Here is a 288,358-nt window from a genome sequence, read left to right as displayed (position 1 = left end):
CTGCAAAGCAGTGCAGCAAGCAGAAATCACCGTTGGAGAGCACACCATTGTTTCAAAGCGCGTGCTGAAGTATCTGGGAGTGATGATCGACGACCGGCTAAGCTTTAATAGCCACATCGAATATGCTTGCGAGAAGGCGGCGAAGGTCATCAACGCAATAGCCAGAATCATGCCCAACAATTCTGATCCAAGCAGCAGCAAGAGGCGTCTTCTGGCTAGTGTGTCCTCATCGATACTAAGGTACGGAGGTCCAGCATGGATTGAAGCGCTGAAAACGAAGCAGAACCAAAGGAAATTGAGCAGTACGTTCCGGCTCATGGCCATGCGAGTCGTGAGTGCGTACAGAACCATTTCGATGGAGGCAGTATGCGTTATCGCCGGTATGATCCCAATCGGCATTACCTTGGCAGATGACTACGAGTGCTATATGACGAGAGAAACCAGAGGAGTACGAAAAATGGTGAGAACGGAGTCGATGGCTAAGTGGCAGCAGGAGTGGGATGCAGCAGAGAACGGTAGATGGACACACAGGCTAATACCGATTCCTTCGACCTGGGTGAACAGGAAGCATGGAGAAGTCAACTTCCACTTGACGCAGTTCCTGTGTGGTCATGGCTGCTTCAGAAAGTACCTGCATCGGTTCGGACACACAACGTCACCCTTCTGTTCGGAGTGTGGGAATGTGGAAGAATCACCAGAGCACGTGGTCTTCGAATGTTCTAGATTTGATGCTGTGCGAGAGGATATGCTCGCCCTTAGGGTTGATGCATATATTATGTCACGCTCTAGGGGGGGTCGAAGAAATGTGTTGAGAGTAGGGCACCTTCAACGCCGTCAGCAGAGCAGTAACGCAGATCATGTCAACGCTGCAGCGAAAATGGCGACAAGACCAACTAGAAAGTAGTAATGTGCTCACACAAATGCGAACTGAAAGCCGAAGCCGAGAGAACTCTCCGTCAGAGTTGGCTGAATCCACCACCGGGGATAACCGAGTAGAACGTGATGCTGGGAGAGACGATCAGCGAACTGGAAGCGCCAATTAGCTGAGGTAAAGTGAGGTGCGTAATGCACGGCCCCCTCCAAAGTAATAGACTTCTCTGACGTTTATGAATTGCACAAGTATTAGTGCAGAACTTTGGGTCAATTCAAAGGTTTTCTCGCACTAATACTTATAATTTACCCCAAGTTCTGCACTAATACTTGCGCATTTCACAAACGTCAGAGAAGTCTACACAGAAATTCAAAACAACCCAAAATTAAGTTCTTTTCACTCATCTCCCATGTTCCGTACGATAAGCCAAATTTGGGTAAACCGGCTCAAAGTAGTTTGCATTTAAGGACGGCAAAAAAAAATACCCATCGCTAAGTTATTTTCAATTTTTTCTACCCAAAATTAAGTTCAATTAACTCAAATTTGGGTATATCGCATATTACTCAATTTTGGCTTCTCGTACGGAACTAGACGGTTGAGTCGAATCTTTCGTTCTATTTTTGACAACAATAGCGAGAGGAAATGAAACGGGCAGAGGTCAAATAACTCAAATTTGAGTTTAAAAAACCCAAGCGGTGGGTAGTTTTGTTTTTCTGTGTATACAACAAGTGGCTCCGGGGAAAAAGGGCAAGGCGTCCAAGGAGGTTTTAGTGCGGTAAGAATCCTACACACCGTGTCACCGCGATCTCCGATTTTCTGTGAAGCTTAGGTAACATTTCTATTTTTTTAGGGCATCGTGAATCCTTACATTCATGAGGGCCAGTAAGTGCTGCCAGCAGATGAATCAAGAGGTATTCGAAACAAAATTGATAAGAAATGTCCATTCAAATCGATTTAATACAGTTGAACAAATTTCAAAACTATATACGTGCCAGATTTGGAAATAATATTTTTTGAATCTGGAAGTGTGTTTATGATAGCATTATCCATTTGATAAAGGTAGAGTGAACATGCGGGGCTTATTGTAAGTAAAAGTGACCTCGGAGTGGTCGTGAATTACCAGGCATTCTGAAATGGGTCACTGGAGCTGCAATAGAGCTAACACCTTCTAACTCCCGGACTAAACCTGCTTTAATTTAAGGGTAATAAAAAGCAGTTTTCTTCCATAATAACACTACCGGACAGTGGGGGTTAGATTGTACACACACACACACACATCGTGAATCCTTACATTCATGGAACCACAACAAGCTCTTTGAACACTTCGACCAAGTTTCTCCATCGTCAGAAGAACTGAAACAACTGCCCCATTGTTCACAAAGTAAATCTTGCGTGATCATGTTATTTTTCTGGTTTTTCGTTCCTTTTGGTCGACCTCACTTTCGTTTGAGGGTTTCGGAATCGTTGGTAGAAATGGGGTTTTGATCCACTTTCTTAATCCTCTTCAGATGGTCAATATCTTTCAAAGCCTCCAACGACTTCAGCTCATTCCTATATGGACTTGATGTGCCTTTTTCCGCTTTCTGCCCTGTGCAATTTTACTGGTGGTTGTTTTTGGTACTGGCAGAATTTCCGAAGGTGAAACTTTGAAAGAGCTCGAAAAGGATGAATCAGGTATTGAATTCGATGGAAACGGTTCTGGTTTGGTCTTAGGGGTCAGCATGGTACCATCTTCAACGTTTCCGAATGAATTGCTAATGGTCTGTGAAGGTCCTGGCTTGGAATCTATCTCTTGGATTCAGCAAATATATCGTCCATTCCACTGCATGAAGGAATCGTATCTGTAACGGGATCTGTATCGGGAAAGACGTCCGTTACATCAGCTGGTGCAAAATCTTCATGGGTGAAAATGAACCTGTTCAGTGGAACAATGCCCGCCTTACAGGATCCATTGATGGCTAGAGTTGCATGAAAGCCAGCCAAATAACTGACTGATTTCGTTGAGGGTCACAACTTTACCCGGATTAGACTTGAGATAATCCTCCTCTAATTTCGAAAAAGCCGTCTTAAGTGGGCCCATAAAGCTTATGCCGAGTGGTTGCAGCTTGTGTTGACATCCGAGTTGCACAAAAAAATTGTGTCCGGTGGAGCACCTTTCTTCAGGTTGTCCGTCAATCGTGCCCTGGGGAAGATCAGTATTGGCGGAAGTATATATTTTTTTTTTTATACAGGGGGGAATCTGCTCCCAGACTCCTGAGAAGATAACTCAGGGTGTGGGGATGGGAGAAATAGCTCTCCCGACTCACTAAACCGTGCCCTGTGCTCTAGGCCCTTGCCCTCCCCGGAACCGCCCGAAAGCATTACGTCATGGGAGGGGGCCGGTTGCGCTATGGCGCATCACTAGGTGTTGTGTCCGACGTGACACTCGCTACTGCACAGTGAGCAGCTGTGCAGGGCCTTCCTCTTGTTGTTCGCTGTTCGTTGTTCGCCTGGGTTCTAGAGCAGACGTGATAGCCAGCCAACTGTCCAACAGGGCAGCTTAGGACAGATGTGACCGCTTACCAGCTGCGTGTGCTAAGCACTCTAAGAACCCGGCGTCACTCCTGCCTTTGCACAACGAGGGTTTGTGCAGGGCTTCTCTGCGGTAGTTCGTTTAGCCGCAATATCTCTCCCTTGGGTTCGATCATTAGCGTTTCCAGGGCACACCACGAGGAGGCGAACTACTTCATGCCCCATGGCGGAAGTATCTGTCCAGAAGCTGATACGCAGATGCATGCTGTGGACAGTAGCCCTCTCTCCGCAGAAGTCACTGATCCTACTTGACGTCGACCCTTCAAGGCAAACACCTTAGATCTTTTCGTTTGAACGTACTGTGTTACCTGACTTACAACGAATATACGTTGTATACGAGTACCCAGAATACAACGTATGACTCGTCTAATTTTGCATAGCATTTGCAATGTAAAATTAGACGAACTATACGTTGTATTCGGGGTAGTCGTATACAACGTATATTCGTTATAAGTCAGGTAACACAGTAGCAACAGTATAGTAAATGAAGGAATGTGAATGCTCAACTAATGGAAATAAATATTGCACAACTTACGGTAACTACAGATGTTTCGTCAACGTTGAAAGTCCTGCTTGTACTAAATTTGGTTCCATCCAACTCGCGAATCAAAACATCGAAAAACTCATTGACCACTACCCTGTTGAAGCCTTGCAAACGTGCCGCAGAGGTTGCCTCAGGAGCACGGAATGCAAGTTCCGGAAGCCGTTTACGGAAATCATGCAGCCAATCCCAACCAGCAAGCTGCGTCTCGGTGTTGAAAACATGGGCTTTTCCATTTAGTTCTGCCAGCTGATATGCGAGGCTTTTTATTTCGCGAGTAGTATTTCCGAAGCATCGAACCTCCAGTTTAAAAATGTGAGACAGTAGCTCGTTTTCTTCATCGGGGGAGAAAATTGTTTTAAACGATCCTATTTGTTTCACCTCTTGCCCCGACGACACTTCGGATTTCACGTATCGAGCTAGCGTCTGTCTCGGAATATGATGGCCCTTTGCGGCTCGTTTTGTGGATGTTCCGTTCCGTTTGATAGTGGCCATGGCCACTTTTAAGGCCGTTTCCGACCAATTTTGTTTCCCGAATGTTTTTTTTTTTTTTATGTTCGCACCATCACTGTAAATAAGAACTGTCGTAGGTAAAAAACGTAGCTGTCAAGCCAGCTGAGAGAGATTTGAGGTTAGATGATGAAATAAACCATGCTCATTTTACCCCGACTAGTGTGCTCATTTAGCCCCTAATAAACTAAAAAAAATCAAAACGCGTTATTTTAGTAATTATAGTAATAAAACAAAATGCAATGGGTGCCAAATCTAAGGACTAATGTTGAAAGAATGTTCCTGTTCAAAATAAAAGCAGATACACACATTAAAACGCTTGAGAAAGCTTATTTGGTGGTGATCCTAAATTATAATTATTTCACCACTCGAGAATTAAGTTTCATTTCGTAGTTTATTTTCATATTTTAGTTTTATTGAAAAATAGATCGTTTAGTAAGTACAGAAGTGTTTTGCATTCCAAATTATATTCAAGATTGCATAGTTTTCATGAAACTATGGGTGCTCATTTCGCCCCGTGTGCTCATTATGCCCCTAACCCCCTACATCGTACAACGTAATATCAACAATCAATACAAAACTAACGATTTTAAATTGGCTCACTACTTGACTAGCCTACTGGTCCCAAGCAAATCGACTAACGTACCTCATTCTAGTATAAATTCCCGTACTGTTTTGATTCGCTATGAAAGTTTGACAGATAAAATGAGGGGTTAGTGGATTTTCCTAAGTTTCGAGGGGTGAATCGATTAGCTTGGGACCGAAGATAGTACCACAGCTGAGCCAAAAAGTTGAGCTCGTTTCTTCGGGACCTTCTGGTCTTAGAGTTACCTCTATGGTAATATTACACAACCGACGGAATGATCTCGGTGGAGCTGTTTGGATGTAATATTCAACAACTACTACTACTACTACTACTACTACACAATGTTTGTTTTGATTCGCTATGAAAGTTCGACAGATAAAATGAGGGGTTAGTGGATTTTCCTATGTTTGGAGGGGTGAATCGATTAGCTTGGGACCGAAGAGAGTACCAGAGCAGAGCCAAAAAGTTGAGCACGTTATTTCGGGACCTTCTAGTCTTAGAGTTACCTCTATGTTAATAATGCCAAAACTGGGTTGATGAAACAAGAATGTAATAAAACTTTATAAGAGTCATGTGAGCTTTGTGGGCAGGTGCACTCCCATCACCATGTATACGTTGTTTCTGGAGCAGAGGAGGAGGATCCAAGAGTTCATTTGACAGCATGTATATACAATTTCGTGAGCTATTTCAGCAAAACAATTTGAAACTTCGGAAGATTTTCAAGATGTTTTCTAGCTCACTTGAAAAATAAAATCGGCTGAGTTCGCAGTACTCAGGTTTCCACCGGTTGCTTATAGAGAGTATCATGCCAAACAGAACGAAAGTGCAATCCCTCCGACCTAGCATCCCGACCCTACCCTATTTATGTATATTCTAGCAGCGAAAAAACGTAGGAGAAACTAGACACAAATGGTCCTCGGGGACATTTGATAGCACCCCTGTTTTCTCGAAATCCATAAAAGTTTTTTTTGTCTGCTCCTCCTGTGACGGTCCATCTCGCCAATTAAAGTTTTTGTTTAGGTAAGTTTCTACAAAGTTCAGTCCAGATGGAAGGTAATGTGATGGTAACATAAGCGTCAGGTTGTTGAACGAATTTAGAGACCAGTTCTTCCTTCTGATCCCTGAGTTTTATATCATGTCCGAGGCTCGAGAGAATAATAAAAAAGTCATTTGAAAATTCCATGAATCCACTCTCTTTTACAATAATGCATGTCATCAAAAGGGGATCAAGTCACCCCCAATTTATGAAAATGACATCTTTCAGAACAAAACGTACTTTTGAGAATTTAAGGATCACTTTGGAGGCTACAAATATTTCCCTGTGAGAAAACCGCAGTTTCGATTTTTCCACTGAGATGTCTAAAAAATTAAAACAGGGTAGCAAGTGTGTCCACTCTCCTCTAAAGGGAAAAATGGGAAAACCGAACCGTTTTTTTTTTTTTGTCAGATGAAGCCGACGACGACATCAATGGGTTCGATTTACTTTTACAGCCAAATTGAATGCGTTGTGACCTTTTTACCATTCCGTTCGCAAATGGCACTCCTTCATCGATTGGACGAGCTGACGTTTGGGATGATCGAATGTTGTTAGCCAAAGATGCCTTTGCATTGAACCATTGAAAATCTAATACGCTTTCGATTATAACGAAATGTGTAATTAGTGGAAACTACCCTTTCGACCAGTGCGCATAGTAACATATTTACATAATCTCTAATGTGGCTACTAAGACACAATGCTAGAAAAACCAATTTATGTTAATCAAATCAACCTAATAGCTTGGAAAACAAATAAGTTTGTGTGTTTTCCACGATTCAAACAAAAATCTTACCATTCCTACGCCAAAACAACCCCGAGTGGGTGGGTGAGCGAAGGCACTGAATGTCAGAGTTGTTATACAAAAAAAACGACCCTCCTTCGAAGATGCTGTGCTGTTTTGCTACTTAATAATTCATATTATATACTCCTTCTCGTTCAAAAGCTGCTCACTCCACATATGTGGACAAATACCTCGGCAAAGACCGGCTTTATATGTCGGTGTGAGCGTTGTACGTGGTATGTCGAAAGAAATATTCTTTGTTCTTCGCCACGTTTACTTTGATTGCCTGAAAAACATCAAACGAAAGATCGGGGAACCGAGCAAGCCATGCCTAACGCCAACGACAAACCAAATACACATATACAAAGATGCATAAATTAGTTGGCAAATTTTAATTCACTTTTGGTCATGCTACGTAATGAATGATTAAGGTGATTCACTGTGACATCCTTATTCTCGGAACCACTTCGAAACTTTAAGTGCACAAATATCAGCTTCTACGGCACGTGCAACATTTAAATTGTTACTCCACGATTACTGCACTGCAGCATACATGAAGTAGCCATTTCAGGTGAAATTGGGCACTGATTTCCGAGATTTGTGTAATTGAAAATTCTAAGTGGAGGTGCATGTATAGCCATGTGTGGACTCTACAAGGAATCACCTTAAAGAAGTGTGGATTTTCATCGGATAGCCTTGGAGTGGGAGCAGCCCTGTCATGGTGGTTACTCATGGTTAGTCCTTGAGTAACCAGCTCCGAAAAGCGATTTGTTTTTTGACGTAGGATTACGTCTTTCGGCAATATATTGGAGGTGCAATTTCAAAAACCAAAATCGACCGCGTTACGCAAAGTGGTCAGGTTTTGAACACTTATAACTCTGTCAATAGCGGATGGATTTTAATTCTAAACAAACCAATCGATTGGAAAATTTTCTACCAATCAGGTCAAATGAACACTTTGTCAATTTTCAATAGGTCACTATTAAAAATTACATAAATGTCCAACTGTTGCAATGGTGATCAAAATTATCACCGATTGCCTGCGAAAAGCTCTTTCGCTAACACAGATTACAAAATTGAATTCTATCCGGTCTCGCCGAACGGTGCTTATTCAATCACCGTGTGTTGTGGTATCCGGTCGGTCGCCATCTGCAGCAGCAGCAGTGCTTTCGGCGCGTGGCATTGAACATTGATCTCCAGTACACAACGCAAAGCTGCTCGCCATCAGCGAGCAGCAGCCCACATGAGCGTCCATTTACCGGAGAAGGAGGAAAAAGCCACACCGCTACTGATCGGATTCAGTAACTCCTCGTTCCAAACCATAGGTGTAGCCAAGGGAGTGATCGCCCCCCTAACTCAGCCGCAACATATATTTGTTTAGTTCGAGTATTTTGTCATTTTTTTTAAATATATAACTTCCACATTTGTTTGAGTTTCCGAATCAGATTGAAGTTAGATTCATCATTTAAGAAAACTCGAAAAAGAACCAAAAATATTTTTTTTCTTGATTTGATTATCAAGAAAATCATCATGATTCTTTGTTTTTCTTGAAGAACTGAGAATTATTATTCAGATTTTAAAATTTTAAAATATTTTGTTCTTTAAATCCCTTTTGTAACTTTGGTTTTTTTTTTCTTCCATTAAACTCACCCCTGGGAAGCATCCAAAGGCGGTCAAATCTGAGGAAGACATGAAGAAAAAGTAAGTTTCCGTACAGAAAACGCTGCAGCCAGATTTTGTACGGAACTTAATGAGATGAGTTAAGCGTAAGGTGCGAGCGTACGGCTATGGTATTAAAATTGAATGAAATAAATATGACAAAAGCCTACTAATGGGTTATATTTTATTGTCTGAAAGTTTGAAAAGGCTCGGTCAACTATGTAATTTTCCACAGCGTTTTGTCCGTGGTGCAATTTGATGTGGGACACCCTTTATTCAAATATTCGATTAATCGATTAACAAACCGAAAAATCAATTAGCTTTAATCGGTTATAGCATGTCAAGTAAGCATTAACGTCTCCAGAGGTTCATCACCCATCGTTTCAAATATGTTCTACACTCTCATTGGTGGAAAAATGGCAGCACAGCGAACAAAAAATAATCGAATAATACTGATGAAAGGAAGCGGTGTCTATAATGAAATACCTGTATAAAGAAAGAGAGCAGGTTTATTAATTTCCAATTAATTACGCTACCTTAATATCTTACGCGTATCTGCCAAGGATAAGCAATTAAGGTAGTGGAATTTAATGTACTAATCAATCTTTCTTTATTTATATTATATTCATCTTTGCTTTATAGCGATATGTAATTTATGTATGGGCCCTGTGCTACCTTTGCTAGGCAATCAGGTATCGATATATCTGTCACGGAGATGAAAAACTACCCAAAATTAAGTACTTTTCCCTCAATTCCGGGGTTCAGCCCAATAACCCAAATTTGAGTAAATCGCATATAGTAGTTTCCATTTAACACCAGCAAAAAAAATTACCTACTCTTAAGTATATTCTACCCAAAATTAAGTTTAATTCACGTAAATTTGAGAATATGCAATTTACTCATAAGTAACTTATTGGGTTGAACTATATCGTTGGGTCGAATCTCTCGTTCCTTTTTTGACAACAATAACGAGTGCAAGTGAGAGGCTGAAGTCAATATTAAGTAAAAAGAACTCAAATTTTGGGTAGTATTTTGTCTCCGTGTGTATTAGCTGCGTATGAAGAATAAACACAGTATGGTATATATTAGTAATCAAGTGGTGTATTGCCTTTTAGCGTACCATAGTTGTTGTCGCAGTCAGTTAAGTGCAGTGACTCGGAGTGAACAGGAGTGTGAGTACCACAAACGATGACGAGGATGGGATCCCGGTTTCCACCAAAGTATTGGATGGTTATGGCAGGTACGACGAGAAAATTTAGGTGAGCAGCTGTTAAATCTTTTTGGACCTGCATGATTGAGCACACAAATTGTAGCACTGTTGACTTATTTCCAAATTTCTTATGGCATCCTTCTTTGGTATCATTGTCACAACATACAAATGCATGCATTGGTTGGCATAGAAAACTCTCAATTAATATCTGTGGAAGTATATCTAGAACACTAGGTTGAGAGCTGGCAAGCACTCGCTGCTGAAACAAAAGCGTCAAAAATCTAGAAGCAGAAGATGGATTTCCATCAAGTAAAAGGGAAAATTTACTATAATTAGATTGTTTGGTCCCGCATAAAGGAGATGAGACTCACGCCACAAATTACATTCTCTTGGAAATCCCTTCGGGCCCGTCTTCTAACAATGTTCACTCGTCATTTTCAATCATCTCTTGTGTCACGATTATGACAAGAAAATTACGCGCAATGACAGACCTTTGAGAACGCAGTAGGCGGGTGACCTTCTTAACGGTTTCGTCGGTTTTGGGGAAACTTTTGATTTGACATCCCAACAGAGAGCTACTCAGCCCTGTGTGTTGTGGTATCCCGCCGGTGCAAGAGAGAAAGAGAAGCTGACTGTTCCTTTTAATAGTGGCTAATTGGTACCATTGTCTTTCAACCATTAGGTTTCAGTTACTGTTTAATTGGTGGTTTGTGAGAGTGGTTGAAGTCACAATCTAATTAAGGCGATTTAGGTTCGTTTGCGGTTCTTTTTTGCTACAAACAACTTTATATCTGTCTCTGTCTAGTACATTGCATTACTAAGCACAATGTCAGAATGCTTAAAGATGGGTGAGGAGAACATTAAGAAAATATTCATAATAATTCTGAGCGAAGCTCCAGAAAACATTAGAACAAAATTCTAACGCAGTTTAGGAGTGAATTCCATGATAATTGTGAAGAGGGCTGATTTTGAAGGATCAATCAAAATAAACGGAATTTTATTTGCCAACGATGTTATGCAGATCTTTGGACTCAAAATAAAAGATCAGTGGACCCCGGATTTTCGGGATTTTCACGTAAACAAATATCAAAGAATATTGAAGCAAGCCTTTGAAAATCGAGACCTTTTGGAATATTATTTATTAATAACCTCATCGTTTCTCCTACTTCTTCCGTGCTAGTGCACCGCACGGTTCAATTATGCAAACTGATAAATATTCATTCATGTTTCCTAATCGAGTTTAATCGTGTCAGACCATCTACGTTTACTCTTAGTACTTTTTGGCACAGACAAATTCGACGAATTTGTTGAATTCCTACGTGCTGAAGTGTTTTTCCACCACTCGGAAATGATATATGCAACGGAGAAAATAAAATATCAGCTTTCCGCCACTATTTTTTTTTTTTTTCAATTACTATACAGAACGAGACAGGCAAAGTGTCACTTCTCTCCCAGAAGCATCGATGCCATGCAGCGAGGCTACAAATACCGGTTTTTGTACACGACAAAAGTTGGGACCCACTGTCCACTGTCCATGCAAATTTCCAAAAATAGATATTGTCCACGGAGGGAGAGCGGGTGGTTCTAAAACCTCTCCAAAACTGTCCACGTGGTGGACAGCCCCTTGTTTATTTTGTGACCTCTAAAAATAAGTCTAAAAATGCCCAATTATGTAAGTCGAGTCGACCGTCACTTCGCTCGACTGGTCTAGTTTGGAATTACAGAAGTCGATGTCGACGAGATACAGTCGCGTAGGTCAACTGACTCGACCGCTCGAAAGATGGTAATTCATCTGTCAAAATTTGACAAGTGGAGTTTGTTTTGGTATGGTTGTTCGGTACCAGATTTTCCATACAGCTCACCAACCTCAACTTGACCAATTCTACAAGACCGGTCAATTTAGATGGTCAAGTTTTGAACCCACCACAGCATGCTTATGGCGCTACTGTATATGGACGATCAAATGTAAAATACTGTGGTAGCCACAGCATAGTTCTGTCAAAACCTCAGCATTTTCATTGATCCACTGAAGAGCTACCCGTTGTTGGTTTAAGAAAACAGAAGAATGAAGAAAAGCGGAAACAATGAATCACGTTTCTCTAAGAAACAACAAGCTAAAAATGATGATTTGATGCAACTGCATTTCAATGACATGTTGAAAAAGTGAAACATGACAGATGACAGTCGAACGTGATTGTCAATCCGATCAGATTCGGCGGACTTCTGTAATCAGGCCAGTGATAAGGCCTATACCAACAGCAGCGTTTGACAGTAGGCAGCATGTCCCGGGCTCAAATCATTTATTTTGCTGTGCTGGGCCCGCTGTCACGGTATAACATGTTCAGGGTGTCGACTACCTGGAAAAACCTGGAAAGTCAGGGAATGTCAGGGAATTCTAATTATGATCTGGAAAGTCAGGGAATGTCAGGGAATTTTAGTGTAGGTCAGGGAAAAAAATTATGTTGATCACATTTCAAAAAATCATGTGTGGAACTCATTAAAACAATCTTTGAAATTTTATCAGTGCATGACGTCAATGTTTTTGGGAAGATCCCGGGCATCAGATCTACTCGCTGCGTTTATGGACGCCCTTGCCGGTATCTCTTCGAAAAAGTTGCTGCAAGTGTCCATGGATGGGCCCAATGTGAATTGAAGCTAGAGATACAAAAAGGTGGCGAGAAGCTGATAGATCTGGGAAGCTGTGAGCTGTTTATTTTGCATAATGCATTCATTTATTTATTTATTTATTTATTTATTTTGTCGTCAATCAGATGTAGACCATTTTTTACAAGTTACAAGTCATGTGTTAAAATTACGAAGAGAATTAAAGTACTGCTTTAATCTGGTTTTTGTCATTATAAAATCAATAGCTTCACTATGTTTATTGTAAGCAGTCATACTTTGATTTAGTGGACCAAATTTGGCATAATTTGTGCGATAGTTATTTGTAGTAAATATATTTCGAGTTCGCAGTTGCCGAGAAGGTTTGTAAAAATTAAGCTTTGATAACAGTTCTACTGAGTCAATTCGATGCGATACTATATCGTTCACAAACGAAACCATTGCAAATTCGCGACGCGCTTTCAATGTTTGAATGTTGATGAGCATGCAGCGTGCTTCATAAGATGGAAGAGGAAATCTTGTCCAACCTAATTTACGAAGAGCAAATAGTAAGAATTGCTTTTGCACTGATTCTAATAGTTCCTCATGCGTGAATGAAAAAAGTGACCAAACTATGCTGCAATATTCAAGTATTGATCTTACATATGAAATGTACAGTGATTTTATTGTATACGGGTCATGAAAATTGTAACTGAATCGTTTGATAAAGCCAAGCATATTATTTGCTTTGTTGATAACTGTATTATAATGATCATTGAATGCTAGTTTTGAATCAGTTATAACTCCTAAATCCCTAACTCGTTCACACTTTTCTACTGCCTGATTTCCTAATACAATTGTATTTTCTGGTTTGTTTCTTTTTCTACTTCGTCGTAATCGCCCATTTCCGTTCTATCGATCAGAAAAGATCAATAATAGCAATGATTTCACCGTGCACAGATCAATAATAGATTTGTTCCAATCCGTTAGTTCATTAGCTACAACATAAATCCTGTTAGAGCGCATTGTATGAATATTTACGCTCATTGTTCTCAAAACAAAAGAAGCGTTCCTAGCGAATCCCCTTTTTCTACGTTTATCCGTAGGACGAAGAAAATCTAATGGCGTTTCAATGCGTTAGGACGGAATTGAAACTCGTAGAACGAATTTAGAATCAAGAAGCAGTATTAGATTTTAAACAATATCTCAACAATTTGTGACTCTTTATCAAATCCAACGGTACGTATGGAAAGGTGAATAAATTTAGAAGTCATCTTTGACAGAAATATTACATTTTTTGTTTAAACTCGTTCAGAAAAGAGAGGTAAAGCGCGGGTTGTGCTTAGTAGGACGGAAATTAGATGGAAAACCCTATTGATTTACATTTTTGAACGTTTAGTTGCAGGAGGCTTTTGTTACACCAAACATAGAATAAGTTTATTTCAATCTGGTACCTATGTCTGTATATCTTCTTTATTTCTTATTTCTAGAAAGAGCTTCATGTCATCCGCATAGATTAAAACTTTTATGTTTTTAAGAATAAAGGAGATGTCGTTTACAAATAAAATAAACAAAAGAAGACCTAGATGCGAGCCTTGGGGGACTCCAGAAGTAACAGTGATAGGGTTTGATTTTTCACCTTTGAATCTAACTATTTGTTGGCGATTAGTTAAATATGACTCAAGCCATTTGAGAAGTCCAGGTTCAATTCCTATTTTTTGTAATTTGAAAAGAAGCATGGGTATATCAATACGATCAAATGCTTTGCAATAATCGGTATAGAGTGCTTCTACATGGTTTCCATTATCCATTGCAACCAAAGAATAGTTGACGAATTCAAGTAAATTTGTATTAGTTGATCGTCCTTTGAAGAAACCATGTTGCATGTTAGTGATTCTGTTTCTGATCTGATTGAATAGTTTTTCATTGACGATCGCTTCAAGGATAGTGTTCGCAGTATCAGTTGGGATGTTGTCCAATATTTGCGTGGTATCTACACTATCTTCAAAGATGTACCAGTAAGACGAGCGATTATCACGATGTATTCTGGATCTACCATATTCCCGTTAAAGTTTTGCGGTCACCGATGGTTGGAAAATAGTGCTGCTGTTCAGAGGCAGGGCTGGTAGCGAGTCACTTTTTAGTGACTTGGTTACTTTTTTCAAGTCAGTTGCTAAAAAGTCTCTTTTTTTGAGGCCAAGTCACTAAAGTCACTTTTTCTTGTAATAAGTAACTATTTTCAACTTTTTTAGCGTAAATTTATTTCAAGATTGATTATTCTTTACGTTGTGACGTTTAATCGTCTTTCTTTATGTATGGATGTCTATTCATTTTTCTGGATCAAATTACCTCAGTTTTCCAAGTAAGTATGTCCAAAGTCTAAAAATATTCAATGTCTTGAAGTTTCGTATTCCATGTACAAATTTAAGCTTCGAGAACATCAAGACAAATCAGAGAATCAAAGGGTCGTTCAAATAATTTCAAGGAAATATTAGAAACCTTAAAAAAGTTTCGAGAAGCTCAGTGAATTTCCGAAAACCTCAGCAAAGCTCCGAGAGAATTTTATGAACATCCGGAAAACGTGATAATATTTTAAGGGTGTCATATCATGGAGATTTCAAGAACTTCAAAAATGTGAAAATTTAGCTTAGTTGGTTAGAAGACATAAACGAAGTTCCATTAATAAAAAAAGAGAGAACTTTTAGCAAGCAGTGATATATTCTAGAAATTCCAGAGAACTAAATTTAGATATTTCTAGATAGTTTAATGATATTCAGCGAAGTTCCGAGTACTTCGAGGATGATCAGATAGCTTCAGAATAATCCCATTAACTTAAGCAAATTTGCAGCAACTTACAAGGAGTTCCGTGGAATTATAGGGTATTCCAAGAATTCTATGATTGATCCTAAAACGTCAGAAGCGTCAGGGAATTATGAATGTGTATCAGAAAATTTGCTGGATTAAAGGGTGATACGGTCAAAATTTGGTCAAGGGAAAACGCGTGTAAATCGGTGAAATCATTTATTTAAAAAATCAAATTAAATTTCTTTTTCAAGTTCAATTAGTATAAAATTCAGGAAAAATATTCAGTTAGGCTTCCGCTTTTCCAAATCCGAATTGCCGGGCCTTACGCTTGACCCCTGCCATCAGATTTTGTACAGCCACCTTGTCCACCTTCTTCGCCGCAGAAAGCCAGTTTGCCTTGAACTGCTGCTCGCCCTTAGCAGTTTTTTTGGTCTTCTTTAGGTTCCGCTTGACAATAGCCCAGTATTTCTCAATTGGGCGGAGCTCTGGCGTGTTGGGAGGGTTCTTGTCCTTGGGAACCACCTGCACGTTGTTGGCGGCGTACCACTCCATGGCCTTTTTACCGTAATGGCAAGATGCCAAATCCGGCCAAAACAGTACGGAACAACCGTGTTTCTTCAGGAAAGGCAGCAGACGTTTATTCAAACACTCTTTCACGTAAATTTCTTGGTTGACAGTCCTGGAAGCTATGAAAATGCTGCTTTTCAAGCCACAGGTACAGATGGCTTGCCAAACCAGATATTTCTTTGCGAACTTTGACAGTTTCATGTACTTGAAAACATCTGCTACCTTTCCCCTTCCTTTTGCCGTATAAAACTCCTGTCCCGGAAGCTGCTTGTAGTCGGCTTTGACGTAGGTTTCGTCGTCCATTACCACGCAGTCAAACTTCGTCAGCTTCGTCGTGTACAGCCTCCGGGATCGCGCTTTGGCCGTCGTATTTTGTTTATCATCGCGATTTAGAGTCACTACCTTCTTGTAAGTCGATAGTCCGGCTCGTTTTTTGGCTCGATGCACGGTTGTAGACGATACACCCAGCTTATTTGCGGCATCTCGGAGAGAGAGGTTAGGGTTTCGCTTGAAACTACCGGCAACTCTCTTTGTCGTCTCAGCGGCTTCCGGTTTTCGATTTCCCCCCGATCCAGACTTCCTGGCTGTCGACAAACGTTCCCCAAACACTTTAATTACATTTGTAACGGTTGATTTGGCAACTTTTAGCGATTTTGCCAACTTTGCGTGCGAGTAGCTCGAATTTTCGCAATGCGCGAGCAAAATTTTGATACGCTGCTCTTCTTGCTTGGACGGCATTTTGACAACTGAAGAGTGAATTCCAAAATCAAAATAGGAGCAACATTCTACACACACACACCTTCAAAATGAGGGGTGTTCAGGTTTTTTAAGTGCAAAATTGAAAGAAATACGTCAAGTTGATATTGACCAAATTTTGACCGTATCACCCTTTATTAAACAAATTTAGAGAACTTCAGGTAAGCATAGATAAGTTCAGGGAAAAGCGAGTGTTAATAATGGTTATAATACTTAAGGAACATTGTCAAAACTTCAAGACAAATTAATTAATTTCAGTAAAGTTGCGGGTTCTTAAAAAAAATACTGATAAATTCAGGGTAGTCTAGAGAACTTTAAAGAAATTCAGCAATCGTTTAGGCACCAAGAAAGTCTAGACTATTGAAGAAGTTTTAAATTAATGTCGATAATTTAAGGGAAGTATTATGAACTTCAGAAAAATCTTGAGAACTTCAGTGAAAATCATAGAAATATATTAATTATTTCGTTCTAATTCCATGAAAATTTCGGAAGTACAAAAGTTCCATAAATTTAGAAAAATTTCGGAAACATTACAGAAAGACAATGGTCTTCAAAAACCAAAAAAAAAAATATTTTTTTTTTAATTTATTTCTTACTGAAGATTAATCTACTGTGAATCTTAAAAGTTCAAAGTGTGAATAAAAATATCGAGAAAAAATAAATGGTTGTATTTTAAAATTAATCATTTTCTTTAAATTTCCTTAGTAAGATTTTTTTTGTTTTTAAATTCTTTGAGACTTTCAGGTATTTTAGGGAAACAAAAAATTTCCTGAAGATTCCCGGTTTTCCAGATTTTTGAAATTAATAGATACCGTGACTAATACCGTGGGTTTGGTTATAAAGTTTCTATTGAATATGTCGTTTTAAAGGTTCATATCGTACATAAGTGTTAGGTCTTAGGTCACTTTTTAGTCACTATTTTTACAACTTTAAGTTACTATTTGGTCACTTATTTATTCAACATGGTCACTAAAATCACTATTACTGACAGCAGTGATCGCTACCAGCCCTACAGAGGGCAAAATTACTCCGCAAATACGAAAATTTATTCAAGGCATCCAGAAAGACAAAATCGAATCAACGTCAGCTTCCTACCAAGATGTTAAAAACGGTTTGAATGACTCGCTGCTGATGGCAAATAGTAAGTTCAGATTACATATGTATAACATGTTATAGCACTATCTTGATGGTGGTTTCTGTGTTGCAATTATTTGACAACCGTTATAACATGTTATAACATGTTATAACTCTGTAGTAGTCTGAACGTGGTATTAAGCTAGCTTTCTTCAAATCAGTTGGTGTCCAAGTTAGGCCATTTCAATGCGAATTTCAGACGGACAACCCTATGGTGTCTTTTTTGTGCAACGTGATGTCTCAAATGGTTAGAGGCATTATGGAAAGGTTCATTAATATTGATTATCTGAACAATATTGCACAGGTAAATGCACATTTGATCAATAAGATCGCAAAAAGGAACAACTGGACGTTTTTTGGCACAGGTTATTGGTCGGCGTATTTAGAACTATTGTTGGTTGTGAAAATGATTTGCTGCTTATCGCATGACAACGCCAATGCAGAGAGAGGTTTTTCGGTAAATGCAGAATATCTTTGTGAAGACATGAGGACTTTCCTATCAAGGCCCAAGCGCAATGACAGCGGAACGGCAGTGGCAGCGGAAAAGCCCGATCTGAGTAAGCCTATTTGTCGGATTGAAAACTAGTTAGAATCAAATCGACTGCGGTTAGGCATCTTGATGTCATTTGTGACAATTGTCAAACTTTCCGTTTTCGTTCCGCTTCCGCCCACATTGCGTTTGGGCCTTCAGTCGTAGCGCAACGTCAGATCTATGATGGTGTTACTCATGCAGGCGGGTTGGAAAACTTACAAATTTTGAATAAAATAAAAAACATATTAAATTAAATAAACAATAAAAATATACACATATTCAACTTGCAATTCCTCGTTGTAATGTGAACTCACCGAGAGAATAAAATGTTAATGATAAGTAAACTTAAATTATTTTGCCATGTCTGTGGTTTTCATATGGAGTTCCAGAGAGTACGAAACTGACTAATGCATGAGCAGTGCATCCTCAGGTTCGGTTGCCAAAGCAAGAATAATCACTGCTTTTGCTATTTTACAATAATTTATATGTTAAAGAGAAAGGATCGTCTACGGGTTGATTTTTATTTGGCTGTGAAATTATGAACACAAATTGAGAGCTTGGTGACATTGATTGAATATTCATATTATTACTTAGTAATGAATAGTGAGCCTAGTTGTGAGCAGTAGTTATTCATTATTATATTGTAATATGTATTTATAGCCCTAGGCATATTCACATCCTTCCTAGATAGTCGGTCATATGTTTTGTAAAAAATGTATTAGTATCAAGTTCTGTTGTACATGCCATGAGTTTGCTATTCTTGATATCTTCGAAAGCTTACCCTGCTGCTCATTTTAAACTAACCTTAATTTACACTACGGTATAATAAAGCACATCACGTTGTAGCTTCTTAGGTTAAAATAACGAAGTTTTGATGACTGGAATATTTCTTAAAACCGACTGGAAAGTCAGGGAAAGTCAGGGAATTTTATTTTCGACTTTGAGTCGACACCCTGATGTTGCCTACGCGCCTACCACTAGGCTGTCTGTAATGCACGATTTCGCTCGACTCGACAGTCAGACTGGAATCATAATTGTGCCCATAAACTATTTTTTTTTTAGCTAACAAACTTGCTAGTGACTTACGGTAACAAAGTAAACAAGGGGCTCCCAACTTTTTCCGTGTACAAACATGTACAAGATACATGGCAGGAGTGGTGGAAGCCACTTTGGTAACGTAGAAAGTGGTCCTCTGCCATGGCAACGAACGCTTCTGCTACACGAAATCCATCACTACCAGTCGTTTTGGTAAGTGGGCTAGGTATTTTTCTATTAGACGCATGGCGCCATTCCAGCATCTATGCTGTACAGCTGACAAAGGCAATAGAACCCGATAAGGAGTGTCAGACCAGATTACATCTGCCATTGGGTTGTTGTTTTTATTAATGACATTTTTTTTTTGCTGAAACTCGCAAATTTAAGCCAAAATCAAAGCAAAACAAGTGTGGCACTTTCGCGGAAAATGGTACGTCGTTTGGTCTACACAGTAAGGGTATCTTTAGCGACGGGCTTAAGTGCTGGAAAACTTTTTTTTTTGCAGATCATGACCGACTCGACTAGCCAATAAGGTGTCATTTTGTCATTGTGTTTCTTACATTCTGGTTTACAGTTCGGAAACAGTGTCACGGGATTTGATTTCTATCTGTACCATGAGTATATTTATATTTGTATTCGATAAAAACAGCACACACATAAACAGCTGTAACTTTTTAAGAGATGCTTTATCTCGAGTTATAGTCATGCAGACTCAAATTTGAAATCAACGGTTATGCAAGGAAATTATTTCGTCATTGTTGCTATTGACTCATGGAACCAAACAAATTTTTTACCCAAATATCACTAGCCGGCTCATTTTGACTTAAAAGCTAAATCCTTCAAAATAAAAGGAAAAATCAATCCTTTTATGCCAAATCACAGTATAATCTATCGCACTTTAAAGATTCATAATTCATTAATGAATTGAACATAGAATGGAAAAAAATAAGTAAAAATTTCTTGATTAAAACCCAACTCAAAGCTCCTATTTGAATCATGACATATTCTTTTTTTTAACTTGTTCAGTACTCTCTAAAAAATGTTCTCTGAAAATTTAAAGTAATTGGTATAATAGTTAAAAAGTTACGGCTTTTTATGTGTGCCATTTTTATCGAATACACCCTTTATAATAACTCAAGTCCTCTATTACATATATTATTGTGCATGTAGACATCAAAAGCAGGTAAGCTTCTTTATATAAATTTAATTTGAAGCAGCCAGGCATTAAATATAATGAATGTATATTTAGGTAACCTACATTTACAAACTCAAATCCCGTGGTCCTTTTCTGCACTGTAAACCAGCCTTATAAAAGCTTTCTGGCAACTCTTCTGCGATCAGGTCGATGTTGTACCGGATCGTTTGATGGCTACCGCTACCATATATAAGTGTACGTGTACAGTACATAAATAACGGACTGCAGAAAGTGATGTTAATGATTTTGGAAGGTGCTGATGGTCAGTGCTGCATTATTTCATCAATATCACGTGACAACTGAGGTGCTACATTTTTCGATTCTCACTGACGAAAGCCCTATTGAAATACTGACTGACAAAATATGATGCGACACGACGTGCGTTAACGGCGCCGGTGTGTAGTGTAGTGGTAAGCGTGATTATCTTCTCCTTCGGAAGGGTTGGTCCCCGGTTCATGCGTTGATGGGCCGATAGGTACGGTCCAGGCGTGGGAGCTGCCTCTCTGGCGTCGGTAGCATTGGTGCTTAGAACGGAAAACAAGATCGACGGAAAACAAATCAAGGGAAAAAAAACGACGTGCGTTGCTTTGCTTCGTCAAAGTGTATTGACAAAGTAGTCCGGCAAATTGTTACAGGTTGAGATTGTCGCAGACTGTTATTTTTCTTCATTGAGCAACATGCTTTTCCGCATCGTTTCGGTTGTCGTTTTGTTGTGCTTAGTGGATATCTAACGACGAAAACAGTGGTTCCGGGTATCCTTATTCGTCAAAGGAAAAGGCTTAAAAGTTTTGCGGACATAGCGCAGGAGTGCTGAAAGATCACCGGCTACTGTGTTACCTGACTTATAACGAATATACGTTGTATACGAGTACCCCGAATACAACGTATGACTCGTCTAATTTTGTATAGCATTTGCAATGTAAAATTAGACGAACTATACGTTGTATTCGGGGTACTCGTATACAACGTATATTCGTTTTAAGTCAGATAACACAGTAGGAATATTATTGTACCATAGATCCTGACAGTGGTTGTGCATATTTTCAAATTATAGGAAATTTATGCGATGGTGCTGGACGAAACATTCAATGGCTGTGGGAGATAGCGGGCTCTTTCTTAATTAAAACCCTGTCTAAAAGTTGCGAATCATTACTAAGCGTCTCGTTGCTGCCGACAATTGCAGTTATAATTTGTTGTAGAAAAAATAAAAAGATCCACCCTGTTAAAGTGGAAGTCTATATTTTTTAAGGAAAATAAGTCTGCAAATTTGCTTACGTAGGCAAAATCTTTACACTCACAATGTTTCATTGGAATCTGAGAGGGTGCTGCCAACCAAAGGTCGAGTTGGTGTGAAATCCGTCATACAGCAACTTCTTAAAAAAATTGATTTTGAGCACATCCTCAATCAAACCACCAATCCACTGTCTTGTTATGTCAGATGTCGGAAGTCATATCGCCACCATGTGCGTGGCACCGTACGCTTTCCTCATCCGAATTGCCATCGGTACATATCCCAGTTCGCCATGCACCTTCAGTGTACTTCCCAACTAGTCCACTGTTCGCCTTGTTTTCACCACGATCTGTGCTAGTACCTTCAACTCCGGATCCTCTCTCACTTTCCGGAGGAGTGCTGCGTACATCATTGTATATCCTTCGCCTCGATGATCACAGCGTAGCCTTTACACACTTAATCTACCTCTGTAAAATATCCAACAGCCGATTACCTCGGCATTTACTTTTGCTGATATATCTGCAAAATATCTGTTTGTTAGCTGATATCTCAGCAAAATGATATTTGTTAGCTGAGTCTCGGCAAAATAAATGGCAAAACTACTTGGAATCTCGGCGAAACAATTTCAGTGTGTACTTCTCCCTGATTTTCCAACAGTACGCCATCAACTGCATCTTCGTGTTTTGCTTCCTGGTCGTCCTTGCGTTTTTTGAGCTCCTTTTCCTTTTCTGGCATTTCCCATTCTCTTCTTTTTTTCGGGCGTAAATTTCGGCGTCTCCTGCACCTCAATCAGAATTGCTTTCAGTGCCTTTCCGGCAGTTTTGACTCTTAAATACCCATCACTAGTTGCTAGAGCCTAGCGTGGACGATGTTTCTATCCTTGATGAGCTCTTGTCTGTCTGAAAAGAAAAAAAATGCAGTAAACAGTGTCCCTAGCAAAACTCTGCCAGAAGGCAACTGGTGGTTGCTTTTCGCATAAATCTCGGTCGAACCAACCAACATGCTTCGATGACAGATGAATGTGGTGAAAATAGGACTACCGGTTGGGGATGAATTCAGTCTGATCTTGCGCACCATTCCTCTTTTTTGCATAGTTCAAACCAAATGAACTTGAATTCCGTTTAAATCAAGGTTTCGTTGTCTGTTAATTTCACATCCTTCAATGAAACTGCGACAGATGCTAGCGTTTTGCACCAGTTAGCTGCTTCTGACAGCACTCGCCGCCAGAGGGCGAGCTGCTTCGAACGTATGAGCTGGTTGCTAATCAAGTTTAGTTTTTACTTTGAACTTAACTTCTCAATAATAATGCAATTTGTTTGCTATGTTGAATAGTTAGCTTAACTCCTTCGATTTGTAGGCAGTGGAGCATCCGGGAAAACTCCAACACAGCTGGGACCGAGTAATTAATTACCGGCTGCTGATGGTTTCCCTTGTGGAAGTGGGGTTGCGGAGATCTTGCACAACTCCTCCTATTTCATGTAGGGAGATTTCCAGTGGTATATCTTTCTTATAATTGTACAGACATACAAGGTACACTGTTGTACCATAGACTAGAAGGTCCCGATACACCCCTCGAAACATAGAAAAATCCATAAACCCCTCATTTTATCTGTCAAATTTTCATAGCGAATCAAAACAAACATTGTGTAGTACTAGAATTTTCACTAGAATGGGGTACGTCAATCGTTTGCTTGGGACCAATAGGCTAGTCAAGTAGTGAGCCAATTTAAAATCGTTATTTTCGTATTGATTGTTGGTTGTACCATAAAGGTAACTACCGTACTACCAACAATCAATACGAAACTAACGATTTTAAATTGGCTCACTACTTGACTAGCCTATTGGTCCCAAGCAAACGGTTAACGTATCCCATTCTAGTCGAAATTCTAGTACTACGCAATGTTTATTTTGATTCGCTATGAATGTTTGACAGATAAAATGAGGGGTGATTGGTTTTTCCTATGTTTTGAGGGGTGAATCGATTAGCTTGGGACCGAAGAGAGTACCAGAGCTGAGCCAAAAAGTTGAGCACGTTATTTCGGGACCTTCTGGTCTTAGAGTTACCTCTATGGTACTACCGTTGTACTTCTTTAAGCTAGTACCTTTTGAGGTACTCGATTAAATTAGTACAACGGTACTGCTTTGTATGTCTGTCAATGGTATTAGTCACTCAACAAACACACGCGGATTGGGTAAAACACAGTTTACAAAACTAAAACTTATTCCACTACATTACATTTGATAATACTTAATAACAACTTAAAGGCTAACAAATTAAAATTATTCATCCCCGATGTGAGTACCTCCGTTATAAACGACTACCGAAACCAACTGATTGCCCGATCACCGATCAGTCATCAATTAACCCGTGGCTGCTCAGCTCAACTCTCCCGCTCGCGTTCCAGGAAAACTACCTACGTTCGGCGTTTCGAACAATTACCCACTCCCTGGTTCATCTGCCGCTCTCGACGGCATCCGGTGATGACCGTAGATATGTGACGATAATTCCTGCTATCCCTTACGTGAGACTGGACAATAGCCACACTTCGACTCGTAGGTATTGCTTTATTGGCTGCTCATCAGCTGTACCAGCGACGGTAATACATCTCTAGGGTTGTAGTTCTCTGGTTCATGTACGTTGAAAACGAATGATACTCAGAGAGTGAGACATTTTTACTCATTCGTATGGAGAAATTTCTAAAAGCGTAGCCTACTCATGCGCTGAGTTACCTACGAACCAGTGATGTGTCAGTCTGTCCGACACTGTTGAGATTGTCGTGAATTTAGTGTTTCCATTTAAATCAAGCTGAACATTGCATTAGGTCCTAAGTAACATTGATCGATTCTCTTCATCGACTTTCTCTTTCGTTTATAACTTGAGCACATAACCGTTTCTTGATCTGGTTGACGTATTAGATGCTACATAAATCGATCTTTTATCGATCTGTGAGCTGAAAATAAATGGGAATGTCTTTACATGGCCGTGGGGATGTAAAGAGAAAGTCGACGAAGAGAATCTGTCAATGTTACTTAGGACCTAATGCAATGTTCAGCTTGAAATATTATGAATGCCAGGAAAGGATTCAAATATTAAAGCGCCGACAAACCGACATAAATGATCATACAAATTACAAAGAAATTTCTTATCGAAGCACAAAACTGACATCTGCCGCCGTGTTCGCGGAAAATATTTATCATAGCCACGAACACGTGTACACAATTTATGAGTTGGTTCGTGCCTAATCTATTTCGGACAAATTATTTTTATCTAGATAAAACATTGGTTTTGACAGATGGGGTCGTTGCACATTTGAAATGGCCGTTATGGATTCTCGATCAAAAGTAAAGTTTAAGTTTCATGCCGGTTTGTCGGTGATTAAAGTGCACATACCGGCCACCAACCACTGGACAACACGCAGCTAAACCACGAAGTTCCGCTACTCATCGCCAGATGCCGCTTACAGTGGGATTGGGAGGCCATTGGGAGGTGGTGTAAAGGGGACCATGATGGGGCGACAAAATTGCTCAACGATCGAAAGCGCAAGGAAATCACCCGCCATCGTTGCTAGCCAATTGCCTGGTGAAAGTCAAAAGTGGTAGCCGTAGCCCAAGGTAGACCAACACAAAACCAAATAAAAGTGAAAGATCGAAAAGTTGAAGAAGGTGATAAGTCTCACGAGACTTGAGCAGTAGGGGATGATGAACCAACCTACTAAAATATCCAGGTAAAAACCTTTCAAGCCAAAATCCGATTGTTCTCATCACTAACCGCCATCATGGTCAATGCCGAACGCAATCAGCCTCGAAACCCATAGTGACCGTTTGAACAGCATACGACGTGGGCAGACCCCGTAGTGTCCGTCGTTTTCAACCCACAGTTCGCGAACGGCGCGAAGATTTTACGCCACCCCAATATGGTCGGTTTGAAAATTTCGATGGTCATACCATACATTTCATTGACCCCTAATCTCCATACTGCAAAAACGGTTCAACCACATCTGTCAGATTTGATGGTGGGAATTACCTAGTACCTTATTATCTTTAAGTCTTTCTTATACGCCGTCGTCTTTCACTGTTCATACACCGTTTTTCCATCTCCAAAATAATCCATTCAAACCCGATATGATGCGGATAAATCCACTTAACCCGTGTACTCAGTCACCTGATCGTAATAAATACCTGGAACAGCACATGTTTACACACCTCTATATATACGTGATACAATGTGTGTTGAGCTCTTCCATTTCATCATCCACTTCCCCTGTGTTAAAAACAGCGCCTCAATGTATGCAAAAAAAAACATTTTTCCACAACAAGATAAAATTGAATTTTTCCTCTTCGCACCATCCTAGTAGGCGACGGTGCTACCCTTTCACAAGACTCGTATTTAATACCAGATCTACTCCAAAGAGTCTGCAAATATTGGGATAGGTTTCATATGACCCCCGACGACGGGGACAACGGACGAAGCTCCGGGGTATCCATTACGTCGGCGTTGGAAGGAGGAAAAAGATATCCAACAAAAGTGGTGAGTGTGTGCGGTAGGTAGATAGGCGTGCAACCAGATTCGGCTTTCTTTATGAATACAAAAAATACGATACAATAAAGAATTCCAGAACAACATGTGAAAAGGGCATACAAGCTTTTTGTAAACAAACCTTTGTAGGCCCTTTTCTCACCAACCGAGGGTCGCCCACGCAAACCAGCAATATCATCGGGAAGGGGAAAGTGTCTTCTACCCGGTGATGTTAAAGGTTTGCGTTGGTGTCATATGGGTAGCGAGAAAAGGGCATAAGAAGGTTTGTTTACAAAAAGCTTGTATGCCCTTTTCACATGTTGTTCTGGAATTGAATTAGAAATACTCAGAGGGGAGAGATGGGCGGAGAAAACAAAATACAATTCGGCAGCAGGGATTTGTACCTAAATTATCTTGCAACCCTTGCTAGAAGCTAACAATTCACATGACTTTTATTTTTGATTGCATCGCAATATTTTGGACATTTCTTGGTGCCATTAATTGACCAACTAAGATCAATTTATCAATAGAGTTAGAGTATTGTGTGTGATTCCAAAAACTAATTGTATTTGAGAAGCACACGAAAAATAAAGGTGATTGAATTTCTGTTCGATTGCAATTAGGCATAGAGTATGATTGTACTTGCCACACAATTATACTAATGCAAAAATGTTACAGGCAGCGAAAGATCTCAATTAATAACTGTGGAAGTGCATCTAGAACACTATGTTGAGAGCACGCAATAAGCTAATATGCCATACGCGATAAGCTTGAAATGCGAAGAAGAAGATTTCAACTAAAGAACAGTAGTAATTCTACACCGCGTGCAATTCACTCCATTCTCTGACTTGATATCACCGACAAACCGACATGAAATTTAAACTTAACATTTGTTCGGAAATCTATAACGGCCAATTGGGCTGCTTAACTTCGAAAAATTATACCGATTTTTATACATTATCTGATAGAGCTTCGTTTTCTGAGCACAACGATATTTTTATCGATACCGTAGACATTTATCTCGATTTTTAAATCAAAATTTAAATTTTTGATCGTTAACACTAAATCTATTTGTTGACAGCTCGCTCCCATACAAAGTCCCACCAAGGGGCGCTAAGATGGTAATTTTTGCTAATGTAATCGTACTTATTTAAAAAAAGTTCAAGTGTACCAACATTGATGAAATTTTGGATTTCGGTTCCATTGTTAATGAAGATAATGAATATGTATTTACCTCAATACCCCTAAACAACACAATTCAAATGTGTAGTGATCCAATTTGTCTAAACAGTAGGATTATTTTATCTAGATAAATATGATTTCTCCCGAATAGATCAGACACAAACCAACTCATACATTTTGCACGCTTGTTCACGGCTTAAGTGCTGGCCAGACTGAGCAGTTATAACATGTTATATGATGACAATCTAGAGCGAGCAGAGCTTGTGAAAACCAATGGTTCTGTTCGCCCTGGTTCATCATGCATGAGAGATAAAGATTTGAGTTGTTGATAAAAGTTGTAGCTAATATCTAAACCTACAAAATCTTCATACATCATTTTACGGAGTTCTGTTAATGAAAAAGTAGAACGGTCTGTGTCTAGGGGCACGAACGGAAGTTTGACGTATGACCGCTAGTAGACGGGACAAATATGAAGAGCATTTAGTTCTTTTAATTGATCGATCATCTATTATCTATTATAACTCTTTCCGTTTTTGAATTGGTGGCCCTGAAAAGGGCCGATTGTTTTTCAAATGGAGGCTCTGAAAAGGAGAGTTTGTTGATTTTTCCTGGTGTCCATCGAAAGGGTTGTTGGAGTTGGAAGGTACGGAACGAATAGGTACTAATCGCTGTTGCTTCGGTCTGTAATCGTACACACTTAAAAAATTTCGCCGAGATTTCAACAGCCGAGTAATTCTGCAATTTATTTTGCTGAGATTCAGTCAAACAATTGCCGAGACTCAGCTAACAAATAAAATTTTGCTGAGATATCAGCTAACAAACAGATATTTTGCAGAGATATAAGCAAAAGTAAATGCCGAAGTAATCGGCTGTTGGAGATTTTACCGAGCTAGATTAAGTGTGTAGTATATTATGAGTGTGAAATAAACGCCACTTGAATTCAGTGCTTTTGATTTTCCAGTATGGTGTGAAAGGGCACATATTTAGCAGTGAGGATTTCGTGACGAGAGAATCCTATTTTCCGCGAAATGATAACCAAGAAGACCCTGATTTACAACTATTTTAGGCAGGATACATTGTGCGTAACATTTATTGCATAGACCGAGGGGTGCGACACATCTAAATCTCAATCTAGATGCTCAACAAATCTGACACTAGCGAATCAATCTTCGAAAAATCTTCTTTCATTTCTCGCATCTAATTGCAACGCGCATCATCTTTTTGCAGGAAACCTTCAGAATCTTCTTCAATCTTCTTTTTATCTACTCAGCGTGCTTATGTTATGCTTATGCTATTATCAGGTTTGGTTTGGTTTGGTTTATGTTGGATTCAGTTAGGGAGTCTGCCATTCACTTGTTCAAAATAGAATCAGATTTCCTACCTCGAGTCGATAGGCCTTCTCCAGCGTCCCAATTTGTAGTTGGCGACGCATTACATTTGACCGCTTTCTTGTTGGCTCGACACATTCGAAAGCGTTCAGCAACGCTCCGCGTCTGTTTCGCAAGTTTTCCTGCCTCCTGGTCTCTCACGCGCTTCCGATAATCGTGGAGATATTTAGCGGCCACAGAGACATTTTGAAGATTTTTTTACAGAATTTCTCAATAAACACTTGTTTCACTTCGAATACTGACTCTATCCAACGCGGAGTGTAAACACTGAAGCACTTACTGTACTAATTGAAATTTACAGAGAAAGCTGCAATGCATAATCACTATGGTGTTTCAAAATGATGTCTGTGTTTGGGAAACAATCACAAAATGAAATTTTGATTGCCTTTCTTTTTGCACACGCCGGAAAGCTACACAGACTCCTCCCATCATGAGTATTTTGCCATGAAGTAGCGACACTCTCCTTTTGCGTAGTTTGCCTATGTCAATACCTTGAAAGCTAAGGGCAATTAACGAATTATCAACGAAAAAGAATGTCGATCAAAATCACTTGCACCCCTGCTTCAAAGTTTGGTTACAAGATTACAACCCTGGAGAGCATTTTGTGTGGTCGTTGGGGGCGTTTGGTTCTGAATATGAACAAACAGGCACAGATAAATTCTATTCCAACTATTTACTGTAATAAGCTTGTTGGCCCTGAAAAGGGCCGTTTTTGTGCCAAAGTTGGTGATAATTTAACCTCCGAAACCGTACCGAGTGCGTCTGTCGCTTCAAAGCGTAGACGACATCCATGGCCGCTTACGCTTGATGTGTTCAGTGTAGGTGACAGCATCAAGGATCTCATTTTCCAGGAACACCTTCAGCACACCTCGTAGATCAGACCGGAGATACGTTTGACACCGCCACGGCGAACCAGACAACGGATGGCGGTTATCACGAAGAACCTTGCGATGACGCTTGGCGCCTTCTTTACCAAGACCTTTTCCTCCTTTGCCACGACCAGTTATTGTTGCTTGTTGTGTAGAAAAGTGGACTACCTAACCTGCCACCACCTTCCTGATATTGCTGCTTCTGCTGCCTTCTCACCACGCCGTCCGAAGCGAAAATGAGTTGAGATTATGACGACTGGGTAAGAGAAGAACGTTTATTTCATGAAAACATTGTTAATTTGACAATGCTTGCATTACCACTTTTTCAATAGTTTCTTGTTGAATATCATCATTTATAGAAATATTTCTGATCGATTGGTGATAAAATTATTGAATTGGTCCAAGGGCAGCTGAGTTATTAATGTTCAAAATCTTTCATAATTTTGTTACATGTTGGTTTCATTTTCGGTTTTCACAAAGTGTACCCTCATATAGAAATCACAGACGTAGTCCTACGTCAAAACCAGCTAACGTTGGACGTTTTGAAAATAGAAGTGAGGAAGTAAATTAAACATAATTAGAGTGTGAAAAGAAGAGGATCAGGTATGCAGTCAAAACCATTTATGATGGCCCTGGGACAGGCAGAGGGTTATTTGTATGCCCAATAGGACCCGTAAATCATAAACCGGAAACGACCTCCGAATAAGCTGTCTGGGACCGTTTCGTTCTTTGAAGAGCTAACTTCGTTCTCCTTCCGAGGTTCAGGAAGAGAGATCTGGGCCTCGTTACACCGACCAGGGGATTGCCTAGTCATACCCACGGACCCAGTTTCGTCACCAATCGGGTTACCGGGGCCATAGTAGCAACCGGTGACAACTAACAATTTTAAATTGGCTCACTACTTGACTAGCCTATTGGTCCCAAGCAAATCGATTAACGTATCCCATTCTAGCCGAAATTCTAGTACTACACTTGGTTGTTTTGATTTGATATGAAAGTTTGACAGATAAAATGAGGGGTTCGTGAATTTTCCTAGGTTTCGAGGGGTGCATCGATTAGCCTTCTAGTCTTAGAGTTACCAACCGGTGAACACTCGTGTTTATTTCAGTTACCATGGAGACGTAATTTGTGATTAGCCCCGGTCCCTTTCAAATTGTATCATTATTTATGAACGGCCTTTTATTTAAAATGACGTTTCACATTCATCTAGTGATGTCCGATTTTCATTCGAATAATCGTTTAATCGATTAACGAACCGAAAAGTAAACTATTTATAATCGGTTAGATCATGCCGATATAAGCATTAACATCTCCACAGGATCATCACCGATCGTTTCAAACATGTGCTGCACTCTCATTGGTGGAAAAATGGCAGCACAGCGAACAAAAAATAATCGATGAGTTGTTAATCGAGTAATTAAAAAATGGGCCATCTCTGATTTTGGTGTGATTGTTTTGATAAAAATGAGCGAAAATTTCATCTCTTCCGAGGGGGCAGCAAAACCACAAAATTACCTTGAATATGGGGGGTTCTCATTGGATGAAAGGGACCGTGAAAGAAGACACTAAAATAGAAAGTTTTTCTTCCGACAGTTTCATCTTAGTATTCATCTTTGGAGTTACCTCTATGATAGTAGCATAGAGGTAACTCTAAGACTAGAAGGTTCTGAAATAACGTGCTCAACCTTTTGGCTCCGCTCTAGTACTCTCCTCGGTCCCAAGCTAATCGATTCACCCTCGAAACATAGGAAAAACTAATAACCCCTCATTTTACCTGTCAAACTTTCATAGCGAATCAAAACAAACATTGCGTAGTACTAGAATTTCGACTAGAATGGGGTACGTTAATCGTTTGCTTGGGACCAATAGGCTAGTCAAGTAGTGAGCCAATTAAAAATCTCGTTAGTTTCGTATTGATTGTTGATAGTAGTGAGTAACTGGAACCTACTCTCGCCACGGACACCGGCAATGGTCGGTGGTTGATAGCATCATCGCCACCCTTACCGGCGCCCAATCACCACGGTAATCGTCGTCCTTCTCGAGCCCAATCACCACCACGTTTCCCGCCATCAAGCTAGCCATCATCTTCGAACCCCTCATTTTATCTGTCAAACTTTCATAACAAATCAAAACAAACATAGTGTAGTACTAGAATTTCGACTAGAATGGGGTACGTTAATGGATTTGCTTGGGACCAATAGGCTAGTCAAGTAGTGAGCCCATTTAAAATCGTTAGTTTCCACCGGTTGGTATAAGTTTTACCGAATTGACTGCACTTTATTTTCTTGAATTAATCATTAATAACATGATTTTTATCGATTAATTAATAATTTATTTCTAACAACAAACCTGAAGATTCATTTGACTCATAAATCATTTATTATTTATAAAAATATATTTTAATCGTGCGTCCGTATATAAAGTAAGTAAGAACCTGGACGTGGTTAGCGAACAGGAGCGAACCGTGTAAAAATTTGCTTTTTGCGGATGTGGACGAAGTTTTTGTGGGACATTAGGCCTTTTAAGGTCCATGGCGTCTGAAAGCAATTGACCCAGAAATAAACAAAAAAGTAGAAGGGTCTGTGCCTAGGGGCACAAACGGAAGCTTGACGTAGGACCGCTAGTGGACGGAATAAATGTGAAGAGCATTAAGTTCTTTTAATTGATCAAATCAGGCATAACATTTGATAACGGCACAAAAGCATTTGTAAACAAACATTCTAAGGCCCTTTACACGCGAACTAAAGTACGCCCACGCAAACCAATACCACTTACAGAAAGGTGATAGTTGCCCCTATGCGATGATGTTGTTGGTTTGCGTGGGCGTACTTTGGTTCGCGTGTAAAGGGCCTAAGAAGGTTTGTTTAAAAATGCTTTTGTGCCGTTATCAAATGTTATGTCTGAAATATCTATTATCTCAACTCTTTCCGGTTTTGAATTGTAGGCGATCCAAATTTGTAGTAATCCCGGTTTTCCCGGTTCAAATCTTAAAAATTCCCGGTTGTTAATATGCAACAAAAAAAAAACAAAATTTACTGATAGTATAAAAAAAAAATATGATTTAAGAAGATTCCCAAGATTCTGGAGCTTTGAAATTTGTGTAGAGTCTGAAACTAGAACTTTTCTTCAAAATTTGTGATTAATAACATGCTTCGTGATGCAAGATTTGGAGAAACAATAATTAAAATGTGAAATTTTGAATTTTTTTCAAGATCACAGATTTATAAAAAAAAACATCATACCTATGACTCGTGAAGTCATTATTGTCACGCTCTGAGGCTTAGAAGCATTTTAAGGGTAATAACAAATTACATAGCAATCTGTTGAATCTGGCGGACAAACCCTGGAATTTTTAGTAAAATTTAAAAGAATTCAAAGTGTTGATTAAAAACAAATATTGAGAAGGATTCCCACACAGTTTTCGAAGGAGAAGAGCAGATTTCCAGAATTATTCTTACATGAAATCCATAGAAATTGTTGAATGAATTTGGAAGGATTTCTTTGGAGAAGAATGCAAGTTCTAAATTAAACTGTTAGGTAATTTTAGTAGATTTAAAAAAGAATTGTGAAAATAAAAATAAAACATTGCAGAAAATTCCTACGTGGTTCTGATGAGATTTGTATGGGCATCGTGAGGAACATGACAGATGAATTTTAAGAAGAATTCCAAGAGAATTATGATTGGAATTCAACAAGAAACAGAGTTCTTAAAATGTTCTGGCAATAATTTCAACCCTAGTGCGAATAATTCATCACATAACCCAAACAAAATTGATTCCAAAAAATTTGCTGATAATTAGAAAGAAATTCTTTAAAATACTCCAAGGGGTTTATAGATTAATTTTCGAAAGATTTCTTTTGTTTTGAATAGAGTTAAAAGAAATATTTGAAAAGATTTTTAAAGGAATCAAAGTTCCGGATAGGCGGGAACGGGAATTATATGAAGGATTCCAATAAATTCTTAGAAGGGGTTGGAAGAAAATTCCTAAAAGAATTCAACGGTAATTATTACGCGGAGTGTTTTCTGGTTTATTTCAGAACAATTTCAAGATAATTCAGAGCAGAATTCCAAGTTAATTTTGGAATTCATCATGAGAATTTTGAACAACGAAAAATTAAAACCCCGGAAAAGAATAATTCAGTTTCGGTTTTTACAAATATTTGTTTCCAAACTCCAGCATCTTCAATATTTTCTTTAGAGGACCATGCACTTTACATCTGAAATTGAAACGACAAAAATCAATTTGCAATATTGCTGAGTGATTAAATTCTAAAAACAATAAGACGGTATACTTAAGAAAATTATGCAACACATAGAGCAAGACATTCATTTGCTAAAGGATCACTCTGTTTTAATGGTTTATTCTGAAATTCTGATGTAAAAATTTGTTACTAAGATATGGTTAATTTATTTTCCCGGTTCTCTTGCAGAATTCACGGGTTTTTCCCGGATTTCCCGGTTACTTTCCAAATTCCCGGATATTTCCCGGTATTCCCGGATTTCCCGGTTTGCTGGCCGCCCTGTATTAATCAAAATCACTTGCACCCCTGCTTCCAAGTTTGTGTGGTCGTTGGGGGCTTGTGGTTCTGAATATGGACAAACAAGCATAGATAAATTCTATTCCAACTCTTTACTGATGTAAGCTTGATGGCCCTGAAAAGGGCCGTTTTATTGAAGAGGACATCCATGGCCACTTACGCTTGGCGTGTTTAGTGTAGGTGACAGCATCACGGACCTCATTTTCCACGAACACCTTCAGCACACCTCGTAGATCAGACCGGCGATACGTCAGACACTGCGACGGCGAGCCAGACGATGACGGATGGTGGTTATCTCGAAGAATTTGCGATGACGATTGGCACCTCCTTTGCCACGACCTACTGCTACTTTTGCTCACCACGCCGTCCGAAGCGAAAATGAGCTGATACCAGACAGCAGAGCTGCTTTATATCTTTTTAGGTTAAAGCAGAATGATGTGCAACCAAGTGGTATAAAAGCTACAAAGACTCCTCCCATTATGAGTAGTTTGCTATCAAGTAGCGACACTGGCTATTTTCTTTTTGCGTACACGGCGAATGAGAACGACCCAAATTTGAGTTTAGTTCACTCATAATCGCCAAAAGTGTAGGAACTCAGCGATGAGTAAATTTGTCTCATGAATCCTGTGGAAAACCTAAAAAATCGGCCAGAAAATGAGGAAATTGACGAAAATTTTATTCAGTCTCGGAGTAGTACCAATAGACTGAGTGAATCCAATCTTTACTTTTCTCAAATTCGGGAATTTTTCCCTGGAAAATCCTAAAAAATCCTGGGAAAACATTAGGAATATTTACTCATCGCTGAGTTCCTGCACTTATTTCTGAGATAACTAAACTCAAATTTGGGTCGTTCTCATTCGCCGTGATAGATATCGGCGCCGGTGGTTAGCGTAATTACCTCTCACCCCAGCAGGCCTGGGTCCAATCTCAGTCGGCGCCATCGGCATGTTCTAAGGCATAACATCTCTGGGAGCTTCCTCCCTGGCGTCGGTAGCATTGGAGCTCAGTACGGAAAACAAATCTCGCGTCACTTTTCAATAGGTCCTATCTACATTGATCGATTCTCTTCATCGACACTCTCTTTCGTAAATAACTCGGCTTCACAAATCTGCATCAACAATAGAAAAGAGCCCATCAGCATTTGTAAACAAACCGTTCCAAAGCCCTTTACTCACAAAGCGAAGGCCACCCACACAAACCAACACCATCATCGGATAGGGGAAACTTCTACCTACAAGATGTTGGTGTTGGTTTGTGTGAGCGGCCTTCAATTTGTGAGGCTTTGGAACGGTTTGTTTACAAATGCTGATGGGCCCTATTCTATTGTTGATCCAGAAATGTTTCCTACCGTCTTCGTCGAATTAGATGCTAGATTGTTGCTTCTTCCATCGAAAATATCCGGCCGTGGCGATTCAAAGTTGATCAAGGTTGATCAAAACAATTTGTATCCCTGCTTCCAGTTTGATCACATGAGCATTTTGTGTGGTCGGTGGTTCTGAATATGGACAAACAGGCAGATGAATTCTATTCCTACTCTTTACTGTAATAAGCTTGGTGGCCCTGAAAAGAGCCGTTTTGTTTCCAATGTTGGTGATGATTTAACCTCTGACACCAAACAGAGTGCGTCTCTGTCACTTCAAAAACGTAGATGACATCCATGGCCGCTTACGCTTGGCGTGTTTAGTGTAGGTGACAGCATCACAGATCTCATTTTTCAGGAACACCTTCAGCACACCTCGTAAATCAAACCGGAGATACGTCAGACACCGCCACGGCGAGCCAGACGACGGATGGTGGTTATCTCGAAGAATTTGCGTTTGGTTCTGAACATGGCGATGAGTGTGTAAAATATTACGCAATTCCATCCTCCCTATTCACACGCGCCCGAGGATCGGAGGCGAATGCCACTTCGACTTGTTTCGTCTACTTACTACTCTCTGACGACTGTGCTGGGGAAGCAGCATATGCATGTAGGTAATTGGTGGATTTGTTAGTTAATTCGACGCTTTTGGACAATGCTGAACATTTACCAGTTTTTCAATAGTTTCTTGTTGAAAATCAACATTCGGAAGCATTATTATCGATGCGTTGCCATATTCCTGATCGATTGGTGATAAAATTATTGAAATTGGACCAGGTGCAGCTGAGTTATTAACGTTCAAAATCTTTCTTAATTTGTTACATGTTCCATTTTCGGTTTTCACAAAGTGTACCCCCATATAGAAATCAAAGACGTAGTCCTACGTCAAAATGTTATATAATTAATACTTTCGATGTAAATTGGACGGATATGTAATAGGAAAAAAGTAACGTACTTACTAGTCACAACGAATAGCCGAAGAACACTCAACTTCAAAATGACAGCAAAGGTTGTGATTTACAGTATGAAGTTTACAAAACTGTTCTGTATTTTTTTTACAAAAATCAGGTAAATTACTGCTGTTTGTTTTTGTAAAAGATTATGTTTACAGCATATTCGTCACAATGTTTGCAGCACAGACAAACAGACGTAACTCTTTGAAAAAGTTTTTCTTGAAAATATAGTATCTCAAAACATATGACCTCAGTAACGACATCTCTCGGGTTTCTCACGGAAAACAAGCTTGCTCGCTAACTCGCAAACAATATTGCATGAAACTTCTATATAATGTATAGAAACGTCAAAGTGATTCGATGCCAGCGCTGCGGCGAGTAGTTCGCGGAACTGATAATATTCAAATCAACCGTTAAATGCGTGAACGAAGATACACAATGAAGTGCTACGTCTGTTTGTCTGTGTTTGCAGTATTGCGGAATTGCAGCCAGTAATTTTGATTTACAGTTTTCGGTAAATATCTTTAAATTACGGAAATTCTGCAGTTTTGATTGCGGAAAATTGGTGAAACTATACTTTTTGCGAATCCAGCAAAAAAGTACCGAACAAGATTTAAGAAATTTGATGTGTAAATCAATAATTTTGTCATTATTAATTAAACATTTAAGCAAAAAAACAACCTCGTAGTCTTAAAAAACTTATTGTGTAGCTGCCAAAATCTTGTGTGGCTTAAGAATCTCTTACCATCTCAGCCTTTGCTTGTCGTTTTAGAGCTGGATTTGGTGTCAAAAATAAACATATGCAAGAGGACCCATTTAAAGAGCCTGAATAATTTTGACCAATCGTCTCTTTATAAATGCAGGCTCTTTAGACCCATTAACTAATTAACCATTAAGCAGGTTTGGAACAAAGGAGTCAAAAGTAAACATCAGAAGAAATGGATTGGTGAGAGCGAAATCGAAAGCGAATTAAAATCACTCGAGTCTAAATGAAGAGAAAAATTTCGCAACATTACAATGTAATCATATACCTATCCGTATACCTATTTATTTTTTAATAGATAAATTCTAGATAGAGCTGAAATTAAGGCGTAACAGTTTTTGTAAACAAAGACTTCTCTCGATGATTTCACCATCGAGTAGAGGAAGACTTCTCCTACCCGTTGGATATGTTGGTTTGTGTAGGCGTGCCTTGAATTCCGAGAAATCAACGTGATAATTCATTGTTTACAAAGGCTGTTACGCCCTAATTTCAGCTCTATCTAGAATTGCCTTATAGCGAATTTGTTTTTGATTAGGGTTACCATATGGTATCCTAAAGGAGGACATGTCCTCCTTTTTCGAATGTTTTTACATGTCCTCCTTTTGCCTCAAAATATCCTCCTTTTTAATCCATGAATATTTTCAAGCAAAATGTTAATAAATAAATTTTCCATTTTATTTTGACGCAACCTCATCTTAGGCTTTGAAGTTATTAAACTGACGTTTTCGTGCAAAACAGTTCATTAGTTCATTTTCAAGTATGTACAGAACCGGTCATATTATAAAGGGTCTAGTATAAGCACAAACGAAGTGACAGACGGAGCGGCTCGAAAACTTTGGTGGCTAACCTGCTATTTAAATTTTTCAGTGTATTACATGGCAACACCACTACTACTGGATTGTACCACATGGCAACACTACTACTGGATTGTACTAGCATTTTCACCAAATGTGTCAGAATGTTTTGGTTCTATCTCTTTCACTCTACTCAAAACTGCAATGCATAAAAAAATGACAAAATGATACGCACTCTTTGCACACTGTCAAAGAATCATTGTACACAAAATCAACTTTGTTCAAATCAAAACAAAAAAACTAACCCATCTGGTGGATGATGGCACAAGCTTCCAAGAAAATTCTATTACAGTGAACCACATTATTTTAATCGATTTCTTCGCCAGTAAGTCGTCTGTCACTTCGTTTGTGGTATAAGAGAGGAGCGGACTGGCTGGTTTTGAGCCAAAAGGAACTATCAAAGCCAGAGCCAATCGAACAGCGACTATCTTGATCTAAGAGAAGAGTAGACAATACGGGGACGAAAACGAACCACTTTTCTGTCAAACGCGAACCAGCTCGTGATTGGCCGATTCGAAGTCCGTAAGAGAGAGATAGAGATAGAGATAAAAAAGTAAGAAGCCAGTTGTCAGCCTCTTCCTCTTAGATCTGGATTGCATACCGGGCAGAGGTTGCCAAGGCAGTTTGTTTTGAATCTACTCCTCTCTTAAGTCATTTTAAAGGGAAAATTGTAAAGTGTTTGGCGCTCCAAAAAATGTTCAAAGAGCTGTAATTTTTTGTTATATGTGCATTTAAGGTGATACTCGCTGCTGTTGTTTGCTGTGCTACTACAAACAGAGAGTAGCAATTTCAAATTTGTATGTTTTGTGGAAGCTGACATATGTGCCTTTAAAGTTTCACGCTAAGGCTTCCTTAGAGTATTACATTAAATTGCTGAAATTTGGGCTGCTGGTTGATTAAATATTAAAAATTTACCGGTTTTTTTTAGGGCGATGATAAGTTGACTCTGCATGAAGGATGAATTATTTTGGTAAAGTGGTAAAACGCTTCTTGTTTGAAAACCGTTTTTAAAATTGTAATTTCTTGAAGCACAATCAATCAAATCAATCATACTTTTTTTTTATTTATAGTCTCGTCTTCTCTGATCTCAAAATACTCATAAACAGCAATTTTGCAACATGAAAGTCACCATCATGGATTCAGAAATAATACTATTCGTTGACCATAAATTCTGATGTTTTCGAATAAAATAATGTTTCGACTAGAAAAAAATTGTAGTAGTTCATTCTGCTTGACGAGCGAACAATTTTAAAAATGGTAGCCAAATAAGATACGTTTTACTAAAATCATTGGAAGTTTAAGCTGATTCAACTGTTTAAGCTCACAATAATTCCGTTATTTTTTATTATTTAACCAACCTGCAGTAAGAATTTCAGAATTTTCAATACTCATATTAAAAAGTTGCAGTCTATTAAAACAAGTAGCAGGACAAAAAATCCAGCATTAGTACCCTAATTTTACCGGTACTGTATAATTAATTTTGAAGGCTAGGTAGTTGCATCCTTTAGAAAGGATTATTGCTTTTTAATATTACGTAACCCAATAGACAAACTGCCAATTACCAAAAGGGAAAGTCATTAATTTTCAAATATTCAAAATCAGTTTTTTCGTTCAAAACCAAAATAAAGTAAACGAAAATTTGTTCATTGGATTCTACTTGGCTACTGCAACACTGTGAACACTTTATCATTGACAGAATTTCGGTTTTATTCGAAAAAACTGCTTTTGAATTTCCAAAAATTAATTACGTCCCCTTTTCCCTTAAAAGAATGATGATTTTTACCGAATTGATGACGACTACACTACACTACACTGAAATTTTTGAGTAAGTGCATATGTTTTCAAAATGTTTGATAAAAACTCGTTGTCCCCCTAGTAGCACGCTTGGACGCTTGTCACAAATCGGTTGTGGCAACTTCTATACAACTAATATCAGTCATAAACAAGTTGCTGCAACTTATTGTGACGGAAATGTGTTACTCGGGCCTCTTCTATTGATGATAAAGAATATCTACATACATTGTCCTCCTTTTCATCTAAAATTGAAATGAAATGTCCTCCTTTTCATTTTTTTTAAATGGTAATCCTATTTTTGATTCAGTTGCAACCTGGATCGGGTATCAAGGTTAAGTCGGCTTGTTGTCTGTCACACTGTAAACGTTTGTTTTTGTAGCCTGGCTCGGGTTGAGGATCGCACTGAAAATAAGCTCGGGTTGACACGGGTTGGAACTTGTTCAAACCTGTATAATACACAAATTCGTTATTAGTTCCTCCACTACCTGATTCTAAAAATATAAGCAGTTTAAAGCTTAAATTTTGAAATATATGCATCAAACATTTTTTTTCAAGCGGTTTAACGTGTATTCCGTCCTAAGCGATATTCCACGCGCGGAGCGAGATTTTGCAAAGGTGCGAAAGGGAGAAAAGTACCCTTTTGTCTCTCTCATGCCACCGGAAATTTTTCTCCGGTCCGCTAATGCACACTCAGTTCTGAATACACCATTAAACGCCTATTTCTGCAAACCAATCTGTATAACAGATTACAACAAAAGGCTGTGCAATGTGCGCTCTGCGCTCCCTCGAAACCCCAAACAACTATTGAGTGCCTCGCCTTGAGCTGTGTTAGTGCGTCTGCGAAATGTGCGCTACTATTTTTGCTTAGTAGTGCTGCAGCCTCTCGCTGAACTGATAAGGAAAAACTCAACTATCAATTGCATCACTTGGTGCTTTGCTAATATAACACTTGCAAAAAAAAAAATCTCGCGATAACATGGAAAGTAACGACGCACCTCATTCCGGTACCGTTTTGCTGTAAAAGTAAGTTAATTCGTTGAGAGTTTTCCTAATACTGTTTGTTATCGTAGATGGCCCTTGTCGTCACCGTTTCCGATGCCTACTTTGCTCCGATACGGGTGAATTCTGCAATTGTTTGGAAAACGGCCACACGGACCATCCGAAGCAACCGCTTGTGTCGGATGAGCTTCTTTTGAGTAAGTACGGCTCCAAAGCTAATGTCGCCGAATACTCGGAGATCGCCATATTTGGCTGTCCGTATTGCGACCGTCAGCAGCTGAGCATATCGACACTGTACGACCACCTCACGCTGGAACATCTAGATGTTCCGTTCAACGTACGTTGTCCGATTTGCGTGTGCTTCGGTGGTAACTATTCGCTTATCAAAGATATCCATCTGTCAAAGCATCTCGTCGACGACCACAGCGTCACCATGGAGCAGTATCATGAACAGATACTGGTTTATGACACCTACTGCGATGACGAGAAGGATTTGCTCAAATTTATCGCGTGCACCCTGCCACCGACCTACTACGGTGGGGAAGACCAAGGAGTAACGTCACCAACGACAAGTGCCAATGTAGCAAAACCAACGAATGCGTTGTAAGTTGTTTGCAATTGTTGAGCTACTAGCGAACGTGAAACGAGATTGTTTATATTTTTGTTTTCAGCAAAACACTTGGTCGTATGTGTTCGATTTGTTTGGATTTTGTTTTCGAAGCGAGCTGCCGGGAGCTGACCTGTAAGCACAAATTTCACGCCGATTGTATCGATCTATGGCTGCAGCAGAGCTCAACGTGCCCGGTTTGCAGGAAACCGACCGGGCGATGAAATTATTTTGTATATATTTGTAACGTTGATTACTTTCTTAGGTAAAAATCAACCTACTACAAACAGATTGTGACCACTGAAAGTATAAAGTGAATTATCAAAAATCTTATGCAAAATTGTTAATAAAATTTTATACTGAGCATTGTATATGCTCAAGATAGAACTAAAAGTCCGTCACGAATTGAAAAATCACAAAATGGGCCCGGCACATAATAAAGGGTTGTGGTTTTTTTTTATCTTTTTTACCCTTCTCACAAAGACCCATAATACAGTCTCTCCAGTATTATGGATTAGTCAGTTCTGCGTGTTAATCAAATGGAAGTGGCCCATAATTGTGGGTGACGATCCATCATAATTATAGTAGCTATATTCATAGTCTGGCGGATAGAATTTAGATCTATCAAAAAGCGGAACCAATTCAATATATTTTAGACCAAGAATTGAAAAGGTACTATCAAATTTATAAACAAAACGTTGATTATTCTTTCCTCGCCAATCGAACGCAAATTACCGGCATCATCGGATAGGGGAAACTTTCTTCAACCCAAAGATGGTGTCAGTTCGCGTAGGCGAGCCTTAAGTCACGAGAAAAGGGTTTCCGAAGTTTTGTTCGCATTAGCTGATGTGCTCTTTTCTGTTGTTGGTCATGATTTACTCGATTGGTTCTGCTATTTGTCAGCTCAATTGATGAATCTACGTTAAGGTCGACCAGCAGATGGAAATGATGTAAAAATGATTATGACGTTTTGCTACCTGTCAAATCGTATGGAATATTTTTTAGTACATCATCACTTTTGTGGTTTTGGTTATCAAACCTAGGTGTCGCATGCACTGGTGCAGTTTCGCGTAGATTCATCAATTGGTTCCAGAGATTCTATCCGCCAGACTATGAATATAGCAACTATAATAATACTACACTGAGGCAAAGGAAGGGTTGAATTCCATAAAAACCAAGGTATGAATTTCATCGATTTGCCTTATGAAAAATAATATTGACAAAACAAAATAAAACGAAGCAGACTGGAACCGAACCATGAACGTTGAGATTACGGGGTCTGTGTGTTGAACACTTGTCTTTCAACGCTTGGGAAAATGAAATGGTTAAAGGCGTATAAGACTTACCTCATGTTACACAATCATTCATAAGTTTTTTCTTAAGAAATCCATATGTGTCGTTCATAAGTTGAGCCTTGTGAAATTCTTATATTTATTTGCCTCAGTGTAGGGTGACTGTAAATTAAAGAGACTGAATTGGGTAAAGAGGCGACATATTATCCATTTGACAGGTCTTCTGCTCGATTGGAATAACTAACTTATCCTATATTATTATTATTATTATTTATCTTTATTAGGGAGGCTTTCAGCCTTGGGCTGGTTCGCCTCCACTCTTAAACGCTGTCCAGACTGGAGAGTTATAACATGTTATAACGGTTGTCAAATAATTGCAACACAGAAACCACCATCAAGATAGTGCTATAACATGTTATAACTCTGTAGTCTGAACGTACTATTATAGTACGTTCAGACTACAGAGTTATAACATGTTATAGCGCTATCTTGATGGTGGTTTCTGTGTTGCAATTATTTGACAACCGTTATAACATGTTATAACTCTCCAGTCTGGACAGCGTTTTATCCTATAGGACTTTGACAGATAATCGATTGTTCCAATAAATTCAGACTCTTTAGTAATTAATTAATTAATTTATCTTTATTAGGGAGACTTTCAGCCTTGGGCTGACTCTTTACACTCAAAAAAATCCACACGTTCCATTCATGTGTTTTCAAATATGAATTTTGCCAATTGGCAGTCACCATGATATCATGTGAATTTCATTCGCATTTTATGGGATCAATGTTCAAAAATCAAACGTCCCAGCTGTTGGTGAAATCAAAACAAACCACACCATAATTTCGTTTGTTTACTTATTGAAATTCATGGGATCTCAGTATAGGATCTGCGCAACTGTTTTCTGCTATTGCATTTAACGTGCATGGCACATGGATCTAATCAGTAGCAGGACGAGTGTCAAAAGAAGTATTAAACAAAGTGACAATCAATGCGCATGTATGTTGCTGCTACAGTTATGACCCTTACGGGAGTTTCCAGGTACAACACAATATTAATTTACGCTTTAATCTACTGACAATAATTACTTTTCCCAGTAGCGATCAGTTTTTCAGCCGGTGTGAAGTAGTTAGTCAGTTCTATCTGACAGAAAACTTTATTTTTGGCTTCATTAGAGAGATTTTCAGGCCTTGGCTGGATCATCTTTAAAACATAAAACTGATCAGGAATGGTAAGTAAATCCTATTGAAAGACAAAAGCTGAAAAACTTTATATCTCCATACCTGTCTTTTACAGTATCCTGGGGCTCCTAGGTCCTGGTGTAGTGACGCGATTGGAGAGAGCTGTAGTGTTTTTTTACTTATCGTTTATGTATTATTAATGAAAATAGTAATCATTAAATGAAATGCAATATTGGTGGGATAAGTTTTGATCCATTATCAAAAGTAAGATATACGAACCAGATATGTTCGAGAATAAACTTTTTAAAGAAGGAAATTTGATGATTAAGTGTCAGACTGTCGATAACAAAATGAGAGACACATGAAATCCAAGTGTATCACAATTGAACTTATAGTGTTCGGATATAATTTATATTACAAGATTCACACATGAAATGGATGTGTTTCGCGATTTGCGCAAATTGAAGTGTGGAACACATAGAGGAAACGTGTGATTTTTTTTAAGTGTAGTATAAATATATCTTGATAGAGCTGTAATTAGGGCGTAACAACTTTTGTAAACAATGACTTCTCTCGATGATTTCTAGGACTTCAAGGCACACCCACACAAATCACAACATAACCATCGGGTAGGGGAAGACTTCCCCTACCTGATAGTTATGTTGATTTGCGTGGGCGAGCTTCGACTTTCTAGAAATCATCGATATAAGTCATTGTTTACAAAAGCTGTTACGCCCTAATTCCAGCTCTATCTAGATATATCACTTGGAAAACCGACTTTCAATCCGAAGCCCAGTGTCATATACACGGTTACGGATTTTGTTCATTTAATTCTTAAATACCGTTCCGATTCAAATTTCGGACGATTCAAATTTCGGACACTTTCATTTTTAATTAAATATTACATCCAGTTAGAAACAAAGTAATAATGTAAGATGATCGTGGAGGGCACTAGTCAAAAAAATTTAAAATTTACAAGACATGTGGATCATATTCGACCGAGATAATCAACTTTTAAAAGTGTCCGAAATTCGAGTTTAAGTGTCCGAAATTTGAATCGGCACGGTATAATGGAAACATATGAATTATTCACAGTGAATTTAAAACATGATTTAGCCTAAAATATTTATGTTTGAATTAAATTAAAAAGCATACTTTAACTAATCATGTTTGTATTACTTCATATGTGAAGTCAACGATTTACTTAGTTGGAGATGCTTAACGTCAAATATCAGACTTAAATTGGTCATTTTATACGATAGATGAGGAGATGAAAGTATCACACTTAGATTTTTTTTGCCGAGATGGGCACCACCGAGCAAAACGTAATCGGCTATCGCGTTTAATTCCATTCTAATTCGTCATGTACAGAAACCGATCATCATCAGTAAAACATAGACTCATAGGCGACAGATGCTGCCAAATACAACTGATTTCAATATTGTAGAAAGAAACATGCTTTTGAATAGTTGAAGATGCTTAACACGATATCAGACTTAAAGTGGTCATTATATATAAATAGTTAATAGAGTTGATAGTTCCGTTAGAGTATGGCTGTTGGAATATGGTATATAGAGAGTAGACAACAAGTAAAGGTCAATTTTGAGGAAAGCACGGGGAGTTTGGTAAAGGAGATGATCAACCCGATTGGTGCCTTCCTCAAAATTGACCTTTGCTCGTTTTCTTCTCTCTATATACAACTTCACACTGCCGTACTCTAACGGAACTATCAACTCTACACACTTAGATTTTTTTTTGCCGAAATGGGCACCACCGAGCAGCTCGGCATTTTATTTTACTGGATCTCAGTGAAAAAATTGCCGAGATTCAGCAAAATTTATGTTTATTAGCGAGATCTTGGCAAAATTCCCGTTTGTTAGCTGAATCTCGGCAAGTTTTGCACTAAGATCAGCAAAATAAAATGCCGAGCTGCTCGGTGGGGCCCATTTCGGCAAAAAAAATCTAAGTGTGTAGAGTTGATAGTTCCGTTAGAGTACGGCAGTGTGAAGTTGTATATAGAGAGAAGAAAACGAGCAAAGGTCAATTTTGAGGAAGGCACCAATCGGGTTGATCATCTCCTTTACCAAACTCCCCGTGCTTTCCTCAAAATTGACCTTTACTTGTTGTCTACTCTCTATATACCATATTCAAACAGCCATACTCTAACGGAACTATCAACTCTATTAACTATTTATATATAATGACCACTTTAAGTCCGATATTTGACGTGTTAAGCATCTTCAACTATTCAAAAGCATGTTTATTTCTACAATATTGAAATCAGTTGTATTTGGCAGCATCTGTCGCCTATGAGTCTTTGTTTTACTGATGATGATCGGTTTTTGTACATGACGAATTAGAATGGAATTAAACGCGATAGCCGATTACGTTTTGCACCATCGGGATTAACCTCAATCTGATGACAGTTCAGTGGTACTGTTTACGTGGACTTAGTCGTTTTTTTTTCTTGGGTAGATTTTCTCGATAATTTTTCAAACTGCAGTGAGATGTAAACCACCCTTCTGCATTGTCCACGAGCAACATCCTTTCATCGCGCTGTTCCTCGACAAATTTCAAGTTGAAGTTCCGTAGTTTTAGAATATTTATTTTCGAAAAAACGACTAAGTGCTTGTAAACAGTACCACTGAACTGTCAAAAAGATTCAGTCTACGCAAAAAAAAAATGTAATATCGATCAATGTAATTCAAGCTGATGTATGAAATAATGATGTAAAAGTAAAAAGCAGATACAATATTACATCAATGGATGTAATTTTGCTCGCAAAATCGATGTCCATCGTACAACGTTATATTACACAACTGATGGATTGACCTGGTTGCAACAGTTTGGATGTAATATTCAACAACTTTTTTTTTCTGTGTATTAACACTGAGTTAATTCGTGACGTCACGCTGCAGAACCTAATAGGAGGAAAGTGAGTGCCACAATGAAAAAAGCTATAGGCATTTGATTCATCCTCTAATCTATGGGAGCTCTTCGAAATCGCCGTGAAGTCATGGATTCCTTTGCAAGATATCGGGTGAGATCTTTCCTTTATTGTTCTCTTAACATTCATTCCATTATTATATGACACATCAGGCGTAACATTTGATAACGGCACAAAAGCTTTTGTAAACAAACTTTATAAGGCCCTTTACACGCGAATCGAAGTACGCCCACGCAAACCAACAACATCATCGAGTAGGGGCCTCTCTCACCTTTCCGAAAGTGGTATTAATTTGCGTGAGCGTACTTTGGTTAGCGTGCAAAGACCTTACAAAGTTTGTTTACAAAAGCTTTGGTGCCGTTATCAAATGTTACGCCTGAAATTATATGCTGGGTATGGGACGGTCGAACCAGGGCACCCGATTGAAGCGATTTGGATGGGTTGTACATTACCGGGTTGTAGGATTTTATTGTTGGAAGGAGATTCTCTTTGATCCCGCGGACTAAGCGTAACCCAACAAACAATTTTAGCTGCAGACTAGCATATACAGGCAAAAATTAGCTGTATAAGCCAATTTTTTGCTGTATAAGCTAATCTGCAGCTAAAATTGTTTGTTGGGAAGTGTCTCTGTCAACACTGGAGCTGGTAAATACTCTGAGTGGACATTCACGCGATGTTACCAGGGTGGTTTTCCGGAAGAATTCGCATCAGTAAAGATAACACTAGTCTTTGCATGAGATTTTCTACGTGGAGACATTATACGGTCATCAAACGTCGGTTACCAGCATTGATGTCCTGTCTCGAAAACTGCACTACTTCCGGGGGAACCGATTGCACTAAACGCATCTGGAAGATTGTGGAAGAATCGCAGTTGGTGCACGGATAGCTTGAGTATGTGTCAAGTTGATCGGTAACGAAAATTTCGTGTTCTTTGGACTCATCGTTTCCTATTGGCGTTGACGGCGACTCTGTAGCTCTTTACTCCTATGAAAAAATCCATAAGCAAACGTCAGACTGTGCGTGAAACATGGCGGACTTTGTACTATCCTTTCACTCCACCGAAAATTCCCATAAGAAACTGTCTATAGGGTATACGTCCCTAACCTCGGTCTAATATGCAGCCATAGATTACGTTTTTAATCATAACTCATCAATTAATTTACCTGCAAACGATATTCTACTGCTAAATGGTATGCTTAGATATGCTTATCATGTCGTTTGCTATCAGGAACCGCAAAAAGTTGAAAAACTTACTTTTTTTAAGACAAAAACTCACCAGGGAAATGTATGTAATATCGGTCTATTGTCCCCAAATTGGGTCTATTTATGGATGCAACTTCGTCCTATCCTGTTTGATTCTCAAAAAAAACGCTCTTGGTAACGTTTTCTTATGTATTTTTTTTTTATCACTATCACTGTTAACTTAATACTCTTCATTCCTCAAAACATTTCTTAGAGAAAATTTTACGAAAACTACATTAAATCACTCAAGTTAAAAATTAAAAATTAAAAATTTCGCTTATCGTCTTTCGACCGCAGAATATCTAAATCAAAACATTGTGATGTTCATTATACAGATTTGGCAGAAAAAATCTCCCTTCCTGTTCGTTCCTTATCATCCAAATGCAAACCACATTGTTGACGTTACTCTTATTGCTATATGCTGTCAAATGAATTTCATGGGCCAAAGTTAGGAACATAGAAAAGAAATGTGTCCCTAAAGTTGGGTCCATGATTTACTTGTGAAAACGTTGTTAAACAATTAAAATAAACATAAAATATTCAAACAGTAACTGTGAGTTTTACGTCTAGTGTGTATTATCAGGTAATTCCATTCAATAAATCCCATAATCAGGCCATTTGATGATCGTCAGTGCAACCTTCCCATCTTAACCTTAGAAGTCATGGCGGCTAAAAACTCCGAACAGAGTGATATTCTCAACCAGTTTTATTACTTACGAGAGCTGAAAATGTATTGAAATGTTGTGATATAAATTGATTTGTGTGTGGTACACATTTATCAATCATCAGTGATCAATATTTTCCTTATTTTTTGTGTAATATTCCTTAATTAATTATTTATTTGCGTGATAGGCCGAATGAAAGGACTAGACCCACATTACATACCGTAACCCTATTTGCTGGAAGAGCAAATTGTTCAACGGTGCCGTCAACGCCAATCGGTTTGGAGTTCTGGCAAGAAAAAGCCCTATTGATGAATCTACATTAAGGTCGACCAGCAGATGGAAATCAATGAGGTAAATACAAGGTGGGGAGCAACGCATATTGCCATAGTGTTAGTAGGGAAACAAAACAAAAACAATTTGAGGGCAGGTTTGGTGACGTCACTATTTGAAACTGGATGTTCAGTTGTTGTGAAGGAAATTGTGTTTGCTGGTAGTTATTCAATTTAATGTGATTGAATATCACTCAAAATTTTGAAATGGTTCCAGAGCATATATTTTCAAATAAACCATTTGTGGGATAGGGGTTGCCGGTCGATTATGATACCAATTTGTTTATTAGGGTATGTGTTCACCCAGGAGAAACCTTATAACATTTTATTTTAAATAAAAGTAAGAAATGAATAAATTCAGCTTTTGATTAGTATCGAAGTGCTTTCTTCCTTTGACGTTACTTAATTTAGATTTGAAGGACACATTTTTCCTTAAGGTTTCAGGAAAGTTTAGAATCACTTATTGAATAGTGAATCAGTTTAGAAAAATCAATAGTCACTTTGCTATTTACTTAATCAATTCAAAAAATAGTAAATTAGTATTCAAGAACTAAAACACCTTAGAAATGTATGGAAGCACTACTAGTGAATTTATTAAATCACTTCAAAAAAGTTGTGAACCAGTTTGCAGGGAAGAGAATCACTACAGGAATGTCAAGAATCATCTTGTAAAATACAAAATGACATCAAAATTACAAAGGTGGAGTGAATTTTTCAAGTTTAAGTTAAAATTCTGTTTTTTATGAGGGGTAGTGTATATATAAAATAATTTAAATCATACCTCAACGAAAACAACTTTGCAATTTCTTCTGCTGTCCAAACCACTTTTTTTTCTTATTGCCAAGTATCAAATCAATTAGGTTCTCTGTGAAAACTTTGGCAAACTCTTTTCTCACACGCTGGGTTATGTGGGCTTCTCTCACATCGTTGAGCTCACCACAGGCCTTTCGAAGATGTTCCAAAGCACCGTCTTTTTCGCAGAGTTGTCGTTCTTTCTCTTTCAACTCCTTGTCTTTTGTTTTAATCACGTTCATCAGCGCGATGAATTTTTGGTTGTTCTACATCACCTGTTAGAAAAAAAAATGTATAAGCTAAGGTTGAAGCATAGACAAACCGACATAACACCATGAACAAATTCGATTGCAAATCATCGGCTATAAGACACTAACGTCATCTGTTGAGCACACTGTGGATATCAGAGCACTCAATAGATCACGGAAGAGTGGAGCATCGATCTCCATATTAGATGCCTACGCGTCCCACCAGTGAGGACAAATAAACATATAAATCGACCCTTAAATGAATAAATGATGATTGGCATGCAGTGTTGTCTGTTTGTCTGTGGATGAAGCATTTTATTATCGATTTTCATTGTAGTAAAAAGACTTACCCGCAAGCGCAAGTTCTTGATCTTATCGTTTCGTACTTGAATCGTACTTTTCATGCGCCGTACTTGGCTGTTTAATCTTGCAACATGATTTCCTACTTTTGTAGCACTGGTTGCAGTGGGGGTGCTAGAGGAATGCTCAATGCGGGTGGATTCTAAATCGGCACGAACGTGAATGGAATCAACCAGACTTGCATCGACGTCGAAAAATCCAGAATCATGCACTCCTCCCGATAATTCGATTGCTTCCAGAAGGACATCAAGGTTTGATCCGGAGCTGACAGTGACAGTTTCAGTCTGCTCAGTTGCATCCGACATTGGAACAAAACATTCAGACGGCTTCTGTGGACAGGATTCATGCTGTTGTTTTTCGTGTACCTCGAGAAGCGCCTCTATCATCTCTTTCCTTTCTTTCAATGAACGTCGTTTTTCACGACATGATGCATTTGATACCGATACACATGGTTTCCAGATGGTGGGACACGCTACAATAAAAGCTAATAAATATTCATACGGGTGACGTAAAAATTTAAAAACTTACCATTCATTACTAGTATGTTTAGTGCCTTGCTGGCATCACCATATTTTGGATGGTGGCATTATTTATAAAGCACTCATTGGAAAAATGCTGCGAGCAAATATACAGGGTTTTTCCCGGGTCACTGTTGAGTCCACAAGATTTGACCCATTGGGACCGCGCTTTACCGTCCTTCGGAAACACATGGAAGCTCAAGGTTCTTTCACAGAAGAAAACAAGCACACATTCACTGCAAACTTCGGCATTATTTACGAGAGATTCACTGGCTGAAACGATTTAAACAAATAACTTACACCGAGCGGCGATGAAAAAACTGCTAGTATCAAAACATAAACACAAATGGTGACGTAGGCAACGCGAGAAGAAAAAGTAAACAACACTAATCAGCTGATCGATTTGTGTGTATTAGTGCGGATTTCCTCACCTTTGTATAAAGCTCATTGGATGGAAATGATGTGAAAATGATAATGACGTTTTGCTACCTGTCAAATCGTATGGAATATTTTTTTGGTACATCATCACTTTTGTGGTTTTGGTTATCAAACCTAGGTGTCGCATGCACTGGTGCAGTTTCGCGTAGATTCATCAATAGAGTATTGTTAAGTTTGCCCATGCATGGAAAGACATTGGCGTTGACGAGAGTTCTGTAACTGTAACGAGAAATCTCATATGTAACTGCCAGTCTATTAGCGAATTTGTTTATTATTCAGTTCCAACCTGGATCGGGTATCAAGATCGGGTCTGCTTGTTTTCTGACAAACGTCAGTTTGATCGTTTGTTTTTAAAACCTAACTCAGGTTGAGGTTCGCACTGACAAAAAGTTCGGTTTCGCACTGGGTTGGAACTGGTTCCAACCCCGATAATAAACAAATTCGCTATATGTGTGAAACATGGCGGACTTTTTCTTATTCTCTCACTCCAACGCAAAACCCCATAAGGAACTGTCAAAATGTGTGTGAAGAAACGTCACTTCGGGACTGGTGTCAAGGCGAATACAATGGGGAGGCGACTTGGATAAATGCCTTCGCGTCGCTTCTGAATGCGGATGTGATTGCATCCGGATCATATGATGGCGATACTACAAATAAAAGCACACGATTATAGCGAATTCGTTTATTATTCAGTTCCAAGCTGTATCGGATATAGGACGCTGGCAACGCCATATCTGAGCCCATATCAATCCTATACGTTTGACAGTAGGCAACATCACGAGCCTTATTTAAATACGGCCCGTCTGACGTATACATGGTGGAAAGGGACGAAAAATCGTGTTATAAACAGAAAGCCAAGAGCAGATAATAGCATCAAAAACATGGCCACCAGTCAGGCCCCTGATCGGGTATCAAGATTGGGTTTGCTTGTTTACTGGCAAACGTCAGTTTGATCGGTTATTTTTAACACCTAGTTCAGGTTGAGGTTCGCACTGACAAAATGTTCGGTTTCGCACTGGGTTGGACGTATAGTCGCTATATAGGTAACTAGAGAGGTACCTAGTAACTGAAGGTTACAGCAAAAAAAAAATGTAATGTAATTATGTACTAGCAAAAAGCAGATACAATATTACATCAATGGATGTAATTTTGTTCGCAAAATCGATGTACAACCACAGACAAACAGGCGTAACTCTTTGAAAAACTTGTTCTTGAAAACATAGTATCTCAAAACATATAAACTCAGTTACGACATCTCTCTGGCTTCTCGCGGAAAACAAGCTTGCTCGCTAACACGTAAACAATATTGCATAAAAGTTCTATAGAATGTATAGAAACGTCAAAGTGATCTGATGCCAGCGCTGCGGCGAGTAGTTCGCGGAACTGATAATATTCAAATCAACCGTTAAATGCATGAAAGAAGGTACACAATGAAGAGTTACGTCTGTTTGTCTGTGGTACAACGTTATATTACACAACCGATGGATTGACCTGGTTGCAGCAGTTTGGATGTAATATTCAACAACTTTTTTTCAGTGTAAGACCAGAAGATCCCGAAGAAACGTGTAAAGCTTCCCAACAAACAATTTTAGCTGCAGATCAGCTTATACAGACAAAAATTAGCTATATAAGGCAATTTTCGGCTGTATAAGCTGGTCTGCAGCTAAAATTGTTAGTTGGGTTGGCTCAGCTTTCCCAAGTAACAATTCAGTAACCATTTAGCATCCATTCTGATTTATGATGGTTTTATAACGGCAATGAACAATCCATTTAGTTTAAATATAGCAATAACATTCCTGCTTAGTAATTCAACTTTCTGCTGTTTTAAAAACCTTTTATAGTCGGGCAAGAAAGCTTAAAACTGTCTTGTTTAATGAAAAATTAAAACAGTTCTCAATTTCTTCTTTAAACTGTTTTGTAATTCAAGCATAAAAGTCATTAGCAATTGTTTATTAATGTCATGATAAAATACTTTATAAACGTGTTCTATCATTATAAAAGCAACCATAAAACAATTAGGTTTTGCATTAGAGAAAAAAGCATTTATTGTTGTTTTTTAGCCTTTTTAAAGTGCATCATTAACTCCCCAATTACTTTGTTGACAAATTGAGCTTAAAAGATGGTTCCTCATAGTTAATAAATGCCAAATTTATGACAAGGAAATCTCGAAGGATAGACGAAGTAGGATGAAAAAATCAAGTCAATTTCAGATAAATTTACTTCTTTAGAAGAACCAGCACACCACCAAAGACTGACCATCTGTTGGAGAAGAGTAAAATGAGCGGGGCCCTCGAACTAATAAAACATTGTCTTAAGTTGAAAAACATACCAGCCTTCTCCAGATCTTGCGATGACAATCGAAATAACAACCGACAGCAAACCACTGAAACTATTAGTTAGCTGAGATTAGCTGGTTTCCGATCCAAAACAGCGATTTAATTCGGTGAAAGACTCTTCGAAAATTTCATTCAACCGTACATCTCTGCATCATTGGATGGTGCACTTCTGTAACCATCCGGAAGAAGGGGATCTTTTTCGGGAACGATTGCGCTTCCAGCTGTTAGAAATGCGAAATGTTGTAAAACAGTATCGCAAACTAGTTGAGTAACTGCTCTCAATCCATCGGGAAAAAATCGCCTGGAAGAATCCTGGATCTCACAGCGCAACTATCGAAAGATAAACAAACTTTGACGTTTAACTTTTTGCATGCAACTTTGCCTCCATAAATGCTGCCATAAATCTGAACGGGTTAGGATCAAGCAAAATGGCTTTAGATAAATACAATTCAGCCTGCAAGTTTTCTTCATAAAAGCCATTTTAAAACCTTATTAATTTGTTAAGGAATTCTTGAAAGCAAAATGATCCATGAAAATCAACTTTTATGCCAGCGCCACGTTACAATTAGTTTGCTTGATTTGTTCGATGTTTTCACGTACATTTCACATAAAATTTGATATGGCCCTTAAAACTAGGCCACTTAATGGGAACTATTGTAATAAAGTTGGACATTTAACAAGATTTTTATACCATCAGTTTCTATGTTAATTATTTTGATAAGATCGGATTCATAAATCCTTTTCTATCTTGATTGATGCTTTCCTAGTGGATTCAGCATGCGGCTAGAGGAATTGGCTCGGAAAGGGTTTTTATTGTTGCTAAATAGCTTTTATTGTATCTTTCAAATGGTTCTTAATGCGTTCGTGATACAACCATAGAGGTAACTCTAAGACTAGTAGGTCCCGAAGAAACGTGCTCAAATTTCTGGCTCAGCTCTGGTACTCTCTTCGATCCCAAGCTAATCGATACACCCCTCGAAACATAGGAAAAACCACTAACCCCTCATTTTATCTGTCAAACTTTCATACCGAATCGAAAACAAACATAGTGTAGTACTAGAATTTTGACTAGAATGGGGTACGTTAATCGATTTGCTTGGGATCAATAGGCTAATCAAGTAGTGAGTCAATTTAAAATCGTTAGTTTCCACCGGTTGCTTCTTCTTTGCTTATGCCGCGGATACACTTGAGCATGAGCATGATTGACCGCCCACGATTGCTGTTCTATTATTGCCACATCAGCAGCATTTTACACAGAGATGTTTTGGACTAACATTCATCCTCAATGTGTAAAAACTGTAGATCTAATATTTAGCAATACCAGCGCCGGCCATGTCCGAATGCAGGTCATATGGGAAATGGGAAGGAATGCGTTGACGTGATACTCGCGGTGAAGAAAACCGAGAAGGCCTGTGCGCTTCCACGAGAAATCACTGGGATGTTGGATTTGGGGAAAGTTTTGCAGCAGGGATCGTTTTGGTAAACTAACACCAACAAAACGACATGAATGATCATACAAAGTATAATCAAATTTATGTTAAAAGCACAAAACTGACATCTGCCGCCGTGTTTGCGAAAATTGTGTATCCTAGCCACAAACACGCATACAAAATGTATGAGTTGGTTCGTGTCTAATCTATTCCGTGCAAATTATTTTTATCTATAGATAACAAATTTCTATGGTTTTGACAGATGGGATCGCTGCACATTTGAAACCGCCGTTATGGATTCTCGATCAAGAGTTAAGTTTAAGTTTCATGTCGGTTATCGGCGATTTATAATAGGTACACCACACACAAACACACACACGCACTCATGACTATAAACAGAACATGAAATTTATAAATCCATTGAAAAGATCTAAACTTATCACTGTTGACCATCATCATCACAAGTGAATAAATAAATAGGGACGAACTCGCCAAATGAATCCACGAGCAATGTCTACCGAATGAAATTGCGAAATTGCATGGTGCTGCTGGTACTTTCATGGTCCCTATTTCTTGCTTGAATCAGGATGATATCCACCAAGCCCTTGACCGCTTCCTCCACCTCGTACTGGCACTTGATGATGGTTCTATTGAATCAACATGTTGTCTCTCCTTGAAAACACCTTGATTCTTAAGAGATGAACTAGCCTCAGGCTAAAAATCTCTAAAATAAAGAAAAAAAAAAAAAAAAAAAAACCTTGATTCTTGGTGTTTCCTTTTCGTCAGGGAGAATTTCCTGTATCTGTGATCTTGTTGTAATTTTCAAATTTCCATCATCCATATCTGGTACATCTAATATGAAATGTCACTAAAGAAGTCCTCAGGATCAGCACTTGTGGGTCGTTTCTCCGTGACATCGTTGAAACCGAAAGAACGTCGGTGATTCAGTGGAGAAGTTTGTTTTCGGAGCTCTTTCTTTACTCTTCGCTTGAACTCCTTGTCAGCGGCTTCTGGACCGGTGTGCTATGTAGGTCTCTCAGGGTACGGTTAATTTAAGAGTACTCTATTCTTGGATATACAATATGTGGACCCAACTGCTGCCCTCTGAAGCTCCAAAAAACTTGATGACACGGGTTTTGTTGAGAGTCACGGAAATACAGACCCAAACTTGAATCACTTCGGAAATCACTATCAGATTGTTATTTTTAAAACTATTTTAAAAAATTAAATTTGTTGTAATGAGATCACCCTCTTTCTATTGGAAAAGTCTTATTTACAACAGATTCTATTGTACATAACAAAAAGTAGAAGGGTCTGTGCCTAGGGGCACAAACGGAAGCTTGACGTAGGACCGCTAGTGGACGGAATAAATGTGAAGAGCATTAAGTTCTTTTAATTGATCAAATCAGGCATAACATTTGATAACGGCACAAAAGCATTTGTAAACAAACATTCTAAGGCCCTTTACACGCGAACTAAAGTACGCCCACGCAAACCAATACCACTTACAGAAAGGTGATAGTTGCCCCTATGCGATGATGTTGTTGGTTTGCGTGGGCGTACTTTGGTTCGCGTGTAAAGGGCCTAAGAAGGTTTGTTTAAAAATGCTTTTGTGCCGTTATCAAATGTTATGTCTGAAATATCTATTATCTCAACTCTTTCCGGTTTTGAATTGTAGGCGATCCAAATTTGTAGTAATCCCGGTTTTCCCGGTTCAAATCTTAAAAATTCCCGGTTGTTAATATGCAACAAAAAAAAAACAAAATTTACTGATAGTATAAAAAAAAAATATGATTTAAGAAGATTCCCAAGATTCTGGAGCTTTGAAATTTGTGTAGAGTCTGAAACTAGAACTTTTCTTCAAAATTTGTGATTAATAACATGCTTCGTGATGCAAGATTTGGAGAAACAATAATTAAAATGTGAAATTTTGAATTTTTTTCAAGATCACAGATTTATAAAAAAAAACATCATACCTATGACTCGTGAAGTCATTATTGTCACGCTCTGAGGCTTAGAAGCATTTTAAGGGTAATAACAAATTACATAGCAATCTGTTGAATCTGGCGGACAAACCCTGGAATTTTTAGTAAAATTTAAAAGAATTCAAAGTGTTGATTAAAAACAAATATTGAGAAGGATTCCCACACAGTTTTCGAAGGAGAAGAGCAGATTTCCAGAATTATTCTTACATGAAATCCATAGAAATTGTTGAATGAATTTGGAAGGATTTCTTTGGAGAAGAATGCAAGTTCTAAATTAAACTGTTAGGTAATTTTAGTAGATTTAAAAAAGAATTGTGAAAATAAAAATAAAACATTGCAGAAAATTCCTACGTGGTTCTGATGAGATTTGTATGGGCATCGTGAGGAACATGACAGATGAATTTTAAGAAGAATTCCAAGAGAATTATGATTGGAATTCAACAAGAAACAGAGTTCTTAAAATGTTCTGGCAATAATTTCAACCCTAGTGCGAATAATTCATCACATAACCCAAACAAAATTGATTCCAAAAAATTTGCTGATAATTAGAAAGAAATTCTTTAAAATACTCCAAGGGGTTTATAGATTAATTTTCGAAAGATTTCTTTTGTTTTGAATAGAGTTAAAAGAAATATTTGAAAAGATTTTTAAAGGAATCAAAGTTCCGGATAGGCGGGAACGGGAATTATATGAAGGATTCCAATAAATTCTTAGAAGGGGTTGGAAGAAAATTCCTAAAAGAATTCAACGGTAATTATTACGCGGAGTGTTTTCTGGTTTATTTCAGAACAATTTCAAGATAATTCAGAGCAGAATTCCAAGTTAATTTTGGAATTCATCATGAGAATTTTGAACAACGAAAAATTAAAACCCCGGAAAAGAATAATTCAGTTTCGGTTTTTACAAATATTTGTTTCCAAACTCCAGCATCTTCAATATTTTCTTTAGAGGACCATGCACTTTACATCTGAAATTGAAACGACAAAAATCAATTTGCAATATTGCTGAGTGATTAAATTCTAAAAACAATAAGACGGTATACTTAAGAAAATTATGCAACACATAGAGCAAGACATTCATTTGCTAAAGGATCACTCTGTTTTAATGGTTTATTCTGAAATTCTGATGTAAAAATTTGTTACTAAGATATGGTTAATTTATTTTCCCGGTTCTCTTGCAGAATTCACGGGTTTTTCCCGGATTTCCCGGTTACTTTCCAAATTCCCGGATATTTCCCGGTATTCCCGGATTTCCCGGTTTGCTGGCCGCCCTGTATTAATCAAAATCACTTGCACCCCTGCTTCCAAGTTTGTGTGGTCGTTGGGGGCTTGTGGTTCTGAATATGGACAAACAAGCATAGATAAATTCTATTCCAACTCTTTACTGATGTAAGCTTGATGGCCCTGAAAAGGGCCGTTTTATTGAAGAGGACATCCATGGCCACTTACGCTTGGCGTGTTTAGTGTAGGTGACAGCATCACGGACCTCATTTTCCACGAACACCTTCAGCACACCTCGTAGATCAGACCGGCGATACGTCAGACACTGCGACGGCGAGCCAGACGATGACGGATGGTGGTTATCTCGAAGAATTTGCGATGACGATTGGCACCTCCTTTGCCACGACCTACTGCTACTTTTGCTCACCACGCCGTCCGAAGCGAAAATGAGCTGATACCAGACAGCAGAGCTGCTTTATATCTTTTTAGGTTAAAGCAGAATGATGTGCAACCAAGTGGTATAAAAGCTACAAAGACTCCTCCCATTATGAGTAGTTTGCTATCAAGTAGCGACACTGGCTATTTTCTTTTTGCGTACACGGCGAATGAGAACGACCCAAATTTGAGTTTAGTTCACTCATAATCGCCAAAAGTGTAGGAACTCAGCGATGAGTAAATTTGTCTCATGAATCCTGTGGAAAACCTAAAAAATCGGCCAGAAAATGAGGAAATTGACGAAAATTTTATTCAGTCTCGGAGTAGTACCAATAGACTGAGTGAATCCAATCTTTACTTTTCTCAAATTCGGGAATTTTTCCCTGGAAAATCCTAAAAAATCCTGGGAAAACATTAGGAATATTTACTCATCGCTGAGTTCCTGCACTTATTTCTGAGATAACTAAACTCAAATTTGGGTCGTTCTCATTCGCCGTGATAGATATCGGCGCCGGTGGTTAGCGTAATTACCTCTCACCCCAGCAGGCCTGGGTCCAATCTCAGTCGGCGCCATCGGCATGTTCTAAGGCATAACATCTCTGGGAGCTTCCTCCCTGGCGTCGGTAGCATTGGAGCTCAGTACGGAAAACAAATCTCGCGTCACTTTTCAATAGGTCCTATCTACATTGATCGATTCTCTTCATCGACACTCTCTTTCGTAAATAACTCGGCTTCACAAATCTGCATCAACAATAGAAAAGAGCCCATCAGCATTTGTAAACAAACCGTTCCAAAGCCCTTTACTCACAAAGCGAAGGCCACCCACACAAACCAACACCATCATCGGATAGGGGAAACTTCTACCTACAAGATGTTGGTGTTGGTTTGTGTGAGCGGCCTTCAATTTGTGAGGCTTTGGAACGGTTTGTTTACAAATGCTGATGGGCCCTATTCTATTGTTGATCCAGAAATGTTTCCTACCGTCTTCGTCGAATTAGATGCTAGATTGTTGCTTCTTCCATCGAAAATATCCGGCCGTGGCGATTCAAAGTTGATCAAGGTTGATCAAAACAATTTGTATCCCTGCTTCCAGTTTGATCACATGAGCATTTTGTGTGGTCGGTGGTTCTGAATATGGACAAACAGGCAGATGAATTCTATTCCTACTCTTTACTGTAATAAGCTTGGTGGCCCTGAAAAGAGCCGTTTTGTTTCCAATGTTGGTGATGATTTAACCTCTGACACCAAACAGAGTGCGTCTCTGTCACTTCAAAAACGTAGATGACATCCATGGCCGCTTACGCTTGGCGTGTTTAGTGTAGGTGACAGCATCACAGATCTCATTTTTCAGGAACACCTTCAGCACACCTCGTAAATCAAACCGGAGATACGTCAGACACCGCCACGGCGAGCCAGACGACGGATGGTGGTTATCTCGAAGAATTTGCGTTTGGTTCTGAACATGGCGATGAGTGTGTAAAATATTACGCAATTCCATCCTCCCTATTCACACGCGCCCGAGGATCGGAGGCGAATGCCACTTCGACTTGTTTCGTCTACTTACTACTCTCTGACGACTGTGCTGGGGAAGCAGCATATGCATGTAGGTAATTGGTGGATTTGTTAGTTAATTCGACGCTTTTGGACAATGCTGAACATTTACCAGTTTTTCAATAGTTTCTTGTTGAAAATCAACATTCGGAAGCATTATTATCGATGCGTTGCCATATTCCTGATCGATTGGTGATAAAATTATTGAAATTGGACCAGGTGCAGCTGAGTTATTAACGTTCAAAATCTTTCTTAATTTGTTACATGTTCCATTTTCGGTTTTCACAAAGTGTACCCCCATATAGAAATCAAAGACGTAGTCCTACGTCAAAAATATGCCGAAATCTTTTCCTAATTTTCTCTTGCAGGAAAAATCACAGCGAAGGAAATTGGCACATATGCCACGGATACACTTCTATGTCAAACTATGAACATGACCATTATTTTTATAATAAATTATGAGCATATTAATCGAGACATTGATGGTCACACTTGTATAGTTTTTGTATAGTTGATGTATAGTGCTCATAATTGTTGTACAAATAATGCTCATGCTCATAGTTTGTCATCCAAATGTATCCGCGGCATTAGCATAGAGGTAACTCTAAGACTAGAAGGTCCCGAAGAAACGAGCTCAACTTTTTGGCTCATCTCTGGTACTATCTTCGGTCCCAAGCTAATCGATTCACCCCTCGAAACATAGGAAAATCCACTAACCCCTCATTTTATCTGTCAAACTTTCATAGCGAATCAAAACAAACATAGTGTAGTACTGGAATTTATACTAGAATGGGGTACGTTAGTCGATTTGCGTCGCATCAGTTGACGAATTCAAGCATAAATAAATCATCCGAAATTTGAAAGCATATTGTTAAAGGGCTCGAGAAATACAATAATCAGTCGAATTATTGTGGAATTTTTTCGCTCAGTGAAAAGGAGACAATAGGGGGACTTTTATTAACCAATTTTCTGTCAAACGCAAACCAGCGCCTGATTGGTTGGGCGAACGTAATACGATAATTTTTACAACAGGGAATCTATTTTCTTGTATTTTGAAAATGAAATAGTTTTTGCAAGGTCGTTTCCTCGAGAAAAGAAGAACACGTCAGAGACAAAAAGAAGCCAGTTGTCTCCTCTTCCTCTTAGGTTCTCTGTGCCAATGCTGCAGCATGCTTGACAAAGTAGTGCATTGATGCGCCGAAAAAAACACTGGCTTTGAAATATTTGACAATACACCATAGATAATAGCACTTTATGCCCATCGTGGTGTTAACACCACCGACAAACCGACATGAATTATCATACAAAGTATCATTAAATTTATGATCAAAGCACAAAACTGGCATCTGCCGCCGTGTTTGCGAAAATTGTGTATCCTAGCCACAAACACGCATACAAAATGTATGAGTTGGTTCGTGTCTAATCTATTCCGTGCAAATTATTTTTATCTAGATAACAAATTTCTATGGTTTTGACAGATAGGATCGCTGCACATTTGAAACCACCGTTATGGATTCTCGATCAAGAGTTAAGTTTAAGTTTCATGTCGGTTTGTCGGTGTTAACACAACATGTACCAATTTAAGGTAAAAAAAACTCAAATTTGAAACTTTTAGCACTTTTAACACTTCAAACACGATGCCTCCAGTAAAATGTGTAACAGCAAATTGACGATGTTTAAAAAATTATTGCTCAGCCAGCGGCTATATCACAGACAGATAAATCTTTAAAGTATGTATTTTCAAATGGCGCTTATAGATTTGAAATACGTTAACAAATGGTTGAGCTATGATTTTTCAAACATTGCAAGTTTACCGTTACACATTTTACCGGAGGCTCCGGGTTCGGAGCGTTAACGATGGTCATTTTCTATCGCCGTTTACACACACCAAATTTGAGATTTAGATTTCGTAAATACACTGGTTATATCTAATAAAACATACACTGGTTATATCTAATAAAATATATATGGCAAAGAGTCTGGTCTTCTTCAGAAGCTGCATGCTCTTAGTAACAAAAATCAGCAAATTGCTGCTAAATAACAGAATTTGGGATTGCTGCAAAAATCAGTAAAAATGAAATCTGAAATCTTTACTGATTTTCAGTAAAATATTGTCATTTTGACAGAAGTTGGAATTGCTGGAAGATACAGCAGCATTATTTTGCTGGAAAGTTTGCTGATCTTTCATCAAGTCTAAAATCAGTAAACTTTCACTGATTTTCTATGACTTAAATTGGTGTGTAGTACACATTTAGCGTACATGCCTTCTGGTTCTCGCATCTTCCGCACATTGGCGCTCGCATCGCAAAAATGCTATGACATGGAATCAAAACAAACGGCCACTGACGGCACCGTTTCTGGAAGCTTGCTCGCGGAACGGGAGCCACATCGGGGAAGGGGGGAAATTCCCACTTGCTGTCACGAAGGAAAAATAGTAAACGTCATTAGATACTGTGAGTTGGAACTATGGTGAAAAATTGGTGGCTCGCTGCTGGCTGCTGGAAAGTTTGTGCTATTTAGATCCCCCGATTAATAGATAATTATTGTACTACGAGGAAATCGAACGCTTAGCCCGCAACGATGTCTCCACCGGGCAACGGAATCTTCGTCGTCCGAGGGGAAATGTCCACCCTGACGACGGCAATGCGTCGTGGCTCACGGTGGAGCTCCAATTCCTATCAGGTAGAAGTCGATAATTATTGCTAAACTCTCATCTCTGGGTGAAATCAAGGGATTGCAATAGTTAGTGGTGGAATTGATCCGTTCCCGGAGTCAATCGGAAGAATAAATTCCGCAGAAAGATCGATTCAATATGGTTTCTTTGTTTTTCTTTTAGGACGACGAGAAAGATGGTCTACTGAAGAATTTTCACGAACTGAAGGAGAAACTTCTGCAGGTGGAAGATTTACGGTTGGTTGAACCGGGAGTGTTCCTTGGTCCCTTCCTGGAGGTGATCCGATCGGAAGAAACGACCGGTCCCGTTACGAGCCTAGCCCTTTCGGCAGTCAATAAATTCCTATCGTACGGATTGATTGACCCAACCCATTCGACGTTGGCTTCCACGGTGGAAAGCATTGCCGATGCAGTGACCCATGCACGATTCGTGGGCACAGACCAAACTTCGGATGGCGTCGTTCTGATGAAGATTGTACAAGTGCTGCGGACGCTGGTTCTGAGTCCGGAAGGGAGCGCTTTGTCGAACGAAAGCGTCTGCGACATCATTTTAAGTTGCTTCCGGCTATGTTTCGAACCTCGGTTGAACGAACTGGTCCGGAAGACAGCGGAAAATGCACTGAAGGACATTGTACTGTTGCTGTTCATGAGGCTGCCACAGTTTGTCGAGGGAGGAAATTTTCATCTCAAATCACTGAAGATGCGGTCCAGCTCAATGGATCAGTCCAGTAAAAAGCGGAAGAGTAGCAGGAATGAGTTGAAACCCATTTCTGCGGCCACACTCAAAATTGTGACGGATGAAAGTGGTAGCCAGGAACCGGAACCAACAACACCGGTGGTCAGTAATGCTCCGAAAGGCTTGAAACCACCCCCTTTGGCTACGACACCGGCCACCCCAGCTGGAGTCATCGTAGATATGCAAGGTTCCATCTCGCAAACTCCAAAAAGCAGTCTGGAGCCAACACAGGAAACTATCCAGGAAGAAACGGATACTCAAGCGCAGCCGGAATCGCTTACTGAAACTGCTCAAAACGAATCCGAAGAGCTGCCCGCTGATTCGTTTGTCAATTCCGTGGGAATTCGGTTCACTCACCAGCAAGAAGAGGAAATTGCTGGTCCTACGCCTCATCTTCCCTACGGGTTGCCGTGCATTCGGGAGCTTTTCCGGTTCCTGATTTCCCTTTGCAACCCGATAGACAAACAGAACACCGACGTAATGATTCACATGGGCCTAACGCTCCTCACCGTGACATTCGAGGTCGGGGCGGACAGCATCGGGAAATACGATTCCCTTCTGGCCATTGTGAAGGACGATCTGTGCAAGAATCTGTTTTCCCTGCTAGCAACGGAACGTATTTCGATCTTCGCCGCTGACCTGCAGCTGTGTTTCCTGATGTTTGAATCGCTGCGATCCCAGCTGAAGTTCCAGTTGGAGTACTATCTGACCAAGCTGGCGGATCTGATCGTGAACGAAAACCCGCGCATCCTGTACGAAGCACGCGAACTTGCGCTGGACAACTTGCTTCAGCTGTTCCGAATTCCCGGTTTCGCAGCCGAACTCTACATCAACTACGATTGCGATCTGTACTGCACCAACCTGTTCGAGGACCTAACGAAGCTGATGTCCAAGAATACGCTCTCGGCGACGCATTCGATCTACAGCGTGCACACGCTGTCGATGGATGCTCTGCTGACGATTATCGGCTCGATCGAGCAGAACTGCATCCACGCGAAGAACGGCGAACAGACGACGTACATGCGGCACTCGCGGAACAATTCCAGCGTCGAGAGGATCGTGCTGGACGTGACGGAGTCGGCGCTGGATCAGAGCGGAACCAGCCAACAGCAAGGTGAGTGGGATTTTTTGTTTTGTTTAATCGATCAGGAAGGCGAGGGGAAGATCGGAAAGCTTATAGCGAATTCGAAGAGAAATTCGTGGGGTACGTATTTCACAATATTATTCCACGATTTCACACTATCGTGTTAACAGAATTCAGGGTTGAACTGCTAGTCTTTGACGATTTGTTGGGTTTATTTTTTAAATGCTCAGTGTACAATTTAATTTAATTTAATAATAATAATTCCAATCATCATTCACATTTTACAATTCATGCATCCTGTACTTTAGCCTTAAATTTACAATTGTTTATAACGAATTATTTGGCAGTAGATTCAATATAATATCATAATAGAGTACAGGATGCTCTTTATGATCACATATTTTTAAATTCAACAACCTGAACCCTTTGAACAAATAATAGACTTTTGTAAAATGTGAAGCTACACATATGTTTTCACAAACCATTTGCAAGATTGCAACATATTTGTGAAATAACTACTGACCTATCTAAAATTATACCGATACATTTCGAGCATTGTTTAATCTTTTCATGGCACTGCCCTACGACAATCCGGGCACGTCGAATTCCGCTGCAGCCACAGATCGATACACTCAGAGTGATAATTATGCTTGCAAGGCAGCTTCCGGCAGCTCCCTGCGGATACAAAATCCAAACAAATCGAACAAATGGGTTCAAGTGTTTCCCTGAAAACAAAAATTATAAACAACCTCATTTATTATTCCCATCCGATTTGAAAACTGCTCCACACTTACGATGGCACGTTAGCACTTGTCGTTATTGAGCTCCCTCCACCACTCGTTGGCATTTCTATGGTAGTAACTCCTCCATCGTAGTAGGTCGGTGGGAGGATGCATGCGTAAAATTTGAGCAAATTCTTGTTATCGTGGTAGGCGGTGTAAGCTAGTATTTGTTCCTCATATAGCTCCTTGGTAACGCTGTGCTCGTCGACGAGGTGCTTCGTCAGATGGATATCTTCGATCATCGGGTAGGTTTCACCGAAGCACACGCAAATCGGACAACGTACGTTGAATGGCACATCTAGATGTTCCAGCGTGAGGTGGTCGTACAGAGTCGATATGCTCAGCTGCTGACGATCGCAATATGGACAGCCGAATATCGTGATCTCCGAGCATTCGACAGAGCTGTATTTGCTCAAAAGAAGCTCATCCGAAACAAGCTGTTGCTTCGGGTGGCCCATGTGACAGTTTCCGAAGCAATCGCTGTGTACACCCGAATCCGAGCAAATTAGACATATGAACTGATGAGAACAACGGTAGTCTACGAAAACCAGCAAAATTAGGAAATTTATCAATGGATTAACTCGCTTTCGCAGCAAAATGGTACCTGGCCGAAATGCGAATAAGTTGGCACAATTGCACATGTTTAAAATTTATGTTATCACTTGGGATGTACGAGATGTTATAGCTTGCACGCTCTAATATGGACTGCACGATCTAATATGAAAATCTCATGTTGCAACGTCTTCTGGTGCATATAAGGAATTTCACAAAAAATGATCATTCATTTTCGCGAATTGCAACGCCTGATGAAATCGAAACTGGAACCACACCGGAACACTCCGTGTTCCTGACAATGGCTACTACTCGACTATTGCACTGAATTGCTCTGAATCGAGGCACGTCTTCTTTTTGGTCACTACGTATCAACTGGGGACTCATAGCCTAGTCAGTAAAGGCACGGTATTACCAAGCCGGAGGCGGCGGGTTCGATTCCCGGTCCGGTCGAGGGAATCTTTCGGGTTGGAAATTTTCTCGACTTCCCTTGGGCATAAAGTATCATTGTGCTTGCCAAACAATATACGAATTCATGCATTGGTATTGGAATCGAAAGCTCTCAATTAATAACTGTGGAGTGCATTTAGAACACTAAGTTGAGAGCACGCAATAAGCTAATATGCACTAAGCAATAAGCTTGAAATGCATATAAGAAGAAGAAGAAGAAGTATCAACTGGTGGAACCCTCAATTGTGTTGTTTTTAGCATCCTGTCGAACGAAGAGCTGTGTTTCCGTTGAGGAGTTTGCCTGTAAAGCGATCGTTGAGGAGACCACCACGCAATAGAGCATTTTATGAGACGTTTCTGGTTCAACTCATGAATGAACTTTGACAGGAGGCGGTTACCTAACACGCTCGTTCAAATTTACTCTAAAGTGAGTAAAATTCCACTCACTTTCGTTAAAAGTGGAACTACTCTAAAGTGAGTAACCCCATGTTTACTCACTTTTGAGTAATGTATGAATCTGTCAAAATCTGAGTAGCACTTACTCAGTTTCGGTTTTCGCAATATTAGCACAACTGAGGTTACTCAGTTTTGTAAATATTATATTTTGACAGGAAATTATTTGATCGAATTTTTTTTTGAAGCATAATAAAAACGATTTATTTTATCACAATAGAATTATAAACTCTAATTAACAAATTGATAATAATTCTGCTTATTAAGCGATTCCGAAGGCCACTGCAGCTATCATCTCCAGGTGCTATTTTCATTCCTAGAAGTAACCAGGGATGTAACATATTGAACATCTCGAAATGGACTGAGCGGCTTCCATGGCACAACTTACGGATCAGTTTCTCAGCATTTTTTTCTGAAAATTATTTTCTTTTTGAATATATTGCTATTTCCCGATTTTCTCATAAAGCTTACTTGTAATTCTCTCATAGTAAACTTTCCTTTGGATCGAGCTTGGGATTCTGAAGTTCACAACCAAAAGTTGTTGCAGAAGTTCACGTAACCTGTGTAAATTTGGGCTGAAATAAAGTTTATCTAAGGAAAAAACACCAACTGCACACTTAATCTAGCTCGGTAAAATCTCCAACAGCCGATTACTTCGGCATTCCGTTTGGCTGATATCTCTGCAAAATATCTGTTTGTTAGCTGATATCTCAGCAAAATGTTATTTGTTAGCTGAGTCTCGGCAATTTTTTGACTGAATCTCAGCAAAATAAATTGCAGAATTACTCAGCTGTTGGAATCTCGGCGAAAAAAATGCTACTCACGCTAGTTACTAGTCCAAACAAGTTTCACAGAACGCTGAAACTTTCACTCTTTGAACGCTTTGTGGGAATTTCTCGGGAAAATTGCTTTCAGCCCAGGACTTCAAAATTTTCGGACGTTTATTACATTTGATCTTACTCAAAACAGTAAAGATCCATATTTATTTAATTAGAGTAAATGTTACTCACTTTGTTTAATTAATGTTACTCAGTTTTTGACATTTTGCATACAAATACGAAATTGAGTCAAAGTTACTCACTTTAGAGTAAAATCAGACGAGCGTGAACGGCTGCGAGAAGCAATATCAATATCATCAAATTCTGGCAGGCAAACCAGCTCCTGTCATTTCATAAAATGAACTATAGATCCTGATGGGAAATTTCGAGTTACGGCGTCGAAGAAGATACACATTGACGAGTGCACGGATGGATTTGAGTTCACTCACTCGACAAAAAGTGACACAACAGCGGGGCCCTGTTTACTAAAAATGAACATATATGTGTTCATTTTTAGTAAACAGGGCCCCGCTGTTGTGTCACTTTTTGTCGAGTGAGTGAACTCAAATCCATCTGTGCACTCGTCAATTAGACCTGTTCATTTTAACAGAAATGTCCGGGATGCACCGGGTCAACCGTGATTACTGTTCGTGATGTTAATTTGAACTTCTGTGCAAATTCAAATTTGAATTGACTATTCAAAGTGATTTTATTGAAGTTTGACTTAGTTTCATGCTCGAAGATTTCTTAAAACGTGAAAAAGTTTGAAGTATTTGCTCTACGAACTTTCCACCCATATAATATAAAAATGTGTAGTCCATGGCATAATGTTTCTTATACTGTTCTAGAAATTTCGTTGAAACATAGTTTTCGAGTAGATTCCATAGATTGAGAGATATGTTGACGGTATCGAGAGGACTGTAAATGTTGGGGGTTCGGTTTCTACGAACAATCAACGAGAATTTCTTCCGTAGTCAATCAAGGGTGTGCCAAAGTCTTACGGTTGGGGCGCGCAGTAGGGATGCGCAAATCATCGAACAAGATAAAAATCAGAAAAGAGGCCGTTATAACTAAAATTCACAAGACAACAGAGCCAATAAAAGTTTCAATTAGATTGACAGAACATAGTTGCATTGCTTTTCAATGACGACCGATGACTGTTTCATTGATAGATGATTTTTTTTTAAATATGAATCCTCAGTAGACGTGTTTTTTTCAGGGCTTGAAGAGGGAACGCATTCTGCCTGTGACTGCATGAACTTGTACCTACATTTTCCGCATTCATTATTCGCAGTGATCGGCATTCACTGAACCTGATAAAAAAACAGTCGCACTGAACGGGATCTAAAAACAGTCAGATGTCCTTTCTACGCTGCGTTGTGCTTTATGCAGTTGCTTTGCAGATGCCGATTTTTAAATTCATTCCTTCTGTTCTGGTCAAGTTGATTGCCAACTGCGGGAGCTGTAAATTCAGACGGATTACCTATCGACTACCGCACGGAAGCATTTCGCACACACATTATTTTCCTTTCCAGTGTGAGATAGCAGCGCTTGGAATATATACTTTTGATACGATGCATCTCGATGATATCTTTTTTTATATATCGGCAGTCATACTAGCGCGGGTTAAGCGTTGGAAAACAGCGATCCGCGACGCGGATTTCGCGTAAATAAAGGACTCCCGCACGATTAGGCAAACAATTAAACTTGTCAAATACCACACAATATGAGTATTTTTGGAAACGGTGTGACATGTAGATGCAGAAAATGGATGTTTGACGCCATTTTGGAATCCAAGATGGCGACCTATGTTTGCTATAAAACTGTGAAAACTCGTCAAACATTATGCAATATGGGTATTTCCGGAACCGGTGCGGAATGTAGATGCCAGAAATGGATGTTCGACGCCATTTTGGAATCCAAGATGGCGACTTCAGGTATGCTAGAATACTATAAATATTCGTCAAAAACCTTTCAATATGGATATTTCCGGAACCGGTGTGGAATGTAGATGCCAGAAATGGATCATCGACGCCATTTTGAAATCCAAGATGGTGACCTCCGATATGCTAGAACACTATGAATACTCGTCAAAAACCTTACAATATGGATATTTTCGGAACCGGTGCAGAATGTAGATGCCAGAAATGGATCTTCGACGCCATTTTGGAATACAAGATAACGACTTCCGATGTACTAGAATCTGCAAATACCATACAATATGAAACAGCGTAACTTGTAGAAGTCGGAAATGGATGTTTGATACCATTTTAGAACTCAAGAAATCTATGAAAATATTAATATTTACGGAGCTAACGTGACTAAACTCGTCAAATGTCATACGATGATGATATCTAAGAACACGGCATGACATTAATAAGTCAAAAAATATACAAACATCTACTCTACTTAGGTTTTTATTTCTCTGCTTGTTAAAAAATGATTGCACGTTGCCTTGAAGTTCATTAAATCATCACCCTTCCATTACTTCTATTATTTGAGTTTAACAATATCTTGTCAAGAACTGGTTGGGTTAGTTTGATAGTGAGTAAATCTTCTAGGATGTTTTCACCCAAGGATGTGCGTTGGTCTAAAATCGTTAACGCCAGAGCACTGAAAGCACGTTCCACTGATACTTGCGTCGATGGAACGTCGTAAATTACAGCAGCTGCTTCAAAGAGATCCTTTTGCATGATTTTCTTCTGTACCCAGTACTCCCAAACGTTGACATGGTGTGGTTGTTGCAATCCAACATCCAACACACTTAACTGTTCTGGAAGCGTTTTGTTTGGGATACATTTAGGGTCTCCGCTTGAACCTGCTAGACAGCCTCCAAACATGTCCGCTAAAAATCTGTCCAGTTCATCCTGTTGAACAGCTGGCTCAGTAAACGTGGCATGCTGAGTGCAGGGTGTTTCCTCCTTCAATGCTGAAATCCGTGCAAATGTATTTATGATGAATTTCTGAAAGGTAGAAGTTAATAGGTTGGCAATTTAATAAAAAAATACATATTAAACAATCCTATATGAAAAGGCACTACAGATTCATTAAAATACTCTCATTGTGATAATCAAAAATCATACTGATTCTTGAATGTTGTTATTCAAAAACCAAACAGGTAAAAATGCTTTTTTCCCAAAATTCATTAAACCTTTTCTTCGAAACTTGCGTTTGCCTGGATTTTCCATTGTTCTTTCAAACCAACTTATTATTTTTTAGCATCAAACACACCAACCACTTTGCTCGATGAATGCCGTTCATTGACTGTTTTTTCGGACATTCCCAAACCCAAAACGAAAAAAGGAACCCGAATGAAATCAAAATGGGAATGAAACCAGAGCGAAAGGGAGCGACTACCCAAGTAACCAACAAGCCCGTTAATCGCCCTTTTTGGTATATAAGGCTGCTATACGACTGATATAAAGTTCGGAAACCCTATATTTACCTTATATCGCAAAAAGGGCGATTATCGGGTAGTTAGCGGGCTTGGTGGTTACTTGGGTATACAGGAGAGGATTTTGAAGAAGAGAAAGTGGGAATGCTTTTTGGTATCTATTCGCTTCACTGTGCATCGATATGTATGAATGCATAGCGTAGTGTGGGGGTATTGAATGGTATACAAAGTACCGCACATAAAAGAGTGATGAAATTGAATTCATACTGCTGCTGCCGTTCGCTAGAAAAAAGGAACGATCAGATGCCCTGGTTTTTTATCAAGGCAAGTGTCACTCGAGCCATAACAGCAATTTATAAAATAACGAACATTTTGAATGGCTCGAGTGACATTTGCCTTTGATAAAAAAAAACACGCTTACTGAGGATTCATATTTCAAGACCAACAATTGAAATGACCTTAACTCAATTTTGTAAACAAACCTTGTAAGGCCATTTTCTCGCGAACCGGCCTTACAAGGTTTGTTGACAAAATGGAGTTAAGGCCATTTCAATTGTTGGTCTTGATTTCCAGGTCAATGATCCACTTCAATTCTATAGAAAGCATATTCATGAAAATCCATGAAGAAAGAGCTGTCGCACGGCATGTTTTTGAGTAAAAACGCAATTTTCCTCTGCTAGGGGTTTCCCCCGGGGGTATCCAGTGGTTCCGAGAGCGGCCAATATGGTCACTGATTCACTTTAAGTATATAGAAAGAATATTCATGAAAATCCATGAAGAAAGAGCTGTCGCACGACATGTTTTTGAGTTAAAACGAAATTGACCCCTGCTACAGGTTCACTCGGGCATCCCAGTGGTTCCGAGAGCGGTCAATGTGGTAAATGATTCACTTTAAGTCTATAGAAAGAATTCATGAAAATCCATGAAGAAAGAGCTGTCGCACGGAACGTTTTTGAGTTAAAACGAAATTGACCCTTGCTACAGGTTCTCTCGGGCATCCCAGTGGTTCCGAGAGTGGCCAATGTGGTCACTAATCCATTTAAAGTCTATCAAAAGCCTACTCATGAAAAAGCTTGCAGAAAAAGCTGTCGCACGGCATGTATTGGTGTAAAAACGCAATTAACCCCTGCTACAGGATCCCCCGGGGGCATACTGGATGTTCCGAGAGTGGCCAATGATGCATTTATAGTTTATCGAAAGTCTATTGACGAGAAACCATGAAGAAAGAGCTGTCGCACGGCATGTTTTGAGTGATTAAATGATCTGCCCGCATTCAGAACCCTCCACCAGAACCGATTCCAGGGAAATGGTCATATCTCGGTTGGTTATAGGCCGATTTTAGTTCTTGGCATATGATTCGCTTAAGAAATGATTCTTCTTTCGTTGAATTTACTAACCAGCATCATATATAAAATTTCACCAAAAATTTAGCAAGTTAGACAAGCCCTCCGGAAACCCGTAGAACAATATTAGTTTTCCAGTCAAATGATCTTAGAAGATTTAAAATCGGATCATATTCGACCAAGTTATAACACTCCAAAGTTGACCAAAGATTTGCCTATCCTAGTTATTTTGAGTAACCCCTGTAGGCCCATTTCAAATATTACTCTAGAAATAAAGATTTTCTTCATTAGTTGTTCAACCATCAACTCGACTAGATGTCTCAAGTTATTTCTCCCCGAGGGGTTTCTACCAAGCTTGTAAGGTGATAGGTAATCAAAAATTACCACAAATTATTAAAATATTTAGTGATTTTTAAATTACTCAGTAATTTCAATGTAATAAAAATAATTGTGGGTAATTTATGGGTAATTTCAGTAATTCCAACAGCTTGGAAAATAATTTGGTAATTTTAAAGGTAATTAAACAGTAATTCGGGTAATTTCATATATGCTTGTACTCTGGAATTATCATGTTCATCATCTGCTTATTGCGTCTGTTATTTGCGTTGGAAGACTGTAGAGAAAATTCATGCATGTAAATTTTCCAAGAATTTAAATTAAAAAAACTGATTTTCATGCATTTTTCATATCTTTTTCCAAAATATTTTTACAAAAATCAAAACGTCCCAACAAATTGTTTGAGGTATAAACTTCTCTTTAAAGCATTTGATCTTCTTTTCATGATATTTGATGAAATTATTCAGTGCCAACATTTCAAAGGCGCGTAATTGCATTTGTAAACAATGGCTTTAGCCGTGGATTTCTCGCGGATTAAAGTTCACTCATGAAAATTAATTGCACTATGTTGGAATGTTGCTTCTATTAGCTAGCATTGTTAATTTGGAGGAATGAGCTTTTATTTGTGAGAAATCGACGGCCAAAGCCGTTGTTTATAAAAGCAATTACGCCTCTTTTAAATGTTGGTACTGAATTATACATTTACCCTGATTAATCTTGAAAATCTTAATGCGTATGAAATTATCTAAATCAAAGGTTTGCAATATAATCAACGAAGACGTTTTCTTGTGATTTGGGTTTTATTCAAGATAAACAAAAAACAGTTAAAAATCAACAACATATTTATTTAAAATCGACAAACCATTAACAATCATGTGTGCTTTAAAATTTAAGATGTACGGTGTTTTGGTTTTCATCAAGTATTTCACGGATCATACTAAGCGAATCTTTATCAAGTAAGGTTCAATTAGTATCGCTTTTTGGTGCGGTAATACGTCCAGCGTAGCTCTCGATGTGAATTGGACTTCGTTCTACACATGGCTGTAATCTGTTTCCTGATGATAGCTCAAACCAACTACAAACCACATTCAATCCGTTTCGGTTTTTGGGATGGTTGACAGGCGCTGTGTCCAGACGATAAGGACGATACCTTACACGATTACTGTCTTTACCAGAAATATATTGGAAGCATAACACTTGTCCGATAACCAATCGGATTTCCAACCAAAATGTGCACCATTCTCCTATGGTGATGGTGTTATAGATTCCATAATGTTTTGAGAGATTGACCTCTTTCTCATCTTGTCCATCATCAGTTCGCACATAACGCCTCAAGCGATCAGGACTCACTCGGCTTGGTTGCTTACGGAAAATCCATAGCAGGCTGGAAATCTTCACAACGATTATGTTTCCGTTAATCTTTCGAATCTTGACGGAATTCCTTTTGGCGGAAGATTTTTCTGGAATCAAAACAATGTGATTAGATATGTAATCCAAAATCTAAAATAATCAATAGTTACCATAATCTTTAGTATAATCTGTTAACTGCAATTCAAAATCAGGAACATCGAATAAGTCGGCCAAATCCACGACATCATCGTGGATTCCTTTCAAACCTCTATTATCAACGATGTCGTTGTCTGGAGCATCCTCGGTGTCACATGATTGCTGAAGTATCTCATAGTCTATAGCGAGGTCTACCGGCTGAATATGGCAGCTCACATGTTTTTTTTTTTCCTTTGGTTTGTTTTTTTCCGTCGATCTTGTTTTCCATGCTGAGCACCAATGCTACCGACGTGCCAGGAAGGCAGCTCCCACACCTGGACCCTACCTATCGACCCATCAACTCATGAACCGGGCACATAGATCTGAGTTTGCGAAAAAATCCTTCATTCCACTGGCTGTTGAAAAAATGAGGCAGAAACGCATCCGAGCAATTGTTCTCTCGACAATATATGATTATTTTAATGAGCTCGTGAGCATTGAGTTCTATACAAAATGCGGAGTTCAAAGTAATAAAGTTATCTTCAATCGAAAGCCTTTTACGGATTAGCTAATCCCGCCAAAAACGTATAAAATATACCGCATACCAAATTCGAAATACTCGTTGAAGTATTGTCAAACTGGACTCCATGAACGCAGAGGTTGCATAGTATATCAACTTGAGGAATAACACAGTTCCATCGCTTTGAAGCACGTGCTTTTGAAGACCTGATGCTACTCTGCTTTGAACCAATTTTTCAACAATCCGGTAATTCATTCTGTCTTCTGAAAAGATTTCGCCAATCGAGAGACCATGTTCCGATATAGGACGTAGATGAATCAAAATGATGAGATGACTTGCAGTAGCAATCAAATTTCCTACAAACAGACAGCTTTTGCATTATTTTTTAGAAAATCAGTCCAATCAATGCTTACCTATACGATGAACTTTCCCCACGTTTAAGAAGCGGTTTTTTTAATTTTCCGCCTAGATGGATAGTATCTTGAACACAGAAGAGTGGTCCTGTTGACTTACTGAAGAAAAAACGTGCGTACTTCTCCAAAATGACATCATTATCATCGAGCTCATGTCCTAATAATCCTGTAAGCATTTTCATTCCTCTTACATAAGGTGACGCTCCATCAGTGGAATAACCCATTACAATTATATCATGCTTAGCAAGTTCATGTGATATATGCTGTACACGTGCAACAAACGATTCGGATTTATAAGACTTGCCCATTCCGTATGCTATGAGACAAAACGGAGTAGCATGTGATGATATACTCATCGCCATGACAACATTCAAATCTGTTGCTAATTTTCCCGAATGTGCCTGATCTTTAACATCTTTTGCGGAATAAACTAATGAACTCAAAATAGGCAACCCAGTTGATGGACACTCGTTGTACGTGTTTCCTACCATTCTTTTGCAGTTGGAATCGTATTCAAGTTTTGATGTGACAGCTGTTGCATCTTCGGACAGCCAGACGAATTTGGAGGCCTTCACTCGGTGGATATAACCAGAAAATTCTCGTGATCGCAGTATCCCTTCTGGAATATGTTCAGACTGACCAGAATAATATTTATACAAAGTCGATGGTTTGGGTAATGGTAGGCACTTCATGAACTGCATGTAGTTCGACCTGCCTCCGGTTATGAACACGCACATTGAATATCGTTTGATATCGTCGTCAAACTCAATTTTCCTGCCTTCTTGCTTCATCTTATGTATTTCCAATAATTTTTCGAAAAACGCATTATCATCACCATTTGAGGGCAAGTTGCCTTTATCTCGAGCTTCATCTAAATCAGATTGGTGTTGAACATCGGTCGATGAAGTAGGTCGAAGCTGATTTGTCACAGAGCAAGTTGCAGCTAAGTTTTAGAGATACCGGTATATATAGGGTTGCTTCCAATCGGTTGTGCTGTTGAGTCGTGAAAGGCGTTTTTCAAATCGTTGTCGTTGAACATTATTTGGAGCTTTTGTATTCAGAGATCCGCATGCTCCATTTGCGAACCTCTTTCAATTCCCCCTGTAGATCACCGGCTTCTGAAAATGAAAATGTAAGAAGTTGTGACGATCGCTGTGATCAATGTGTCGCCAAAATAGTCATACCAAAAGATTCTGCATTTTCGTCTGTAGAAGAATCAAGCGAGGAATCAAGTGTCTCCATTTCTCCTACAAGAGATCCAATCTCGGATCCAGCACTCGATACCAGCTCGTCCTCTGTAGGTTCAATATAGGTTTTAACGCCATCTTTGAAATCTGTGATATCGATCACATGAGCTGAAACAGATTAAGAAACATGTAGATAAATATATACATAAACATGTAAACCAAAAACTATACCGTTAGAAGTGCTGGGTTGATCCGAGGTTTGATCGAAGATATTGTCAGGTTTTTTACGCTTTTCACCAGCTTTTGGTTCCGGTTTCAAATCTGATCGCTTTGAGAACATTTCGCTCAAACTGATTTGCTTTGTTTGTGTCTTGTCAACCACCTTTCTGTGGATCTTTGCATAATGCTTGGCATAATTAAATGTTATCACTTGGAAAGTGGATGATCCAGACAGCGAGTAAAACAGCATCACGAGTTTTTTTGGTTGACAAAAAGGGCAGCAGGTTCCAAATTTCATTGTGCCGCCGTCAATTGTACGTTTTATTTCGAACTTTTCTGGCGATGCATCAGGATCCCCTCAGCTTTTGTCCATTGAGATAACCGTTGTTGAAAGTTTTCGGAAATCAGATTAGCTTGGTCCTTACTGAGAGAGCTAGAAACTATCTGCTTTGGCACAGATTTGGCTTTATTTGGAACTTTTTTATCGGGCGTTCCGCATACCTCTGCGCTCTGAGCCATTTATTTGCTTTTCGGACAAGACTTCCCCAGTCACTGGACTGCACCAGATCCCGATAGCTAATCAAAGCAGCTCGGTGGCATGGGAGTAACTGTGTAGACTTCTCTATGCGTTTTAAATCATCATCTGACAAAGATTTCAAGGCCACGTAGCTGTCATAACCGGTATCACGCAACAACTTTTGTACTGGATAAGGTATTGGACCATGAGTTTCCAGGACATTCCAGAATGAAATTAGCGGACGATCAGGTACAGCGTCGAGTACAGCTTGCGGTGGCGATTTCGAAGAAGAGTTATGAATCTGCCAAGAAATTGTAAGTAGTGAGTCAGCATCGTAATCCTTGTACTAATCAAAACTTACCATTTTTGTTACAATATTTTGATTACCCTTATCACAACAATCTTCAAGTCACTAAAGTTCACAAAGACATGTGAACATGAATCTAAACTAAAAAAAATCACGAAAAATCAGATTTGTTTGCCAATTTTGTGAACATTCGCATTAGCGCGCGTAAATGTCCAAATCCAAATCAAAACAAAAGCAACAGCCGAGTCTCGCTATATTGAAATACAGTATTCACAGTAAAACTTTCAAATTCCGATTTTTCATTTTAACTTTTTTTAAACTCAGTTTGAAATATGAGTTTAACACTAGGTTTAAGATGATTCCAGTTTTATTTTTTGCTGTGCTGCTCATTTCTATTAATCGAGCTTAGATGTCGTCGTATTTCTCTAACAATTCCATCGTTGGAAACATTGTTAATCATTGAATAATTGAGTAATTCCAAAGTAATTCCTAAAATTATTCAAGTAATCGTAGTAATTTCGGTAATCGAGAGTAATAAAAGTAATTTCAAAGTAATAAATTAATTTTAATTAATTGAAAAGTAATCAGAGTAATTTTCGGTAATCTGACTGGCACTGACCGGTAATTAACGCTGGTAGAAACCCCTCGTTTCTCCCCAATAGTCTATTTCTGCGTCCGAAACCTCGAACAGGTTATGGGCCCAGACGGAAGCTCCTGATTGGAAAATTAAAGTGTGAAAGTTTGCTGTTTTTTCTCGAAGCGATGGAGTGGGCAAAAATTGCCAAGTTGACCAATTCGAACTATCAAGCATGGTCGTTCTCTGCGAAAGCGAAAGGAACCAGGTACTCCTCCGGCACACCGATGACGGACGCTTGGAGGGACGGCGATGAGAAGAAGTTGGCCACGATTCATTTGATGGTGGATGAGAGCCAATATAGACTGATTCGTGACAAAACGACCGCGAAGGACACGTGGACGACTCTGAAGGAGCACCACGAGAAGACCACGTTAGGGCACCGAGGGGACTTCGGCGTATAACGAACCTATCTGGCGGAAATTGAGAAGCAGTACGCATGTCTGGAAAATTCCGGATTTAAAATGAAGGAATGCCTTAAAGTGGCGCTGATATTGCGAGGACTTCCGGAGTTGTTCAATCCTCTGACAACGGCTTTGGAAGCCCGGAACAAGGATGAGCTCACTCTGGAACTAGTGGACGAAGCAGATAAACTTCGAAAACCGGTCCAGTTTCGAAGAACAAGCGCTACGAATGGGTGGAGCTAGTACGTCGCCGAAAAATGTCGTTTACTATCATTGCGGCAAGGCACATCGAAAGCGAAATTGTAAGGCGTTTCTGGCGGAGAGCAGTGGTAAGGCAGAAAGAAAAGGCCAAGGCCAAACCAGTGCGCACGACTCAAGATCCACGTTTATGGTGCGGTCTGGTAAGCATGGGTGATTGATTCGGGCGCAACGTCACATGTGTACGTCCGGAGATTTTGACCGCCGACGGCAAAGTTCTTCGTACGGCAGGCGTCGCTGAGTATAAAATCGAGTGCGTGAACAGTCGTAACGAAAAAGTGTCGGTTACGTTGACCGGTTTGATTTTTGCTCCGGGACTAGAAGGCAATTTAATTTCTGTCACGAAACTCGCAGAAAAAGATGTTCGTGTGGAATTCGACGAGGATCAGTGTCGGTTGGTATATGACGGGTCGGTAATTGCGACGGCAGATCGCGCGGCTGGCCTGTATCGACATGGTGGAAAAATCGATGCTGGTAAGTGATAAGCAGCACAACGCCGACTGTTTGCACGCGTGGCATCGAAGACTAGGTCACAGAGATCCGGATATGATTGGTGAGATTGTTTGGCCTCTGGGTTGAAAGTCAAGGATTGAGAAATTCGGCGGACTTGTGAGTGTTGCGTCGGAGGGAAGATGGCACGGCCATCGTTTCCCCAAGCAGCCGAGAAAAGGTCAAAAGCGGCATTAGATATCGTGCCCAGCGATGTATGTGGTCCTATGACGACATCGCCAGGCGAGTGCCGGTATTACATGACGATGATTGATGATCATAGCCGCTATGTTGTCGTCTATTTCTTGAAGGAAAAGTCCGAAGTTACCGACAAGATCCGTGAGTATGTGAGGTTCACTGAAACTCAATTCGGGCGGAAACCGAAGGCCATCCGTTCAGACCGGTGGTGAGTATACCAGCAATGCCATACGCAAGTTTTACGCAGAAGAAGGAATTAAGGCTGAATTCACCGCTGGACATGCCCCACAACAGAACGGCGTAGCTGAAAGAAGAAATAGGACGTTAAATGAGATGGGATTGTGTATGCTGTTGGATGCTGGTTTATCTCGTCGTTTTTGGGCAGAGGCTGTGAATACCGCGGCGTATATCCAGAATCGACTGCCATCATCGACACCTTACGAGATCTGGTTCGGCACCAAACCCGATTTGCAGCACTCGAAGGTGTTCGGTTGCAGTGCATACGTGCGGATTCCGCCACAAAAGAGAAAGAAGTTTGAAGGGAAGTCAATCAAAATGACCTTTGTCGGATACGCATCGGACAGCAAAGCCTATCGTTTGCTGAATAAGTCTACTAGTCAAATAGTTATCAGTCGTGACGTACGATTCTTGGAGCTCGGAAGAGGATAAGAACGTGAGAAATGGAACCATCCGTAACCTATCAGGTAAACTCTCTCGCGTTCCGATAATCAACCGGTTCGTACAACAAAAGGAGAAGGATAGTGACTCATCGGCAGATGGACAACAATACCAAAGTCTGGTCGGAGCTTTGTTGTACATCGCTGTCAATACGAGCCCGGACGTTGCGATCTCGACTTCCATTCTCGGGCGGCGGGTCACCAAACCAACAATATCGAATTGGAACGAAGCGAAGCGGGTGCTTCGTTACCTTCGAAAGGTACGGCAGACCACGAGCTACACCTGGGTGGTGGTAGCAACCTTCAAGTGGAGTGTTTCGTGGACGCAGACTGGGCTGGCGAAGTCGACAACAGAAAGTCCAACACTGGATATATTTTCAAGTTCGGTGAGGGACTCGGAAGCAGGAAGCAGACATGTGTGTCCCTTTCCATCACTGAAGCAGAGTACATTGCACTTCCAGAATGCTTGCAAGAACTGCAGTGGCTGCGTCGATTGGTAGACGACTTGGGCGAACATCTGCCGTCTCCTGAGCATTAAACCGTTAGAGGTGAAACGGACGGTCGCTCGAGCTATGTTGATATGAGCTGCTCATGGGTGACATCGACTGGCCTACATTGCTGGCACAGCTAAATCTGTACGCTCCCGAGAGACCCCTCCGTCAACGTGACATTCTATTTTTGGAACCACAAACCAGGAATTATGCACTAGATGAGCCAATTCGAGCAATCAGCCGGCAGTTCAACAACTTCTTTGGTGTGTTCGACTTCAATGTGTCAGCGGACGTGTTTCGTCATCGGTTACTTGGCCTTTTTTGTACCGTTGACCGTTACTAATTAGTTTAAGTTTTATTAATTTAGACACTAACTGTCATAATTCAAATTATTAATAATAATTTCCGTTTTTCTTCCCTTCCTAACTAGACCGCGACGTCAGCGACGTTGCCGTGGAGTCCATCAACAAGTACTTGAAGTCTAGTCAGAACGAAGATCGCCTCCGGCAGATTGTCAGCCAGGAAGCGGCCGCCGATGGTACGGCCCTGAGCCACGAGGAACTGGCCGCCATCAAGAAGAAGAAACGACTGCTCACGCAAGGAACGGACCTGTTCAATCAACGACCGGAGAAAGGTATCCTTTTCCTGCAGGAGAATGCCATTCTCAGTAGCACGTTGGATCCGCTGGAGATTGCCCACTTTCTGCGGGAAAACTCCGGACTGGATAAGAAGATGATCGGTGAGTATATCAGCAAGAAGAAGAACGTCGAGAGCAAAATCCTGGAAGTGTTTGTGAAATCGTTCGACTTTGCTGGGTTGACGATCGATCAGGCACTTCGGTTGTATCTGGAAACGTTCAGACTGCCCGGTGAGGCTCCGCTGATTTTCCTGGTGATGGAACACTTTGCCGATCATTGGCATGTAAGTACGATAAAACGTTTGCCGTTCGATGCAACCTAGGTGTGTGTAATTGATCGATCTTTGAACTTTCGCAACAGACATGCAACAACGAACCATTCGCGAATACGGATGCCGCTTTCCGGTTGGCTTACGCGGTCATCATGCTGAACATGGACCAGCACAATCACAATGCGAAGCGTTTGAATGTCCCGATGACGGTGGAGGAGTTTGTCAAGAATCTGAGAGGACTGAACGGTAACTCCGACTTCGATCAGGATATGCTGGCCAACGTTTACCATGCGATCAAGTAAGTATGGCCGCGGCATAGATCCGATTCGGTGAAATTCAATCAACAATTATTCTCCCCGTAGGAACGAGGAAATCGTAATGCCAGCGGAACAGACCGGCCTCCTGCGGGAGAACTACCTGTGGAAGGTCCTGCTGCGTCGTGGAACAACCAAGGACGGCATGTTCCATCACGTGTTCGGTCCCAATCACGATCGTGAACTGTTCCGGATCATTCAGGGATCGACACTGGCTGCGCTCAGTTTCATCTTCGATAAGAGCCCGGACAACACCCAACTGTACCAGAAGTCCATGAATGGATTCATCAAGTCGGCCGTTGTCGCGTCACACTACAGCTTGCATGGCGACTTTGATGCTCTGGTTTTGACGTTGTGCAAATTTACCAGCCTGCTGAATCCTCCGGCCGATGTGCACGAAATCACGGCCAATGTGATGTTTGGTCAGAACTCGAAAGCGCAGCTTGCTATGAAGACAGTATTTGCGTTGATTCACGACCACGGCGACTGCATGCGGGAAGGCTGGAAGCACATTGTCGATGTGGTGTTACAGCTGTTCCGGTTGAAGCTACTGCCGAAGGGTTTGATGGAAGCGGAAGACTTTTGCGAACCTAGCGGAAAGGTTACTCTGATGCGTGAACAGTATCAACTACCGAAGACGGACGCCGGTCTACTGAGTAGTTTGTATTCGTACTTGAGCAATGATAGCCAGCGGCAACCATCGTACGAGGAGCAGGAGATCATCAAGATATCTAAACGTTGCATCAAAGAATGTCAAATCGATCAGATTGTGAATGAATCCAAGTTCTTGCAGTTTGAATCTCTGGTAGAGCTGGTCAACTGCCTACTCGGAATGATCAAACCACCCGAGAGCTACAAATCCGTAGGGCTACCATATGCAGAGAATACCGTAGTGTTCCTAATGGAGCTGCTCGTCAAGATCCTCATACAGAACAGAGATCGTCTGCTTCCGGCTTGGAAAAGCTGTCAGGATCAGCTATATCTACTGCTATCCGGGTCAGCTTCATGCGATTACACCTACCTGCTGCAAAGAACTACCATTGCCCTGTTGAAATTGGCCATCTATCTGATGCGTAATGAAGAAATCTGCTCCACGATTCTCCAGAGTCTTCGGATGCTACTGATGCTCAAGCCGGCAGTCATCCTTTCGATTTCCAAACCCATTTCGATCGGTATGTACGAACTGCTGAAAACCAGTGCTCAGAACATTCACACCGAAGCCGATTGGATTATCGTGTTCACGATACTGGAATGCGTCGGAGCGGGCGCTGTGCCTCCGGAGTACGAAGAAGCGCCAGTTGTCTCGGGAGCCAAATCCGATGGGGCTCTCAGTAGCGAGGAAGATTCCGGACTACCGGATCGTGGCTACATCTCCGACTCGGAGCTGAACGTCGTCAAGAGTGGACATTCGTCAAATTCCTGCACACCGCTGATCAGTCCCACTGGAGACAATTGGATCCTGGTGAATAAGGATGCCGACATTGTATCGTCGCGGTCGTCCTCTCCAAAGCACACCATCCAATACCGATGTAAACTGCTGGAGCATTCGCCTTTCGCGCTGGTCAAATGCTGGGAGAGTCTGGCGTTCATCGTTCGAAACGTATCCCACATAACTCCGTACAACTTCGAGAGTTGCGTTCGCTGTATTCGAACTTTCGTGGAAGCCTCGATGAACGACGGAAAGGAGAACCGACGCCGGCAGCGACGGAATGGAGATGAAGGTGGTAAGAATTCCCGCAACCGTAATCGCAAAAACGACAGCAGTGATAGCGACTCGGAAGAACTGCCCGAAGCGTACCAGTCGATATCGATTCAGTTGCTGGATTTGATGCATACGTTGCACACGAGGACGGCAAAGATCTTCCGCTGGTGGGCCGAAGAAGGGGGTGCTCTGCCGCAGTGTTCCGCTTTGTGGTCCCAAGGGTGGTGTCCACTGTTGCAGGGCATTGCCCGATTGGCCACCGATCAACGAAGACAGGTACGTTGCTGGATGGATGCCTTCGGGAAGTAGTTTGTCTCACTTTGCTGGTCTGTTACAGGTCAGGACGAGTGCTATAACTTGCCTGCAACGATCGCTACTGGTGCAGGACCTGCAAACCCTCACCGGCTTGGAGTGGGCTGGGTGCTTCAAACAGGTAACTTATTTCGTTGAATGGAAACGTGAAGATTTTGAGCTAATGTGTTGTTCTTTTCTTTCAATCGCACAGGTGCTCTTCCCGCTCCTCTCGGAGCTACTGGCAGAAAAGCCCATCAAACCGGCCGAAGCCGGTTTGCTGGAAGAATCGCGCATGCGAACGGCAACCATCATGTCCAAGGTGTTCCTGCATCACCTGACGCCGCTGATTGCCCTGCCCGGGTTCAACGAGCTGTGGCTGGAAATACTGGACTACTTCGAGCGGTTCATGAAGATCGGTTCGGACATGCTGTACGAAGCGGTGTTGGAGAGCCTGAAGAACATGCTGCTGGTGATGCATTCGGTAAGTTGACATATGTTCTTTGTTTGAATTGTTGTCTGCAAATAAATAACTTCTGAAGACAGTTTCCTCGGAGTGACACTGGAAACATTTGTCTACAAACATTTTGGTTTTTGTCTTCAGTGGAGGAAATTAAGAGTCAATGAATCATCAGTTGGGTTAATGAAACGTATGGTTCTCCCTAGTTTTCCGAGATGTGCAGTGCATTATTCAGGGACGTAGTGAGGGGGTGGTGAAAACAACCCACGCCGATGCATTTTTTTAAATCTCATAAAGATGCAAACTTTCGAGAAAATCGATTAAGAATTTGAATTCTTTTTTTGCTATTTTCCAGGAACTGCTTACTCTATTTAGAAACCTAGGCTGTTTCTAACCAAACTGATTAATGAGCTTTTCAAAACTTACCTTATTCATCAGGTCTCCAAGATCCCAAGATCGTCGTAGCATATCTGAAATAACAAATCATACAAAATCTTATTGAACTTTTCACAGGTATGCATATTTCACAACAGTGACGGAGTGACACATTCAGTTCTGTGGGACGTGACATGGCAACGAATTTCCGGTTTCCTACCCAACCTGAAGGACGAACTGTTCAAACCCGACGGTAACAAAAATCAGATTCTTTGAAATTTCAGTTTACAATAACAAATCCTTCTTTCCAGCCCATACACCTCAAGTCAATGCGGTCGCTCCACCACAATCTCCAGTCCCAGCATCTCCCGAGCCGGCTCCAGTCCTTCAACCGCAACCAAGTATTATTCTACATCCTTCACCGGTGCCACCAACGACCGGATCACCAATCGTAGACCAAGCTCGGCTTCCGATGGCAATGTCCACTAACCTTCTGATGAGCAATACCGTCAATCCAGCTCCACAAATACCCCTTCAAACACCGATTCTGGTACCCCAGGCGGATCCTGCCCCGTCACCACCGACAGTTCCATCCCAACAATCCAGTCAGGAGAACAGTCCACTGAACAAGAACCGCTACTCGAACATCATCGAACTACCGGTTACTCCGTCGCCCCCGCCCTGTCCAATGGAACAGCAGCTAAATCTTCCCGCTGCCGAACCGGAAGCGACGAAGCCAATCATCACGGAACATGCGACTGTTCCACTGAGTCATCTCATGGCCGGTAATCAGTATCCATCGTTGCACAACGTCCCCGTCGGAATTGCCCAAAGCTTCGCTCCGATGTTTGTCCAACCAACCTCGGCGCCCGCCGACGGAACCGACATCTACAATGACTACGTCAACGATCCCTACAATCTGACCCTGCAAATCGATCAAACGGCAAACCCGGCAGCTGGCGTTGGCCAACAGCCTCAGCTCCAGGAATCCCAGCAGCACCAGCAGCAACCGCAGAATGTGTTCCAATCGGCCAACTACTTTGGCTCGTTCCAATTTGGCCCCGGTCGGATACCACCAGGTTCGGAAATGTTGTTTGGTGAACCCTAGAGAGCCTGTATTGGGATAGAAGGAAGAGCTGGTCTCTGCCTGCTACCGCTGATCCCAACCCAACTCTACTGACAGAGCATTGAAGAGCCACGGCCACGAAGTCTCTAATCTGGCGATTTATTCTCTTCTCTTCCCTTCTCTCTTTCGTACATTCCGTACCCAAAAAAAAACATGCTTGCACTGGACCGACCTGCGGGTGATGATTTTGATTCTTTCCAGACTCACCTAGCATCATCAGAACGGAAACGGACAATGAATACTAAAAAAAAAACTAGGGCAGAAACGAGGCAGTCTGATCATATAGCGAGCGAAATAAATCAAATGTTGGCCACTAGGGTTGGACAAAATCAATTATTTTTAATGTGAAAGTTACGGACGGATAGTGAAATAAAGCTTTGCCTAGCAAAATAAGTCCCAACATTTGACAATGTTCAACAAATACACACCCACACCCACATGCATAATAGTATAACAAATACGATACACGTACAGTTACGCCGTTAGCTAAGCAAAATGATAGAAATTTTTAAATCTGTCTGCATTTTCTGTTTTTGGGTGAAAAACAAAGTCGATGTTCAATAATGTAATGTATTCTTTTGAAACTGTTGATAACTATTATGGTAGACTTCCACCAACACAACTAACCGCAAACATTAATGAAAGTACTGTGAAAAGTTTAACAATGTAGTTAACTACCCTTACTACACACTGATAGAACGAGGGATCGAGCGAAAGGAATTTCTTTTCTGTTGAAAAAATGTTTTTTAAAGAATTTCCAATTCAGTAATGTCGTTTATTATTATCTACTAAATATAATTATTATTTTATTCAAAACCAGGAAGAAAGAGTTTAAATATACACACGTAAACAGAAAAAAAAAATAGTGAAAGGGTAAATATATATATAGCTACAAACACTTACCAGAGATCACGAGTTTTGAGCTTCCTTCCGAAAAACATCCAGCACCTGTTCCGGCGTCCGGCAGCCTTTCTCGAGGACGATGGTCTTTTGGCGCGATTTGGACCCCCGGTCCAGCGAAACGTCACTTTTGCGTAGCTCCAGCAGTTTGGAAAGGTACTTGACCAGTTCGGTGTTGGCTTCCCCGTCGATGGGGGGAGCAGCTGGAAGGGAAAGCAACGAAATTCAGACGTCAGACGGCTTCTAATATAAATAGGGTAACCATCGGGGAAAATATACTGCGTGCTCTTTTCGAAAACATATGATTTTGAACCTTGAAAATATTGCAAGACCCTTGGACTGGACTGAATTTTCAGGATGCGGTCAATTTGAAGAACTTTTAAGATAATGTTAGACACAAATTCTCCAAAGCAATTTTCAGCAGATTCTAGAATTAATGCTAGAGATGACATTTAGGTATTCCAAAGAAAATTCCGTAAGCGAGTTTTGAGAAGTACTCTAAGAGAGTTTTGACTAGAACTACAAGTCAATTGTTTCAGAGTTAAAATTTTAAATAGCTCTGTGGAAAATTAAATCACGATTGTTAAGTGGATTCTAGGATCCGTGGAAAATTCGGAGGATACAATGAATATATTATTCGAGATTCCTTCCACTCGAAACTTGTTATGGAGCAATATTTTGAGATTTTCTCTTCTAGAACTTCGAGAAAACAGGATTTTATTTATGACAGGCACAAACAATTCGAAATTTGTTACATCAAAATCACCGGTAGAAGAATGTCCTAAATCTGCTCCACTATATGTGTTTGGGTATTAGCGAACTGTACTTTTGCGAATTTAAAGCTTGGACTGCCTTTCGGGGGGGAGGTAGCTCATCGATTCTTCCGGTTCGCCTCCTAGCATCGTGCTATAAGGTACCAGGCGATAACCAGGGTAGTTGATCGATAGCTCGATGACGTCATTTCGTTGGCGTCTGCTATGGGAAATTCTCATAGCAGGCGTTGACGATGGGACGTTGTCGAGTTGTTGAATAGCAACTATCGTGCTAACTCACCGATTACCTGTCGATCTGCCAAATTTGGAAAGACGTCTGCATTGAATTGTCTCATATAATAATATTCCGCCCACTATATCACACGAAATTGCGAGTAGTTGAGTGGAATGGAGATAAGTTAAGCATTGGGTACAGGACCAAGTCTCCCCTGGGTGGTGCCAGAAGATGAGCGCAATAGAATCATCAAGTTGCCATAAGGCACGGAATGAGACTATTGCATGGCTGGGTAGTCAAAGTCTTCCATTCGTTAGTCATTTCAGGTGGATTAGAACAGGTTTAGGTTTAGGGTGGGCGTTGGCCAGATTTGGATTTTTCAGATATAATCCTAAATAGGACCTAGATTATTTAATACACTAGTAACCTCAACTTCTGTCACAATGTTTCATTGTGACTAATCAACACTCAATGGGTAAAATATCAAATTTGCGGTAAATTTGAAAAAAAGGGAACTTGGAGTGTAGAGTGCACTGCCCACTGGACGATTCTGAAGCCTGACCAAGTGAGTGGGTTACGGGTTTATTTGATTGTACGTCATTTCCAAGTTATATATAGATACATTCATACCATTGGCATTTTGTATTTGAGATAAGACAGAGACAGGATGCGGAGGGCCCGCTTAGGGGGAGCGTAACCCATGTTATGGCTTCCATTTATTAAATAGTTCAGATAGGCTGGAAATGATAGGTTCATGGTGAGAAAATGTACCATATGGTGCCCGTTCACTGATCAAAATTAGATTCAAATCGTCAGGCCCTGCCCTGGAATAAGGGAATTGACGATGATTTGTCAAGTTTCATTTTGCATTTGCATATAATTGTAAGTTTAGGTTTGCTTTTGTAATTGTAAGATAGATAGTTTGCCTCAATTGAAACATTCTATACAACTTGACGAATCATACCTCTAAAATAGTAGTAGTTACAGTGCCGCATTATCTAACTTTTGTTTTGTTTGTTTACATATAACTAATACTAATACCTCCTTGTTTTCTCTCTAATTTGTCTACTATGTCCCACCATCACAATGAGAGATGAGCTACCGTACATGGTACACGCTCATATACACTCCCAAAATAGTATGCCGCAAGTAAGTATGTATATCACAGAGGCAACTAAAGATCCAGAAACAAAAACCGAAAACGCTTTACGGCAGATTGGTTTACAGTGGTCGACCAGGGTGTGTGCGGATAAATTACAAAATTACAATTAGGGTAGATGTACCAGTTGTGGCTGTGCGTTCCTGTTGTGGTGTGTTCCAATCATGGCCTATGGAAATCCTATATGCCATGATTGGAACACATCATAATAGGAGCGTATAGCCATAGCTGGTACATCTACCCTACATCATTATTCCATACATCAGCTTGAATTACGTTGATCGATATTACATTTTTTTTGCTGTGCACTACACCACCGGAGCCAGCAAAGTTCAACAATCCATCGTTGCTTATGCCTTTGTTGTCGTTTGGAACCAGTTTTGCGAGGTAGGTGACGATTGTGCGTATTTCTCGCGTAAATTTTGAAAAGGGCCTAGCCTGAACAATACGTAAAGAGCAAATTGAAACATTGTACGTCGCGTGAATGTGGAACTTAATGAAGGCCTAAGTACTTTTTCGTAGTTTTTAGTTTTCGGATTTGAAAGATCGTCGGTTACAGTGGCCTGCTTACTGAGCAGAAAAACGCGGTCCCAGGTTCTTACATATCAAAGAGATGTATAGTAAAATCGCTTGTGTATCGTGTATTTTGCGAAACTCGTTGTTGTCGTTGGTTCCGGGTTTGAATGGATACAAAAATTTGAGCAACGGTATTATGTGATATGAGGGGCTCGGTGGCCTTAGAGCAACCGTTTTTGCTTACTGAGCAGAACATCATGAGTCTAATCTCAGGCCCATCCACAATCAAGATTCGTCAATCGTTTTATTTGTTAATATGACTACATGGTAATAACAGCAACTCGGTGATTAAAAAGGTGCTCGTCTGCCTAGTGGCAAACGTTTTTGCTTACTGAGCAGAAGACCGTGGGTTTAGTCCCAAGCTCCTTCGCGTTATATGATCGTTAGGACATTAATTCAGCTTATCGTTTACCAAAACGAACCCTGCTGCAAACCCAACCCTCTTATCCAACATCCCAGTGATTCCTCGTGGAAGTGCAGAGGTGTTCCATCAAAGCGAGTGTCATGTCAACACAATCCTTCCCATTCCTTTCTTGACCTGTGTTCGGGCGCGGCCGGCGCTGGTATTGCCTAATTCAAGATCACCAGTTTTTACACATTGAGGATGATTGCTAGTCCCAAGCATCGTCTATTGGTTCTCTGTGTAATTACAGCTGATCTGGCAATAACAGAGTAGCAACCGTGGGCGGTCAATCAAGCTCAAGCAAGCTCAAGCAAGCTTAAAGCTTGGACTGCCTTTCGGAAATCGAAAATATACTTATTTTTTTTACTACGATTTCAAAACACGTTTATTATTCTGGACGAATGAAACAAAACTAAACTCACTTGACATTTCAAATTCTTTTTTCCGGAAATAGAAAATTGGTTCAACCCGAAGGTAAAAATACGGCGCTCGCAAAGTCGGGGGTGCTTCAATACTGGAACATCCTCCCCGCCTTGAAGCCACAAGTGGCTTCAATCAGACGGCAGCACACCTTATGGATCGGTCGTTGGTACACAGTTGAGCCACGGCGCAAGGTCACCACCCGAACCACTCCTGATGCGTCTGGATGAATCATTTCCACTCTGGCTAATTCCCACTGTGCTGGTGGTGCGTTATCGTTTTTGACTAGCACTAATTCACCCACGTTGATATTTGGTTGAGCAGTACGCCACTTACTACGCAGTTGCAAGCTTGCTAAGTATTCGTTCTTCCATCTGTTCCAAATATTCACGGTATGCCTCTGCACTTCTTGCCACCGATCTAGGCGGTTAGACGTTAGATGCTTCATGTTGGGTTCTGGAACCAGGTTCATAGGCTGCCCGATCAAAAAATGACCAGGTGTCAGTGCCTCGGCGCAGTCAGGGTCACTGGACAAGGGGCACAAAGGCCGCGAGTTGAGGCATGATTCAATCTGGCACATCACTGTAGACACATCCTCAAACGTAATTGCTCCTTCTCCCAACTCTGCCACCAGATGCTTCTTGACACTGCGTACCGCAGCCTCCCAAATACCGCCCATGTGCGGCGCCGATGAGGGGTTTAAGACCCACTTGATTCCCAAATTAGAAAGATAACGGCTGGCATCCTTACTGTTTGACATAATCTGTTCGATGAATTGCTGCAGTATACGATCGGCGCCAATGAAATTGGTGCCATTGTCCGATCGAATTTCGATAGAGTAACCACACCGGGATATGAATCTCTTCAGAGACCCAAGGAACGTGTTCGACGAGAGATCGCTTGCTACCTCGAGATGAACTGCTCGAGTTGAGAGGCACACAAACACCACAATGTACCCCTTGGTGATCTTAATTCCTCGTATGCATGTTGCCTTCAGTTTCAAAGGACCGGCATAGTCTATGCCGACATGTGAAAAGGCTCTTGTGGCTAGCACTCTTGCCGGTGGAAGGGTTCCCATGAGTTGACCAGCAGTCTTGCCTTTGAGTCGCACACATCGCATACATCCCTGCACTACTTTCCGAACTACCGTCTGGCAGCCAACTATCCAATACTGTTGACGGACAATTGCGGTCAGAAGAGACGATCCTGCGTGAAGGTTGCGCAAATGCAGATCGCGAACTAGTAGCTCCGTAACTCGATGATTTTGTAGAAGGATTATTGGATGTTTTATTTCGTATGGCTGGGCCGAATTATGTAGACGGCCGCCCACACGCAAGGTTCCCTCTGAATCCAAAAAGGGATGCAATGCCGAAAGGATATGCTTAGGTTGGAGACACTTACCCTTGCGCAGCAAATCTAACTCTTGGCCGTATACCTCGTGCTGCACAGCTTGCAACAGATATATCTTAGCTTGATATAGCTCGTCCAAAGTCAGCTCTCCAATGTGTCGCTCGCTGGTGCCTTGCTTGAGTACGACGGATTTGAAGTTGTAGATCACACGGTACACGCATGCCAAGGAACGAACCAAAAGTGAAAAGCTGGAACAATTAACGATTAGCTGCTTTTCAACCTCATAGTTGATTATTTTCGTCGTCAGTGTACACAACGATTTGATCGGTTTGTCCTCCAACGAATCTTTGTCGACAACCTGTGGTGCTGGGCTTCGCTTCCAACCCGATTCATCTTCTTTCAGCCACGGTGCTCCTTGAAACCATAGCTGATTGTTGACAAGTTCATCTGGTGATAGTCCATGCGATGCAACGTCTGCAGGGTTATCCTTGCTAGAAACGTGATTCCAGCAGCTTCGTGGCAGGTAATCCAAAATTGCAGATGTCCGGTTTCCTACAAATGTCTTCCACCTTCGGGGATGCGAAGACAGCCATTGCAGAACGATGCTCGAATCTGTCCATGCCCAGTGTTCGATCTGCTGGTGTGGTAAGGCTTCAGTAATCCGACGCATCAACTCCGTGAGTAGCAGCGCTCCGTTCAACTCTAGACGAGGTAGTGACACTTGCTTGATTGGCGCCACCCGAGATTTAGCCGCAATGAGTACCACCGAAACGTTGCCTTGATCATCGACTGTTCTCGCGTACACCACTGGAAGCGTCCGAAAAACCATGAAGCTGCACACGGTCCCGGCTTCGAAAAATGCACCGTGGAATTCGGATGGACTCGAGTAGATGAAGATTTTGCTTCACTGCTTGCCATTCTTGCTCGACGGCTGACGGCAACGGGTCGTCCCAGGCAATGTCGAAAAGCCAGAGGTGTTGATAGAGAATTTTGATTTTGACTATTACAGGAGCCAACCATCCGAACGGGTCGAATAATCTGGACGAATCTGATATCATCTGGCGCTTAGTGTTGACACTGTGCGGTGAAAAACTAACCTTGAATCCATATTCATCTCGAGACGGATACCACAGGATGCCCAGTGCCTTCACTGCCTCGTTGTAATCCGAAAGCTTCATATGTACGGGTTGTGCTTCGTCCGAAGAGTGGTTAGATAAAAGATTCTCACAATTAGACGACCACTTCCTTAGTTCAAACCCGGCTGAAGATAAGATTTCGACCACCTGCTGCTTCAGGCGGATTGCTTGTTCCTCGTCGTCTGCTCCGGACAGGAAGTCGTCGACGTAAAAGTCAAGCTTGATCCGCTCCACTGCTTCCGGATAAACGGCTTCGTACGGCTTAGCTGATTCTCTCATGGCCTCGATTGCCAAATACGGGGCTGTTTTCGTTCCGTACGTCACAGTACAAAGGCGATAGTGCTTCAACGGCTGATCGGGTTCTTCACGGAAGACGATACGAAGATAGTCACGGTCCGCTGGATGTACCAGTACTTGACGGTAAAATTTGGCAACATCCGCACGGAAAGCCACACGATGTGAACGGAACCGCAACGAAACTGTGAAGATATCAGCGTTATTGTTTGGTCCGGCCAACAATCTGTCATTGAGCGAAACTCCAGATGATGACAAACAAGACGCGTCAAAAACAACGCGCAGTTTTGTTGTTGAGCTGTCTTCCTTGATTACGGCGTGGTGCGGCAAATAGTAGCACTCACCGCTAACCTTCTGAACTTCGGCTACCGGAACCTCCTCCATATGTCCGAGCTCCAAATATTCACGCATGAGGTTAGTGTATTGATTCTTGAACTCCGGATCCACATGAAATCGTCTTTCGATACATGTGAGTCGTTTCGTGGCCACAGCGAGAGAATCGCCAAGCGCTGGCTTCGAATTATCAAAGGGTAGTCTGACAATGAAGCGTCCAGTATCATCTCGTGTCAGGGTTGAACTGAAATAATCAGTAACCAGTTGCTCAGAAGGAGTAAGCGATGGTGGCTTGAACATTTCCTCCTGTTCCCAAAATTGCTGCAAGGTGCGGTTCAAATCCATTTCGACGTGCAGGCTGAAGACCGGCGCACAATAGATACGTTTTCGGGTTTTTTGACAGTTAGCCCATGCATTATCTGTCAAAAAACCCGAAAACGTATCTATTGTGCGCCGGCCTTGAGAATTGCGTGGTTGCATTGAATGACAGCTGCAGCGTCGTAGCGGCCTGCTACGATCCATCCGAAAATCGTCCGTTGGGCCACTGTTTGGCCGCTCTCATTTTTGACTTGATCTCCCTCCAAGAGTGCAAGAAAAACGTCTGCTCCCAGAATGATGTCTATCACGCCTGGTTGATTGAATTCCGGATCCGCCTACCCGTCCAGTTGATTTAGAAGCTTTATGTTATCCACATCGAACGGCTGAGACGGTATTGTGGTAGTCAGTTTGCCAAGAACGTAGGCCTCAATGTTCAAGACTAGGGTGTCCTTGAACCGAGATGCAAGGCGCAATGTCACCACACCGCGTGTCGTTCCGACCTCTTGTTGACCCAGACCGTTGACTACTAGCTTGCCGTTCCGTCGTGGTAGTTGCAATTTTCGGACACAGGATTCTGTCACCAACGACGCTTGAGAACCGGAATCGATGAGAACTCTCGCTGTCATAAAATCGCCATCCACCTTTTGCACCTTGACAACAGCCGTTGGCAGCAACGGGATAGATTTTTGCTTGTTCTCCGGAACTTCAACCGCCAGTGAGACAATGGCACTTTCTTCCTTTGCAGGGGCCACCGCCGAATCTTCTTGTTGTTCTGCTTCCGGTTGTCAGCCTTCTTCACCACAGGACACAGCAGCGTATGGTGCCGTTGCTTGCAGTCGGAGTTGTGGCACACAGACTTCGACGTACACGACTTCACCGAATGGAATGGCCGTAAGCAATTGAAACACAGTTTGGCCTTTTGCACTAGTTCACGTCTGTCCTTCACACTCATATTTTTGAATTCTTCACACTGATACGTATTGTGCTCACTGGAGCACTTCGCGCACTTTTTGTCCGTTTTTGACGTATACAGCGTCTTCAGCTTCGTCGAGATTGGCACCGATCTTTGTACTTCCTTCTTCGGTTCATTCACTGGTTTCTTCACGAACGCAGAACAAGTTTCGATCATCTCACAGCGCTTTTTGAGAAACGCCAGCAGTTCCTCGAATGTTGGGTTCTCAATCTCCACTACTTCTTGAGACCAACTGGCTCGTGTGTCCTTGTCCAGCTTCTCCAGGATGAGATGGATTAGCCACGGATCTCGGCTTTTGAACTCCTGCCCCAAAGCATCCAGCTGTTGCACAATCTCGTCCGATGTTGTAACTAGTCTGCTCAACGACTGCGGCGATGCTGGCTTACGGCCGGTTGGGCCATGAATTCGTGAACCAACGAGAACACTGTGAAACGCTTTTTATCGTAGTGGTTGACCAGTGTCTCCCACGCTTTATCGTAATTCACACCCGAGATAGGGAGCTTGTTGACTAAGCGTTTGGCGTCTCCATCCAGATAGGAAAAGAGGTATTGCATTTTCAGCGCATCTGTAATGTCAGCCCGATTGTGGATTGTTGACACGTAGAGGTCCTTAAACGTCATCCACTGTTTACGTTCACCATTGAATGGCTGAATTTGGATGGCAGGCAACCGAACATTCAACTGGGGTGCACCATTCGACACCTGTTCTCCGTCGGGAAGTTTGATAGCAGCAATCGGAAACTTCGACAGATTTTCGACGGTTTTTGCTGTCATCGCCTGATCCAACAATAGCTTCCTCTGCGTCTCGATGAGCAGATGAAGTGCCTCCTTCCAATCGGCCGTATTGGCAACAGTTTGCTGACTCACGGAAGATCCAACCTCATCCAGATGACTTTCGAAAATATCCTTCACTCTGTAGAACATTCCGAAAAACTCCTCCCTGACCGAATGCACCGATGCGGTGGCTACTGGGTCCTCCTGTTTCTCCTCGATGGAGCTCTGCGTTTCCCGAAAACTAGCAGCAAGCTCGTTTAGCTGATTCAGTCGGTCCCTAACCTCACTTTGGGACGGATTCCGCTCTTTGATGTTGTCCGCGACTGAAAGCTCTACATTGATTTGAGCCATGAAGGCGTTCCTCCGGCTAATCAGCTTTTGCAGGTCCGACATTATCCGGTTAGAAGGACCAATGTTTGGGTATTAGCGAACTGTACTTTTGCGGATTTAAAGCTTGGACTGCCTTTCGGAAATCGAAAATATACTTATTTTTTTTACTACGATTTCAAAACACGTTTATTATTCTGGACGAATGAAACAAAACCGAGGGGGACGACTCTATCTACGATGCAGAAAAAAATGTGTTATGCTGTGGCTAGCTGCGCGCACGCTGAGTAGATAGAAAGAAGATTGATGACGATTCTGAAGATTTCCTGCAAAAAGATGATGAGCGATGCAAGTAGATGCGACAAATGAAAGAAGATTTTTCGAAGATTGATTCGCTAGTGTAAGATTGTTTGAGCATCTAAACTTGAGATTTAGATGTGTCGCCCCCCTCGAACAAAACTAAACTCACTGGACATTTCAAATTCTTTTTTCCGGAAGTAGAAAATTGGTTCAACCCGAAGGTAAAAATACGGCGCTCGCAAAGTCGGGGGGTGCTTCGATACTGGAACAATATGATTAATTTTTTCACAAGTAACGAAGGCAGTCCCAAAACAGTAGACGAAATGAAAGTTGAAGACAGAAGCAAAGTTCCAGTTGGGACGTAATAACTATGAAGAATAAGAAGAACGCAGAACGCAGAACTGGTCACTCTCGAACTATCCGAAGCCTACAACCGGGCATGGATGCCGGGAGTACTTGACCAGCTGAAGAAATGGGGACTCAAGGGACACATCCTAAAATTTATCCAGAACTTTTTGTGCAAACGTACCTTCCAAGTCACGTTTGGAAACTGCCGATCCAAAACTTTCGAGGAGGAAACAGGGGTAACACAGGGGTCCGTAATCGCCGTTACCCTTTTCCACAATCAGATAAATGATGTCTTCACGCGGTTACCAGTTGGAATCGTCATTTTCGTCTACGCGAACGACATCCTCCTAATAGCTGTCAAGAAAACGGTGAAGGCACTGCTTATTCAGGCCATCACCTAAGTATCGACATGGACCTCGTCGGCCGGCTTCCACCTGTCCGCTACTAAGAGCGGATTCACCCACATCTGTCCGATAAAACACCAAGTCCTCACCACCAAAGTCTGCATCAAAGAAGACCCAATTCCGTTTCGGAAAACGATACGAATCCTCGGGGTCTGCTTTGACCGACATCTCACCTTCGACACACACTTCAACGATGTCAAAAACCGATGCAAACAGCGTATCAACCTGCTCAAAACTCTAGCGGGACGACATCCAAATGCCAACCGAAGATCCCGACTGAACGTGACGAAAGCCATCATCAACTCACGCCTAACCTACGGAATCGAAGCTACGTTCCTTGCCAAGCCCCGATTGATCGAAAAGCTAGCGCCGGTCTATCGACAATCTCTCCTAATCTGTTCGGGTCTTTTGCCAGGTACTCCCGGAATAGCTGCTTGCATCGAAGGAGGACTGCCTTCTTTTGATCGCTTCATCTCCAAAACTATCTGCCTACGAGCCACCGGACTTTACCAGCAGACATCAGGAGACGACGAGGAAGATTCCCTCCCTCTCCAAAGAGGCGAACAATTCACTCAGGGAAGCATCCAACCCGACTCTCCCCCCAATATCCAAGTTTTACTGGGTTGGAGCGAGGGGTTGGAACAAGCCGAAGATTCTGACCGACCACACAATCAAACACCAATTCAGAGCTGATGTCAATCCTTCAGCGGTGGCACAAGCGGTACTCGAACACCATTCCCGACGACCGACCAATAGTTATCTTCACTAACTCGACTAGTGTGGTAATCGAACTTGGATCCAGGAATTACAGGAACACGCGCCAAACAACACAGTCGTGTGGATACCGGGAAACTGCGGAATCCATGGTAACGTAAAAACGGACAAACTAGCCAACTCCGGTCGTTGCATGGGCAAGTACGCGCGAATTGTATCTGGTCCGGACCTCAAAAAATGGGTATCAAAAATCTTGGGCTCGCGATTGGGCGGCCAGTGAAACCCCTGATATCAGAAAAATGAAAGAGGCATTTCCAAGTGGGCGGACCCACCGTTACATCGAGAGCAGGTCATAGTATCCCGACTTCGAACACATCATACAAACAGCTCCCACAACTACAAGGGAGACGGACCATTCCTGGGCTGTTCGATCTAATCTGATCACCTAACTCACCATCACCACCATACCAGATCACACTCGGAACCTGAATCTCACAACTAACTACCATAATCAGCAACTATAAAGACCAATGCAACGAAAACGGAATTCTTTTTTCGGATGTTCCCTTCCAGGGCCACCAAAATAAAAACTCCGTAGCTAAAAACTCTGTTTCTGGGGCCCCATGTCCTTTTCGGAAATATCCTCTGGGATCCAAACTATGTTGTTAGGGTAATTTTCCTCTGGAATTCCCCCCCCCCCCCCCTTAAATAGGGGAATCCCCATCTGGGATTCCCAGAGACGAACCAACCCAAGGCTGAAAATCCCTTTAATAACGAACAAAAATCAAAATTTGGAGGTTTCAAAACCTTTTGTAAAAAAACGCCATGTCTTAGGATCGAAAACCGCTTTTCCGATGAATCCGGATATCTGGTGGGGTGATTATGACTATCGGTTGATCCAATCAAAATTATTCTGAAATAGCTCCACTTTAATCAAAATTCTATGCATTTTATAAACACTCATGAGGCGCATGAGGTTACATTAAATCGAGCTATATATTAAATTTATTTATTCATTATAATTCCATCTGACTTTAAGTCTAAATGAAATATGGTATTTGGGAAAGCCTTTTTAAGTTATCATACTTGATTGAAAATGGCGTGAAAAACCTATATATTTTCATAAAATATTACAATTAAGACATTGCATGGTATACGCATAATAAATTGAACATAAATAGGTAATACAAGTAAATCAATCAATAAATGCAATGTAAGCCAACAATTGCATTTTAATAAAATTCATTGTCGAGACTCAAATGTTTAAGCTCTGTCGAAATCTAGGACCAACCGGGGTTAACAGTTTCAAGGGATTTAATAGAATAAAGCACTTACCAATTTGAACACCTACGCCTTCGTCACCAATGTCTGTGATTCCGTTGAATTTGGAACCGGGTTTCGCTTGAATCTTGATCAGCAGGTTTCCCGTTTTGGGATCCACGTATACTGGTCCCTGTGGTGCGGCCGCCACCAACGTTCCCTTAACGCTACCGGCAGCATTTTTGCCACCTTTGGCCCCTTTCGACTTACTGGACATCGTTCTGGTGCTTCCTAGACTACGGATGATGATGCGAAACATTCAAAACACTGACACTGAACGCGAAGACCGGCTTGTCAAAACAAATCTGCGTGCTGAAAAGAGATGCATTCGAGCAGTTTACAGCTAATCGTCTGCTCGAATTGAATGTTTATGATTGCTGCGATGCACCTTACATAAGTTTGAAAGAGATAACTAGCTATCTAAACAAACCGATTTTCTCACGCTCACGCCACCGTAGTTTCTTATGTACTCAGCGCAGCCGCGCTGTCAAAACTCTATATACCGTTATCGCAAATAAATAAACGGATTCGCGACGACAAGAGAATTTCCAGCAAGAGTACTATACTCATTCATACCAATAACAAAAACAATACCAGCAACTTGTGTATACATAGAATGAATATCTTTTCCAGAGGAAACAGCTTGCGGAGAGTGTCCATCGGTTTACTCAAAAGTGTTACGGCTGCCCACTGCAATCCGCCGCATCTCGGTCATCAGCTCCATCAGCAGCAACTGTTTGTGCCCCTGATTATCAGTACCCGGACAAATTGTTACCTCGACATGAAACCGAAGGTCTACGTCACCAGAAATGATTACGCACGCATCGGATTGGATCTGCTGAAGGAGGAGTGAGTATTTTTTTTTTTCAAGCATGTTGTGTGCTTGACTCTCATATTTTGTTTCCCGTAGATGCGACCTTTCGATCTGGGACGAAGCGTACCCGGTTCCTAAAGATGAGTTTCTGAAGAACGTCGCCGGGAAGGATGCCATCTTCTGTTCGTTGAACGATCGCATCGACAAGGAACTGCTAGATCAGGCCGGGCCAAGCTTGAAGGTTGTGGCTACCATCTCGGTGGGGTGAGTTTCGATTGGATCTGAGTTTATGTAGGAGTTTGATAATTCTATTCTTTCTCAGCTTAGACCACATCGATGTGAAAGAATGCCGCGATCGAGGCATTCGAATCGGCTACACTCCGGAAGTCCTAACGGATGCCACTGCAGAGCTGACTGTAGCGCTTCTTCTAGCCACGTCCCGTCGGCTTATCGAAGCGAACAGAGAAGCTCACACCGGTGGCTGGAAAAGTTGGTCCCCAATGTGGATGTGCGGTACCAGCATCAAAAATTCCGTTGTAGGAATCTTCGGCTTTGGTCGGATCGGGCAAGAGATAGCTAAGCGCATAGTTCCTTTCAAACCCGCTCGCATACAGTTCACCAACCGGTCGGACAAGTGTCTGACAGCTGACGACATAGGCGCATCGCAAGTTCCTTTCGACGAACTGATCGAGACCAGCGACTTTATTATCATTGCCTGTTCGTACAATATGGAAACGGCCAACCTGTTCAATGATTCCGTCTTCTCACGAATGAAACCATCGACCATACTCATCAACACCAGTCGCGGTGGTATCGTCGAACAGCACGATCTGATCCATGCTCTGAAGGCGGGGAAGATTCAAGCTGCCGGACTGGACGTAACTACGCCGGAACCACTGCCACTGGATAGTCCATTGCTGCAGATGAACAACGTCGTCATTCTTCCGCACATTGGCAGTGCCGACATCGAGACTCGCACGGAAATGTCTCGCATCACGGCGTGCAATATATTGGCCGGGCTCAAAGGAGTGAAAATGATTTCGGAAATCTAATAAGTAACGTATCCTCACACTAGCAATTATACAGCTTAATCAATTGTTGACCTCAATTTATTAATGTAAAAGAATATTCTTACTTGTGCCGAAATTCTTAGCTACCAACTCGCATCGGCGGCGAGACGAGGATGACGCCGTCTCCTCGCACGAACAGCATTGGAATGGTACGTTTGGTAGTTTTATACACTTCTTCGTAGGTTTCCTCGTCGATCTCCACGGTTGTCACGGTTTCCTCTGCGTCGCCCAGCACCATGTTCAGATGTTGATCGAAAGCCTAGAATCGTAAAATTAATAACAAACCTTCCCACCATAGACAACGGTCAACAACTTACATGCAACCGCCCCCGAAGCTCTCGCTCATTCCGCATCTTGACGTAGATCTTCTCGTCCAAGCTGAGCCGGATCAGATCTAGCGGTTCCTTCACCGGAATGATGGGCATCTGTAAACAAAAATCCACGAATCAACATTACTCGTTTAAATGACACTGCTTCACCAAAAGTCTCACCTGTTCCTCTTCTGCCATGATTAATAATCAGCTAGACTTCACAAAGCACTGAAGTAATACTTAATTTAACTTAAAAAATGCAATTTATTATAACTTTCGCGAAAACGATTACCCGCAAGAAGCGCGTTTTTGGATTTTGTTTGAGTTCATATAAACTGCTCGATTTCTGATTCACCCCTCGGCTGTCAACTCAAACTGTCTCGTGAGCTGTCACTCCTCCGCTCCCGGGAACGGCAGAGCGAGCAGCGATAGTGTGCGTTGTAAACATGTGCTTAGCTCGCTAGCCAGCAAATAGTGATTTTTGGGTGAATTTTGCTTGAAATTAGTGTTATTTTTTCAGTTAATTGTGCCGAAACATTGACTAATAATTGTCCTGCAGTGGGCAACGTTATTGTTACATATAAGTTCCGATGTAAGTACGGCGAATAGTTCGATTTGACAAAGTTCACAGCCGACAGCCGGGAGCTGTTTGTTGTAGGGGTCGCGTGATAGGAAAGTCGAAATAACCTTTCCTGTCCACATTAGCTATCATTGTTGCATCAAGAATGTTCATTTGATATTTCCAATCATTCCTTATTTTGTTAATTGTTTTATTGGTAAATTAATTTAAAAATATCAAAGCGTTGTAGCAGCTATAACCTCAACTTGTGTTTACTTCTCATACCCAGCGCATACCTGCTTAATGTCACCACTACACCCATACATTTGTAGGAGAGTTTGGGGAACAGATATCGATATACTATGAACTGGTTACTAATTTAAATATTTTATCGCTTATCCTTTCCTGTGTAGCACCAGTATAACCACTAAGCGATCATGAGTTTCCGAGGACGAGGCGGTGGTGGTGGTGGATTCGGAGGCCGCGGTGGAGGAGGCGGCGGCGGCGGATTCGGTGGCCGTGGTGGTGGTGGCGGAGGTGGTGGATTCCGTGGAGGACGTGGTTTCGGTGGCCGCGGTGGAGGTGGTCGAGGCGGTTTCGGTGGCCGCGGTGGTTTCGGAAGAGACGAAGGGCCGAAGAATGTCGTCCCTCTGGGGTACTACGATTACCCTTGCCAGGAAGACCTGGTAGCCAAGGTAGAAGTTGAAAATGTTCCCTTCTTCAATGCCCCGATCTACATGGAGGGCGAGAAGCAGATCGGCAAGGTGGACGAAATTTTCGGCCATCTGCGGGATTTCTACGTGTCGATCAAGTTGATGGAAAACATGAAACCGGACGGATTCCAACCGAAGCAGAAACTGTTTATCGATTCTGCTAAACTGCTGCCATTGGCGAGGTTCCTGCCTGATAACAATAAGAAACCGGGCGGTCGAGTCGGTAAACCTGGTGGTGGCCGTGGAGGCGGTGGTGGACGAGGAGGCTTCCGTGGTGGTCGCGGTGGTCCAGGCGGCGGACGAGGAGGTGGCGGTTTCGGTGGCCGAGGAGGAGGTGGCTTCGGTGGACGAGGAGGCGGCGGAGGCTTCCGGTAAGAATGATAAATTTTGTTCTGATGAAGGTTCATGTTCTACTAATCAATCTTATTTTGCAGTGGCAATCGTGGCGGTGGAGGTGGGGGCGGCGGCGGTGGTAAACGGTGGTAGAACTACCACAATGTTGAATATTCTTCCGTTTCAATAGATTACTGTAACGACGCCTCAGATGATGTTTAATAAAGCTCCTAATTTGTAAGATAGTTGATAAGCAAACCTGTGGCAAGTTACTCATAGATATCACGATGCTCAAGAGACGTTCTAATGCTTACTCGATTTACTCCGATCGATGTCTTCGCTCACATTTTAATTCTTCTAGGCTTCTTACGCTTCTAATGCGAGCGTTTTGGCGACTCTCAAATTACTCCCCCACGTTCTGCATCACCTCATCTCACTCGCGGCGTAGAATAGGCTTCAGTGACTCTATAGCCTTCCCTAGGCCTGTCTATATCTGTCGACTTGCTTGATTTAGTTCCTCTGTTGAGATTCCGCCGCTGAGTGCCTGCGTCTACATCTGCTACAATGTCCTACCGGATTTCAATCTTACAGAAGATAACACTTCCACCCTTCCATAATGTGGGGTCGACCCACCTACGTTTGCTGTTGCTTTTGATAGCCAATACAACCTGTTACAACTCTGCATTGAACAAATTCTAGAAAATTGTTTCACTTAACTGCAGCAATGCAAAGAGAGAATCGATCATCACATATTCAGCCTTATGCATGCTCACTATCGATTTCGTTATTTGGTAAAGTCTGGTCCGCTTCGAATTCGGACACATAAAACAAGGTCCCCCTTATTCTGCGAGTCACGTGACTCTCTGTCACCGGTGAGGTGACAATTGTCACCTCGTGTGAGGTGACTCTCCATGTAAATCAAATGGAGAGTCACCTCACACGAGGTGACTATTGTCACCTCACCGGTGAGAGAGAGTCACGTGACTCGCAGAATAAGGGGGGGTGTTTCTCGGGTTTGATTTGACATAAGAAGAATGTAATCTTGCCAGATGATCAGTTTCCGCCGGAAACAAACTTAAATTTGCTGGGGACATTCAGGTTTTCGACGTGGGTGTGCAGGATCAATTCAAGCTGAACATTGCATTAGGTCCTCCCCCTTATTCTGCGAGTCACGTGACTCTCTCTCACCGGTGAGGTGACAATTGTCACCTCACCGGTGAGAGAGAGTCACGTGACTCGCAGAATAAGGGGGCCTAAGTAACATTGATCGATTCTCTTCGTCGACTTTCTCTTTCGTTAATAACTTGAGCACATAATCGTTTCTTGTTGTGTTTGTAGTATTGGATGCTAGATAAAAAGATGTGTGCTGAACATACCTAGGAATATCATTAAATGGCCGTGGTGATGCAAAGAGAGAGTCGACGAAGAGAATCTGTCAATGTTACTTAGGACCTAATGCAATGTTCAGCTTGAATTTTCTTTTCTGGTCTTCAATCTAGTTCAGGATTGGTACATCTCTTTTGATAGGCACAGCTTTATAAACAGATTTTGCGCTATTTCTGCCACATAGTTTGATAAAGGAGGTTCTCATCTAGCATCCAGAATGGCACACGAATCAAGCAATGTGTTTGCAGAAACGAAACGAGATGGACGATAAAGAGAATCAATCACTTACACCCCTTTCCTTCTAACCCCCTCAATTGTATTAAAATACATTATATTGCGAGTTCTTCATCCTGGGCGGCGACTTAGCGACTCTCACCCGTGCTCGCAACTTCTTCCTTTCCTGCATATGTTCATCTTCCTCTTTCAACCGGGGTTTTCTGCTGTTTCTTCTGGATGCCGTTATCAGATGTTTGTTCGCCACTAATCTCCCCGGCTGTCGGGGTCGTCGCGTCCATTTCGACCACCAGTACATCTGGTCGCTGTTATCCAAGGACGCACATTCCGCCACTACACCAGCATACGTACTATTGCTGCTTTGTTTTCCGTTGTGTATCTGCTTTGCTTCGTCCTGGTGTTGCTTCTCTGGTTCCTTCTGATTCTTTCGCTTGGGACAGGAAATCATTCGGTGGCCCGTCCGTCTTGCAAAGGAAGCATTTATCCTTATTACCGTCATAAACTATAAACAGGTTTCGACTTCCCAGAATCTGGTTAGCTGCTCATGTAACTCCACAGTATAGCAGACATTAGTAAAGGAAAGTGACCCGTTGATTGGGATATTCGGTACTCGACCAGACAGTATTCTGCAATATAATAGGTCCTTGATTTCGTTGCCTTTAGCTGTTTATTTTTGAGATTTTTAGCCATTGGCTAGTTCATCTCGTCCATGTAAGGTGGGGCCTCAGAAGGAGGATCCCCAAGAGTAGTTTTTTACAGTGTTCACTCCACGCCGGGGGAACCGGGAGGGCCCTCACCAGGCAAAGATGGCCCAACAGCCGCAAGGAATTAAAAAAGACTAAACTTTAAAATACAATGCAGCATCTGCGCATTACTGCTGCCAGTGTGGAGGAATCATCACCCAGCATGTTGCGTATGCTATTTGGAAGCCCGTGGAATTCCCGCAGGTTCTGATACTGAGGGCGCATAGAATGTGCTCGATTGAGGCTGGAGTTCTACAACCGACGCAAGTCCTGTGGAACGGCGTTCCACCGAAATTGTGCGACATCTTGGTGTGACCGGTCGTCAAACGCGACGCTATCTTCTGATCCCGCTGGTTCAACTGTTCTGTCCATTTTCTCGTCGTCCTTTTGAACCGTCTGATGAAGAGGGAGCGAATTTGAGCCCACTCTGCGTCCCAAGCTTCCCGTACTTTGCTCACGATCCAGCGCTTGAGATCGTGTAACGGTACTTCGTTGGTATAGCGAAGGGCAGATGGTCCTGCCCCAGCCAGAAAGTCAGCTTCAGAGTTGCCTGGGATGTTAGGGCTTGTATGACGCTGTGCGAATCCGTGAGGACCAGGATCGGTCGGTCGGAGAGCGTTGTAGCAGCGATGAAGATAGCAGCAGCTTCAGCAGAGAAGACAGATCATTGCGGTGGTAAGCTGCAGCTGGTTGGTGTGATGTTTCCGGCTAGACCGATACCGACCCCGGACCGAGAGCGAGATCCGTCCGTGTATCGGTGAGTGTGCTTGGGGTATTTTTCTCCTAACATTTCAGCTACATTCCTTTTCATGGCCACGGAATTGTCTCCGGCTTTGAACCTGTCCTTAATCCGGCTTTCGATGTTCGGTAATGGTGTTTGCCAACATTTGTCTCCATGTCAGTGGACCTTGGCCACTGGGGGGAGATCTTCGTTGGCAGCCGTGCGGAGGAGTCTGTTCCCCTTGATTTCCGGATGTCTTCGAGATGAAAGCAGCGGCTTTGGTTGCGATAGCTGCGGTTATATGGAAACGGAAAGGCAGGATTCCTACTTCGTGGATGGCAGCAGGCCAGAGACAATCCGGACGTAGGTGTTGTAGACTGGTACTAACGTAGCTAAAAGCTTATCCGTTGCGATGCAGGTCATCTCCAACCCGATAATTGCACTCGCCACGTGAAAACGGATGCTGCGGTTGTTCGATTTATTCTGTCGGGAAATGGTCCGGATAAGATTCACTCGGCTGCGGCAATTTTTCTTGACTGCACTGAAATGCTGTTCAAAGTTGAGGAATCGGTCAACGAGAACTCCCAGAACTCGGACGGTATGGACTGATCGTCGATTTTGATCGGTGGTCCGCTAATTCTGTGTTGAGAAGGGCAGACATGGCACCTGATGCTTTTAGAGGCTGATAATTTAAAGCCTACTGAGTGGGCCCACCTGGCGACGGCGGAGACTGCCGCTTGGGCTCTCATCCTTGTACGTACTGGCGTGGGTCCGGTGGTGACGATGAGGATGTCGTCGGTGTAGACGAACACATATATGTTTTTCGGTAGTTGACGGAAGACTCCGTTCATCGCCACGAGGAGCAGGGTAACGGCGATAACCGATCCTTGTGGGACACCCGTTTCCTCGGGGAAAAGCCGGGATTTGGTGTTGCCGACTGTGACTATACAAGAAGTTCTGGATGAAGTGAACGATGGGTCCGTTAAGACCCCAGTCGATTAGTTGCTTAAGGACGAGGGGCGTCCACGTTCTGTTGAAGGCCTTCGATATGTCGAGCGATACTATCTCGGTGTGCAGACCACTGTCGTAGGCGTTCTTGAGAACTTCCCCATAGGGTTGCGAAACAGGTGGACGTTCCGAAACCTTGTCGGAAAGCGTGCTGTCGGTGATCAAGGAAATTTCCAGTTTCGAGGTGTTGCTTCAGTCTTCGATTGACCATACGCTCTAGGACTTTGGCCATACAACATGTTAGCGCTATTGGACGGAACTTGCTGACTTCACGGGTGGCTACCCCGGCTTTCGGGATGGGAACTACCAAGCTTTCCTTCCATACTGCTGGGTACCCGTTAGTGAGCCAGTTCAGCTGTCCATTGGCCAAAAGATCCAAATAGTATTCCGACGGATTGAAGCTGGCAGTAGGCAACGGTAGGCAAGGGTGAAATTTCTGGCGTTCTTGGAGCAACGTCTACACTGACCCGTTTCGTTGATGCACTCTGTGATGAGTCAATTCCTTGCACAGACAGATAGGTGGGTGGGTGTTCGAGAACTCATGGTCATCAAGCAATGTTAGGAGCAAGAATCCAACAATTCTCGAGTTAGCATGACGTTTCAAAAACGGTTTTTAATCGAATGAGTGCCGTTGACAAGAGAATGTTGTGTGTAGTTGGGGGGTGTGGGGGGGGGGGGGCTGTGTCATTTCGCCGAAAAGGGCATTTTGCCGAATTTTAATCATGAATAGCATAGCATAAGCGATTGCACAAATCGTGGGGGGCTATATAATGGTCAACCAATACATTTTGCAGAAAGTATCGTGTGTTGCCGTGAAAAAAACACTTGGAACTAGTGGTGTTTCCCACACATCAAAATCTGCTAATCAAGCATCGCATTATACACGTGGCCACATCCTTCAATCGCAGGGGATAGGAAGGAAAATTAGTCCAACATCTACTTAAGAAGGTGTCGTCGAATTTTAATCATGAATCAATATACAAATTTCGAAATCAGTACTAATAGTAATAGTAGTAATAAGGAAGCATACCTATAAATCAAAAATATCTATTATTTAAAAATTTCTGAAATCAGTACAACTCAAAAGAACTGCTCATGTTCAAAAGAATGAGGCATTACATTTGAATAGCTTGCCAGGTTGGAAAAAATCGAACGTTCTTAACCTTTTTTCGAGACTGATTTCAAAATTTACTGAGCTTTGAGAAAAGTTCAAAGTCGTAGAAAATGGCGAAACGTCCCGCTCCCGTTTTGAGAATTGCAACATAATTTTAACCTGTGGATGCTTGACGTGTTGACTGTGTGTTTGAGCTTTGTGAGTTTTCAGTGTTGGTGGGTGTATCGGTTCGGTTGTTGTGGGTGTGGCTGTAGCTGTCGTTGGGTTCAGTGGGGCAATTCATTGTAATACCGAACACTGATTACGCAGGAAAGTCATCAATTTCTGGAACGTTGGCACTTCTTTACTGTTGTGATGAGCTTCCCATAAACGCAATGTTGCTGTATCTAATCTAGAGCGCATCATGTACGCAAGAATAATGCTCCATTCGGCAGTTTGTTCTTGGATCTGCAGGTTCTTTTCGAACTAACTGATGAGATGGTTCAATCCATCGTATGACTCCTTCTTGGTTGGCTCTAGCGAAAAGAGTGCATCCAGGTACGCCTTCACAATTAGTTTGTTATTCTCGTATCGATCTTGAAGTATGTACCTTCGATACAACCTCATCCGTTGATTTCCTTCAGAGCATCTCCCGTAAGCGATGACTTCAGGTACGTGAATTTGTCCGTCGGGTTCAACTGAGCATTCTGATGAATCAAACTCCGGAAGGTATAACTCGCGCAATTTGCCACTAAAAGATGGCAAATTGATTTCAGGAAGCTTGACTTTGTGTTGTTGTTGTTGGCTGTTGAGGATGGTGATTATCCTGCGGGATTCCTTTTTTGTTTTCAAGGAAGTAGCTTCAACAGATCCGACTTCAGCTTGCAGAAACGGTTTTCGAACAGCATGGAAGTTCTTCTGTTTTCGAGTAGCCTTTCTCTTGGGTTCAACTTGTTCAGCATCGCTTGCTTCTTCATCGTGGTCATCCAGCAAATCGACTGTTCCTATAAATTTAATTTCAAAGTAAGGACGGTGATATCTTCGAAGCAGAGAAACACATTCAACGTTTTTTTTCACATATCTACGGATAATAGATTATTCAGTTTAGAAGACGGTATGGTTGTTCCTAGCGATCAACCATGTAATTCTAATAATATTGGAGAATATGAATGTATAAAATAAAATATGTTTTTTTTTTTATCGTCGATACGCACTATAAATGGGTGGATAAATCTATGTTATTTTCAATTCGCGCTCTACATCGTCGAAGTTCTTTTAGTCCTCACCTCTACCTACTGCATTCGTCGAAATATAATAGGAAAATTACCGAAGCCATTCCGCTTAAAATCCGCCTTCTTGTTGGTCGTACTCCCCTTGATCGGTATCCATGTGGGGAACCCTCGGCGTAGCCAGCGACTGATAGTCGTCCTTTAACTGCGGAGTGCGGTCAGTGTCCTGCTGCTGCTGGGCCAACACCGAGGGCGGCCCTAGGTCGTCCAGCGACAGCTGAGTATTGAACTGCTCATTGCCCGTACCGGCAATATTATACAACGACTGGGACGGATCGTATGCAATCGAAGTGTTGCCACTGCCGGAATCACCAGTTTGTTGATCCGGTTGAGCTTCCCCTTCAGCACCATCAGCTACCGTAGAGCTGGATGGTGTTGGAGTCTCAGCGGCTTCGTCGCCGCCTTCATCCTCGCGACGAACTAAACCAAGCATATCGAGCATATTTCGCTTAACTGTATTCTCCTGGCAGGCTTCAACTGTCGAGTAGACACTCTTGCGATCACACGTGACCAGATGGCGCGCCAAAGCATTGCCATCTGACGACGAGAAACCACAGATGCAGTGCATTTCAAGCTCCAGTTGCGAGACGGCATAATCGGAAATGGCATTCGGATTGCACGACGCCGTATGGCCAACCATCGACGGAAGACATGCCGTCTTGTAGGTGCACTTGATGCACTTCAGCATTCCACTGGAATCGAAAAATTTCAAGTAAGAATGTTGATCTACGGCGTTAGTTTTGATAATGATTCACTTACATGATGTGGCTGTCCTCATCGAAGTCACTGTCGCACTCGAGACACATCTTACCGCACGGCATGTTCAGTACCAAGCTGCCGAATGACTCCACTGTTTTGAATGTAGTCAGCTCCTTCTGGACTACTGCCTTGGACTGGTGAAAAAAAAAAAAAAATGAGCCATCAACTAGTTTTCAGAAGCAATAATCAATCAATTACCTTCGGTTTCTGAATGTTGGTCACCGATTTGGTGATCGATTTCAAAGCCGGACCGGGCTTTGCAACGACATGGCCGAACAATCCGTGCATCTTGAGCGCCCCACGGGTGATGAAACTCAACGCACACTTGCCACACTTCTTCGAGAGGGTACGGTTGAAGTGCATCTTGAGATGCTTCATGAAATCGTTCACATTCTCGGCGATCGGTCCCTCGGCATTGCAGACCAAAGTCATCTTCAGACAGAACGGACACTGGATCAGTCCGGAACGGTTGTGCTTCTTGTAGAAATGGTCGATCGTCAAATGGTGAGAGGAACTCTTATAATCGCAACCGGCACACTTGTACGGTAGCTCTAGCTGCAGATGAATCTTCTGCATGTGCGTTGTCAACATTTGCGTTGTACCGAAACGTTGCTGAGGATATACGGAGGATTATCAAGGGCATTTGTAACTCAAAAAGTATTATTCAATCTTACCTCACAAATCAAGCAATTGAAGCTGGAAGCCACGGAGTTCTTAGTCTCCAGTGAATGGATCAGCACAGTATGCTTCTTGAGGGCATCCTCGGTAGCCCAGTTCTCCAAACAGTAGCGGCACTGCACCTGTCCATCCGTTATCGGATTGGCGTGGCGGAAGAGATGATCCTGGAAGTCGGCATTGTTGCGGAACGTGGTCGGGCAGTCCGGGCAGGTCACGCTGAAGTCGATCGGCTCGGCACCTTCCTTCACCTCACCGCCGGGTGGATCGTACTGTCCGTAGTAGTACGGTTCCAGCGGGATTATTTCTTCTTTTTCCTCCGGTGGGGCACGGGATTTCTTCGGCGGTCCGTACAGGGTGCTCAGATAGGAAGAACTGCCGACGGCTTTCTCCTCCTCCTTCTTCAGCTTTTTCAGCAGAATCTTTTTCGGGGCTTCCGGTGCCGCCGGTGGGGGAGCTAAAAATTAGGTGGGGTCATATATTCACCAATTGTATTGTGCTAGGAGATCTCGCAAAACTATTGCCAAAGTGTCAAAGTGAAAGCAGAATAGGATGAACACGAACATTCAAGCAGAACCATAGAAAATATTTCTCTGGTGAAAATGGATCTTATTGAATAGGTATGTTTCTCTCGAATGAGCCTTCTTCGCTGGAATCGTGGGGCATTTTATTCGAAAACGATAAATCTTTACACGTGTCGTTTGTTATCTTGTTGTTTTTAAAAGAAAAGAGGTACTTGGAGCAACAAATTCCCTGCATCCTAGCTTTCTAGAACTTCCTAAACTTCCTTGCATCTTGTCAAACTGAGATGGCCTATCTCTACACTGTATATCTGGCCTGTTCTGAACTGTACATTCTGTTTTTTTTTTGAAAACATTTCTCTCTTTCAAGAATTTATCAATTTGCTGAAAGAAAAAAGAAATGAAAAACAGGTGATTGGTGAGATTGAAGTGACAAAACATAACGTGGAATAACGAGAGAGAGAGAAAAATAAAGAGGAAACCATACAAGAGTTGAAGGAGGTAAGAAAACGAACAGGGAGGACTATGCTCTCCAATTTTGAAAACTACAGCTCAATTCTGAATGTATGTGTATGGCTGGTGTCATGCTAAGTTAGAGAAATATTTTCTATGTTTATTGAAGGAGTCACTTTTTTTTTATTAGAATTGAGGTGATTCTAGAATCCGTTGCAACAATCAATTGATGTCGGAACATTTATTGCGTTGAAATACAAACTGGATTAATTGAAAATCGTGTCGTCTCGTATTTTCGCCATTAACGATTGTACCCATTTGAAGTCCCTATAGGAAACCATATTGACCATTCTAAATCATCACTTAAGTGTGTTAGAACCCAAGGAACCCAACTGGAACTTTATGCCTGTCCTCAACTCAGTGTCCTTTGAGCACCTCCACAGTAGTTATTTATTAAGTTTGATAGATATACCATCTTTTCATTTGTGTGCATAGACATACCATTGGCTATAGGGGTAACTCTCTTACAAATGAAGTCAGCTCTCGAGACCACTGGCGGCTCCAGGAGAGGGTACACGTGCCTTCTCTATTTGGGAACTGTTAAGACAATTTTCACTACAGCGATGACGAACATCTTTTTTCTACTATATTAAATTGACCACTTTGTACCAAGCAATGTTTTCTAGACTTTCAATGTTTTATCAGAAACTTTCTACGCTGGTAATATTAGGAAACCATCGATCATCGACTCGCTTGGAAGAAACTGGTGTCCCGCAGGGCTCTGTAATTGCGGTCACCACCTTCTTGGTCGCGATGAACGGGGTATTTGTTGGACTCCCAAAAGAGATCTTTATATTTTTCTATGCCTATGACAATGTACTCTTGGCAGTAGGTCTTACCCTAAAGGCTCTCCGCAGAAAGCTACGGGCCGCAGTCTCCTCCGTCCATAGATGAGCGTCTCAATCCGGGTTTGTGTTGTCAGCTGAGAAAAGTATTACTTCACACATATGCCGCTTTTCACATCGCTTCATACAAGATCCGATCAAATGTGAGCGTATTCCCATCCCTTTCCGGTAAAATGTTCGGATTCTCGGAGCACTTCTGGATCGAAAACTCAGCTTCGGCCCTCACTTCAATGAGATCCGGAACAATTGCCGTACATGACTGAACTTGATCCATACCCTCTCCGGCCCGCATCGATGCAGCAATAGAGAACTCACTCTGAGGGTCGCAAATGCCGTAGTAAACAGCAGGATCTTCTATGGGATAGAGCTCTTTTGCCCAGCCGCTGAACTCTTCATCGCCAGACTGACTCCCACCTACAACAAAGCTATTCGCACTGTAGCAGGGTTGCTCCCCTCTACCCCCGCAGACTCGGCTTGCGTGGAGCTTGGAGTTTTACCATTCAGGTACCAGGTGGCAGAAACACTAGCGTCGAGGAGCATCAGTTTCCTAGAGAAAACAACCGGAACTGAATAGATCTGCCTCCTCAGAGAGGGGAACAGACTTCTTGAGACCCTGGCCCATCAGAAACTCCCCCCTTTGAAGCGTCGATTTCTCTGTAGCCCGGCGCTTCAAAACCGGAGACAACTCTCCGGAGATGCGCGCTTACGTCGCCAAAATACTAGGGACTAAGTATCACGACTACCATCACCGATACACGGACGGCTCTAATGCTAGAGGAAACGTCGGATTTGGAATCGCAGACCCTACTGAGAGCCATTTTTTCCGGCTCCCTGACCAATGCTCCGTTTTCTCCGCGGAAAGTGCGGCCATTCTCTACGCTGTTACTATAAGCGCCAACAAACCCATTTGCATCTTATCAGACTCAGCCAGTGCCCTTTCTGCCCTAGAATCCCAGTTCCCAAGGCATCCATGGATCCAGGGAATCCAAGAACTATCACCACCCAATACAATTTTCCTCTGGGTACCGGGTCACTGCGACATTAGAGGTAATTGTGAAGCAGATCATCTGGCAGCTACCGGCCGCTCTGGCAGACTGTTCAGTAAAGAGGTCCCCGGTCCCGACATTAAGCGATGGGTCAGGTTCATTATCCGCAACGCCTGGAACCTTGACTGGGCTTCCACAAGACAATATTTTACTCGGAAGGTGAAAGGAGAGACTTCCAAATGGCAGGACACTCCAAGTCGACAAGACCAGATTATCTTGTCTCGTCTCCGTTCCGGGCACACACGTGCAACTCACAACATGGGCTGCTCCTCCAATTTCCGGAAAACTTGTGATACTTGCAACCTAACCATGACAGTGGAACACATTTTGGTAGATTGCCCAGTGTTCAGCAATATAAGAAGTCTCTACGGTATACCGAATAGCATAAGGAACGCCCTATCGAATGACCCATCAACCGAAGCAGCAGTCATCTGCTTTATTAAAGACGCCAATCTTTATGAAAGTATTTAAGCCCAAGGACTGACACGACCACCAACAACCCGCTATCGACACTGACACTACTGTGACACTACTCAGCTATTATATGTGTACTATTGTTTGAACCTGAACTCCGAACTCTGAAAAAAACTCTGTATTAGGGAAACCTTCTTCTGAGCCCCACTTTCTAGCCGGGGACCCCCTTCAGGGGCCCCAAATAATCAACTCTGTTATTTGGGGCACACCCTCTGGGGTTGCCAGAGATGAACCAGCCGATGGCTGAAAGTCTCTTTAATAAAGAAAGATAAGATAAGGCTGAATTAAAAAAAATATTGAACTTTGAAACTGCTCTAGAAATTTTCAACTTAAGTTATTTGAGATCTGAGATCTTATTTTGAGATTCTTAATTAAGATCATTACAAATGTGGGACTAAAGGGTGATACGGTCAAAATTTGGTCAATATCAACTTGACGTATTTCTTTCAATTTTGCATTTAAAAAACCTGAACACCCCTCATTTTGAAGGTGTGTGTGTGTAGAATGTTGCTCCTATTTTGATTTTGGAATTCACTCTTCAGTTGTCAAAATGCCGTCCAAGCAAGAAGAGCAGCGTATCAAAATTTTGCTCGCGCATCGCGAAAATCCGAGCTACTCGCACGCAAAGTTGGCAAAATCGCTAAAAGTTGCCAAATCAACCGTTACAAATGTAATTAAAGTGTTTGGGGAACGTTTGTCGACAGCCAGGAAGTCTGGATCGGGGGGAAATCGAAAACCGGAAGCCGCTGAGACGACAAAGAGAGTTGCCGGTAGTTTCAAGCGAAACCCTAACCTCTCTCTCCGAGATGCCGCAAATAAGCTGGGTGTATCGTCTACAACCGTGCATCGAGCCAAAAAACGAGCCGGACTATCGACTTACAAGAAGGTAGTGACTCCAAATCGCGATGATAAACAAAATACGACGGCCAAAGCGCGATCCCGGAGGCTGTACACGACGATGCTGACGAAGTTTGACTGCGTGGTAATGGACGACGAAACCTACGTCAAAGCCGACTACAAGCAGCTTCCGGGACAGGAGTTTTATACGGCAAAAGGAAGGGGAAAGGTAGAAGATGTTTTCAAGCACATGAAACTGTCAAAGTTCGCAAAGAAATATCTGGTTTGGCAAGCCATCTGTACCTGTGGCTTGAAAAGCAGCATTTTCATAGCTTCCGGGACTGTCAACCAAGAAATTTACGTGAAAGAGTGTTTGAATAAACGTCTGCTGCCTTTCCTGAAGAAACACGGTTGTTCCGTACTGTTTTGGCCGGATTTGGCATCTTGCCATTACGGTAAAAAGGCCATGGAGTGGTACGCCGCCAACAACGTGCAGGTGGTTCCCAAGGACAAGAACCCTCCCAACACGCCAGAGCTCCGCCCAATTGAGAAATACTGGGCTATTGTCAAGCGGAACCTAAAGAAGACCAAACAAACTGCTAATGGCGAGCAGCAGTTCAAGGCAAACTGGCTTTCTGCGGCGAAGAAGGTGGACAAGGTGGCTGTACAAAATCTGATGGCAGGGGTCAAGCGTAAGGCCCGGCAATTCGGATTTAGAAAAGCGGAAGCCTAACTGAATATTTTTCCTGAATTTTATACTAATTGAACTTGAAAAAGAAATTTAATTTGATTTTTTTAATAAACGATTTCACCGATTTACACGCGTTTTCCCTTGACCAAATTTTGACCGTATCACCCTTTACAGTGAAAATTCCTAAAGGGGGCGAATATAAAGAGAATTCTATGGATAGAAATTCTACATTAAAAATAAATAAAAATCCCCTCGGATTTCCTGAACTATTTACAGAATTTTTTAGGAGTTCTCAGTGGAATTCTATATTTGTTCACCTTAAAGGTGATTGTGAGGAGTACTTCAAGCGAAATTTAAAGATTGCTTCCATGTTAGGAGCGGCTGATCACCGTCCTAGTGCCAGCGTGGGACTCTAAACAGAGCTGTGCACGATGGTCCCCCGGCGAGACAGGGGGTTGGGGCAGGCCCAATAAGCCGCCCTGGAAAAAAAAACATAAAGTTGCAAATACTGAAGAAAGAAATACGGATCGGAACAATCGGCACAGACCTACGCGACGAAATAAGGACTACGATTGGAAACTCGGAACATGGAACTGCAAATCGCTCGGCTTCCCGGGTTGCGATAAATTAATCTATGACGAACTTCAACCACGCAACTTCGAAGTCGTAGCACTGCAGGAACTTTGCTGGACGGGACAAAAGGTATGGAAAAGCGGGCATCGAGCGGCTACTTTCTACCAGAGCTGTGGCACCACCAACGAGCTGGGAACCGGCTTTGTAGTGCTGGGTAAGATGCGCCAACGCGTGATTGGTTGGCAACCGATCAACGCGAGGATGTGCAAGTTGAGGATTAAGGGCCGTATCAGTATCATCAACGTGCACTGCCCACACGAAGGGAGACCCGACGACGAGAAAGAAGCGTTCTATGCGCAGCTGGAGCAGGTGTACGACGGCTGTTCGCAACGGGACGTCAAAATCGTCATCGGCGACATGAACGCTCAGGTAGGACGGGAGGCAATGTATAGACCGGCAATCGGGCCAAACAGCCTGCATGCCGTATCGAACGACAACGGCCAACGATGCGTGAACTTTGCAGCCTCCCGGGGTATGGTAGTTCGAAGTACCTTTTTCCCCCGCAAGGATATCCACAAAGCCACCTGGAGATCACCTGACCAACACACAGAAAACCAAATCGATCACGTTCTAATCGACGGGAAATTCTTCTCCGACATTATCAACGTCCGCACGTACCGCAGTGCGAACATAGATTCGGACCACTACCTAGTTGCAGTATGCATGCGCTCAAAACTCTCGACGGTGCATAACACACGTCGAAGTCGAACGCCGCGACCCAACATTGAGCAACTACAGGACGCCGGAGTTGCCCAGGACTACGCGCAGCAGCTGGAAGTTGCACTACCCACGGAAGAGCAGCTTGGCGCAGCTTCTCTTGAAGATGGCTGGAGGGACATCCGTTCAGCCATAGGTAGTACTGCTGCAGCGGCACTAGGTACTGCAATCCCGGACCGAAGAAATGACTGGTTTGACGGCGAATGCAAACTGTTAGTAGAGGAGAAGAATGCAGCACGGGCGAGTATGCTGCAACACCGCACGAGATTGAATGTGGAGCGATACAGACAAGCGCGGAACAGACAAAACTCGGTTTTCCGAAGGAAGAAGCGTCAGCAGGAAGACCGAGATCGCGAGGCGATGGAAAATCTGTACCGCGTAAACGACACACGGAAGTTCTACGAGAAGCTAAATAGTTCGCGCAAAGGCTACGTGCCGCAAGCCGATATGTGCAAGGACTTGGACGGTAACCTTCTCACGAACGAGTGTGAGGTGATTGAGAGGTGGAAGCAGTACTATGACGAGCACCTCAACGGTGAAGCAGCAGAAAACGAAGGTGGCACGGCAACAGACCTTGGAGCACGCGCAGAAGACGACAGACTACCGGCCCCTGATCTTCAAGAAGTTGAGGAGGAGATCGGTCGGCTGAAGAACAACAAAGCAACTGGTGTAGATCAACTACCAAGTGAGCTATTGAAATACGGTGGTGAAGCACTGGCTAGAGCGCTGCACTGGGTAATTGCCAAGATTTGGGAGGAGGAGATATTACCGGAGGAGTGGATGGAAGGTGTCGTATGCCCAATCTACAAAAAGGGCGACAAGTTGGATTGCTGCAACTACCGCGCGATCACACTGCTGAGCACCGCCTACAAGGTACTCTCCCAAATTCTATGCCGCCGTCTGTCACCATATGCAAGAGAGTTCGTGGGGCAATACCAGGCGGGATTCATGGGTGCCCGCGCTACCACGGACCAAATTTTCGCGATTCGACAGGTTCTGCAGAAATGCCGCGAATACAACGTGCCCACACATCATTTGTTCATAGATTTCAAATCCGCATACTACACAATCGATCGAGATCAGCTATGGCAGATTAGGCACGAGTACGGATTTCCGGATAAACTGACGCGATTGGTCAAGGCGACGATGGATCGAGTGATGTGCGTTGTTCGAGTATCGGGGACACTCTCGAGTCCCTTTGAATCTCGAAGGGGGTTACGGCAGGGTGATGGACTTTCGTGTCTACTGTTCAACATCGCGTTAGAAGGTGTGATCAGAAGAGCTGGGATAGACGCGAGTGGCACAATATTCAGGAAGTCCATCCAGCTCCTTGGTTTCGCCGATTACATTGACATTATGGCACGGAACTTTGAGATGATGGCGGAAACGTACATCAGACTGAAGGCTGAAGCTAGACGGATTGGACTTGCCATCAACGCATCAAAGACAAAATACATGAAAGCAAGAGGTTCTAGGGAAGACAATGTTAGCCTCCCACCCGAGTTCAGATTGACGGTGACGAAATCGAGGTGGTCGATGAGTTCGTGTATTTGGGCTCACTGGTGACCGCCGAAAATGATACCAGCAGAGACATTCAAAGACGCATTATGGCAGGGAATCGTGCCTACTTTGGACTCCGGAGGACGCTCCGGTCGAATAAAATTCGCCGCCGCACGAAGTTAACTGTCTACAAGACGCTGATTAGACCGGTGGTCCTTTACGGCCACGAGACCTGGACTATGCTCGTGGAGGACCAACGCGCCCTTGGTGTTTTCGAACGGAAGGTGTTGCGTACCATCTACGGTGGAGTGCAGATGGATGACGGAACGTGGAGGAGGCGAATGAACCACGAATTGCACCAGCTGCTGGGAGAACCATCCATCGTCCACATTGCAAAAATTGGGCGACTACAGTGGGCTGGGCACGTCGTAAGAATGCCGCACGACGACCCAGTGAAAATGGTTCTAGAAAGCGACCCAACAGGAACAAGAAGAAGAGGCGCGCAGCGGGCAAGGTGGATCGACCAAGTAGAAGGTGACCTGCGGACCCTTCGCAGACTACGAGGCTGGCGAACTGTGGCCATGGATCGAGTAGAGTGGAGACGACTTCTTCGAACAGCAGAGGACAACAAGGCCTTAGCCTGATTGGTAAGGTAAGTAAGTCCGATGTGCTCCTCTTTGTTGTACTACTGCTGTATCAATCGGATTAGATTTGAGACAGTTTTTTGAGGGATTTGTTACGTATTAGAATTTGCATTAAGTTTTGAAGCTAAGTACAAGCTGTTGACACAACTAGTGAGTAATCGCACGTGAGCGTGCACAAGCAATGATGCTGCATGGACGAATGCACCGATGAATTTGAGTTCACTAACTCGAGAAAAATTTACAAGCTGCGGGCAATGTTTACTAATCATGAACACTAAATGTTCATTATTCATGAACATTTAGTGTTCATGATTAGTAAACAGGGCCCCGCTGTTGTGTCACTTTTTGTAGAGAGAGTGAACTCAAATCCAGCGAGATGGACCAACCTATGGTCTTAACCTCTCGTAAAGACAAATCCAAAGAAAAAAAAAAGTATTCAAATCTATCCCTGCACTCGTCTATGGGCCTCAAATTGGAAACGAACCAAACAACGAACCGCCGCACGCACACCGAACACTATAGACCGACATGCGAAGCAGATAAAACGGCAGAGCAAAAGTTTGCTTGCCCTCGTCCGAATAGCACGCGAAACGGCGTGGTTTGTAGTGCCGGGAGAAAATTCAATTAATCATTTTGTTCGACCATTTTCCACAGAGATGGCGCTGTTCCGTTGGTAGGGAGTGATAAAAATCCCCACATAGAAATTGAGAGAAGTGGGAATAATTCGCTTTCGGTGCATATTCAGGTGAAAAAAAGTGAACGACAACCTAAAGCAATTAATCAGGGACTTTGTCGTTCAGTTTTTTTCCCGGAAATTATTGTTAAACAAGCTACAATTAATTAAAAATTATTTTTCTCCATACAATTTTACCTGCTTTACTACCAGTCCCCAGAGAGCCAAAACAATTCCAATTTGAGAGAGAAATTCTCTCTCACGAGCTCAATCTCTCAACATGCCATGTATTTTGTTGACACTCGATTTGTGATTTCCCTTTCACAGATTACAAAACAGAGTACCTGACACCAGGCATACCAAAAGTACCGACTCATGACAGTATTTCAACGGCTGTCGCTTTCTTTTTCCTACGAATGCCCTGAGATTGAGCTATAAGCGACAGCCCACAGTGAGGCTGTTATACGACATGCAACGTTGCCGTCCCGTGCAGTACACGACAGCTCGTTCTTAGTCATGTATTTTGTTCGTTCGGCTATGACAGCCTCGGATGGTCTTTCGTAACGTTCCTCGTACATACAACAAGCAGTCCGCCAAACTGCCGATTCGTTGTTGCTGTCTTTGAAATTTTGTTTGTATGCCGTAAGACTGCTACTACACTACCAGTGTGACGCCGAAGCTCGTTCGGTTGCTATCACGTTCGTGCTGCCCATTGCAAAATTTGCATCCGATATTTTTTGAAAACACGCGGTCTTGAGCAGATCAGACATTCCGACATTCCGGCGAAAAATATAAGCCTACCCGACACCAACCTGACTTCTACCAAACCCCAACCCGATTTTGGCGCGACATTGACCCGACATAAACACATAATTGACCCGACATCGACCCGACATTTGGTCGACGTCGATCATAAATTGACCTTACATTGATCCGACATCGGGCCGACATGTCTATTCAATATCATACTTCTGGGTTTCTTCCATACTCCACTGCCGTGTATCAATTGTATATAATGTATCGTGACAGCCTTTTCGAGACAGCCTTTTCGAGACAGCCACTTGGGTAAGCTGAGGAATGTCGTCGGTTTGTGAAGGCTGTCATGACGACAGAAACATTGAAACCCTGGTCATAAAGAAATGTGTAAATACAGCCCATTCGGTTCACTACGTTCCAAGCACGATGATTTTTGCAAAGCGGGTATAGATGCGACTGTTCTAATACAGCTTTCATTCTTTCAGATCTCATCGAATTCAGATCTGAACGTACGGTAGCAAGTGGTAGTGAAGCACACAAAGCAACAGTCAATTAAGGTATAAACCACCTGTCGCGAGAAGGCTGTACTATTTGGAAGCCTGCCTGACACTGCAACACTATGCATTTGCTTTAACATTTGAAGTCCCTCCTTTTTACATATTCTGCGCAAAAGATACTTTATGCCCCGCCCCATACATAAAATTCGGCGGGAAATTCTGTGAGGGGTGAGCTATTTTGTGTGCAGAATGTGTAAAAAAGGAGAGACTTCGAATAATAATCTCAATGCATATATAGAGGTACCAGACATGTTTTGCACTGCAGTGTCCTCTGTGAACAATTGTAGGAAAACAGATTGTGTCTAGTTTCCGATATATGTCACCGCAAACAACAGCAGTGACATCTGATGGAACATGAATGCAGAAGCTTGACAAAATGATCAATTCTCGATTGTGCGAGCTGCCGGTGGTGGAAAGAATTCAATTCGTTGTGAGTGCTGCTGTTCGAGATCGGAGTTATTTTCCTTCGTGGTGCGGATTGCCGTAGTCGAACCGAGTTTCGATAGCACGCAGGAAGTGCGTGGGGAAAACCCGTTGTTCAGAAGACCGTCCGAGTGCGCAGTAGCAGGTAACCTGCAATAGCCGTTTTCCAAGCAAACCGAATATGCCGTGCTTTGGAAAATCATCTTCTCGAAAGTGGGTGTCAGGATTGCGACGCAGATCGAGCCGAAACGCGGATTAGACAGCGGGATTTAACGACTGTCGAAAGGTTAGTCCAGGAAAATGATGATAATCAAATACCAAAATTAACACGGGGATTTCGCGTCACACGATCGGCACACTCCAGTACACGGTTCTTGGAGGGAATCGGTCGTCGACAACCGGCGAGAGAGCGCGGAACTACCCTACCTCTGGAATACACCGTAAAGTGAGTACAGTTAAGATTTATGCGGTGCTGCAACTAACAATGTGTCAAACAATTACACAAATTGGGAATCGAACACCCTGACAAGAGACGCGTGATTGCGGTGGGTCACCGTGTTGGACAAAAAGCCTTCCAAGAGAAGTGAGTTTTACTCAACAACAAATGTAGGCTAATGCGGAATGCGCCCCAGTGCTTTTGTTTCGTGTTTTGCAGGTTCGATTATCCCATCGATTCGGAGCGGCGCAGTCGAAGGCGTTCGATCGACAGGGCACGTTTCGGCTTTGCAGCCGTATTTCAAGGGCGGTCTACGAAGCTGCACGTACCACGGTCAGGAACACCGTTGCCAAGAGGCCGACCAGAAAGCGAGGTTCTTAGTCACCGCCAAGAGACGGTCACTTCTAGGACGAAACGTAGTCGTGGCGAGGGGCACGCAATAACCTTTAACTCCTACGCAGACAACTGCTGTAATTAAATTAATTCCATTAACTACTGCTTTAATTACATTAATTACATAATGTAGAACATTAAGTACTGTTTAACTCCATTAATTACAGTTGAAATTTCGTAATTAAAGTACATTAATTACATTTTCAATACTTTTAATTACATTAATTACGGATCGATAATTTTAATGACCGTCAGTACTACTTCAAAACGCATTAATTACTTTAAGTACTATTGATTGCATTTTAACTTCAACACACCGGTTCTTTGCATTGCGTGCCCCTCGAGTCGTGCCCCTTCACGAGACAGACGAAGCATACGCGTCGAAGCTGCACGCACGACGGCCAGGAACGCCGTTGGCAAGAGACCGACAAAGAAGGCGGTCACTTCGAGGACGAAACGAAGTCGTGGCCCTTCGCGAGACGGACGAAGCATACGCGTCGAAGCTGCCAGGAACAGGACCAGGAACGCCGTTGGCAAGAGACCGACAAGGAGGCGAAGTACATCACCACCGCCAAGAGACGGTCACTTCGAGGATCGTGGCGCTTCGCGAGACTGACGCAGCATGTGCAATCTGTCGGACCGATAGTTTCGAGTGACACTCGACGAAGCAGGTCGGCGGACACGGCGGACGGGAAGTACCCAAGGGTGCTGGAGAGTGGTCTTCGATCAACGGAAGAGGAGAAAGCATCGATGTGTGGTGTCGTGCAGCGTCGGTTCGGCGTCTGATTGCAGCGGTTCGTCGAAAAGCGAGCGGCGATAAGGATGCACCCGGCCGGTAACAGTAAGTACTCACAAGAAGAGAAAATATGATTAGAAAGATAATAGGAAGCACCAAGATGCCGTAAGAGCAGGATAGTAAAGGGCCACCCACATTAGATCCGTTTGCGTTGCGTTGACGTAAATTTGACAGTTAGAGAATAGATTTATCTGTCACTTTGCCACAACGCGTCCGATCCGGATCTAATGTGCGTGAGCCTTAAGGTAGTAGGAAAGTAGGAGGAAGAACAACTCCAATGTAAGGGACCAATGGCGGGTTTCAAAATATAAGTATAAAAATGCATTTGGAGTTCGTTTTTGGATTTGTTGGAACTTTTGCCCTTTAGTGTTTGTGCTTTGTCCGCCGCTCGGTAATTTTTGCTCTTGCACTTGCAACAGATTGTTAACTGGCAATCTCACAAGATGTCCCACCGACCACGCTCTTGCAACCTTTGCGACTTTCTGAATACACAGGAATTTCAAGGGAATGCTGGAATTTTAAGGAGAAATTTAACGAGAGGTTCAAGCATGATTCCATGAGAATATAAGAAGAATACTTATGAAAAAGGAATTGTGAGGAGAATTCCGGGTGGATTTTAAGAAGAAATAATGAAGAGAATTCCCTAAAAAATCTTATTCTGACTAGAATTCCAAAATAGTTCTGGAATAGATAATTCTAAAGAAATTGAATGAAGAACTTCTGCGAAGTCTTATGAGAATTTGAAGATAGTTCTGATTAAAATTTGATGGAAGTACAGGGATTTCCTAACATTGACAGTTGATTGTGGCCATATTTTTGAAGCTACAAGTGTCAAATTAGCTGTAATTTATTCAGTGTGTCTTGCCAAATGACCATGGAGAGTTATAGCATAGAGGTAACTCTAAGACCAGAAGGTTTCGAAGAAACGAGCTCAACTTTATGGCTCCCCTAATAAACAAATACCATAAACGAACAATAACCCAAATAGTTGAACTTTTCCACAAATGGTTTGGATGATACCCCAAACACGTCGTTAAGCAAAATAACCATAACAAATTTATTAGGGTCAGCTCTGGTACTATCTTCGGTCTCCCAAGCTAATCGATTCACCCCTCGAAACATAGGAAAATCCACTAACCTCTCATTTTATCTGTCAAACTTTCATAGCGAATCAAAACAAACATAGTGTAGTACTGGAATTTATACTATAATGGGGTACGTTAGTCGATTTGCTCAAGTAGTGAGCCAATTTAAAATCGTTAGTTTCGTATTGATTGTTGGTTATAGCGTCCAACAGCACGTACAAATGATAAAATTGTTTTACCAAAGTAAATGTTCTTTGCGAGCAACGTTCCGAGCGCTTCGCCCATTTTACGGTCGCAATAATCGTCCTACCGAAAGGACTATTGGCAATATGGTGAACAAATTCGAGGATACTGGTTCGGTGAACGCTCAACCACCACCCGTACACAAGGTCTGCCGAGAACATTAAAAAACATATATCTTATAGTCAGTCAGTTACTCCTCCCGACGAAAAACAGAAAAAAAATTTTCGACGAAGCGCATCACGGGAGAGATGAAAGTCGAAAACAGATGCAGCTCTGTTGAATATTCTCTGCAGTCCGCAAATCGCACCGTATGCTCCATAATTTGTGCGACGTAGAGGCAGTCTTAGCACAAGGTTGTTACGAAGCGGTCGGGGTTGAACATTCAGGTCAATTTGCGTCAAGATAGTCTCGCAATCTGTCCTTCCTTGCAGGTTATCGGCCACGGTTAGGGCTCTGCTTGTGTCTCTTCTAGTCCGGAGAAGTTCTAGGTCGATAAGTTGACAACGGCTTTCGTAACTGGGCAATCGAAACGGATCATTCCAAGGCAATGTACGCAACGCAAAACGAAGAAAGCGACGTTGAATAGATTCAATTCTCTCGGCACCGTTTTTGTAGTTTAGATTCCAAACCGCTGAACAATACTCAAGCGTCGATCGAACAAGCGAACAATAGAGAGATTTTAGACAGTAGATATCGGTGAAGTTTTTAGCTATCCTAAAAATGAACCCTAAAGTTCTTGACGCCTTATCAACAACATATGCAATGTGTTGCTTGAATGATAGCTGCGAATGCAAGATCACACCCAAGTCTTTCACCTGATTCACGCGTTCGATTGTCGAGCCAAGCAGGTCATAGCTAAATATTATCGGTTGTTGTTTTCGTGAGAATGGAATAGCGGAGCATTTGGCTGGGTTCACTACCATTCTGTTTAACCTGCACCAACTAGCGAATACATTCAGCTGACGTTGAAGAAAGTGACAGTCAGCAATGGAGCAGATTCGTAGGAAGAACCAGATGCACGTCGTTGAAGTACAGTATAAAAATTAACGGTCCCATGTGGCTTCCCTGAGGTATACCTGATGTGGCGAAGAAGCTAACTGATCTGCAATCTCCTATGGCAACCTTTAGTTACACCGAGCCTGCCGAGTTTAGCAATCGCAATAGCATGGTTCAACTTGTCGAATGCTGCGGATAGGTCTGAATAAATAACGTCCGTTTGAACCCGATCCGACATGCTTTCGGTTATATACGATGTGAGACACAGTAGATTGGTGGTTGTAGAGCGGCCGTACCCATGTTGATCAGCACTCAAGCACTGCAATGGGACAGCAACGGTTCCATAATCACTAGCTCGAATAGCTTCGAAACGGCACTTAACGATGTAATTCGTCGATAGTTATCCACAGATCGTTTCCTTCCTTTTTTGTGAACGGGAAACATGTGCGCAAATTTCCAGCAGGATGGAAATATGCCACTGGAGGGAGACATGCAGAACAGGCGATGAAGCGGAATTAACAAGCTAGCAATATGTCTCTTCAAAAATACAAATGGAACTCCATCAGGTCCAGGATTGAAGGATAACTCGAGCAGAGTCGCGGCCTTAGAAATCATCTCAGCATTAACATCAATTGCACCCAGCGTTTGATCATTTACTGGAACGTTCCTGGCAGCCAGGTTAATATGATCGTGGCAGCAACTTCTCCGTTGAATTCCATAGACGATGGGAGGCCGGATTCCCTGCATTGCTCATTCACGTAGTTCCAAAAGGATTTCGGGTGTAGCTTAAGTTTGCGCTCGATGCCTCGTTGGAAACTTGAAAAGCATTCACGACTGACTCGCTGGTGCATGTGATTCAGCCTCACATAATGTAGTTTCAGAGGAAGCGTGCGATACTTCGTAAATCTTCTCAATGCTGCTCTCTCGATTGGCTTCAACCTACGTAACTCTCTCGTCTGCCAGGAAGGGTGAGACACTTTGTGGTGAGTTCTTTTCGGGACGTGTCTGTCAATGACATAAGCCGAGACATGTGAAAAGGTTTAGCTGCAGCCTCAACGTCATCTGGATCAAGGATGTTCTACTACGGGACCGACATGCGAAGAGCGGCAGTAAAAGCGCTGCTACAAAGCAAGACTATGCTAGAGGGGTGGCTGGATTCAATTCCTGGTCCGGTCTAGAAATTTTTCGGCTTACATAAATTCAGCAATCGACTAATTTTTCAATAGCGTCCAAAAATATCCATTAGTACTGTCCCCTTTTTGAGTTAGCATACTTGATTGAACCCCATATATTTTCATAACTTATTATAATTAAGTAAATCAATCAATAAAAGCAATGCTAGCCAACAATTGCACAATTTACAATTAATTGTCGTAGATTATTATTGAGATGGTCGTAGATTATTATTGAGTGAACCGAAGAGTCATCATGAATCTGATTGGATCATGTTGTCCATAACGAGTACTACGTTTAGCTAAATGCAAGAAATGGCGTCGTCTCAATGGTAACTCTGGAACATACATATTCAATTCAGCGTGACTATCTGGGGCATCTATTTCGTTGGTCAACAAATAAGCCGGGTATCAATTTCCAGTAGCATATACAGCGATGTTCATATGCAGGAAGATTCAATGCATCGCACCAAGGCAAGTGTTGGAGAGCTAAGCGAACAAACTTTATCTGTACAGCCTCAAAGCGGTCATCGGACAGAATAAAAAACGTGGATCGCCAATGCATCGAACTCGCGAGATCCTAACGAGACACTTAAAACCGATCTATACACACCGAAAAGAAACATCTTCTAAAAATTTCGCAACGAAACGGTATCATCCACAGCAACTTCCAGAATGTCAAACATAGATAAAAGATGAATTATCAAGTAAAATGAAAAATCATACTAACATTGCTCCCTGGGCTTTCGACCCCTCTTCGCCCCCGGTTTGGATATATTGTACGTCTCAACAGGGTAGGTCCAGTGTTTGAACGGATCGGCAGCGGCCTATAAAACAAGAACAACAACAACGACACACGTCAGCATCTGTCCTCAGAGTCCAGATTGGCAAAACCATCCTTCACCACATACCTTATTCAGTCGGGTCACCAGATTGTCCTTGGTCTCGATTCTCGTCTGCTCGGCAATGTGCGCCACAATGTTGTCAAACGTTTGACCCGGTGAATAGCCGTACTTTTCGCGCCAAACTAGCTCGTTCAAAAACTGCTGAATGATCTGCCGGGACAGCAGCGACAGCGTGTTCTGGAACATGCGCGGTACGATCCGGCGCAGATAGTCCATGATGTTGGCATTGCTGTTCTTGTTGTTCGCATCGGAAGGCGAAACCTGTTGTACGATTTTGTAGCCCATATTGTTCAGGGTGCCCTTATCTACGGTCAGATCCGTCAAAATGACACTGTCCTTGTGAACCCAACCACTCAGCGGTTCCAGGATCTTCGAGAAACGTTTCTTGTAGTTTCGTTCACCATCGCTGAGCGGCTCAACGGCTCTCAATCGAACTACCTTAGCTTCCGGATCGAGAACGCCCAGTACTTCTACCTTGACTTGACGTTGTTGGCCATCCTGAAATGATATATTCCGAATTTTAGATGATTCTAAACTATGTCCCACAGATAATTCACCCTAACCTGTGTAGTCGTACCAAGCGAAATGACTCCGACCTCGATCTTCTTGCCAATACCGCCCATCAATTGCATGTGCTGTGACAAGGCCACCGTACAGATCGACCGCAACCAAGTGTAGAGACCCTTTACGTACAGATTGTCCACCTTCACCCAGTTCACCACGTTGGAAACGTTCGTCTGACAGCTCCAGTGGTAGATCAACTTAAGTATAACGGATGGCGGATGTGGGGACCCCTCGAATGGAGATCCGCTGAAAACGGAAATGAAACGCGTCGGACAGCATTCGCTAATCCAAACGTATCCTCCCGAGTAGGGAAACTTGGAGGCATCCGAGTACATTCCCAGCTTCAAAGGCGTACCCCGATGGATCTGGCAGTACTGTTCCGACTTGACCAATCCCTGCTGAATGAGCCACTCTGTAAACTTGGTGGCAGTGTGCATGAGAACGTTTTTGACTTTCGCATCCAGTTGCGGTCGATCGGCAGGAATTTTGTCTGATGCTCGAAGTGACGGTCTTGCAATGACCACCAGCGAGGGGAATGTCTTGCCTTGAATTTTGCTGAAGGAGACCTCCCTAGAATCAGCAGCCGGCTTGCCGCTGTCATCCTTAGTGAGATCAACAATAGCCGTGGGTTCAGCGGTGATCTTTTTCTTCTCCTTATCGCCACCGATAAGCAGTCCTCCGATCGCAGTCGATTCCGTCGGACGAACATTGCTGGCGGTAATGCTTTGAGGTTTATCCGGTTTCTTAGGTGTTTTCATGTCCACCTTCTTTTCTGGCATTTTCTTATCGTCTTTCTTCTTACTTTGTTCCTTAGAGGCGGCTTCCTTTGCTGCCCTCTTTTTCATTTCCAGTCGCTTGGAAAGCGGAATGTACTCCTCATCATCGTCATCCGGAACGAAATCTTGTCCACCAGTATTATCATCGTCGACTTTATAATCCGATCTTCGGCTCTTCCGTTTTCCGCTTTCTAGCATTGGGGAAGCACTGCGCTTCGAGCTGCTGGGAGTCACCGGTGGTGGGGGCGGTTTCTTTTTCAACGATGTTATCGGTTTCGATATTTGCTCCAACCCGGGAACCGGTCCCAACACTTGATAGGCGGTAAACACCTCACCGGAGAAAATATTCTTACCCCCAGATTCTTTGACGAGGTCCTTCAGCTTGTTCCTGATATCGTTATGTTCCTTTTCCGCTTTTTCATAGGCTACCTTTTGGGCCGGGCTCAGCTCGTCCGGCCAATATTCCAGGTGCAATGTTATTTCATCCTCCGGCGTGGGCGCCATCTTGGATTTCCCTAGCACTGAACCGGAGCTATTTCCAAATGAATTTCTCCACTAAAATCGACACACCACCTGAGGAAAACACTTTACCTACTTAACTGTCTGCACTTTCTATAAATGGCACTAGTTTTAAAATAGTAATTTGTAAAATTTCTGTCCAAACTTTAAATTTTTCGGGGAGCGCAAAAGTTTTGCACCAAAACACCTCGCGTCACTTTTTCAGCATTATTCGGTAAAATGTCAGGGGTGGACCGGAGGCAGCTTAAAAATATAGTACCTATACACGGAAACATTATAAACTCATCGATGCTTAAAATTAACCACTTTTTTATAGTAGAATCCAAGTGAAATTTATGCGTCACTAGTGGCGGGATATAGTACAAGTCGATGGTGATAAATTTATGGCAGCCGGTTTAAATTCCAGAGTTTGAGTGATAAATTATTGAAAAAAGAGTTCAAAATAGTGAGATACGAGCATTACTATGGATGATATGTACATGTAGGAAATTTGTCGAATAATGCAATGTTATATTAATTTTCATTGCAATGTCATTGAAAGATAATGAAAATGCGTTTTTTGATGCACCGATATTATTAAGGTTATGTTTTGTATGATTGAAATCGACGTCCAAGTCAGTCTGCTGGATATAATGGATGATGTTGGGGACTCCGTGCTAGCGGATTTAGAGACCTAGCATATTGTGTGCCTGGGCTACACCAGTAGATCAGCAGTAAAGCAAGAATTGTGGGGAATGGATTTGTTCTGCAAAGTTCCCATCCCGGGGAGCAGCCACATGAAATTAATCTCAAATCACTCCCCCGACAACAACTATTCTTCTGATCCGTAAACAGTGGAAACCTTTCTCCACTGCACGAATTTGTTGCTTCCCGAATTTGGAACTCGAAAAAGTTGAAATTTGTTCTCGTTGCATCCCGGGATAATGCAACAATCCTGCAACAACAATGAGAATGTTAAGCGGTGGAGCTTGTGTTTATGTAGTCTAAAAATTCAACTGTTTTCCTGATTGCAAGCAGTGATATCATTGTAGTCATTTGTCACTTTGAAGAAGGACACTTTTCCTACAATTCTACAAGCTTTTTGACCACCAAAAACGTACCAAGACTAGACAAATTTTCAATTTAAAAAGTGAAAATTCTGATGTGAGTCACGTTTGACAGATGTCTACATTTTTATCACCGCTACGACAACAGCGCCACGGGTGGCCGGTAATTGGTTGGATTTCACTATTGACTTCTCGGTGCAAGATCTCACTAATTCAACCTACTAGCCGAAATCAGCTATCAAAGTGTTCGACTTGACAGCGGTTTATTTTTTTTTTTCAACCAGTAAAATGCATGTTTTAGTGAAACTGGTAATTTATACTAAGGCCGTTCGCAATGCTGTTGTATTTTATAAGGACTGTTTCAATTTGAAACTAGAACAGAAACGCACCTCTCACAATGCTGAGTTGCAGTTTCATTATTCGAGCACTATTTTGCACCAGATTTGCAACTGCTCGAGTATTCTGTTTTATTTCTGAGCGAGTTTGAAACACGAATGGAACTCTGTTTCAAATTTCTTTGTATGTATTTAATGATGTTTCGAAGAGCTTCACAAAAAAAACGGAGAACTTCATAGAGAATAGTAAAGTTTATGGAACATGATGACTACAAACATCTTTTAGAACTGTGCGTTGCGCTGATCGTGTTGCAGTTTTATTTTTGACAGTTTCAAATTATATAATTGTCGAGAAGTTTAAAACAATTTTGAAACTCAACATTGCGAACGGCCTAACGGTGGCAGAGAAGTCTAAATCTCTTCTTCTGCCATCCTATGAATCTGTTACCCATCAAGCCTAGTATACATTTCAAACCGAAGTAAAATTTTAAGCAAGTGAAAAATCTTGAAATTTTGCCAGCGAAAAAGGTTGTGAAAAATTGGTTGTGGAACATTTTCTAATTTCCTCTTTTCGAAGTTCTCAGTTCATGTGAAACGAAATCGACCATTAAAATCTCAAACCATAAGTATAAAGGTTCTAGTATAGTTCTCTTTCCGAAAATGTATGGAGAAAACAAATATTTTTAATGGTAATGGTAATCAGTAAGCCAAACATTCCCATAAATTTTTTTACGAGGATTTCTTATTCTTACTACGTTAAATTTGAGATGCAATCAAACAAAATTTCAAACACCTTTATGTTGCGTGTGCTTCTCAATTTCAACTAGTTTTTGGAATTAAAAACAATACTCTAACTTTATTGATTAATCTGATCTTAATTGGTTAATTAATGGCACCAAGAAAATAATGTACAAAATATTGCGATGCACTCAATTATTATTTTGCACGTAAATCGAATCTAAAGTAAAAATCATGTGAAATGCTATTTTCTAGCAAGGGTTGCAAGATAATTCAGGTACAAATCCCTGCTTTCGAATTGTATTTTGATTTCTCCGCCCATCTCTCCCTCTGAGTATTTCTATCTTGGAAAGGACTTAATAATAGGTGAACCGGGAGTTTGCCCGCTTTTTAAGCTTTGTTGATTTAATTTATTATTGAATGTAGAGCATTTACTGTAATCTTGCAATTGACAAATCCATGTTTCAATCGACCACCGTGACGCTGCAATCGCAGCGGTGATAAGTCCGAAATAATGTGTCAAACTGAATACATTTTTGAAATTTCAACCAAAAAACTATTATTTTCTATTTATTCTAGCGAGTTTCTGTGGAAGTCAAAACATGATCCGAGCAAAAAAGTAGTACTCGTAATAATGGTATATAATGCTGAATTTTATCGTTCTTTGTTTTGAAAATATCTTCCAAATAAACAAACATCATCCAAATCACCCGATTTGTCAACCGACTAAATCTATTGCCACTTAAAAATTAATTTCAGCCAGTGTATTAATCAGCAGATTAAATCGTTTTTCGTCTGGTGCTACACCGAGCAATCGGCCTATTTAATAATTTTTCGTCGATTGATTTAGTCGGCCAACTTTGTCTGCTGTTTAATCGGTAGATGATTTCAAACCTTAACATGTTTTCAGTAATTTATAAGTCTTGATACAAAATAGTTTTATGCATTTTGTACAAGATTCATCCATGCTGACAAGAAATTTTCATGAAATTACATTGAAATTAAATAATTTTGCAAGCAATCAATGAAATTTTCAAGGGCTGTCACAGACTTATCACCGTCGGTTAGTGCTTATTCCTGCCACCAGGCGCGCAGGAGTTTAAGTTGGATTTCTCAATAGTGAACACCCCTGTGGGAACCACGGTGATACAGGCGGTAAAAAGAGGTAAAATGTGGCGATCCCACTTTTGACGTTTCTCTCTATTTGTTTTGATATCACCTTCTCCACAATCCCGCGCACTCTGCATGCACATTGCTTATCAGCCGGGACATCAGTACTGCATATCCACTGCATTGTCAATACTGCATTGTTTGTAATTAAAATTGATCAGTGCTAGCACTTGGCCACCGTCCTTACTGAACATAATGGATCAAGCTGAATTGTGTAAAATGTAAGTATCTAATGGCCAAGAAAAAAGTACAACGACATTAACGTGAACTGTCCAACCTCCAGATGCAACTCCGCCGCATCCAAGTATTGCTGCCCACGGTGTAACATTCTGTACTGCTCACTATCCTGCTACAAGTCCGAGCAGCATGGTCAGTGTTCCGAAAGCTTCTACCGGGAAAATGTTATCCAGGAAATGACATTCGCGAAAGATGAACAGGAAGCGGCACAATCGTCTGGAAAAATGATGGATATCCTGAAGCGACTGGGGGAGGCAGATTTACAGGACGGAACATTGTACGACGTCGAAGAAGACGTAGATGACGACGACGAAGAACGATTCGAAGAAATCGATTCCGATGATGGAGAAAATTTTCAGAATTTGGCTGACCGGTTGGGGGGAATTGATTTGGATAATGCAGACGCAGTTTGGGGACAGCTAACGGATGAGGAACGGAGAGAGTTTCAAAATTTGCTAGAAAATGGAGACATCAGCCAAATACTACCGATAGTGGAACCCTGGTGGACAAGGGATTATAACGTAGAACTGATACAATCTGCAAACAGTAAGAAGCTATCCGGAGGAGAGAAAGATCTAATTGAAAAGTGTCCCGCGTTGAAAAAGGGTGTCAAAAATTTCAAGGACCTCTGCAGTAAAGATCCCTCACCGTTGATGAAGTTCAACTTGGCGAACATATTGGCAGCGTATGCTCTGGCGTTCCGATATTTCAACGGTGATTTCAAGGAATGCCTACAGGAAGTTGCCAACTGTTTGATATCAATTTGCGGGAATTTGAAGCACAATACCATCTACCATTCGGAAAAGCTAGCCGTCGAGTCGGTTTGCCACGATTGTCGACAGGAGCAGCTACCGGCTGACCATGAGACAGCCTTGCTGATAGCCCAGGATGTAAGGGAAATTTTCGACGGGCCTCTCAACTGTGGAATCAAGTACAAGAAGCACTTTGTGTTGGCTGCCCTGTCGGATGTCCATCGCTTGCTCAGCCAGGCAAAAAGAGATGATAAGCAGCTGCAGCAAACCGAATCGGAAAAGCATAAGAAGGGAGAGTTTAGCAGCAAGTACAGTGATGATATCGGACAGCTTCCACATCTGGAGTTAGGAAAGTTGAAAAGTTGTACCAAAAAAATTGAGTTCATGCTTTCGTATGTTAAGGATTATTTGTGAAATTTCTGGTAAAGTAAACGGATGTGTCTCCCTAACCAAAGTAGATGTACGTAACTGTTGCGAAAATCATCGTCCTGGGGTGTGGTAAAAATGCAGCATTCCATCATATTTTAGAGACATTCAGCGATCTTTCAGTGGAAAGCCAAGGATTTCCAAGGTATGGTCGCTTGGTTGCAGTGTTCGGAAAATCATTCTCAAATCTCATTCCTTGAGCCTCCCTGAGAGAATAAACTTGCGTGTGAATGTGGCAAACAAATCTCTCGCTTAAGTTTCTCATGCATTTTCACGCAATGCCAAACAATCTTTCCTGCTTAAAACCTAAGAGGAAGAGGTGACAATTGGCTTCTCCCTCTTTTATTTCTACCTCTATCTCTATCTTACGCACATGAAATCGGCCAATCAGGAGCTGGTTCACGTTTGACAGAAAAGTGGTTCATTTTCGCCCCCGTATTGTCACCTCTTTTCTTAGCTTAAAACTCAGCGTACTACCCACCACAGTGTACTCAACAGATGGCGGTAATGTTTTAGCGACGATGTTTTACAGTGATGAATATTCAAGGTGTTATAGTACGTTCAGACTACAGAGTTATAACATGTTATAGCGCTATCTTGATGGTGGTTTCTGTGTTGCAATTATTTGACAACCGTTATAACATGTTATAACTCTCCAGTCTGGACAGCGTTTTATGTCTGTTTGTCTGTGCAATTGCCATCAATATAACTTCGTTGTGGCGAAGATTGAATTGAACTGATTCTTTGACATAAATAGCAACATCGCCAGTATGCCTCGAATGTGACAAACAGGCAACAGCTTTATATCACCGATAAACCGACATGAAACTTAAACTTAACTCTTGATCGAGAATCCATAACAGCGGATTCAAATGTGCAGCGATCCCATCTGTCAAAACCATAGAAATTATTTATCTAGATAAAAAATAATTTGCCCGGAATAGATTAGACACGAACCAACTCATACAGTTTGTATGCGTGTTCGTGGCTAGGATACACAATTTTCGCGAACACGGCGGCAGATGTCAGTTTTGTGCTTTGATCATAAATTTGATGATACTTTGTACGATCATTCATGTCGGTTTGTCGGTGTTTATATTCCGGAATGCTATACTGATCAATAGCTTCAATTTCTACAATATGTTTTTCTGCTAATAAAACCAAAAGTGGACGATTTTCTTCTACAATCTGACGTAATGCTTTATAGTTTGTAGATAACCCCGCAATATTAAAATACAAAATCTCTAATTGCGTTCTTCAGTGGTATTGAGATAATTGCATATTGGTAATCTTCATTACAAATGGAACCGAAATCCAAAATTTCATCAATTTTTGAGTACTGGGACTATTTTAAATAAGTCTGATTGCATTAGCAAAAATCACCATTTCCACTTTCCAAGTAGAAGGTCGGGAGCTCAATTCCAAGCACAACATTTTTTTTTAAATTTGTGTTCTACATGATTTGTGTTCGATCACATGACTCACGGCAATGAATGCATTGATCTAGTTTAAAAAATAACCGAGCATCCTTTCCTTGGAATTGGAGAGGTGAAGAGGTAACATTGGTCTCATGTAAAACAACGATGAATGAATTAATCATTCCCACAGGGCCTTGAAGGAGCTAGAGTTGCGATCGGGAGTGCTGATAGCTATTCACTTTCAAGCAAACTCTCATTGATTATTGAGCTGCCCTTATGATGAATTCTAGGATAGCTACATGGTTTGAATCCCATGTAACGACATGTAATATGTATGTAGTTCATTTTCTAATATATCTGTGTGGTACGTGCCACGTCAGAAATAATGGAAACAATCACTACTAAAGAATGACACTCATCCCGGTCTTATTTTCGGATTAATTTTCGCATAATTGAATAATCGTTAATAAATGTATAATAATGTCTTATTAAACGTTACTTCACATGAGAATCAAGCGTGTACAGAGCATCACTGTTTTAATTAAGGGGAAGCAGTGATGTCTAATAAACGCTGAATAATCAAAAATGTTATCGAATAAACTCTGTTACAACTCATATAAGTCGAATAACAGCTTTTCGACACACATTATACAACACCTATAGTACAATGTGTTGTGGTTGAATAAATTCTCCAAATTTGTGTGACCAAATCCTGAACAGAAATTATTATTAAAAATAATACAAGTATTATTAAGTTGAATAAAATCGTCAAGTAGTCGTTTCTTCAATAGATGATTGTTTGTTGGGTAGTCATAGGAAGAACGTAACGAAACTCCCCTTATTTCTTAATTTTTCCTAAATTGACGTGAGATATAATATAATAAATGGATCGCCCCAAACTGTGTTACCTGACTTATAACGAATATAGGTTGTATACGAGTACCTGGAATACAACGTATAGTTCGTCTAATTTTACATTGCAAATGCTATGCAAAATTAGACGATTCATACGTTGTATTCAGGGTACTCGTATACAACGTGTTATATCCGTAACCAAGGCCAACAAGTAAAACAAGCTGTTGTTAAGAGCTACTATTTATTACGTCTATCTTGGTTGGTGGTCGGATAAAGAATCAATCTCTAATGTCGTTTTCGTTTTTGCGGTGTAGCTACACCGGTGCTACACCGCCGTACACCGAAAAAATTCAAGGTGTAGCTATCGGTTGCACTTTTGTTTACAAATAAATGATGATGAGCTGTCAATGACTCGCGCTTATTGCTGCTTACACTACACCGGTGTAGTGTAGTAAAAACGAAAACGACATAACTTATGACAGTCAGGCAAGGCCTACTACATCTCCCCCTTTTAGAAAATGTCATAGGAAGAGAGCCATCTTGGAATTCTTGATTCTCGTACAGAACGTCGAATAAACTCTCCAACTGCTTCAGATGACACGGGCTTTTGTGCGGACTGAAGTTCTCCATCTTGAGCAGCAGGTTCATGATCGATTGTCGAAAAAGGAGTTTCGCCAGACGTACTTGCCACTTGACCATCAGCTTCGAGTGATACGAAACCAACAGGAATAGGGACATCGTGATTGAATGGCACTTCTGGATCCAACGGTACAGCTTCATCTTGAATTTCATCAAGCAGGATTTCCCATGGTAGTTGCTGCGTCGCTTGCTCTGGATCATCAGAAGTGTGACGAGGGCGCATTTGGTTTACATGCGACCTCACCAGCTTCGGTCTCCCGTTCATGTCCAGTGCAACGATATAGTTGCCAGAACCTTTCCGTTCGATGACTCGACCAGGAATCCAGGACTTGGCGTATCTGCGATGCTGTTCAACGTAGACCAGGTCATCTTCTTCAAACTCGCGCTTGACTGCTCCATGCCGCCAATTGAACTGTTCGTTTTGTTTGTGGTTCTTGACAGCTTCAGTTACAGGAACAGGTTTCTTCAGTAGGTTCAAAGTGGTGTGCACTGGTCTTCCGAGGAATGCTTCTGCTGGAGACGTCGACTGAGGTGTGTTTCGGTTTGGGATTGAACGATACACCGAAAGGAATGTCTGCAGGTGCTCCAGTGTGGGTGATCCTTCCGTAACCAAGGCCAACAAGTAAAACAAGCTGTTGCTAAGAGCTACTATTTATTACGTCTATCTTGGTTGGTGGTCGGATAAAGAATCAATCTCTAACTTATGACAGTCAGGCAAGGCCTACTACATCTAGGCCTACTACATCTACACAACGTGTATTCTTCTTTTTTTCTTTTTTTGTGAATTTTAACCATTGGCTAGTTCTTTACTCCACACAACGTATATTCGTTATAAGTCAACACAGTATTCATATTTAACATTTTCTCATTTAATTTTTTTTTTCAAGTCCGCCAACGGCCTCCTTTAGGGCACCATTTACATTTAAACGGATAGCTTCCATACCGGCCTTCAACGCGTTATCAATTTGAGCAGCATTCTGATCTCACATGTGATGTGATCGAGGCCGAAATAGAAGATATTCTCTTCACTTCTTCCTCGATATTTTTAACATGCGAGATCAAATCACTTGGCTCGCGACAACTAAAGCCCTACAGTGAAAACATAGAGATAACTAAAAGTAAGGACGTCTATCAACAGTTGTTCCAAACGAACCGTCAAAATGTACCGCTTTGCTCGATTTTAACAGTTTTTTCTCAGTTTTGTGGTGACAGTCGTCCATACTTTAACTAAAGGGCTTTAGTCACAACTAGACAGACAATCGTCACACTTTGTCCGTGACAACCTTTGTCGTACTCCTTGTAAGTGTAGTGCATCTCATGTGGAACATAAAAAGACTGAATTGGGTAAAGAGGCGACATCTAATCCATTGGACAGGTCTTCTGCTCGATTGGAATAACTTTTCCTATGACTTTGACAGATAATCGATTGTTTCAATTTTGACATGTCGTCTCTTTATAAATTCAGCCTCTTTAGTGGAACAGACGAGAAAACTTACCACTACAGGTTAACGGCAGATCGTTTGCCACTACCTCCGAATCACACTTGCCGTTGCCACATTCCATTTCTACCTAAACACCGTCAACGTATGCACAACGTACACAGAGAGAGACAGTCAAACACAAATCGGTTTCACAGATAAAATTCTCAAACCATAAGTAAAAAGGTTCTAATATAGTTCTCTTTGCGAAAATGTATGGAGAAAACAACTATTTTGAATGTTAATGGTTATTAACAACCCATTATTTGTAAGGTTCACATCCAAAAAACCATAATACATAAGGTTAAAACTTTATCACACAAAAGTGCATGTAAAGTTCCATAACCATTTCAGTTAAGGTTTAGCAGGGATTATAAACAATGTTTAGCCATTTTCGGTAAGGTCAAGCAATGGTTCGCAATTGTGCGGGAATGTTAAAAATGGGAGTTGTCACTTCTTTCCGTAGAATAACCTAGCTCAGTGGGAATAGGCTGCCCAACAAAACAATTATAGCTGCCGATCAGCTTATACAAGCAAAAATTAGCTGCATAAGGTAAATTTTGGCTGTATAAGCTTATCTGCAGCTAAAATTGTTAGTTGGGTGCTTCTATACCAATGTAGAGTACGCTAGGCGATTATGACAGGAAACGTCAACCAAACCGTTTGTTTACATCCAAATTACAGTTTTTACATTTCAAATTAACGCATATTGTTATGCGTATCTTGCATATTTCCATCGTGAGGGGTCTTATTTTATTAATTTTCTCACATTTGAACGGATTTACAGCTCAAATAACACCACATTAAAAATCCGGAAGATCATAACCGCTGGGGTAGTTTTATAAATCTTCACTTTTCTTAACAAAAATATGTGAAAGGACCAGCCGGTTCACTCCGAAATCGATACAGAAAACAAAATATACCATGTGGATGATGATTACAAGCACCTGCGATGGATAAATTAATCAGAAAAGGTAAAACATTTTCCTCTTCCTATGCTTCATGGCGAAGATTCCAGCCCTCATCACTCTTTTGATGGTTGTCTTATTCACCACCAGAGAATGAAACGATCGCTTAATTTCCATTGGATTTGCCTATTGGTCTTCGGGGGATTTACGTCAGGCCCTCAAATCTGAACGATCGACGTACGTAATAGCTTATTGTGAAGTAAGGGCCCCGTTAACGTGGGCAGATCACCTTTTCTTGGTACGTTACGGGTTGTAAGATCTAGATTCTGTAATCAAAGGAACGCATCTTAGTCCTTGTTACTTTTTATGCTTTGTTGATAGTGACAAGACTCGGCTTTATCCACCGGGGGTGATCTTGAAACAAGGAAAAAATGAGTTAGTTAGTCATCTATGTGATTCCTAATCGTCTATTCGTTGTTCTCTACTTTGAAGTGGTCAGGACTACGGTTCTGATGCATGGTCATTATCGGCGTCATTCCTTAATTTTGTTGCTAAGGAATCCAATTTTGACTGACAAAGGGGCGCGCTTTTGGAGGATGTTTCAACACTCTGAAGGGTATAAATAGCGGGACCTTTCAATTAGAATCGATTCCTTGCGATGAATGCAAGAATGACAACTGTATCAAAACCGAATACTTCATCATTCCTCAATAGTTATGGAGTAATACGACATGCACTATACTAAGGACACAATAGATCAAATTACTGGTCGCAGTGGTGTTAGGTTCCGAACAGAGGAAAAAAAAAGGGCCTCGGTGGCCTAGTGGCGATAGTTTTTTTCTTACTGAGCAGAATATACTGTGCTTTATTCCAGGCTCCTTTAAATTACTGTTTTTATGCGGTTTTCCTGCCTCGACGTTGTTTGATCGACGGATCTCAATTTGAAACCAAATTGAATGCAACTTGTTTCATAATATCACAAAAAATCATCGAAAAACAACAGAGGTCAATAGATGGTAAATCCCAGTTCCCAGGACCATTCAATTGGGTTCTTTAATTTTGAAAAATTTATCGGTTATTATATATCATCTGAAAGAACTTCGTTTTCTGAGCACAGCGCTATTTTTTTTTCGAGCCCACACACTTTCATCTCGATTTTTATATCAAGATTTAAAGCAAAATAATAACTTCACTGTTTGACACTAAACTGACAAACTGACAGCTCACTCCCATACAAAGTGACACCGAGGGGCGTTAATAAGGTGATTACTGCAAATATAATCGCACTTATTTAAAATAGTTCCAGTTTGTCAAAATTAATGAAATTTTGGATTTGGGTTTCATTTTTAATGCAGATTACGAATATGCATTTACCCCAATACCAATTGATTCTTTGTGCTATGTTTTCACATGTTTTCACTGTTTATGATCAATCACGGACTAGCAATCATTGGTATGTGCAGTCAGTCTAGGCTAAGCTATAAAGAATAAGCTATTCTTCCAGAGGGCTTTGAGCAAAGATCCTCAATTAACAAGATGTCGAGCAAAAATGCCACGAAATTAAATAGTAGATTGTGATTAACGGCTAATAATGTATCGGACTATACTAAGCGACCGGAACAGATCGTGCCGGTAGGTATCAGTTCATAACATCGGGATTTCTTTTTCGTTCTACCAATGAACACCTGCGCAGAGTTTGAAGTTCAAATATGTACCTTGTATATTTTTTAAACTCATCTTTCTCTCTTCCTCATGTCTGTGTTGTTATAAGTAATGTTTCAAATTTTTATTATAATTTTACGCTTTCGTATGCATAGCATGTTTGTTTGTTTGTTTGTTGAAGAATGTTTCCCTACTTCTCTCCATTCTTCCTTTCTCTTTCGACTTACTTTCACTTTCCTTTATCGCTTGTGGTGATATTCTTCTTATTCTTTTTCTTATATTTGTTTGTGTTTTCCTATGTCATATGTAACCGTGTTTTTTTATAAACCCATATCGTCGGCCCTTGTTCCACTACTCTTCTGTGCGTCTCTAATGGTACTGTAGTAGAGTAAAGGGTATGTTAACATTAAAAGTTCCCAAACTATCAGAATGTAGTGGTAGTAGTAGTAGTTGTAGTAATTGTTGAACGGTAAGTTTTTGTCCTTGAATACACTGGTAGGGTTGAAGTGTGGTTTCTCGTTTGTTTTGTTTTTTTTTCTGTTTGTGTCTAACTCTTTAGCTGTTAACAATCGTTTCGGAAAGAAAGGAAGAAACAGTTTGTTCGAGCTGCTTTGTATGTAATTCTACTTCCTATCGATTTTAAAATGCTTCTACTATCTAATAATAGAGCAACACCGATCCCCGTAAGAAGCTACCGAAAGGCTACGGAGAGACTTTCATTGGAAATAAAAGGTCGCATGCTCAAATTTCGAAATACCGTTATCTTTAGAACAGCGAGAACAATACTGATGATGACGATGATAATGATAGTAAGTTTGACGTTTTACACAACCGAACCATTGAATCAAATTAGAGGAAAACAGTCATATCGTGTTATGCTTGGTAGTAGTAATAGTAGTAGTAGAAGTAGTAATAGTAGTAGTTGTACATAAGTAAGTAGGTATGCTTATCACGAGTCTGCACGCAACAAAAGTGCTTCAATATGAAGTTACACGGAATTGTTTCCGGAGGGTTGGGATCTTTTACCGTCTCCATCTACTGGCAGAATTTTCGAACTCTGGAAAATTGATAAAACTTGTGTCGTTTCGTTTAATAGTGTCGTAATTGGTTATAATGCTAGCTGTTGCTCGTCGGACCAATGTGCATTCAGAAATGAGGGGTGTCCCTATTTTGAAGCCATGCTACAATTTTTTAAACCCAAGGCTGAAATGGGAACGTTATTTAGGATGTTAGAATTCTAAAATGCTTATATAGGGCTTTACGTGTGTGGTAAGAGGTATAGATTTGAAAGCCTCGGAGATGTTGTATAAAAGGTGAAAATGGGAGGAAAGATGTCTAGTAATCAATAAAGTCAACGAAAATTATGTAAAAACAGAACTAACATGTAACGATTAAATAGTCGATAATAGTTATGTGCATCTAAAAAGGAGGTTAGGAATAATACAACTAAATAAATGGTAAATAGTTTAAAAAAGAAAATGCTATATGTAAAGGGGAAAAAAATTGTGCTAGAGTTATTAAAGATGGTTGAGATTAGATTTGCTGACTCTTAAATAGAAGAATTTCAGTTTTCATAAAAATGTTAGTGTTTAGTTTTTTTTTCTCTATAAAATTGGAATTCTCTCAACGACTGGAAGCGACAGTTTGAACAATGCTTGCTCCATCATTTGGTTCGCTAATATGCTTATTTGTGTGAGTGTGTGTTGGGAGAGGAATAGATTTTTGGCACCTAAAATATTCAAAGTGTTGTTTTAGACTTCTCTAACACTGGCTGAGTATTTCATCTTAACGTAGTACAGAAAAACAGACAATGTTCGTGCCCCTCTAAACACAAGGCACATAACAGGAAAGATCGAAGGAAACGACACAGTACGCCGTTTCCGCTAAAAGACAATAATTACGAAAACATCAACAGAGTCTCGCCTCTAAAACCAAGGTCCGCAAGATCGAACGAGGTAACAATATTTACACCTACAAACGGGTAGAATATTGACTTATACTGGACCTTACATCTTCGGAAACATGGCCAGTATGGCGGCGCATATCTTTTGCGGGTTGGTTTCGTCAGGATACATCTGCATCACGGTTTGCACCTGCTCTTCGGGGAAGATACTGGCCAAATGATAGTGCAGCCGGCGCCGTTGATCCTGCAGCTGCTGGTGGGCTTGTGACGCGGATTGAGGTGGACCAATCACACCGGAACCAGAACCGGAACCCTGATTGCCCGCCTGTTGCGATGGCGGCGGCCACAGGTTAATGTGTGGTTCTGAGGACGACGCCGGTGGTGGACCGGTGTGCCACGGGCGGGATGGATCCGGCGCCGAAGCGATGCGGGTTACGTTCTGTGCAATAGACAAACATCTCGTGTCATAAGAAGTTGTGATTAACAACATAGATTACAAAGCTTACCTGATGTAAATCCCAATGGGCGGCCGGGTTCGGCCGGGCTCCTCCGCTCAACGAAGGAGCCAACGGTCTATGGGGAGACAGTTGCAACGCTGCAGTTCCAGAATGGTGCTGAGGTTGCTGCTGCTGCTGCTGCTGTTGCTGTTGATTGACGTTCCGCTGCATCTGATAGATTCGAGGGTCACATCCGGCCGGATTTAGCGTCAACTGACGCTGCAGCTTACGATGTAGATTTACACTAGGATCTACTAGACTACGATCACATGGATCTACTGGTTGTTGTTGTTGATGTTGCGATGGTTGTGCTTGTTGTTGTTGCTGCTGCTGCTGCTGCTGCTGTTGCTGCCGATTCCACAGTGATGCACTGTAACTATTCGAATGATGGAGCTGATTGTACGTCTCCTTGGAAATATTTTCTATACTATGAGATTTAGGGAAGATTTGCGAATCGACTAAATTGTGCGGCAGCGAGAGAGGCGAAAGGTCCCAGTTGGATCGGTTGGGAGTTGGCATGAACGGATGCTGCTGGAGGTGCAACGACTGAGATTGCTGCAACTGTTGTTGCTGCAACTGATCACCAGGGTTTACTCCGTACATACTGTTACTAGTACTACTGCCCGTATCTGGTGGAACGTTGGATCTGGTACGACCTGTGTGAAAAATCAGAAAATTTAGTATTCATCTTAAACAAACATCTAAGATCAAACTCACATAACGCTTTCCGTTTATCATTGATTGGACTAGTTTCATTGCTACTGTTCGACAAGGGTACGCTGAGCGATTTGCCTTGCACCACGGTTCGGCCACCGCAAGCTGGACCTCCGCCGCCGTCTGAGCTGCCACAACTCCGAGCCTGTAAGTGGCGAGCCGCATATTCAGACAGTCGTTCCGTGACGGACTTGTGCGGCATACTGCCCCGTTCCGGATGGTAGAATTTGCATTTGTTCCCATAGGTACACTTTTTCCCGTACGGACACGGCGGAGGAGGATCGCCTTTGCGTGGCTGCACCCGTAGGAAGTTGTCCAACGTCGGCCCGGATCGCCCGAGGGGATCATCCGGTGGCATGAAGCGATCGTTCACGAACGAGTACATCAGCACCCGTTCTTCGACCACCTTCTTGAACTCGGAACTCTCCTGCACCAGATCACGGTAGTTATCGTTCGATACCACGATGCCGTCGTTCTCGGCAGCGAGCTGAAATGGAACAGAACGAGAGACGCTATTGAATAGTGCGTGGAAATATAGGTTATTGTCGTTAGCGAATGATCGAATCAATACCAATAGACAGACCTTGGCAGATCTTAATATTCTTTAGCCTATGACCTTCGATTTAAAGATAATTGAAGATTGAGTACTTCAAAAACAACTTACAAACCCGAAACGAACGCTTCAGAAAATAAAGATCTTGCAGAACAAATCACATTTAATGTCAGATACCATTGATGACGTCGTATTTGGGGAGGGTAGGGGGATATATAGGTAAAGTAAAATACAATACGATGGTGAAGGAGGGGGTCTAAAATTGGTCAAAAATACGATACGTCATTTATGCATGGTCCCTCACGTGATAGGTGTTATTGTGAATGTAAATTTTATGTCTAGTAACCTCTCGAACAACGTACACAATCAATAATAACGACCCAAATTTGAGTTCAGTTTACTCATAAATAGCAAAACATGCGAAAACTCTGCGCTGAGTAAATTTTCCTGAGCTTTAGTGTGATAATTTATTAGCTAGAGAATTGTCTTAGAAGAGGGTAGGTAGCCAGTTCCGTAAGAGTACGGCAGTATACAAATTGAATAGAAGTTGAAAATGAGCGAAGGGCCATTAATGCGACAGTACAAGTCAAACGCACACTTGTTTGCCTAACCCGAACGATGTATGCGGAGATTTGAAGTATGTCTTCGCATTGATGGCTTTGCTCATTTTCAACTTCTATTCAATTTTCATACTGCCGTACTCTAACGGAACTATCTACCTACCCTCTTCTAAGACCATTCTCTAGCTAATAAATTATCACACTAAAGCTTCATGTTAGATAGCATTTCCAACCAACTCTGATCTTATTTGTTGTTATTTAAACTGACCAGATGACTATTGTATGGATAGCATAGATCTCAAAATACAGTATAAAGATAATGTTTACATGTACCCATACACCGCATAGTGAGAGAATATCGAACCAGTCAGAAGACCTCTTGAACAACTTTGACGGTGCCAAGATCCACGATGCATTTTGGAATTAATAGCTAATCCAAATTCTAAAACAATCGTTTTCAGTCATCGATCAAGAAACATTTCAAATTGTGTCAATGCTAAAAGAGAACGATCAAATCTTACAATAATCTCAGCTTTACTAAATCCGATATCTCAAAAATATGGCCAAATTAGATATCTTGAAAATGTTTCAAGTTCGAGAATCTTGACAGTTCCAAAGTTTCAGAATCAAAGCTGCAGACCCTGAATATTCATTTTAGTCCTACATTGTGTGTCAGAGCAATAAAACCAGCTAAAATCATACCGCCACTAAAGCCAAAAATCTCTTTTGGTAAACAAACAGTTTTTATAAAATTTTCAGGGCTTTTGGACAAACTAGTGTCTTATAATTTTATAAAATTATACACAATGTCAATCAAAAACTTCTGATATTTAGGAGGTAATTACGTAATATTGGACCTTTTTTCGCTTAACTTGCTGTTCCTTTTAGCAGGGTGGCCAGCAAAATTTCATTCAAAAATTCCTGGTTTTCCCGGTTTTCCCGGTGCAAATCTTAAAAATTTCCCGAAAAAATGTACACTCAAAAAGAAGTCGAAATTCCCATAAAATTTCCTTGTCTGGCAAGCAATCTGCAGTTGTGGGCTGAAAAGCGAAACTTTCGTTTCTTCTGGGACCAAGAACCAGCAAATTTACCAGGAGGAGTGCCTATTGAAGATACTACTGCCTTTTCTGGAGCAATATGAGGTGGATTGCCTAAGCTGTCACTTCTCAAATTCGACCAAAAAGTGGTACGGCGAAAATGGCGTCCCAAGGAGATGAATTCGGCCAATACTCCGGAACTAAGGCCAATTGAGGAATAGTGGTCAATTGTGAAGCACATACTGAAGAAAAAGGGTGGACTGCAGTTGACCTGAAGGATTTCAAGCGGAAATAGGCTTTGGCGGCCAAACAAGTGGGAACAGGGCTCGTGCAAAAGATGATGGGCCTTTTTTCGTGTTCAACTTTCATATTCAAGATTTGTGGATTATAAAAATCTTCGTGATTCCAGATTTAAAAAAAAAATAATTTCTACGACCAGGAATTGAGAAAATATTCAAAATGTGGGATCTTGATTTTTGTCACCCTGAACAATATTCGAGGCTTTGAAAGAACTTTCAGGATTCTAAAGATTTTTTAAATAATTCTGCCATGAAAACCTATAGAAGTTTGAGGTAAATTGAAAAGGAAACAATGTGTAAATTAAAAAAAAAAATGCTGAGGACGATTCCTAAAAAAAATCTAAGGGAGCTTTGACAAGAATCCCGCATTTTGAGATATAATCATAACAAATTCTGGGATGAATTCCAAGGTATTTCTCGGGAGTAGAAAGGAAGTTCTGCATTGAATTCCTAGGTGATTCTGAAGCAACTTGTATTTGAATCGTGATGAGGACACCAGTTTTTTATTATAGTCATTTTAACACCCTTGGGTCATTCGTGACTTGTCCGCGGATGAGATTTGAACTCATAACTTTGACGTGAGAGGTATGGATGTTAACCAATACGCCGGGGCCGTCCCCGGATACTAGGTTTTAAGGAGAATTCAAAGAGAATTATACCCATAATTACACAGAAAAATTACAAGGGATTTCTGAGGAGCGCTTTGAGTTCAAAACAAAAATAGAGAAGAATTCCAATGGAATTTAATTATTGATATACAGTTAACTCTCTGCAACTCGATATTCCATAGAAAATCACCATCGCAGTAGCTATGAAATTCATTTTTACTATGGTTCTATAGTTCGATACCGAGTTAGTGGACTTCGAGTTATGGAGAGTTGACTGTAATTGCAAAATAATTTTAAGAAGGATTCGAAGATAGTTCTTTTTTTTCTTATATGTAGAGCCTTTTTACAACTGTGTCCATTACTTAGGAATATTGTTGTCTGACCCATTTTATTTTGGTGCTAGTCACATATACTATCACAATTAAGGTGTGATAGACATTTGTTGACATTGCACGCTGTCCCAATCAGGCACAAATCAGGCACTGATAAAGTCTAACACCATTTTTCGATTACTTTGCCAAACTTCAAAGGGTTCTAATATCCCTTTTCCAAATATTGACATTCTTTGATTGAACAGTACGTTTTCAAATTGACAAAACCAACATTCGCTAGACGAAATTTTTCCTATTTTATATAAGTGATATCTGCTAGGGCAGTGACCAGTCATCAGATCAGTTAGGGCCTGTTCATAAACTACGTAGACAGTTTTTTTTGGGATTCTGGACCCCCCCTCCCCCTGCGTAGACAATTGTCCATACAAATGTTTTTAAATTTGTATGGGCTGTGGATAATTGTCAACCCCCCCCCCCCCCCTAAACTGTCTACGTAGTTTATGAACAGCCCCTTATTACCCGAAGATCTCATTTACTAAGATTAAGCAAAATCCGGGCTTTTGCTGCACTTGGTCTTATAAATCTTATCGCCTGTCTGGATACATATGTGGCGTTCCACTTGGATTCTACTATGGACGTTTCCCAACTTTTTAGTTCCATCCTTATAGTACACTCAGGGACTCCACAAAATGGTTCCGGACCGATGAAGTTCGATGCAGAAGCTCGTCTTGCTAGACTGTCGGCATTTTCATTTCCTTCAATGTCACAATGGCCGGGCACCCAGTATAATATGACCTAGTTCCTTTCGGCCAATTGTTTTAAGGAAGGAATACATTGCCACACTAGCTTCGATCGACATGTGAACGCCTTAAGCGCATTAAGAGCAGCTTGGCTATCAAGATTATATACACATTTTGGCAAACCTGTATTTTCTTGTTAGACAGATGTTTGCACATTCTATGATTGCTTGAATTTCTGCTTGAAATACTGTGGGACTATGTATGTCCCTTTGGAATAATTATACTAACCCCAGCTCCAGTATTTTCACCCATCTTCGAGCCGTCGGTGTAAAATACAATAGATCCTGGACGTATGTACGGCCCACCAGACTCCCATGTATGGCGGCTTGGTTTAACCACTTTGAAGGGAACATCTTAGTTTGTCTTTGTTACCATCCAATCTTCTATTGTTTTTACAGCTGAATTTAACCTTGTCAAGATGAGCGTTCCAGTTCAGTTTCCTATCCAAAGTAACACCTAAGTATTTAACTTCATCCGCCCATCTAGAGTAGGTTGCGTCAACATATTTTTTTCCTTTTGGTGTAAGGAACTATGACAGTTTTTGAAGGGTTTACATTTAAGCCCTCTCTCCTACACCAATGGAAGGTCATGTTTAGGGCAGTTTGTAACCGATTTGAAATCGTGTTCTCAAATTTTCCCCGCACTATCATGGCCACATCGTCTGCGTAATCAATCACCTCGAAACCCTGCTCCTTTAAACTCTTAAGGAGTTCGTCCACTACTAAAGACCACAATAAGGGTGATACTACCCCTCCTTAAGGACAACTCTTCATCGATTTTATAGTTAGTTGCGCACCTCCAAGATCAGCAGAAATGTCTCGATCTTTGAGCATCGCCATTATCCATTCGATAATACAGTTATCCAAGCCCCTTGCTTCCATCAGCTGAGCTGTAGGATGCATGATCGACCACGACTATTTCCTGGACTTCAAGCGATTTCTCGATTTTATTAACCAGCGATTGTCGTAGATTTACCTGATTGATAAGCGAATTGAAATTTGCTAAGAGGTAACCTTGCTAAACTTGTTGATTTAATGAAGTCATCCACATTTTTTCCGTTTTCTTCAACAAAGAACAGAGGGTTTCAAGACTTTCGGAGTCGTTGTATCCCTTTTTCCAGCTTTTGGAATGAAGACAACTCGAACCTTTCTCCATGTTTTTCGTATGTGACTCAAAGCAACACTGTCTTTAAATAGTTCAGTAAGAGGGGAATGAGTACTTCTTTTCCCTTTTGAAGTAATTCTGGGAATATTTCATCTTTCCCGGCAGAGTTGAAAGGTTGAAAAGAACTCAACGCCCATTCAACTCTAGATGGTTTGAAGATTTCACAAACTCTCAGATAGGCATTTTCAGACCATACAGGTCTTGCATTGTCAAAGTCCTGTTCTTCTTCAGCCGCCAAAGGAGTCGACCCAGGGAAGTGAGTCCTTATCATTTCTTCCAATATTTCAGAAGAGTCAGCAGTAAATGTCCCATCTTCTTTTTTGAGGCTACCAAGACCATTTGAATGGTCTTTTGAAGGAACTTTATGCATCCTCGCAGCTGTTGGAGCGCTATTGATGTCTTCACATACCCGTCTCCAGTCTTTCCGTTTGGTTCGCCTCAATGCTCTGTTGTATTCAGTTAGAGCCTTTTTGTATTGGTCCCAATCTGAAGTAGCCTTTGCTCTATTGAACAGCCGTCTGGATATCTTCCTCAATTTAGCCAGCTTACCGTTCCACCAAGGAACATCCCTACTGGATGATCTATGTTGGATAGGGCAGCTAGCGTGATATGATGAGGCCATTTTATTGATTAGGATGCATGCGCGTCCTAATCTGTTCGTCATTAATCGAATTGTTATTCAGTAAATGGAAACGATGGAGATCCGAGTTAGTTTTTCTTAGGTTTCTATAGTTTTCTGAAATTACTGGTCCGGCTTTATAATCAAATCTGATATTTTTGTGGTCTGACAACGATCTTTCATCAGAAACATGCCAGTCCGCAATATTTTCTGTTAAAAGGTCACTGCAGATCATGAGATCGAGAACCTCTTGTCGAATAACATTGATAAATGTTGTAAGACTTCCTCTATTACATATGTCAATATCGCTAGACGATATGTAATTTAGGAGATCTTCACCTCTTTTGTTAATATCAGTACTACCCCATATTGTGTGATGGGCATTTGCTTCACACCCTATTATAAATTGGGTGTTTATTTTTTTACAGTAGTTGCAAACTGCACAACCGAAAAAGGAGGGACTTCATCAACGTCTCCTGGAAAATAAGCTGAAGCAATGCATACCTCCGTTTTCCCTCGGGTCGTATCTTGATCGCAACGATATCTCTACCAATAAATTCAGTAATTGGGACAAATTTCAGTCTCCTGTTTACCAAAATTGCTGTCCTTGGTTTGGACTGAGTCTCGTCATATAATAATCTGAAATGATGTGAAGAGCAACCCAGTACCCTACCATTATTGACCCAGGGCTCCTGGATAGTTCTTAGGAGCATTCATCGGGATTTAAAAAAAATGATGATAACGTAAGGTCGCCATTCACCGCTCATGCTCCCTTTACTGCTCACTTTATACGTTTTATCACAGACAAATAGACGTAACTCTTTGAAAAAGTTTTTCTTGAAAACATAGTATCTAAAAAATAGGACCTCAGTGACGACATCTCTCGGGCTTCTCGCGGAAAACAAGCTTGCTCGCTAACTCACAAAAAATATTGCATAAAAGTTCTATAGAATGTATAGAAACGTCAAAGTGATCCGATGCCAGCGATGCGGCGAGTAGTTCGCGGAACTGATAATATTCAAATCAACCGTCAAATGCGTGAACGAAGATACACAATGAAGTGTCAGTTAGTCTGTGGTTTTATCCTTATTTACGTACAATTACAACAAATATCAATAGTATAATTACAATAAATACCAGTAGTATCTGGAAGAACAGATCACTTATCACTAAACCTTCAAATGTATTATGGAAATCGGATTACATTTATGCCATGTTCAGACTAGAAAGCTATGAAGTATTATAAATTCGATTTTCGTAGTACAAGAATAATGTATTACCAGTGTTCTGGTATCTTATAAACAGCTTATAACACGTTGCAACCATAGAGGCAACTTTGGAGTCCCGAAGAAACATACTAAACCATTTGGCTCAACCAGATCTTCGATCTCAAGCTAATTGTAGCACCCCTCGAAACACAGGGAAATCCACGAACCCAAAATTTAAAATCGTTAGTTGTTGTTACTACTTTGAACATAGCATTAGAGTCACCAAAAATTAATCTATACAACAATTTTGAATTTTTGATTTGAAATTGATTAATTTAATATTACACCAACTGGAAAAGTAAACAAAGGATGGCAAATTCTTAAGTTTGATTGCTTAAACATAAAAATAAGTACGAGTAGAAAAAAAAAATCGTAATAAAATGTCTAACATAGTTTTCCCGGTTTGAATGAAAACAGCTAAATATGGTGAAATACCCTGAGTACACACTGGGATTTTTTAACCGAAATCTGTGAAATTTTACCGAAATCTCAACAGCTGAACATTCGGTAAACAGTTCGGTGATTTTTCATAGATTTCATAGGAAATCTGTGAAAAATCACCGAACTGTTTACCGAACGTTCCGCTGTTGAGATTTCTGTAAAATAATCTTAGTGTGTAACATTACAAGTTTTAAGGACTAAGTCTAAATCATGGTCAACAATAGCACGATAACACCAAAATTGTTATTTGAGACATAGATTATTATTTCGAATAACTTTTGACCCATAGGAGTGCAGTCTGCAGGTTTGAGATTTTGAGAAGAGAATTACAAGGAAATTCAAAGAAGATTTTTTTGACAAATTTTAAGAAGAATCTCAACGTGAATTTTAAGAAGAAATCCAAACAAATTATGGGGACAGGTTAAAGGCAATCCCGAGAGGATTCGTTGAGAATGCTCAACTAAATTTCAAGGGAATTTCTAAATAGTTCTGTTTAGATTTCCAAGACAATTCTGAGATGAATTCCAAAGAAATTCTTATGAATATTTCACAGAATAATTTACAAAGGGTAACTTTTGCAGAGGTTTATGGAGAGCATTTTAAAAGAACTGTTGCGAAAATCATTGAAAATACTAAGATTTTCTAAGAATTCCTTAGAGGGAATTTCTAAAGAGGTATGTAGAGAATGAATGCACGAAAATGTCAAGGGATTGCACAGTGGGCAAAAATTGACAAAACCGCGACTAAATTGAATATCTCGGCTGCCAAACGATTTCAGTCAACATGTTATGCATATTCTCAACGGAAAAAAAACTCTGTTAGAATCGATTGGTGGTGATCTCATTGGTCGGAGACTTTTGAGTACCGAGATAGAGGGCCAGGATCAATCCGAGTTCCCGGTAAAGTAGGAAATGCCACTATCTATCGACATAATTTTACACTTTGCTTAACGTATATTACTGGAAATTGATATGACTAAGAATATATGGTGTAAAGACACCATATACGCCCTCAGGGAAACTCTACTGGCCTAAAGGAGGATCCGGAACGACCGATAAAGTGGCCGATACAGTCTCCGACCAATGAGACCACCACCAATCGATTCAGTAGAGTTTTTCCTTTGAGAATATGTATAACATGTTGACTAAAAACTTTTGGCTGTCGAGATATTCAATTTAGTCGCGGTTAGGTCAATTTTTGCCCACTGTGGATTGGCAGATGTAATTACAGTCAAATTTCGCTTGTTGGGCTATGTTTAAATAGGCTACGTTTCAGTTGGGCTCTCGTTGGTTGGGCTGTAACCATCCTAATCAAAGTCAAACGTTATTTCTGACAGTGCTGTTTCATTTTCGAAGGGCTCATGTATGAACAATTTAGATAGTTGCTAAAGGATTGTGATGATAATAAACAATCGGTGTATCCTTCAACCAATTTTCAGCTTGACAGCTCAGCCCAACTAAAGACAGCCTTTCACTAAGTGGGCTACGGGTTCAGCCCAACGAGCGAAAGTTGTCTGTATACGATGATTTTGGGGAATCCTGATAGCAACTCTGAAGATATCTTGGGGTGATGCTAAGGAAATTGTTGAGAAAATTCTATTGTTATCCAATAAAGAATTGCATATTATATAAATTTTGAAATTATCTAGGTAATTCAAACATTGAAAATTTGTCAAGACCCCGGACCAATTATGTAAGCGGTCACTGTAGTCGACGCATTTTCCCTCCGAAACTTGAAAAAAACAAGCTATCAAAGTACAGTACCAAACTAAAATATCATATGACCTTTGAAATATAAAAAAACGTATCACGGAAATGGCACATCTGATCAAAATAACGTCTGAGACAAAGTTGTAGAGTCAAATAATGATTTTTCTGGGAAAAAATATACGAATAAATGTTTTTAGTAATTTCAAGTAAAAATTATAAAAGAAACGCAAACAAACCTAAATATCTCAAAATGTCCGTCTCCAATTTTTGAAAATTAAAGGGTGTCCACGATGAAATTGCCACACACAAAATTGATTCGAAAAATTCGAGTTTTCATCCGATTGCCATCAAATTTTCAGGGATTGAGAAATAACTATTAAACTTCATTTTACCATTTTACTCGTATTTTATTTACAGTCCATACGCAAATGCCCGCACCTTGGCCTTAACCCCGGCCATAAGATTCTGCACAACCTGTGAATCAACCGTTTTTTGCATGTAAACCCATACTTTCTTCAGTTCCTCTTCACTACCTTAGGTCGTTTAAGAAGGTGCTGCTTCATAATCGCCCAGTACTTCTCGATGGGGCGGAGCTCCGGAGTGTTGGGAGGGTTGAACATTTTCGGCACGAAATTGACCTTATTGTCCGCATACCACTTCAGCACGTCCTTGGAGTAGTGGCATGAGGCCAAATCCGGCCAGAAGATTGTTGGGACGTTGTGGGCCTTCAGGAGAGGAAGCAGCCGCTTCTGGAGGCACTCTTTTATGTACACCTGTCCGTTCATCGTGTCCTGGGTCACGAAAGGTGCACTCCGCTTCCCGCACGTGCAGATGGCTTGCCAAACCAGGAATTTCTTCGCAAATTTGGACATCTTCTGAGTGCGGACATGCTCCGGAACGCTGAACTTATCCTTGGCCGTGAAAAACAGGTTGCCGGGGATCTGTTTGAAGTCGGCCTTCACATATGTTTCGTCGTCCATGATGCAGCATTCAACTTTCGTCAGCATGTTGAGGTACAACTTCTTGGCACGGATTTTGGCGGTTGAAGGCCCCAACTACGCGGTTGTGATTTTTGGTGTTGTACGGAATACTTTTTCCTTCACTTCTGGCCTTCCGATCGGTGGTCAACCGTTCCTCGAACCGCTTAATCACTCGCGACACCGTGGAATTCGCGATTCCCAACGTTTTAGCGATGGAACGATGCGAGGGATCCTTGTTCTCGTGATGAATGCGCAAGATTTTATCACGCACGAGCTGTTCTTTCGACTCCATTTCCGCGAGTTTTGATCACAGGACTTTAAAACTTGCAGGATGTAAATAATGCACTATGAACTAAATCCACCCAAATTTTCATTAAATTCTACCCAACGGTTAAAAAGTTAGAGCAATTTCATAGTGTGGCAATTTCATCGTGGACACCCTTTATATCTCAAAATTCACCCGTTCACTCTGCTTTAGAAAATGATAGCTAGGCGTGTTGAAAATTTTCTCAGCTACAACTTTGTTCAAGACCGCTGTTCGATTAAATGTAAGGAACAAACGCTATCAATGATTCAAGTCAATGATGTCTTATGATTATGCTATATCAACTGTCCAGCAGGCAACATTGGTGTTTCTGGCGCGTAGAATATACAAAAAATCATGGCTACTACACGCTCTTTTTAAACAACCCAAATTTAAGTACGATCTACTCATATCCGGCACAAGTAGGCCTACTTCAAATTGAGTAAACAAAGTTGAGACTGATGTTGTCCATCCGTCATCTTGTCAATCCCGACTTTGTTTACTTAATTTTCAATAGTCCTAGTTGCGATGGATATGAGTAGATCGTACTCAAATTTGGGTTGTTTGGAAATAACGTGCATGTCACACTGCATAATATAGTGTTGCCCACAATACTGCTGCTTAATCATGCCTCTACAATCTCTTAAACAATTAATAACCATTTAATTTGAAAAACGATCTTCCACAAAGTTGTAGCTGAGAAAATTTCCCATAAGAATAGTGATGAAACTTGTTAACAGTACAATATGGAAAAGAGAAAGAAGACGATGTTTGGTGTTCTCATAGTAATTTCCACATAAACTTCAAAAGGTTTGTGCCAAGTCAGTTTCTTACCACATGAGTTTAAATTTTGGGAGGCTAATAAGGACCTGATTTGGAACCGTTTGAGCACTGTGGAGCAAACATTTCAAATTTTGCATCAGTCTATTGGCTATCCTGTCGTCTACCTTGGACTTGGTCCTTGGTAATATTGTGGAATTAGCCTTGCAAGTGCTGCTGCCATTCGCATCAAGTTTTTTTTTTAAGATCTGTATTTTCTGCAATGTTGCAATTTAAAACGAAAGAGTTTACTACACTAGACATTGAAGCTGATGTGCGGTGTTTTTTGTCTACCAAAACTGAAAGCAATTGCTGAAAGTTTTCAGACGCAGGTTTCCAATAGACTTTTAATTTACAAATTTAATAGGGGTTTTACATAGCGCATCGTTAACGTTTAATTTTACGATAGAGCATTTAAATATGAACGAAAATTAGTGTATCCACCATATTGGGTAAACATTTTAACCCATATCGTTCTAAATGTGGCTGGTGCATTTGAATCTTCGCCACCATTTGAGTCTCCATGACAAATCATGGCCCACATTATAGAGTTTAACTTGCATAATGTGGCACTTAAATTACTTACTAGGTTAACGATCCTATTAACAAACTTAGACTAAGACTGAAACCTACAAAAAAAAAACTGTGCGGCTATGATTCATACATGTTGCAGCGCTAGTTCTATTAACTTATTATGAGATGATTTTCCTTAAAAAAAAATTACGATGGCAAAAGCAATCCATTCAAAATTCTGACGAGTTGTATGAATCACTTAACCTTAACTTGTTATAAATATTATCTTTTCATTAATCATTTACATAGAAAGTCTTTCAAATAAACGCAACATTCGTCAATTGCGTGAAACAAAAAAAAAACTAGTGAGAACCTGTATCCAACCACACAACCGGGTAATTGTTTTCAACAGCTGACGACGACATTCAATTTCATTTAAATCAGTTTATCTGGCAGCCAACTTTCCAGGAACGAATTCAACATGAACTGCGACACACCGTAGAACAATATTTCGTCATCTGAGCATGTAGATTAAAATCACAATTTGTGGCAAACAAATAAACAGTCGCAATCACACCTTCCTAATGAGTCAACAAAGCAGCAACCGCAAGCGATACTTTCAATGACTAATGGTTTACTCACCTTTAGAACATATCTATCGTCGTAGCACACCATGCGTTTGCCACCCACCAATCGCGAAGGAGTAAACACCAACATTCGTTCCTTCTCCAGCTCGTTCAGGATTTCACCATCCTTGACTGGATTATCCGGTCGGGCACTTTCCTTGCGCCACTTGGGCACAAACACCGTAATATCTTTGTGCCCTCGATTCTTGAACCAATCCACACATAACCGTATGCCCCGACACGAAAACACTTCTTTATTGCCATGACTCATGGCCACATTGCTACCATCTATCACTATTGGACGAAGAGATTCTTCACTGGCACTGACACTACTACCACCGATTATCGCATGAGTGTTACTCCCCGTTCCGGGCGGTGCTCCATATTCCGACGACGTTATCAACAGTGAATCACTGAGACCACCGTCGACGCTGAACTCACCGGAACCCTTGGCTCCGGGCTGCGATCCCAGCTTGATCAGCTCAGCAAGCAGCTCATTCTGGGCAGGACTGGGACCAAGTCGCTGCAGTGCCGCCTGGACTAGCCGTTCCGTGTAACCTAGTTTAAGTGCAAATTCTACGCGCTGGGTATATCCGGGCGATCGGTCCAGCTGCTGGGAGTCCACTACCGTCACCGACGATGGCGAATGACTGACATATTCGGCAAACTCTTGGCCCAGCGTGTCACTGGTAGTCCGGGACACTTGCTGGTGTGAGAGGTCATCTCCGTCGCAGTCGCTGTCGTAGCTGGAGTCCTCGGCTTCGGTTACGCATAGTGAGTCCAGGTATTGCTGCGGAAGAGAGAATACGATTTCCGTTAGTTATCAGTGTAGATTTGGGGGGGGTCGTGCTCCAAAAGAAGGCTGTTATTTATTCAAAAACGATATAGTGGTTCCCAGAATATCATAAACAATTGTAGTTTTGTTCCTTATTGCAAAAAATAGACCCGTTTTTTTTGTCATTAGAGTGACCATTTCCATGTTAGAGTGATCCAAAAAATCGTCCTTTTTTAAAAAGATTTGTTCAAAAATTCATAGCTTTTGAACCATTGGGCCGATTTCAAAAATCAAAATATTTAATGAAAGGTAATTAAAAATAATTGTTTGGACCAGTTTAACATGAAAATGGTCACCCCAATGACAAAAAAAAAACGTGTCTTATATTTTGCAATAAGGAACAAAACTACCATTTTTGCATATGAAGATGGAAAATATACAACGAGGGATAGAAAAACAAATGTTATTCATGTAATGCTATCAAAAAGACAGATACTGTGATACTTCCATCGATTGAAACTTGAGCCCACGTAGCAATTTAAGACAGGTTTATGTCAATTATGCCATTTATTCAGCACCTTCCCGGTTCATAAAACACTGTGCAATCAGTCAATAAGCTCGCCAGGCCCCGCATTCAAGTTGCCTCTTTATTCCTTTCTCAATTAGCATGACAATAACGCCTATCTGGCTAGCTACACCTTGCTGGCAGCCAATCGATAGCGTATTAATTAAGTCACCCCAGTACCCCTTATTGGCAAGATTGATTGACAAAGTACCCATTTTTCCATCACACTACATCATACACTTTATCTCTAGACCTGTACTAACTGTCGTCATGCAAGAGCAAGACACATTCCTCATGTGGGGTAAACTGTTTGTTTTGAGGCGTTCGCATACCTGCAGCTAGTTCTCACTACAGCACACAAGACTGGTTTTTTTTTATGTAGAAACCGCGGCTGAGGTTTTGCAGCAAAACAACAATACCTACCTACTGACCGACTGTCTTCTACGGGCAGTGCGCAGGAATTGCTCAACGACGCAATCAGAACGCTGTGTGTGAGTCAGATAATGGCAGCGCAAAATACGAGCTCTCCGAAAAGCTGAGAATAAGTAAACATCCGCCTAAAGTGTGTATGCTTAGCAATATTTAAATAACACAATCTTCGCCGCTGCTGATGCAGTGTAGACTGCAGATGGATGATGTTATCTCAGAAGCGCTCATCTTTCGTCGCATCGTTCAGGTTGGCAGCTTGTTTACAATAATGTTATCGTGCTCTTAATAACTACTTCACGGAGCTCCTGCTGCCGTTGATGCAAGCGTGTTCGAATTCAATTAGCAAATTTATTAAGAAAAAAAACAAAAGCTTAACAAACACCACAAGGTTATTTAGAAGAATATTCGAGTAAATCTTTTGAACAATTCCAAGCTTCAAACATTTAAGCCAATCAACTATGTCCACTGGGGTGGGTCCAAATTGTATGGTGGATCACTACCCCCTGCTCCCCACTGCTCTTGCATTATGTGTTAAGGGAACCAACCAAGGCCTCAAATTTCGAAGCGTTTTTACTCCTCCATCGTCGTTAAAAACGCCTGAACATCTTCTGATCCAAAAATGGTACAATATTCCACTAGAAGCCATCCAAAAACTCTATGATTCAATTCCCAGACGAATCCAAGCTGTTATTGAAGCAAATGGTGGTCCAACATCATATAAGACGGCTCCATTATAACATTTTCATAAAATTTTAAATTTATTTTCCTTTATTTAACGTCGGTCTCTGTTCCGCAATCTAGTGCCAATCACCGACGGACATCGATTGCCATCCATTGACGGCAACCGAATGTGCAGGAAGGCAGCTTCCACACCTGCGTAGGATTCGCACCCATTAACAACACACATGGGCCGGATAAAATTTTAAATGGCATTCTTAATTTATAAATAATAATTCATAAATAATACATAGCTTTGCAAATAGCAAATAGCTTTGGAACCCAGATTAAAAGCACAACTTTTCAAATAATAATGGTTTGTTCGCACTGTCACTATTTTTTTATTTCAAAGGCAGGAAATGGCACTCACTGATAATCACTAGAGAGCACAAAAGTGCTGGCGAACTTCTCCAGAGCTGACGTCGATAGTCATTTTGTTCATTAAAGAGTTGTTGTTGTGCTCTTGCTACAACTTACATTAATACAAGAGAGACTTTTATTGGTCTACAACAGAGTTGCGACCTATCACAATCACGATCGCCAAACAGCTGATGGTAGTAACGCTTTGTACATTCCTATCAATGTGCTCGTCGAAGCTCTCTCCATGACCATCCATAAAGTTGACGAAAGAAGTAAAAAGCAACTGATGAATGTCGTCTTCTGTTGTGATCCATCACCGATCTGGTCATTCCCGACAATCACGACACTCATCTGTGCTCGTTTTGAAGCAGTTGCTGCTTTGCTTGCTTATGTGAGTGTGTTGGTGAGTGAACCCAACAGCTTCCGTTTCATGTTGCCTGCTTTGTTTGTAACTCACACAGTCGCGCCTGCCGAGATGAACTTGGAATGCGTAGGCATTGTTTTCATTTTCTTCTGTCGTTTCGCTTTTTCTCATGATCGTACTGCAGAAGTTTTCACTGTTTTCGTTGTGCTTTTCATCATCAGCAGCGATTGTAACGTTTTGCTTGTGAGCAGCGACCATTACTGGTGATTGTTGTTTGCCATGGCTCTAACTCTCACTGCGTGACAAAACGATCTGTCAGCGATAGTCGGTTGATGCGAAGACGAGTGTCACGTGAGTGTCATGATATTTTGCATCACTGGTCTACAACCAGAGTTTAAAGACCTAACCTCCCCATCCACTGCTAGTAGTCAATGGTCCATTTCAAGACTTCATATAGTTCGAGCTGTCGAACGGCATTGTGAAGTGAAAATACAATGTTCCTTTTACATGTTATCCTGGGGCATCTGCGGGTACCAGATTTAGCCCCCCAATGGCATTGTTTTGTGCAAAAATGTGATTTCAGCCTACTACAGGTTCCCCCGGGGGATTCCAGTGACTCCGGAAAGGCCAATGTAGTCAATCATCCACTTCAATTCTATAGAAAGCATATTCATGTAAATCCATGAAGAAAGAGCTATCGCATGGCATGTTTTATGAGTAAAAACACAATTGTCCAGTGGTTCCGAGAGCGGCCAATGTGGTCAACGTTTTACTTTAAGTCTATAGAAAGTATATTCATGAAAATCCATGAAGAAAGAGCTGTCGCACGGCACGTTTTTGAATTAAAACTCAATTGTCCTCTGCTACAGGTTCTCCCAGGTGCATCCCAGTTGTTCCGAGAGCGGCCAATGTGGTCAATGATTCACTTTAAGTCTATAGAAAGAATATTCATGAAAATTCATGAAGAAAGAGCTGTCGCACGGCATATTTTAAAGTAAAAACGCAATTGTCCCCTGCTACAATTTCCCTTGGGGGTATCCCGTGATTCCAAGAGCGGTCAATGTGGTCACTGATCCATTTGATGTTTAATGAATGCCTATTCATTAAAAACCATGAAGAATGAGCTGTCGCACGGCATGTTTTGGTGTAAAAATACAATTGTCCCCTACTCCAGGTTCCCCGGAGGCATACCGGAAGTTCCGAGAGTGGCCAATATGTTCAATTATGCATTTAAAGTTTATCGAAAGTCTATTGACGCGAAACCATGAAGAAAGAGCTGTCGCACGGCATGCTTTGAGTGATTAAATGATCTGCCCGCATTCAGAACCCTCCACCAGAACCGATTCCAGGGAAATGGTCATATCTCTGTTGATTATAAGCCGATTTTAGTTCTTGGCATATAATTCGCTTAAGAAATGGTTTTTCTAAAACTATATATTTTTAACCAGCATCATATATAAAATCTCCAAAATATCTCCGGTACCCGGTGACCAGGATTATTTTCGTGGCTGCACCGTAAAACAATATTAGTTTTTCAGTCAAATGCTCTTGGAAGATTTAAAATCGGATCATATTTGACGAAGTTACAATACTCCAAAGTTGACCAAAAATTTGCCTATCCTAGTCATTTTGAGTAACCCCTGTAAATGAGAAACGAAACGAACCGAAATATTGCTCAAATTTCACCACATCTCGGAAATAGATTGGGAATACTATTCAGAAAAACTTTGCCAAAGACTGAAAATCGATTAGACTTCTGAGAAAAAAGTATTATACTATAGGGAAAATGGATGTAATGTCGGCCTACATACATTTATTTGTACAACATCACATTTAAGATAAGACATAAACAACAATTGTACGCCACAATACTCGGTTTGCGGCTGCCGCTCTCCATCCTCGGTCATGCCCAATGCTCGCTAGATCATGCTCTACCTGGTCCGCCCATCGTGCTCTCTGCGCTCCACGCCTTCTTGTGCCAACCGGATCAGTAGCGAACACCAACTTTGCAGGGTTTTTGCCGGCATTCTTGCAACATGCCCTGCCCACCGCATCCTTCCGGCTTTGGCCACCTTCTGGATGCTGGGTTCGCCGTAGAGTGCAGCGAGCTCGTGGTTCATTCTTCGCCGCCACTCACCGTTCTCCTGCACACCGCCGAAGATCGTCCTTAGCACACGTCGCTCGAAAACTCCGAGTGCTTACAGGTCCTCCTCGAGCATAGTCCATGTCTCGTGTCCATAGAGGACCACCGGTCTTATTAGCGTTCTGTACATGGTACATTTGGTGCGGGGGTGAATCTTTTTTGACCGTAGTTTCTTCTGGAGCCCGTAGTAGGCACGACTTCCACTGATGATGCGCCTTCGTATTTCACGACTCACATTGTTGTCAGCCGTCATTAAGGATCCAAGGTAAACGAATTCCTCCACTACCTCGAAAGTATCCCCGTCTATCGTGACATTACTTCCTAGACGAATCCTGTCATGTTCGGTTCCGCCTACTAGCATGTACTTTGATTTTGACGCACTCACCACCAGTCCGACCTTTGCTGCTTCGTGTTTCAGGCGGGTGTATAGTTCTGCCACCGTTCCAAATGTTCTTGCGATAATGTGTTGAGCCCGGCTCGTCGCATTAGACCTTCTAGAGCAATGTTGAAGAGTAGGCATGAGAGTCCGTCACCTTGTCGCAGTCCCCGGCGAGATTCGAATGAACTGGATAGTTCACCCGAAACCCTTACGCAGTTTTGCACACCGTCCATCGTTGCTTTGATCAGTCTGATCAGCTTCCCAGGAAAGCCGTTCTCGTCCATGATCTTCCATAGCTCTGTGCGGTCGATACTGTCGTATGCCGCCTTAAAGTCGATGAACAAATGATGCGTTGGGACCTGGTATTCACGGCATTTCTGGAGGATTTGCCGTACGGTGAAGATCTGGTCCGTTGTCGATCGGCCGTCAATGAAGCCGGCTTGATAACTTCCCACGAACTCGGTCATTTTAGGTGATAGACGACGGAAGATGATCTGGGATAGCACTATGTAGGCGGCATTCAAAATGGTGATTGCTCTGATGTTCTCACATTCCAAATGGTCGCCTTTCTTGTGAATGGGGCAGATTACCCCCTCCTTCCACTCCTCCGGTAGCTGTTCTGTTTCCCAGATCCTATCATCCGGTGCAGGCAGGTGGCCAACTTTTCTGGGCCCATCTTGATGAGTTCGGCTGCGATACCGGCCTAAATGCCCCTTATTTGGGCCCATACATAAATTCAGCAATCGACTAAATTTTCAATAGCGACCAAAAATATCCATAAGTACCGTTCCAATGACGCGTTCATCTAGATAAAATTGATAAATATCAGATTTTTAGCGATGGGGCCAATCTTAGATCCATAGGCCAACATATTAGCTTGTAGGTACAGTGCTGTTCGATATAATAGCAGCGCATGCCGATTTTCATACAAAATTGGCAACTTTGACATAGTTGAAGATGCTAAGCGTCAAAGTGGTTATTTTATACGATAGATGAGGAGATGGAAGTATAGAGTTGAAAGTTCCGTTAGAGTGCGACAGTGTGAAAATTGTATCTAGAGACTAGAAAGCGAGCAAGGACTACTTTGAGGAAGGTACGAATCGGGTTGATCATCTCTCTTAACAAAACTCCTCAGTTTGGGAGGGATGACGAGGGGATGATGGCGATATTCATTGTTTAGATCACAAAATTACTTAAAACTAACGTTAGTAAACCGGGGGCCGATTACTCGCGGCTATCTCGAAGTTAGATGTAACAAATTGTAACAAATGGATGGCATGGTAGAGATTGAGAACACAAGGTTTGGAGAGCAATGTGCTCTTTATCTCGAACTAAGCGAAATACTGATGAGAAAGACAAACATGGGGGTACACCGATGGGTAGCTAACAACTTGGGAGAACACAAGATGACACTAACTACTAAATCCTCAGATTCATTCGTTTTAAAAACACATAAATTTAATTCAAATAGTCGAGATCTCGGCTAGCTAAGACATCTCTAACGGGTATCGCGGGTTGTTTTCCCCGGGCCCTAAGGGATGTGGATAATTTTGATCTGGTAACACGGTGTAGGGTACATGATCAAACAACATGGTCGATATCATGATGACCACTGTACTTTACTCTTATCCAAGACTTAAGCAAGACTTAATACAATCTGACACTGAATTAAATTATTGAGCAATTTTAATTTAAAAAATACAAAATTTCAAAAATTCATAGGGGAGCTGGCGGTAAAATGAACATATGATGGAGGAAAAATGAACAATGTGCATACTTTTCATTTTACCCCCATCGTGAACTGTTCATTTGACCCCCAAACAGAGGTGGCAACAGTACATTTTTTGAAAAACCATCGTCCAGACCGAAACAAAACAGCCAGCACACGGGCGACCGTTTATAACTACATTCCAAGCGAACAGCGGAGATAGAGAATGAATAAAATCTCGCAGCCTGATTTTTCCAAACTGTTTATTGTAATGAAATTTTAGCTGCAGGCTTGCGTGTGACAGTAAATTACCAACTCCCTTATTTACGCATAATTTTAACATCAATGCTTATGAGTGGTCAGTCTTCATTCTTATCTTTTAATTCCATGCAATAAACATCAAATAAATGCAGTAATAAGCCAGAAATCAGCAAAATTCTACACGACATAAATTTATGTCGCGCGCGCCGCCGGTCTTGTCTGCTTCTTTGTGCGAAAATGTTCTGTCGCTGGCAGAAAACAGTTAAGAAATGTCATGACATTTTTGCCGCTTGCCAGTTTGTTTTTGTATGTCGTCACAATGGTTATCGCAAAAAGTATCAAATGTTAAGGAAAAAATGTTAAACTCCAGGACTTGTGCCACCACTGCCCCCAAAACATAAAATAATTATTGAAAATACGTACAATCTTCGATGAATCCTCAGCAATACGTCAAATTAACGAAACTAATGAATATAATTTATTGGATTTTGAGATTTCCAGGGCTGGTAGTGGGTATGTGATGTAATAGTAGCGCGTTATTTGTAGACGATCCCTTAAAATCAGACGTATGTCCTTAACTTTGTGTGTGAAATTTTTACAGGTTTGAGATGTTCAAAGAATTAGTTTGTTTAATCAAAATTGGCCAATTTTTGAACTCCATACTAAGAAACGATGTTTTGTTTTTTATTAGGAAAAGTAATCCTTAGAACATCTCAAGCCTGTTAAAATTACACCGAAAAAGTTAAGGATTAAGATTTTAAGGGACAGCCTACAAATAATACTCATTAGCACGATAGCGCTAAGAGATTGAAGATTAGTGATTTAACAATTACTACAACTTTGCAGAAGACACCTTCTGTCTATCTCAACATTTGTTAAAAAATATTTTTTTTGTTGGGGGATTAATCAATAATACCATCAAAACACGTAGTCATAAATGTCAAGAAACTTCTCTCAACTTACTAAATACCTAAAGTTAAAAATTTTGGCGTAATTACAAACGATCATGTCGTTAAGACCAGTGTGATTTGGTGAAATAGTGATTGAATAAATTTCGGGTTTGGAAACCCATTGATACAAGGCTAATCCAAATAGAGAGATAACGGCTTCCATTTACTAAAATGCGTATTTAACGTTCAGTTATAAATTTAAACTTTCTGTGATACAAATAGAATTCGAAAAACAGAAATATCGACATCCTGCTGAGTCAGTCAACCAAACAAGATAACAATCTCACACGTGTTCGTGGTATATCATGCCATAAATTACCTTTTGACTGTAGTTAGTGGTGATAAGCATCTTCCAATCTCTCAGCCGGTCTAATAAATATAATCCTCCTCCTATAAACTCCTTCGTTAGCAAAATAGGAACTTTCTGTGTCTCGTCTTTCAGTCGCAGTTTTCTCCGTGTAATATTTATCGTAGCGCACAAGATCCGCTTTGCAAATGACCCATTCACTCTATGTGTGTGTGTGTGTGTGTGCCGTGGCGGTTCTTCGCGCTTGTTACCACCTAGGTATATCTGCTTGAATGAACCAGTCCGGCGCTGCTGAAGCAAAGGCAACGAAGAAGAGGTCAGCTCGTCAGAGACGACCCAACCGGTTTTTGCGCCACCGAGGAGGGTCCCAAGTCTCTAAAACAGCACGCTGCCGTTCCCTTTCTCTCTCCACCCGAAGACGTCTCACCAAACGACAACTCGCAAGATCCGGAGCCGTTGACCGTGCCGCAGGTGAACTGATTCAATGGGGGGATCTGAAACCAACTAGCTCTCGCAGCGAACCCTTGCGTGACGAAACGGAATACGGGCACAAGGTAGGGTGCGACTCTCGGGCGCTGACTAAGCGTGACTCGGTCGGAGGGGTGGTAGGAGCATCTGATGACGATCGAACCGAACTAACGATCTCAACGTGTTGCCTCTCGGAGCAGAGCTTTGCCCGATGAATGATGATTGTTGTTGATGTTTTCGCTAGGTGGAATGAAGTACATATGTACCTACTCCCTCTCATTCGCGATTACGTCGACACCCTAAAGATTCCGATCTTCGACGCCTACTACGACTCTACTCTGCCTGGAGTGTGTGTATGTGACGTCAGCAAGTACTAAGATCACTCTCAATCAAAGATCTCGTTCACTTTGAGTCCACGAACATTAGCATGCACATTGAAGCTCAAATCACTCAATATTAGCATTCAATTGATATACCGTCGGCGGCGTCGTCGTCGTCGTCAGTAGACAGGATGAAATTATTCAACGAAAATATTTGCACTACACTTCACTGTACTCAGAGCTCTCGTCAGCAATTTTGTTTGCGCTACCTTGACTCTTCTTCTCCGGCTGATTATTGCTAACACGAATCAACATCCTCTTTCGGTGCAGTTACACTCGGGCGATCACTTTTCTTTTCAACGATCCGCTTTACAAAATACCACACTTCTCCTTTGCTCTTCTGATTTATTCTATTTTTCAATCACACATTTCAACACTGCTTGATGCTTTGTTAATATTTTTTCCCATATCTCCTCCAACCATCAAATCCTGAAACGGCATCTACCATAAGGCACTCGCTTGATCGTTGGATTATCCAACTTCAGCTCTCTTCTCAGTATTGTGCTCCCATGGAAAGCCACAAAAAAAAACCGAATGTAAGAAGCAATACTATGCAACCGGCCAATCAAAAATAACAAAGCAAGGCGAACGATCATCAAACGCGCGACGAACTGCGGTTTCGACCAGCACTTCTTGAGCAACGGAGCACAACTGTTTTCCATTCATTTGACGTAGCAAAATTTTAATTCAGCTTTCTCACCGTGCTCCGTCGTCCCCAAGATCGGCGGCCGTTCGGTTCGGGGGGATTCCACCCCACACGAACCCAGAGATGCCGAACTCTCTCACCGCGGGCGCGGGGCGATGTGAATGTTCAGTCCTTCTCACACAGCAGTCAGAGGTGCGCTCTGCGTTGTGAGCTCACCTCATGAGGACTGTGAGTGGGTTTGGAGCTTGGTGATGATGGGGGGGAAGATGTACATAATTATTCCCGTAGTAGAGGGACAGGGTATTATGCACCGGATGGGAATCAGCCAGTATGTGGAATAGAAGTTCCTGAATGTACTTGTGAGCAGCCGTCAAACCCTTTACATTTAGTTTGAATCCAACATTGTCTTCGATTTTAAATTTTTTGGCACAGAGGCATATTCTGATTCAATGGCAAAATTAACAGGTTGCTTCGATATTCCATCAATATGAATAGCAAAACATCAAAAGATTAGCACATCTTATTACAACATACATCACTTGACTTGAATGCGTATGTCTTCTGTTGGTTACAAAACTGGAAACAAACAAGTCAGAGTAGATAACGATGTCAGAAAGCAGTGGCAACCGAAAATTACACAACACAGAAACAAAAGGCAGTAGGACAAGTGATTTCAGATCATGGAGCAGAATGATGTGCGGTGGTTTCATGCCACTGGAAAATGCAAACGAGATTGAACCTGCTTCCAAGTTCCAACATGTGCTTTGTGACGTCAGAAATCCTAAATATTTCAAGACATCTCCGTCTTCTTCACTTTTATGACCCCACTGGAATAGTAAACCTGCCCTCAGCTTAGTGATTTTTGAGCAATTCCACGACTGATCATTGAAAGAGCTTTTAGGTAACATACATAAATGACGTAGCATTTGAGGGGAGAGAGCCAATTTCTGACCGGCCATGTATTAGGAATAGCAAAATACGTTACGAGGGGGGCTGCGAAATGCTCCTCATAATTCTCTAGAAACTCATCTTTGAGATCGTTAAAAAGTATTGCAGAAATAGCCTTCAAACTCTCCTAATTATTCCTTTGAAATTTATCTCAAAATTTCGTTCCTTTCCAAATAATGATTTTGGAATTATCGTCCAGTTCCACTCACAAGTACCATGGAGATCTCCTTACAAATCCCTTAGAATTATTCTCAAAATGGCTACAATATTAGTCAAAACTCTCTTGGAATTAGGGTAAACGCTCCTATAGTTGCGGTACGTTAGAAGCGTTAGGTTCCTATAGTTGTGTATTGAGTCTCCATGCACAACTATAAGAACCTAACGCTTCTAACGTACCTATAGGAGTGTTTCCCCTACCTTGGAATTCTCCTTACTTTTCACTTGGAAATTGGAGTTCAACAGAACTAACTTGAAAAGAATTCAAATTTTCCTAAAAATTCTCCTGTTGGAATTGTCCTCTGAAATCCTTTTAAATTACCCCTGGAGATCCCAGAAAATTCTCATCAAATTAATTCATTTAAGTCACAAGCTGTAAAACTTTTCAAAAGCCCTTATTTGTTATATGGGTTCTTGGAAAATATTATTTATTCTCCGATGTCTTGAACATTCATTTTCATTCCAGATTCTTGAAAATTTCTCCAAAATCTAGGGTTTGCAAAATTTTTCAATGTCAGAACCATAAAAAAAAAACAATTCTAGTTTCAGAATGTATGTTGTTACTGAGGATAAATGATGAATGAGCGACGAAGTTAGATTTATTTTAGTAAAACGCTCGATTTTAAACTTTTTACGTAGTGGACGAATTTTAGTAGAATTAGTGGCAGATTTACGACTAATAATGAGCAAAATTTCAAAAACTTATGTTTGCAATAAAATAAGGTTTTTCAAGAAAAAAGCGTTTACCTTAATTGCTCTAACTATGCCCAATACTGAGCCAATAAATAATAAATGTATGCTGAGTCAGCTGCCAAAAATTCAGAGACGCATCTCTTTAACTTGTGCTTTCAGAGCCGTTTTCGAGCATAAATTATCAATAATATCAATGATTTCACCGTGCACAAATCAATAAAACGTTTGTTCCGATCCGTTAGTTCATAAGCAACAACTTAAAGCCAATTACAGCGCATTGTATGAATATTTAATGAGTGTAAAATTCTCAAAACAAAAGAAGCGCTCCTAGCGAATCCACTTTTTCTACCATCATACGTAGGACGAACAAAATCTAATGGCGTTTCAATGCGTTAGGACGGAATTGAAACTCGTAGGATGAATTTAGAATCAAGAAGCAGTGTTAGATTTTAATAATATCTCATAATTGTTTCACTCTTTTTCAAATTCAACGGTACGTATGGAAAGGTGAATAAATTTAAGTTTTTCTTTGTTGAATACATTCCATGTTTTGTTCAAACCCTTTCAAAAAAGAGAGGTAAAGTGCGGGATGTGCTTAGTAGGTAGGAAATTAGATAAAAACCATACTACTGTACGATCAATTTTGAGATACACTGTATCACGTGTTTGTTTGTTTAAATTCATCTGCTGAATAGCATATCCATTCAAATCGACAGAATTATCCAAAACGGGTCGAAAACGGTTTTAAGACGCTCCATACTTCTCAGGTAAGTGTGACTATTGTCGGCAGCCTCTTTTTCTTCGGCAACCTTTCCATTTGAACTGCGTGTTAACCAGCTGTTCTATTATCGGCAACTCGAAATTTGGTGCGTATGTTATACTTGAAAAAAATCTGGTATAACAGGTGTGCTCAGACGTAAAAATGTAATTAGATGTAATCATATCATAGCAGTCTCCACACCGAGATCGTCTCGCTGGATATATCGAAGGCCTTAAACAGGACGTGGACGCCCCTAGTCTTAGAACAGCTTGTCAACTGGGGACTGTGTGGACCCATGATTCACTTAATTTAAAATTTCTCAGATGGCGTCCCACAAGGTTCTGTTATCGCCGTTACACTCTTCCTTGTGGTCATTAACGGAGTTTTCCGGAGGACTGCCGGAAAATGTTCACATTTTTCAGGATCAAGGCCCAGGCAGCAGTCTCCGCTGTAGCCAGGTGGTCCAGCGCGGTAGGTTACCAGCTCTCGGCCACCAAAAGCGTCAGGTGCCACGTGTGTCCATCCCGGCACCGTGTCAGCGGGCCACCGATCAAAGTTCAAAGCCAGCCCATACCACTGAAGAAGACGGTCCGTATTCTGGGGGTACTTGTTGACCGGTCCCTCAACTTCGACCAGCACTTTAAGGCGATCAAGAACGACTGCCGCAGTAGGATCAACTTGATCCGCACCATCTCTCGCCCCCGCCGGTCTAACAATCACGACACTCGTTTCCGGGTTGCAAGAGACGTCATCGATAGTCGCCTACTGTACGGTCTTGAGATGACGTGCATCGCCACCGAAAAGCTCGTGCAGGCTTGCAAATGCTCATTACAGCTAAAATGCTATTTTTCGTAATTATGAAACAATGAGACACTATAATGATAATTTTTATTTGTAAGATGCAAGAAGAGGTGGTAAAGTTTGTGTATGACATATAAAATTTGTCGATTTTGCTTTCAGAAGGTCACAACTAACGATTTTATGATCGCTGATTGCTCGCTCATCACGTTGCTCATCGTTACAGCTAATCACTAGTTGTGACCTTCTGAAAGCAAAATTGACAAATTTTATATGTCATACACAAACTTTACCACCTCTTCTTGCATCTTACAAATAAAAATAATCGTTATAGTAGCTCATTGTTTCATAATTACGAAAAATAGCATTTTAGCTATAATGAGCAATTGCAAGCCTGCGTGCAGATACTAACACCAACTTTCAACACCTACATTCGAATTGTATCCGGTCTTCTTCCGTCAACGGGTATTCTGCCCTTCCGCTATCGTATAACCGCAGCAATTGCAACGAAAGCCGCTGCTTTTACAGCAATGTCCTCCGAAAATGACAGGAACTTTCTGCTTGATGAGGGGAACAGACTCCTCCGCATGACTGCCAAGGTTTACTGGTACGGAGACAAAAGTTGGCGCATGCCTCCACCAAAAATCGAGAGTCGGATAAAGAGCAGGTTCTAGGCTGGAGATGACTCTGCAGCGCTAAGGAGAATTGGAGTAGACGGAATTTCAGCACCAACGAGAAGCAGCCTACCGCCACAATGCTCGGTTTTCTCCGCCGAAGCTGCGGCCATCTTTGTTGCCGTTACAACACCCTCTGACCGGCCAAACTGGTGCTATCCGATTCGTACAGCGTGATAATTACATCTGAGACCCTGACTCACCCCTGGATACAGGGTATCGTGGAGGCCAAACCTCCGAACACGGTGTTTTCCTGGATCCCTAGGCACTGCGGTATCCCAGGAAACAGCGAAGCCGACAGCCTGGCAGGGTCTGGACCAGCTGGCCCCCGTTACACCGACGAAGTGCCTCTACAGGAAATAAAGCGATGGATAGTCAGCAAAATGTGTGAAGCCTGGGAAGCAGAGTGGTGCCAATCCCAATCCCTCTTCATCCGAAAAATCAAAGGAACGACGAGCAAGTGGACGGATATGTCGAAACTACGGGACCAGAAGGTGTGGTTTCTCGTCTTAGGACAGACCATACAAAGATCTTACATAGTTTTGTTGGGACGCAGTTCCACAGAATGTGCTACGTTTGCGGAACCACTGCAGCGGTCGAACACATCCTATGCCTGTGTCAGCAATACCAACGTCTACGGAAGCAGTACGCATTTCCCAACAACATTAGGGACATACTGGGCGACGAACCTTTCACTTTAGCGACAGTTATTTATTTCCTCAAAGACGCTGGGCTATACAACATTTGGGTCCTTTTAACTTTCTGGATGCTGGAGCTCCGATCTCTCTCAAACCCCTACATAACTTTGATGTACCAGATTGCTTTTTTTTCTTTTCGTTGCCTGTATTGTTAGTCTTTTTACTGGAATATGGTTTAATTGCTTCTATTTGAGTACATTTGAATTGTAAGCCAATTCCGTAACAAAATTTGGAGGCAAAACCCGCTTCTGGGGCCTCCTAGTTTATAGAGATGAACTAGCCAACGGCTAAAAATCTCTCTAATAAAGTCAAAAAAAATGTAATCAGATTAAAGCTGGAAGACTAAGAAATCGTTCAAATACATTCACACAGCGAAATTAACGTTTAAATTTTGGTTGCCGAAAACAGTCCAATGGGTATCGAAGCCATCATTTACCCTATATAAAATTGAAAAATAGCTTAACCAACAAAAGTGGAGGCCATATACGTGCAAATATAAAATTACCTAGTATGCGATTCAATTTGTATATATGTAATTGTAACGTAATGTATAAATTCAAACTCGTCTCCTTCAAAAAATTATCCTCGAACACGGGAATCATCCGAATTTCATGCAGCATTTACTAAACAAGATTTTGACTGTATGGATATCTATTATGTATAAGAGGTGTATATATTTGAGAACTACTGAATCAGAGGCCGACTCGAGAAAATACTGCATAATTCTGAAGACCTTATTAAAAAGGATTTTAATTTTTATTAAGGTAGCAGACCGCAACATTCGATAAATATATAAACAAGCTTACATTACATATTTAACACAATGATTCCTAATAACACCGGTTGAGTGGATAATTTGGCTTACCCTTCCCATTAAAATACCCCTCCCGTAACATTTATAAGAGGTCGTAGAGTTCTCTGCATCTTTCTCAATGAGGGAAAAGGACTTAATTTTCAATAGCGACCACAAATATACATTAGTAGCGTCTCAATGACGCGTTCATCTAGATAAAATTGATAAATAGCAGATTTTTAGCGATGAGCCCAATCTTAGGTCCATAGGCCAACATTAGAGCCATTTCCCCTAAATGTCGAACTAACATTCCTTTCCCATCCCTACCAGTTGCAAGGACGTGGCCAGGATAGTTTCATCTGTTGGAAGAAGACACATCCTCTATCTAAGAGGTAGTGCACACTTAGAAATCCCTAATTTTACACGTGACAGAATCCATCTTTGACATAAAAGATGACACGTAAACAAACATGTCATGTAAAATTAAATGCTCCGAGGCTGAAAAGTTTGTTACTCGACGAAAAGTACGTTTGATTGTGCTGTTCGCGTCTATTATGACTTAACTTTATGTCAAAATTGACGCTCGTATATGTCAGTCTCAGAGCACCTAAATTTACATGAATTTTTCTAAGTGTGTGGTTAATCCTAAACTACTATCTGACAGCAACGGATCGAGGTGGGTCTGTTTCTCAACAACAGTTTGGAGTTCCACATACGCTATCGTGCAACTTGGACTATGCTATGCTATGTAATTCACACATTCAGTTTGCGAGTTTTTTTTGATTTTTTCCGATTTAATTTGTACTTATGTACGATGCAAAAATGATATATGTATGTGATGAATTTCATTCTTATATGCGATTTGGACTAAGTCTGTTACACAGTACTACAGTAGTGTTTTACGATTCTATCGGCGCATTGTTAAATGACTTCTCCGACTACTGTGACCGTCACAGTGTGTCCCTATAATTACAAATTTAGCATATTATCTTCGTAATTTTATCATCTAAATCGCCGTGCAATCTAATGGGCAAAACATTCCAGTACTGACTAAATTCGGATACCAAAACCACCAACAGGATGCTACAAACACTTACGTACGAAGTGTCCAGTCCAGACATCCGCAATCATCACACCATCCTCCTATCAACAATTTCTTGCACACCAAGTATCATTCCAACGCGCACACTTCCAATGAGGGGTGCACTTTGGTTGCACTTCAGCGCAGTTTAATATTCATAAAATATTGAAAGACCCCTCGTGGAGTGGGCATTTCCATTGATCAGAAGCAGAGATGCTTCGGCGCTGCAGTCAGTGGGAAAAAGCAAAACGATTAAAGATGATCATCGAACACATAGGGAGAGAGAGAGAGAAGGGAAGGGGCGGCTATCTGCATGTAGCTGAAGCTGCAGCGTTTTCTCCCGGATCATGATTTTGTCAATATTTCATATATTATGGTAATGCAGCCAGTATTAAGTGGATATGATGGGAAAAAGGCCGGGGGTAACACACGCCTTCGCGTCTTGTAGTGTACCATTTGGTTGCTGTGCTTTCGCACACCAGTCGATTACGAGGGAAGATCGCGGATCTCTTGGCGTGTATTTACCTTCTATGAAGCCCAGCCGTTGATCAGCAGTGTATGATGCAGTTGGGCAGCTGAGCTGTTGATTGATTTGCCGTTTTTTTTCAGTAAGCTACTTTTGCGATAAGTTATGCAAGTTTCCAGTAGATTACATGAGAATATTATCATTCAATGATAGTCCGTGTTGTGACAGGTGACGTTCGGAGAACTCTATTAATCACTTTGTCAAGCAGTTGTGGGACGCCTGTCTATCAAATATTTTAAGAAAATGAGGTAGAGTAAAGGTGAGACGACATTAAATTCCGTGCCAGGATGCCATAACCGCGTCATAAAATAAATATTGAATTTACAACTCAAGCACCCACAAACAATTAGGAATACATTCAACAATTTTTAAAACAGCATTAAACTTTAATTATAACGAGTTAAACGAGATAAAAATGGACCAACAGGTCTGTGCCATAAAAAGGGAGCCTAAACAAGGGCCGATTTCTTCACCTTCGCCTTAAACCAGGTTTAGCTATATGCAGGGTTGTTACAATATTTTCAAAATTGGATCCGCGAAATCCGCGATTTTTCAGTGTTCACTTGGCTGTCGATAGAAGCAGGCCAATCTCACGTGATCGTCTGTTAACTAGGCAGCAATTATTGTGTGGTCCTCCTCATTGTTCTTCATCAGCAGTTCTTTCGGTCGATGCGTCGTCGACTCTGAAAAGCAACTATTTAGTGATGAGAGTGTGAGTGCTGACCACGATTTGCATCCATTGCTACAATGGAAGCACTCTGCTCCTCATTGGCGATACTGCCATACAATGAAACCACTAGAAGCGGCTCCCGTTCTGATGGAGGAGACTTTTTGGATAGCCTTATAAAATAAATTAATGAACATAAATCCGCGATTTCTCAAAAGAAATCTGCGATTTCAATAATCCACGACAAATAAAAAAAAAATCATTGCTTAATGGCATTTTTAGCTTATAGCATATTAGCTATTTGCCTGCTGTCAACTTATTGAAGCACTTCCACATTGTAATTTAGAGTTTTCTATGCTTGTACTATCTTATGCCCAAGGAAGTCGAGAAATTTCCAACCCGAAAAATTAATAGATCGGATGGTAATCGAACCAACCCAGGCAACAATTTGATGCTTCACAAGTGTTGATTAATCGACTTCAATTCAGCGTTAGATTGAATAATTGCTGTACATAGACCACGTTAACCTTTCTTCAGCTTTTAAACATCTAAATCTGGCGATTATAATCAGTTAAAAGCTTAACAGTAATATACATTATAATCTTTTCAAGGCATTGAATCACAGTCTTTTCCAACCCTTGTTCAGCCTTCTAGTTTTATTTCAAAAATAATAATGGAAGACCGCTTCATATCTTATGCATTTATATGGAACTACTTTAACTTGTTGCTGACTAATTGGAATAACATATTTATATTGTTAATATAAGTTTAAAAATTACCTTAGCATTTTGGGATTCGAACCGGCAGTCGCTGATTCATATGCGTCAACCATACCAACTGGACCATTTAGGCATATGTGTGGTAAAAGGTATGATCATTAACTTGAAGCACGTCAAATTTAAGTTGAATAACAGCAACCGGAAGAGTATTATACAGCAACTGGTGACATTTAAACATTCCTCTCATTTTCAAGTGCACTTAACACAATGTGGACACAAGCACGCGATTGATGGTCATTTGGATGCTATTTTAGTGGCATAATTGAGTGATATTTTTGGAATGCGGTCTGAAAATGCAGTGAAATATAAAGTGGTGAACAGCCAAAACACAGAAGTACAAATGTTAATACTTCCGACGTCCTCACAGACCACTTCTACCTGTAGCTATTCCTAAAAATCTCCTTTTGCTTGTCTCTACTGCTGCCACTGCCTGTAATTAGAAAGGTAGGCAGTGGATTTAGTAGAACTAAAATGCCGGACATACAACGAGTGACACAGACACTGACGACATTCAACAAATCAAGCTATCGAAATATGTGTAACGCATTGTTGATTTGTGGAGTTGTGTTAAGCTTAAATAAGGCTTGTTCAATCCATGGATCAGCTAACCTATTGAGGTTGGATTATGGGGATAGAATTCGCTTCATGCAGTGCGATCTAGATATTCAGCCTGATGTTAATCAGCTTTGTACACCTTAAATCAACCCATAATCAGCTTCTGTTCTTAATGTTCAGCTTGAATTGTTTCTTGGAAAGCCGCTTTCAGCATGGACTGACTTTGTAGCTACGCTTTTACCAACTGAACTAAGGGAGTATCGTTTGTACACTGACAAAAATAACAATGTATCAGTTATTTATGTTCTTGGTAGCATAAATTCTGAGTATTTAATCTCGTATTTCATAAACATAATAAAACGCACTGTGCAACATTTTGAGGTCAGCAAATGTAAGCAAAATTTGGACTTCAGTTTCTGGAAATACCCACCTAAAACATTGGGGTTTTGAGAATTTAGTTCGAAATTTTGATTTATGCCATCAACAATATTTTTGCTCGTGCTTCGGTTTTGCACGGCTATATCTCGTAAACTATTTGGTATTTCTCAATGCAGTCTTGTGACGAAATATTCATTGTTATTGTTGTTATTGCTCAGTTCACACCCTGGCTGGCTGCTGCCTACCGATCTGCACTTAAGCCAGGCATGAACATACGGAAATTTAGTCGTGGCCTATGCTAGACCGTATAGCATAACGACTTTCCTTTCACTAGCAGGCTTTTTGGTCCCACTAGCGTCCGATTAGGGGATAGTAAGAGATTAAAAGAATAAAGAAGAGGGATAGAGGATTTTGTTTTGCTGAAAAAAAAAAAAATAAACAAATAAAAACACGCCGGCTTGTTGTGCAACATCAGTTTTGTTAGCTTTCATTCCGTTCCAAGGGGCAACGTCCATCGTCGTCGTACTCAAATACCTGGGAACCTCCAGAGGTGCACAGGGCTAACCTGAAAGACTTCCATTCAGGGCAGCTGCTTGACCTGGGCCCAGGTCAAATTCCTATCGGCTTGCTTAATTTCCTTGTTGACGCTCCGCCGCCTTAGTATTTGCCTTTGCTGCGATGTTCAGGTGGATTTAATTCATAATCAAACGCTTGCCTGCAAACTTCTTTTCTATTGCTATAGGCTTCTGATGACATTTACATCTGAGATCCATTTGTGAGGCCACCAGCCACAAGTTATATACCGCAGGCAGCGGTTGATGAGACCTGCAGCTTTTGAGTGTTCTCCACTGGTGCTGCACAGATTTCACGTTTTAATCGAAGTTTTGGTACGGTGACCAATCTGATTTGATCTCCGCTTTTGTGTTAATGTCATATTATCACCGACCTTATTACCATCACCTTAGTGTGTGACATCAGGTGTACGCTCCTCTGTGTTTTCGTTACCAATGCAGTTATTTTGACACGTTTGTTGCATTTCCGTATGTCTCAATATTATTCTTGCTGAACCCACTATCCAGAGGCAGCTAACCACCTTAACACCTGAAATTATACAAAAACAAATTAAACATTAGCACCAACCCCCCCCCCCCTCCTTCCCCGATTGCAACAGCTCCAAGCCATGCAACAGGATCATTTCGTGACCCATGACAACTTGATCCAGTTGCTTCCAGGTTCATTGTTTTGGCGCCAGCCGGGAGAGACTTGGTCCTGTACCTAATGCTTTCCTCATCTCCATTCCGCTCAGCTACTCGCAATTGATTGTGATATAGTGGACGGAATATTACAATGTGAGACAATTCAATGCAGACGTCTTCCAAATTTGGCCGATCGTCAGGTAATCAGTGGGTTACCACCTGGCACCTCTTAGCAAGCACTATGCTACGAAGCGGACCGGAAGTTTCAATGAACAACCTCCCCCAGTCTTGTGACGAAATATTCATCCCATCAAAATACAAAACTACCCCCCTCCCCTTGTCAAGTACCTCACCCTTATTATTTATTTTTCTGACTGTTTCTGAACTTTCCGTTAGGGATATTTCCGCATATGAAACACTTGTCTTTAATCCCCCGTTATAAAATATATTCCCCGTGCACACTTCAATGCCCATCCCATCTCCGTCGAACATTTGTTATGGATAACACGTTTAACCAAACGATTGATGATACCTCCGGTGGGAAACCGTTCACAAGCACGTATTGCACATCCCAGCCCAAGTAACATTGCAAGTTTTATTGAGGTTTTAAAGCACTCTACAAGTCTAAATCATGGTCTACAGAATTCTCATAAAACCCAAGTTGTTACTTGCGAGGTAACCAATAAGCCCGCTAATTTGGATTGATTTTGCTATATAAAGCTAACATACACACTTAATTCAGATGACCGAGGTCGGTAGGAATTTACCGGGTTTTTGAACAGCAGAACAAGTCGGTAAAATTTTCAAATGACCGTTACACGTGAGTAATCAAGAAAATTTATAAATTTTATTTTTCATCAATAAATGGGGTAAACCGAACAAATTCTGTACAAGTTCAGAATAATTTTTTTAATAATTGGATTTTTCACTGATTTTTAAACTTTTACCGAACAGTTCTGTAGTTCAAAATTTACCGAACGATGGAGGCCTGGATTAGTGTGTACGACTAATACAGGGCTTCGGTACATTATTAGTCGGATTGTTATTAAGCAGGCTTGTTGGTTACTTGGGAAATTTTACGTCTTCAAAAGAGTTGTTTACTTTGTCAAGATAAACCACTTTGCCCAAGACATCAAGTCTCCAAAACGTCAGAGAAAGAAGTTAGATTGTGGCGTCATCTTTGCGGAAGAGTTTGGAACTATTTGTTTATGTCAATAGATGGTCCTTATTATGATGAGAAACTTTGCCCAAGACAACAAGTCGCAGAAATACTTCGTTTTGGAGTTATTAATTTTGCTCCGCTAGATTGCATTTCTGGCCCAGTGTGCAATGTAAAAGATTACACTGTTACCGTCCCTCTGGATCCCACTTCAACTTAGGGACGGCCCAAAGTCATCAAAATTCAGTTCACCAAGCAGAATCTCACGACCAAGCGTGTAAATTCATAGAATTTTGACAGTTCTTACAGTGATGCATCTGTAATTTGTATACAGAGAAGACTATGTTCTTTGTTTAAGCAATTAAAATATTTCATTTGGGCACCTACAAGCTCGCTATTCTATTGGAGTTTTACAAACATCCTAAAACTACGCCGAATAATTAAATTGTATAAGACTAGCGAGATCAGTAATACTTATCAGATAGGATTAAGAAATATTTCCCTGATTTTTTAAAGAAACTCTCTTTGAATCCCTGATTTTCCAGTGCTAAAATGGAATTCCCCGAAATTACCTGATTTTCCAGATTTTTTTCGGTAGTCGACACCCTGTGGAAGAATCCGGTCAAAATCCACGGAATCCGCGCCTGTTGTAACAGCATGGTAAACCTGGCTTAATATTTAAGTGGAGGTGAAGAAATCGTCCCTAACGCTTACATGATTGATGACCACTGGATTTAAGAAATTGAATTCCCTGTTTTTACCGGGTACCATATAAACACCAAAGTTGTAAAAGTAAGGAATGTTGCTGGGCTGAGTTTAGCAATACCTACCTATTTAATATTTTAGCTGGAAGACAAAAATTACGACATTTTATTTGCAAGATAGAAATCCTTAAAAACATACCTCAATTAAAAATAAAATCAGAGCTTTGGGAAAAAAATAGCTTTAAGACCGCAACGGATTGTCAAGTTATGTTCCATGATTTAGATGATTTATCGAAGTCGAAAATTTGAAATATTTTCTAAAATCTCAGGATTTTGAAGATTGCCTAAGTTCCAGGACTGAGTGGGTAATTGGACCGAACGTTATAAAGAAATTTAACTTAGGGAAGGTCCATTAATTATGTCACGCAAACTCGGCCCATTTTCAACCCCCTCCCCCCTTTGTCACATTTTTTGTATGAACCTTAATTTTTTATGGCTCGTCACAGTTTCCTCCTCCTAAAAGTGTGACATAATTAATGGACGATCCCTTATAAATTATTTTAGAGTCTTAGCTTATAAATTATTTAGTATTTAGTCAGAGTCTTTAGAGATAAAGTAGAGAAAACAAATTGATCAACGAAATAACATTTGAGATACCGGATTATTTTGTTTTTGTATAGGTATTATATGAGAAAATTTTCAAGATAACTGAGTTTGAACTTGGACCTCATAATAAACCCCAATCAAACATTACCTTAAACTAAAAAGGCGTTCAACAAATAACCGTTTAGAGATGAACATATAATTTATTGAGTAGAAATGGTCTACAATACGTCTACTTTGTAGAAAAATATATGAGATGCATTAACATGTTGATGATCTAGATCTCCAAAATCTCATGGAATCATAAACTCGTATAAAATCAAAGTGCAATAAATGAGCCTAAATCTTGATTTGGTATGTCGGAAATAACATATATCAATACAAGAGACCTGAGAAGGAGAAACCCAGTATCAAATGTTCTTCAAATCTTCCTGGAGTTAAGATCTTGAAGTTCTACAAGCCAAATAACATTTTGTGGAATACAATGATGTGTTACCAAAATATGTATCATTCTCGAAATTGTCCTGGTGATATTTTATAGGTTAATCGAAATCTTGTTCGATGTCCACTCCAAATTTTTGAGCATTTTATACTTTACGGAAACTCATAAAATAATTTAAAATTATTAATTGTGTTTAAAAATAACATTGTTGGATTATCTAAATCATCCTGGATATCTATCTGATCTTGAAGGTATACGAAGATTCGACTTAATGATAGAAAGGTTCGTGAAGCCCGTGGTTTGGTTTATTGGGTTTTCTAAAATGCTTGGAATTTAGATCTTTGTACTATTATTATAGTCACACCAAAATAAATTCGAATAAGGAATAACGGTAAAATCACCATTTACCTTGTGCGCGAACAGATTGCGAGTGAGCCCAAAATGCGCAATAATTTTAAGGATTTTATGATACGTTACCACAGTGAAAGACATAAAATGAAAGTTGTAAACAGATATGATAAACCCAACAATGTTACTTGGGCGGAGTATATATGATCTTTGGGTTTGGGTTTTCCCGGAAAATCTGAATTCCCGTTGTTGGATGACACCCCGTTTGACGAACTGCATAATATACTTCCAAAACAAAGTATTTGTTTGATTATGACGGAAGAATCCATTCGTAAGATCAATATTTGTTTGTATTTGATAAACCGATTTATTGTACTAATTTAGTAGATAGAATCGGTCGGCGATGCACCTCGATTAGTTGGAAACCGCTGAACCGTTATCTAAATTATATTCCTAGTATAGGATTTAACCTTCTACAGTTCCAGCAAAGTCATCCACATGTGGCACCATAATTCTTATCGAACAAATGTACGCTGCATTGTGCTTTGTACGTATGCATAAAAAAAAAAACAAACCACAAACTTATCATCAGACAATCAGCTGATCGCTTATCGAATATTATTTTTCAGCAGTCATGGGAAACAGTCCAAATTTGCAGCCTAATTGCGATTTTCGATAACTGCGCATGGGAAGCGTCAATTTACGCTCACCGGATACAACCGAACGGAAGTTGATAAGATTTTAATTGTTTGTTTGTTATCATAACCGGACCATCAATCTTGCTCAGTGTGATTGGGTGGAAGTTATAGTAGATCGATAACAAGTTGTTTTCAGGCAATAAATCGATAATTAATCGTTCAGCGGAAGTAATGCAATTCCTATGTGTATCCCCCAAATGAAAGCCATTGTGTAATGCGTTATTTAAAATTTCACAGCCACACCACTGGCACTGGACTGAATTTATTGTGCCGAACACGGGGAAGGCTCTTTCTTCGGAATCCGGTCAAAATCCGTAGTATAACAACGACTACTCAATATGCGTGCGTGATCTGAATAGGCAGAGGTGTTTCGCGACCGCAACAATGGGAATTACACCATCGTATCGATTTGGCGGGAGAAGGACAAATCTTAAATTTCGCGCGTGTAATGTATTATCACTTCTGTCGGGTACGTTACCGGAATATCTCATCAAACCCAAAACAAGACTGCACAAAACAAGCCAGAGTCTATAAAGTGTCAGGTTTTTTTTTGTTATGCTAATGAGCGTGAGATGATGTGATTCCATTTGGTATTGCCATGCTGTGGTTCTTTTCGCTTTTTTTTTCGGGAGAAGTTCGTCCCGGAATCAGCGGAGAAGAACGTTTCCAAGGCACCCAGCACCGGTTTATGACATGGTGGTTGCTTGCTACTGCCCGGGGGATGAGTTGGGAGTACGTCATACTTTTATTTGGAAAAAGGTCGAAAGGCTGATATTTTCAAAAGTGGAAACCGATGAGAGTTTTGTGCCGATGGGGCACACACACACACACACGCGGTATGGCTGATGTATTTGGATAGGTTATACATTGAAGATACATTTCTACATTGTCAGAGTCGAGATGTAGGGAGTTGGAACTGGTTATGCTTTCAAATAGCGGTCATATCTGGAACAGATTTATAACATAGCGGGATAGACCGTTTTGCTACTTTGCCTCGGTGTCTAACTTAGGAAGGTTTTAGGATTCCAATGCATCAACTGATCTGATGATAATTTCGATTTCAGCTTGCAAGCCTGTTGGATCAGCTGTTGAAGCTTGCTGGACCACTGAACCCTTATAATTCTGTGGACTTGCCATGGACATCCTTTGGATCAGTTCTGAAATTTGTCCTCAGACCCTGACCATCTAGATGTCCTTATCATTTTACTTAACTATCTGGACTCTCAAGTCCAAGTGGTGTGACACTTACATATTGTACAGGTAAATTACGATAAATTGATGCATTAAAGCTTGAGTCATTTAATATTTGGACGCACTGTTTATTTTACTGCAGTGCTCCTAGCGGTCGGATCTGGAATGTTTTAACAGCAGTCTGTTTTGAAATGTTTCCTTTTTCAGTGCTGAACAGTTCGTCACGATTCATTTTGTTTAAAAGAAGTTACATAGTTGATGAAAGCAGCGAACCGAAAATTAATTTTGGACACCCACTTGGAAAATCCGACGTGGTCAGGTTCAAAAATCGCGAAGTCGTTGAAATTAGCTAAATCGATCGTGTGCAGTGTTCTTAATCGTTTCCATGAACGGCATACTATCGATCGCGTCGATCGAATCATAGCAAGCGTCGTAGTGGAACGAAGGATCGGAAGCTGCATTTGAAGGTGTTGAAGCCAAGAAATTCAATGTCAGCCAAAGCACCGTCAGAAGGATTCGTCAACGAGAAGGATTTCGATCTTTTCGGCCCAGTAAGCAACCAAACAGAACACTGAAGCAGAATGTAGTGGCGAAAAGACGTGCCCGGAAGTTCCCGGACAGCTTCGTTTTTGCCGATAAATTTGCAAGAAAGCTTATGATCTGGCAAGGAATTTGCAGCTGCGACAAAATACCTGGGTTTTCATTACAAACAAGACTATGGATTCCAAAATGTATAAGCAGGAGTGCCTGAAATGACGTATTTTTCCATACATTGAGGCTCCACTACAGCGGAGAAGATCTACAGTGTTATCGAGACAACGGGGTAGAAATTGAAGAATGGTACGAAGTTATAAAAGCTTCCGGATGAAGAAACTTCCAAGCGCAGTCGGAAGACGCTTCCGGGGCAACTTTCAGGGAGAGTTGAAAGAGACTTCTAGACACAGACACAAGCAAATCCAATTACAGGGACTTCTGGGAAAGCTGGAAGGCACTTTCAGAAGAATTCAGAAGAGTTTTCTGTGCGATATCAGAAGGAACTTCAGGATTAAGGTGATACTCTAAGGAAGCCTTAGTGTGAAACTTTAAAGGCACAAATGTCAGCTTCCACAAAACATACAAATTCGAAATAGCTAATCCTTGTATGTTTTGTGGAAGCTGATATTTATGCCTTTGAAGTTTCACGCTAAGGCTTCCTTAGAGTATCCCCTTAAATGAAAATATTGTCCGCTTCCAGTGGACTTTTGGGGGAAGTCAGAAGATACTGTTGGAACGGAAAGTTTAAAGAAACTTCCGTTGAACGATGGAAGATTCTTCCAAGGCAAGTTGGAAAAAACTTCCAAGAGATGTTGAAAGAAATTTACGTGCAAATCCTTCCGAATAAGCTGGCATAATCTTCAAGGGGAAGTTGGACAAAAACTCCAGAAGATGTCCGATAAATATTCCGGGTGAAAACAAAATATTATAAATTAATGAAATATGTTTTATGCTGCATCAGTCGACTGGTAGAAGTTCTAATTCTAATCAATTACACTAGTTTACAGCATTTTTAACTCGGTAAGGTGATGATCATTTCCAATGCAAAATCCTACGCTGAATTCAATGCCGTGGTCAGAAAAAATTAAAGTAGAGCCATTTTTGAGATATACAAAAATTTTGATTTTTTGAATTTTGGACAAAAGTACGATTACTAAAATGTCAATATCTTTGGAACTAGTGCACCAATTTTAAATCTTGAAGCTAAATAAATTTGCTATCGTTCACTAGAATATTATGTCTTAATTAAAAATTTAATTTTGAAGTCATTTAAAAATTTACAGCATTTTTTTTTTTATTTTTCCTGCGAATTTTCCATAAAAATCTTGTTTTAATCAACATTTTTAATGGGATAAAAAGATTCAAAAAATCATTCCATAATTTATTCTTAAAGTCCATTCAAAACCGGAGAGCATGAGCATTTAATGGATGAAATCGGTTGGAAATTGTCGAAGTTATGAGCATTTTTGTAAAACACTTAAAAATGTTGCTGAAATACAACAGCTTTAGAGTTCCTTTCCTAGGTGTCGTTGTAAGCATCCAAATCGCATGTAAAGTTTTCATGGGAGATTCTTTTCTCTACATATCAATTTGATTAAGGCATATCAGGATTTAAAACCGAGTTGATACAAAATAAATTTATTTAGGTTTTATTAAAAATGATTGAGAATCGAATGACTTTGTCTTCGATGTTTTGAACTTGTTTCTCGAATCAGAAACCAACAATAGTCACCCATCATTACTTCATCCCAAAACCCTTGGTAACGACGTTCCATCATCTTCATTTGTTGGTGAAAACGTTCGCCGTGCTCATCACTCTCGTCACCAAGATTTTCCGGGAAAAAATCCATGTGAGAATGTAGGAAATGTATCTTCAAAGACATATTCACACCTGTGTTCAGTGAAATAAAAGGATTTGAAATTAATTATATGTAACAAACACAATATTTTTGATTTATACCTATTTTCTCATAATTTTTGAGCAATTCATCGACGGCTTCCTCATAATCTGGGCTTCGGAAATTTCCTAAAAAGGTTGTGACAACACGCTGGAACGATTTCCACGCTTCTCCTCATCTGGTGTCAAAACTGTATTGAATGCGGAATCATTGAGCAGTTTTTTGATCTGTGGGCCAACAAATACACCTTCCTTTATCTTTGCGTCAGATAAATTTGGAAATACTGATTTCAAGTACTGGAATGCCGGCCCTTCTTTTTGCAACGCTTTGACGAAATTTTTGAATAGCCCAAGTTTTATATGTAGTGGTGGAAGTATTATGCGTTCTTTTACCACAAGAGGATCATTTTTAACGTTGTCTTTACCAACTGTGAAATTATCCCGTTTTGGCCAATCTTTTCGGACGTAGTGTTCCTTACGAGCTCGACTGTCCCATTTACACAAAAAACACATATATTTTGTGTATCCCTGTTGCAATCCACTTTAAGATAGGAACAAATTTTCCAATTGTGTTGATTGTAATTTATCAAATTGAGCAATAGAGCCATTGATTCATACGTTTCCTTCATATTAACGGCATGCGCTAATGGAATAGAAGGTTTCTCATTCCCTTGATGCAGTAAAACGGCTTTCAAGCTCAACTTGCTGCTATCGATGAATAAACGCCATTCAGCTGGATCATATGGCTCACCAAACTCTTCAAACAAGCCGTTTACGTCATGGCAAAAACATGCCTTGTCCTTTGTAGAATAATATTTGTCAAATTTCTTGTGACGATTCCTGTGACAAGAAATTTTGACCTCCTTGCTCAGCATGTCGTGTTCTTTCAAGCGTGATGCCAGCAATTCGGATTTCTCCTTCGATAAGTCGAGATCTCGCATCAAATCATTAAATTCGGATTGTGTAAACAGTTTTGGGTTTCTTTCCAATTCCACCTTGAAGTCTTCCTCGCATTCCTCCTTGAATTCCTCCTCACTTTTTGTAACGGTTGATTCAACAGAGGGCGCTCGTTTCCGCTTTGGATAAACAGGATACGGGACCGAACTTGAATGTGGAACAGGTTTTGTCATAGAAGCCACTTGTGGATACTCAACTGTTTTATGACGTCCTTGTTGCTTAACTTTTGTCAAGCAGAAATAACAATCCGTTGCATGACAAAACGGTCGACGCCATATGGTGGGCATGTCAACGGACAAATAGCGACTGACAGATAACAAATAAGTGAGTTAGTAAGTAAGACATTAACACTTATCAAAAATAGATGAAGTCGATCAGGAAAGAACAAAGCACTACCATGCTGTACATAAATTGTTTATATGAAAGTTATTCAAAAAATCAATTTACCTTGCGCCTGACATCCACCTAGCCAAGCACGTTTTGCACGAACTACATAATACTTTTGGAATCCACGGTTCGTCAAAGTCTCCAGGATCAATTTTAAAATAAAGCCTGTATGCAGTTTGCAACGAAGCAGTGAAATTGACCGATTTTGTAAATATATAGTTTCCACACGCGTAACAAAACTTTTGAGGATCATTTTTACACTTGAATTCACGTTTTGTCGTATACATCGCTAAGCAATGTTAAAGAAAGAAAGCTGTCAAATTGAGTTGGTTGCGTTAGGTTCTCGCCGAGCGGTCTCACAAACTCTAGCGTAAATTATATTGTTGAAAATATCCCATTTAATTTTGCGTGACAGCTGGTAGCGTTAGTGAAATGCACCGTATGCGTACACGTCCGCAGAAAGGCTTACTGGAAGTGGTGCATGAACCTAGGAGCGGGACAACGGCCAATCTTTGAACATTCAATTTCCATGATTTTACAAAAAATGTCATAACTTCGACAATTTCCAACCGATTTCATCCATTAAAGGCTCATTTTCTCCAGTTTTTAATGTACTTTAAGAATAAATTATGGAATGATTTTTTGAATCTTTTTATCCCATTAAAAATGTTGATTAAAACAAGATTTTTATGGAAAATTCGCAGGAAAAATAAAAAAAAAAATGCTGTAGATTTTTAAATGACTTCAAAATTAAATTTTTAATTAAGGCATAATATTCTAGTGAAAATTTATTTAGCTTCACTTTCATAAAAAAGATTTAAAATTGGTGCACTAGTTCCAAAGATAGTGACATTTTAGTAATCGTACTTTTGTCCAAAATTCAAAAAATCAAAATTTTTGTATATCTCAAAAATGGCTCTACTTTAATTTTTTCTGACCACGGCATTGAATTCAGCGTAGGATTTTGCATTAGAAACGTTGGTCAACCACTAAAGTTCACACTTTTTATGTTGTTTTGTAAACTAGTGTTATTGAACATTACTGACCACTGGACACAATATTTCCCAATTCTAGGGAATTCCCGGGAATAGCCATTCAGTTGTTCCCGATTCCCGGGTAACCACAAATGGCCGAGAAATGGAAACACTAAATATTCGGAATTCTCTTCTCACAAAATATCTCAGAATTCCATTGGAATTATACCCTCAAAATTGGATTCTTTAGTATTCTTTTCGGAACTTCTTTGGAAATATTTTAAAAATTTACTTGAATTTATCCTTCGAATTTCCTAAGAACTCATGACATCTCTGAAGTTAACCATATAGTCTCGAAAGTTGACATATGGACACCGACAAACCGACATGAAACTTAAATTTAACCTTTACCCGTATATATATATCTGTCAAAACCATAGGATTTATTTATCTGAAAAAAAAAATTATTTGTCCAGAATGTCAGACTATACATTTTATACGGCACAAGCACTTAGCTAAAAGTTTTCAGCGAACACGGGGACATATAGCAATAGTGTGCATTGACCAGAAATTGTATGGTCATGTTGGTTTGTCGGTGATATGAAACCTCTATACAAAATTCATAAGGCTTTTGACGCCGCCATAAAGCGACTTTTGAATACCCTCGAGGCCCAAGGAAAACAACCCTATGTTCCTATCAGAGACGTGTTGATAACTCGCGATATCTGCTATATGCAATCGGTTTATGTGTTTCTTCAAATATCTAGTATAAGAATTTAATTCTTTGTCTTTTGTCTCTCTTTATTAGTTTTTTTTTTGTCTTGTCCCACCGTCTCGATGAGTCTCATCGTCACCCACTGGTCACCCACCATAGCTCGTCGAACTCCAGACGAATCTAGAACCGAACTACCATTAATACTGGCGACAACGCTCTGATGAGACAACGAAAACCCACCCCTAAGCTTCTCCCCTGAACCTATCCTTCGACAATGTAAGCTTCTTACCTCGAGTAAGCCGCGAGTATTCGACCCAACTTCTACTAGACATATAATTAAGTGAATTTTGTTACAAACAGTGAACAATGAATTATCGGCTCCGTAAAGCTAACGCGATTGAGCCTTCCAAATAAACGAACTGGATAGAAAAATAAAGCTCTTGGAAAAAAGGGGTCAACTATAAATTCTACCCATAAGCCATCTGAAAATTAACAGAGCAATATCTGAATGAGTCCCATAAGCAGAAAAAAGGTTGCCATTAGGCCACCGAGCCCCTCACATATCATACATACCACTAAGACCTATACGAACAACTGTATTGTATGGTATCGCCGTTCAAATCCGTGATGACAACGAAGGTATGCGAAATGAAATAAAAGTAAGAAAGCGACAGAAACCATGGCATTGACGTCATTTCAATTGTAAATTTGGACGCATTCAAGTGATCATAACTCAAGAATTAAACAACATACACGGTTGATTTGACGTGACAAAAGGGTATTCATTCAGCTTTCAAACGATATATAATAAGTTATTACATTTCACCGTTTCGAACGAACTGTCGCACTTTACTTGTGATCGATGCCATCATAATCTGCACAGTCGGTGACACTCTACCGGAGAACTTATTCCACTTTAAACGCATTTGTTGTGCATTTGTCACTTCTTTATCGCATCCTCGAAGTTTTCGCTTGACAATTGCCCAATATTTTTCGATCGGTCTGAACTCAGGGCAATTCGGAGGATTAATCTCTTTGGCGACGAAATTAACATTGTTTTAACATTGGAAAATAAATTAAACATATGACGTGTAATCTTTAAGTGTTTTCATGTGGGAAATGCTTTAAATATATATTTTGATTTTCCGTCATATACGTCATAAAACCTCTGTTGATGTGTTTCATGAAAGACGAAACTATCAAAGTCAAGCGCTCTTTCACTCGTCTGCTTCACCGAAGCTTGAAAGAAAGACTAATGAAGCGTCGGGAGAAAGAGAGGCAAGCGATTGAAGATGTGTTCTAGACGCCAGCAGAGGTTCTAGAATGCTGCAAAGCTGTTGGACTTCAACAGAAAAAATATAGCTAGCAGTCTCTTCGTCGCATTGATTTTGTGGTTTGAAGCTGATATTGTGACGCCTTTCAAAGGACTGACACGCCGCCATCTTTTCGTAGGCAGCATAAAACAGTGAAAACAAAACAATCAAAGCTAGGCCTAGATAAAATATTATTCTAAAGCACTTCAGCTGTTGCAATTTAGATATTCTCCCAGAGCGACAGGTTGATCAGGAAGTATTCAAAAGACTTCAGCTGATTTCAATGAAATCCTCTGGATATCTTTCTAAGACTTCCAACTGTTCACAAATTATTTTGAAGGTCTTCAACTGTTCAAAAATTTAAAACTCGATTTTGTTTTCCAAAATGGTAGGATGATCAGGAAGTATTCGAAATCGTAGATTTCAGTGAAGTCATGGTCCATCAAGTACCTACTATTCGGAAGAAAGAAAAAAAACTGATTTTGATTACATTATCCATAATCAACATTTTCAAGGCGAAACTTAATCTTCATGCCTTAATCTTCCCATGTCTGCTTTAAATTCAAAACATCCCTCTGAAGCCTTCTTCAATTTCAGCATGTCTACAAACATCTTCACAAAACGTGAAATGTCTTCAAACTGTCTGCGGAAAAAAACGTCTTCACAGAATTTCAAATGTCTTCAAAATGAATACATGTCTTCAAATCTTTCATCTCTGGAAGGACGTGACCAGACATTATTTTTCACCTCCCAACGACCTCGGCTGGGATTGAACCCAGACCCAGTGAGATGTGAAAGCAGTCACGCTTACCGCTCAACATCTGTCACCTTCACCGTCATCGTTGGATAAATAAATAATGAATTTGACAATCTGGATTTCATTTTCAGAACGTTAGACGCTCTTGCAATCACCGAATCACCTCATCCGCTCTAGTTAGCTCTAAACAATTATGCAGGCATAAACAAAAACTTCATGTGTTTGTTTTTAGCACGGACTCATTATATACACTCGTTGACTAAATTGTTCTATGTGTATGTATGTGTGTGTGTGAGTGTATTTTTATTTTGGCGTTCCGGATCTGCGATCGTGCGAACCGTGTGAGCAAGACGGCCACTCAGCATTCAAAACACAGTAGCACATTTTACTGCACGCTATAGAGCGTCGAAAGGTGTTGCCTGCTTAAACCACGCGTGTTGGACCTTGAGTGCCAGAGGCTGCTACGCCGGGGCGTTCAATAAATGCTGCACTGCTAGATCGAACGGTGAGAAGTTGTTAAACTTCTTGCAATCAACGGCGACGAGGTCTGGGACCTCTTTGGGGAAGTTGAAACGAATCGTTTTTAGTATGAACACTTGTATGAAAAAGTCGTTTCGTCTTGGTTGCATAATCTGAGCCCTGGTTACTGAATTGCGTATGCCCCACACTTCCATTCAATATGCATGTACTTCTAGTACTACACAAGCAGACTGTTTCGATTTGTACTTGACTCTGAGTCGTCTGGAGGTTGGTTACCTCCGGACTGGAAAGTGAATACATTTTTCAACGAAAACGAAATGTTGAAATTTCTTGCCGCGAGCAAATTGCAGTTTCTGCACCGTGCTAGTAGACAGGGTTGGGCTCTGATTGGGGCGTTAAATGACACCATAAGGCAATTACAGAACGTACTGGAGTTCTAAGTTTAGAACGATGATCATCTCCCGGTGTTTGCAACATGAGTGGAAAGTGTCTCGTGTGTCGAAGTGATTGATAAACGGTTCTAGATTGTGTGCAATCTGTGTTCGCTGATAAACAAAGAGGGATGTTTGTTTCAGAAAATCACAACAGTCATCAAATGTTTGCACATTTTGATAACTGATTGTGAGTCGGTTGTACCAGCGTGAAATCCGGTTTAAACTTGCGTACTTTACCGTGTAAGAAGTTGATGGGTGACAAAACCGGCAGCTCAACCTTGAACTGACACGCACACACATTGTTATGCAACTCAGCTGATCCATAAGACTCAGAACCTAATAGACTCCACCTAAGCAGAAGGCAGAATATCAACATTGACAGGTAAAAATCCCGGAACGTTCAATTGTTGAATAAAAGTAATGTCGCCGAACCGGATCTTCCCATAAATCTATACTTCCGAAAGGCAAAAGTTCACCCAACAGAAAAACAATGAAGCCGGATCACGATCTCTGACTGCTGAAGTTGAAACAGAGGGGAGTCGCTCGGATTCGGAGTCAAACTTTCATTATTGTGCAAAAAATCCATCGCTTCACCACCTCCATCCATGCTCCGATGACACGGGGGGCCAGGGAAGTGTCAAAAAGTCGAGATCGTTACATCCGCGTTTCCTCTTCGCGCCAAACATACCATAAGGCTTTATGGGAGGGTGGCTTCGCTGATCGTTGCTGCTGCCCGGTGCATAGTTGTTGCATGCGCCGCCATCACCATCAGCCGATCCGCCGACAATCAAACACACTCATGCGAGCTGTGCACGGAGGTCCGGAGAAAGTGAAATCCGTGTTCCGCGGTAAAGGCAAAAAGCATATAGGCCTACCTAGGGAAAGAAATGCTCTCACTGCGCTTCAACTTGCAGTAGGTATTGGTACCCACTGGAACTGGAAAGGTTCGTTTTGGTTTTTTTTTTGCAATATTTCAAATCCAGCCATCCTTTATAATAGCTTTCTGCGAAATTCAAACCTTTCGACGTTTGAACTTCCCCCATGGGTCATCTTAAGCCTAGTAGATTATGGTATCCACTTTCTGGGTTTTTCATCTCGAAATTGACCACTTTGTCAAGCAGTTTTGGCGTGACTTTCTACCAGCGATTTCATAAAACTGGACCAACTAATTTCTATTTTTTTATGAAACGCACAAATGTTGGCTACTTTTCTCGTGGTTCTAGAAGAAAAAATCTCAAAATATTGTTTTATTTCAAAGTTAAAGTGGTAGTAAACGTCAGTTTAACTGCTCGAATGAAGTAGTTAATTCATCATGACTTATCAATACAAAATGATACACAAAAGCAAAAATTTTTTTTTTGTGTCCGCAGATCAGTACTAGCCAGGATTTCTGTCGAGTCAAACAACTCTAAATTATATTGAAATTTTAGGATTTGATAGCTGTGCAGAGTGTGTCCTACCACAGTGACATCCTGGGAAACGATTCCCGCGAATTTTATCGAACATCACGTTTCCTAATTCTAGTGCTCAATTTCCTAGGAAATAGCTAAAAAGGCATGCTAAATATACATTATCACTTAAAATAGAGCACACCGACCAGTAGACTATTCCCGGGATTTTTTTCTTAATGGATCTATCAATAATTCATGAGAAATTTCATAGAAAAGTTGATGGAAACCCATCAATTTGAAGAAACTTCCAGAAAAAAAAGTTGAAGGGTGATGTACAAGACACGACCGCATTGTTGACGTAGGACTACGAAATTATTGTTCGATTTATTAGTGTGTTGTTCCGGATATTGTTTTGGAATAAAGTGAATTTCATAACTCAACTCAACCAAACAAATCTTATAATCAATCTGAATAAAATGGTGTAGTTAAAATAGAATTTCATTCATAAATGACCATGTTATAAGCGTTCAAAACTTGACGCTATTTCGTCAAACTTTTATTTTTTTCTATTAATTCACCTACATCAGCAAAATACAGAAAAAAGGAGGGGCATAGAATGCTAATCTAAATGCTTAAGTAAGGGAACCGTAGAAAGTTTGACTGCAGTCATCTTTTGACTGCCGAGTGATAAACAGGGGTGTTCGTTGCGTTGTACACTGAAAACGAAACTAACTCAGTGATTAACTTTTACTCATATCTTTTTGGACTATAATGGGGTGCAAATCAAATTTTATTTTGACGAAGTAGTGTCAAGTTTTGAACGTTTATAACATGGTCATTTATTAATGAAATTCAATTTTAATTACACCATTTTATTCAGGTTGAATGTAAGATTGGTTTGGTATAAAGATGCTAGTTGTTTATTATGGTTATTTATTGAAAATTGATCAAAGCGTTTAGCCGTAATCAACCAATCAAGTGCTCGCTCGCTATGATAAATTTTTATTTTGAAATTCTCGTTTTTTCCCAGTTCGAATCTTTAAAAATTCCCGGTTGTTAATATTCAACAAAAAAACGAAATTGAACGCATTTTTAAGAACGTGCTGAAAGGAATTTACTGAAAGGATTACAATTTGTGTAGAGTCTGAAACTAGAACTTTTTTTTTCAAAATTTGTGATTAATAACAATGCAAGATTTGGAGAAAAAATAATTAAAATGTGAAATTTCGAAAAGGTTTCTGGATCACAGATTTAAAATAATAATAATATCATACTAATGAGTCGTGGAGTTATAATTGTCACGCTCTGAGACTTGGAAGAATTTTAAGGGTTATAACAGATTACAGAACAATCTATAGAATCTAGCGGACAAACCCTGGAATTTTTAGTAAAATTTAAAAGAATTCAAAGTTTTGATTTTAAAAAAATATTGAGAAGGATTCCCACACGGAGAAGTTCTGAGCAGAATTCCAGAATTATTCTGACATGAAATCCTTAGAAATTGTTAGATGAATTGTTCTAAATTAAATTGTTAGGTAAGAAGTTGTGAAAAACCAAACTTTGCGGAAAATTCCTACGTGACTCTGAGGAGATTTGTATGGGGATCGTGAGGAAAATGACAGATGAATTTTAAGAAGATTTCCAAGAGAATTATGATCAGAATTCAGCAAGAAACAGAGTTCTAAGAGTGTTCTGGCAATAATTTCAACCCTAGTGCGAAAGATTTCTCACAGAACTCAAAAAAAAAAATTGATTGAAAAAAATTGGCTGATAATTTGAAAGAAATTATCTAAAATACTCCAAGGGGTTTCTAAATAAAATTTCGAAAGATTTCTGCTGTTTTGAATAGAGTTAAAAGAAATTTTTGAAAAGATTTTCGAAGGAATCAAAGTCTCCAAGCAGGATTCCAATTAAATTCTTAGAAGGGGTTGCAAGGAAATTCCAAAAATAATTCAATGGTTATTATTACGCGGAGTGTTTTCTGGTTTATTTCAGGACAATTTCAAGATAATTCAAAGCATTATTCCAAGTAAATTTTGGAATTCATATCATGCGACTTTTGAACAACGAAAAATTAAAACCTTCGAAAAGAATGATTCAGTTTCGATTTTTACAAATATTTGTTTCCTAAGTCCAGCATCTTCAATATTTTCTTTTAAGGACCATGCACTTTACATCTAAAATTGCAAAATTGTTCCTTTCGTATGCTTAATTTATTTTTCCCGGTTCTCTCGCCGAATTCCCGGGTTTTTCCCGGCTACTTTTCAAATTCCCGGTATTCCCGGTTTGCTGGCCACCCTGTGATTATCGAGAGAACAGAGAGACGAGCTGGTACCACTCAATACTCAATATCATTTTTTTTTTTTCAAAATACAGAAAAAAGGAGGGATAAAACAGTTTCCAAAAAAACCCCAAATAACCAAAAAATCCTCCGAAGAACCGTTGGGTGTGATGACATAGTAACTCGCAGCGAGGTGAGCTGTAAAACTGCGCTTTTGAGGAGCATTCACACAAGACCGGACGTGCGCTCACATGAATATAAATTGGATTCCGGCCGGAGCACGTTCTGGTAGGGGGCTGTTCATAAACTACGTAGACTCTTTAGGGGGAGGGGGACAAATATCTACGGTCCATACAAATTTCCAAAAAAATAACTGTATAGACGATTGTCTACACGGGAGGAGGGGGGTGAAAACCTCTTAAAATCGGTCTACGTAGATTATGAACAGCCCCTAGGTGTAGAATCTGTCAAAATCGTTTATCTTTGGCGCATGAAGCTTATTCCTTGCTTGCCGAACGCATCAAAACGATACAAGCTAATCGCGCACTATCACACAAGTTTTGCACTTTTGAGGACGGCTCAGTTTTATTTACAATAAACTAGAGCTCTTATGTAAAGATTTATTACTGACCGTTAGTTTTCACTACATTTGTATGGGTGACTGATAAATTGAACTATTCCTACTGATTGCAATGTTCAAATTCTTCTGATATTGACGGATCACAGTTACTCCGATGAGCTGGATGTTCGACGGAATTTTAGGTACGTGTTTGGTAAAGATGACCCAAGGACCATACCATGGCGGTGGATCTCACGACGGTAAGGACAGCTTTTCCATTTCCCTGGGCTGTTTTGCGTCTGCGTCTGGTTGTTATTCATTTGTGTGTGGTGTATGTATTGAGCTGGTCGAAGTCGAACCGTCCAACGTGCAACGATGAATGATTGTGCGACGTCGGCTTGTGTAGTTAGGAATCAACTTTCTGATAGCTGTGTTAGGGGTGAGCACCTTGCGGTCGAAGAAAATGTATGGGAAATTTGAATATTTCCACACTGGTGAATCGGTCGACATTCAAATCATCAAAATCCATTGATTATTGGCCAAGTTATTAGCATTTAAAGTCTGACCAATTTACGTTGCATTTCCCTGAATTGGCACCCTTTCCGAAAGACGTAGTCCAACGTCAAAAAACTTCCGGAGACCGTTAGAAGATACTTCGGGAGATCGACACTCTGAAAAATTAAAAATGCTTTCGGGGCAAGTTGGAAGAAACTTTCAGAGAAATTCCAATGCAAGTCGGAAGATACATTCGGGGCAAGTCAGCAGGACTCCTGAGAGGAATTAGTAGGAGCTTTCAAGATAAATTGTAAAAATCTTTCGGTGACATTTAGAAGCAACTTTTGAAGGAAGTCTGAAAATTTATACACCTGCATTAATTGTATACCCCAAAACATTAATTGGGTTATTAGTGTATCAACGGTTTCAACTGGTTATGTCTACTAGTGAAAACTACATCCAGGCCGGATTTTTCAACCGTGGGCTTCACTTATTAGTAACATTCTGATCAACAGTTACAGACATCCGTTTCAGGGGTTCAAATACTACGGTGAGGGTTGCAAATGATCTCCTTTGTAAAATTTTCGCCACTGCACATTGTGCACGGAATGGGCGTTTCTGTCAAGGATAAGCAATTAAGGGAGACGCCTGCTGGGGGGAATTTTGGGTATTCTTATACCTTTTATAACGTTGTGTCAAAATGCCAATTCGATACACAAAGTCGTTACGAAGATACAGCAAAAAAATTTCATTATTCTTATTTTTTCTTTTTTTTTCGAAACCACATTTTGTTTACCTTGCGAGATAGGGATCTCGAAGACTATTCAATCAGTTGCTGATCCTTCTGTCCACGATATAAAAATTTATTATTCAAAATCTAACATAGGATTTTCGGATATTTCAACTTTTCGATTTTCAGGGCTGTTACAAGATTTTCAAATAATAGACCGGACGGAAATCGAACCCAGCCGTCTCCACTATAGGCTTACATCGTAACTGGGCCTCAATCGACTGAGCTGTTAAATAATGTATCATCTTCAGTTATTTATGGTCTTGGTAGTATAAATTCCGAGTATTTAAAAACATATAGTTGAAGATGCTAATTTCAAATAACAGACTAAAGTGGTAATTTTTACGATAGATGAGGAGATAAAAGTATAGAGTTGATAGTTCCGTTAGAGTACGGCAGTGTGAAAATTGCATGTAGAGAGTAGAAAGCGAGCAAGGACAACTTTAGGAAGGTACAAATCGTTGGAGAGGGATGGTAAGGGGTATTCCCCCGCGCCACCACTGGCAAAAAGAGATGATCGCCGACTCGCTCATGTACCGATGATGTGTTTGAAACAGTTCTATTATTTTTACCGCACTCAAGTTGTTATCTGAAGGAAGGCATCCAGTCGTAGGTTTGGAAATTGCAGTTATTGTTACCTCTACTACGGTATGTGCTCCTGTCATCGTCGACTTGACGACATCGAGGGACACGGGTAGGGTAGGTGCTGCTACTGTACCTTTCGACCAATGACAGTAATTGATGGTAAGCTCCCATCCAGAGTTATGTACTTTGACTATATGTTAATAAGCAATAAACATAATAAAACACCCTAACATTGTGAGAATCTATTGAACAAAAGCAGGTTAGATTTTCTGAAACATTCTTTTAAAACATTTATGCATTTTAATTTGAAATGCAAATAAACTTGAAAATCATCCAACATCCAAATCCCAACAAAAACAATTGACTGCATGAACGAATTACCAAGCCATAAATTTCATTTGAGCTTTTCATTTTTAAAAATCATAATACTGAAAATTATTCTTCTTCGGAGTATTTCAAAACAGTTTTAAGGAAAATTCCCATCGAATTTAATTGTGAATTCAGAGAACAGTTTCAACGAAATTTTGAGGATATTTTTTAAGGAATTCTGAGGAGTATTCCAAGGATATTCTGGCGATAATTTTTAGAAAAATCTAAAGCGAGTTCCACGGAAATTATGAGCAGCATTTCAAAGAGCTAATGAGAATTATGAAAAGAACTGAAAAGGAATTCCTAAGGTAATTCCGCGGGAATTTCAGGTGCTGAAGAGAACTCCAAGTGATTTTTTCAGGAGTATTTTTCGGGGAATTGCTAGAATTATTAATAATATGAAGAGCATTGCAGAGTGAATTCAGACAGTATTCTGCAGATGATTTTTAAGATAATTATGGAGGAAATTATATGAGAATACAATGATTCCATAAAAAAATTGAGATCCTGGACACAGAAAAAGGATCAAGATTCAAGGTGTCGGAAAAAATTGAAATTCTGAGGCTTTGAATGATCATGGATTTAGATAAAACTACAAGGTTCAGGGTGTTTTGTTTAAAATTAAATGTTTCGGACATGGAGGGGAAATTAGGGAGAAGATTGGGGAACGTGAGAAATTTTCAAGTACCAAAACTAGCAAACATATTTGAAATGTTGTGAACTTGAAATTAATAAAATGGCATACTTATAATTCTGGCACTTTGAAAAGTTTCTAGATTTTGAACTTGGAGTTCGAAACTTTAAGGCTTTAATATTTTATGAGATCATAAACTTGAGTAAATGTCAAACTTAAACTTTTAATGCTTTTGTTTGATCTCTTAAAACTGCAGGGCTGTTACAAGATTTTCTAAATATGATCCGCGAAATCCGCGATTTCTCAAAAGAAATCCGCGACTTCAAATACTAATCCGCGACAAAAAAAAAACTGTTTTCATTGACTAAAAATAGCATTTGCATACTACTACATGGCATTTCAAGCTTATTGCTTATAGCATATTAGATTTTTGCCTGCTCTCAACTTTGAAGTACTTTCACATTTTAATTGAGAGCTTCCTATACCTGTACCATCCTATGCCCTAGAAACTAGAGAAATTATCCAACTCGAAAAATTAATAGACCGGACGGGAATCAGTCGCCTCCAGCATGGACTTGCTTTGTAGCTGCGCCTTTACCGACTGAGCTAAAGGAGTATCGTTTGTAACCTTTAAAATTAAAAAAAAAAACATTGTATCATCTTCAGTTATTTATGTATAGTATAAATTCATAGTAATGAACATAATAAAACACCCTTACATTATGAGATTCTATTGAATTATACCGGCCAAGATTTAAAAAATAAATAATTCATTTTCATTTGAAATGCAAATTTTTTTGAAAATTTACCTTTGTGTCTCTGACGTATTTTTCTGTCCTAAAAATATTGCAGTTAATTTGGCTCTAGTTTTCTCACTTTTTACCGATTCAAACCAAACACCCTGCACATAATCGAGAAATTACCAGAGTTTCATAAGTCACACTTGTTGGTCACGAAATTATAGGTTTTCCAAATCGTCCAGCACGGAGAACAAATTCGTTAAGTTAAGATAACAATCCTTATAGTTACTTTCACATGGAAAAATATTGTTGTTTGAAAGAAACCTATAGTTATTCCAACATTAATTTGACCGTCAACTCAATCATATCTACCTTATAGATTCAACTGTTCATCTTATACTCAATTCAACTATAACTTTGATCAATTATAACAACCGTCAAAAGTAATTTAGTTATATAATTTGGTTTCAAGTGATTATCATAAATCCACATACTTTTAACTTGTGATGCGTAAAGCAGGCGATAAGATAGCTGGCTCTCACGCAGATGAACACGGATCAAATTTAGTTGAATGTTCTTGTTCACATTTTTTATGATTTTGCAGTTGTGTTTTTGAGATCGATAAAGAAGCAAAACAAACTTACTTAATATGTCGATAATGAAGAGCAGTTCGTTTAATAAACATTGTAAAATTTTGCTTCCCTAACAATAGTTTTCTTAAATCAACTAAAGCATAGTTGTATTTTGAAGTTTGACGTTTGTTCATCTATTGAAAAATATAGTTGAGCCAACCGAGGAGCCAACTATGGACTATAGTTGTTGCCCTCTATATATAGTCAAATCAACTATAGTTTCGGGTTATCTCTAAAACAATTGAACAATATTGTTATTTTGACCGGAAAAATAATTGCGTCTGCTATAGTTTGTTCTCCGTGAGGACATCAGTTGATTTGTTCTACTAGATCAACCAAGACTGCAATAATGTCTGTAATATCGAAAAATTTCCAATCAGATTCAAAGTGTCTATGTGGATCATGCATGATCTATTTCCGAGTAATCCAGATGTTCAAGGTTCTTCAAATCGTCCTGGAGTGCAGATAATTTTATCTACTAGATCAACCGAGATTAGGACAATGTCTCTAGTATCGAAAGATTTCCAGACAGATGCACAGTGTCTATGTGGATCATGCATGAACTATTGTCATGTATAGCAGATGTTTTAAGTTCTCCAAATTGTTCTGGAGTTCAGATGATTTATTCTACAAGATTAACCATGACTGGGATAAAGTCTGTAGTATCGAAATATGTCCAAACAGCTTCATGGTGTCTGTACAGATAATGTTAAATTATTTCCACGTATACCAGATGATCTAGGTTCTCCAATTCGTCCAGCAGTTCAGATGATTGGTTTTACTAAATAAACAAAGACTAGGATAATATCTGTGTTATCGAAATATCGACTTGGAAATCCTAGAACATTTGGCATACACGGAAATAGATTGGCATGATCGACATAGACACTGCAAATTTGTTTGGGCATATTTCGATACTACAGATATTGAATAAGTCTTAGGTGATCTAATAGAAAAATAATCTGATCTCCAGAATGATTTCAGATCATCTTGTATACGTAGCAATAGGTCGGGTACAATCCACATAGACACTTTGAATCTGTTTGGACATATTTCGATACTACAGACACTATTGGAGTCTTGGTTGATATAGTAGAACAAATCACCTGAACTCCAGGACGATTTGGAGAACCTAGAATATCCAGTATACATGCAAAAATTACTCCCATATAAACGATTCGTTTATGATTTGACAACGAAAAATACTATGTTCATATTGTAAAAAAAGGAAAATGTCTCACATTGGACAGACCTCAGGAAATTTCCGTGTAAATCCGGTGTGACTTATAGAATTGAGATCATTTCTCGATTATTTGCAGCGTGTTTGGTTCGAAACGGTTAAAAATTGAGAGCCTAATGAACAAACATGATGACAGCGAAATAATCCGGGACGGAAAGGTTACAATGAATTCCACATTTTTTGTGACAGCACATCAGTCTCTTCGCGATTTTCGCGACATCATTTAATGTTTCCGCGATTTTCGCGACTGAAAGATCAAATCCGCGACAAATCCGCGAAAATCGCGAAATCAGCGAAATTCGCGAAATCCGCGAAATCCGCGCCTGTTGTAAAGGCCTGAAACTCATTATCATGCCTTGCAATCGTTTGTGAAAAATGACATCCCCTGCACCCTACTTCAATTTCAGTTTAATTTAATAATTTAATAAATAAATTCACAAGAGAAGATGACGAAGGCATAAGAAACCCCTATAATTTCAAATAATATTGATGGATAAACAATGGATACATACATTCATTAATACTGACAGCAAGATTTGAGTTGATTCTATCGTTCTGAAACTTACTGATTTGTTAGGTTAGCTTTGACATAACGTTATGCTAAAATGCCTGTCGATGCTGTGACACAGCACGCCTATCCCGTTGTCGTGAAGCAAGCTTTATCGTAGCATCGCAACGCATTTAGCAGATTTCAATTGCAATATTGCATTTCATTTAAATACTGGAAAACTGGATGTACACTAAAAAAAAAAAAAAACTGAAAGATTCCAAGCTTTAACTGTTTGACTCAAAATGGCAAAATGAGCAAAATCGTAGCTAATTTTGAGTAACTCTGAGCAACTCGCGTTGCTTAGAATCATATACACTTAGCAACCTAATAGCCTAAACCGATACTGTAAAGCAAAGCAAATTTACGTATTTCAACAACATTTTAAACGGTGAGCTTGCAATGCTTAACCGAGAAGATATTTCGGCAATGGAAGGGCAATGGCACTTTTGTATAGCTCGCGTACGAAAGCAACTACAAGCTGCTGCCCCCTCAAAATCGATGGAAGATTTTCATGATGACCATACGGAACAGCCAGAGATGTTTTGCTTTACTGCAATGCAAATGACGTTCGAGTACTGCAAACATTAGCAACCGCATAGTGCGGATTCTGATGGACACTCTCAAGGAGGATTCATGACAGTCCCAGGAGGGATTCTGGACAAACCTATGGAGGATTCCAATCAATCGCAAATAGGATTTATGACAGCCTCAGAAGGTATTCCGAACAAGCCAAGGTGGGGATCCAGACAATCCCAGTACGGCTTCCCAGCAATATGAAAGGGGATTTCGGACAATCCAAAGAGGGATTATGGACTATCCCAGGAGAGATTCCGGACAATTCCAGAACGGATTCCAGACAATCATAGGGAGCATTCCAGTCAATCCAAAAGGGGATTCTGGATAATCGCAGTTTGAAAACAAAAATGAGTCGTGGTGGTTCTTGATGCTTTTGACGATCGCTCATTGATTACTTTATGTACGGTTCAGAATAGAATTAACTATGAAGTTGGCAAGAGCTAACCTATTTTGACCTGGAATGATCAGCTAAATAAAAACCTGCATTCCACAATGTTCTTTTTGTGCTAAATGTTTCTGGTGACAGTTGACATTATTCTGACTTTTTCTAGCTAAATATTCTAAAGGATTTACATCCCTCTTCCGTTATGGAAGCTTGTATATATAATTTTGCTATTCATTAATATGTATTATTAATGTTGAGTTTCCTCATTTCAGGCATGCCACTTTGACCGCTTAAGATTGAGCATTAATTTTCATGAGCTAAAAATAATCCTCTCAGAAAATTTAGCCAAATTCTTGGCTTGAAATCACACCACCACATCACACAAAACAAAAACTTAGAAAACATTACATTTTAGCCATCGATCCCAAGAAATCAGAAGGGGCCTTGGTAAACCCTGGAATGGGCTTACTTGGATCTTTTAAAGCATGAAACTAATGATTCTGCCTGACAGAGGTTGTTTCCAGAACTACATTTGTTCAAAATGTGAGACTACTTTGTTTATTTTTGAGTTAATATGAGTAACTCACATTTACTCGCTGCAAATATATTTACTCTGAGTACAATTGTCTTGCCCCTTGGTTTGACTGGATGCGTCCAAAATACTGCTCTGTACATCACAATACACGATAAAAAGAAACTCTTGATAATTTTTGCCTAAAAATTACCATAAAAACAATTCGCGCCTTTAAAATTAATTCGCAATTTTTGGGACATCATTTAATGTTTCCGCGATTTTTGCGACTCCAATTTCAAATCCGCGAGAAATCGCTAAATCCGCAAAATTTGCGTTTATTGTAACAGCCCTGCATCAGCAGCAACATCAATGAAATCCAACCTTTTTTTTCGAACGCCGCCATTTTTATAATTTTGCGAATTTCGATAAAAAGTCTGGGTTAGATTTTAGATACTTTAATGAAGAACACAAAACACTAATTATTACTTTTCGCCGATGTTTCAGTGCTGACACCGCTGTCCCGCAAGCGACAAAAACATCACCTGCATCTGTCTGGGCTACCAACCGCGGAAAAATTAATATTTTGCTAAATCTGAAATGTTTCTTAATAACATACTGAAAACCCCAAGTGATTGCATTTATTATAATGTTCTAAAAAAAATAGCAAAAAATACTCTTTTTTGAGGAAGTTCAACATGTGGGGGACACATTAAGCTGGGTTTAGACTAGGCAAGTCAAATGATCAACTCAGTTGAATACAGTTGGCTTGAAAAGTTGAGCCTGGTTCAACTTTTCTCAGTTCAAGTGAGTGGATCAAGTCAGTTGAATGGCATGGTTTACACGTTCGATTCGCGTTAAAGTCAGTTGAATTCAACTGACTTGATCAATTAACTTGCCCTGTTTAAACCCAGCTTTAAGGTAGTGGCATTAAATGGAAATTACTAATCCTTCTCTCTGTCTTTATACAGGTATTCCACTATAGTCACCCAATTTCATCAGGATTCAAGCATTTCTGTAGGAAGCCGGAAGAAACATCCAGAGGAAGTCGTAAGATTCGTTCTGTGGATGTCATTGTAAAATGTGCATAACATGGTCTACAGCACTGATCGACTCTATTTTTTTAATTTTCAAAACAAAAAAAATATAAATTCTGAAAAGCTTCTAAAACAAATGTTTGTTTGTTCCAGGATTATTTTTACTACACTGATAGGCAAAATAAAGTGCCCACCCCATCATTTTTGAAATTTCTCTCATTTATTTGGTTCAAATTCAAATAAACACACCGTAGTCTGTTTCGATGTCTTACCTTTATTATTCTTTTAAAGTTACACCTATGGAATACTGAAAATATAAAGTTTTACTTGAAGTAAAAGAAAATCAATTTGGATTGAAAAAGAAAACAGTGACAAAAAAAAGTGCCCACTTCAAAAATCGGTATGTTTTCGATAAGTTTCCATCGGAAAACCCCTCGATTGTTTTTGTTTTGAAAGTTTGACATGTATTGAAGCAAACGGGTGGAACTGGTGCATTTGTACACGTGATCGCATTTGAATCAGTTGAAAAAAATGGAGGACGTAGTGATTTCGAAAGCAATTCCCGTGTGTATCCGAAAATTGGTTGTTCGTGATGTGCAAAACGGTGAATCGCACCGGTCTGTCGCTAGGAAGTACAATATCAGCAAAACAGCGGTCGGGAAAATTCTGCAGAAAATGAAATCGTTCGGATCAGTGGTGGATCGCCCTGGCAGAGGCAGGATGCGCAAAACGGATGCGAGAACGGACACCAAGATCATGCGTGAAGTGAAGAAGAACCCGAAGGTAACTGTCCGCGAGATCCAGGAGGCTCTTCAGCTAACAGTTTCCAGTCGAACTGTTCGTCGCCGTCTCGTAGCACAGGGGTTGAACAGCAAAGTTGCTCGGAAGCGCCCATTTATCAGCAAGGCAAACAAAGTCAAACGGCTTAAGTTTGCTAAGGAGCATGCTGATAAGCCCCTAGAGTTCTGGAAAACGGTTCTCTGGACGGACGAATCAAAATTCGAACTGTTCAACCGGAAGCGACGGGTTCGTGTGTGGTGTAGATCGGGTGAGGAGCTTCAGGAGCGCCACATACAAGGCACGGTGAAGCATGGAGGAGGAAATGTGATGGTCTGGGGGTGCTTTTCGTGGGGTGGAGTGGGAAGCCTGGTGAAAATCGACGGGATAATGACGGCAGATTCCTACATCGACATCCTGCGGGAAAATCTGGAAGTTTCGCTGATCCAGACGGGCCTTGAGGAGAAATTCGTATTCCAGCAGGACAACGATCCGAAGCATACTGCCAAGAAGACTAAGTCTTTCTTCCGGTCATGTCGAATTAAACCACTGGAATGGCCTCCACAAAGCCCGGACCTCAACCCCATCGAGAATTTGTGGGCGATTCTCGATGCCAGGGTTGACAAAACTGGTGTTACCAATAAAAATAACTATTTTGAAGCCCTGGAGCGCGCCTGGGAAGAACTAGATCCACAGCACCTGAAGAATCTAGTGGAGAGCATGCCGAAGCGCCTGCAGCTGGTCCTGAAGGCCAAAGGAGGACACATTAACTATTAGGCTGGTATTCTTTTACTTTATTTTATGTTTTCTGGAGTTAAAATGCAGTGGGCACTTTTTTTTGTCACTGTTCTTTTTTACACCCATTTTGATTTTTTTTTCTTCGAGTCAGTCTCTTCTTTTTATCTGGTATTCTATAAGTGAAACTTAAAAAGAATATAAAGAATAAGATATAAAAAATACTACAGTGTATTTACTTTAATTTGAACCAAATAAATGAGAGAAATTCAAAAAATGATGGGGTGGGCACTTTATTTTGCCTATCAGTGTATAATAAGTTCACAGATGTCTTTGTAATTCAATTCTACCCAAGTTCGAGGATATGAACATTGTATTAAACATGAATCTTAACAGATGTCCTATACAAGGGAATGTCTTGAAAATATTAGTCAGAGAAAGCTCGGAAAGCTTTTTACGAAATATAATTTCTACTTTCAGAATAACTAAAAGAGCTAAATGTGATCTATGAAATCTATTGTGAAAATATCAACTTATACACGCACAACAACTGGCTGGTAAAGCTGGATTTTGTACATCCTCTGCATATATTTCTCACATCGAATGTATTGCAGTTCTTACAATGCAATGTAGCCTACAAGTAAAATTTTCTAGAATGAATATTTTCGCATCACCCCTTCACGATGTGGAAAAACAAGCTTTGTCAATAAATTAAGCTAACATAAAAATTAACAAAATATTTAAAATAAAACCTTCCGACGATCACATTACAGCGGTGAAAAATTTCATAAGATGTATGCTTTTCTTGTAAATATACAATAGAATCCTACATTTCTCGTTTGGCTGTTGGTACAGGCAAGTGTTCCATAATACCACTGCCAGACGGGTATGCACGCGCATGCAGCTATTGAACGATCAATGATACCTCGTTCAAAAGTACTTTTCTGAGTTTAATCGTTTAACGTGGAACATCCGGAGTACCGGATACGAGTTAGATTATATAAGTGCATCTTTTCCTACTGTCTATGGATACTTTGTTTTCTTTGGCGAAAATAAACAACCAAATCCTCCGACCCAACAGAAAACAAAACACTTAGGACGTTATTACCATTTTACACCTGGCCTGCTATATGTGGCTCTCCGCAAGTATGCGTGTAAATGTTTACAATCGCGGCACGTTCGCGGTTCCTCCGCTGTTTACCGTGATCGCGACTCTGGCACCTTAGCTAGCAGCATGAGCATATGCATGGGCTCGAGAGAGTGTTTAGCTTAGCACCGACCGACAACCGCAGCAGCTCTCGATATCACCTCGCTCTTATCCAAAGCCGACGGCACACGCGAGAGACCCAGCCAGCGACATCCGGGTTGAAATCTGTGCAATAAAGAAACCAATACAAACACTCCCACCTAACACCAGCCTCAAGCCTTCGATGCGAAGTAGGCGCGTATTCGTCGTCGACGTTATTGGGGAGGAAAAAAGCGCCCAGCTGCACACACCTTTCGGCAACAGCGGATTGACCGAGTCTTGAAATGCTTTTTCGTGGGACAACGATTGAATGGACTTGAAGAGTTTGGTCGGCCGCCACCGTGAAGGTTTTGAGCTTATTTCGACAGACGGATGTAGATGCCCACAGCCAGGCTACAATGTGGTATTTTAGAAGGCGTAAAATATGATAAATGATGCGTGTTCATGGCACACTGCGCATGGAATGCAGTAGGTATGCAGGTAACGGATTAATGGGCTGCATTAGGTGCACAGAAGTTCTCACGCCACTTTTCCATGACATCATGGCCAGCTGAGGTCGATTCTGTCAGTCAAAGTTTTTTATTTAATAATAAAGTCCGATAGATTTTTACTTTGCATTGTATCAAATTGCAGAACACCTGATCGCAAGCAAGATAGGCATTACGCAAACCAACTGCCAAGAAGGTGATTCCCAGATGAGGTAACAGCACCTAAACATTCATTGCGCGCGTTATTAGACCAAAAACCGAAACATGTTGGTGACGGATACGCAAAGCGGAATGGATGAACAACCGGGGCCCGTAGCACACGTAATATCTATACTCCCCAATACTGGTTAGATAATTTGAATTACAGCACACCGCAAACAGCAAATTGTTTCCAGACCCCCTCCCGGCTACAGCCATCGTCTGAGTGGAGCGGCTGCTTCGAGAGCCCGAATCGAAGCAACACCGATTCGTGAAATAAGTGCCAAAAAATGTGCTTCTCTGCTTTTGGTGATTGGGCAGTTTTCGGTTGCTGCACTGTGGGCAAGAAGAACTTTGATGTTGAAAATTAATAAAAATAAAAAATAAACTTCATGGCACCGCTAAAATTTGGTGTTTTTTTTTTTTTTTGCAAGCCTAATAAACATATTGGAGAAATGACTCTAATCTTGACATATGAATCTTAGAATTGACCCCATTCATGAAAATATTCTGTCCTTTTATGTATGGGCCCAACACTTGCTTAGCTTAGACTGACTGGACATATCAAATGGTTGCTACTCCGTGATTGATCAGAACTAGTGAAATTTGACAATGTATCAACTGAATAGGGTTGGGAGTTCCATTCTCACTGTACAAGTTTCAGTGATTCCAAATTTTAAAGATCAACAACGGCGCCGATCACGTCCTTGCAATTGTGATGGGAGTAGGGAAGCCATATTAGAGGGATCTTTGTTGTTTCGGGGACCGTGTTCACCTCTGCGTCCCCACAAAGGTCACAGGAGGGATATTTTGTTAGTAGGTTGGGTTCGTTGGATCAGGATTCTCGTTGCGATCGTAGTTTTGATATAATTTATTGATTTCTGAAATTAACGCTAATAAGTTTTGCGACCTTTAGAATGGCTGGAAGGCAAATTAGTCGACCGTATCATTTCAGTAATGTAAAGGGGCTTGAGCTCTACCCTACGGTCTTCTGCTCAGTAAGCAAAAACGGTCGCTCTAAGGCTACCGTGCCCCTGATATCACAACAAGCTACGACTTACGATCTTTCAAGTCCGGATGACAGGAGTTATTGAAATTAAATTACGTCCACTTTTTCCGTACCGTTCCGCCCGAATTATATCAATAAAGGTTTTCTACATGATAGGTCCGGTACTGATCAACTCAGGCTGTGTTCCATTTGGTGAATTTTTACTTAAATTTGGCAGATGGAACATTTTCAAATAAACCTGCTATTCCAGCAGACTTATTTCTGACAGACAAGGAATCTATATTTACAGGCGCTTTCACGAAAATCGGCCGATCAACAACAGAGGGATTTTCGAACATCTGTGTGTGTGTGTGTGTGTGTGTATGTGTGTGTGTGTGTGTGTGTGTGTGTGTGTATGTGTGTGTGTGTGTGTGTGTGTGTGTGTGTGTGTGTGTGTGTGTGTGTGTGTGTGTGTGTGTGTGTGTGTGTGTGTGTGTGTGTGTGTGTGTGTGTGTGTGTGTGTGTGTGTGTGTGTGTGTGTGTGTGTGTGTGTGTGTGTGTGTGTGTGTGTACAATCTAACCCCCACTGTCCGGCAGTGTTATTATGGAAGAAAACTGCTTTTTATTACCCTTAAATTAAAGCAGGTTTAGTCCGGGAGTTAGAAGGTGTTAGCTCTATTGCAGCTCCAGTGACCCATTTCAGAATGCCTGGTAATTCACGACCACTCCGAGGTCACTTTTACTTACAATAAGCCCCGCATGTTCACTCTACCTTTATCAAATGGATAATGGTATCATAAACACACTTCCAGATTCAAAAAATATTATTTCCAAATCTGGCACGTATATAGTTTTGAAATTTGTTCAACTGTATTAAATCGATTTGAATGGACATTTCTTACCAATTTTGTTTCGAATACCTCTTGATTCATCTGCTGGCAGCACTTACTGGCCCTTACCGGCGACCAACCCTTACTCAAATGCTTCAACTTCCCGAATGGCGGCCCGCTTGATTCACTCCATCTTGATGACCTTCTGTTTGCCTATCAGCCTCTTCCACTTTTCGTCCTTCAGATACAAATCCGGAATAAGATCTTTTTTTTTTTTACACCATCAATTTTAGAGTTTTTTTAATCGTTCAAATTGATAAAAACCATAAAAACACAGAGACTTTTTTTTTAGCAAATCAAAACACGTCATTTCAATCGCGCGGCCTACTTCGATCTCTCAGAGGGATTTTCGAACATCTTAATTTATTTTCGAAGTGTCAAATCTAAGTGAAAATTTTCCAAATGAAACACAGCCTCAGTAATGCAAAGAGGCTTGGGTGCTAACCTCAACCTGGTCCATACAAGGTGTGAAATTGAAGGACTGAATGTATTGGTGCACTTCGTTTTTCACTCGTCTTTCATTCCACTTCACACGATTCGCTACTTTCGTTCGCTCAATCACGCTTATAGTGACGTCATAACGTTTGTTTCGATCAGCGTTTGTATAGCAAATTTAATATGGATTATAGGATGTCTGTATGTCTCCAAAATTTATGAATGTTCTTCCCCTGAATGTTGAGATAATTTATTGATTATTGTATTATCAAACTGTATACCATGAAAAAGCCGCCTGCCGGTGATTTTTCACCCGTTTTCAAGTAAGTATCAAGTGATATTTCCCGGTCACTTTACAAAAGAATACAATCAAGAGCAATCATCATGCAAAAATAGCTAGGATTTGTTTTGCTTGATAATTCCCAAACTTGCTTTCGAGTGTCACCATCGTCTCCCGCAATGTTTACATTTTTCTTTTTTTTTTTTTCTTTGGTTTGTTTTCCGTCGATCTTGTTTTCCGTGCTGAGCACCAATGCTACCGACGCCAGGAAGGCAGCTCCCACACCTGGACCCTACCTATCGACCCATCAACTCATGAACCGGGGGTTTACATTTTTCTCTCTACCAACAAATACGTGAGGGCTAGTTCTCCACACCTTGTATAGACCAGGTTTTGCTAACCTATGATCTTCTGCTCAATAAGCAAAAACGGTTGCTCTAAAGCACACCGTGCCATTTACATTACAACAAGCTAAGACGGACGACATTTCAAGTCCGGGTAAAAAGCTATTACTATAAATGTCCCCGAAATCAGTTAACAATGTTTTTCAATCCGGATCAAGCATACGTCAAATTGTTACATATCAGGCATACTTTGGTTCGCTTGTAAAGGGCCTTAGAAAGTTTGTTTACAAATGCTTTTGTGCCGTTATCAAATGTTATGCCTGATATGTACATATTACTTTTTCCGTACCGTTACGCCCGAGTTCTATCTGGTACGATTTTCTACAATAACGGCTTGGTTTAGATCTTAATATTTTTTCCCAGCAAGACTCAACCTTACCTAAGTATATGAAAAAAAAAGATTAAACTGGAATGAACTCACCAATTTATAGTTGGCTGCTCGATGCAACTTATCCGTAAACTATACATGGAATTCAAACCACAAGAACTCATTTAAAAACTGGAAACTTTTTCTAAAACCAATGCTTTCCATTTCCAGGAACAGCCATCGAACGAGTGGAACATGAAAAAGTCTTGCTAGTTGTTCAGGGTTCTTCTGTCACTCTCCGGATGGCATCCATGTTTCCGTAGGTCAGCGGCGAAATTGTCCGCAACGTCTTATTTTCCACAGCTAAGATTGTCGGGATGGAAGAGGTCTCGGAAAAGTACCAGCTTTACCTGATCCATAACGGTTGATTCCGCTACGACCTGGATGGTACGCGGAACGTACAGCTCGATTGCAGTTCACTAGTAGAAAGTTCAACAGAAACTAACATTTCAGGCAAGGGGAAATCAACTCTGCCGACTGTGCCGAAACACAGCATGGCACACTATTCGGCACTTTAGGACAAACGTTGACAAGTAGGATACAATCAACATAATATAAAACGGCATCACTGTCTAGAGTTGACGTTTTGCCAATCGTTGCTAAGTAGAGTCGGTGTATAATGAGTCACGCCAAGAGTGAAGCCAAGTCTACCTATTGAACTGTCAAACCGGCTACCTATCGTGCAAAGAAACAAACATTACGATGCTATGAAAGGTCCACGAAAGGTAATGCAATAAAATATAAAATATAATTGGAAAAATTATCATAATCACGCACTGAGCATTAAATTGTCATGGGATACGTTTGGCAATGATCAGTAATGAGAATTTCTACTATTTTTTGATAAGATAATTTGACAAAATTACTGATCTAAGGATTTACTACAGCCGCTATTTTTTTTTCTCGCTAGAAGTCATTTGAAGTTGATGTAAAAGTCCTCTGTCCTCTGGGAATCTTTCGAAAACCGTGATGCGAGTTCAACTGTTTTTCTCTTGGCGTGACTCATTATACACCGACTCTAGTTGCTAAGGTTGACTTCTTTGTTTACTGCATTGGGCTTCACATTGGGTTCGGATTCCAAGGAAAACTGGCTGTGAGTATTGCCTGCACCTGTTTGCACCATGAAACTAAGTTTATCTCATTCGATTCGTAGCGAAAAATCCAGCAGCTCGTGGTTTCGTCCAGCTTCACGCTAACAGAGTTCTTTCACACCATGGTCGGTCGAGAGGGTTGATACGACAGTCAAGATGGTCAAAATGAGTTCAATCCAGCAACGGTTGGTCAAATGCCTGTAATCCAATACGACGGTACGGTGCGAAATGCAATCGGCTAACTGAATGGACAAGAATCCTCTGAACGACGACAATATTATGCCAGCTGCGGAGGATTTTTGTTTTGTTTTACAAGGTTGTTATGGGCGTTGACGGCACCGTTGAAAAATCGTCTCGTCTAGCAAAAATTGACAGTATGGGAATTTTCTGTGGAGTGAAGAAATAGTACGAAGACCGCCATGCTTCACTGTGCGTCTGACGTATGCGTACGGAATTTTCCGTAGGAGTAAAGAGCTACAGAGTCACCGTCAACGCCAATGCAGAACGAACGATAAAGAAAAAAAAAAACACATCATAGGGGGTGTGCGTGATGCGTTTTGTATTTCAGCCAGGTTTGAATCCCGGTCTTGCCAATGAAAATTTTATGGTTTACTCCTACGTTTTTTCCTTAGGTATCCTTGTCAGTCATTAGTTTCAATTGGTATGGAATTTCCGAGGTATGACAGATAGGAAGTGGCCATTGGTTTTGATTGGTGGTACCTTGTGGAAGGTATCACATCTGCAAAGGATCGTGAACTTGATATGCTTGAACGTATGTAATTAAGTGATGGTAGGAGACGTCATAATCTGCGATACGATAGGCTTGGTGATGTCTTCGAGGTTGCGTAGTTCTGAGTCGATCAGAACTGTTTCGAGGATGTTGTTTCTAGAGTGCCCGTGAAATTTCGTCCGTTCGAGTTCTGGGTTTGATTTTGTCGGGGAGCATTTTACTGGCAGCTGGTGAAAAATTCGTTCACCGTCCGTTTCTTGTGAACGGGTCGTATAGGTTGTATTGCTTCCAGTTTCTCTTTCACTACCCAATCCGCTCTCATTCTTATGAAAATGAAGCATAATATATTTTTCATGAACCATGGTCACCAATTAGAGAAATTGATAATGTAAACACAATCACACAACTCTAACTTCAGGGTCGCCAAACTCATGGGATATTGACACCTTGATTTATACGCTTCGGCCTACTTCGGAATGATCGACACAACGCTTGGCACAGCTTTCAGCACTTCCAAAACTCTTGGCACAGATTAAGGTGTGCAGAGTTGAATACCCCTTGATTTCAGGTTAAAATCCACTTCTCGAAAACTAAACTGGGGATTGTTCTTCATTAAACGCACTTCAGAACGGGGAATCACGAGAAAAAATCTTGACAGCAAAAATATACCCGACCGTTCGCCGGCACAGCCTACTTCGGCCGACATTAGGGATATTAGTCGTATTTTACAAAGAACTGAATATCAAACGGAGTATTTCAAATTTGAATGTTGTGTAAGTGGAAAAAACATTTTTTTTCTTTATAATTTGTCCCAGATGTTATTTAGATCACAAGTACCGTTTGCATGCATACTTCAAAAACGACATTTTGAAAATTTTATAAGATCCAAAATGACTGAATTTTGGTAAAAATGTGAATCATTGCGCATAACAAACAATTAAGCAAAGTTTCGTGCAAATCGGAGAAGGTAGAGTTTTTTTCGATTCGACATTTGGCTCTTCCGCTGCACACCGTTTGAAAAATTCATGTAAATTTCTGCGAGATATAGCACACATAAAATTAACGTTATATTTGGCGTAAATTTACACGATATTTCGTGTAAATTTAAGCGCAATAACGCTTAAGTTAGCAATATTGTGTGCAAGCTTATTAACGATTTCGTTGTTTATGCCAACTGTAGCTCAAAATTAAGATTTTACGCGATAGCTAAAATTCAGAATTTTTTTCTGTTTAGCTTTGAACTAAACCATCGTACCAAACATATGATTAAATTGTTCACGTCAATGGAAATGGGCGCTTATGCAGAAGTAGTTCCCTACCCTAATTGTACGAAACGCGAAAATCCTGTTTTTTTTTTTTATTTATTTCGTCAAGCAAAGTAGACTACATACAATGGTTATAATGTTTACCTGTCGTGGGGATGAAACAAGGCAAAGAACTAAACACAAATAGGGCTTAGATCTAATTTTGCGCCTACTAAGCACAATCAGCCTTTTGCCTTTATTATTCGAGTGGATTTCTTTCACAAAATGGAATGTTTTCACTGCAGATGACTTCTAAATTTATTTACGTTTCCAAACGTACCGTAAGATTTGATAAAGAGAAACACATTGTTGAGATATTGTTAAAAATCTAACACGACTTCTTGACCCCCCAACTCGATCTACGGATTCTAAATTCGGCCTAACGCATTGAAACGCCATTCAAACGCCTTTGAATTCACTTCGGCTTATCGGATGAAGATAAAAATTGATTCGGTCGGCGCGCTTCCTTTGTTTTTGAGAATAATGGGTGAAAACATTCATATCACGCGTTCTCATTGACTTCGTTCGGTAGCTTTTTAACTAAACCGAACGCATAATTGGCTTGTTAACTCTGAAATCATGGATTTATTTTAAGTTGTATGCTCGATAGGCCCAAAATGGGCGATTAGACCGAAGTAGTTCTCTACCCTACTTGTTGTGCATACGACGATAGACAGATTCAAGAAACCACATTGCGCGTTTGGCAGTTTGTTCAGTACATCAAGGTTACCGAAATCCAAATCCGGACAAGCCACGGGGCCATCGTCGTTCAACCCACAGGTCACGCGTCACGCGCCTTATCTGGTTTTCTTTCGACTGTCTACACACAGAAAGTGCCACACCCTTCTCTCTCTCTCGCTCTCTTCATGGAAAAGTGCACCTTATCAACAGTTCCCAAGCATTAATACTGCGGAGATCTTCAGTCATCGTTCTGCGTCATCGTGGTTTAGGTAATTCTAAGTGTAGGGGTAGACGAGGCAAGATCGCCATCCGAAGCAAAATCAACACCCTTAAAGTTTACATCAACAATCTTATAATTTTTTTAAACTGCACATACGTACGATAAGATGCAACTCTTCCGAAGATATCAAACCTCTGGAGTGCATGGTTTTCGAGGTATCGATTTTTGTCATGAATTTTGCGTTTTTCGACCATAGTGTGGTGGTGGTATTTTGTGTTGATAAACTAAATAAATTCTAAATAACTAAAAAAAATCATATAACAACCGATTCTGCTGTACGTACATGCCCCGTTAGACTGATGCAAAATTTGAAATTTTCGCTCCACAGTGTTCAAACGGTTTCAAATCGGGTCCTGATTAGCCTCCGAAAGTTATAACTCATTTGATAAGAAACTGACATGGCACAAACCATTTGAAGTTTATATGGAAATTACTATGGGAAAACAAAACTTTTTGTTCATTGTCTTCTAGCCTTTTTACATATTGTACTGCTAACAAATTCTATTGCTATTCTTATGGGAATTTTTATCAGCTACAACTTTGCAGAAAATCGTTTTTCAGCCAAACGTCAAATTAAATAGTTATTAATTGTTTCATAGATTGATAATCTTATGGCAAGATTAAGCAACTGTATTGTGGGCAACACTGTATTCTGCAGTGTGACATAGTAGCCATGATTTTTGTCCTCTATTCTACGCGCCATAAACACCAATGTTGCCTGCTGAACAGTTTATTGAGCATAATCATAAGACATCAGTGACTTGAATCATTGATAATTTTTGTTCCTTAAATTTGATCGAAAGGTGGTCTTGAACAAAGTTGTAGCTGAGAAAATATTCAACAAGCTTAGTTATCATTTTCTAAAGTAGAGTGAACTGGTGAATTTTGAGATAGATATGAACCAAAATTATGGTTTCTCCATAGTAATTCCCATATAAACTTCAAATAGTTTGTGCCATGTCAGTTTCTCACTAAATGAGTTCAAATTTTGGGAGGCTAATCAGGGCCCAATTTGGAACCGTTTGAGCACTGTGGAGCGAAAATTTCAAATTTTGCATCAGTCTAATGCCCCGTCCACCCCTACTCAAATTGATACCGGGATGCATGAATTTTACCCAGACTTTCTTCGGCTATCCCTATATCCTTCTTTTGTTCGAGTCGAACAATCTGAATCAAACCGGATGTGTTGCGGTTGACCGACTCAGTGTATTTTTAATTTTCAGGTTTATTTTGTTCGCTCTACCTTTTCTTTCCCATCATTCGCGCTGCAGCAGCTGGTTTCTGATTTCCATAATCATTCTGTTTTTTTCTTCTCTTCTTCCAGTCTACTAGCAACTTCGGACTATCGGACTCATTTACTAACTTGTGTGAGATGGATTTTTCAATTATTTAAATTTTGATTTGTGTGAGTCTAAGCATTCTACCAGGATGTATCCACGATTTTGCCTGATTTACTGACAGTTGTTGTACTGTAACTGAATAAAATGAAAAGTAACCCCCTAAATATTATAGCAGATTTGGAAGGTGCGGTTTAAAATTGACCAGAAGTTTATGATTTGATTAGCTCATAATGATTTGGTGAGCGACTTTAGCGTGACGGTACAACGTTTTGCACTTCTCAACTACAAAACTCTTGATCAATTCGTATAGGCAAGGCTGGTAGTGGGTATGTAATATAATAGTAGTTACTTTTGTGACTAAAATAACAGAAAAAGTAACAAAATAGTGACATCAAAACATTAAAAAATGTCACATATATTGATCGGAAAGCTCCGGAGCAAATCGTGATTAGGTCGAAACTAGCCAAATGTAAACAAATGGAGATTTTACAGTAATCCGACGGTGCAGGCAAAGATCTACTAAAAATTACCCACAAACATTTTTTATCAATTTTCCACTATCGAGAAATTTGTGCAAAGCAAAAGGCGAAAGAGAATCTAATTCTAAACTTTGAAACATTTCAATGGGCGAAACCAATGTACAAACAAGGCATGCTTAATCGCTAGTTTTCAGCAACTTTACTCAATTTACTCCATGATATGAGAAGAGGTCCTTGGCATGGCGATGTTGAAAATATTCACCAAAACTCATTATGACTCGTGAACTTTTCCCTTATTGAACTTCGTGAAATACCGTGAACTTTTTCAACCCAGCTTAGAAGTTCTTTTCTGACTGTTTCCGAACTCAACCCAAGGGGTAGAAATTCACCCAGTTCTCCTACGTCTTACTTACATATGAAACACTTGTCTTTAATCCCTTTATATTTTGATTCCCTTGAGCACAATTTGAGACCCAGCACCGCAAGAAAATTATTCCGGATAATATGCTTAAGCATTCCTATAATGGGAAATCGTATGAATAGCGTTTTAACCACCAAAATTCTGTAAGTTCATTTCATCGCTAACCAGATTTACAATGAAGACCTAGAATACTACATAAAGCCACTTTATGCTGTCGATGCAATTCTTGTCTACGTTTCTTTGTATCATTATCAATCATAAAAGTGCTACTCCAAGCAATCAAAGAAAAAAAATCCACCAATGCAAGACCATTATCCTAAATTCTCATCTCAGGCTGTTAAGCACACAATAAGGAACAAGAACAACAAGTGTTCAGAAAAAAAAAATCATCATTTTCTCTTAACTATTCTTGTATTTACTCAAAAGCACTCCAATGCGCACAAAGGATCTACGTCTGACGCAACTAGGTGAGACGGACGGTCTCAGGAAAAAATTGCCGAACGACAAATTGCCAAATGGCCGAAAGGACGAAGTTTATGAGGATCGCGAGAAGAATAACAAGTTATTTTAAGAATAATTTTGGCGAGAATTCATAGATACATTCAAAGTATTTTTTGTTACTTCATAAGTGAAGTTTACGATTTTCAGAGTTGTTTGGAATGCTATCTAACATTTCCTTTCAACACAATCTAGGTGGGTAAAGAAGAATTGCACTTGAAATGCTTACGGCAACGTGGGGCTTTATGCAGTGACGAAACGTCACTAGAAGTATTCCATAGGCGCAGACAGTATAAAGTCTGTTCCGTTTAGAATTTGGCCGCACAAAATAGGTCATTTCTCCAAGGGGAAATAAAGTGCAAAAACGCTAAAGGTATCATTTTGTAGGTCGTCAGCTATTCGGGTGAATTTTTGAACTTTTCGCGGAATACCTCTCATCATGTCTTGCACAGTAGTACTGTCAACCTCATTTACCATCCTTTTCCACCACTTCTCCAAATCAGATGGTGTTTTGATTGTCTTGCCACATTCCTTCAATTTGCGCTTGATAATTGCCCAACATTTTTCAATGAGACGAAAATCTGGACAATTTGGTGGATTGATAATTTTCTCAATAAAATCGGCATTATTCTGCTTATACCATTCTATGACATCGCGGCTCCAGTGATGAAAACCTTTGTTTTCTTACCGCAACTGCAGATGCCTAGCCAAATCATCAACTTGCGAGCGAATTTATCTGCAAAGACAAATGTGAATTTATCCGGAGCATCCCCCTTACGTTTAGCAAAGTAAAATTTTTGGTCCGGGATTTGTCCAAAGTCCATTTTTATGTAAGTTTCATCGTCCATCAAAATACATCCGTTATACTTGGTCAAAACTTGCTCGTACAGCTTCCTTGTACGGTTTTTGGCAACCAGGTATTGTTTCAGCGTCCTGTTGGGATGTTTGCTGGCATGATATAACCGGAAACCTTCTCGCATACACATTCGTTGATCTGCACTGAACCTTTTCGCCAAATCACGACCGAAGATCCCAGGATTCTTTTGGACTGCCCTTATGACCTTCGCTCGTAGTTTTCGGTCATATGTTCCACTTCTACGTTTGTTTTGTTTTCCACGATCCAACGTTAGTGTTTCCCGGTAACGTTTAAGCACGGTATTTACAGTCAATTTTGGAAATTTGAGAGCCTTTGCAAACATTCCTCTTGACCACGTTGGATTTTGCACGTGAGTGTGCAGAATTTTTTCACGTCTGTCACGTTCCATCTTCGATAACTTTTGAACAAATATATGAATCCTGATGAAATTTTAACTACTAAATAAACAATCCTTCCGGATCAAAGCGCTGTCAATAGTTTCTTGCTACATAGAGGCGCTACAGTAATAAAAAAAACTTTATGAGCAAGTAAAACACGCACTCTTTTGCCTGTAGATTTGAAGAAATACTTCAAGCCTCCTTATTCATTAATGTATGAGTTAGGTAAAGTAGTGTACTGCTCACTTTCAACTTCTATTCAATATTCTAGCGGAACTATCAACCTACTCTCTTCAGACCTTTCTCTACTGTTAGGATCAACAAAAGATTCAATAAAATTTTATTGAATCTTTTGTTGATCCTAACAGTGACTTCAGCTGATTTGTCCTGGTGCTGAATACTAAATCTAGGCCAAAACATCAATGGTTTGATAATGTTTTTGTCGTAATTCATCGCTGCCCGTTTTAAATCCTAGTTACTGGTGTAAGAGTTGTCAAAGTACGCCATTAAGTCTAGCGATTAAAAAATATATGAGCTATTTCCTTGATTTGTCTGTACACGCAAATCAAAAATTTATTACAATGAATGTTAGTTCCATTTCCTATCATCCTCTGTTCATGAACATCGCAAAGAATGTTAGAAGTTGACCTTGCAGGCGGTGTAATGGTTTTTTGCCTTTTTTATTTCGTGTTCTGTCTGTGCTTTCACCTACACAAGCAAGCATTTGCCGTGATTTTTATGTATAACATGGTAGAACGATGCACACACTTGTCTCGAATCTCTCCAGCAGAAAAAGCATACGAAGTCGAGTGTGAGAGGAAATGAGCGCTTCTTGTTTGCTTTTAGGCTATTCTTATTCAGAAGCATGGAGAGAGCAGTGGAGAAAGCACAGGTCTGATAATCGCAACGTTCGTTGTTCGAGTCCAGTCGGCAGCTTTTTTCCAAATTTTTTTTTTTTTGGCATCATTAATTTCACTCACTAATACACTCCACATTTTTTGGTCTCCAATTTTCTTGCATTGGACCGCAGCTAGGTATATTGCATCCTCGGTTCATGCGGTCTCCACTTACATCCTCACATAATTGTAAGCGAATCTTACATCCACCGGTTGGGTGTAGTAGAGGCAGAGTTTAAAACCTGTGAACCATGTGGTGAAAATCGGTCATTTTGTGTTGACGGGAATGGTTTGAAGATCTTGGTATTACTCTCTTTGTATTTGTTGGTTTCCTATAGATTTCGGAATTGAACGAAGACATCTCCCTGATGATGAGAAGGGGAGTTTGCCGTCTTTATCTTCTTCTGGAATATTTTTGATGTCCTTGTGAACGTTGCTTATGGCCTCCAATTTCTTTGATAAATCTTCCTTTTTGACAATGCTAAAAATGTCATCCACGTACCTTTACCAACACTTGTGCAATCCTATCCTCCAGAATATTTTCTAGGTTAGCCATAAACAATTCAAATAACCTTGTGTAGCTTTGAGTAGTCTACAATGGTTTGAGCCTCGCGCACGGAATACAGGTATAAATGACTCATTCGTGGAAATTGTGGCAAAAGCCTTGAATTAGTAAAGGGTTGGCTGGAAGTCGTTTCCTTGGATATAGTCCTGGCACTGCGGAAGCTTAAACGTGTTAATCCCAGGTCACGTGTAAATGGAAGTATTGTCGAGGACTATACTTGGACTCTTGATAACTAGTTACACCTTTGAATGTTTTTGGTTGATGCCTATAGCATATTTAACAGGACATTTATATCTGTAATTGTAACCAGCTCGATTTTGTTTGCAAACCTGGTTAAAATGTTTATATTTAATTATCTTAAAGATAACTCGTCCAGCTCAAACCTTTGTAGGGGTAAGAGGTGGGACCATCATCATCATCAAATGGCTAGTAAAATATGCCTACCACTTTGCCACTCGCTCAGTTAACAGCACACAGGAATTTGCTGAAATCAACTTCAGGTATCAGGAGAGATTCGGGAAGATGAAGTCATGGTTTCATTCGATGTCACAGCACTTTTTCCGAGTGTACCAGGGCACTTGCCCCCCTTGACGACTCTTGAAGCCACCAGTGCACACTGGGCCAGGAACCGAAATTAGTAAGACAAAACCTCTATCGCATTGGGGTTGCATTATATTGAATTGATGTCTTTGGCAAAGTTTCTCGGTTTAACATGCACATTCATCTGGTCATGGAAATTAGTTCCAATTTTCCCCGCATAGATGGTGCTGCGATACTTACTTTCTTATTTCACATGATAGAGGTTTGCTGTCTTCCGCAAAGTTGTAGAACATAAAATAATATATAAAAATGCCGAAGAACTCAAAGTTCTAGGTCTTCAAATAATAAAGATATAGTGAATATTGTAAAATTTACGTTTTTTGTCCTTTTTTGCATACAAACGAGAAATCCTTCATTTTTAACGCCGTGTATTTTTTAAGTCGAATAATTTGCAAGTTTTGAGGAAGAGTTCCCAATATTTTGGGTCGATACAAGCGAAATATTAGCCAAAATAGTGAAAATTACCATGATTTTCATAATCCGGTTTCTCGAAAAGTAGCAAGTATTAGCAAAAAGTCGTTTACTTTCTGAAATGTACCATTAATCATCAATCAAAGGTGAAAGTTTGCCGGACATATAATTTTATATATTTGAGATATCTGAATTCATAGACTACAATGTTTATTCAATTAGCGTTCGCCAATGCACGGCTTGCTGGCTGCGTGCGATGGAAACGATGGAATATGTCTCTTATGCTTCGCTAGCTGCAAGTTGGCGAATGCTGTACTAATGTATGCACAAAGCTTCTTAATGTATAGTAATTCATAGTAACTTTTTTTTTTAATTCTTACAACTACCTGTCGTCTTGCAATGTCGATTATTGCAACAGCATTTCCACGGGTCCTGAAAATTGCTCTTTATCGGTTTGAAGAAACTGTTTCTGCATTGTCATCACTGGGTCAGAGGTCAGCAAAAGTCAATGGAATACGTCCTCGATGTTTGCAAGACGACTGATTATCATTTTATCGTATTGTTAGGATACCCATTCGAATACATTTTCATTTCGTCAGCTTATAGTAATGATGGCAACACCGCCAGAAATTTTTTTCAGAATCCAGAAATAACGGCAAGAATAAGAATTATGTAGGTCCATTGATCCTCAAAATAAACCACGGCGAACATAGATGCTTCAGAACCCTTATGTCCGGACTGATTTAAGATTTGGGCGTAACTGTTTTTTTTTGTAAACAATGACTTCAATCACCGATTTCTCGGGAATGAAAGCTTAATCTCGAAAACTAACAACACAATCAGATAAGGGAATGATTCGTCTAGTAGTTGGTATAGAATCTCAATTACGATGCCGAGATTCAAGTGTACCTACATGTTCAAAGTAATTCAGCAAATATACAAATGAGTGCCATTTAGATCCTATGCAAAAAAAAAAAGCTTCACTACAGATGATTATCCTTGCAGCACCCAATCAACCAATCCACTAGGTAGGTATAACTGGAAAGGTCAACAGAATACACCAACCAACGCAGCAACGCACGTCATTTATCGTTCATCGTTGTTGTCATGAAACGGAACTCGTCACAATGGCAATGGCACAACGACCAACGCAAACATTACACACGCGGCGCGTAACTGTCACATCGTCGTCGGTCGTTCAATTTCTCTTTTACATCCGGCCTGGAAGGTTCCCCCTTGTTGATTATGTAGGTATACCCACATTAAGCGATATTTGTCAACTCTATTCGTCGTCGGTCCAGCCCCATGTAAACGGAGACCTCCGCGCGCGAGTCGCGAATTTATGAATTATGATCATCTCGTTCATTGGCCGATGTGTGTGACCTGCGATGGTAACGTGGGGTGGAATTTTACAGCACCCTGCAGTCCCCTACCGGAGAGCGGGGGTGGGTGAACGGAAAGCTTTCTTTCTCGCTTGTACCAGCGTAATTTCTCCCCTTCTTGCTGCGATGAGTGACTTTCGTTTTGGTAATACATTGATCGCACGACTGTCCGGGTCCGGTTCCGGGATGCTTTTTTTTTTTTGTTTTTGTCGTCAGCTACTCAACTAGCGACGCAACGCAACCCGTCGCGTTGTCGTCATGGGTTTATCCGGTTCGGTTTAGTTTGGTCAGTTGGTGCGATTGTCTAAAGAAAAAAAAATGTATGCGCCATCGTCTGGCGGTGAATGAAAGTGATTTTCGTGATGCTTTTTTTTTCGTTCGATTTATTAGATTGGACACGCCGAGCTTCGATCGATCAATTTCGGAGCTTCGTTGATCGGAGGTTTCCATTGGATGCGAGTGATAGGTTATTAACAGGCGGTAATTGAATCTTCATCGCGTGTATAGTTTCATTAGAAGATGCAACCGGATTCCGACTGGATTTTCTTCTCCTTTCGAGTGTGCTATAGCATATATATGTATTAGACTGATGCAAAATTTGCCTTTTTCGCTCCACAGTGCTTAAATGGTTTCAAATCGGGTCCTGATTAGCCTCCCAAAGCTACAACTCATTTGGTTAGAAACAGACTTCGCACAAGCCATTTGAAGTTTACATGTAAATTACTATGGGAAATCTCAACTTTTTGTTCATTGCCTTCTAGTCTTTTTCCATATTGAGCTGCGAAACAGTTCGATAGCCATTTTTATAGAAAATTTTCTCAGCTACAACTTTGCTGAAGATCGTTTCTATGTAAAACGAGACAGGAAAAAGTTATTAATTATTTACGAGATTGGTAAACTTATGACATGATCAAGCAGCTGCTCTGTAGGCAACACTGTATTTTGAAGTGTGACATAGTAGCCATGATTTTTGTGTCCTATTCAACGCCCCAGAAACACAAATGTTGCCTGCTGAGCAGTTGATTGAGCATGATCATAAGGCATCAGCGCATTAAACCATTGATAACTTTCGATCCTTGCATTTAATCAAAAAGTGGTCTTCAGCAAAGTTGTAGCTGGGAAAATTTCCTATAAATACAGTTGAAAGTTTTTGAAAAAGACCGATATGGTGAATTATTAGATAGACATGAACAAAAATTTTGGTTTTACCATAGTAATTCCCATACAAACTTCAAATGGTTTGTGCCATCACCATCACCAAATGGGTTCAAATTTTGAGAGGTTAGTCAGGATCCGATTTGGAATCGTTTAAGTATTGTGGAGCGAAAATTTCAAATTTTGCATCACTCTAATATGTATCTATTGTCTGGTATCAACTGTCACCTATTTTTTCAAGACATCAGCGTTGTAAAAATTCGTGAAATTTAAAGTTTTTTCACCAAGATAAAAGAGCGAGTCACAGACTTTTTGCGAACTTTTCCATCCCTGCTTCCACAATTAGGGTAAATGTACTAATTTTCGACCGTCCATAGTATGAATATGAGCACTAGGGTGAGTCAACTCTTTGTTCCCCACTGCTTTTTTGATCTGTATTGAAGTCCCCAACAACTGTGTCAAATTGGATTATGATCTGCATTTGCGGGAGAACTATAAAGTTTGTATGGATAATGTAAGGGAAACAGAATGCCAGTTAGGGGGCTGTTCATTAACTACGTAGACAGTTTTTTTTTTAAATTCTTGACCCCCCCCCCCCCCTGCGTAGACAATTGTCCATACATTTTTTTAATTTGTATGGGCCGTGGATAATGCCTCACCCCCCCCCCTTACCTGTCTACGTAGTTTATGGACAGCCCCTTACTTGTTAAGAATTTACTTAATATTGCCTAAACCTGAGATTTCATTAACGATCTAAAACGCTGGCCAGACTGAGCAGTTATAACATGTTATAACGGTTGTCAAATAATTGCAACACAGAAACCACCATCAAGATAGTGCTATAACATGTTATACATCTGTAATCTGAACTTACTATAAGATCACTTAATCAACAGAAATGGCATATTTTTTTATTCTAAAACCACTAAGGGGTTGTTTATAAATTACGTAGACAGTTTAGGGGGTGGCAATTATCTACGGCCAACACAAATTCAAAAAATTGTGTATGGGCAATTGTCTACGCAGCCGTTGGTCCCCGGTCTATGAGGTGATAGGTCGATAGGTAGGGTCCAGGTGTGGGAGCTGCCTTCCGTGCGTAGTTAATGAACAGCCCCTAAGTATAAAAATTGAAGTATTTGAATTTCTATTCGATTACAATACTATCCAACTTGATCTAGTAAAAATATAAATCCTCTGAATATGTCCAGTATGTAGGTTTGTTTGGCTTAAATTCTGACAGTTCATTTGGTTCAGAAAATACCGCTACCCGTTCCAGCTCATAACTCCTTTCGAGTATTTTCTAGTTTCAAAATAAACGATCACATCAGATTTGTATGTGCCTATGTGAAGTTTAGAAATTATTGAAAGAAGATTATTTTCCAGGTGGATGATTCCAGGCTGCATCTACAGCGGCTCTACGGTGCGAAAATTTGTGAAGTTTGATCGAGAGCATAATACCATTAATCTACCCATTTTACGATGGATTTAATGAAAATTCAATTAGACAACGTTGACATGAAACATGAAAAAGTAATGAACGATGCTCCGAAGAGCAATCCATCCCTGGTGCATACTAGGCGCAAATAACCGTTACCTAGCCGTGCCATTTAGCATAACGGTCATAAAAAAAAATCATTGAAGATTTACCTTCTTTTAAACAAGAGCAATTCTTTCGAGTTTTACTAGAATTGATTTTGTGAGCCAATATGTATGCTAATATGTTAACCTATTATGCCAAACGTGGTATAATCCCGCCGAAGGGAGTTAATTAGATTCCCGGTCTGGTCCAAGAATTTTTCGGTTTGAACATTGTGTTTACATCTCAATATTCAAATGCAAAATTACCAACTGTGGAAGTGTTCAACTAAGTAGAAGATAGGTACAAAAGTCCTGACGGGACGTAATATCAAAATGGGAGATAATGATAGACAAACAGGCATATCGCATTATTGAGTGATTAACTTACTTCCTAGTTTTGGATAAAGAACCCAACCAAGCATTTGTCTCCTACAAGATATACTAACGATCGTTATAGTTCGGTTAGCATCAGTCGGGAAACATATTGCAAAATTAAATTTGCACAGTCAGAAACTGGTATCGCTGAAGAAAAAAAAAAAAACTAGCAACCAAAACTTGTTTTCATCGCGAATGACGGAATCGAACTTAAATGTATCCATCCGTATTAAACCTGTCTGGTTATGGGGCTTAGAGACAGTAGCATTAGGAATATCAAATTTAACTTGACAGGAACTTGTTCATAGTAATTGATTGTCAAATTATCAAATGAGAATATTCCAGAACATTTTGTGTTGTTGTTGTCAGCGATGGATCTTCAAACATCACTTACCTGTATTTGGTTGATTAGATCACCACATACCGCTCCTCCCGTGACAAATGCTCTCTCTGCTACTGCTAATCCAACTACATCGCCCATCGTCTGTGACTCGTTCCCAGCGGCGTCAATAACAACACTTCCGGATTTCTCAGTAGATACCTGAAACGTCGCAAACTGACCCGCTTCCACGACACTGGTAGAGCCCAATTCGGCACCCAATTTAACCCCGAACAATATGGACAACTTTTCCGCAATCTGATCGCGACTCCCAAGATATTTTCGACGGATTCGGACGGTGGATTTTCCACTGCCTCCAGCGAACGTAGCACCACCGAGATTTACATGCTCCATCGCCGTCGTCACTTCTTACTGCTGTTGTACTGCTATTTGGTACATTGAGTAGAAACCACTGGCCACATCCCGTATACGATTTTCACCACACTCACACCTGGTTTCGGGGCACCGGATCGGATCCCGTTTGTATCAAGTTAAAAGGACATTGTTAATTATTACTCGCGACACTTTTTCCACCTTTTTTGCGACGAAAATATTTTCATTCCCAACACCCTCTGACAGACAGCAGTAGTTGTCTCTCTACTCGTACAACTCGCGTTTGCTTTTGCTTTGCACACAACCGCATTCTGGCTATCTCTCTCTTTCTCTGGTTGATGTTTGTGTTTATGGATTATTTTCCACCACATACACACAGTGAGAAAATGAGTAAGAATTTAATGAGTACATTTTTCCCGCATTTTGTATGACCGTTGGGGACAAACGGAACAAACCATGTCATTTGCATCATATAAATATTCTCGGGTTATAAAAAAGGTTCAGATTTCATCTGTAGTGAGTTCAGGATTTTCGGTAAAAAACAGGGAAAAAACTAAAAGTTTGGAAAACGGCGTTTTTTTAACTGTGTCTTATGAACGAAAAATAAACAAACACAAACATCCCAAAGATCTTTTTAGCACTAGCTTGACAAATGTTGAAGTGCTCGCTGTATGATGGTTCATTAATTATTGAATCGGTTGCCTTGATATTATAAGGAATAATCATCAGACCCTCAATAATACACAGAAACAAAATCCATTGGCAAAAATACTATATTGCTTGTTTAAATTAAATACCCTCACCAATAGATTTTTGCAGAAAACAATTTCATTTAGTGTTATTGTTATTTCTATTAAAATAACTATGCATTTTGAGCAAGCATAGTAGTTTTGTCAGAATCATAGTAAATTTGCTTATATTCATACCCGCATAAACAATAACCATAAGAAGCACCTAACCACCAATTGGGATATCATCCCAACTTTATGTGGTATGTTCGTATCATCTATGATATCGTTAGTGTATGGTACCCGTTTATTGTTGTAGTTAACTATACTGAAATCATAGTAGATTGAACGGTAATAAGCGTGGTTATATTGAACATAAGTGTTTTCTGCAAAATAGTATTCCTAACTCTGGCCCTTGTTTCAGTGTTGCTTCAGTCTATGCGTGTCTCTATTCAACGTAATCAACACAGAAAAAAAAGTTGTTGAATATTACATCCAAACTGCTGCAACCAGGTCAATCCATCGGTTGTGTAATATAACGTCGTATGATGTACATCGATTTTGCGAACAAAATTGCATCCATTGATGTAATATTGTATCTGCTTTTTGCTATCACATAATTTTTTCATACATCACCTTGAATTACATTGATCGAAATTACATTTTTTTTTGCTGTGAACGTATCTGAATAATAAATGAAATCTAGAAGCATGCAAATTCCCACTTCACCTTATTGAGTCCGAGCCATGATTACTTCGGCAGTAGTCATGCATTATTAAATTGGAAATAATCACTTGTAATACAAATTTATCTTTTCAGTATAAAATGTTATTATTTTAGAATATTAATATCATTAATATATAATGAAAAATGATTAATATTCAATCAAAAAAAAAAATTAAAATTCAACAGAAAATTATTAAAATAGAATCAAAAATGATTAAAATTTAATCAAACAAGATAAAACGCTGTACAGACTGGAGAGTTATAACATGTTATAACGGTTGTCAAATAATTGCAACACAGAAACCACCATCAAGATAGCCCTATAACATGTTATAAATCTGTAGTCTGAACGTACTATAACCATAAAGGTAACTCTAAGACTAGAAGGTCCCGAAATAACGTGCTCAACTTTTTGGCTCAGCTCTGGTATTCTCTTCGGTCCCAAGCTAATCGAATCACCCCTCGAAACATAGGAAAAACCAATAACCCCTCATTTTATCTGTCAAACTTTCATAGCGAATCAAAACAAACATTGCGTAGTACTAGAATTTCGACTAGAATAGGGTACGTTAATCGTTTGCTTGGGACCAATAGACTACTTAAGTGGTGAGCCAATTTAAAATCGTTAGTTTCGTATTGATTGTTGCTATAACTTTCAATTTAATCAACCGCATGATTAAACCATACACTGAAACAAAATCCATTGGGAAAAATACTACACTGATAAAATTTCAAAGATTGTTTTCATGTGTCCCACACATGAATTTTTGCAATGTGATCAACAAATGATATCTATGTGTCGAACACATACTTAATATATGAGTTATGGACCACCCATCAGCAACCATCCCAACATCAGAAGACATCACCCATCGGTTGGACTCAATTCAACGAAACCAACAGCAAGTGGCCTTAGCATTGAATTCAATTTCGCGGCCATCATCTCCAGGCAAACTCAACGTCTCAGCGTAGTACGAATGGGGACGTCGACAACAACAACAACAACAACAACAACAATAGCAACATCATCAGTAACATGCTTCAGCCCATCGGCACCCCGATGACCACGAAAGCATGCACCAGCATATCACCAAGAACGCCAACTCAGCAGCAGCTACAGTGACGACGACGATCACCACATGGCAACAGCAACATCGATGCAACAAGACACCGCATGGTAGCAGGAGTAGACAGTACATAGATAATAATTAGATGTAAGCATTTTTGCAGGAATTGAAGCTCTTTTGTATTTCAAAGTAAATTCAAATTAACGCAATAAAAATCATTCCAGTTTTAGTCGTAGACGTGAGCAGTAGTTCTTTTTAAAAACACCCCGAAGTCCTTAGGAGACATAATTTATGTACACATAAAAGCCATGTGTAACCACACATTGGGCTACAAAATGGTGAGTTGACAACCTGGAAGGAGCGGAATACCTAGCCCTGGTCCTCACAAGTTCCTACTTCACGCCTCCTCGAGTCATATGATAACAAAAGACTACCAGCTGAAACATGGACACAGCTGGTTGGCGTAGCCTGGGCAATGTTGCCAGTCCGGCAATAGCAAAGTGAAGAGGTGCGACGCGAACACTGGCGCGGTAACCATAGTACGGTGATAGAGGAAATGCTTCACCAAACCTGAGCGTCTGCTCACCATGGAGGTGCGGCTCAAAACGGCGTCTGTTCTCCATGTTAGGAGCGGCTGATCACCGTCCTAGTGCCAGCGTGGGACTCTAAACAGAGCTGTGCACGATGGTCCCCCGGCGAGACAGGGGGTTGGGGCAGGCCCAACAAGCCGCCCTGAAAAAAAAAACAAAGTTGCAAATACCGAAGAAAGAAATACGGATCGGAACAATCGGCACAGACCTACGCGACGAAATAAGGACTACGATTGGAAACTCGGAACATGGAACTGCAAATCGCTCGGCTTCCCGGGTTGCGATAGGTTAATCTATGACGAACTTCAACCACGCAACTTCGAAGTCGTAGCACTGCAGGAACTTTGCTGGACGGGACAAAAGGTATGGAAAAGCGGGCATCGAGCGGCTACTTTCTACCAGAGCTGTGGCACCACCAACGAGCTGGGAACCGGCTTTGTAGTGCTGGGTAAGATGCGCCAACGCGTGATTGGTTGGCAGCCGATCAACGCGAGGATGTGCAAGTTGAGGATTAAGGGCCGTTTCTTCAACTACAGCATCATCAACGTGCACTGCCCACACGAAGGGAGACCCGACGACGAGAAAGAAGCGTTCTATGCGCAGCTGGAGCAGGTGTACGACGGCTGTTCGCAACGGGACGTCAAAATCGTCATCGGCGACATGAACGCTCAGGTAGGACGGGAGGCAATGTATAGACCGGCAATCGGGACAAACAGCCTGCATGCCGTATCGAACGACAACGGCCAACGATGCGTGAACTTTGCAGCCTCCCGGGGTATGGTAGTTCGAAGTACCTTTTTCCCCCGCAAGGATATCCACAAAGCCACCTGGAGATCACCTGACCAACACACAGAAAACCAAATCGATCACGTTCTAATCGACGGGAAATTCTTCTCCGACATTATCAACGTCCGCACGTACCGCAGTGCGAACATAGATTCGGACCACTACCTAGTTGCAGTATGCATGCGCTCAAAACTCTCGACGGTGCATAACACACGTCGAAGTCGAACGCCACGACCCAACATTGAGCAACTACGGGACACCGGAGTTGCCCAGGACTACGCGCAGCAGCTGGAAGTTGCACTACCCACGGAAGAGCAGCTTGGCGCAGCTTCTCTTGAAGATGGCTGGAGGGACATCCGTTCAGCCATAGGTAGTACTGCTGTAGCGGCACTAGGTACTGCAATCCCGGACCGAAGAAATGACTGGTTTGACGGCGAATGCAAACTGTTAGTAGAGGAGAAGAATGCAGCACGGGCGAGAATGCTGCAACACCGCACGAGATTGAATGTGGAGCGATACAGACAAGCGCGGAACAGACAAAACTCGGTTTTCCGAAGGAAGAAGCGTCAGCAGGAAGATCGAGATCGCGAGGCGATGGAAAATCTGTACCGCGTAAACGACACACGGAAGTTCTACGAGAAGCTAAATAGTTCGCGCAAAGGCTACGTGCCGCAAGCCGATATGTGCAAGGACTTGGACGGTAACCTTCTCACGAACGAGTGTGAGGTGATTGAGAGGTGGAAGCAGTACTATGACGAGCACCTCAACGGTGAAGCAGCAGAAAACGAAGGTGGCACGGCAACAGACCTTGGAGCACGCGCAGAAGACGACAGGCTACCGGCCCCTGATCTTCAAGAAGTTGAGGAGGAGATCGGTCGGCTGAAGAACAACAAAGCAACTGGTGTAGATCAACTACCAAGTGAGCTATTGAAATACGGTGGTGAAGCACTGGCTAGAGCGCTGCACTGGGTAATTGCCAAGATTTGGGAGGAGGAGATATTACCGGAGGAGTGGATGGAAGGTGTCGTATGCCCAATCTACAAAAAGGGCGACAAGTTGGATTGCTGCAACTACCGTGCGATCACACTGCTGAGCGCCGCCTACAAGGTACTCTCCCAAATTCTATGCCGCCGTCTGTCACCATATGCAAGAGAGTTCGTGGGGCAATACCAGGCGGGATTCATGGGTGCCCGCGCTACCACGGACCAAATTTTCGCGATTCGGCAGGTTCTGCAGAAATGCCGCGAATACAACGTGCCCACACATCATTTGTTCATCGATTTCAAATCCGCATACGACACAATCGATCGAGATCAGCTATGGCAGATTATGCACGAGTACGGATTTCCGGATAAACTGACGCGATTGGTCAAGGCGACGATGGATCGAGTGACGTGCGTTGTTCGAGTATCGGGGACACTCTCGAGTCCCTTTGAATCTCGAAGGGGGTTACGGCAGGGTGATGGACTTTCGTGTCTGCTGTTCAACATCGCGTTAGAAGGTGTGATCAGAAGAGCTGGGATAGACACGAGTGGCACGATATTCAGGAAGTCCATCCAGCTCCTTGGTTTCGCCGATGACATTGACATTATGGCACGGAACTTTGAGATGATGGCGGAAACGTACATCAGACTGAAGGCTGAAGCTAGACGGATTGGACTTGCCATCAACGCATCAAAGACAAAATATATGAAAGCAAGAGGTTCTAGGGAAGACAATGTTAGCCTCCCACCCCGAGTTCAGATTGACGGTGACGAAATCGAGGTGGTCGATGAGTTCGTGTATTTGGGCTCACTGGTGACCGCCGAAAATGATACCAGCAGAGAAATTCAAAGACGCATTATGGCAGGGAATCGTGCCTACTTTGGACTCCGGAGGACGCTCCGGTCGAATAAAATTCGCCGCCGCACGAAGTTGACTGTCTACAAGACGCTGATTAGACCGGTGGTCCTTTACGGCCACGAGACCTGGACTATGCTCGTGGAGGACCAACGCGCCCTTGGTGTTTTCGAACGGAAGGTGTTGCGTACCATCTACGGTGGAGTGCAGATGGATGACGGAACGTGGAGGAGGCGAATGAACCACGAATTGCACCAGCTGCTGGGAGAACCATCCATCGTCCACATTGCAAAAATTGGGCGACTACGGTGGGCTGGGCACGTCGTAAGAATGCCGCACGACGACCCAGTGAAAATGGTTCTAGAAAGCGACCCAACAGGAACAAGAAGAAGAGGCGCGCAGCGGGCAAGGTGGATCGACCAAGTAGAAGGTGACCTGCGGACCCTTCGCAGACTACGAGGCTGGCGAACTGTGGCCATGGATCGAGTAGAGTGGAGACGACTTCTTCGGACAGCAGAGGACAACAAGGCCTTAGCCTGATTGGTAAGGTAAGGTAAGGTAAGTAACCACACATACTATTCATTTGACTCATAAATTTCATGTGTGCTTCTGGGTGGATTCTGTTTATGTGTGGTCACATGAAAATCACGTGGAATTTTACATGGATATTCGTCATTAAAAATGTGTGGAATTTTTAGAGTGTATATTGCTGGTTTAAATTGAATACCTTTACGAATATATTTTTGCAGAAGACAATTTCAATTAATTTTACTATTATTTCTATTCAAATTACTATGCATTCATAGTAATTCATAGTCATTTTGTTAACATTCATAGTAGATTCATACTGAATTCATAGTATATTTAACGGTAATAAGCGTGGTTATATTGAAAATACAGTGCCAACATTTCAAAGGGGCGTAATTGCATTTGTAAACAATGGCTTTACCCGTTGATTTTTCGCGAATAAAAGCTCTCTCATGAAAAATAATGACACCAACTGGTAGAGGAATTTTTCCTCTACTAGCATTGGTAATTTGGAGGGGCAAGCTTTTAGTTACGAGAAATCGACGACTAAAGCCATTGTTTACAAAAGCAATTACGCCCCTTTGAAATGTTGGCACTGAATAAGTGTTTTCTGCTAAATATAGTTATGCTATAGTATTCCTAACTATGGTCCTTGTTTCAGTGTAGAGGTAACTCTACACGGATAGAAATCTCAAATCAGCAAATTTCTATTTTCAAAGTGTTTTTTATGTTACTTCATACGCGAAGTTAACGATTTTCAGAGTTGGTTGGAAATGCTAACATGAAGCTTTAGTGTGATGATTTATTAGCTAGAGAGAATGATCTTTAGAAGAATGTAGGTGGATAATCATCACACTAAACGGAACTATCCACCTACATTCTTCTAAAGATCATTCTCTCTAGCTAATAAATCATCACACTAAAGCTTCATGTTAGCATTTCCAACCAACTCTGAAAATCGTTAACTTCGCGTATGAAGTAACATAAAAAACACTTTGAATGTAACAACTCAAGGCGGGAGTAGCCGTCAACAATGCTGATGATGGTACAGCACGCAACAACCACCCTACTGCTTTCTCTCTGAGATGATCACGTTGGTCATGACGAGAGGAGCAACACAATAGTTGGGTAAAGAAGAACTGCATTATAACACACCATCGACTGGAAATGCTCTCGCGACGTGGGGCTTTAGGTAGTGATGAAAACGTCGCTAGAACTATTCCACAGCCGCAGTCAGTTTATGAGCAACAAGAGGGACGCACATTTTTGCCTGTGGACTTGGAGACATACTTCAAGTCCCCGCGTACATCGTACGGGCTAGGCAAAAATGTGCGTCATCTTGAAAACTGTCGCTTTAATGGCCCTTCGCTCATTTTCAACTTCTATTCAATTTTCATACTGCCGTACTCTAACGGAACTATCCACCTACATTCTTCTAAAGATCATTCTCTCTAGCTAATAAATCATCACACTAAAGCTTCATGTTAGCATTTCCAACCAACTCTGAAATTTCTATTGCTGATTATTCATAAAATTTATAAGTCAACTAATAAGCAGACGCCTTGCAAAAAGTTAATGAAGATCATGTGTCAAATGAAATGCATAAGCGGTCACACATACCTTTTATGCATTCTTATAGGACCTATATGGTTTGTCTTATGGAATGTATAAGGCAGATGTTTTGGCAAAAATGTATTAGTTAAACACATGAATAAAATAATTGATTTTCGTTTCGTGTATGTAATTGGGTTTAATACAAATGATTATTTTTTAGCAAGAGATAATTATTTTTTAATCATTCTACACAGCAAAAAAAAAATGTAATATCGATCAATGTAATTCAAGCTGATGTATGAAATGATGATGTAATAGCAAAAAGCAGATACAATATTACATCAATGGATGTAATTTTGTTCGCAAAATCGATGTACATCGTACAACGTTATATTACACAACCGATGGATTGACCTGGTTGCAGCAGTTTGGATGTAATATTCAACAACTTTTTTTTTTCTGTGTATATGATTAAACTAGAGAGGCTCTAGTATAAGAGAGGAGCGGACTGGCTGGCTTTGAGCCAAACGAACTGTCAAAGCCAGAGCCAATCGAGCAGCGCCTATCTTGATTGCATTGACAGTGTTGCAAGAAATCATCTAGGCATAGGTTGCCAAGGCAGTTTGTTTTGAATCCGCTCATCTCTTATACCAACAATCAATACGAAACTATCGATTTAAAATTGGCTCACTACTTGACTAGCCTATTGGTTCCAAGCAAATCGATTAAAGTACCCCATTCTAGTCGAAATTCTAGACACTGTATTATTTTGATTTGCCATGAAAGATTGACAGATAAAATGAGGGGTTCGTGTATTTTCCTATGTTTCGAGGGGTGAATCGATTAGCTTGGGACCGAAGATAGTACCAGAGCTGAGCGAAAAACTTGAGCACTTTTCTTCGGGACCGTGAGCCGTCCATGCAATCCCCCTGCTTCAACCTTAAACTGTGGTGCTACTGTTTCAACCATCTGGTGTGGCCCAATCCGGAACGATGATCTTACTTTTGGCTGATGCTAAAATTTCCGAAAAGAAAGCGATTCTGTTATCGTAAAAAAACTCTGTAGTCTGAACAAGGCATTATCGTAGATATACTTACCATATTCATCCTGTGGTATTGCCGTATCATAGAGGTAACTCTAAGACTAGAAGGTCCCGAAGAAACGTGCTCAACTTTTTGGCTCAGCTCTGGTACTCTCTTCGGTCCCAACACGAAACGAAAATCAATTATTTAATTCATGTGTTTCACTTATACATTTTTGCCAAAGCATCAGCCTTATACATTCCATAAGACAAACCACATAGGTCCTATTAGAATGCATAAAAGGTATGTGTGACCGCTTATACATTTCATTTGACACATGATCTTTATTAACTTTTTGCAAGGCGTCTGCTTATTAGTTGACTTATACATTTTATGAATAATCAGCAATGGAAATTTGCCAAAAGGTATAAGGAGATTTCTATCCGTGAAGCTAATCAATTCACCCCTCGAAACATAGAAAAATCAACTAACCCCTCATCTTATCTGTCAAACTTTCATAGCAAATCAAAACAAACATTGTGTAGTACTAGAATTTCGACTAGAATTGGGTACGTTAATCGTTTGCTTGGGACCAATAGGCTAGTCAAGTAGTGAGCCAATTTAAAATCGTTAGTTTCGTATTGATTGTTGGCCGTATTTCGTTTATATTTTCAGCCGGTCTAGTTCACGGATGATCCGGTGAATGCAGCAGGGATTTGTTTTGAAAACTGGTCGAATAGAAATTAATGAAGCAAGCTTTTCAATTCTCGTTTTGCGAGTTTTTATTTATATTTACTCACGTTATTCAAAAACTAACCAGAAACGAGTAGAAACCTACCCCCGAAGAAGTTGTTTTGACAGTAAAACAATTTTTGATTTGAAAATCGGCACTTTTAAAACTACAAGTTAAAATCAAAACATCTACTTTTGGATTAAAAATAACCCTGTTGTTTCAAATATTTTCCTCGATATTTTCATAGTTCAAGTAACGAATTTTTGGGTACTTTTAAATTGAAAGGTTAATATTTTTACTGATCCAATTTTTGTTTTTTGTGTGCACACAGTAAGTTTTTTTCTGCCGAGCTCGGCTGTGCAAATCTCGGCAAAAAAAGTTTTAATGAGATCTCAGCAAACCTTTCATTTGTTTGCTGAGATTCACCTAAGCATTATCCGAGACTCAGCGACTCACTTTTGCCAACAATCAATACGAAACTAACGATTTTAAATTGGCTCACCACTTTAGTAGCCTATTGGTCCCAAGCAAACGATTAACGTACCCTATTCTAGTTGAAATTCTATTACTACACTATGTTTGTTTTGATTCGCTATGAAAGTTTGACAGATAACATCAGGGGTGTGTGGATTCATGCAGAACATGCAGGGGTGAGTGAAATAGCTTGGGACTGCTTGGGACCGTTGTTCTGGTACTGAGTGAGCCAAAAATAATAATGATTTTCTTCGGGACCCAGTGGTCTTAGAGTTACCTCTATGATAATACTGGGTGCACAGGAGTGGAACTTCGGATCCGAAACTGGCTCCACTTGTCATTTGCGAACGCTAGCGCACCTAGCGGTAGAAGACACCGGGGCTGGAAACCAGTCCGGTAACCACAAGTGCCTACCATTTAGGAAGTTTGGCATAAATTACAATACTCCCCTTTTTACTTATTTGCAATGCCTATAGTGCGTTTTGGCGCAGTTTGAATTTGGGTGTGGTCCGAACGGTCCATCGTCTGCACCGTCTGCACAGACAGACTCACGGCCTTGAGTATCGGCCAGTCTATCCCAGCGTCAACAAACGGAAAACCATTAGCTTTCACCTTAAGCTCAATAAGTTAAGAAAATATCGAGAAAGTTACAGTTGATTGCATTATAAAATGTTTTGAAAACCCTGAAATGATTATTTGAATGTCACAAATTCTGTCTTGAAAAATTGCTTCGCAAGAGAATTTAAAACTTCCCTAAGAATTCCAGGTTTTTCAAGGAAAAGTAAAAGTCTCTGAAGGTTCCCGTTTTTTTCAGATAGTAGACACACAGGAATTACCATTGGTAGCCATGTAGGTAGCTTTTTTGAGTGCCCAAAGTCGTTTTGTCCTTTCAGGAGAACATTAAAAATGCAATGTCACTGAGATATGGTTAGTTGGGTATTCAGATGACTATTACTTTAAACAACTAATCCTGGTTGTATCTCTTTTTCGTTTGCATGTAACACTGTTTGATATTACTAACCGCACCGAGCCTCGAGGTGGTGAGCGAACCTGAAGAAGAAGATGATGACCATGAGCCGCTTCTCGGAACGAGTGTATTGTTGATGGACCTGGTCTGCGATTCAAGGTTGGATTCTGTGATGATGAGTATCACAAAAAGGTAAAATAAGTAGCACGATCTTCATCGAAATGTAAGTATTATTGACAATAATCATAACAATCAACTCGTATATGCATTGAAATACATATATAATAGGGAAGGAACGGTCCAACAGAGCACCCGATTGAAGCGATTTGGACGGGAGAGTGGGAATGCCAACTCCCTGTTGATAACATTTCGTGGATAAAGGGCGGGCTCTTCTCCCCACTTATTGGGACATCTTCCTGTTTGGTTGTCCTGTTGTCCTTCCAATTCGTTCCAGATTCTTGAACATTTCTTCAAGTATGATTATTTTTAAGTTTAATTTTTTGAGATATTTTCCAAGTTTCAACTCAGTAAAAATATTAATGTTCCAGAACCTAAAAAACACAATTCAGAATTGGCAAAAACTGTGTTTGTTGTTGAAGATAAATCCGCTCCGGAATTATCAAGTTTAATGAGTAAGATAAAGTTGATTGCATTATCCTATGTTTTAAAATTTAGGAGAAAATTCATTAACGTACCTCAATACATCCTTTTCTTAAAAATTTTATTGGTGAAAGAATTGAAAAATTCCCTCAAAATTTAATGAAAAATAAAATTCCCTGACGATTTCCGGTTTTCCACCCTGCACCGGGGGAAGTGGCCAGGATTTAAACGATTACTTTTTAACAGTGACGTGACATCCGATAAATAAAACACTCATATTTGTTGTTCAACTATTTATTGATAACTCACCGAAACACCACACATGCTACTAGTAGTTATAGATTTATTGTATTCTAAAGTGTCATAGACAATGAAATAGATACTAAGTTAGGGGTATTGTTTTCTCATTTAGAACTTTATTTTTCACTTCATCCCAATTATATTACGTTTATTTTCGATATTTACTACAAGAAAAAACGAGTGATTATTACTGTTTTTATTTTATTTTATTATTTACTTTCTACGATCGTTTTAACCCCACCTTTTGTAAGCGTCGTCCGTGTGATCCACAAATCATCCTGTGAATGTTGCACGTTTTCCGTTCATTATGTTGTAAGGAAAAAAACTCAAATAATGCATGTTTTCTTCACAAGAAATAATAATTCAATAATATTTGCCTATTTGTGTGAATATGTACATAACTCAGGTTCGAAATTCAAACTAACAAAACATAATACTAAGCTTGTGTGTGAAATAATCTTCCCTCTACGGTTACAGTTTCTCTAACGCAAGAAATTGCAGCAAAATTTCTTTCTCCTTCAGCACGATTCGCAAACAGACACTACAAAACAAACCTTGAAATTCATTATTTTATTGCAATAACTTGCTTTGCTCGTTAGAGATTGTTTGTTTTCTAATTTGTGTCGCCTTACGCCGGGAGAGTCCTGGGAGGGTCAAAAGGGAGGATATGGTTTCATTTATTTCCACTCATGTTTCTTCAAAACTACAAAACTTAAATCTAAACCATAACTCAGAATTCCTAACTTAGGTAAAAATTGTGATTCTCTTCATCTGTTTTGTGTTTTTTGATAGTACTGAACTTTTTCGCCAAAAATGAAACAGTTCATTCCGGTAGTGGGACTAACTTAGATGACTAATAGCTTTTTCTTTCATTATAAAATGTGCCATTTACCCTTGCTGGCGATCCCCTTGGGCGTTCCGTCCGGGAAATGGCTTAATATCACATTTTTGTTTTCGCTACACTTCCTGCTTCTCTCTACCAGTAGTAGCTTTTGTAGAAGTTCATTTCCCCATCCACCTTACATTATGGAGCAGAGCCCGGAGGTTTCAAATCCGTTCTCTACGCGAGGCTGCCGGGTTAACACAATACCCCGCAGACTCGGCTTCAAGTCATAATCAATATCAGTCGTTTCTTCAGCGGTCGCCACGACCGGTCCTTTATTATTAGCATCTTGTTCTTGTTCTTCTTCATGCATGATCATCATCAAACTGCTGCTGTTGCTTTGGCTGTTTTCGTTGTGGCCACCACCATGGATGTCGTCGAGATTGCCGTACAGCAGATCGTCGTTCATGTTGTCGTACATGGTGCCTCCTCCTCCTCCGCCACCACCGCCGCTGATCAAAACGGCAATGCTCGATCCACCGGTCTGGTTGCTACTAGCAGTCGTGCTACTACTGGTAGCCGCCGGGGTGGTTTTTGCCTTTGTGATATTGATTTTAATTCTATTCGTGATAATACCGGTCGTTAGGTTGTCCTGCAGCTCGACGTTGCCATCGAGTGAAGGTGTCAGCTGTCCCTGGCTGGTGCTTTCCAGTGGAGGCGTTGGCGATGAAACGGCTTCGACGTCAACTGTGTCTGAGGTACGGGAACAGTGTGAGATAAGTGCAATACATGTGCATTAGTATATGATATGCTTTCCAACCACTTTTGATTGAAATTTATTCGAGATATCATCGAGTGATTTCGAGACACGGACTTAGGGAGGTACCCAATTTGTAGATATGCGCGGAGAAAGGGGAATTGACTGCACGGTCAACCCTGTCATTACTCTATATCAGTGGTTCTCAAACTTTTGTCGACTGTGACCCACTTTGAGACATTCCATAAGCTCGCGACCCTACAATATTGAACACAGATGTTGTAAAGTCAAAATGATCATATATTTAACAAGCTCAAACGCCAGAGCTTTACGGAGCCAATTTCTTAACATTGCAATTAAAATTTAACATATTCCACCTTTCCCACAGGTCTTATGATAGCTAAAACTAGGAATCGTAAAACGTCAAAATAGTCATAAAAATGCCAAAAATTTAATTGGCTTTCCAAAATGAATGAAATCGCACAAATGGCCTGAAACCGCCAAAACATTTCAGAAATTATATTACATAATAGTCCTGAAATCGTCAACATGTCCTTAGAAACGCAAATTAATTTATCACAAAAATGACTTTGAAATCCATAAATGATTTAGAAACGACAAAAAATATCTTTGAAATTTTGATTTAATGTTTGTTTTTTTTTTATAATTTGTTATTCCAGCTGTTTGAATTTTTGCGACCCACGCGGGACCCCCACCGATGGATTGCGACCCATAGATTAAAAAACGCCGCTCTATATTTTCCCAGATATAATTTCAAGATTTAAATGTATTTATTCACCTGACCATAAAGCCATTCTTACCATTCCGATTAATAAGAGTATAACTTACCGTAACCCCATGTATTGAACATTACACTCGACCATAGACACAGCCGTAACTCTTTCTCCTCAATCGTCGTACACGCATTTAACGTTCAATTTAAATGAAAATTAGTTTCGCGAATTAATGAACAATGAGTTATCGACTCCGTAAAGATAAAACGATTGAGCCTGCCAAATAAACGAACTAGATAGTTTCGCGCATCCCTCACCATCGGATCAATTTGACGTTTCTATTACATTCTATCGAACTTGTATGCAATCAGTGTTTGAGACTTGGCAAGAAATGACGTTAGCGAGTTCCGTGACGATATTTTTAAGGAAAATTTATTTAAAGAGTTACGTCTGTTTGTCTGTGACTCAACTGTGCACATACACTGAAACAAAAATCCATTGGCAAAAATACTATATTGCTGGTTTAAATTAAATACCCTCACCAATAGATTTTTGCAGAAAACAATTTCATTTAATTTTACTATTATTTCTATCAAAATTACTATGCATTTTGAGCAAGCATAGTATTTTTGCCAGAACCATAGTAAATTTGTTAACATTCATAGTACAATATACTGAATTCATAGTCGATTTAACAGTAATAAGCGTGGCTATATTGATAGTAAGTGTTTTCTGCAAAATAGTATTCCTAATTATGGTCCTTGTTTCAGTGTATATGAAAGGCTGCGTATTGCAAATCATGGGTACTTCTGCACAGCTAAACAGAAAAGGTGATGACAATAGATTCAACAGCACACAATAGATTACACAATTCGAGCATCTTATCCGCGACTCCCGCGACAAAACAAAACAAACTGATGTAAGGAATAAAAGTTTTTTGAAATATTTTTGAGCCTAATCAGAAACCTAACATGATGAATCTTCTATCGCCTGCAGCAGATACCCATAATCAGCGATACAGCAATCGACACACAAGCACGCAATTCCAACGAATTAACTTTGATCTCTTACCTGGTTCTTTGGAGCTTTCCACCATCGAGGACTCAATCGTGCCAACATCCTCAAATAGTTCATCCTCTTCGTCGACTTCGTCGTCGTCTTGCGGTTCTTCCTTCACCTTCACCTGCGCGCTTTCGGCCGCCCTGTCGGATTTCACGTTGGATTCACTTTCGTCCAGATCGTTGACATCGATCTTTTCGATCGTGGGTTCCTGAATGGCGAGGTCGTCGTCGATTCGTGTTTCGACGATCCTCGGTTCCTGTGGAGCTGCAGCGTTGCTAGATTCGTCTTCCGCTTGGCCAGGTTTGCTATTCTCATCATCCGCTGTAGTAGCTGTTCCAGCAGCGGAGGTAGTTCGCGCATCATCATTCGTCGAATGCGAATCCAACGTTTCGATATCGTCATCGTCCGGTATTTCCGTAACGACATCCTCCGTGGGTGGCAGCACTATGACATCGTCGTCATCATCTAAGTTGATTTCTGCGAAAAAGTTTAGGATTTCATAAATTAAAAATCTAGTTTTTGGCAACTGCCGACCATCAAACTTACCCTTTACAGTGTCGCCAGCATCCCTGATCTTCTCCTGTTTGACCTTAACACCATCATCAGTCTTACTTTGATCTCCCTCCTCGTTGGTTGCATTCATGGCCGATTCGTCCAATGTTAGGGACGCCTTGTAGTCTTCATAGCACAGTGGATGGTACGTACAGTCTTCCACTCGAATCGAGTTCTTTAGGTGCCACTCTTCCGTTTCTTCGCTGTAGAACTGTTGAAATTCATCATGGCACATGTGGCATCGTTTGCTCGCTTCGTCCGATCCAGCCGGACAGCTTGGTGGAGGCGTTTCGGCGCCAGCACGACCGCCTCCCGATTCACCGTCACCGTTGAATTCGATCTGCTCGGTTTGCTGTGATTCGAACCAATTCTTCTCCCGTTCTTCCAAATCCTCGATCTCCTCGTACTGAATCCAATCGGAAACATCATAGTACCATTTACGAGAGTGCGCCTTACGAGCCGAATCACGATCTCGGCGGTTCTGTCGGAAATGCCAGTCCAAGTGTTGACTGTATTTCATGGTTTGTTCCGGAGGGAATCGGACGCCGCAGCTGCTACACTGCATTCCGATGAATAGTTGCGAAACAATTGCCGACTGCCGGCGCTTCAGCGTATCCAGTTTGTTTAGGAATACTGGTTCGATTTCTTCGAAGTCTTCTTCAAGGGCTTTCTCCAGCTTACTAGCGGTCGAACTGGATGTGGATGAAGTGACAGTGGTGTTGGCGGTGGTAGGGGTATTAGTTTTGGCTGGAATACTGTTGGTCTTGCCGAGAATTCCAGCGGCAACGATCTTCTGGTAGAGTTCGTCTATGTTGAGGTTCTGAAGAATTGGTAGGTTTAGACCGCCAGAGGTCGGTTTGGTTGGAGCGGGAGCAGGTACTGATGGGACGACCGGTTTGTCATCGGGTTGGATTTGATAGCCAGCCAAGTTGTTCGAAACGTTCACAAGCGATGTTGAATGTGGCATCAGGTTGGTCAGATAATCCAGACCGGTTGCCGTGGGGTGCATGTGCATCGGCTGTTTAGGCTGCATGGAAGCTGCTGCAGGGAATAACGAAGGCACTGAATGTTGAACTCCCATTGTGGCCATCAGATTGTTCATAGGTTGAACGAAGGGTGGTAGAAGACTTTGATCTCTTGGCGGCGTTCGAAGATCACGGTGAAGTGGCGTTCGGATCATGTCTCTGATGTAAACACGACCGGGAACTACCAACTTCGGCACGGCGGTAAACCGGATGTAGAAATCTTTTCCCCTGAGCTTAAATACCTTCGGTAGGCCACCGTACTCCACCGGGAAGGGTTGGTCATCGATGACTACCGTTAGTAGGAAATCAGCAAACTGTAGCTTGTGCATTTGGCCATATATTTCGAACATTTGAACTTGAGAATCAAGGAATACGGGAACAATGACCTCAGCATTGACAATCATATTGATTTTACCAGCGACTAGATCGTTACGACTATTGCCGATCTTCACCTGAGGGGCCGGTCCGCTGATTTTGAACACACGGTTGATATTATCCAATACGATGTTCGTGGGTGGATCCCCGAAATAGCACTCGTACCAGCTGCTATCAATGTATAGTTCTCTAGTAGGAGCACCCAACTTCATTTGGTATACTTTGCTCTCGATGGTGATGGCCTTGTGGCACTCATTGAAGCTCAGTTCGAATGAGTCCCGATCATCGACCACGACCATTCGGGATCCTTTCTGGAAACCGATCTCTTTCGGTTCGTCCCAGCTCATGAAGATTACAGCGATATCGTCGTAAAAACGTATCTCCCGTTGAATGCCATCAATGTTTATGGTCCTGACACTGTCATTCATCTTGGGCACTCCAGGAACGAGCATATTGACTGGAGGTCCATTGTTTATAGGAACTGGAGGGAAGCGAGGTCCAATGGGCGGTGGAGCCAACTTCGGATTCATAACAGCGAACGGAGATTGATCCCAAGGATTCACCATAGGGGCTGGACCTGGTGGCCTTTGATTCAACACCGGTCCCACTACCGGTGGCATTGCATTAGGAACGGGCATCGATGCACGGATGCCCCATTGCGGATTGAAACGCGTTTCGTGTTGCCGACGTGGATCTGAAAATGTAAATGTACCTTTTAGCAACCGATTTTTACGCGGGACAAAATTCAACTTACCCCGTTGCCTAATATCACCCACAACTGGTGCCGCGTTAGGGAACTGAGGCTCCATCTTCGGCTTGGCATCGATCGGTGTAATTTTTCCTCGGAAATCGTTCATCACCTGCGGAGCAACAGCCGGAGGACCGCTTGGCTTTATATCACCGTCGTCGCTCAAACTGGGACTGAAGCTCGCCACCTCTTCGCCAGAATGCGTGTTGGCATTGTCATCCGAAGCTTGAAGGGGCATTGAAATCATCGGCGGCTGTTGGTTACGTTTCATCATTTCCATGCGCTGGGCCTGTCGGATCTTCTGGGTTTCGTTCAACTGAATGACCTGCTTCATCAGAATGTTGTACTGTTCCGGAGTGATTTCACCTTTCTCCATTTGCTCCTGAGCCTGAGCGACGATCGTTTTGATGTTGGCATTCATGCCATCCTGAGAGCTATCATCACCGATTGCATCCTGGTGCTGAAACTGTTGCTGTTGCTGGCGTAGATCGACGTCCATCGGTTTGGTCTGATTCAATGAGCGACGTCGTTCAACCGGATCATCTAAAGGAAAACCCATATCAAATACCGGCAAGAGTCGGAACAACCGAAGATAACTACCTGATAGCTTGTTGTACAACAACGGTCGCCCCAGCTTGTCACGATCTTTGTTCTTGGTGGCTTCGGCAATTTTAGCCCGAACTGCTTCCAGTGCTGCTTTTGACGAAGGGGCCGCATTGTGCTTGTCTATTGATTCATTCTGTAAACGAAATGGAAGGTCAAAACTTGTTCAAGCGATCTTAAGTCTACAGTAAGAAACCTGAAGGCTGTTGGAGGCCATCGGTCGCGTAGTTGCTTCTGATATGATCGGTGGGGGTGGGGGTAGAGGTGTAATCGGATCGATGGGATTCATCGGCCCCGCTAGCTTCCTGAGATCAACATCCTCGTTCCCAAATAATCTAAAAAAAAAATATTCATTTAGATTCCATTCGAAAACTAAAATTGCATAATCCAATGTTCATACATATCTAGTTTCTCCGACTTGCTCTTCTTGATGGCTGGTTCTTCAAGCTTTGCATTACTCGGCCGTTTCTTAATTCCATCCGACGGTAATCCCGTGCCAGCACCCAGCGTCGTCGGAATAGCGTCCATGATGGGAGCAACTTCGCTGGTGCTGCTGGCAGTGGTGGTGGTGGCCGCAACCACAGGAGCCACAAGGGGCACAATGCTGTCCGAAACATCCTTCAACAGACCCGGCGGTGGAATACGAAGGTCGACGTCCCTGGATATCGCCATCGGGGGTGAAGGTACGTTGTCTGTGGCTACTGCTTCGCTCAGGGCTTTCTCTGCAAGATTCGAGTAAAACATTGCGATTTGCCGGAATTTATAGGAGGGGAGTTTTGTTTTTTACGGATACTTCTTCTTTTCTCAAACTGGGGTCAAGGGTGAAACAGAGAACTGGACGAACAGCAGAGTGGGCAACATTCTTCCTGATACGAACATTCTTTTTTTATTATTACCGAACCTCCGCCACATGTCGATGTTTGGCAACTGGCAGAACTCACTTATCACACGCGATCAATTGAAGCCAAGAGAAGATGCAGTCGACTTGAGTGGATTTTTTTTTTTAGTTTTTCAATTTCCTATCATCATTTATTGTGTACCTTATTTTAAAAGCAATTGTTAGCTAACCTTAGTGTTTCTTTTTAGATTAAAAAAAAAAACAGAATCTGGAGCAAGACCGTGTTAGTGGGATACGGCGAAATGTTCGATTCACAATTGATTCTTACCCAAACAGGTTTATATAAATTTATAACTAAATGTTTTTTTTTCACAATTAATAGCAATATGAGTAGTGTACTTTAAACATATTATTTCTTCAAACGCTTTGGGAAAATTTTCATCAAGACCCGAAGTTCCTCCTGAGATATTTTGAGTACCTATATTTTTTCTGACTCCGCAGTTCCTTCTAACGTTTCATTTTATCTCTCACGATAAATCACAGTATTGAAAGTTTTGAGTTATGTCTAAAAGCTGTTTCCATGTTGCCTCATTTTGGTATATTTCTTTGAAAAGATCATGGATTGATATTGCTGTATGTCACTCGGATAAACAATTCCAAATCAGAAAACCGCTCTGAGACGAATGTCATAACGAACAACTACGTTCGGATAACTTTTAGACACATTACATCATCAACTATTAATTGGATTATGTATAACGGATTAGGAATTACTGGATTGTTCGTGTAACAACGGTAACATTTTATTGAAATTAGAAATATGCAAAGTGTTTTCCTTTTTCCCTTGCAGCGGTCTTGCCCTTGGTTCTTGAGTTTTTTTTTTTCATCGTTCTATAGGGTAAATTTATTTTTTTAAATGTTCCCGTGAGGTTCAAATAAGTGACCAATTCATGAACAAATAATTGTCATTACGTCGAAAGTAACCAATGTTAAAAATCGAGTTATCAGTGTCAATCGATGCTCCTGATACTATTACACTAGATATTGTTCGAATATTAATCAAATTACTTTTTGACGTAAGCACCTTGCGAGCAAAATATTTCTCGTTGTTACTTAAATCTCCCGATTTCTGTGGAGATGCAGTTGTCTTAAGTAACAGAGCAGAGAAATCCGCGAAAAATGTACATTAATCGTTCTACTTCCTCCTTATCAAATAACTCAAACTACTTGTTGCAAAGATGATTTCGGTGGTCCTAAAATGATGAATGCTTGTTAATTCTTTCGAATATCTTGGTAAAACATCCATGTTATGGGTTCACCAAATGACGTGCACTCCAAAAAACTATGCACGTGCGATCTACGTGAAAACATAGGTATATTTCATCCATACTACTTTTCACGTAACATTTACGTTAATACCGTGTAGCTCAAAATATTCCCATTTAGAGGTCAACATGAACAGTAAGGTACATATAACGTGATTTCCACTTAGGTTGGAAGGGATTATCTCGTAATATTAACGAGATTTTGAAATGATATTTACTGGAAAATACTATTTTCACGTAATATTTACGTTATTTTGAAGTGATATTTACCGGATGAGACAAATATTGTTTTCATTTTTTTCCAAGATAATTATTTTCAAACATGTTTAGCATATTTTTTTTATTGATAAGTCAAGCATGTCATTGAAACTTTAACACTGACCGCTTCGCATCCCCAACAACAATTGATCATGACCATTCAGATCTCGCTTCAGATACAATATCCGTTTGCATTGAAACTGCTTGTAGATTTTGATCTTTGGAAGATGCCAGTAAATCAAATCTTGTAATGCAGCCGCTGAAATCGAAATAAATATAATTAGTAGTGTATCGCGGTTTTCAAATGAAGCAATAAAAATACCTTCAAACAGTTACAGGGTACTGCTTACTGTTAGGGAATCCAAAACATAGAGCAATCTCTTCCACTAATTTGAATCACTTTTGCATACATGTAAATCACGTACTCATTTTACTTAAGCACAAACACACTCACACAACCGCACACACAAGTTTGACGTGAAAATGTTGTCACATTCATCATCAGTTCCAGTGAACATGGCATGCTATGTTTATCAATTTTACTACCATAGTGTAAAAAATTAAAGTTGAAGCAATCGAAGCAGTTACGTGATTTTTCAAGTAGATTGGACGTGCATCAACAAACATGAAAATCACGTAAATGTTATCAAACTTTTATTTGACATTGGAAATGATTGAAGTGGGATGTTCCAGAGGTTACGTGATTTTTCAAGTACAGATTTTATTTGAGTGTATAATTTTTCAATTTTGTCTTGAGTTAGAAAACATTTTTTTTTTTCAAAGATCTATTTTTTTATATCTTTTTGCAATAAATAAAATAAAGAATAAAAAGACACCAGAAAAACAAATTTGTTGGGTGCTAAGCTAGCAGTAAGTCAGCAGTCTGTAGGATTGTTTTTGAGACTCCCGGACAGTGAAATAAATCAATAATTGAATGATTTGAGGGTGGGTTTCTACGGTTCATAAAATTTTGTGTGTCACCATCAACAGGTTTAAAGTCCGCTCGAAGATCAGGTTGCGCAATGCGTTCAAAACCTAGATGCCTCCCCTTGTGTCGTGCCTCCGGCGGATATGATTACAGTACAACAGATTTGCTCAGCGCTGAAATGCACCAAGAACATGAAAGCTCCCGGGTTTGACGGTATATTCAACTTGATCTTGAAGAGACTTAGCATGAAAGTGCAGTCTCTTCTAACCGCTATCTTCAACAGATGTTTGGAACTGCACTACTTTCCAAGCATCTGGAAAGTAGCAAAAATCATACCAATCCGCAATCCCGGTAAGGATCCAACATTGCCTTCAAGCTACAGACCAATCAGCCTCCTTTCAGAGCTGAGCAAATTGTTCGAGAAACTCATTCTCAATCGTTTGCTCAAGTTTGTCGAGGAAAATAACATGCTCCTTCCGGAACAGTTTGGATTCAGAAAGGGACACTCTACCAATCACCTGCTAGTACGGGTGATGAATAACATCCGAAGTAACAAAGCTGTATCCAAGTCCACAGCCATGGCCTTGTTAGACGTTGAAAAGGCGTTTGACAATGTTTGGCATGACGGACTTGTGTACAAGCTTTCTAACTTCAACTTCCCATTACATCTGGTTAAAATCACCCGTAGCTACCTCCAGCAAAGGTCGTTTAAGGTATCGTTGAATGGTTGTCTTTCAGACACGTTTTCCATCCCAGCAGGAGTCCCGCAAGGCAGTCTGCTGGGCCCCTTGCTTTACAGCATTTACACTTCCGACATTCCTCCCCTTGGAGACGGTTGCGTGTTCTTCCTGTTCGCAGATGATACCGCAATAGCCGTCAAAGGAAGGATGCCTCGCGAAATAACGAACAAACTTCAACGATGCCTTAACGCCTTTGCTGATTATGCCACCACGTGGAAAATTAAAATCAATCCCTCCAAAACACAAGCGATCATGTTCCTCCATCGGCAATCGCCCAAACTGAAACCGGCTCCATCTTGTACTGTAATCATGGATGGCACAAGGGTTGAGTGGTCCGCTGAAGTAACCTATCTCGGGATGTTGATCGATGAAAAGCTCCTCTTCCGTTCGCATGTAGAGAAAACTGTAGTCAAGTGTTCTACCTTGGGTAGGTGTCTGTATCCGCTGATTTGCCGCAGATCCCGCCTCTCAAGGGTGAACAAACTGGCCGTCTACAAACAAATCATAGCACCTGCGATCCTCTACGCAGCTCCGGTGTGGGAATCATGTGCAAAGACTCACAGGAACAAAATTCAGGTCGCTCAGAATAGAGTGCTGAGGATGGCTCTTGATCGTCCTTTCGACACTAGAATAACAAATTTACATGAAGAGGCAGGCATTGCCAAAATAGATTCCAAAATTAACAAAATTAAGACTAAATTTGCACAAAAATGTAATTTATCAGAACATGCTTTGATAAGCCATTTGTATATAGTAGGTTAGGTGTACATAGTAGTTGTAGGTTAGTTGTAGTTGTAAATAGTAGTTATAAGTAATCTCCTTTTTCCAATTCAAATCAAACCAATCCCACCAAGGTGGTCATACTTTAAAATAGGCCTGATAGGACTAGGAACTGTAAATAATAATTAAAATCTCAAATGTACTAAAGTTGAAAAGACGCATCTGTGTCACTTAAAAAATTCATACATGTAAACCACACAAACACAAGAAATAAAGATCATTTAAAGTCAAAAAAATCAACAGGTTTATGTAGCCTCAATGCTTGTTTGAAAACAAAAAAATCATCATTCGGGTTGCAACAAATACAAAATATCAGGGCTGGTAGTATAATAGTAGTGACTTTAGTGACTAAAATTACGAAAATAAAGACCAAATAGTGACTTATAAATAATAAATATGGTAGGTAACTCAGAAATTCAAATACGGTTCGATATTGAAATAAATTCCATTTTTTGTCATGGAACCTATGATGACCAGAAAAAAGAAATTTTAAGCTTTTTCGGGGTTTCCTGGAGTTTTGTAAATTTTACTGGTTGTGCGACATACATTTAAAATAATGTATAAACCAATGAAGCCACTAAGTTAAATAGGGTTAACTACAACTGCAGTACTTTTCGTAGATTTTGAATTTGTTTCTGCGTTCAAAATCTTAAAAAATTCTATGTATTTAGGTAAGTTAACCTTGATTATTCCTAGAATCATTAATTTACTTGAAGTCTCCTTAGAATTCCCACCCCAATTAACCTCAGAAATAGTCTTAAATTTCTGTTCTGAATGATCTTGGACCCTGAATTCGTATTCTCTTTAGAGTTTCCATGGTATTTCTTCAGAATTCTCAACAAAAAATCCATCTCAGAATACCCTTGAAACTCTTTAGGATTCTCTTGGAATCAGCCTCAGAAATCTCCCCAGAATTCCTTTACTATTCGCTGAGTTTGGAGACCTTTGGAGTTCACGGGATTTGCTTAAACAATTTATCAGAACTTATTTTAAAAACTTATTAGAATTTGGACCAAGAATCCTCATCCAATCGCCATAGAATTCTTTTCAGAACTCTCGTTACAATGCACTTGGAGCTTGTATCTCAATTATCTTGGAATTCTTCCAAAAATTGTTTTGGAGCTGAATTTTGCGTTTTTAATCATGTAATATCAAAAGTGAAGCTCGTATGTGTCAGTCTCAGGGCCGATTTTTTCACCTCCGCTTAAGCCTTAAAACAGTTTTTAGATTTAAGTAGAGGTGAACAAATCAACCCACAGAGCACCAAGAGACTTTCGTAGTGTGTAGTTTGACATTCTTCTCTGAAATATCTTGGTATCATCCGTAGAATTCCTTAGATATTCACTTCAAATTTCCTTTGGAATATTCATTGATATTTCTAGATAATTCATTAAAGACTTCTGAAAATCTAGCATAGACCAATATACTTGAAATGTTTCCAAGGTGCAGAATTTATCTTCGAGGAAAGGAAGTTTATTTTCCCCGATTTGTCCTCGAAATTCAAAACTATTCTAAGTTTGTTTTCCGGTGTTTTAAAATTTCTTGAATTTGTCCGGTTATAATTGTTTGTTTTTTGACACCTATGCATATTTCGTCATAACTACTGTAGACTTCCTTAGTGCATAGTACTTAATTTAAACATTTTGATCATATTTTTCACACCCTATATTGGATGGGAAAAAATGAGTTTAGTGACTATTTTTAGGAAAATAGTAACTTTAGTGACTAACTCAAAAATAGTGACCAAGCCCAGAGCTGGTAAATATCACGGCCGTCACGCGACAATTAGGAAACAGGTCCTTTCGCTATCACGAGACGAAACTACCTATTATTGGATTTCTTGTCATTTTCCAATGATCAAGCAGCCATGAGAATATTTTTTATGCGATTTTGAAATCAACATTTCTAACTGATTTAGATGAATTTAAGCAAATAAGCGTATGTAATCGGTAGAGTGAATACAGTATTAAGATTTCCTCGGTACAAGTAACTTTAATAGCATTAAATGAGCTAGTAATTACAATGATCACAACACTGTCACGTTCTGTCATGACAAAAAATTCGATGAGATTTTGAAGCAAATCTCCTCTTTCGTCATTTTCTCATCCAATGATAGTGACAGAAGTATCTCTGTAAATATCATGTGCGATCTTTCATTGAAAATGATATTTGCCAGCCCTGACCAAGCCACTAAAAAGTAACCTGCTACCAGCACTGCCATATTAACAATATGATCCATTCATGTTTTTTTTTTTCTATACAATGCAATGGCAACCCAAAAAATATAGTTTCTCGCGCCATCTAGCGTTGAAAAAGGTTAAAACAATTATCCAATCTAAAAACCCGTACAGACTATGACTATGGTAATATATGTTGTCTTGCAATGAGCACTCATACATAGGATTTCCAGTGAGTGCTCATTGCAAGACAGCCTATATTACATGATATAAGTCATATGCCGCGGATACACTTGGATGACAAACTATGTGCATAAGCATTATTTGTATAATAAATTATGAGCACATGGTCGTCACACTTGTATAGTTTGTGTTTGGTCTCATAATTATTATACAAATAATTCTCATGCTCATAGTAGGTCATACAAGTGTATCCGCGGAAATAGTTTGTACGGGGTTATAAGGGTGATAATATAGCATTGATTACAAAAATAAAAGTCAAATTATGTTCATTAATTACATTTAGTATATTACATAAAAATTAGTGTGGAATAAAAATAAAATAAAATGATATGCTGAAATTCAAACATTTAAAATAAGACACACTTTTCGATTTGGTTTACCCCTGCTGACGTCAAACAAATATATTGGTAGCCTTTTTGACCATAGAAGCGCGCGAAGCGTGAAATCGAATAATATCAATAATAGGCATTATTTTGTATAAAACGCTAAGCGCGCCTCTTCGCTCCCACTATGGCAGCGGCCTAAGAATTCGATTCGCCAGCTATAGGCAAAAGAGTGGATCATATTGTTAAGGAGTTGTTCATTAACTACCCTGCTTCCCCCGCTTGTTGCGTTGAACCTGTTGGTATTGACAAACAAATAAATTAGTAAATATACTAGCTGACTCATCTTGCTTCACCTTACCTTACAATGTCGCTTGTTGCTGTAACGATTTTGAATGCTGCTTGAAGCAAAATTTATGAATTCGGACTTAACACCCTTTTTGGGTGAGTGAAATTGAGTACCGTGATCGCGCCTAACTCTGAGCATTTCATCCTTCTATGTACCAGCCAAAGGCTAAAAGTCTTTTTTAGTAAAGAAAACTGACACTAACTAACCAGGATATTATTTTTATTCAAATGTTACTTCTGTGTTTGAATGTTACTTCTGTGATTTTCAGCCGAAGGCTGGTTCATCGTATCTTGATTCAATACCAATAACCATTAAATACCATGTCATAACTCACAATTATCAAACATATAATGTGAGAATCAATAGAGTTTATTAATAAAAAAACAATAAAAACAAAAAACGATAAAATAGCAGCACATACCGATTTTCATACAAAATGGTCAACTTTGACATGATGCAACTTTGTTAACTTATCAGGGTGTCGATTCAATGAAGAAAACCAAATTCCCTGATATTCCCTGATTTTCCAGTAAATTTCAAAAAAATTCCAGCTGTAGTGTCTACATGGTTTTGTCAACACGATCTCATCAGCTATTACTTTCCTCAGATATACTTATCCTCAGCCTATACAGGTACAAATTAGATGCATAACGTAATTTTTCGGTTGTATCAGCTATTCTGCAGCCAAAATTGTTAGTTAGGTAGTGCTTTCTGGATATTTTTTCATTTAATATCACATGGACCTCTAACCCATGAAGAGTGGTCCAGTACAATCTCCAATTGAATAAAGCGTTCGATACATTTTATGAAATGCAAATAAGACAGAAATCGCGTGTTTTCAAAAACGGGAAGACATCACATTATTCTAAGTTCACAAATTGTAATCGCGTTATTGATTAATAGCGAAGGAAACTGCAACCTTCTCGATATCAATCTACAAACAAGTCTTGCTTAATCGCTTAAAATTTTCAACAAGTTTGTTCGATTTACTCCATGATATGAGAAGAGATCCTTGGCATGGCGATTTTCGGCTTAGAAGTTCTTTCCTGACTGTTTCTGAACTCAACGTTAGGGGCAGAAATTCAACCAGTTCTCCTACATCTTACATATGAAACACTTGTCTTTAATCCCTTGATCACAACATGAGGCCCAGCTGCGCAAGAAAATTATTCCGGTTAATACGCAAACGCTAGTTTGCGGCCAGATTCCTATGGTGGGGAATCGTAAAAACAGTGCATTCACCTTTCACTGAGAAGCTAATTTTCCAAGCTAATCAGATTTACAATGAAGACCTAGAATACTCAATAAAGCCACTCTATGTTGTCGAGGCAATGCTTGTCTACGTTTTTTTTTTATCATATTTCAATCATAAAAGTGCTACTTCAAGCATCAAAGACAAAAATCCACTCAATGAAAAACATTATTCTAAATTTTCATTTAATTCAGAGAGTAAGAGCTAATCAGGCTGTTAGGAACACAATAAGGACCAGGAACTACAACTACTACTATTCAGAAAAAAAATCATCCTCTTCTCTTATCGTTATCGCTATCGCTCCAATGCGCCCAAAGGATCTAAGTCAGACGCAATAAGATGTAACATCTACTAAGAGACCAAGACATACCAATTTGAAGGTTAAATTTTGCAACAACTAACAATGTCTAGTGTCTACGGAAATTGATTTTTATCAACCCTCAGGATCTCAGTTCAACTCAGGAACGTGTCAACACCCAGCTGAATTTATATTAGGCACAAAATCATCAAAATACCCTTTTATTTGAGTAATTCCTGCTCAACTTTCAAAAATACAACATCAAGCATTGAACAACCACAAATTCGCAACTCTATTTAAAATTTAAAATGAACAACCATCTTCAAACTACACCGAGTAATCAAGTTGTTTGAAACTAGCAAAGTGTGGCATACTTCTGTAATTAAGAAGTATTTCCCTGAATTTGAATGAAATTCCCTGAGATTCCCTGATTTTCCAGGTCCAAAAATGAATTCCCTGATATTCCCTGATTTTCCAGGGTTTTCCAGATAGTCGACACCCTGCTTATGATCAATGAGCTGAAACGTTCCCCAAAGAACTACAAATATGTTCAATTTTACGATTACAAAATATTAAATTTTTGGAAGCACCTGCCGGAAAGTTAGACAACAGGTAAAATGGGGACACCCCTCACCATCCCTCTCCAAAGGGGGAGTTTTGGTAAAGAGAGATGATAAAACCGATTTGTACCTTCCTAAAGTTGTCCTAGCGCGCTTTCTACTCTGTATATGCAATTTTCACACTGCCGTACTCTAAACGGAACTATCAGTTGGGTTGTTTAGGGGTATTGAGGTAAATACATATTCGTTATCTGCATTAAAAATGGAACCGAAATCCAAAATTTCATCAATGTTGGTACACTGGAACTATTTTAAATAAGTACGATTACATTAGCAAACATCACCATCTTAGCGCCCCTTGGTAGGACTTTGTATAGGAGCGAGCTGTCAACGAATAGATTTAGTGTCAACGATCAAAAATTTAAATATTGATTTAAAAATCGAGATGAATGTGTACAGGATCGTTAAACATATCGCTGTGCTCAGAAAACAAAGCTCTATCAGATGATGTATGAAAATTAATATATATTTTTCGAAGTTAAACAACCCAATTCTATACTTTCATCTCCTCATCTAGCGTATAAAAATTACCACTTTAGTCTGTTATTTGAAATTAGCATCTTCAACTATGTAAATCGTTGACTTCACGCAGAAGTAATACTAAACATATAGTCAAAGTAAAATTGAAGGATAATTTAATTTTTTTTTTAGTTCATTATTAAGGAGATTTTTAGCGATAATTTAAAAGAAAAATGCAAGCAAAATCATTCCGAAGGATTTCTGAGCAGAGTTTTGAGTTCCAAGCAAATTTTGAGAAGAATTTCAAATTGGGTTGTTTAACTTCTAAAAATATATTGATTTTTATACATCATTTGATAGAGCTTCGTTTTCTGAGCACAATCCCGTAGATCCAGATTTACATGTTTGATTGTTGACACTAAAGCTATTCCTTGACATACAAAGTCCCACCAAGGGATGATAAGATGGTGATGTTGCTAATGTAATCATACTTATTTAAAATAGTTCCAGTGTACCAAAATTGATGAAATTTTGGATTTCGGTTCCATTTTAAATGCAGATAACGAATATGTATTTACCTCAATACCCCTAAACAACTCAATTGGGTTCTTCAAGGGTATTGAGGTAAATGCATATTCGTAATCTGCATTAAAAATGGAACCCAAACCCAACATTTCATCAATTTGGGTACACTGGAACTATTTTAAATAAGTACGATTACATTTGCAAAAATCACCTTATTAGCGCCCCTCGGTGTCACTTTGTAAGGGAGCGAGCTGTCAGTTTGTCAGTTTAGTGTCAAACAGTGAAGTTATTATTTTGCTTTAAAACTTGATTTAAAAATCAAGATGAAAGTGTGTGGGTTCAAAGAAAATATCACTGTGATCAGAAAACGAAGCTCTTTCAGATGATATATAAAAACCGATATATTTTTCAAAATTAAAGAACCCAATTGACAAAAGACTCTAATTTTCATAAAAGTCACATAGTTATTTTATGAAAAAATTCCAAGGAAGTGCTTAGGAGAGTTTCAGGGAAATTCCAAAGAGAATTTAATGATAATTAGGAGGATATTTCTCAGGGATTTTTGATTGGTAAATTAAAGTAGTAAGTGTGTGCAAGTATTTTTTTTATAAATGGCATGAACAACTGTCTACGGGTTGACATCGAGAGGGTTTCCATCCTTCAACATCTTTCTTCTCTATTTGTCGTGTTGCAAATGTAGAGGAATTCTAGAAAAAAATAAATGCGATGGTAACGCAACGTGTTCCTGATATTATTAATTTTAATTATAATTTAAAAAACGCAAACTGCCGTTCAGGTACATCATAAAAATTTCTTAACTGCGCAGAATATGGTACCTTAACGCATCGGCGACAAACATACATTTTGAAAGTATGATTGTACGTCATTTCCCGGAAATCCGTTTTTTGACAACCATTTCACGGAATACTTTGCTTTGGTATTTATTTTGTTTATTTGGTTCTACATCAACAGACTGGGTTTAGTCCTAATGATGGATTAAGCAATACTAGGAAATGTGATTGTGACTATCCATTTCCCTGACCACCACTGAAAATCATTCCCCAGAATCCATTGACCATTTCGAAAAGTTGTTGATTTTCCTAATTATATAATATATATTTAGGCCACCCTTAGCTCAGTTGGGAAATGCGCAGCTACAAAGCAAGACCATGCTGGAGGTGGCTGAGTTCGATTCCCGATCCGGTCTAGGAATTTTTCGGGTTGGAAAATTTCTCGACTTCCCTGGAGTGATTGTACTTGCCACACAATTACTAATGCAAAAATGGTACAGGCATCGAAAGCTCTCAATTAATAACTGTAGCAGTGCACCTAGAACACTAAGTTGAGAGAACGCAATAAGCTTGGCATGCGAAGAAGAAGAAGAAGAAAGATATTTCCTTCTTTATTAATATTCGAAGAAGGGATTATTTAAACATTCCCATCTATAAATATATAATGAAGAATATTATATTAGGGGAATTTACGTATTCTCGGCAATCTAAGCAGCTTACGGACTTCTGTTAGCATTTCCTCAGTGTCACGCACACATATGACGTGTTTGTTTGTTTACATTTATCTGCTGCTAGATACTCTATCCATTTCAATCGACAGAACTGTCCAAAACGGTTTGAAAACGTTTTTAAGGCGCTCCAAACTTCTCAGGTGAGTGTGACTATTGTTGGCAGCCTCTTTTACTTCGGCAACCTTTCCGTTTAAACTGTGTGTTAACCAGTTGTTCGATTATGGGCAACTCGAAATCAGCCGCATTTTCATGTGCTTATGTTTCATTTGAAGAAACACCTGACTTAACAGGTTTTATCAGTCGTGAAAATGTATTAGGATTGAACCTGAAAGACTAAGGAATCGTTTAAATACATTCAGCGAAGTGTTTTAGTGAGAAAATACAGCGAAATTAACGTTTAAATTGTGGTTGCCGAAAACAGTCGATGGCTGCCGAAGCCATCATTTACCCTATGTATTTAAAGAAGGGAATATTTCCTACTTTATTATATATTAATAGAAGGGAACATTCCCTTATTTTTTGAATATTCAAATGATGGACTATTTTCTTCTTTATTATATATTTAAAGGATATGATATTCTTTCTTCATTAATTATTCTTAAGGAATATTTCCATCATTATTAAATATTTGAAGAAGGGAATAACCCCTTATTTATTACATTTTTTGGAGTAGAGAAAATAAAATCACGAAATGGTACAGACCACATGGTAAGCCCCTTGGTTTTCATATTTTTTTTATATAAACGAAACGAAACGAAAATTCCCACCTTTAGATCACGTGCTTTTTTCCGCATGCCTATATTAATTTTAGGGTAATGTCATAGCATCATTTTAATTTGAACTACATTACCCATAATGTTAAAAGAACGAATCAAAAGAAGGCAGAATCTCATTCGGAGCGTTCCGGGAAGTGACATTCGGGAAACTGTAGCACAACTCATTATTGTAGCCATAAATTGTCAATTCAATCAATAATCAAATTATGATGTCTCATTCTTTTTTATAATATGTTAAAAACGACAATGAATCACTAAAGGTATGAACATGTACAACAACATGTTTACACTACTCTGAAGTTACGTTTTATTATGTGATTTAAAATTTGAAGAAAAAAAAATAGAATATTTACTTTCCGGGAAACAGTACGTTCCAGTAAATGACGTACAATCAATCCAATATCCCTATCGGTACACTTTAGACAACACTGTCGGAGAAACAAGTGATTTTGTTAGTTCAAATTATGACACACTTACCTGCAAATAGGAATCTAAACCAAATTCAACCCGGTTTTGATGCAGTTGCGGAATGAGTACGATTCAATTACACTCTTTTATCCGGGGCTGAACGAGGTTCGACTCAATTTAAATATTTTTTTTTTTTTCAAAACATCAACGATAACCAAAATTTACTTTGCAATGTTCATATTTTCCACTCTTAATACATTTAATTGAATTGAAACCTTAACTACAATAAATAATTTTCGTGTAGGAAATTGAAAAACTACTCAAGGCGACTGGCCTTTCTGCGTTTGCATCCAATCCATTACCCGTACAATGCCAAAGACTTGCGTTGAAGCTATTTCTTTTGATTGAGTGATAATTTAAAGGTAGATTATTTATGTTACTTCAACGATGCATCTTTACACGTACTAGCATTGAACGTCAACGGGGAGGGGTATCTTACGGCGCAAAGTGTCTCGACAAGCATCAGCCACACAAACACGCACACACACACGCACCGAAATTGAAGAGCTTTTCTGCAGCAAACCGAGTCAGAACGAGTGCCAAAGGCAAACCCCGAGAGAGAAAAAAAGTGGAAAGAAAAACTACAATTTGATCCAAATGCCCTCTTGATTTCGGTTTCGCTTATCAAAAACTGCATTTATTTGGCAACAGATTAAATAGTTTAACGCTCTAGTCTTATGCTGCTGTATAGTGCCTAAGGTGGTCATAGATCTGTTATTATATAAACAATGGCGACCGTTTATACAATAATGACCCCTTGGCTTGAGTTTTTCGGACAACAAGTACAACTGCCACGGATCGCGCTTCCATGGAGTGACCGTCGGTAGCAGTAATAGTGGGAGGAAAACGCTATCGCTGAAAGCGACAATCAGGCGGATCATACTGCAGATCCGGAATCTGATCAGCGATAGCATTGCAACAATGCACTGTTTCTGTACGCTAGAACTTAGAGTAGATAGTGGAGGTAGTAAATTGAGTTCACTCTTACTTTGATCAGGTAGTGGTTTGCTAACTAATTTTGCCTGTTGTTGTTGGGGCGGCTGCTGCTGATCCAGTTTCAGCTTCTTCTCCGGGATCAACAGTCGCAGGTCCACATCCTTGGACTCGTTGGCAACCGGCATCAGATTTTCGCTGCTTGACGATGGCGAAACTGAGGAATCATCGGAACTCTTGGAGGTATCTCCAGGTCGACGGGCAGCGGATTTGCTACCTTTACTGATTTTACCTTCACGTAGCTTAGGAGAAGTCTTCTCACTTCGGGAAGGTGACTTTTCCGAAAGGGAAGAAGACTTCTTCTTGAGAGGGGAGCTACTTTTCGGCGAAGACATTTCAGTCAATGATTTCTTTTTGTCCGAATTGGACGACTTTGAGGACGGGCTTCTGCCCGATTTAGATGTTGTTTCATCCTTCTTCTCACGTTTCTTCGTAGGATCGTATTCGCTACGTGACCGATGTGATGGGGATAAAGAATTGCTAGCAGTACTAGTCGTTGTCGCATTGGTTGCTTTTTTACGATCTGCATCTGTGCCTTGAGCTGCCTTCATCCGCGGATCTGTACGCTTGGGTATCCTTCCCAAACGCTCTCTAATGCTCAGCGGTTTACCGGAAGACGGATCAAGAGCAATCGGATGATGTGGAGGAACCTGAACACCTCCGACCATTGTAGGTGTCGAATTGGTGCTGGCCGCTGTCATCTGTGCTACAAGTTGTGCCTGTTGACGCGCTAACCGTGGGTCACGAGATTTGACTAGGTTTATCATTGCTGCATTTGGTGGAACGATACGACCGCGTGGAGGAGGAACGACCGTCGATCCAACTGCGGAAGCTGGACGTTTCATGTCCGTTACGGGCTGTGAGGAAAAATAGTATGTCAATAATCACCAAATCTACATTATGCTATCAGTAAAAACGTCGCACATACCTCTTTTGATACGCTGGCCGTTTGGAGAACCAATTGCTTTTCTTGCTCTTCAATGCGTTTTTTCGTAGCCATGAGCTCAAGTTCGAGCTTTTTATTCTGGAGTTCCAGCAGTTCACGTTGTTTGTCGCGAAGCTGCTGTTGCATATCCTGAGTTGGATCAGGAATTTGCTGCACAAAACATATATTATTATTACCAACGGAAGGTGCATGATTTAAATAATCTAGACAGCTTACCTGATTTTTAAGGAAAATGGGATTAACGTGTATGGCGGGTGATTTCGACGGTTTCAGCTGCGCTGTGATGGGCCATCCAGGATCGATCGAATTAATCTTGATGTCCAGAGCGTACAGCTTGGACTGTGGAAAAACTTCATTCCACGTCTGGCGCAGATTGAACATCTTTTCACGAACTCGTTCGTTCACCTGTGGGTGGCAAGTAAATCGAAAAACAATTCATACGAACCAGGAGGCACCTATGGCATAATCACTGACAGAACTTACCGTTTCAAACACTCCACAGAACATGCTGACAATAACCTGGCTGAACAGCAGCTGGTACTGCTTGCCAACGTTCTTCACGATGGAATCAACGAGATACAGGATGGGTAACTTCACATCCGGTTGAACCTATATTCCGGGAAGCGAGAAGGTATATAAATAAAGCAATTGTTGCACTTTACCGGGTGGCGATTTTTGTAGAGAGTGAGGGGCATCTTCACTCCTTTTCAAGGCTATGTATAGGTATACGGTCTTAATCAAAAATCATATAGAATCTAATGAAGCGATGTGCACGATAAAAAATCAGAGAAATTAATCTCCCAGTTTGTTAGAGTTACCCCGAATAGAGTTAACATTTTTTAAATGTTCGTAGTCTCCGGGATGTATTTTTTCATCAGACATGTGATTATTATGTGATTAGATTTTCCCATTACGGGACCTTCAACATGTTCGGTATATTTATTTTATGGGGCCTCAGATAGCGTAGTCAGTTAAGTTAAGACACGGTATTACCAACCGGAGCTGGTAGATTCGATTCCCGGTCCGGTTTTGAAAATATTTCTAGACCGGATCTAGATCATTCTGCTTACCACGCAATATACAAATTCATGCATATAAAGTTCTCAATTAATAAATGTAGAAATGCTTCAAAGTTCAAATGCTACTAAGTTGAGAGCAGGTGAAAGCTCGTGAGGGAGCGCCAGGAAGAAGAAGAATAAGACATTTATTTTAAGTCACGGAACTTGTCTTATGCAGTTAAACTGCCCATAAAAGCATAACAGTCCCATATGGATTTTTAACAGAAATTAGTTATCTATTAGAATCGATTGTAAACTACCATTTACATTTTTTTTTTTTCAGAAAATATCGTGAAAAATACCAAAACTAGGTTGTTTTATCTATAACTGCATGTGATCAGAGATGTGCAAAATATATCAAAACGGCCAGGCCTACTGTGTAGCTATTTGAGAGGGAAGATGATTCAGAATCATCGGGCCTGCGACACACATACAATCTGTCAATTTCGCATTTAGAGAGCCATAATCAGCTAATTTATATGATCGGTGAATATTCACTCCTCAGGAACAGTTAATATTCATATTGATCATAAAATTATGACTCTCTGAAAGCGAACTTAACGAAACTTGCATGCAAAATATCATCGTACCATCTAATGATTTGATAATTTTCTCATCCTCCACACAGAACACTCCTAGCCCTCGCTCTGACATTCTCTTCACATTCCTTATAATTTCCACAGTATTAGCTAGAAAATCCCCAATGAATTGTGCTGCCAATTCTCGTAGGGTAGGGATCGAGAACACAAGGTTTGGAGAGAAATGTGCTGTTGATCTCGAACTAAGCGACAAATAGTCGAAATCTCGGCTAGCCAAGACATTTCTAATGGTATCGCGGGTTGTTTTCCTCGAGCCCTGAGGGATGTGGATAACTCAGATCTGACAACACGGTGTAGGATACAGGACCAAACAACATGCTCGATATCATGATAACCACTGGCATACGTACATAAATTGCTGCCTGAGAGCCCAATTCGTTAGAAGTGCGAGTCTAACGAACAGTAATTGGACATAAGCCTTGACATAACGCGTATAACGTCACGGTCCATGTCCAACCCTTTGAACCATGGTTTGTTCGGCACCTGTGGGAGAATAGAACGTAACCATCTTCCCAAATCACCATCTTTCCATTTTTGTTGCCTACTGATGGGGACTTGCTGACGAGCAATGGAGAAAAATTAGTTGAAGGCAATTTGTCGCTCAAAAATATCGCCTTCCATAGCGCCCACCTTAGCCAACGAGTCCGCTTTCTCATAACCCGGACCGATGGTGATCTGGTATTCCATGGATTTCTTGCATCATGGTCAGATCAAAATTTACAGAGGAACTATAAAAGGCTTAAAAGCAATCACGATTGGAGATTAATGAAGAAGGACCAACCTCCAGCGTCGTGTACTCATAGTACAAACTCATGAATCTTGTTTGAGGATTTCGGTCGAGCAGCTTCTCAAAGTGTTCTATTACCAAAGGATTCATTACTTCACAACGGATGAGAAACCGGAAAGACAGCTCAACGAAACAACCGCGAGTACTTCGAGGCTCATCGTATGAGTCGAGTCCTCACAATTGATCGTAACTATCCTTAGCATACCATACGTATTACCCTAAAATTCACATGTAATTATGCTTCGAATTCCTTTTCTATGGTCTCAGAAATTTCTTGAAATTTCCTCCTTGGAATCATCCTAAGAATTCTCATGGAAATTTTACACAGAATATCCTATGAATTTTCATTAAAACTTCCTTTGAATTATATTAAAGATTTTCTTTGAATTCTATTTGAAATTACCTTGGAAACTTCAAACAATTGGAATAAAATTACCAGCAACTAGGAGTTCATCATAACTACCTTGAGAGCAATGTATAGATTTGATTAGAACATTTTGCAAGATCATTGTTTGACGTACTTCAATAGGGTGAACGCTCCTATGCTCGCGGTACGGCGTTAGGTTCCTATAGTTTACTTATGGAGATTCCATAAGCAACTATAGGAACGATTCTCGCTAAACATATTTAAAGAATCCACGAGTTACAGGGCTGTTACAAGATTTTCTAAATTTGATACACGAAATCCGTGATTTCTCAAAAGAAATCCGCAACAAATAAAAAATTGTTTTCATTGCTTAAAAATATCATTTGCGTTGTTACTACTACATGACATTTCAAGCTTATTGGTTAAACATTGTTTGTATAGGCCTTGTCACCGGCCTGAGAACATCAGTTGATTTGTTCTACTAGATCGACCGAGACTGCAATAATGTCTATTGTATCGAAATATATCCAATCAGATTCAAATTGAATGTGGATCATGCATCCTATAACCATATATACCAGATGTTCTACGTTCTCCAAATCACCCTGAAGATCAGTTGATTCGTTCTACAAGATCAAACAAGACTGGGACAATATTTTTAGTATCGAAATACATCCTAACAAATTCATAGTGACTATATGGATCATACTCGGCCTATTTCTGAGTATTCCAGATGTTCTAGGTTCTTCAAATCGTCCTGGAGTTCAGATAATTTGATCTACTAGATCAACCGAGACTGAGACAATGCCTGCCTCAAAGTATATCAAAACAAATTCACAGTGTCTATGTGGATAATGCACGAACTATTATCATGTATACCAGAAGCTCTAGCTTTGCCGGCGCCGGTGGTGTGCTGGGATTTTTCTGAAGCATAAAAATCTCTGGTCACGTCTTCCTTCGGAAGGGAAGTAAAGCCTTTGGTCCAGGCCCATGTGTGTTTGAATGGGTGCGACATCCTACGCAGGTGTGTGGAGCTGCCTTCCTGCACATTCGATTGCCGTCAATGGATGGCAATCGATGTCCGTCGGTGGATGGCACTAGATTGCGGAACAGAGACCGACGTTGAATAAAGGAATAATAAATATGCTCTGGGTTCTCCAAATAAACCTCGCGTTCAGATGATTTATTCTACTGGGTCCAACCATCACTAGGGTAATGTCTGTAGTATCGAAATATGTCCAAACATATTAATAGTGTCAATGTGGATAATGTACGATTTATTTCCATGTATACCAGATTTTCTAGGTTCTCCAAATCATTCTGTAGTTCAGATGATAGTATCGAAATATCGATTTGGAAATCCTAGGCATAGGTACATGGAAATAGTTGGGCATGATCCACATAGACACTGCAAATCTTTTTGGACATATTTCGATACTACAGATATTGAATTAGTCTTGGGTGATCTAGTAGAACCAATCATCTGATCTCCAGAATCTATAACATCTTGTATACATAGCAATAGGTCGAGCATGATCCACATAGATACTTTGAATCTGTTTGGACATATTTCGATACTACTGACATTATTCCAGTCTTGAACTGAACTCCAGAACGATTTGGAGAGCCTTGAATATCCGATTTACATGGCAATTAATCGCATATATACGATTCGTTTATGATTTGACAACGAAAAATGCTATGTTCATATTGGAAATACAAACAAATCATGAAAATGTCTCACATTGGACTGATCCCAAGGAATTTCCGTGTAAAACCGGAACCGTTAATCCGACGTGACCAACAAGTGTGACTTATGAAATTCTGATATGTCGATATCGATTATTTGCAGGGTGTTTGGTTTGGATCGGTAAAAATTGAGAAAACTTAAGACAAATGAACAACAAAATTGATGACAACAAAATAATCCGGTACGCAAAAGTTAAAATGGTCTCCGCGATTTGAGCAACTGAAAGTTCAAATCCGCAAAAATCTGCGAAAATAAGGTAGTAGACACCCTGTCAGAAATTCATAGATGATTTCCAAGGGATTTCTGCACGACCGATGAGTCTAACTCAAAGGAGACAGAGAGTCACTTTTACTCAATTCAAGCTGTTGGAGGCGAACCAGCCCAAGGCTGAAAGCCTCCTTAATAAAGCTAAATAATAATAATCAATTCAAGCTGAACATTGCATTAGGTCCTAAGTAAAATTGATCGATTCTCTTCGTCGACTTTCTCTTTCGTTAATAACTTGATCACAGAACCGTTTCTTGATGTGTTTGTCGTATTAGATGCTAGATAAAATCTACTTTTATCGATCTGTGTACTGTAAATACCTGGGAATGTCTTTACATGGCCGTGGAGATGCAGAGAAAGTCGACGAAGAGAATCTGTCAATGTTACTTAGGACCTAATGCAATGTTTAGCTTGTATTGTATGATATATTTCTAAAAACGCAGTTCTCAGTGCTGAGTAGAATGCGTTTTAATAATTTTCTCATACAACTGAGTAAACATTAACCTCTCTGACTTATGCCGTGGATACAGTTGTATGACAAAATATGAGCATGAGTCTGATTTGTATAATAAAACTCATGCTCATCCATGGTTCCACTTGTATAGTTTTTGTATATTGCTCGTCATTATTACAAAAATAATACTCATGCTCATAGCTCGTCATACAAGTGTATCCTTTGCATTAGTCTCATCGGCCGTTCTGATTCTAGTAGTTGAATCTGAGAAGAATTGTATGATAATCATAAAGATAGTAACAGATCGATTTTAAGAATAATTCCGAGATAATATAAAGATAATTATAAACAGAATTTAAATGGTGATCTGAGGATAACTTCATAGGAATACTGAGGAAGATTCAGAAGGGGAAAACATAGCAAAAAAATCATATGCTGGGTACAATCGAAGACTTCAAATCAAGAAGACTGGCAACTTTTCCAGAATCCAAGCGAGATACAGTAGCACTGCGCTCGAGTGAAGGTGGAAGTACTGCATAGAAAAATGAACAAATACACAAACCTTTCTTCTGAGGTTGTAATCTTTGCTATACCATTGTTCGAAGCATTTACCTTTAAGCGGCAGATGACGCGATTGTGTCGGTCTCATAGCGGTCGTATGAGAAAACGGAAGAGTTGCCAGTCTTCTTGATATGTTGTCTTCGGTACAATTCAATAGAACAATATAAACGAAATTCTTGGGAAAGTTTCATGAAAATTCAGAAGAAAATTCCAGGGGATTTCAGAGAAGATTTTAGAGTTCAAAGAAAATTTTCAGAAAATCTTCAAGGTCATTTAATTTTAAGAAGGCATTCAAGGGAATTCTTAGGAAAGTTCCAAGAAAATGTTCTGGTTTAAGTTTAAGGAGAGGATATTTCCATGACCATTCTGAATAAGTTATGTTAACTTTTTTTTGTTTGACATAAAAAGTAAGGTATAAAATACCGCAAAACAAACCTCACCATTTTGTAAATTTTCATAAGAATCACAGAAAAAACTTGGAACTTTCTTGGAATTCTGATGTTCCAATGTTTTTAGAAAAATCAAAACGTGCCAACATTCTATTTTTATTGATTCTATGACACTACCCCGAACGCCATAACCCCGAACGCCGTTACCCCGAACGCCGTTACCCCGAATAGTACTCTACCCCGAATGACCATTACCCCGAATTCATTTCCAAAAGCTGTTTATTTTACTAATTGTCTTTTGTTGGTTAAACACTGGTACTATATTGGAAATAGAACAAAAAGTTAAACCTATGTATTAATTAACAACAGGGTGATTCCCGTCAAAAAGTCCAAGTGTTAGACGTTGTTTTTTTTTTGAACGTCAAACTGGTTTGATGTTGATATCGGAGTTAGTCAATACGATACTAAGAAAACATTTTACAGAAGATCATCCAATCAGGGCCGGTTTAACAATTAATGGGGGAACGCCTTTGGCATAAATCCACTTGGCTTAACATAACGTAGCATAATGGTCTTTTGACATAATGGTCATTTGGATTCTAAAACCAGAAAACCATTCCCCCGAAAATCATTCCCTAGAATTCCATTTCCCAGAATGCACCATTCCCCAGAAAAGTATGCCATGTATTGACTAAGGGAATATTCCCTGCTTTATCATACATCCAAAGAATTACTTATTTTCTCTTTTATATATTCAAAGAAAGATATATTCACTTCTTTATCGTTTATCCATAGAATTACTGATGTTCTCTTTTTATATTCAATATTCCCTTCTTTATCGTATATTCAAAGAATTAATTGTTTTCTTTTGTTATATTTTCAAAGAAAGGAATATTCCCTTCTTTATTATATATTTATCGAATTAATGATGTTCTCTTTTATATATGATCAAAGAAGCGAACATTCCCTTGTTTATCGTATTTCCAAAAAAAAAAAAAAAATTATTTCCTTTTCTTATATTTTTAAAGAAGGGAGAACCCCTTGATTCATTAAGGTCTCCTCAAACCCCTGACCCATTAAGAAGTTTTTCTCTTCTTTTTATATACGCGAAAGGAGATTCTTGGAGTGACTATAATAAACTAAAATCGTCAATAATACATGGCATACTTTTCTGGAGAATGGTACATTCAGGGGAATGCTTTTCTGGGGAATGTTATAAAATTTTCATTTGGTATAAAATACATTTGGTTATACTAAATCTCTTCCAGATTCAAAAATTACATAAATAATACTACACACATTCACTACAACATTTGATAAATAGCTAAACTGACGCTCAAGCCTTACTGACATTCCTGCCCAACTGGCATACTTTCAATAGAGATTTAACCTAGGAAAAAGCTCGCGAATCATAGTGAACTTTTGCATCACTGATTTGCATGAATCAATTTTAAATTGTTATTTTTATCATTTGTATTTAGTTTAAACTACAAAAGAAAATTTACTTCTAAAAAATTTACCCATCTTTTGATCACATGCTGTTCTTCCATTTGTCTTAATTTCGGGGTAATGGCCATTCGGGGTAGTGGCATTCGGGGTAACGGCGTTCGGGGTTACGGCGTTCGGGGTAGTGTCACAGAATTATTTTTATTTCCTTAGCGGTAAGCTTCGCTTTGTAAGAGTGGAACTATTAAAAGAGGTGTATATCGAGCGTATCAAATCTATAATGCTGATGAATCAGAGCTACTTCCCAGGTTCCCAGCGGCGCTGAGTGCTGCTTCTAGAAAAAGGTTTCTAAAGAACAATAAGGGAGCATCCATTAAGTACGTCACGCTATAAAGGGGGGAGGGAGAGGAGGGTTTACAAATGTGTGACAATCAATGCATTAGGTATAGGAAAATCGTGACGAAAGAGGGAGAAGGAATTGATTTTACCTCAAGGTCGCGTAACATAGTTTACTTAATGCGTGCTCCCTAAGGTTCTTTCCTTGCTCGAATCGAACGTATTGGGAACCTGCAAACTTTCCACCATGCTTACGCTTGGATTGTCAAACAATCCAAAATGTGGCAAACTCTTTCTAGATTAATCTTATACCCCGTAGAGACTATGACTTATAATATAATATATATATATATATATATATATACCGTGAAGGTACCATATTGTGCGCAGTTAAGATGTTTTTGAGATTTAAACATTACATTAGACATTTTAAAATGACATTTAAATTAATTATTTAGTAGAATGTATTGATAATACCTATAACAATCGAAACAATATATTAATATTATAGGTAAACCGATCATTGTGTCAAAAGCGATCATTTTATACAGCGATGTTGGGTGCCTAATTATGCGCACTTTATTGCCCATGTTCCTAATTGTGCGCACATTTGTTCCTAATTGTGCGCAGCTAAAAAATAGCAATAAATTGTTGGAATATAATGGTTATTGCATCTAAAAGGAAAACAAAATGTAATTACACTTTATATTGAAGAATTTTACAGATTCTTTTGTGGGCACAAGTCGAATTGACGTTTCATCCATATTGAAAATTCGGGTCGGATGCTTCATGGCATCTTTCAAGCTAGCTTGTTCAATATGCCGGTCGACTTCTTCAAACCAGCTCCTAATTTTACCTTCAGTGACATACGTCCGCTGTTTCGAAAGAGCACCTGGGATTCTTCAGGAAATGTTGGGATGCCGTTTCAAAAATAGTGTTAACCATTTTCGACCAGGAGCATGCGTTTTATGGAAACTTGAATTTCCTGTGGATTTAAAGTAATATGCGACCGACGTTTTCAGGCTATGGGAGTCCACCGGGAAGCCAGCCCAAGCCATCTCGATTATCCACTGGATGATGCGGTCCTCCTCTTGCTTATTTAAAACGGTTGGTCTTCCTGGACGCATTACTTCCGAAGTACCAAGGGCAATTTTTTTTACGAAGAGTGCTCTCAGGGATTCCATGGACTTTTGCGGCTCGACGAACCGAAAATCCTCTTCTGACCATATCCATGGCCAGAACCATGTGATTTTGGTTGTACTGCACATTCTTCCGGCCACGATTCATCTTGGAGGACTCTGCGCATGATTAGGAACATAAATAAAAACAATGGTGCCTAATTCTGCGCAATAGTAAATCGTAATTTTGCACAAAAATTATATATGTAACCGCTAGTTTTTGAGTAGGATACGATTAATGCAAATATATCTTACCAACTACGGTAAATATTCCAATTCTTTTACTGGGTTTCACTTCGAAATTTAAAACAACACTTCGAACGCGGTGCAAACGTTCAAGCTAACGAAGCTGATTTTTTAACGTTTTCAGCGTTGTAGATTGTGTTTTTTTTTTTTAATTTTGTTCACTTAATTTCTGTAAAATGCAAATATTATTGTGAATTCAGATATGTTATTCAACAGTGCTTCAATGAAAAATAATATTGTGGGGATAACAATGAGTAATGTTCGTAAAATGTAGAAGGAATGCTTGAAATGCGCACAATTAGGAACTGCGCACAATAAGGGGCGGTCACGGTATATAATATAATATAATATATATATATAATATAATATATCATGTAATATAGGCTGTCTTGCAATGAGCACTCATACACACTTAAAAATTTCCGCCGAGATTCCAACAGCCGAATAATTCTGCAATTTATTTTGCTGAGATTCTGTTCAACAATTGCCGAGACTCAGCTAACAAATAACATTTTGCTGAGATATCAGCTAACAAACAGATATTTTGCAGAGATATCAGCAGAAGTAAATGCCGAGGTTGTCAGCTGTTGGAGATTTTACCGAGCTAGATTAAGTGTATCTAGCTTGAGTGCTCATTGCAAGACAGCCTATATTACATGATAAGCCATTCTGCACAGGGTATTAGCGAAGACAACAAATCATGATGTCTTCGACATATAGCTAATTTAAGTTGTGTGTATCTTGAAGGTGTCCCAAAAGCCCACGAAGAGCTGCTTAAAGAATACAATGACAGACATTGTTAGTTTTAGAGTTGTTTGCCAGCGATTTGGAGCACTCAGATGGTGGAAACAAAATCTGACAAATACCATTAATTGGACAGAAGAAAACAAAAACAAAGAGTTAAGTGATATTTCACACCTAAGTAAAGCATTGCGTTAGAGAAACTTTCAATCTAATTATCAATTATTGAAGCGCACACAAACAAAAATATTCAATTGAAAAAAAGAATCGTCCGATTTTGTTACGGGTCTCTTCTTTTTGGCAACACCATATTTTCAATCTTGTTGCCAAAATTGGAGTTGTAATTTTAATAATTATAAAATTTAATGGCGAATTTTTAAGTAAACTTTAGATGAATATTTCTAGATCAAAAAACGACAGCATTCAAATATAATCAAGTTTCCCCAGTATTACCAGCGCTCTATCTTTAAAGTTTCCTTTTCATATTATCGCTGTAATTTGTGCAAAGTGAAAGCGCAATGGTACAATTAGAGTTGCGGTTTAATTTCTCTTTGACTGAGTATTCTCCAGTTGACAACTAATGAGGTATTCGTTCCGTGAAATCACCCAGTTGGACTCGCTCGGAATACAAACGATCACAATTACATAAGCAGTACAACCTGTTCACAACACACCAACATTCGCCTTGTTCGCGACTTTTACGCAGTAGTGTGCAACACTATCTAATCAAACAATCAAATTACTTGTTTCCCGTTGACTACAAGTGGCTATTGACAAGTATGAATTGTAACGGAAATATTTGAAACATAATTTAATCTAGTCTTATAATATATAAACCTTGGCGAGATGCTTCTCGACGGCATTCACGATTATGGGAGCGTAATCCAGGTTCTCCTCGGCCAAGATCGTCAACATGTTGATCAGCGGCTTACTGTTGACATTCAAATCGGCAAGAGAGGACATATATTCTGTTTCGATCTCCCTTGCCCGTCTATCCACGACTGCCTGGTCGAGCGTGGCCGCCATGGTTGCACTTCCGTCGCTTAAGACGTTCTTCTCCTGATACTTTTCACAACACCAACTACACTAGGGGAATGCCACTATTTCAAATCCAACTTGGGAATAACACACTTTAGTGCCGCACCTAGTGGGAATTACCCCGCGGGCGGTCACACCTAACACTCTTCTTCTCACTACTTTTGATTGTGTTTTCTGCTTCCAAGAACTTATTTATACAAATCAATCAACACTGATTCGATGAATTGCTTTCACAACGAAGCTGAAACGAGAAATAAAATACAATCATTAGAAAAACTAAGCCACGAAATCTACGCATAGACAAACTGTCTAGATAACAATTTGACCTTGAACTCCGCTATTTCGTATGTAAGTACCTACTATTTATTAACGCGAGAAAAAATAACATGTCGAAAGAAACTGCCACATAAGCAACTTTTTTGTAAATATTTCAGCATCAGCAGTATTGTTTCAGTAACCCAAACGTACAACATGGAAACAGCTGCTCACAACAATAAAAAAATAGCTTACGAGGCAAACGAACGCAAACACACAACACCTTGAAAACACTCAACAGCAACAAAGCGAGCAAAAAAAAAAAAGGTTCATGGCAGCGCCATCAGCTCATCACAGAAGCCGATCTAGCGCTCCGCCATCTTTTGCTGTCCGACATAATGGAAAAATGAGTCACGGTCGGATTGGAGCAAAATATTTTTGCATTTTATTGCTAGGATAACACTTGAAACCGGGAAAATTTATCCCAAAATTATCTTACCTACTCTGAGTGACGTTTTGCACTAGTTTTTAATCAGTTTATGCACATTTTCACTTCGATTTTCTGCAATTTTCACCACAACGAATTATCGCGTGTCCGACGTTGTTCACTGTTGAAAATTTTCTTACGTACTCGTCGCATCGATCTTTCGCTCTCGAGTATTATGTCGACTAGTCCGCGGCAGTGGTGTTTTGCGTCACACCGCTGTCAACTGTCGGTATAATAACGGAAACCCTGCTACAATCTTCCTTCACTCTATTTTAATACTACCCAAATTTGGGTAGATTGCAGATCGGTCAAAACTAAACCAAAAATTGGTAAACTGTGTTGGGAATGACAAGTTAACAAATGAACAACATCGGAATGAATCCGATCAACGTTGTAAACATGTAACCATGTAAACAATGGCGCCAGAATTGATTAAAAAATTTGCTTTAGCCTAGTATACAGATCGAAGCAAAACGATGAAGCACGCGAAAAATCATAAAATTTTGCTAGCGAAAAAGGTTGTGAAAAAATGTTTCTGGAACATTTTCCAGTTTCTTTTTTCGCAGTTTACAGTTCATGTGAAACGACATGGATCAGTTTACACCTCCGGTGAAGTGAAAATCTAACAGATTCGCTCTTTCACGAAACGTTAACTTTTCGTTTAGCTGCTGCTTTTTTCGCGAGAACTGCATGCATGTGTGAAAAAAGTAAACGTAAGCGAAAAATGTGCGATCCACAAAATTTGATTTCGCTGGATCGTATCTGTTTACAGTTCAAAGCGAAGTGATTGCCAATACCGTTTTTCACAAATAATACAAGCCTTTATGCGGTGGAAGGGTGTATTTTGGTGTTTGTTTCTGTGGGTGTGTTAGCACAATGTGGCAAATTGACTTACCCCCAGATAAAAACCAATATTTTGACGTATAGATGTAAGAAGGGAATAGTGAACAGGTGGGGCATAGTGAGCATCCCATGCACCAGCTTGGATTTCCGGCCGTTTGGAACAAATTGGTTGGCTGTAGGATCAATATCATAATGATATTGAACCTATTACCAGTTGATTTGTTTCATGCAGCTGGAAATCCAGAGCCAAAGTGCGGGATGCTCACTATGCCCCTCCTTCCCCTACGTCTTTCAACAACATTTTAGGGATGCAATTTCAAAAAAACCAACATCGACCACGGTACGAAAAGTGGTCAGGTTTTGACCACTGATAACTCTGCCAATAGCGAATGGATTTTAATTCTATACAAGCCAATTGATTGGAATTTTTTCTACAAATCTGCTAAAATTAACACCATTTAAATTTCCAATAGGTTACTATTGAAAATTATACAAATGTCCTACTGTTGCAATGGTGATACAAATTGTCACCGATTACCGGATGGAAAAAAGTGGTTTCCCTAACACAGAGCCGAATATTGATACCGAGCACGTAACCCTAATAAAAAATAACCATAAACGAACGATTACCCAAATCATTGAACTATTCCACAAATGGTTTGGATGATACCCAGAACACGTCGTTGAGCAAATTAACCATACAATTTTTATTATGGAAGCCTACGTCAAATCTACGGTCGTGTCTTTGATAAAACCTCTTACTTTTTTTTGCAAAATTAAAGAACCAAAATAAAAACATTCACCCAAATATGAATTTAATTCACCAAAAATCAATAACCCATAAATAGGTAAACATTTACTCACATTATTCGTAGATTGCATGTACACAAATACGAATAAATTGAATTTACCCATAAAATGGGTACGTGCACTTTTCTCGATTATGGGTATTCTTCACCCATATTTGGGTTAACTGAGATTAGCGGAAAGTTAAATTAATCATGTTTTGTTGTTTTTCACATCATCCACATCCAGAGGGCCAGTCACTTTCGAATGTATGGGAATGGTAGGAAACCATTTGGAAATGCATGGAAATTTTCAGTTTTTATTCATTATCGTCTTTATGGGCAGTTTTAGATGCACAAAAATTGCACGAGTACATTACTATGGTGAAAAGGTAAACACTCGTTTATTTGTTTCCTTCTGTGAAAGCATGTTTAGTCACAAATCGTGGATTTTCTGATATTCTCCATACTGCAAAAATGATTTTCCTACCACTGAAGGGGCGACATCTCTCGGATCTTCAGTATAGCTACGTAAAATCATATAATTAATTACATTTTGAGGAGCTTCAATCGACCGTGAAAAGAAGTATTATTCCTACCTTTTGAAAAAAAATCTTCAAATTTGTTCGACTTCTGTCAGGTAAGTCGGTATAAATTCATAACCGTATAAAGAAACACACCCTTTTGTAAAAATAGCATCATAAACAAAATCTGTGAGTGCATCAGGTCTATAAAAGTTGGTATTCCACTATCTAGGTATTTTGTTAAAAATTTATAACATCCAACACGAAATCTTTTCAACTTTTGCTATTTAGAAATGCCTCGTTCTTACTCTCGTTCCCCGTCACGGTCGAGAAAACATCCGCGTCGACGTTCGCGGTCGAAATCACGCGAAAGGGATAAAAAATATTCCTCCAGCCGCAGTGACTACGACCGGTATCGCCGTACGGATGATCGTTCCTCAAAATCTCGTTCGACAACGACCGTGACATCGTCATCCAGAAGCGGAAGTCACCACTCTCACCGACATGGTCACCGTGATCAACATCACAAGAAGTCCTCCAGCGGTGGCGGTGGCAGTGACTATCGAAGGAGAAGTCGCTCCAAGGATCTTGACCGAAAGAGACGAGATCATCAACGGAAGCGCTCTAGTTCGAGGGAAAAGTATTCGAAAAAGAGAGATGCCTCCAGCAATTCGTCTAGTAGTAGCACCAGCAGCAGCGGTGATAACAGCTCCGGAAGTTCAAGTTCGTCCAACAGTTCCAATTCTTCAAAGTCGAAGAAATCTGCCGAACAGAGCAAGCAACAAGAATTCGTATTCAAATCGATGGAGGAGAATCTCGATCCTCAACCGGATAGCAAAGCGGACTTACTGGCGAAATTGAACGCGGACGAGTTTGTTCCACAGAGCTTTGTGTCGACGAAGAAACCTGCCACGAATCTAGCTGGTGGTAACATCGTTATAGACCTGGCTGCTCAAACCATCAAGGTTCCCAAGGCAGAAGAGGAACACACGGAAGATCCCCTGTTTCATCCAAACGTGAGTATAAGTTTTAGTTTTAAGCTTATTTTTCTATAATCAAGTTATCATTTTCTTTCTCTAGTTTTTCGGAAACGATGACGAACGGATGTCCCGATGGATTCGCAAGCTACTATTTATGAGACAAAATGCATAAGATCTATAATATAAATTTATTAAACATACTAAATAGTTGTTACACCCTTTTGTTAAAACATGTCCGATCCCGTTTTTCTAGCCTTTATCCAAGCTTCATCCGGATTAAGCTTTTCTTCCTCCGAGCACTCCTTCGGCGATCCATCCTCATTCAGATTGCCACTTTTGAAATCATCAATCACCTTCTGGGCGTAAACAGCATTGAACAGATCCTGGCTCGTGAATTCCGATTGAATTACGTCCGGTGCTCGGTAGGAGACGTAGGGCAGCAACTTGCATCCCTCCAGACTGGGCACTATCAGCTCGGGGATCTTCTCGGCAATTTCGTAGTACTTTCCGTTGCGGGTCACTCCCGTATCCCGCACGCCTCGCTTATCGATTGGCATATCCGGATACAGTTCCGGGTTGCCGGCCCGGAGTTTTTTGAAAATACGCGTTCCCCGTTTGTTGTAGAGCAGGAACTTGCGGAAGTTGTGTTTCCCGGCAACAGTGGCCGACGTGCAGATGCCTCGCGTGATTATGTTTAGCATGTTGAAAAGGATGGCTTAGCTGTTTTTAACTTTATTTTTTAAATTTTTATGAAAAAGCAAAATATTGTTTACGAGTACGACTGCCTCATTTTTCGCCTTTGACAGATGACGTAACTCGTTCGGGGGTTTCATTCTTTTTACCGCAGCGTAGAGGGATAGGAATCTTTCGCTCAGAGTCCGCAAGCCGTCCCAGCGCAAACCGACACCGGCTGTCAATGGAATCAAAACAAAAAGATAATAAAAGCAGCACATTCGCGCACAATCGTTCAAAGCAATCGCATCGGAAAGTGAATTCCTCGTCTTGTTTTGGCTTGCTCGCGAACACGCGGTTTTGAAAATTTGGAAATTTTAAAATTCTCAAGTAAAAGTGGTGGAAATATTTATGGTGTAGATAGTTAAGTTAAGTTTTCGCGATACGTTTATTTTTTGTATTTTTCCGTTGACTTATTTCAATCTTTAAATTCAAAAATCTAAAAGAGAAATATTTATTAAGTTAGGTTAGGTTTATTATTAAGTTTTTTTTTCTCTAGTGGTGTAAGACAAGTGTGTATGCTCTGGTGAATGAGCGGTAATGAAACAGAATTTCGAGGATTTGAGGATTGGCTTGTACCAAACCAATTCTCACTTCCAGGTAAGCTTGGCATAGTTACGCAATCTGAACGTTATGGAACTAGGAGGAAGTTAGAAGACAACGACGACTCGGGTAAAGTGAAAAAGTCATCAAAAGTTGACACCGAGATGAGACGCAAAAAAGAAACAGGTTCAGACATGTCTGACGAAAACATGAACATGGACGACGAAATGGAACATAACCTAACACAAAAGAATGACGAGAATACAGGAAAGGAATCCAAAAAGAAAAAAGGTGACACAAACAAGAACTCAACTAGACAAAACTGGACTAAGAACACAACACACACGGTGTTTTTTATTGAAAGAACGGACCCAAATCAAAAACCAATTCATGTCATGGAAATTGCGAAGATACTACACAATATCGGAATAAAAAACTACAAAGAACTGAAGTTTGCAGGACAGGGAAGGTACCGAATTTCATTCAATCGAGCCAGAGAAGCGGAAGATTTGATTAACTCAAAACTTCTCGTTGATGAATTCCACTACAAGGTATACGTTCCAAACATGTTGAAACAATCCATAGGAGTAGTAAGAAACATCCCTCCCTCGCTAACAGATAAGGAAATAGAACAAAACATTCAGGCAGGTAAAAAGAAAGTTGAAAAAGTGGAACGCATAAGCAGAATGAAAGATGGAATTCTGATTCCTACATACACAATCAAAATTTACGTTAACGGGCAGGAACTTCCAGAATTTATTTCGATTTACGGAGTTAATGCAAAAGTGGAAGATTATATTTTCCCTATCAAAATGTGTTACAGATGCTGGAGATATGGTCACAGGAAAACGGCTTGTAAAAGTAAGAACGCAAGATGTGAAAACTGTGGGCTTGAACATGAAGATCAGATCTGTCCAAACACTACACAATGTATACATTGCAACCAAGCACACAAGGTTACAGATAAAAACTGCCCTGAAAGAATTCGACAAGACAAAATCCGCTATGTTATGGCTAACGAGAAGCTAACTTTTACAGAAGCTGCCAACAAATTCCCAAGACCAAATCAAGCTCAGAACAGACTAAACTCACTGACAGATTTTCCTCCTCTTCTTTCTAATGACGCTAACAAAGGAAACAACACTAAAATCAGACCAAATGCACAAATTTCACAGAATTCAAATACGCAACCCGATACAGTACAAAAAATAGTTCAGCAAGTAAAAGAACAACTAATCAAACAATTTGATCTAGCAACAATCATGAACAAGATTACATCCATCCAAAAAACAATAATCAAACATACAGAAAACCCCAAGAACAGTAAAGATACTATTGACTCAGACATACTGCTAATTAAAATAAGCGATCAGATCAAATCGATTATTGAACCGGAAGTCATGACAGAAATTCTTAACCACCCCGGCCCATCATGGATAGGTTCAGGAATCTAAGATTTATGCAACATAATATCACTAGTATTAGACCATCAGACACACGTAAAACACTTAAAAACTTCCTTTATTTAAATAAAATAGATATTGCTCTTTTACAGGAAATTTGGATTAAACCCAATGAAGAATACAAATTCAAAGGATTTAATTTTGTTAAATCACTAAGACCGAATGGTTATGGGGGAGTAGGAATACTCATCCATAATCAAATTACATATACAAAATTTACTTTACCAAATCTAGCACCATTAGAAATAATAGCCATTAAAACTTTAAACACTTCACAAAAACTGTTAATAATTTCAATATATATACCTCCCCTTCCAATCAGGAATCAGGAAATTAAAGAACCATTAAAAAAACTTATTGAAATAATAGAAAAGAGTAATTTACCTACAATATTTGCAGGAGATTTTAATGCTCATAACCAGATTTGGAATCCACAGCAAAATAATTGTCCTAGAGGTGAACTCATCGAAAAATTATTTGAAAATACAAATTTTGTTATTTTAAACGACGGCTCTCCAACATTAATTAAACCACCAGAGACTACACCTTCTACAATAGATTTAACTTTTGCATCGTCAACAATTTCACACAAAATAGAATGGAATATAATGTTTGATGAAATATGCAGTAATCACAGAATAATAACATTTGAATTTCAAAATACAGCTAAGAAATATGACCACAAAATAGAATTTTTGAACAAGAAAAAAGCAATAGAAAAGATAAATCAAATTAAAATAGAAACAATACATGATCAATTCGATATTCTTCCAATCATTAAAGAAAAAATAGATAATTCAAAATACATAGGAAAAAGTAATCGCATGCCTAAATCTTGGTGGAACAAGGAAATTGAAGTACAATTAAAAGTTAAAAATGATTATCTAATAAAATATTTTAGGAATCAAACTCATGAAAATTTTCTGCATTTAAAAAAAGAAAAAGCAAAGCTAAAACAGCTAATAAAAAAAGCTTCTAAACAGGATTGGAATAATCTAATAAATACAATTAACCCAGATATGAACTGTAAAGAACTTTGGAATACTGTAAAAAGAATCAGTGGAGGGATACCTTCTAAAAATAATATACATCTGCTTAATGATCAAAAACTTGCTTCCGAATTTGTAGATTTGAATTTTCCTGAAATAGAAAAAGAAATGAAATATCAATGGAAATCAAATGTCAACACTATTAACATAACCTTTCAAGAAATAAACAAATTAATTCATTCAAAAAAAGATACGTCCGCACCAGGAATAGATGGTCTTTCTTTTTATTTACTTAAAAATATAAATCCAACAATGATGTGCAAAATAATAGAAATTTTGAATACAGTTTTTAATACAGGTTTAATTCCAGACGATTGGAGGGAAATAAAAATAATACCATTACTAAAACAAAATAAAAATCCAATGATTGCCAATTCCTATAGACCAATAGCCATGCTTTGTGTTTTATTAAAGCTCATTAATTTTATAGTTAAAAAACATTTAACAGAATACTTGGAATTACATCGTCTTTTACCAAGTTATTCTTTCGGATTCAAACAAAAAACATCTGCAATCAACTGTGTCAATGCATTAATATCACATATTACACAAGCTAAGAGGGAAGGAGAAGTAGTAATAGCTACATTTTTAGATTTATCTAAAGCGTTCGATAACGTAAATATTGAAAAACTACTAGTTATATTAGATAACATTAATACACCTCCTGCAATAAGTAATTGGATTTACCAATACCTTAAAAAAAGGAAAATTACATTAGAAATAGCAAATGGAACTAAAATAACAAGATTAGCTAATAGAGGTCTACCTCAAGGATGTCCATTATCTCCAGTCCTTTTCAATATTTATACAATGGGTTTACATAGCCTTTCAAAAAGCGATAGAATTTTTTTTCAATTTGCAGATGATTTCACAGCAATAGCTATAGCAAAAACATTAACACAAGCAACTGAAATAATGAACGAGTTCCTAATACAAGCAGTCTCATTTCTTAATGATCTAGAAATGGTAATCAATCCAGATAAATGTGCCACAGTAATCTTTACTCATAAATTTCATCCTTCCACAAATATTTCAATTAATAATCATCCTTTAGAAATAAAACCATTTCATAAATTTTTAGGAATTTACATAGACCATAAACTAAACTATAACAAACACATTGAATTAACTGCATCAAAAGCAAAACGGAAAATTAATATTCTAAAAATGATAGCAAAAAGAAAAAATGGAGCACACCCAGAAACAGCTCTCAGAATAGCCAAGGCTATAGTACAGCCTCATCTAGATTACGGACTAACCATTTCAGCAGGAACTTCAAAAACGACATTCGCCAAACTAGAAACAGTGCATCATCTATATATTAAAACAGCTATGAGATATTTAAAATCCACCCCAAATCAAGTAATCCTAGCAGAAACAGGCGAACTACCACTAAAATCAAGAGCAGAATATTTAGCTTTTAAGGAAATTACTAAAAACATTTACTACGAAAATAGCCCAATAGTACCTTTTCTTTATAAATTCATACTTTCTGATTATATACCTAAACACAGCTCTTTCTTAGAAAGAACGGCAAGCATAAATAATTTTCATTTATTACAATTAGCGAAACCTACTTCTTTTGAATCAACTTTTCATTTAACAATTAGGTCAGAGATTAAAAATCTTAAGAAAAAAAATCTCTCTACCAGCACTCAGAAACAAATTGTTCTTGATTTGATTAGATCACAATATTCACAATACTATCATATATACACAGATGGCTCTAAGTTGAAGGAAAGAACGGGATATGGATTTTACGATAGTCAAGAAAAAACCTCATATAGTGGAAGATTAAAATGTCAATTTTCAATCATGAATGCAGAACTAACAGCAATACTCAAAGCTATAGATTATATTATTGAAAAGAATATAAAAAAGGTAGTTATATTTACAGATTCAAAAAGTGCTACAGAGTTACTAAAAAATATACCTTCAAAAGAAAACTACCTGGTATTTGAAATATTTAATAAAATTAACTCGCTACAGGAAAAAATTACAATTCAGTGGATTCCGGGGCATATTGGACTTTTAGGGAACGATAGGGCTGACTTAGCAGCAAAATTAGGTGCAAATAGATCCAAAATAGAAGATCTAAACTTAACGAAAGGAGACTTACAATTAAGCTTAAAAAATGAAACATACTGTTTATGGAATCAGGATTACAAAAACATATCAAAAGATAAAGGAAAATATCACTTCCTAATAAAGCAAAATGCTACATCAGAACCATGGTACAAAAACATGAACTTACCAACAGAACTGACGATAATCCTTTCTAGGATTAGAACAGGACATACTGCTACCAAAGACAGACTATACAGTTGGAGGTTGATTGATTCAGATAAATGTGAAAAGTGCGATGTCACAGAAAACCTACCACACGTCTTACACCATTGCACCAAATTTCAAGCAATAAGACAAAAATATCCAATCTTGATTCAAAGTACTGATATTACTCCTATCCTGGCTGAAAATAATATTGATCAAATTAAACAGATAGCTGAATTTATAAGGGAGATAAAGGTCAATGTTTGAAATAAAATCGCGCGATAAACAAGAATATTTACAAACTTAACTTTGCTGAGCAACATACTATTCCCGCTACTGAAATAAGAGATTTTTCAAATTTCTTTCGATCGTCAATTAATTCACGTAAATGACAACTAAAGCTGTCAGAATGCAAAAACAAGACTTGGCTGAAATGGACCGAAAGGTCTGCGCCAAAGAGAGGAAGAAAAAAAAAAAATAAAAGCAGCAGTTTTGTAATAATTTGAATAAGTTACAATTTAGGCAGTAAAATATATATATATAAACCAAAATGTTACGGCATTTACTAGGAAGATTAGCATTTGGTAACAAATTATACGCTACGAAGCAATCGCGATGCATTTTCCATTTATCCAGCATCAAGGACGTGACGAGTGGGAAGCATCGAGAAGGTGACCAGATTAAAGTTAAGGTAAGGCGGGCCCAACAAGACCGAATACTTCATAATTATTTCCATTATGATGGAGTAATACGACATGCACCGAACAAAGGAAAAAATACACACTTATTACCATGTACCTCATGTTTTCACATTTCCAGGGCTGGATCAAATCCGTTCGCAAACTGAAGGAAAATGCTTTCCTTGACGTCAACGATGGTACCTGCCCTGGCAACCTACAACTGGTGGTCAGTAAAACTCTACTCCACGAAGCGGCCTATGGATCATCTGTAGACGCAAGTGGCACCCTCGGCCGAACACCGAAAAATCAACTCGAACTCAAAGTCGAACATTTCCAAGAACTTGGCAGTTGCCACCTCTCCGAGGGCTATCCCTTCTATCCGAAGAAAACCTACTCACCGGACTACATCCGCAACCACCTTCACCTCAGACCGCAAACCCCTTCATTTGGATCGACCCTACGCGTACGGCACCACGTGACCAAATGTTTCAACGACTATCTCGACCGGGAAGGATTCGTTCAGATTCACACTCCTATAATCACCTCCAACGATTGCGAAGGAGCAGGCGAAGCATTCCTGGTTCGACCAGCCAACGGAGAGCTACTGCAGCATATGGCCAAAAAGGATGTCCCCCTAGATCGGGCATACTTTGATCGACAGTCCTATCTAACCGTTTCCGGACAACTGCATCTGGAAGCAATGAGTCACGGGCTTGGTAAGGTGTACACCTTCGGTCCAACGTTTCGAGCGGAGAATTCCAAATCACCAATTCATTTGAGTGAATTCTACATGCTTGAACTGGAGGAAGCATTCATGGACTCGTTGGAAGCATTGACGGCAAGAATTGAATCGATCGTGAAAAACGTTACCAAGGCTCTACTGGATATTGCAGCGGAAGATTTGGCTGCCGTGAGAAAGCTGACCACTGATGTTAGCTTAGACGAAAGCTTTTCGTGGCTCACCAAACCATGCCCTAGGATATCGTTTACAGAAGCGATAGAGGTTCTTGAGCGAAACAAATCTAAGCTCAAGTCTGCAGTGCGGCCGGAAGAAGGCATCAACAAGGAGCAGGAATTATTTCTAGTGAGCCATTATCAAAGTCCGGTGTTTGTGATAGACTGGCCCAAGGCAATAAAATCGTTTTACATGCGCGAGAATCGTGCGGAACCGAATCTCGTCGATGCGTTGGATTTTCTGGTGCCGCACGTGGGAGAACTGGTGGGAGGAAGCGTCCGTGAAGATGATTACGGAAAATTACAAGCAAAACTGCCGGATCAGGAAGCTCTCCGGTGGTACCTGGAGCTTAGGAAATTTGGCTCTGTCACGACCGCTGGTTTCGGACTCGGGCTGGAGCGGTACCTCTGTTGGGTGTTGAATGTTCATAACATTAGGGATGTGATACCGTTTCCACGGTGGGCGCATAATTGTGCTATGTAATTTATGTGTTAGTGGTATAATTTAACAGGAAGGAATAGAATGTATTACGAAAACAAGGTTTACAGTGTATTTTACTATGGACGCAATCCGAACGCTGTTATTTACACATTTACACTATACCTGGTTCAAACCTGTTCGTACTATGCATTTTGCCTCAAACAGCGTAGTCGATTCCAACTCCACGTCAGGATCATCTTCCCCAGAATATACAGCTCAACTTTTATTTTTATTTTTGTTAAGGCGCAGCGCAGAACTACAAACGAAGTGACAGACGATTAACTGGCGAAGAAATCAATTAAAATAATGTGGATTGCTGTAATATAATTTTCTTAGAAGCGTGTGCCATCAGTCACCAGATGGACTAGTATGTTTGTTTTGTTTTGAACAAAGTTGATTTTGTGTGCAATGATCTTTGACAGTGTGCAAAAAGTGTATCATTTTGTATTTTTTTTGTTTATGTATTGCGCGTTTCACACCAAATTGGACTAATAAGCGCGTTTTCACTTATTAAAAAGTGTGATAAAACTGCAAGTTTACGTCTAATCGTCTTGGTGTCTTCTGTGCACTTATTCCTTATGATGCAAGCAATAAGTGCTCCGAAGACATCAAAACGATTTGACGGAAACGTGCACTTTTATCACACTTTTTGCATTTTTGGGACAGTCCAGTTTTAGATGCAATCAGCAATATTTCTAGCGAATACATTCAGCTGACGTTGAAGAAAGTGACAGTCAGCAATGGAGCAGATTCGTAGGAAGATTTTGAGGTCATCTGCATATGTTAACCGAGGCGCTTCGATGACCAGATGCACGTCGTTGAAGTACAGTATAAAAATTAACGGTCCCATGTGGCTTCCCTGAGGTATACCTGATGTGGCGAAGAAGCTAGCTGATCTGCAATCTCCTATGGCAACCTTTAGTTGGCGATCGGTAAGATATGATCGAAACCAACTCAGAAGATTACCGCATACATCGAGCCTGCCGAGTTTAGCAATCGCAATAGCATGGTTCAACTTGTCGAATGCTGCCGCGGATAGGTCTGAATAAATAACGTCCGTTTGAACCCGATCCGGCATGCTTTCGGTTATATACGATGTGAGACACAGCAGATTGGTGCAATGAGACAGTAACGGTTCCTTAATCACTAACTCGAATAGCTTCGAAACGGCGCTTAAAGATTTAATTCCTCGATAATTATCCACAGCTCGTTTCCTTCCTTTTTTGTGGACGGGAAACATAAGCGCAAATTTCCAGCAAGATGGTGGTGACTTACCGTGGGGACGTAATTTGTGATTAGTCGCGGTCTCTTTCGAATTGTATAATTCAGTGCCAACATTTCAAAGGGGCGTAATTGCTTTTGTAAACATTGGCTTTAGTCGTCGATTTCTCGTCAATAAAAGCATACCCCTCAAAATTAACAATGTTAGCTGGTAGAAGAAATATTCATCTAGCTGTTGGTTCCGTTAATTTTCATAAGTGAGCTATTATTCGTGAGAAATCGACGGCTAAAGCCATTGTTTACAAATGTTATTACGTCCCTATGAAATGTTGGGACTGAATTATTTATGAACGGCCCTTATATTTGAAATCAGTGAGCATTCATAAGGGCGTAAACGCGATGATCGATTCTCTTCGTCGATTTCCTCTTTTGTTAATAACTCGCTAAAAATAAATGTTTCTCGGTGCGTTTGCTGTTGCTTTTGATAGCCAATAGAACCTGTTACAACTCTGCATTGAACAAATTCTAGAAAATTGTTTCGCTTAGCTGTAGCAATGGAAAGAGAAAATTTATGAAGAGAATCGATCATCGCGTATACACCCTTATGCATGCTCACTGTCGAAATGACTGTTCACATTCATCTAGTGATGGCCTATTTTTATTCGAATAATCGATTAATCGATTAACGAACTGAAAAGTAAAATATTTGTAATCGGTTATATCATGCCGATATTGTTGAGTATATACAACGCAGTATGCCTTGCTTTTAAAGCATAACTACATTTTCTTCAGTTCAAATTATACTACTAGGCGCGTAGGCAACATGTTATACAGTGACAGCGGGCCCAGCACAGCAAAATAAATTATTTGAGCCCGGGACATGCTGCCTACTGTCAAACGCTGCTGTTGGTATAGGCCTTGTCACTGGCCTGCAAATAAAGCCGTTCCTTTCAATTGTAGTTCGAATAGTATTTCGAGTCCAGTCCGATTGTTCCCACTTCTGCCGATAGGTTATGGATCTACATGAAGCAGTCTCCCGAGTATGTCGTCAGCGGTATGGAAAACAAGGTATGCCATTTAAAGAAAAGTTTGTACGGGCTCAAGCAAGCGGCTCGTTCTTGGAACCGGCGACTGCATGAGGTGATGGAAGCGGATGGTTTTGAGCGATGTGACGCAGATCCCTGCCTGTACAGAAAGCGAGCTGTTAGCAAGTGGTGCTATGTTCTCGTGTATGTGGATGATCTCATCGTAGCGAGCGAGGATGAACGCATGATCGACGCATTGAAGCGAACGCTTGCAAGAAATTTCCAGATCAGCTGCCTCGGTGATGTCAAGTTTTACCTCGGGATCGAAGTCGATCGAGACCATGCTGGAGATTTTCTTATCAACCAGCGGAAATATATTGAAGACGTCATCTATTCTGTTGGCCTACAGGATGCGAAAGTGTCAACCGTGCCAATTGATCCTGGGTACATCAAGACGGAAGATAACGATGGCCAGCTCCCAAATAATCAAGAATATCAAAAGGTAGTTGGGCAGCTGTTGTACATCGCAGTCAAGCAGACCTGACATCGCAACGGCAATCTCAATCTTGAGTCGTAAGGTGAGTTACCCAACCCAACGTGACTGGAACGAGTTGAAGCGAATGGTTCGCTACCTGAAGGGGACGATTGATCTGAAGTTTCGACTGAGTAGCAGTGGTGATTCATCTGGTCTGGTGGGTTACGCTGATGCCGATTGGGCAGAATGTCGCGACGACAGGAAGTCCAATAGTGGATATGTATTCAAATACTGCGGAGGAACCATTGCATGGACATGCCGAAAGCAATCCTGCGTTTCACTATCTACAGCAGAGGCGGAATTCGTGGCTCTTTCCGAAGCATCTCAAGAAGCGGTTTGGCTGCAGAGACTATTGAAGTACCTAGGGGAGAAAACAGAAGCAATATTATTCGAAGACAACCAAAGCTGTTTGAAGATGCTGGACTCCGAAAAGTTCAGTAAGCGTACCAAACACATTTCAACAAAATTTCACTACTCCAAGGACCTGAAGACGAAAGGTGTTATCAAGTATGAGTACTGCCCTAAGGAAAAGATGGCCGCGGATCTTTTAACCAAACCTCTACCACGAATACGGTTGGATTTTCTAAGGAAGCAGTGTGGTCTACTGTAGCAGCGTTGAGGAGGAGTGTTGAGTATATACAACGCAGTATGCCTTGCTTTTAGAGCATAACTACATTTTCTTCAGTTCAAATTATACTACTGACAAATAAAGACGATCCTTTCAATTGTAGTTCGAATAGTATTTCGAGTCCAGTCCGATTGTTCCCACTTCTGCCGATAGATATAAGCATTAACTTCTCCAGATGATCATCGTCCATCGTTTCAAACGTGTGCTGCACTCTCTTTGGTGGAAAAATGAGAACACAGTGAACAAAAAA

At 40.4% G+C, this 288,358-nt stretch overlaps 14 protein-coding genes across 16 annotated transcripts in view; 7 read left to right on the top strand and 7 right to left on the bottom strand.

Annotated features, from left to right (window-relative positions):
* Window positions 1–101,564, bottom strand: part of LSm3 (U6 snRNA-associated Sm-like protein LSm3) — a 123,526-nt gene extending 21,962 nt beyond the window's left edge. The window contains exons 1-3 of one of the 2 annotated variants that reach the window (XM_065239066.1): window positions 101,423–101,564; window positions 101,249–101,356; window positions 101,015–101,190 (exon numbers count right to left, since the gene is read on the bottom strand). In XM_065239066.1, coding sequence (XP_065095138.1) covers window positions 101,015–101,190; window positions 101,249–101,356; window positions 101,423–101,440 — 302 coding nt within the window. In that variant the 5' untranslated portion in view covers window positions 101,441–101,564. Of the gene's footprint in view, window positions 1–101,010; window positions 101,191–101,248; window positions 101,357–101,422 lie in introns of those variants that run through there. The other variant, XM_065239067.1, reaches the window with a different exon arrangement.
* Window positions 40,673–41,842, top strand: LOC135715551 (uncharacterized). The gene is made up of 3 exons (XM_065238778.1): window positions 40,673–40,843; window positions 40,910–41,441; window positions 41,510–41,842. Exons 1-3 carry the CDS (start codon window positions 40,816–40,818, stop codon window positions 41,667–41,669), a joined length of 720 nt encoding a protein of 239 aa, XP_065094850.1. The 5' UTR covers window positions 40,673–40,815; the 3' UTR covers window positions 41,670–41,842.
* Window positions 62,894–86,272, top strand: garz (Sec7 domain-containing protein garz). The gene is made up of 10 exons (XM_065238982.1): window positions 62,894–63,097; window positions 63,252–64,938; window positions 81,266–81,756; window positions 81,834–82,042; window positions 82,107–84,036; window positions 84,098–84,193; window positions 84,266–84,535; window positions 85,025–85,139; window positions 85,198–85,965; window positions 86,214–86,272. The coding sequence occupies exons 1-10, from the start codon at window positions 62,996–62,998 to the stop codon at window positions 86,255–86,257; spliced, it is 5,712 nt and encodes a 1,903-aa protein (XP_065095054.1). The 5' UTR covers window positions 62,894–62,995; the 3' UTR covers window positions 86,258–86,272.
* On the bottom strand, window positions 65,680–66,663 carry LOC135715536 (E3 ubiquitin-protein ligase Kcmf1-like). Its single transcript, XM_065238777.1, has 2 exons — window positions 66,295–66,663; window positions 65,680–66,228 (listed from the first exon to the last, which is right to left on the bottom strand). The coding sequence occupies exons 1-2, from the start codon at window positions 66,329–66,331 to the stop codon at window positions 65,699–65,701; spliced, it is 567 nt and encodes a 188-aa protein (XP_065094849.1). The 5' UTR covers window positions 66,332–66,663; the 3' UTR covers window positions 65,680–65,698.
* Window positions 86,767–99,283, bottom strand: LOC135717091 (UPF0235 protein C15orf40 homolog). The gene is made up of 2 exons (XM_065239064.1): window positions 99,063–99,283; window positions 86,767–87,115 (listed from the first exon to the last, which is right to left on the bottom strand). The coding sequence occupies exons 1-2, from the start codon at window positions 99,262–99,264 to the stop codon at window positions 86,922–86,924; spliced, it is 396 nt and encodes a 131-aa protein (XP_065095136.1). The 5' UTR covers window positions 99,265–99,283; the 3' UTR covers window positions 86,767–86,921.
* LOC135715521 (glyoxylate reductase/hydroxypyruvate reductase) lies at window positions 99,554–100,969 on the top strand. The gene is made up of 3 exons (XM_065238772.1): window positions 99,554–99,896; window positions 99,958–100,125; window positions 100,184–100,969. The coding sequence occupies exons 1-3, from the start codon at window positions 99,664–99,666 to the stop codon at window positions 100,911–100,913; spliced, it is 1,131 nt and encodes a 376-aa protein (XP_065094844.1). The 5' UTR covers window positions 99,554–99,663; the 3' UTR covers window positions 100,914–100,969.
* A 659-nt stretch (window positions 101,565–102,223) lies between the features above and the next one.
* On the top strand, window positions 102,224–103,000 carry Gar1 (Gar1 ribonucleoprotein). Its single transcript, XM_065238726.1, has 2 exons — window positions 102,224–102,885; window positions 102,949–103,000. Exons 1-2 carry the CDS (start codon window positions 102,239–102,241, stop codon window positions 102,998–103,000), a joined length of 699 nt encoding a protein of 232 aa, XP_065094798.1. The 5' UTR covers window positions 102,224–102,238.
* Window positions 103,001–109,261: 6,261 nt separating this feature from the next.
* Window positions 109,262–129,657, bottom strand: row (relative of woc). The gene is made up of 7 exons (XM_065238993.1): window positions 128,175–129,657; window positions 127,618–128,109; window positions 127,437–127,533; window positions 110,755–111,212; window positions 110,279–110,692; window positions 110,081–110,214; window positions 109,262–110,013 (listed from the first exon to the last, which is right to left on the bottom strand). Exons 1-7 carry the CDS (start codon window positions 129,453–129,455, stop codon window positions 109,374–109,376), a joined length of 3,516 nt encoding a protein of 1,171 aa, XP_065095065.1. The 5' UTR covers window positions 129,456–129,657; the 3' UTR covers window positions 109,262–109,373.
* A 3,192-nt stretch (window positions 129,658–132,849) lies between these two features.
* On the top strand, window positions 132,850–134,440 carry LOC135715505 (zinc finger HIT domain-containing protein 2). Its single transcript, XM_065238771.1, has 2 exons — window positions 132,850–132,980; window positions 133,043–134,440. Exons 1-2 carry the CDS (start codon window positions 132,955–132,957, stop codon window positions 134,160–134,162), a joined length of 1,146 nt encoding a protein of 381 aa, XP_065094843.1. The 5' UTR covers window positions 132,850–132,954; the 3' UTR covers window positions 134,163–134,440.
* A 6,727-nt stretch (window positions 134,441–141,167) lies between these two features.
* Regnase-1 (Regnase 1) lies at window positions 141,168–227,251 on the bottom strand. 2 transcript variants are annotated; one of them, XM_065239001.1, is made up of 5 exons: window positions 226,705–227,251; window positions 156,897–157,670; window positions 144,252–144,735; window positions 143,544–144,190; window positions 141,168–143,476 (listed from the first exon to the last, which is right to left on the bottom strand). In XM_065239001.1, exons 1-5 carry the CDS (start codon window positions 227,041–227,043, stop codon window positions 143,141–143,143), a joined length of 2,580 nt encoding a protein of 859 aa, XP_065095073.1. In that variant the 5' UTR covers window positions 227,044–227,251; the 3' UTR covers window positions 141,168–143,140. The 2 variants fall into 2 exon arrangements, with proteins under 2 accessions (XP_065095073.1, XP_065095074.1); XM_065239002.1 differs by lacking the exon at window positions 226,705–227,251 and adding an exon at window positions 165,851–167,339.
* An 11,663-nt stretch (window positions 227,252–238,914) lies between these two features.
* Window positions 238,915–273,549, bottom strand: Pcf11 (Pcf11 cleavage and polyadenylation factor subunit). The gene is made up of 13 exons (XM_065238981.1): window positions 273,407–273,549; window positions 272,452–272,893; window positions 261,919–262,044; window positions 261,652–261,840; window positions 261,418–261,585; window positions 260,485–261,346; window positions 246,016–246,337; window positions 245,812–245,950; window positions 245,613–245,751; window positions 245,019–245,555; window positions 242,859–244,958; window positions 242,322–242,789; window positions 238,915–240,512 (listed from the first exon to the last, which is right to left on the bottom strand). Exons 2-13 carry the CDS (start codon window positions 272,638–272,640, stop codon window positions 239,956–239,958), a joined length of 5,796 nt encoding a protein of 1,931 aa, XP_065095053.1. The 5' UTR covers window positions 272,641–272,893; window positions 273,407–273,549; the 3' UTR covers window positions 238,915–239,955.
* Window positions 273,550–275,814: 2,265 nt separating this feature from the next.
* LOC135717047 (serine/Arginine-related protein 53) lies at window positions 275,815–276,731 on the top strand. The gene is made up of 2 exons (XM_065239054.1): window positions 275,815–276,562; window positions 276,627–276,731. Exons 1-2 carry the CDS (start codon window positions 275,840–275,842, stop codon window positions 276,696–276,698), a joined length of 795 nt encoding a protein of 264 aa, XP_065095126.1. The 5' UTR covers window positions 275,815–275,839; the 3' UTR covers window positions 276,699–276,731.
* mRpL41 (mitochondrial ribosomal protein L41) lies at window positions 276,696–277,293 on the bottom strand. The gene has a single exon (XM_065239061.1). It carries the CDS (start codon window positions 277,225–277,227, stop codon window positions 276,751–276,753), a length of 477 nt encoding a protein of 158 aa, XP_065095133.1. The 5' UTR covers window positions 277,228–277,293; the 3' UTR covers window positions 276,696–276,750.
* Window positions 277,294–283,068: 5,775 nt separating this feature from the next.
* Window positions 283,069–284,863, top strand: AsnRS-m (asparagine--tRNA ligase, mitochondrial). Its single transcript, XM_065238764.1, has 2 exons — window positions 283,069–283,275; window positions 283,404–284,863. The coding sequence occupies exons 1-2, from the start codon at window positions 283,135–283,137 to the stop codon at window positions 284,700–284,702; spliced, it is 1,440 nt and encodes a 479-aa protein (XP_065094836.1). The 5' UTR covers window positions 283,069–283,134; the 3' UTR covers window positions 284,703–284,863.
* The last annotated feature ends 3,495 nt before the right edge of the window (window positions 284,864–288,358 follow it).

This window comes from Ochlerotatus camptorhynchus, unplaced genomic scaffold (genome assembly GCF_037179485.1).
Source record: "Ochlerotatus camptorhynchus isolate MF236.1 unplaced genomic scaffold, CSIRO-AGI_Acam_v1.1 ptg000046l, whole genome shotgun sequence".
NCBI classification, from domain to species: Eukaryota; Metazoa; Arthropoda; class Insecta; order Diptera; family Culicidae; genus Ochlerotatus; species Ochlerotatus camptorhynchus.
The sequence above is the reverse complement of the archived record's forward strand: the minus strand, read 5'-3'. Positions and strand labels throughout refer to the sequence as shown.

Excerpts from the sequence above, each read along its gene's own strand:
- mRpL41 (XM_065239061.1), bottom strand. The coding sequence starts at position 277,227 with ATGCTAAACATAATCACGCGAGGCATCTGCACGTCGGCCACTGTTGCC.
- row (XM_065238993.1), bottom strand. The coding sequence starts at position 129,455 with ATGGCGCCCACGCCGGAGGATGAAATAACATTGCACCTGGAATATTGG. Across the intron at positions 127,534-127,617 it reads TGGTGACCCGACTGAATAAG|GCCGCTGCCGATCCGTTCAA; the intron begins GTATGTGGTGAA and ends CTTGTTTTATAG. Across the intron at positions 110,215-110,278 it reads CCAACATTCAGAAACCGAAG|TCCAAGGCAGTAGTCCAGAA; the intron begins GTAATTGATTGA and ends TTTTTTCACCAG.
- AsnRS-m (XM_065238764.1), top strand. The coding sequence starts at position 283,135 with ATGTTACGGCATTTACTAGGAAGATTAGCATTTGGTAACAAATTATAC. Across the intron at positions 283,276-283,403 it reads GTGACCAGATTAAAGTTAAG|GGCTGGATCAAATCCGTTCG; the intron begins GTAAGGCGGGCC and ends TCACATTTCCAG.
- LOC135715521 (XM_065238772.1), top strand. The coding sequence starts at position 99,664 with ATGAATATCTTTTCCAGAGGAAACAGCTTGCGGAGAGTGTCCATCGGT. Across the intron at positions 99,897-99,957 it reads TTGGATCTGCTGAAGGAGGA|ATGCGACCTTTCGATCTGGG; the intron begins GTGAGTATTTTT and ends TGTTTCCCGTAG. Across the intron at positions 100,126-100,183 it reads GTGGCTACCATCTCGGTGGG|CTTAGACCACATCGATGTGA; the intron begins GTGAGTTTCGAT and ends ATTCTTTCTCAG.
- LOC135715551 (XM_065238778.1), top strand. The coding sequence starts at position 40,816 with ATGGAAAGTAACGACGCACCTCATTCCG. Across the intron at positions 40,844-40,909 it reads TAACGACGCACCTCATTCCG|ATGGCCCTTGTCGTCACCGT; the intron begins GTACCGTTTTGC and ends TTGTTATCGTAG. Across the intron at positions 41,442-41,509 it reads GCAAAACCAACGAATGCGTT|CAAAACACTTGGTCGTATGT; the intron begins GTAAGTTGTTTG and ends TTTTGTTTTCAG.
- Regnase-1 (XM_065239001.1), bottom strand. The coding sequence starts at position 227,043 with ATGGAGCATGTAAATCTCGGTGGTGCTACGTTCGCTGGAGGCAGTGGA. Across the intron at positions 157,671-226,704 it reads ATCTAATCAACCAAATACAG|CAATACCTGGACTCACTATG; the intron begins GTAAGTGATGTT and ends TCTCTTCCGCAG. Across the intron at positions 144,736-156,896 it reads ACGATAGATATGTTCTAAAG|CTCGCTGCCGAGAACGACGG; the intron begins GTGAGTAAACCA and ends GTTCCATTTCAG.
- LOC135717091 (XM_065239064.1), bottom strand. The coding sequence starts at position 99,264 with ATGTCCAGTAAGTCGAAAGGGGCCAAAGGTGGCAAAAATGCTGCCGGT. Across the intron at positions 87,116-99,062 it reads AGGCGTAGGTGTTCAAATTG|CTGCTCCCCCCATCGACGGG; the intron begins GTAAGTGCTTTA and ends TTTCCCTTCCAG.
- Pcf11 (XM_065238981.1), bottom strand. The coding sequence starts at position 272,640 with ATGGCGGCCACGCTCGACCAGGCAGTCGTGGATAGACGGGCAAGGGAG. Across the intron at positions 262,045-272,451 it reads TCGAGAAGCATCTCGCCAAG|GTTCAACCGGATGTGAAGTT; the intron begins GTTTATATATTA and ends CCCGGAATATAG. Across the intron at positions 242,790-242,858 it reads TGCTGGCGACACTGTAAAGG|AAATCAACTTAGATGATGAC; the intron begins GTAAGTTTGATG and ends ACTTTTTCGCAG.
- Gar1 (XM_065238726.1), top strand. The coding sequence starts at position 102,239 with ATGAGTTTCCGAGGACGAGGCGGTGGTGGTGGTGGATTCGGAGGCCGC. Across the intron at positions 102,886-102,948 it reads GGAGGCGGCGGAGGCTTCCG|TGGCAATCGTGGCGGTGGAG; the intron begins GTAAGAATGATA and ends CTTATTTTGCAG.
- LOC135717047 (XM_065239054.1), top strand. The coding sequence starts at position 275,840 with ATGCCTCGTTCTTACTCTCGTTCCCCGTCACGGTCGAGAAAACATCCG. Across the intron at positions 276,563-276,626 it reads ATCCCCTGTTTCATCCAAAC|TTTTTCGGAAACGATGACGA; the intron begins GTGAGTATAAGT and ends TTCTTTCTCTAG.
- LOC135715505 (XM_065238771.1), top strand. The coding sequence starts at position 132,955 with ATGGATCAAGCTGAATTGTGTAAAAT. Across the intron at positions 132,981-133,042 it reads CAAGCTGAATTGTGTAAAAT|ATGCAACTCCGCCGCATCCA; the intron begins GTAAGTATCTAA and ends TCCAACCTCCAG.
- LOC135715536 (XM_065238777.1), bottom strand. The coding sequence starts at position 66,331 with ATGTGCAATTGTGCCAACTTATTCGCATTTCGGCCAG. Across the intron at positions 66,229-66,294 it reads CTTATTCGCATTTCGGCCAG|ACTACCGTTGTTCTCATCAG; the intron begins GTACCATTTTGC and ends TGGTTTTCGTAG.
- garz (XM_065238982.1), top strand. The coding sequence starts at position 62,996 with ATGTCTCCACCGGGCAACGGAATCTTCGTCGTCCGAGGGGAAATGTCC. Across the intron at positions 82,043-82,106 it reads AACGTTTACCATGCGATCAA|GAACGAGGAAATCGTAATGC; the intron begins GTAAGTATGGCC and ends TTCTCCCCGTAG. Across the intron at positions 85,140-85,197 it reads CGAACTGTTCAAACCCGACG|CCCATACACCTCAAGTCAAT; the intron begins GTAACAAAAATC and ends CCTTCTTTCCAG.